This window comes from Moschus berezovskii, chromosome 1 (genome assembly GCF_049115385.1).
Source record: "Moschus berezovskii isolate FMDL1 chromosome 1, NW_MosBer_1.0, whole genome shotgun sequence".
NCBI classification, from domain to species: Eukaryota; Metazoa; Chordata; class Mammalia; order Artiodactyla; family Moschidae; genus Moschus; species Moschus berezovskii.
Window position 1 is genome coordinate 99,060,505 of NC_142460.1, and position 243,793 is coordinate 99,304,297.

The window sequence follows — 243,793 nt, forward strand, 5'->3', positions numbered from 1 at the left end:
TGGCGTGCTGTGGTTCATGGGGTCGCGGAGAGTCGGACACGACTGAGCGACTGAACTGAACTGAATACAGTATTCCAGGGAAGCAAGAATAAACCTGATTCATTCTTGATTAAACCAGGGTCTGTATCACTCTAACAATCAATATCATTCCATTAAGGGAAAAATAAGTTAGAAAAGTCCTAAACAGAAATTATCATTCATATCATTAATACACTGGCCATTTTATAAATTAAAAACTGACTGAATATTTATACCAAATATAATTTTGTGAACACATACTAAAATGTCTCTGATATTATTAATAACTCCTAATTATTTTCATTGAACAATCAATAACAAGAAAATAAAGCTTAAGAACTAGGAGGTGTTCCTGGGTGTCTAAGAGGGACCACATTTTTAACATGAAAAATTTTATGTGGACTTTTTTTATATATATTTTATCTTTTGTGAGTCTTTTCTGACACTTATAGAAACTATAAAGTTCAGTTAGGTAGTCTGTTACCCAGGAAGAATTTAATTAAGAAGGCAAAAATAAGGGTAATATGTTTGAATATCAGTGTGTATCCAGAAAAATTTAAAAAAAAAGAAATGCATAAATCACATGGAATTGTTATGCTTTAAACTCCTGGGTAAAGTCAAATATTAAAATTGTTATATTCACTTTAATCACTTAACAAAAATAATACTCTTAAGTTTTAAAATAAAAATATAAAAGTTACATAAAAGTTTTATAGCCTTTCTTATCTATGAAGGAAATGCTGAAGAACTCAACTCTTAATTGTTTTCAGTTCAGTTCACTTCAGTTCAGTCGCTCAGTCGTGTCCGGCTCTCCGTGACCCCATGAATCACAGCACGCCAGGCCTCCCTGTCCATCACCAACTCATGTCGGAGTTCACTCAAACTCATGTCCACAGAGTCAGTGATGCCATCCAGCCATCTCATTCTCTGTCGTCCCCTTCTCTCCCGCCCCCAACCTTTCCTAGCATCAGAGTCTTTTCCAGTGTCAACTCGTCGTATGAGGTGGCCAAAGTATTGCAGTTTCAGCTTTAGCATCAGTTCCTCCAATGAACACCCAGGATTGATCTCCTTTAGAATGGACTGGTTGAATCTCCTTGCAGTAAAAGGGACTCTCAAGAGTCTTCTCCAACACCACAGTTCAAAAGCATCGATTCTTCGGCAATCAGTTTTCTTCACAGTCCAACTCTCACATCCATACATGACCACGGGAAAAACAGCCTAGACGGACCTTTGTTGGCAAAGTAATGTCTCTGCTTTTTAATATACTATCAAGGTTGGTCATAACTTTCCTTCCAAGGAGTAAGCGTCTTTTAATTTCATGGCTGCAATCAGCATCCACAGTGATTTTGGAGCCCAAAAAAAAAAAGTCTGACACTGTTTCCACTGTTTCCCCATCTATTTCCCATGAAGTGATGGGACCAGATGCCATGATCTTTGTTTTCTGAATGTTGAGCTTCAAGCCAACCTTTTCACTCTCCTCTTTCACTTTCATCAAGAGGCTTTTGAGTTCCTCTTCACTTTCTGCCATAAGGGTGGTGTCATCTGCATATCTGAGGTTACTGATATTTCTCCCAGCAATCTTGATTCCAGCTTGTGCCTCCTCCAGCCCAGCATTCCTCATGATGTACTCTGCATATAAGTTAAATAAGCAAGGTGACAGTATACAGCCTTGACGTGCTCCTCTTCCTATTTGGAACTAGTCTGTTGTTCCATGTACAGTTCTGAATGTTGCTTCCTGACTTGCATACAGGTTTCTCAAGAGACAGGTCAGGTGGTCTGGGATTCCCATCTCTTTCAGAATGTTCCACAGTTTATTGTGATCCACACAGTCAAAGGCTTTGGCATAGTCGATGAAGCAGAAATAGATGTTTTTCTGAAACTCTCTTGCTTTCTCCATGCTTCAGCGGATGTTGGCAATTTGATCTCTGGTGCCTCTGCCTTTTCTAAAACCTGCTTGAACATCTGGGAGTTCACGGTTTACATACTGCTGAAGCCTGGCTTGGAGAATTTTGAACATGACTTTACTAGCATGTGAGATGAGTGCAATTGTGCGGTAGTTTGAGCATTCTTTGGCATTGCCTTTCTTTGGGATTGGAATGAAGACTGACCTCTTCCAGTCCTGTGGCCACTGCTGAGTTTTCCAAATCTGCTGGCATATTGAGTGTAGCACTTTCACAGCATCATCTTTCAAGATTTGAAATAGCTCAACTGGAATTCCATCACCTCCACTAGCTTTGTTCATAGTGATGCTTTCTACGGCCCACTTGACTTCACATTCCAAGATGTCTGGCTCTAGGTCAGTGATCATGTTATTGTGACTATCTTGGTCGTGAAGATCTTTTTTGTACAGTTCTTCTGTGTATTCTTGCCACTGCTTCTTAATATCTTCTGCTTCCGTTAGGTCCATACCATTTCTGTCCTTTATCGAGCCCATCTTTGCATGAAATGTTCCCTTGGAATCTCTAATTTTCTTGAAGAGATCTCTTGTTTTTCCTATTCTGTTGTTTTCCTCTATTTCTTTGCATTGATCACTGAGGAAGGCTTTCTTATCTCTCCTTGCTATTCTTTGGAACTCTGCATTCAGATGCTTATATCTTTCCTTTTCTCCTTTGCTTTTCGCGTCTCTTCTTTTCACAGCTATTTGTAAGGCTTCCTCAGACAGCCATTTCGCTTTTTTGCATTTCTTTTCCATGAAAAGAAATTGTTTTAGAATTTATTTAAAAGTGAAACATTTTTAAAATCTATTTGAATTCTGGTGGTGACTTGCACAAGTGTTTGAATTGCACAGACTTAAGATTTCCTTACGTTCTGCATTAAGAGTTTACTAGTGCAAGCAGCACAAATTACCAAAGGCATTGGCTTATGGGTAGAAGATCAAGGCAACAGATCCTGTCTCTGGTACCATCTGGTTGTGTAATCTCATGTAAGTCAGTTCTCCCTGAAGAATCTTATGGATGTTACCTATGAAATGAAAGAGATAACTGTATTAGTATAGGACCCTCAGTCTAGTGCCAATTCTTAAAATGTTAGTTACTGCTCTGAGTACAGGAACTGAAGGTAAATATTTAAAAACATTCAACCACATTCTGACAGTCTTTTGGAAACCTGATAAAACTGATCAGGTTTCTTTTGGAAAGGTGATAAAATATAAGGCCCATATTTTGCTTATCATTTTTTCTACTAATTAATTTTGTTTTTCTAAAAGTATCAGTATTTGACGGATGGGTGGTGGAGTGAAAGAACCAAGCACCTGGTCCTTTTCACAGAAACAGAGAACCAAATGATCCCCACAGTACCTTTTTGTTCTAATAAACTCTACCACTGTTTGATTCTAAGAAGGTAACGTTAGGAAAACAGCAATGGTCTAACTTTCACTTCCCTCTAAACTAAGCAATTTATAAAAGCAGAAGAAAACACAGGTTTTGCCAAAGTTGTCATGGCATGTGCCAACCAATTGTGATTATGCAAGGGTGTCTGGGCTAGTTATGTAGTAGCTCATTTGGGCTTGTTGGGACAAAAGCAGAAAAGGAATTGTAAGGTTGGCTTTGGCACGAAGCAATGAATAGAACATGTACCATGTTCCCAGTTGTTTCAGGAGAAAACATTTTTTAATTCTAGTTCAGGAAGCAATGCCAAATTTCCAAAGGGATCTAACTAAAACTTGTTGGCGTTTAATATGAAAATAGTGGAAAGATGCTTTTAACTAAATGTGACACCAAGATGCTCACATGTGTTAGCATTTAAAATAAACATATAAATATTTATACACTTATGGTGCCTGCTCTGAAATCCATATAAAATAATCTTATGACTATAAGTAGAGTGCTGACTTGTAATTGGCATAGGTATTATTTAACAAGAAGAAAATTACCAAACAGAAATTTGAAGACAAATTCTAGCTCCATTTCTTCCAATTATACTTTATCACTTACCTCTCCAGGACATAGGGAAAATACATGTTAAACAAGAAAGTTAAACAAATAAATCTAAAATGCCTCCATTTTTAATGATCTGTCTTCCAAAATGATGTTATTTTCTGCCTCTAAAAGAGAACATTTTATCCTCATGTTTTATTAGGTATTAACAACAGATTGACCTAAAAGCCATTAGAAAACCAGAAGCTACTTAATATAACAATAAAAGTCCAATTTTTATTACTATTTCTTTCTCAACTTTGAAACCTAAAATAAAAATATCTACAATTAGTCCATTTTTTGTTGTTAAGGATGATGATAATAACCATTGCTCACAGATTGCACCCTCTTTCTCATTTCTACTATGAAATGGGTTATTTCTACTATGATTTATCACCTCTTTCCTTTTTGTTATCAATAATTTTGTAGTGACTCAAACATGGAGTAAAAATGGAGCAAAACCATCTAAGCTCAAAAAGAAGATTTGTCCCTATCATGGTCTGTTAAGCAAGATAATTAATACCATTGGATAAAAGTTCTGGATCTTGGTACAAGAGGTGTTGGAGTGTGTTTTTTCTAACATTCTGATTGGTGGTATTACTCTCTGAACGATGACATTCTCTTTAGGAAATTCTGAACAGGACTAGTATCACAATCCTCAAATGTCAAAATTAAGAAAGCAGTACGATTCATTTATTTTATATAAGATTGTCGTAAGATGCAGGAGACGCAGATTTGATCTTTGAGTTGGGAAGATCCCTGGAGAAGGAAATGGCAACCCATTTCAGTACTTTTGGAATACTGGGAAATCTCATGGACAGAAGAACCTGGTGGGCTACACACCATGGGATCACAAAGGGTCAGAAACAATTGAGCAACAGATCACACACGGCCATTATATTTTTATATTGAAACAAATTAAGAGGTCTATCAATCCATTTTTAAATTAGTCAATATCTGTGGACTGTCTACATTAAAATTCTTTGCTGAAATATTTAGATTCCTTGTGATCTCCCTCCCTCATTTTCTAGACTGTTATTCAGTAAAATCAAGAAGTAGGGTCTAGAAATCTGTATTTTTGAAAAGTTACCCATACCACATTTTCTTTTTCCATTTAGTAATCTAAATGTCCACCGAAGGATGAATGGATGAAGAAGATGTGGCATATACAATGGAATATTACTCAGCTACTGAAAAAAAGAATGAAATATTGCCATTTGCAGTGACATGGATGGACCAAGAGATTATGATACTAAGTGAAATAAATCAGAAAGAGTGATACAAATACCATATGATATCACTTATATGTGGAACCTAAAAAATGATGCAAAAAAACTTATTTGCAAAACAGAAATAGACTCACAGACACAGACAATAAACTTACGGTTACCAAGGGGAAAGCGAGTGGGAGAAGAATAATTTGGGGAGACCTGGGTCTGATGTCTGGGTTGGGAAGATCCCCTGGAGAAAGAAATGGCAACCCACTCCAGTATTCTTGCCTGGAAAATCTCATGGACAGAAGAGCCTGGAGGGCTACAGTCCATGAGGCACAGAGTCAGACTTGACTGAGCATCTGAGCAATAGCAATATGAAATAGACACAACAAGGACCTACTATCGTTTCCTATAGCATCAGAAACGATTTTCAGGGCTTCCCTTGTGGCTCAGATGGTAAAGAATCTGCCTGCAATGCGGGAGACCTGGGTTCAGTCCCTGGGTTGGGAACATCCCCTGTAGAAGGGAACAGCTACCCACTCCAGTATTCTGGCCTGAAGAACTCCATGGGCTGAATAGTCCATGGGGTCGCAGAGAGTTGGACATGACTGAATGACTTACAGGAAACTTTTCAGTGTCTTGTATAATGTATAACGAAAAATGGGCTTCCCTGGTGGCTCAGTGGTAAAGAAATTGCCTGCCATGCAGGAGACTTAGACTCAATCCCTGAATCCTGGGTCAGGAAGATTCCCTGGAGAAGGGAATGGCAACCCACTCCAGTATTCTTGCCTGGGAATCCCATGGACATACTGGAGCCTGGCAGGCTACAGTATGTCCATGGGATCATAAAAGAGTTGGACACGGCTTAGAAACTAAGCAAATAACAAAAAAAAATGAAAAATTATATATATATATATATATAACTGAATCACTTTGCTATACCTCTGAAATACTGTAAATCAACTATACTTCAACTTTAGAAAAAAAAAAGAAAAAAGTTTATCTAAATTTTGCTGAAATCACTAGTTTGTGTTTCTAATCTAGTTCAACTGTTTATCTGAAGATTGAATTCCCTATGTGACCCATTCAGCAATGGACACTTGGTATGAAGTCAGGTCTTTACCTCTGTTTAAATAACTCCTCTGACAGAAAATGCTTTGCTAAATATCACTGGCCTATAACAGAATAGATACATAGCAAATGTGTGATAAATGATTGAATATACCAATAAAGAAGGAAGAATTGCTGGAATGGAATGAAACTATCTCAAACCAGACTACCATCTTTGGGTTTGGACTATTTTTTGTGTTAGCGGATTTTTTGTTTGCTTGTTTTGTTCTCTTCATAATTTTCACCCATTATTCCTAACTCATGCTGTAAATACTTTAAAAATAAAAGATGTAAAGTTTGTTTTTTTAATGTATGCTTTTATATTCATTATCTTGCTAAAATATCATAAACAAATATCCACACTTTACTGATCAGAAAATGGAGGCTGCTTCAATAGATTCAAATATACTACCCAAATAATACATAATCAGAGATTAGTAGGTAATCACATCATTAGCACAGCTAAAACTAGAAGACTTCCATTCTCTCCACTAATATTTCATTAGAACTAATGTAGATGTAGTGTTTACTACACTGAGCAGTTTTTTAAGGTTTTAACTTGCTAATACTCCATGAATCTTCACAATAACCCATGAAGTAGAGGCATCATTTTTATTTCTCTCTTTACCTGTGAGGACACTAAGATAGAATGAAGGTTTAAATTAACTTTCCAGGTATTACCCAGCTAGTAAGTGACCAACCTTACATTATTAGCATCTTAGCATACTATATTGTGCTGTAAATAAATCTAAATGGAGCTATAAGTTATAGCATATGTATCTGCTTCTCTCCAGCTACTTTTGACTACTCAGGTGCCAACACAGAGTAATCAAAAAGTTAGCTTCTACCAAGAAAGATCAAAGCAAAGAGAGGTATAAAGAAGTCCCAGTTCACTTTAGTTCAGTCACTCAGTCATGTCTGACTCACTGAGACACCATGGACTACAGCATGTCAGGCTTCCCTGTCCATCACCAACTCCGGGAGCTTGCTCAAACTCATGTCCATCAAGTCAGTGATGCCACCTAACCATCTCAGACTCTGTCATCCTCTTCTCCTTCTGCCTTCAAACTTTCTCAGCATTACGGTCATTTCAAATGAGTCAGTTCTTCGCATCAGGTGGTCAAAGTATTGGAGCTTCAATTTCAGCATTAGTCCTTCCAATGAATATTCAGGACTGATTTCCTTTGGACTGACTGGTTGGATCTTCTTGTAGTCCAAGGGACTCTCAAGAGTCTTCTCCAACACCACAGTTCAGACGCATCAATTCTTCGGCGCTCAGTTTTCTTTATAGTCCAACTCTCACATCCATACATGACTACTGGAAAAACCATAGCTTTGACTAGATGGATTTTTGTTGGCAAAGTAATGTCTCTGATTTTTAATATGCTGTCTAGATTGAGCATAGCTTTTCTTCCAAGGAGAAAGTGTCTTTTAATTTCATGGCTGCAGTCAACATCTGCAGCATTTTTAGAGCCCAAGAAAAGAACGTCTGTCACTGTTTCCATTATTTCCCCATCTATTTGCCATGGAGTAATGCAAGGAAATGGCAACCCACTCCAGTGTTCTTGCCTGGAGAATCCCAGGGAAGGGGGAGCCTGGTGGGCTTCCGTCTATGGGGTCACACAGAGTCGGACACGACTGAAGTGACTTAGCAGCAGCAGCAGCAGCAATGCAAGGAGATACAACCAGCCCATTCTAAAGGAGATCAATCCTGGGTGTTCATTGGAAGGACTGATGCTAAAGCTGAAACTCCAATACTTTGGCCACCTCATGCGACGAGTTGACTCACTGGAAAAGACTCTGATGCTGGGAGGGATTATGGGTGGGAGGAGACGGGGACAACAGAGAATAAGATGGCTGGATGGCATCACCGACTCGATGGACATGAGTTTGAGTGAACTCCAGGAGTTGGTGATGGACAGGGAGGTCTGGCGTGCTGTGATTCATGGGGTCGCGGAGAGTCGGACATGACTGAGCGACTGAACTGAACTGAACTGAACTGAATGGGACCAGATTCCATATTCTTCTTTTTTTAATGTTGGGTTTTAAGCCATCTTTTTCACTCTCCTCTTTCACTTTCATCAAGAGGTTCTTTAGTTCCTTTTCGCTTTCTGCCATAAGAGGGGTGTCATCTGCATACCTGAGGTTATTGATATTTCTCCCGGCAATCTTGATTCCAGCTTGTGCTTCATCCAGCCCGGCATTTCCCTTGATGCACTCTGCATATAATTTAAATAAGCAGGGTGACAATAGACTCCTTTCCCAGTTTGGAACCAGTCCGTTGTTCCATGTCCAGTTCCATGTCCTGTTGCTTCTTGTCTTGCAAACAGATTTCTCAGGAGGCAGGTCAGGTGGTCTGGTATTCCCATCTCTTGAAGAATTTTCCACAGTTTGTTGTGATCCACACAGTCAAACACTTTGGCATAGTCAATAAAGAAGTAGATGTTTTTCCGAAACTCTCTTGCTTTTTCTACAGTCCAACAGATCCTGGCAAGTTGGTCTCTGGTTCCTCTGCTTTTTCTAAATCTAACTTGAACATCTGGAAGTTCTCAGTTCACATATTGTTGAAACCTCGCTTGGAGAATTTTGAGCATTACTTGGCTAGCGTGTGAGATGAGTGAAGTTGTGCGGTAGTTTGATCATTCTTTGGCATTGCCTTCCTTTGGGATTGTAATGAAAACTGGCCTTTTCCAGTCCTCAGCCACTTCTGAGTTTTCCAAACTTGCTGGCACATTGAGTGCAGCACTTTAACAGCATCATCTTTTAGGTCCCAGAGAACTACAATACGTTGCTTGTGAGGTATGAGAACAATGGTATAGCCAGTTGAGACGATCAGAATATGAATAAGTAAAATTGCCATCCCATCTCCCTTATTTTTCACAATCTTGTTAAGGCATCTTAATGTGCCCCGATGCAAAGTGAGGTCAAGCAAACTGAAACACTGAAGTTTGGAACAGGGAAAATTTCATTGCAGGGCCAAGCAAGGGAATTCTGGCCTTAAAAATCCCAAGCTCTCTGAAGGGTTTCAGCAAAGCACTTGAAAAAACAACAACAACAAAAATAACCCTTTTATTTTGTTTTGCAATATAACAAATTAACAATGTTATGATAGTTTTGGGTGAACAGTGAAGAGACTCAGCCATACAGATACATGTACCCATTCTGCCCCAAACTCCCCTCCCATCCAGGCTGCCACATAACATTGAGCAGAGTTTCCTATGTAGGTCTTTGTTGGTTAATCATTTTAAATAACAGCAGTGCTCTACATTGGGATGGACATGTTCACCCAGCAAAGCACTTTTAAAACCCAGATGGCAGAGTAGGGGTCGCAGGGTATGTGATTGGCTTGTGCACAATTCCCTGATTCGCTGATAGTGAGAGAACAGGGTGGTATCACAGGTGTTAACACTATCAGTCCTTAGGCTCCAGGAGGCCTGGGGCTATGTGCTCACAGTCATCAAGTAGTTAACAGTTAACATCTTCCATTTGATGGTGGGGGTTCACATCTGTAAAACAACTCAGGAAATGTGCATCAGATGCTGTTATGCGGGTACTTCAGGGAGAAGCTAAAGCAGAGGACATGGTGGAAGCCCTTTTCCCCGCCCCCTAATGTCCCATGGCATCCTCCTTGGTTACATTCTCATTGCTATAACCTATTTATAATAAGGTTATTTTAATCTTAAAATGACACTGAAAGAAAATGACCTATGAAAATACAATTTTAAAATTCAAGATTCCTACTAGAAAGCAATAGCATTTTATTTATTTTTTTTTTTTTAGTTACACTGAGTAGAGTAGTAACTTGAACTAACCTGTGCTGAACACCTTCTTGGCTCCAAGATTTCTTAAGTGAATCTTCTCCTCCAAAGGACCATTGTAACAATTTTTCTATGCGGTCACTGTGTTTCTGATTCTAATTAAAAATAAATTGGAGATCCTGAGAGGTAAATCATTTGCTAAAGTTTAACAGTTAATGAAGGAACTTTATCAAAGCTTTTTCTACACTGCCTTCCATCCCCTAAGTCCAGCACTGAATCTTGATGAGACTAAGAAGATTGTTTTTGAAATGATCTTTAGATCACCTGTTTCAAATTCCTTCTTTATGTGGCATACTTTGAATTCACTAACAAAACTCTGAGGTGTAAGATGGGTAAGGACTTCAACCTCATCATAAAAGACTCTGCTTGGATCAGAAGAAATAAAACAATAAAAATAGTCTGATGTGTAGTCAAGCAGGTAACCTCATCCTCAAAGGAGTTCTTCAGGAAGCCTGAAAAGGTCAGAGCATCCACCCACACACTCATGGGAGAGTTGTCTGGTGCCGAGTTCTGAGATCCTTTGGGATCAGCTGAATTACAGCCATCTTCATCTGGTTGGGCCGTGAACTACTCACTGCTCTATGCCAAATCCTTTATGGATCAGGAACCACATTTGGATCATCATTTCCCTCAAAGACTAGAAGGCACCAGGAATGTTTTTGAGACACGTCAGAAACATTCCATTCCCTTCACTTTTATTAGTGGAAGGGATTTGAAGAAGGACACTGAACGAGCGAGTCAAGCCAAGCTTCTGAGTAATACGTTATCGTATTCCCAGACCAAGACGCAATTAGTTCAGAAAAATAAAATTTCCTTTCAGATGAGGGGGTCTGGAACCCAGAGAGGTTCAGAAGCAACCTTATAAATAACTCACAGGATGAAAGGGTTTCACTAAGGGAAAAAAGGCCTCTGACATACAGAACAGTATACTTTTGAAGGTGTGTGGAGAGCAGGGTGGGGGCTAAAGAAAAACCTCTGTCTCAGCCAGAATGTCACTTTAATAACAACCACCAATATCACTCAAACAAGTGCTCTCGGGGTCATTAATGGTTTATTGCAAATTCTCAGTTTTCCTGTGAAGGAGCCAATCTGTGTTACTATTCCAGCCAAAGGGACCCACCTTTTGGCAGATTGACTGGAATTTTAAGAGTGCAGTTACAAAGGGCTCCTGTTTACAGTGGAACCATTCAAGAAAGCTGGTTTTGCCTCGAAAAAACATATTTATTTTTTCTTTATAATGAGAAATAGTCAACAGAACGCTTTCTCCACTGGGTGAAGAGCAACTCTGTGCTCTACTTTTCTAGTTATTTTGAGCCTCAATATTGGCTTCTCTCTTGGGTGCCATGAATAGGCTAATCCTTCCAGCTTTGACCCTTAGTTCACCTCTGATGACCCAAGGCTAAAGTGGTAGTGATTGACGTGGAAGAGACTCCATCTAAACATGGTCCAACATCTAGCAAACCTCGATGGATAATATTCATATATTCTTCCCTCTAGATTAACATCAACTCAACCTATTTTCTGTATCACCAGCAGCATGATTTTGCCGACATGCTCCCTCGGGCCCCTAACTTCTTAATACGGCATCTAGGCTCTTTACTGTGTTTGTCGCTCTGTCGTGTCTGACTCTTTGTGACCCCACAGACCATGCCAGGCTCCTCTGTCCATGTAATTCTCCAGGTAAGAATACTGGGGTGGATAGCCATTCCCTTCTCCAGGGGATCTTCCTGACTCAGGGATTAAACCGGGGTCTCCTGAGTTGCAGGCAGATTCTTTACAGTCTGAGTTACTAGGGAAGCTCAGGCTCCAATTTCTAGGTCCATTTTCTTCCATTTCCCTCTACAATCTATGTGATCCAATCACACAATACTAAGTATTGTTAATAAAAATATCTTGGTGTTGCATCTCTTTGCCTTTTTATTTATGCTCTCCTTTCTGAACACCATTTCTTTCTGTGCCTGCTGCTGTAAAAAATTACTTTTCCTAGGCACCAATCTAAAATATTCTATCCACATTGTCGTTTTTGTTTTTTTTTTTTACTTTTGTTCCTTAACAGAAGTTAATATCTTCTTTATATGTCTTTCCATAAAAGTTTATACTTACCTTTATAACTATTTGTGTGTGTTTTCTTCATACTTGTCTTTAGATATTGTAAGTGTCTTGGAAGCATGGACTAAATCTCATTCTCCTTACATCCTCAATTCCCTATGTGGTATGACATGGTTGTGCTTCCATAATCTTGTCAAAATAGTTTTTGCCTTATTAATATTATTATTCAATAGTATGGCTACTTTTCTTCCGTTCCAATTGTCCTGGTTTATGAGTAATTGAATCATAGATCTGATGCCATCAGATTCCTCCCTGAGAACAATGACTCTCTGAGGTTTTCTTTACTCACCTGTCTTTTGTCTCACTGAGGAAAACACTGAAAGGTTGTCTCTTCCAACTTTCTGCTGCTGCTGCTGCTAAGTCACTTCAGTCGTGTCCGACTCTGTGTGACCCCATAGACGGAAGCCCACCAGGCTACCCCGTCCCTAGGATTCTTCAGGCAAGAACACTGGAGTGGGTTGCCATTTCCTTCTCCAATGTGTGAAAGTGAAAAGTGAAAGTGAAGTCGCTCAGTCGTGTCCGACCCTTAGCGACCCTACGGACTGCAGCCTACCAGGCTCCTCCATCCATGGGATTTTCTAGGCAAGAGTACTGGAGTGGCTTGCCATTGCCTTCTCCAAACTTTCTGCTACTAACCTACTATACCGAGCTAACTGTGGTTGGTATCATATATATTCTTTACAATTTTACCTTTGTCAAGTAGTCTGAGATCAAAATACCGCCAGCAACTATCCCCTACTGAATCCTTTTTCTTCTCTACTACTGCATGACTGGATTCTTTCTGCTGCTCTCCCTAGTGCCTCATTTCTAGTTCCTGCTTTGTTTACCCTTCTCCAGCAAGAGTACCATGGAACACTGGTTTAAACCCATTCTCTGTCCCAACAGACCCCCAGCCTTTCTCCAACTTGTTCATTTTCCTTTAATGTTTCCCACTGCCTTTTTCTGACCATAATCTAGCACTACCACAGTGATTAGCTGATTCATCATCTTTTCAATGTCTGTTCTTTGGTGCCTCTGGGACACAGTCCAGGAACAAAACAAGATTCCCTCTGCGGCCTCCACCCATTTCTAGTCATCAACAGCAACCATGGCACCTGGTGTATCCAGCCTACACAGGCTCCTGACACACTCATGTCCTGGCAGTTCAAGCCCCTATGACTTCCAGGGGTGTTGGTCTTTTAACACCTGGATAAAAAATGTAAGTGGCGTGTACAAACCATGGTTCAACTCAGATCAGACACTCCCTAGGAATGATAAATACCTCTTAGCAGACAAGTTTCCAGTTACATGCCACACCCACTGCCCCTAGAAGGATCAGTCTCATATTTTACATGTCCTGGCATCTTCCTCCCCTCTTCCCTTATCACCACCAATGGACAGCTGAACAAACCAACAAAACCACTGGGTGACCAGATATATCTGACTTACGTGGCCTGGCTTCAAAAGATGTTCTGGGTCATTGGTTTACTACACACCTGAATGTTAGAGTCATTTGGGAAATTTTTTTAAAAAATTACTAATGCCCAAGAATCTTTCCTAAAGATAAACATTTAAATATCCCAATGTGCAATGATTTGTGTTTTTTAATTCCCTCCCTTCTCCAGGTGATTCTAATTAACAGCCAGCATTGAGAATTGAGAACAGAAAACTATTGAAAACACACAGGTTACTGTCTAAATTAACATGAGTTCAGGAAGCTCTAGTCCAAGAGGATGAGTTCCAAGTGACTTTCATGTTTGTTACAATAACTACCTTCCAAATCCATTTATCCCAATAACTAACTGCTCAACTACTCTGACTCTATCTTATAACAATAGGTAACTTCTGTAGATTCATCAGAAGACTATTTATTCAGCACCCTTAGAAACTCTTAGTGCTCTGCATCCATCAACCCTAAACCGTATGTCACAAACTTGTTCAATCTACCTTAAACTATACCTCCGAATCCTCATCTGTATCCTTAGATTGAAGGCAAAAGAAGAAGAGGGCAGCACAGGATAAGATGGCTGGATGGAATCACCAACCCACAGACTTTGGGAGACAGTGAAAAACAGGAATTCCTGGTATGCTGCAGTCCATGGGGCTGCAAAGAGTCAAACGCAACTTCGTGACTGAACAACAACAGCAAATTCTACTCTCCTTTATCAAGATGCTACTTTGGTGGTCATTGGGTTATCTTGCTGGTATTTTCAGAGAGTTGATACTAATCTGGGATAATTTAACTGTCTCTCTAATCTGAGACACAGAGATTGTTGTGAACAGTAGACAGGTGATAGACCTAAGTAGTCATAATGTATAGCCAAGAATAGTGATCATACTGAATTATGTGCAAGATGAATATATCAAGGGAGCTGGATAATAAATGGGGAAAAGGAGAAAATACATTTAGAGAGAAAAGCAGTGAGAAAAATGGTGTGCCGCTGAGAGACAGTCTCCCTATTACTTGGCATTCTACTGTCTGGCAGGTCTGAGTTTAGTACTTTATTTCTTCACTTGAACATCTGGGAAGCTACCTACGTTTGGATTTTTATGTATTTACTTATTTTGCTGCTTTATCAGGAATCCACTGTTGTCACCTCTTGATGTATCAAGAAGGAAATGAATCACTCTTTTGCCCTCACAGATGGCAAAGAGTAGCAGTTGTGTTTCTAATGATTTGACCCCATGCATTCAGTGAGGGTATAAAATGTATTTTGTATTGCTAGGTCTTAAGGCTCCATCAGATTGGCCATTAAACTCTTCCTGATTAGTATTAAGCCCATGCAGGACAAGAAATTGAAGTAGAACTTCTGAAAGAGAAAGTCCAAAGAGGAAGGATTATGAAAACAGAAAGGGGATGAAGATGCTTGGTGTGCTCCATCCTTTGGAGTACTCTATAGGTGGTCTGTGACTTCTACACCAGCAAGACCTGAGGACCATCTAAGTGCTCAGAGCTGTTTTCCATAGAAGTAACTCTGGACCTTGGCCAGCTAATGATTGCTTAGGAAGAGCTGCTTTAGTGTAAAGAGGAATATCATCCTTCCTGTACTTCTGAATTAAACATCTAGTCAACACTGTGAATTCATTAAATGTCTTCCCTGAGCTTCAAGTTTTCATATACATGTGTGCTTAAACCTGCTCAGTTATGGGGTAAATCTCTCTGAGCTGGGCTGAATATATTAATATATCCCAAGCTGAGAACAGAGGAAAGTTGAACCTGCTTCACTCTGGCCCTCCCTACAGAGTACTGCCCATTCATCCCTCCTTTATTTGAGTTAGTTTCTGTTCCTTGGAATCAAAATCTATGTCTAAGGCAATAATCTTATTCTTATAGGGTATGTGGGTATTTCCAAAGCACATGAATAAAAATTGACTTTAATCTTTAAAATAACTCTGGGATATAAATGTACTCATCTCCAATTTACCAATAATAAACAAATGCCCCACTTTATAACTAAAGCTGAGCTTGAATAACTTGCCCAAAATCAAATAGCAAAGCAAAGGCAGAATGATTCTAACTCATTTCCCATATCTCATATTACCATCCAGGCCTTTAAAGGGAGTTACCAGGACTTACTAGGACTGAAGAAGGCAGGATAACAATTCCACAAGAGGACATATTTAAAGTTTCAACGTAGCTTACAACGTAGTTATCCATGCTACGGAGAGGAATTCATGGAGAATTACAAGTTAATATAAGTTTATTTTTATGGCTGAAAACATTCCCAAGTTTCAGATCTGATGGAACTAAATAAGAGGAACATTTTGGCTTGAAGAGGAAAAACACATAAAAAAGCAAAACTCTTCTTCACTATTATTTTCTCTTAATGATTGCTAATGTTTTTAGCAGCTGCTTTGTACCATTGAAGAAAGTATCCATTTGAAAAATGTTGAAAAAATAAATTCTTTTTGAATATCAAGGAAATCAATTTTGTTTGAGTGACTTTCAGCCTCAAATAACCTTATAACATTTTAAGGAATTAAATTAATACTAAAATTTATTTATGAATCAAAATAAAAAGAATGAATTGTACTAGATTTAACTCTATTATAGTCTCATTTTTAGTCATTATAAGGCAATTATAATTAAGTATTATTTATAATTTTATCATAACTTTATCATAACTTTCAGTGTTAATATTCAATAGTTTCATCATCTAGCTACTTTGATCTATTTGAGTATCCGTGTTCTGTCTTTGAGGTTTAAAGAATATTAACTAGCTGGAATTATCCAATAGCAATAGGGATCAATGGCTATCTCCATTTCTTAGACTGATATTTCTTTCAATAAAATATCATGTGGGATGATTATCAACTTTGTGCTTTCCTTCCTGAACAAAACCTTGTATCATTAAACATTCAGTAAGATCCAATGCTTCCTTAGTCTGCTTTTGTTATAAATTCTTATGGTTTTAATAAGAAAATATTCGCACTGTTATGTGTAAACTATGCATATTTCTGTGCTTTTTTAGAGCTTTCAGAGACTTGTTTGCTTTTCAGGTTTTATTCATTCGTCTATCTCCGCAAAGTTGATGATCTACTGACAATATTAAGCGAATGGATCTATTTACTTCTGAGTGTCTAGCCATCTTATATGTCATGTTCACTTGTGCATCCATCAGAAATGCTTGGGAAACAAAAATAAATCAAAATCCCTGGCTTAAATGAGTAAAGAGGAAAACATGTATATAAACACCTATTTATAGGAATGTGGCACATGAATTTGAAAACACAAAGAGACAGATGCACCTAAGTTGTTCTGGGAACACTGAAGAAGGCATGTAACACTGACAATAAATCAGGAAAAACTTGTTAGGAAAATGGCAACTGAGTTAAATTCTTTTGTTTTGTCTTATTTTTTGAGGTACAGTTGACATATAACATTATATTAGCTTCAAGCATACAACACCATTCAACATCTATGTATGTTTTGAAATGATCACTATTAATTAGATCTAGTTAATATCCACCATGATATACAATTTCTTCCTGTTATGAGAACTGTTAAGATCTACTCTCTTAGTAACTTTTAAATAAGCAAAAGATTATTATTGATTATAGTTACCATGCTATATTTTGCATCCTTATGACATTCAATTTATAACTGAAAGTTTCAAAGTTAAATAATAGCATTTACAAAGTTCTTATGACAAGCCAGACATGTTTTAAAACCTTGCATGTATTAACTCATTTAATAATCACAACAATCCTATGAATTACATACTACTATTATCTCATAACTCATTTACACTTCATTTAAGTGAGGTGGAAATTGCAGAGTGGTTCAATGATTAGCCCTGTGTCACTAGGTCAGGTGATGCAGGAAATTAGAATGAGATTTTTCCTCTTCATTTAGACTGAGGACCCAATAATATAAACAGAGGTGACCAAAGTATGAAGCAAACCCCTTCTTATCAACACATTTTTTACCTGAAATGATACTGGAGCCATGAAATTGCTCAGACAGATCAAGAATAAAGAAAAAAAAAAAGACTGCAAGAGAAAGTGTGATGAGGAGATTTGCAGAGACTTTTCTTTGGAAATATCGTGTTATGTTCTAAATCTTCATCCCACCCATTTCAGGGGAGGGTCACGGTTAACATTTTACCGCAAGCATTAGGAGAAGGTAGATATCAAGGGAACATTTCATGCAAAGATGGGCTCGATAAAGGACAGAAATGGTATGGACCTAACAGAAGCAGAAGATATTAAGAAGAGGTGGCAAGAATACACAGAAGAACTGTACAAAAAAAGATCTTCACTACGAAGATAATCACGATGGCATGATCACTCACCTGGAACCAGACATCTTGGAATGTGAAGTCAAGTGGGCCTTAGAGAGCATCACTATGAACAAAGCTAGTGGAGGTGATGGAATTCCAACTGAGCTATTTCAAATCCTGAAAGATGATGCTGTGAAAGTGCTGCATTCAATATGCCAGCAAATTTGGAAAACTCAGCAATGGCCATAGGACTGGAAAAGGTCAGTCTTCATTCCAATCCCAAAGAAAGGCAATGCCAAAGAATGATCAAACTACCACACAATTGCACTCATCTCACACAGTAGTAAAGTCATGCTCAAAATTCTCCAAGCCAGGCTTCAGCAATATGTGAACCATGAACTCCCAGATGTTCAAGCAGGTTTTAGAAAAGGCAGAGGAACCAGAGATCAAATTTCCCACATCTGGTGGATCATGGAGAAAGCAAGAGAGTTTCAGAAAAACATCTATTTCTGCTTCATTGACTATGCCAAAGCCTTTGACTGTGTGGATCACAATAAACTGTGGAACATTCTGAAAGAGATGGGAATCCCAGACCACCTGAACTGCCTCTTGAGAAACCTGTATGCAGGTCAGGAAGCAACAGTCAGAACTGTACATGGAACAACAGACTGGTTCCAAATAGGAAAAGGAGTACGTCAAGGTTGTATATTGTCACCCTGCTTATTTAACTTATATGCAGAGTACATCATGAGGAACGCTGGGCTGGAAGAAGCACAAGCTGGAATCAAGATTGCCAGGAGAAATATCAATAACCTCAGATATGCAGATGACACCACCCTTATGGCAGAAAGTGAAGAGGAACTCAAAGGCCTTTTGATGAAAGTGAAAGAGGAGAGTGAAAAGGTTGGCTTGAAGCTCAACATTCAGAAAACAAAGATCATGGCATCTGGTCCCATCACTTCATGGGAAATAGATGGGGAAACAGTGGAAACAGTGTCAGACTTTATTTTTTGGGGCTCCAAAATCACTGCAGATGCTGATTCCAGCCATGAAATTAAAAGACGCTTGCTCCTTGGAAGGAAAGTTATGACCAACCTAGATAGCATATTAAGAAGCAGAGACATTACTTTGCCAACCAAGGTCCGTCTAGTCAAGGCTATGGTTTTTCCCATGGTCATGTATGGATGTGAGAGTTGGACTGTGAAGAAAGCTGAGCGCTGAAGAATTGATGCTTTTGAACTGTGGTGCTGGAGAAGACTCTTGAGAGTCCCTTGGACTGCAAGGAAATCCAACCCGTCCATTCTGAAAGAGATCAATCCTGGGTGTTCATTGTCAGGACTTATGCTGAAGCTGAAACTCCAATACTTTGGCCACCTCATGGGATGAGTTGACTCACTGGAAAAGACTCTGATGCTATTAGGGATTGGGGGTAGGAGGAGACGGGGACGGCAGAGAATGAGATGGCTGGATGGCATCACTGACTCAATGGACATGAGTTTGAGTGAACTCCAGGAGTTGGTGATGGACAGGGAGGTCTGGCGTGCTGTGGTTCATGGGGTCGCAAAGAGTTGGACACGACTAAGCGACTGAACTGAACTGAACTGAATACCTTCTTGAAATGTGTCCTCAAAAACTGGGCAGTACAAAACACTGTGCCTGCCTCTTTCCTGAGAAAACTTTATGAAGCTGCAAACAAGGAATTCTAAAGGACAAAAGTAGTTCAGGTTTGATGGGGAGAGTCCCAAAAGGGGTTCTGCATTGGGGTCCATTACTAAGGGCTTTGGGGTGCTTGAATATTTCCAAGGTTCAAGTAATGATCATATTAGAGAATGCCAGTGAAGGGTCTTCTTGGTCCTCTCCAAAAGGGTTGCCTGGAATGGCAAGAAGACCTCAAGGAAGAAACTGAACATGTAACCTGGATAACCAGGTGCTGAAGAAAGAATTACAAATACTAGCCACCTGGAACAGAGTTATCCAGAAAAATTAAATGAGAAAGCTAGCAAAGGACATCCACAGAACTCATGAAAACTTAACCAGGAAAAGATTTGGCTCTTATCATTCACCCTATGAATGACAGAAACCCCGGTAAGAAAAGTGCTGTCCTTGCTCGTCCCTTCTTTTCCTGCTGATATTCTGGTAGAAGGAAATCTGTAAATAGCTGGTGAGTGGGCAAAAAAGGAAGCAGGAAGGGAGCAGAAAGAAGGACTTACCACGCTCAGCCCAGCCCCTTCCCCACTGTAGGTCTTTAGCCTGAAATAGATCTAGACTTGGCCAGGGATCAGTTAGCTGCTTTGTCAAGAAACAGAAATTTTGTTCAGAAATTTGCCCAGTATCTTGGACAGAAAATTATAATATCTAAATTCAGACTCTATTTATGCCCTGGTGGCTCAGAGGTAAAGAATCAGCCTGCCAATGCAAAAGTCATCGTTTTCATCCCTGAGAAGACTGGGAAATTGGGAAGATTCCCTGGAGAAGGAAATGGCTACCACTCTAGTATTCTTGCCTGGGAAATCCCATAAACAGAGGAGCCTGGCAGGCTACAGTCCATGGGTTAGAAAAAGAGTCAGACACGACTTAGCGACTTAAGAACAACAAAAACCAGAACTGAAATCATGAGACCTGTGGATCTGTTATGCAGGGCCTGGGAAGACTTACTCCCATTGATTAAAATGTAAATGACAGTGAAAGAAACACAGTCAGCAACATATTTATGTCATGAATTCAATATATGACTTATACTAATAAAAGTTGAAGTCATTGTTTCCTGCTCTTTTAGTCCCTGAAAAAGAGACAAATCTCCAGATATTCTCTAGGGAAACATGATTTGTAACTAGTAGTTAAGTTTCTATGTTTATATAAGTCTAGCTTTTCTATCTAAAGTTGCTTTTTGTCAGAGAAGAAATACTGAACACTGGACTAGGATTAGAACAATTCCAGTTAAGTCTCTTGTCATACATCTTGGTAACTCAGTAAATATCTGTAAAGTGGGATGGAAACTTTTGTCTTGTATAACTTATAAAATTATTTTGAAGAGCAAATGACAGTAAAATTTGTTTAGTTTACACAAATGGCGTGTGTGTGTGTGTGTGTGTGTGTAATAAGGATAGAACTTATAATACTGAAATAAGAATAAGGGGCAAAATAATATGTACAATATAAAATTTAAAATAACCCTGAAATACAACACAAAGATTATATATTGTTCATGGAGAGATGTATGTATGTACATATATATGCATACATTTGGGAAACATTTTATCTAGAGAATGTTTATTCTTATTTACAAAAACAGCAAATGTTAATAGTTATTAATACCAGATTGTGAAAACTCAGAAATTTATGTCATTTTTTCTGCTTTTTTACATTTATTAAATCTCCTTTTTATAAAATCCAGAATCACAGAAATGCACATAAAGAGCATGTTAGAAAACATACATGAAACTGCTTGACAAACTCTGAGAAGCTATAGAAACAGAAGGTGATGTTCTAAACATTTTAACATTTAATTTTGGGCTTTAAAACATGTCTGAAAAAAAAAAATAAACATGTCTGAGGCTTTTTTACACTCCATTACAATAAATGACAAATACTACCAAATACTTTGAAATACATGTTTGAGTCAATAATTGCTGAATGTAAAGTATTTTCTTTTAGTTTCAAAGGCTAATATATGGCCTGTGATTTAATCAAGTCAGGAAGTCAGCCATGAACATATTACTGAAGATGTCTAAGGTGGGACTCTATTTTTAAAACTCTGAGATTAAATAATTGAAAGAATCTTAAAATTTAAAATTAAATAACAATCACTTATTTCTGCTTGCAATTTTCATATGTCATTTGTGGAGGATTTATAAAATGTAAGTGTGAAGTTTTAAAAACATTGAAACAACCCATAATTCTACTTTTTTAGAGTTAATAATTTCCTTCAAATATGTTTTTTTTAATACAGTTGGTACTATTATTTCATGCACACTTCTGTGTCTTGTTCTTAATTTCAGCTCTTGTACCTGTCATCCAATTTGCTTGAAAGTATGTTTTTAGTATGGTATTCAGCATATGTTGGCACCACTGTTTATCTTACACTCTCCTATTGATGAACATAAGGTTATTTTCAATTTTTTAATATTAAATATAACACTAATGGATATCCTTACTTATAAATATTTCTGCTTATAATTGAACTAGTTTTATTTAGAATAAGTTCCTAAGTGTATTATTAATTTTAGGTCAAAACAGAACTTCTCTAAGACACTAGCCAAACTGCTGAAAAATGGTTCCTCTCCCCCAAATTAACACAGCTCCTTATTCTTAGAGTCACATATGCTGTGGAATTCAGAAATTTTAGGATTTTAGAAAGATAGTATGCTGCATTTACCTTCAGTTCAGTTCAGTTCAGTTCAGTTGGTCAGTCATGTCCGACTTTTTGTGACCCCATGAATCACAGCACGCCATGTCCACAGAGTCGGTGATGCCATCCAGCCATCTCATTCTCTGTCGTCCCCTTCTCCTCCCGCCCCCAACCTTTCCCAGCATCAGAGTCTTTTCCAGTGAGTCAACTCATCGCATGAGGTGGCCGAAGTATTGGAGTTTCAGCTTTAGCATCAGTCCTTCCAATGAACACCCAGGATTGATCTCCTTTAGAATGGACTGGTTGGATCTCCTTGCAGTCCAAGGGACTCTCAAAAGTCTTCTCCAACACCACAGTTCAAAAGCATCGATTCTTCGGCGATCAGCTTTCTTCACAGTCCAACTCTCACATCCATACATGACCACGGGAAAAACCATTGCCTTGACTAGACGGACCTTGGTTGGCAAAGTAATGTCTCTGCTTTTTAATATACTATCAAGGTTGGTCATAATTTTCCTTCCAAGGAGCAAGCTTCTTTTAATTTCATGGCTGCAATCAGCATCCAGAGTGATTTTGGAGCCCCCCAAAATAAAGTCTGACACTGTTTCCACTGTTTTTCCATCTATTTCCCATGAAGTGATGGGACCAGATGCCATGATCTTTGTTTTCTGAATGTTGAGCTTCAAGCCAACCTTTTCACTCTCCTCTTTCACTTTCATCAAGAGGCTTTTGAGTTCCTCTTCACTTTCTGCCATAAGGGTAGTGTCATCTGCATATCTGAGGTTATTGATATTTCTCCCAGCAATCTTGATTCCAGCTTGTGCTTCTTCCAGCCCAGTGTTCATCATGATGTACTCTGCATATAAGTTAAATAAGCAGGGTGACAATATACAACCTTGACGTACACCTTTTCCTATTTGGAACCAGTCTGTTGTTCCATGTACAGTTCTAACTGTTGCTTCCTGACCTGCATACAGGTTTCTCAAGAGGCAGGTCAGGTGGTCTGGTATTCCCATCTCTTTCAGAAAGTTCCTCAGTTTATTGTGATCCACACAGTCAAAGGCTTTGGCATAGTCGATGAAGCAGAAATAGATGTTTTTCTGAAACTCTCTTGCTTTCTCCATGATCCAGCAGATGTTGGCAATTTGATCTCTGGTGCCTCTGCCTTTTCTAAAACCTGCTTGAACATCTGGAAGTTCACGGTTTACATACTGCTGAAGCCTGGCTTGGAGAATTTTGAGCATGACTTTACCAGCATGTGAGATGAGTGCAATTGTGCGGTAGTTTGAGCATTCTTTGGCATTGCCTTTCTTTGGGATTGGAATGAAGACTGACCTCTTCCAGTCCTGTGGCCACTGCTGAGTTTTCCAAATCTGCTGGCATATTGAGTGCAGCACTTTCACAGCATCATCTTTCAAGGCTTGAAATAGCTCAACTGGAATTCCATCATCTCCACTAGCTTTGTTTGTAGTGATGCTTTCTAAGGCCCACTTGACTTCACATTCCAAGATGTCTGGCTCTAGGTCAGTGATCACGTTATCGTGACTATCTTGGTCGTGAAGATCTTTTTTGTACAGTTCTTCTGTGTATTCCTGCCACCTCTTCTTAATATCTTCTGCTTCTGTTAGGTCCATACCATTTCTGTCCTTTATCGAGCCCATCTTTGCATGAAATGTTCCCTTGGAATCTCTAATTTTCTTGAAGAGATCTCTTGTTTTTCCTATTCTGTTGTTTTCCTCTATTTCTTTGCATTGATCACTGAGGAAGGCTTTCTTATCTCTCCTTGCTATTCTTTGGAACTCTGCATTCAGATGCTTATATCTTTCCTTTTCTCCTTTGCTTTTCGCCTCTCTTCTTTTCACAGCTATTTGTAAGGCCTCCTCAGACAGCCATTTTGCTCTTCTGCATTTCTTTTCCATAGGGATGGTCTTGGTCCCTGTCTCCTGTACAATGTCACGAACCTCCGTCCAGAGTTCATCAGGCACTCTATCAATCAGATCTAGTCCCTTAAATCTATTTCTCACTTCCACTGTATAATCATAAGGGATTTGATTGAGGTCATATCCAAATGGTCTAGTGGTTTTCCCTACTTTCTTCAATTTAAGTCTGAAAATCGCAATAAGGAGTTCATGATCTGAGCCACAGTCAGCTCCTGGTCTTGTTTTTGCTAACTGTATACAGCTTCTCCATCTTTGGTTGCAAAGAATATAATCAATCTGATTTTGGTGTTGACCATCTGGTGATGTCCATGTGTAGAGTCTTCTCTTGTGTTGTTGGAAGAGGGTGTTTGCTATGACCAATGCATTCTCTTGACAAAACTCTATTAGCCTTTGCTCTGCTTCATTCCGTGCTCCAAGGCCAAATTTGACTGTTACTCCAGGTTTTTCTTGACTCCCTACTTTTGCATTCCAGTCCCCTAGAATGAAAAGGACATCTTTTTTGGGTGTTAGTTCTAAATGGTCTTGTAGGTCTTCATAGAACCAATTAACTTCGGCTTCTTCAGCATTACTGGTTGGGGCATAGGCCTGGATTACTGTAATATTAAATGGTTTGCCTTGGAAATGAACAGAAATCATTCTGTCGTTTTTAAGATTGCATCCAAGTACTGCATTTCGGACTCTTTTGTTGACCATGATGGCTACTCCATTTCTTCTAAGGGATTCCTGCCCACAGTAGTAGATATAATGGTCATCCGAGTTAGATTCACCCATTCCAGTCCATTTTAATTCACTGATTCCTAGAATGTCTATGTTCACTCTTGCCATCTCCTGTTTGACCACTTCCAATTTGCCTTGATTCATGGACCTAACATTCCAGGTTCCTATGCAATATTGCTCTTTACAGCACCGGACCTTGCTTCCATCACTGGTCACATCCACAACTGGGTAATGGTTTTGCTTTTGCTCCATCCCTTTATTCCTTCTATAGTTATTTCTCCACTGAGCTCCAGTAGCATACTGGGCACCCACTGACCTGGGGAATTGCTCATTCAGTATCGTATCATTTTGCCCTTTGTTACTGTTCATGGGGTTCTCAAGGCAAGTATACTGAAGTGGTTTGCCATTCCCTTCTCCAGTGGACCACATTCTGCTGTGGTCCATGTGATCAGATCGGCTAGTTTCCTGTGATTATGATTTCAGTTTGTCTGCCCACTGATGCCCTCACAATACCTACCGTCTTATTTGGGTTTCTCTTACCTTGGGCGTGGAAAATCTCTTCACAGCCGCCCCAGCAAAGTGCAGCCGCTGTACCTTACCTTGGACGAGGGGTATCTCCTCAAGGCCTCCCCTCCTGACCTTGAACGCAGAGTAGCTCCTCTCGGCCCTCCTGCGCCCGCGCAGCCACCGCCTGTTGGACGTGGGGTAGCACCTCTCAGCCGCCGGCCCTGGCCTCAGGCGTCGGGTAGCTCCTCACGGCCGCACCTCTTTGCCTGGTTGGTTGCCCCGGGGCCGGCGTCTCTCGCGTGTGTGCCGCCGGGGCCGGCTTCTCCTTTACGTTGCTGCTGCTGCTGCTAAGTCACTCCAGTCGTGTCCGACTCTGTGTGACCCCATAGACGGCAGCCCACCAGGCTCCCCCCTCCCTGGGATTCTCCAGGCAAGAACACTGGAGTGGGTTGCCATTTCCTTCTCCAATGTGTGAAAGTGAAAAGTGAAAGTGAAGTCGCTCAGTCATGTCTGACTCGTAGCGACCCCACGGACTGCAGCCTACCAGGCTCCTCCGTCCGTGGGATTTTTCTAGGCAAGAGTACTGGAGTGGCTTGCCATTGCCTTCTCCGCTCCTTTACGTTGCTGCTAAGTCACTTCAGTCGCGTCCGACTCTGTGTGACCCCATAGACGGAAGCCCACCAGGCTCCTCCTTCCCTGGGATTCTCCAGGCAAGAACACTGGAGTGGGTTGCCATTTCCTTCTCGTTACATTAGGTTAAATCCTTCTTTGTGTGTATATGTGTGCTGTGTGTTTGCTCAGATGCTCAGTCATGTGAAACTCTTTGCTGCCTCATGGACTATAGCCTGTCAGGCTCCTCTGTCCTTGGAATTGTCCAGGCAAGAATACTGGAGAGGGTTGCCATTTCCTACTCCAAGGGATCTTCCCAACCCAGGGATCTTTTGTCTCCTGCATTGGAAGGCAAATTCTTTACCACTGGTCCACCTCAGAAGCCCAACATCCTTCTTTAGGTATAGAGAAACACCTTCAATCCAATACACTAATACTCCTTAAACAAAATGTATTAATACTCTTGTTAAGTAGAATAAATTAAAATTTTCAGAAACCTTCTATCAGTTCAAGTCTAGTTTTGCTAAATAAACAAGAGATAAAAACCCTTTGCATTTTGGAAGTTTGCAAATCCAGATGAATTTATAATCCTTCTCAGAGTGAATTAGAAGAATAATTCATAGAATTTTCAGTCACTATTATTTAAATATTTCACCAATTTGATGACTGAAAATGTAGTATTTCAAAATATTTAACATTTTTTCAAATGTTATTTGTTTTTTTCTTTCTTTTGGTTTCTTAGGATGTCTTTTCCTCTTTAACATTTGAAATATTCAGCTTATTATTTATAACAATTCTTTATATTTAAGACAAAAATCCTCTGTGTATAATTTATTTTTAAAAATTTCACAATAAATAATTTATAATTTTCATATCAAAAATGTTATTAAATCTATTAATCTCTTACTTTGTAACTTACTAGTTTTCATGTTTCAGAAATTCCTCACAGATCAAACATTGACTTTTATTTTTTCCTATTTCCTTATGACTACAGATTTTATATTTAACTTTGATTCTGTTGGAATTTTATTTGATATATGTTGAATAAAAGAGAGGAATTTTGTTTTCCTGTTTTCTCCATTAAAAACAGCCTTTTCAGAGGATCTTTGGAATTTAATCTTGGGTTGTTGCTATGTATGTAAAACATAGCCCTCAGGTGCTTTGATTTTTAATCAGTTTGCTGGAAAAAGAATGCTTAATAACAAAATTTGAATACAAAGATGTAAAATATTTGCAGATGTAAAGTTCTCACAATTTGATATCATTTACAAATATTTGCTTATTTTATCAGTTCAAATTTTACATTATGTTTTGCATGGATTTAATTCAACTCATAATACAAAATCCAACTTCATTCAAAATGTCAAAGTCAATGTTTGTTGACTATTTGTTCCTTCCAACCCTTACCATCAGTTCAGTTCAGTTCAGTTGCTCAGTCATGTCTGACTCTTTGAGACCCCATGAACCACAGCACGCCAGGCCTCCCTGTCCGTCACCAACTCCCAGAGTCCACCCAAACCCATGTCCATCGAGTCAGTGTTGCCATCCAACCATCTCATCCTCTGTCATCCCCTTCTCCTCCTGCCCTCAGTTTTTCCTAGCTTTGGGGTCTTTTCCAATGAGTCAGACCTTTGTATCAGGTGGCCAAAGTATTGGAGTTTCAGCTTCAACATCAGTCCTTCCAATGAACACCCAGGACTGATCTCCTTTAGGATGGACTGGTTAGATCTCCTTGCAGTCCAAGGGACTCTCAAGAGTCTTCTCCAACACCACAGTTCAAAAGCATCAATTCTTCTGTGCTCAGCTTTCTTTATAGTCCAACTTTCACCTCCATACATGACCAGTGGAAAAACCATAGCCTTGACTAGATGGTCCTTTGTTGCACAAGTGCGGGCAGCTGCGACAGCACACAAGCACGACTGAGGAGCTACCTCATGCCTGAGGTCAGGGGCAGCGGCCAGGAGGAGCTACCCCATGTCCAAGGTAACGAGCAGTGGCTGCACTTTGCTGGAGCAGCCATGAAGAGATACCCTACATCCAAGGTAAGAGAAAACCAAGTAAGATGGTAGGCACTGAGAGAGGGCATCAGAGGGCAGACAAACTGAAACCATAATCATAGACTACAGGCCAATCTGATCACATGGACCACAGCCCTAACCCTCAACTTGCCCTAATTTTGTATTTTCTGTTATTATTATTAATTAGTATTTTAATTTTTTTCAGATAAATAAACAGGAGTGGAATTGCTGGGTCATAAGGTAGCTGCTTCTTATAACATATGTTCCAAGAAAACTGGGCTCTTTTCTCCTCAAAGCATGTCCTATATTTTCTAAAGTTGTGCATATTTTAATATTTTTTGTCTCTCCTTGAAGTGCGGCTTTATTTCTCCCTTATGACTCTATTGCACTCCTACCTGTCCTATAAATTTCAACTCAACTATAACCTCTTCCATGAAGTCCTCAGAAGCTAGAAGTATTGAAGTCTTTTGAAGTTTCTTAAAACACAACTCACCTTGTACTTTGAATTGTGCTTGCTTCTATGTCACCTAGATTGTCCTTTTTGAGGACAGGTATATTATATACTCTTGCATTTGCCATTAAATCAAACAAGTCCCGTGAACATAGCAAACATGAGATACATATTAAATTCATGCAATTATTACCTATCTTACTAAAGATGACAGAATTCAGAAGCGAGAGTTATTTCAAATATCTAAAGAGACACCAAGTGAATGGATTTAACACTTCCTGTTGTTATCATGGGGGAATATGAAAACAAATTAATGGAATTTGCAGAGGTCATAGAGATTGAAAAAAATGCTTTCCTTGAGGTTTTCAAGGTGTGTATCAGCTGATTATTTGTTACCTTTCAGTTTATTTCACTGAGTCATGAAGTTAACTAGTCAACTGACAGTGTTGCTAAACATCAAGCAGTGTTCTAGGTGCTGGGTATATGATGGTGAACAAAATATCAGTATCCTGCCTTCAAAGAGCTTATGATTTAATAAAGAGAAAAACAAAAGCTAAACACAAATATATACATCGTGGTCAGGGTCATGAATTAAAATTATAGTGCACTGTGCAATATAATAACAGAAATTTAGCATAATAGAAACAACAAAAATCCTTCTGGGAAAGTAATAATTAGGTTGATAACTGAAGCTCAGTTCAATTCAGTTCGGTCTCTCAGTCGTGTCCAACTCTTTGCGACCCCATGGGCTGCAGCACACCAGGCTTCCCTGTCCATCACCAGCTCCTGGAGTTCACTCAAACTCACATCCATTGAGTCAGTGATGCCATCCAACCATCTCATCCTCTGTGGTCCCCTTCTTCTCCTGCCTTCAGTCTTTCCCAACATCAGGGTCTTTTCAAATGAGTTAGCTCTTTGCGTCAGGTGGCCAAGTATTGGAGTTTCAGCTTCAGCGTCAGTCCTTGCAATGAACATTCAGGACTGATTTCCTTTAGGATGGACTGGTTGGATCTCCTTGCAGTCCAAGGGACTCTCAAGAGTCTTCTCTAACACCACAGTTCAAAAGCATCAATTCTTCAGCACTCAGCTTTCTTTATAGTCCAACTCTCACATCCTTACATGACTATTGGAAAAACCATAGCCTTGACTAGATGGACCTTTGTTGGCAAAGCATTGTCTCTGGTTTTTAATATGCTGCCTAGGTTGGTCATAACTTTTCTTCTAAGGAGTAAGCGTCTTTTTATTTCATGGCTGCAGTCACCGTCTGCAGTGATTTTGAAGTCCAAAATAACTGAAGGATGGGGAGAATTCTAGAAAGAGCAAGTAACATGTAGAAACAATGTGAGGTGTGAAATACTGGAGTACATTTAAGAAAATGAAAGGAGTTCAGTGCAGATAGAGTAGAAATTAGGAAGAAATTTGTAAGAAATAAGACTGAATTTGACTTTGGCTAGATCATGTATTACCTTGCATAAAAATTAAAGATTTGCATTTTACCTCAACTACAATGGAAAAACACTGAAGAATATTAAAATGGGGAATGACAAAATTACATTTACATGATGATTTAATAGATCATTTTACTGATTGTACGGAGAATAAACTGAAGAACAATTATGAAAGCTGGGAGACCAGAAGATAAGGGCTATTTCCATTCACCAAGTGACAGATTGTGGTGATTACTCTAGAGTGGTGGCCTGGATTGGAGACAAAGGGAATGAATTAGAGATGTAGTTTAAAATTTGAATGAATAAATATATTTTTCAATTTGAGTGATTAGCTACTGAGTATGAGAAAAAAATAAATCTCAAGAATAATATTTAGAATTTTTGGTTTGAACAACTAGATGGATATTGGTGAATTTAATGATATGAAGACCAGAAAAGAACAAATGAAATTGAGGGGGAAATCTTGATAAAGGCATACTTTCTCTTGCGTAGTGTTCCCAGAGAAAATAGGCTGGATTTACCTAGTGGCTTTGTCTTTATTTTTGCAAGTTTATCTGACTTGCCTTCTGGATGTAAAATTATTTTTTCGAGTCCATCCCTGATTCTTTGTTGAATTTTCATTGTGCTTCAATCAATCTTCAGACTATAGATATGCTAGATTTAGATTCAGAGCTGCTGACTTCAGGGTTCTTTGTTTGTTTCCTTGGGCACCTTGACTTGTAGCCTAGAAGCAAATAATATTCTCTTCCACAGAAATATGAGCGTATCACAAATGCAATGGAAAATAAAAGCAAAAACAATGTATTTCCAATTTATGAAGTCTTGTGCAAATGAACAATGTTGATGTTTTCAACTTTGGACCCTTGAGAAGTTATGTATGTTTTCTTTGTCCTCAGGAATGTCTACTTGTCAGATCTTGCCTGGACTTTTATGAGGTTATGTTGCTTGAAAATGTGGTATCTTTGAAATGAGAGTTTGTCAAACCACAGTATCTTTTTTTCTAATGCCTTATATTCAAATAAAATCTAAGAACTCTGGCTGAAGTGGGATCAGAAGTTTCAAAAGGCTTTAGGTACTCTGCTGCTGCTGCTGCTGCTGCTGCTAAGTCACTTCAGTCATGTCCGACTCTGTGTGATCCCATAGACGGAAGCCCACCAGGCTCCCCCATCCCTGGGATTCTCCAGGCAAGAACACTGGAGTGGGTTGCCATTTCCTTCTCCAATGTGTGAAAGTGAAAAGTGAAAGTGAAGTCGCTCAGTCGTCTCTGACCCTTAGCGACCCCACGGACTGCAGCCCACCAGGCTCCTCCATCCATGGGGTTTTCTAGGCAAGAGTACTGGTGTGGCTTGCCATTGCCTTCTCCGTCAGGTACTCTAAGTACCTCTAAACATCCCACAGATTGCAGTCTAACAATCTAAGCAAATTAGCAACTGGGTGGATTGCTCAGTCCTGTCAGACTCTTTGTGGTCCTATAGACTATAGCTGACCAGGCTCCTCTGCCCATGGAATTTACCAGGTAAGAATACTGGAATGGGGTGCCTACTCCAGGGGATCTTCCCAACCAAGGGATCAAACCAGTCTCTTGTGTCTCCTGCATTAGCAGGTGGATTCTTTACCACTAATACATCTGGGAAACCCAAGCAAATTAGAAAGAAATAGTTCAAACTTCAATCCTGACAAGGTCTTTCTCCCAAGAAAAGGCTTTATCTGCAAAAGTGTATTTCCATGCTAGTGTGTTAACTTTCCAATCTAGGCCTGGCAGCCTTCAGTTGAAGCTGGGATCTTAAAACCACTAAACAATCTTAAAAGCTTCTCTCATTCCAGAACATAGTGTGAGTTTTAACTCTGCCAGATTGTCTCTGTGAAGACTGATGCCCATGATAACCTCTTCAATTTTCTGTTTTGAATGGTAGGTCAGTGTGTGGTCATGGCAGGAAGGTAAGGTAGTGGGAGTTTTGGTCAAGCTTGCTGAACAAGTCTGGTGATTTGACTCACCACCATCAGATAACTAGTTACCCAGCTTCATTTGCTGACTTAGTTCCAGACTCACTGTGGGACTGAAGATGACGGAAATCCTCAGGTCCTGGTCTGCTTCATTATCAGGAACATTTGAAAAACTTTGATTTATACTCATGGAAAAAGAATCAAGATTATGAATAAATATATGATTTGGCTTCATTGATCTGTTCTTAAAGTGTCAGATGAAAGACCCTCTTAAGATTAATGCCACTTTTGGAAAAATTAACAAATGAAAAAAAAATTTATCTCTGATTTTTAATGTCTCTAAGTCTTTTCAGAAAACCTTCAACAATTATGACATAATCTTCCAAGGAAAGGGTTATAAGTTTTGCTGATTAAAATGGGATGCTGAGGATAAGCTGCTGTTTTCATCTGTTCTTTTCTGCTCTTTTGAAATAATACAGAAGCAGATCTCTAGAGAATTTCCAATTTTGTCTGATAGAATCTGAGGTCTGGCAGTCTTTCAGATGTTCAGTGTGGAAGTCAGTCTTGTTTTCTTTTGGGTATATCAGGAATGAAGTGGGTAAAAAATAGAGGAATAGGACATTCAACACTAACTCTTTCATTTATCCCAACATTTGAGAATCATTTTGGTTAAGTTTATCTTTCAACATGCAACAATATCTTCAGAAAGTTAAATGTATTACTTTAACAAAACTATTTCTCTCCTGGCTAAAGTTTCCAATGAGAGATGGAATGAAGTTTTGGGAAAAGAGGAGGGATGGATTGCTTTGGAGTATTCAGTCCCTGGATATGGGCGAGTAGATTGCCTCTGGTTTGCTAAAAGTAGTCTTAGCAGCTGAGTGAGATTTTGAATTTCCCTTGCTTTGCAATATGACTCAAAACCTTGGAAAAGGAAGTGCACAGGAGACCAGATCAGGAGAGGAGACAGAATCTATCATTTTACGTGTATAGAAGGATTTTGAAAATGATCAAGTATGACAAAAATTAAGATGATGCTATTTAAAAAAAATATTATTATACATGAAATAATTATTCATGAGTCAAAAGGAAAGACTCTGACCCATTGGAAGGTTGGCTTCAGTCACTGCAATATTTTTAATCAGAGTATTCTTTCAAAGTACTCTTGACTCCAGAAAAATCCAAATGTCACTTGAAGTTGATTCTGGAAAGTAAGTTAAGGAATACCCTTCTTTTTTTTTTTTTGAAAAATTCAGTTTTGAGTATAAAATAATATGCAAAATTTCTCTGCAAATCCTTCCTAAAACATTGGTATCATAAATGGAATCAGCATATGATATGGCATCTGGAGTGTCTACTTTGAAGGCTATTGACACATTTGTTTAAAGAATAAACATATGATTATACTTAGCATGATAGGATCCTAGGTCTGGCAGTCTTTGAGAGGCAGAATGTTAAGTTAAGGTCCCCTATATTCCTGTAGGTATCTTAGAACTGAAGTGGGGAAAAATGGAGATTTTACTTAATCTACATCATTTATTTCTTCAGTTCAGTTCAGTCGCTCAGTCGTGTCTGATTCTTTGTGACCCCATGAATCACAGCACACCAGGCCTCCCTGTCCATCACCAACTCTCGGAGTTCACTCAAACTCATGTCCATCGAGTTGATGATGCCATCCAGCCATCTCATTCTCTGTCGTCCCCTTCTCCTCCTGTCCCCAATCCCTCCCAGCATCAGAGTCTTTTCCAGTGAGTCAACTCTTCGCATGAGGTGGCCAAAGTATTGGAGTTTCAGCTTTAGCATCAGTCCTTCCAATGAACACCCAGGATTGATCTCCTTTAGAATGGACTGGTTGGATCTTCTTGCAGTCCAAGGGACTCTCAAGAGTCTTCTCCAACACCACAGTTCAAAAGCATCAATTCTTCAGCGCTCAGCTTTCTTCACAGTTTAACCCTCACATCCATACATGACCACTGGAAAAACCATTGCCTTGACTAGACGGACCTTGGTTGGCAAAGTAATGTCTCTGCCTTTTATTATGCTATCAAGTTTGGTCATAACTTTCCTTTCAAGGAGTAAGCGTCTTTTAATTTCCTGGCTGCAATCAGCATCTGCAGTGATTTTGGAGCCCCGAAAAATAAAGTCTGACACTGTTTCCACTGTTTCCCCATCTATTTCCCATGAAGTGATGGGACCAGATGCCATGATCTTTGTTTTCTGAATGTTGAGCTTCAAGCCAACCTTTTCACTCTCCTCTTTCACTTTCATCAAGAGGCTTTTGAGTTCCTCTTCACTTTCTGCCATAAGGGTGGCGTCATCTGCATATCTGAGGTTATTGATATTTCTCCTGGCAATCTTGATTCCAGCTTGTGCTTCTTCCAGCCCAGTGTTCATCATGATGTACCCTGCATGTAAGTTAAATAAGCAAGGTGACAATACACAACCTTGACGTACTCCTTTTCCTATTTGGAACCAGTCTGTTGTTCCATGTACAGTTCTGACTGTTGCTTCCTGACCTGCATACAGGTTTCTCAAGAGGCAGGTCAGGTGGTCTGGTATTCCCATCTCTTTCAGAATGTTCCACAGTTTATTGTGATCCACACCGTCAAAGGCTTTGGCATAGTCAATGAAGCAGAAATAGATGTTTTTCTGAAACTCTCTTGCTTTCTCCATGATCCAGCGGATGTGGGAAATTTGATCTCTGGTTCCTCTGCCTTTTCTAAAACCTGCTTGAACATCTGGGAGTTCTCCGTTCACATATTGCTGAAGCCTGGCTTGGAGAATTTTGAGCATGACTTTACTAGCGTGTGAGATGAGTGCAATTGTGCAGTAGTTTGAGCATTCTTTGGCATTGCCTTTCTTTGGGATTGGAATGAAGACTGACCTTTTCCAGTCCTGTGGCTACTGCTGAGTTTTCCAAATTTGCTGGCATATTGAATGCAGCACTTAAACAGTATCATCTTTCAGGATTTGAAATAGCTCAATTGGAATCCCATCACCTCCACTAGCTTTGTTCGTAGTGATGTTCTCTAAGGCCCACTTGACTTCACATTCCAAGATGTCTGGCTCCAGGTGAGTGATCACGCCATCGTAATTATCTTCGTTGTGAAGATCTTTTTTGTACAGTTCTTCTGTGTATTCTTGCCACCTTTTCTTAATATCTTCTGCTTCTGTTAGGTTCATACCATTTTTGTCCTTTATCGAGCCCATCTTTGCATGAAATGTTCCCTTGAATCTCTAATTTTCTTGAAAAGATCTCTTGTTTTTCCTGTTCTGTTGTTTTCCTCTATTTCTTTGCATTGATCACTAAGGAAGGCTTTCTTATCTCTCCTTGCTATGCTTTGGAACTCTGCATTCAGATGCTTATATCTTTCCTTTTCTCCTTTGTTTTTCGCTTCTCTTCTTTTCACAACTATTTGTAAGGCCTCCTCAGACAGCCATTTTGCTTTTTTGTATTTCTTTTCCATGGGGATGGTCTTGGTCCCTGTCTCCTGTACAATGTCATGAACCTCCGTCCAGAGTTCATCAGGCACTCTATCTATGAAATCTAGTCCCTTAAATCTATTTCTCACTTCCACTGTATAATCATAAGGGATTTGATTTAGGTCATATCTGAATGGTCTAGTGGTTTGCCCTACTTTCTTCAGTTTAAGTCTGAATTTGGCAATAAGGAGTTCATGATCTGAGCCACAGTCAGCTCCTGGTCTTGTTTTTGCTAACTGTATACAGCTTCTCCATCTTTGGCTGCAAAGAATATAATCAGTCTGATTTCGGTTTTAACTATCTGGTGATGTCCATGTGTAGAGTCTTCTCTTGTGTTGTTGGAAGAGGGTGTTTGCTATGACCAATGCGTTCTCTTGACAAAACTCTATTAGCCTTTGCCCTGCTTCATTCCGTGCTCCAAGGCCAAATTTGCCAGTTACTCCAGGTTTTTCTTGACTTCCTACTTTTCATTTCAGTCCCCTATCATGAAAAGGACATCTTTTTTGGGTGTTAGTTCTAAAAGGTCTTGTAGGTCTTCACAGAACCGTTCAACTTCAGTTTCTTCAGCGTTAATGGTTGTGGCATAGACTTGGATTACTGTAATATTGAATGGTTTGCCTTGGACATGAACAGAAATCATTCTGTCGTTTTTGAGATTGTGTCCAAGTACTGCATTTCGGATTCTTTTGTTAACCATGATGGCTACGCCATTTCTTCTAAGGGATTCCTGTCCACAGTAGTAGATATAATGGTCATCTGAGTTAAATTCACCCATTCCAGTCCATTTTAGTTCACTGATTCCTAGAATGTCGACGTTCCCTCTTGTCATCCTGTTTGACTGCTTCCAATTTGCCTTGATTCATAGACCTAACATTCCAGGTTTCTATGCAATATTGCTCTTTACAGCATCGGACCTTGCTTCTATAACCAGTCCCATTCACAACTGGGTGTTTGTTTCGCTTTGGCTCCATCCCTTCATTTTTTCTGGAGTTATTTCTCCACTGATCTCCAGTAGCATACTGGGCACCTAACCTGGGAATTCCTCATTCAGTATCCTATTTATTTCATTTACATCATAGAAACTAAGAGGAAAAAGTTATCTAAAGAGTTTTTAAGCATACACACATATACACATATATATATCATATGTATAAATATTCATATTTTACAGTGCCTGAAAATTTATGATAAAAAATTTGAAAGTTGTTTGGAGATAATTATGCTAAAGTGACAATTAAGATCAATTTAAGAAAAATTATAAACACAAACTGTCCCTTCCTCCAAAATCAAATTAACTCAAGTCAAAATACTACTTACATTCTGACCTCTTCCAAGGGTAAGGTGATAAGAGGGTCGGACTCAGTAGGAGAGGAGTTAAGATATTGGTTTGGTCAATTATTTATCAAGGTTTTTTTTTTTTTTTCAACTGAGCCACTTTATACTAAATTTGGGTCTTACCTTCTCCATTTTTCAACTGAGATGGGAGAATAGGGTAGCTGTACCTCTAATTATTTTCACTAATCCTGGATTATCTTCATGATTCTTTCTTGGGGTTAGAAGCAGGGAGACAGCCGAGAATACATATGCTGGATAGACTGAAGCTGGAGATTCCCCAGGGAGTGGGGACATATGGATCAGTTCTTCAGTGCCTGGAATTGTTACTCTGCTATGGGCTTCCCTAGTGACCCAGAAGGTAAAGATTCTGCCTGCAAAGAGGAAGACCAGGATTTGATCGCTGGGTCAGGAAGATCACCTGGATCTTCCTGGATGATGGCAACCCACTCCAGTATTCTTTCTGGAGAATCCCATGGACAGAGGAGCCTGGAGGTCTACAGTCCATAGGTCACAAAGAGTTGGACATGACTAAGCAACTAACATTTACTCATTTACTTATGCGTTGCCTCAAAACAATAACTCCAGTCTCCTGCCCGACTGGCTAAGGCTGGCTGATAATTCAAGACAAAACCAACAAGCTCTGAGTAAGATGAGACTTTTAATGACCCCAGAGGGAGCTTGGAAATTTGCTTGGGAATCGGAATTTAGCTTTATCCCAGAGATAAATGTAGGAAGAAGGGAAGCAATTCTTTGGAAAACCACTAAGAGTGTGATAATAATACCCTTTTAAAATGAAAGAATCAGACATTTCTTAGATCTGGAATGCAACTTAGAAGTCCAGTTCCACAAATTCTTTTACTGACTGAAGGTAGAGGAGACCCAGGAAGGAATGTCTTGCCTAGAGTATCATAGCTGAGCCAGAATCAGATCCAGGGCATTCAGACTTTCTGTCCAGGGTTATATTATGTGCACGTTTCTTTTAAAACACATTCATTTAATTCACTCTTTCAAGCAACATTTTCTAGGACACAGTGTTAAGATATCATAAATCTCTTTCTTCCCCAAAAGGGTAAGAGGATGATGTTCATTAGGGATTTCTAAAATAAATTTCAATTTGAATAATCTACACATGGTCAGGTCCCGCTAATGAAAGGTAATTTGGAATAGAACCAGTAGGAGTGTACTGGTTAACCAGGGCAGCATGGTTAAAGAAACCACAGGCAGACACTCAGCCAGGCTGCAGAGGAGGCACAAGTGACCAGGTAATCGGGAAGCTGGAGTCTATTTTCAGGGGAGCCAAAATGAGTCTAAAGTCAGAATCAATACAATGAGTGACAAGTTCTCCAGCAGAGCCACATTGGTGAGTTTTATGGCAAGTTCTGCCAATGTTTTTGTTTAAATATATTTTTAAAATCAATGTGATATGCAAATAATCTATTTTTTAAAAAGCATATATTTTGGTATTTTAGCTTTGCTAATTTTATTTTGATAACTAAGTTTTACTGAACAGTTTGAAAAATTCTGCAGAAGATACTTTTGTTTATTCAATAGAAAAACAATTTTTTTTTCTCTTTCCTACAAGGTTATATAGTATATGTTGCCTCTTCTCTAAATTTTCCTTTTATTCTCTCAGTTCAGTTCAGTTCAGTTCAATTCAGTCGCTCAGTCGTGTCCGACTCTTTGCGACACCATGAATCACAGCACGCCAGGCCTCCCTGTCCATCACCAACTCCTGGAGTTCACTCAAACTCATGTCCATCGAGTCAGTGATGCCATCCAGATTTCATTCTCTGCTGCTGCTGCTGCTGCTAAGTCGCTTCAGTTGTGTCCGACTCTGTGCGACCCCCACAGACGGCAGCCCACCAGGCTCCCCCGTCCGTGGGATTCTCCAGGCAAGAACACTGGAGTGGGTTGCCAGTTCCTTCTCCAATGCATGAAAGGGAAAAGGGAAAGTGAAGTTGCTCAGTCATGTCTGACTCTTAGTGACCCCATGGACTGCAGCCCACCAGGCTCCTCCATCCACAGGATTTTCCAGGCAAGAGTACTGGAGTGGGGTGCCATTGCCTTCTCCAGATTTTATTCTCTAGTTGGTAGTAAATCATATAAATTGTCAATCTTTGTGTCTGCAAATCAAATTCTGGTAAAATATGGGGCACTGATATTTTATATATATTTAAAATAAAAAATTATATGTTATATTATTTTATTACCTTCAAAGTAATTTACCTTAGTTTTGCCACAGACAAAGCTGTTAATGAGATGCTGAACTTTCTGGGCTAGGATGGGGAAGAATGATACATCTCCTTGAGACTTGGAGAGACCTCATCCTGCAGCAGTTTGGGAGGCCTGCTAGTACCTATCAGACACTGGAAAACAGAACAGGAGAGAAGGCTCAGTAGACCTGACAGAGGCTCATCTAGATGCTATCTGGTGAAACAGGGATGCCATCATGCGGAGTAAAAGAGGCTGGACCATTTGTGATGTGGATATTGTTGGAGATGGTCGAAAAAGAGGAAAATGGTGGTATGTGTGGGCAAAGCAGACAGTGTGTAAGAGAGACAAGCATCCACTCTAGAATTCAGGAGATCTTAGTAGCTGAGAATTTGAGTGAAAGTGGCAGTGTTGTTTCCAACTCTTTGTGAACCCATGGACTGTAGCCCACCAAGTTTCTCTGTCCATGGGATTTCCAAAGTAAGAATACCAGGGTGCGTTGTGATTCCCTTCTCAATGGGCTTTTCCTGACCCAGGGATCAATCCAGGGTCTCCTACATTGGCAGGCGGATTCTTTACCATCTGAGCCACCAGGGAAGGCAACTGAGGTTTTATTGACAAATATTTGACTTTTTAATTTCCCTGTTATCCTACCAGAAGCTAGTTTGGAGGTTACCAGAAAGGCTAAAGAAGTTATCTAGAACAAAACCTCTATCACCAGGTACTAAAAAAAAAAATCCTCTAGAGACCCTAACAGGAGAAGGAAAAGAGCTTCAGGAAAGTGGACTCTGGACTCATTCAAGTTGGGACTCCCTAACTTATTTGGTCTGTGAACTTTTCACTTTTGCTACCAAAATTTCTATATTTGCAAAGTTTATATAATCATATTGTTTAGTCACTCAGTTATGTCTAACTGTTTAGGACTCCATGGATTGCAGCATGCCAGGCTCCCCTGTCCTTCACCATCTCCCAGAGCTTGCTCAAGCTCATGTCCATTGAGTCAGTGATACCATCCAACCATCTTATCCTCTTTTGTCCCCTTCTCCTCCTGCCTCCAACCTTTCACAGCATCAGGGTCTTTTCTAATGAGTCAGCTCTTCTCATCAGGTGGCCAAAGTATTGGAGCTTCAGTTTCATCATCTGTCCTTCCAATGACTATTCAAGACTGATTTTCTTTAGGATTGATTGATTTGATCTCCTTGCAGTCCAAGGGACTCTCAAGAGTCTTCTCCAACACCACAGTTCAGAAGCATCAATTCTTTGCTGCTCAGCTTTCTTTACAGTCCAACTTTCACATCCATACGTGATGACTGGAAAAACCATAGCTTTGACTAGATGGACTTTTGTTGGCAAAGTAATGTCTCTGCTTTTTAATATGCTGTCTAGGTTGGTCATAGCTTTTATTCCAAGCAGCAAGCATCTTCATTTCATGGCTGCAGTCACCATCTGCAGTGATTTTGGAGGCCAAGAAAATAAAATCTGTCACTGTTTCTATTGTTTCTTCATTTATTTGCCATGAAATGATGAAACTGGATGCCATGATCTTAGTTTTTTTAATGTTGAGCTTTAAGCCAACTTTTTCTCTCTCCTTTTTCACCTTCATCAAGAGGATCTTTAGATCCTCTTTGCTTTCTTCTATAAGGGTGGTGTCATCCGCATATCTGAAGTTATTGATATTTCTCCTGACAATCTTGATTCCAGCTTGTGCTTCATCCAGCCTGGTATTTTGCATAATGTACTCTGCATATAAGCTAAGTAAGCAGGGTGACAATATACAGCCTTGACAAACTCCTTTCCCAATTTGGAACCAGTCCATTGTTCTATGTCCAGTTCTAACTTATGTAATTATATATCCTTAATTTTTCCCTAAATCCCAACTCCAAAGAACAAATAAAATCACAAAATGTCTCAAGTTCAGAATCTTCACTTAGCATTAGCTGAACCTGAATAAAGATGAAAGTTTAATGCCCTGAGGGAGTTTAATGTAAATTCTCTACCAAAGAAGTGATAGCTTTATGTCAATATTTCTTCCTGTGTTTTCTACATTTAGCTTTCCATCTAGATCCCCAGGTAAAATGTGGAAACTTCAACAGGCTGTTTTTGCTGGAAATATGTTTCATTTTGAAGTGATCTTCTCTATCCTTTCCCCATGAAGCTGAAACCAAAGAGATAAGAATATCTACAACTCGGCTGTAGCCAGGACAGGTTCCAGTGTCAGCTTGGAAACCAGTCACAAATAGGGTAAATCGGACATGGATGGAAGGTTGGACAATAGATCAGAAACATTTGGTGGACCAGGCTTAGCAATAACAGAATCAGCAAGCAACAGGGTGAAAGTCAAGCAGTTGGCCCAAAGCAAAGCAGTGAGCTTCAGGAGTGGCTATAAGAAGAGACAGAGGCAGCCATAGCTGACAGATAAAGCTCACTTCTAAGGACACTGTCAGCAAGAACTAGGCACTGGTCCAAACAGCTTAATGGTATTGGTTGGTTTAGTCACTAAGTCGTGTATGACTTTTGTGACTCCATGGACTGTAGCCCATCAGGCTCTTCTGCCCACGGGATTCTCCAGGCAAGAATACTGGAGAGGGTTGCCATTTCTTTCTCCAGGGTTAATGGCATTGGTGATGTCCAAGAACTGGGAGTAAGGGATTGTTTTAAAAAACAGTCTCAGAGCAGGCAGGAACAAGCAGGGCTCCATTTCAGAGGAAGCAGGGTGATAATTATTCTATTTAGATAAGTAAAGTGTTGGAAGGGAGTCCCTATTCTCTTTGTCTTGAGAAAATCTCTAGAAGAATGTTTCAGAAGTTGCCCAGCTTGGCTTGAGCATAGACAGGTATGTTGATTTGAGGGCTTTAGGTGGCAGAAGGAATATAAAGGCCATTTACATGTGTTCTTAACCGTGTCTGACACTTTGCAACCCCACAGACTATAGCCCTGAAAGCTCTTATGTCCATGAGATTTTTCAGGGAAGAATTGGTTGGGTTGGGTTGGAGTGGGTTGCCATTTCCTCCTTCAGGAGATCTTCCCAACCCAGGGATCAAACCTGCATCTTCTGTATCTCCTGCATTGACAAGTGGATTCTTTACCACTGAGCCACCTGGAAAGTACAGAAAGGCCATTTACTCATATTAAAACTCATGTTCTCCAAACCTGCTTTTCAGCAACAAAAGTAATATTTGGGAATTTATGCTTCCATTTCTGAATCTATTCAAATGGTTTAGAAATTGTAGTTGGAAAAAAAGAGAAGTTATTAGTTATCAACCCAAATATCTTGCAACAGAACAAGACAAGGATATTAGTTTTTAAACCAGATCTCAAGGGCAGAGTAGACCAGTAGAAGAACCGTGAAACTGTCTTTGCCAGGGGAGAAAACCTCCTCCAATTATTGCAGCAGGGCTGAGTCTGAAATATGAGATCTCACATGGAGAATTCAAGGATGGAGAAGGGAAAAGGATCTCAAAGATGGCATGAGAGTGATTTCAGAATAGGTCTTCCCTGCTAGCTCAGACAGTAAAGTCTCTGCTTTCAATGCAGGAGACCTGGGTTCAGTCCCTGGGTCAGGAAGATCCCCTGAAGCAGGGAATGGCTACTCACTCCAGTATTATTGCCTAGAGAATTCCATGGGCAGGTGAGCCTGATGGGCTACAGTCCACAGGGTCAGAAAGAGTCGGACATGACTAAGGGACTAACACACACACACAATCTCAGAATGATAGAGATGCAGAGTCATCTCTCCAAGAATTTCCAATTGGTAAGGTTTTTCTTTGCATCTATGCACAATCATCTGACATCTCTAATCTAAGAATAAATTAAACCTGTTTACTCTCATCATTATGACTGTTTCTACAGGCATCATATCACCCTATCAGGTTGACTTCAGTCATATTCAGCTTCTGTCCAATATATATGGTTTTATACACATATACACACCTTGTCCACACTTATTCTTCAGAAAAATTTTATGAGTCTGTGGGTCTAGCCGAGTGACGAACATAAAATAAAGTTGGTAACTAAATTAAAAAATGTGGTATATACAAGTTTAACCAAAGCAGAATTTTGAGAGGAGCGATGAAGATATTTTAGGTAGACCCAGAAAGAGGTAGTGTAGTGTGGTGGGAGAAACACTAAATAAGCTTCAGTCCTTGCCCTGTAACTTGAAAACTAACCTTTGGTAAGTCATGCTTCTTTTATAAGCCTCAACTTTCTCATTGGTGAAGCTACAATATGAATTAATGCCTTACTCAAAGAGACCCTGGCAAGTTAAGTGACTAAATGTTTGTGAAAAGAACTGGCATGATGCCCAGCCCACTGGATTAGGGAAGGCCCACCAATTCTCAATTTCAATCTATATTGTGTTTTTAGCTCAAGTTTTATGGGGAATAATTATTATTCTTTATTTCACTATTTTTTCTTGTTCAACTAAAATGTGAGTCTCCTGAGAAATGAAGTTGGAACGCCTCCATGACAAGAGTGTGGAAACAGGCTATTTGCAAATGCTTTATTTGATTTGGAATTTTAGAGCTCAATCAGGAATTAAGGTAAGCACAGGGACAGAGCTATTAAGGAAATTGGAAAGGAACAGACAGTCCTGGAATGTGGCTGCTCCTGTTTGATTTTAAATGTAAGTTAAATATTAATTTTTCTAAAAAAAAAAAAAAAAACCCTCTTCCTGCAGGGAGGCCTTATTCTCTCTTTCTCTCTTATGTTGACAGATTATTGGTGGCTTGCCTTTCACACTAACCTATTTGGAGGAAAAAAAATTTCAGATGATGCTATTTGAATAAGAAAAAAAAAAATCTTACAAACAGTTCCCTTGTGGCCAGCATCAACAGCAGCTGAACAGGCCCGGGTTGTTGCATAGTGAGAATTATCCCTTTCATTTCAAGAGAATCAAAGATGTTTGGGGTAAGCAAGATCTCTGGTTACACATGATCAAAATAAGCGAGTATTAGATTTGCTTGTGGAAAGTGTCTATTGAGTCTGCTGCTAAAGTCTGAGCATTCTTTTTATTGCTCCATAAAGATTTTGTAAGAAAGTGAAAAATTAGCTTTGAAAAATAAAAAGTAGCTGGTTTGGGGAAAATAAGAAGTGTTTGAAGACCTTCCCTTTCCTGAATTCTTCCTGCTGGAGGTTCCCAAATGCAAGGGGTGCGATGATGCCGTTGACTTATAAACAGAAGTCAAAAGGAAATTCAATCCTCTGTAAAGACTTATTCCAAAGATAATAAAAAAAGACAATGACTGAATCCCTCTTAGAGTTTTTGGATGGATTCTCTTGTGCTTTGGTTGTTCTCTGAGTTTGTAAGGAATGGGGAACAAAAGCAAAATTGCAGGTTCCCAGTTCATACCCATCTTAGCAGCAATATCAACATCTATATTTCCAATGGTTCCTTTTCTCAAATCATTTTTTTTCTTTCTCTTAAAAAACAGCTACAAAGCTACTATCAAATAGTGCTCCATGATATTCTGCATACTAATTTTATGCTTTGATATAGAAAATTAAGTACACTAGTCCGACACTGCCTATCGATGTGAACTGTGGGCCTAAGTTTCCTCATTTGTATAGTCAGGGAATTGAATAAGACTTGTAGTGCTCAAACCATGTTTTATCCAAGGGTTTCTCAACTTGTACCCTATGGATACTTTACACTGGATAATTCCTTCTTGTGGGAAGCTACCTTGTTCAGCAAGGAGTATCTAACATCACCCCTGGCCTCTACCCATTAGATGCCTCTAGCACAGCTGCACTCTCCCCTGGTTGTGAATACCAACAGTACCTCCAGACACTGTCAAATGGGGTGAAAAAAGTCATTAGTTACAAGAGTGGTTCTCAAATTTTGGTGGGTATCAGAACCTCTGGGAAATCTGGTAAAAACATAATGGCCCAGACTTGATTGTATTACAAAGATAGGGCCTCTGTATTTTGTTTTTTAATTAGCTTTTACACATACAGCAAAGTGTGAGTACCACTGTTGATGAGGAATTGTATTGATGAAGTGATTCTCAAAGTATGATTCTTGTACCAAAAGTCTCAGCATCACCAAGCAACTTGTTAGAAATGCACATTTTGAACTCAACTCAAGATTTGATGAAACAGGAGCTCTGAGATGGCACCCAGTTGTCTAAGAAGTTGTCTAGGTAAAGAAGAAGTGCATTCTTGGCATACTCAGAAAGACATTAAGAAATGTTAGAGACCCAGGGAGGACTGTTTTTCTCAACACAAAGTTGATACCATAGGCAAAGCATTGGCTGGAATCAAATTCTTCACATTGAATGAATTTTATTACCATATGTTTATGCACTTCTGTTCTGACTGAGTCTTAAAAGGTAGATCAGATTGTCCTTCATGGAGAGGGGAGATCTGAGTGATGGCTCATCTTAGATTCATGAATCCTCTATGGCACCTGGTGCCCTGATTCATAGACTTACACTTTGTGTTATGGCTTTGACTCCAGACCAGTGCTTCTCAATCTTGTTTTCATATTAGAATCACCGAGGGAACTTTACAAAATCTTAATGATCAGGCCATATCCCAGGCCAGTTAAATCAGAAGCTCTCAGAATCAGACTCAGATATAGGTATTTTTGCCTTCTCAGATAATTCCAATGTATAGGAAAAATTGAGATGTCTAACACTTTCTATAAAGTCAGATGGGGTTTGCACCAAGGAAGATAAGATAATAGTTTTACTGACTTCAAACTCTCTCTGTTTGCCACACAACAAGCCAATAAATCAGAGATCTGGTGTTGAGGCATGGAATAATGACTTTATTCAGAAAGTTAGTAGACTGAGAAGATGGCAGACTAATGTCTCAAAATAACCATCTTATTGGGGTCAAGATGTTAGGTTCTTTTGTAGAACAGAGGTGGGGTAGGGGAGGTGAGGAAGAAAAGCAAAAAAGCCATTAATGTTGCAAATATTTTCTGGAATGGCCAGCCTCAGGGAGAATATGTTTTAATTTCTTCCTTCCTATAGTTATCCACAGGTGGATAGGGTCTTGAACAAAGGCATTTTGATTTACCATTTAGGCAGAGGGGCAGGGTTCTCTAAGGCAACCCATTATGTATGGACAGTATCATTTTAGTGGACAAAAACAATAGGGAAAGAAAAATTAAAGTAAAAGAAACACATACAACATGAAGTCAGATTTTGTTTTTCCTTATAACAATAAAACATGAAGTTTTGATAGCACATGTCATTTTGGGGATCAATAGAAAGTTTAGTAGGGCTACAACCAATAAGCTTTCAATTCTGTGCCAGTGTCAGTTCTTCCCCCTACATTTTCTTAGATCCTTCAACTTAAAGGTCATCTTTGCAGGCTCTGTGTTTCCATAGCACTTTGAATCTAGTCTAACATGTACCATTTCTACCTTATATTATAACCCTTTCCCCCAAAATACCTACTTTGAGAGTATTTATACAAAGATATAAATTTAAATGGCATGTATTAAATGATGTAGACACGTCACAGAATGTAATCTATCTATAGTAAAGCATCCTGGTTCTTTGCCCTCAGTCCCATAGCAGAATTTCCTAGCCACTGTGCTTGAAAACCTTCCACAAGTTGGTTAATAACTCTGGACTCCAAAGATTTTATCTGAAAAGAGAGACAATCCTTAGAGCAAACGTCTGGGCATATGACCCAAGTTCAAATTCTGGAATACTGAACATCTGAAGTATTCAGTACATACTCAGCTCCAAAATGGAGATTCTCCATCAGTGGAATAAGCCTCACACTAGTGAGGTTGGGGGGAGGAAAGTAATAAGAGCAAGATTCTTTGGAGTCCCTTGGAATTACAGAGCCAAGACTGTTTACGGCCAAAGTGGTCAAACCCAACAAAATGTGTGTAGGAATTAGCATTAAACTCTGGCAGCCTTCAGGGCATAGTGGTGATCCCACATAAAAGCCTTCTTTGGGGACTTCATATCAACTACATGATAAGTGTTCTTTCCTGTTGCCTTTCTCTCTCATTCACCATCCCAGTGACCAGGGAGACTCCAGTGAAACTGCTAAACGCACTAGGAGACCACAGGAATGCTTCCAGGAGGCAGACTGGAGTCAAGGGTCCAGTGCATAAGCTCTCAGGAATCCTTGTAAGAATGAAGCCAAGGAACAGGAATGAAGGGAACACCTTGGCTCAGAAGGTATTTATAAGGGAGGAGAAACAGAGGAACAGGAAACCCTCCAGCTAGTCCTTTGGAGTTTGGCAGCCTTTCTGACAGCTTTCCCATTCCTAGGCTGATGCTCACCGCTTAAATCCTGGGGGTTCTGGATTTATTAAATTGCCTCTTTGTTCAGCTCTTGCAAAAATGATTTATATCTTAAAACCATTGGACATATTGGGATATTTGTCTGTCCTAGAAGAAGAGGAAACTAGACTCAAGTGCACAAGTTTACAGGGTTGGTAACCTGACGGAGGCAGGATGTAAGTATAACCATTCCAACAATTCCCTGGGTCCTGTAATGCCCTCTACACGGAGAAGTGGGCTGTTCACTGTCCTTTTGTCCCTATTCCCTGACCTAATGCATGGACGCACACCCATACAAAGTGGGTTGAGAAGCAAGGGTGGGACCTTCCCTAAGAGAACGAGCAGTAAGCTTTGATTCCAAAGGCCCAGGGTTGACTCCTTCCTTTGCCTTTCACAGTTCTGTGAACGTGGACTAAGCACTTTCCTTCTCAAGCCTCCCAAAGAGGCCAACTGGCCCTCCAGGGCTTTCCTACAGTCTGAGCTGGAGCTTCAGTACTTCACACGAAGGTGATGGACAAACAGCGAAATCACAAATTACAAAAAATGAGAGCTCTAAGGTCACTAATCTGGCTTTTCTTCCTCTCTAAGAAAAGGGAGTCATCATGTCCATTCCGCAACCTCGAAGGGAACCCATATATCAGGCTCGCCCCCCGCCCCCTCCTTGGCTGGCCCCCAGCGGCGCCGGCTCTCTGGCTGACACCAGGGTGTCTGCCTCTGGCCTCCTGGAGGCTGCGGCCCGAGCCTGCAGGGCGCGCGCTGAGCGCCGGCGAGCGGCTCGCGGAGGCTCGGGCAGCAGGAGGAGCGTGTGAGCTGTGGGCGTCCCTTTAAGAGCGGCCGTCCGAGCCGGCCTCCGCCTCTCAGTCCGCCGAGCGCCGCCGGTCACCTGAGGCTCGCAGGGCAGCCGGCTGGCGGCGGGGCCGGCCGTCGCGCTAGAGGAGCCGGGAGACGCGACGCAGACGCCAGGTGCCGGGAGCCGACTGCGGGCGTGGCCGGCCGGCGCCCGTCCGCCACGGGGGATGCGGGAGCGCATCTGGGCGCCGCTGCCGCTGCCGCTGCTGCTACCCTGGCTACTGCTGCCGCCGCCGCTATGGGGCGGCCCCCCGGACAGCCGGCGCCCGGAGCGGGAGCCCGAGCCCGGGCCTTTGCAGCCCTTCGACCTGCTCTACGCCAGCGGCGTGGCCGCCTACTACAGCGGGGACTACGAGCTGGCTGTGCGCGACCTGGAAGCGGCTCTGCGCAGCCACCGGCGCCTGCGGGAGGTCCGCGCGCGCTGCGCCCGCCACTGCGCCGCCCGCCGCCCGCTCGCGCCCCCCGGCGCTGGCCCGGGAGCCGAGCTGCCCTTCTTCCGCGCGCTGCTCGAGCGGGCGCGCTGCTCCCGCAGCTGCCAGAGCCAGCGCCTAGGGGGCCCCGCGTCCCGCCACCGCGCCAGCGAGGATGTGCGCAGCGACTTCCAGCGCAGAGTGCCCTACAACTACCTGCAGCGGGCCTACATCAAGGTACCCAGAGCGCACACCTCACGCCCTCCCGCGCCTCCGAGATGTCTCGAGCCCTCCCGCGGCTCCCATCTTCCTGGTCGTCGCGCGGCTCCTTAGCGGGTCAGACTGGGTCTCCTTGAACGGTTCTGTTTCTATGTGAATCTAGATATCTAGAGGCCCGAGCTGAGCTCTGAAACCAAGACTAGATGAATCTGGGCAAGCCATTAGCTCTTAAGGCATCCTCCTCTCTCTCAAAAAGAGGACTGCATTGATAAAATGTACCCATTCAGCGCTGTCTGAACATTGGCAGAACCGGACCTAGTGTAGGATCTCCTCTCGCTTCGTTTCTTGGTCTAGCTTCACCTCGTTTCTCTTCCATCTCCGCTCCCACATCCCTCATACAGGCTAGTGTACACCTTTTCTTTGAAGTTTAACACAGAGTGTTCCCAGAACAGCTGAGTTAAAGGTAGCCTTGCTCTGAATCCCTTTCCTCTTTCTCCCTGCACCTACACAGAAAGGGAAGATCAAAGGTTAAAGAGGAGGTATGCGTGGAAGAAGTGAGGTAGTCTCACTTAAAGTACCCAAAGTGCTGACTCTGTCCTTTGATAGAGCGCTTCTAGTTTCTGGAAGTAAGCATCGTACTGAGTTGTTCACCATCAGATACCCGCTCCTTCTGGTTTTATTTGTATTCAACTTGCCTGAAGTTAGTGACGGGAGGTAAACAGTGTACTGACATTTTCCGCACGTTCACAATTTTGAAGATCCATGTGGATGCTTCAGCAGAGACAATTTAGCCTGTTTCTCAGTCTCCCATTCTCTCTTATCTATGTTTCTCCGAACTTATACTTTCTCCCCTTTTTGCCTTTCTTTGTCCTTTTGTCAACGTCTCTTCTCCAGCTGTTGAAGTGGCAGCTTTGGGGGTTGGTTGGTCATGCCAGCCAATAGACTGGGCTACATTTCTGGGATGGTGACAATACACACCAGGTGCAGATTTTCTGATGTCTTTTGCAGCTCATCCCACAAGATCTTTGCAGATTTGCAGTTGTTGGTGGCGCTTGGGAAATCACAACCATAACTCACTCTTAGCTCACAGTGCTCTGGCTAAAGTGTTGGATTTAGTATCTTGGGCAAGAAATAAGGAGAAAGCCTGAATTCTTTTCAGCATATGTCTTCTACTGGCTTGTGCATCCTTAAGGATTTGCTGAGACATGTATTACTTATAAATCTGCTTTCTCTTAAATGAATATCACAGTTTTGGGTAGTCTTAGAGAAATCAGTCAGTATTAGGCAGAGAGGGGCCTGTGAGTACCCAACAGCTGAAGGTACACTCGGATGGTTCCCAGAGCAGAACGTGGGTGGTCCAGATTGGTCCCTGTAACACTATCTTCCCAGGAGTCTCAGATGTGAGGTTGGCAGTCCCACTGATTGTTCTGTCACACATCTTGGGTACATTTTTCTTTTTCAGGTCTGGGAAAGGAATGCATATTTATTTTCACTCCTATAAAAATAAATAACCATGAGGTAATTCTCAGAATGTGAGTGTCTTTGGTTCTGTAATTACCCTTGCTTCACTGCTAATGTTAACATTTATCATGCTGCTGCTTCCATCTCCTGTTGGAAGTCAAAGAAGATGAAGCCACAGGTTTAACATGCCTCAGGTTTTACAGTAAATTGGTTACAGGAGTTAGTCGCTTATGGGTAGTTCTCTGGGTAAACTACTGGGTGTGGTCTGATGAACCAATGAAGCTGAAGAAGTCCCTTGAAAAATATGTGAGTTCATGTGCTAATTTCTGTTTTACCAGCAATGTTTCTGAGAGCAGAACACATCTTGCATCTTCTTCCTGTTCATTTCTACTCCAATAGGCAGTTTCTTGGGTCTACAGAATTGATGATCTCTTAAGGAGGAGATCTTCTGACCCCTTTGGAAATTCATTTTTGGTGAGTTGGAGTCATCAGGACTATCTTTATGAGCATCAAATAAGGTGTTCCCTCAACCCAAGAAATCCACACTTTTAGCCTTTGCTTGGCTCCTTGGAAATTTGACTCATAAACACATACATACACAATCTTCTGAGCGCACACCAAAATTCTGAAAATAACAGAGTATCATTGGGCTCTGACAGGTTTGAATTCTAAAGTGTTCATTCCCTGAATATGCCTGCATATGATCATGGTACCTTGTGTTGCTGACTTACTTTGGACTTCAGTGATGCATGTGCACTTGAAAAGGATAATCCTGGGCCAGATTGAATTCAGTGAGGACTTTGTAACTAAGATTTGAGATCGTGAATCCTGTGATACGGTTAGAGCTGGTAGACTTCCTAGAGATAAGGAAATGCATTTGTTCTCAGCTAAGGGTTTGCAAACTCTGGGAGCTCTCCAGAGATGCTGTTGCTCCCCCAAATTCCAGTTAGTGAGCAACTAATGGAAGCGGATTCTCTATGCTAGAGTATTGGAAGGGAGAGATTGAGAATTGTGAAATCTAAGGCCTGTTGATATCAATTTCTCATATCATAATGAGGAAAGGAGAATCCAGATAGGAAAAGGGGCTTACCCAATGTCACATGTGATTTGCCTTGATTAATTGAGTATAGGACTGGGAGTCAAAGGTCCAGGCTCTGCCAATAATTGATCATGCCTGTGCACACCCACTACCCCCTGGGGTCACCTCAGATCCCACGGAATGCTGAGTCCCCGGGGCTATCCATTTGCCAGATTTGGACAGCTCCAGGAATGAGTCAGTCCTTGTGCTGTGGGGTAACAGACATTCATTGTATTTATCTTCAGGGTTATTCTGTAGAGTCTTCCTTAAGTCCTGGCATGCTGGTAATTCCTCTGAGGTGAGGCGGTAGGTCTACTTAGATTCCAAGCACACTTTTTTGTTTAAAGGCAGGGCAAGACTCTAGACTTTAAAATTCTATTATTTCAGATTGTATCATATAACTCATAATTCACAGCCTAAAATCTAAGATAAAGCTTTGATCAAAATAGTCTTTGCTTGGAAACCTTCACTGGTTTCCCTCTGCTACTGTATAGAGCCCACAGTGTTTACTATAGCCTATCTGACCTTTAGCTTTACTGGCTCAATTTCTCCCCAACTCTGCCATCCTTCAGCCAGAGGGAGCAATGGATGCTTAATCTTTTGTGTCTGACACTTTTGCACATCTGGGTTTGTTTATTCTTCTTTGAGAGGCATAGAGGCTCTGGAATGGGATCAATCTGAGATTGAACTTTAGCTCTTCAATCTCCAGCTCTGTGACTGTGAAAACTTCTCATAAACTTTCTAAGCTTTAGTTTCCCCATCTTGTAGATAATAGAAATAATAGAACCTAACTGGTTGGTTTAGGTTTAAGAGAGGATTTATATAAGGCACCCAGAACAGGGCCTATTTCTATTTCCAGAAACATTGGAAATGTGTTTCTTATTATTAGTTATAATAATAGTATGTTTAATTATAATAGTAGCAGACTTAGTTATAGTGGTAGTAGATTAGTTATAATAAGAGCAGTAGATTTTCCCATTCTCTGTGTGTTCAAATGGTAACTATGCAAGTATGAGCATGTGTGCTAAGTTGCTTTAGTTGTGTCCAAATCTTTGTGACTCTATGGACTATAGTCCTGAAGTTTCCTCTGTCCATGGGATTCTCCAAGCAAGAATACTAGAGTGGGTTGCCATGCCCTCCTCCAGGGGATCTTCCCGACCCAGGAATCGGATGTGCATCTCTTAGGTCTCCTGAATTGGCAGGTGGGATCCTTACCACTAGTACCATGTGGGAAGCACAAATGTACCTATTTCTGTGACATCCTCTTTTCCTCAATTGGCAGCCCCCAACAGTCCATTATTTCTCCCTCCTCTTAATATCCATAGGAAAGAATATGATCCTCTCATATCATGTTTCAGTTTTAACATTATTTTGGAGACATTCATGTGTTTGTTATCACTTACATGAGCTCCTGGAGATCACAGAAGGGGCATAGTCACTTTTGTACCTCCTAACTCAGGAGCTTCCAGATCTGGAAGATCAGTAGATAGATGATTATTAGAAATCACCTGGGCATTAAAAATATAATTTAAAATTGGAGATTTAGGTTTATTAGGTCTGAGTTCAGTCTCAGCATCTATATCCCCCCTATCCCAACCAAATACCTAAAACAGGGAGTGGTAGCAGTAAATGTTCATCATATGTTTGTTCAACGAATGATAGCTCAGTTGCTTGTGTATAAAATATTGTTGAGAAAGATTGTTGCATGGTGATAGGAAGTCTTCTCATATTAGTTATCAGGTTTCATGGCTGGTAAGTTGGGGAAGAAAGTTACAGAAGAACTGTAGACTGCTTGACTTTTCACTCTTTTCCATTTGCAAGTTTTGGCTAATGTTGCAAACTTCCTTTCCCTTCTCCATCTTTTTTCTAATTTAATCCTTATTTTCTGAAACTATGCTTTGGAAAATTCTTGACACGCTGTGCCTACTTTATGTACATTGATGGAATTTAACCAAATGTAAGAGAGATCCTTTTCTTTTTCCCTTATCTGTGTATTTTACAATCAGGAATACTTTGACAGTATCTGTTTTTCTTTCAGTGTTCCCAGCCATTTAGTAAAAGAAAAAAAAAGATATCCAGTGCTGTTTATTTTTATTTTTTTATTTTTACTTAAAACAAGCTTGTCCTTCCATGTTTTGTTTCTAAACTGGAGCTGTGTGCCATTTGACATTTGTTTTTCTTCTTAAGGTTAGAGGCGGGGGTGAGGGGGAGAAATGCAATTAAGTTAGGCAATTCTCTCTCCCTCCTACAGTCATCTTCCCCCAAATTCCTTTTTCTTGACCATAATTTATTTTATTAGTGTTTTCTAAAAAAGAAAAAAAGCAAGCTCAAAGATTTTCCTTACTCTTTTTCTGCTTTATCCATTTCTTTCTCCTTCTAGATGAATGCTTTAAGATAAATGAGTTTGAAACCTAGGTCACATGATATGTGCTTGATAAATATTATTGTAGTTCAGAATAAAAGCTTTTCCCAAGTCTCATATTTAAATCTCTTTTTAACCTATCTGTAGACTATGTACATTTTGTCCACAAATTATTTCAAATAGGGAGTTGAATTTATGTCTTCTTGAAGTAGTTGTTTTGAAATTTCCTGGTGGTTATTTCCCCAAGGGAGGTGGCTTTTTTTTCTTTCGTCTTATTACAGTTTTTTTTCCCAGGCTTGATTTATCAAAATCCACTAGTCATCTTCTTTCTGTCTCACTAGTTAGGAAACAAACCTGGGAACTTCTTGGTGTAGCCAGCTCTTAGGTCCTCCTTAGCTAAGGAGATGGAATATCAATTGCTTCCTGCTAGGAGGCTGACTTTATGAAGGCCCAGTCAGCTCTTTATCAATCACTCATTGTGACTGGCAAATAGTAGCTTAAAATTCAATTAAATGAAGGGAGCAATTGCTTACAAATTTTCTCCTATTTTAGTCTGGTGAAAACTTTTCCCAAATCTCAAACCTATAAAGGGATTTCTTTATAGGTTTTAATAAAAGGAAGTAATAAATGACTTGTCTGTCTTCACAGATTCCATCTCTGAGACTCAAATGTATTCTGTCATGAATATCATTTGCTCAGTGATAAACTCCAAAGGGATAGGTGTGTGAAATTCTTTTGGGAATGTTTGATAAAATGTCAGCTTGCTTTGTGGATGGAGTTTAAAATTTTTGAAAGGTGGATGGATTCATCTAAAATGAAAACTCATTAGATTTGGTATAATAGTGGTTCTTTTGTACTAGTAAGGACTTGAGTAAGGATCTTAGAGAACTGGAAGGGACGCCAAGGGAATATCTTTTTCAACTCTGTCTCTTCAAGTTAAATAGTTGGTTTGGGACAGTGAAGTAAGGATGAGAGAGGGAGGAATACATATTTTGCCTAAGAAATGTGGTCTTGCAAGAATGAGGAGTGATAATTATTAAAAGCATTAAAATGCTACAACTGGAAGGACCCTCAGAAATCATAAAGTCTGTCTTTGTTACTTGATAGCTGATGGCCTCAGAGGTTCCATAATGAATCAAGGAGGATCAGCAAGTGGAGCTGGGTCAGAACATCCAGTGCTCTTCTGGGCTTCCCAGGTGATGCTAATGGTAAAGAACCTGCCTGCCAATAAGAGACGCTTGTTTGATTCCTGGGTCAGGAAGATCCCCTGGAGAAGGAAATGGCAACCCATTCCACGGACAGAGGAGAATGGTGGGCTACAGACCATGGGTTGGCAAAGAATTGGACAAGACTGAAATGACTTAGGATGCATGCACAATGCTCTTTACAGACTCTATGGAAGGGGCATGGTTACCTCCAGAGGGGCAGTCTGGTAAATCAGTGGTGCCACTGAGAACTGCAGTGGACCTGGTGCCTCCAGAGATGGAGCAGACACAAGGCCCAACTTCCTGGACTGCCCCACCTACCCTGCATTTTCATTCACATGAAATGTAGGCCACTTAGCCAAGAGTCACAGTCGTCTGGTGGAAAATTTTGCATTTCTCATTAGGAAAAAATAATTTCTCCTGTCTTTTTTTCCATTCAGCTTTTCTCCTATAATTCTTTTTCGGTCCTTTTATCCAGCCCTCCTTTCCTGCTGACTGACTTCCTAGCTATGTAATTTCCACGAGGGATGGCCTTCATTTGCCAAATGTCCCAAACACATTAAAAAAAAAAAAAAAAAAGGTGGAGTCAGCCTTCTGTGTGATATGTTTCAGTGCTGTGTGTATGATTTTGGGGGTTTAGTACTGAGGCGAGCTGCTGGCTATGATCAGAAGCTGATTTCACTTGACTACACCCCTCTCTGCTTTACTTTCTTTCTACGTTTCTCTTCTTTCCTGTTCCTTGTCCTGCTGATGATCTCCATAGCGAAATTACACCTGCCAAGTAGCAGGTTGAGGAAATCAATCAAGGGAAGAGAGAAACAAGTAGCAGTCCAGGTAATGTCAGGATTCTGGTTCTAATTAAATTAATCCCAGAGAACCTCTTATTTAATTTGATACGTAGACATAGGCATCTACTTCTATGAAATTCTTTTTATGTCATTTTCACCCATATGATCTGTGCAAGAGTTGGGTATATGTTGGGAAAGATACTCATTTCCCTGTCTTCTTAGGTCCCCATCTTTCTGCAACTGCTTCCTGCCACATTAATAGAACATATGTGCTCCTACCCTTTCATTTTAGAGAAGGGAAAATAAAGTCTGGAAAAGAATCAAGTTGTCCACATGTATCCAGCAATTTAATGGAAGAACCAGGATTAGAATCTAAGAACCCTGATTCCTACCTCTGTGACTTTGCTGATGACCACTATTTATAAGACACACACTGAATACCTGAACTTGCCAAAGTTAATATCATATGCATAACATGCCACTTACATTATTTCCCAAATGAGATATACCTTGAAAGTAAAAGCTACCTTATGAATGTTATTCCTTGCACTACTGTTCTGCCCACTTCTGGGAAAAGCTCAGAAACAGGATCCTGGATTAATACTATTCTCCAATATACCTAATGAAAATGAATGAGCAAAGAATCTTCTTTGGAAGGGAAATGAAGGTATAAGAGCCAGAAAGAGGGAGATCCAAGATGTCAGATTTTCCAGAAGTTCAAGGCTATCAAAATGATTCTGCTGGAATTCATTATCTACAAATAATAGATTCAGTTTTTCTGCAAGCAATGAGACCCTGCTGAAGATTACAGCATAATTATATTGGAACTCTGGAAGAGGAGTGGAGAAAAGCAAAAGATATGATAAAATAAATCTGAAACAAAACAGAGGAACTGTTAACAAACCCTGAATCGCAGTAAAGCTAATTGAGCCAATTTTGATTTATTCTTTCTGCTTGAATGATAAATTTCTAGTTTTCACTTTGCCAAGATCAATAGGCTTGCATGAAGAAATCAACACATAATTAGGACACCAGACAGAGTGGATTACCTTAAAGCCAGATTTGGCTGGTTTCAAAAATGATCTCAAATTATAGTGTCAAAGACTAATCCAGAAAGCCATAAAAATTATTTCCCCACTGAAGTAAAAATTATTTCTTAGTAATATTTTTCAGGCTGAATCCAGGATCAACAATCACCATTTGATTGTAGCCCAAGGCATTTAGAAATGCTACTAGGGATGGAGATTTTCACAATCATTGTTTCTATAGGATGACATAGGACTCAGTTATATAATGAAGTCTGCAGGTTTTTGGATCAGTAGGTATTTAAGTTTGAGTTTCTCAGCCTTGGCTTACTGATATTTGGGATGATTGATTTTTGTTGTGATAGGTTGTCCTTCGCATTTTAGGATCGCATCATCCCTGACTTTTACCTACTAGACAGCAGTCGCAACACACTTCATATTGCTTCTAAGCTGTGACAACCAAAGATGTCTCTGTACATTGCAACATGTCTCTTGGAGTCAAAATCACCCTATTTTGAGAACCACTGACTTAAACCTGTAGCCTTATTTAAGATAACTAGACATTAAGATTCACTTCAGTTCACTTCAGTCGCTCATTCGTGTCCGACTCTTTGTGACCCCATGAATCACAGCACGCCAGTCCTCCCTGTCCATCACCAACTCCCGGAGTTCACTCAAACTCATGTCCATCGAGTATGTGATGCCATCCAGCCATCTCATTCTCTGTCGTCCCCTTCTTCTCCCGCCCCCAGTCCTTCCCAGCCTCAGAGTCTTTTCCAGTGAGTCAACTCGTCGCATGAGGTGGCCAAAGTATTGGAGTTTCAGCTTTAGCATCAGTCCTTCCAATGAACACCCAGGACTGATCTCCTTTGGAATGGACTGGTTGGATCTCCTTGCAGTCCAAGGGACTCTCAAGAGTCTTCTCCAGCACCACAGTTCAAAAGCATCAATTCTTTGGCGATCAGCTTTCCTCACAGTCCAACTCTCACATCCATACATGACCACTGGAAAAACCATAGCCTTGACTAGACGGACCTTTGTTGACAAAGTAATGTCTCTGCTTTTTAATACACTATCTAGACAAGTACAAATCAAGTGTTTGACAACATATGCTAGATGGCACTGGGCCCACTGATGAATCATATTTATGAAAATGTTTGGCTTTAGCGTGATACCTTTTATGAGGGGAATTCCAATTGAAATAGAGCCTCCTTCTTCAAGATGCAAATCACTTGGCTTACACTCCTTAGCTGGTCTTCCCTCATGGCTAAGCTAGTTCAAGTTGCAGGAAAACCAGAGTAACTAGCCTCTCTCTACTTCTTATTGGAATATGACAGCATAGGTTACTTTAGCAATACAAACTAACACCTTTCAATCGTGAACTCCAAACTCCAGAATTAATGTATTTTTTATTCAACTTGGAAAGTACCCAAACTCAGTCATTTAAAAGTAATCCACTGCAACTCTTAGTTTTCTTGGGGTTAGTTCTCTATTACATATGCTCATAGAAAACAGCTTGACTCAAACCCAGAATGCCAACTTATAGGATACTGGAAAGTGAGAAAAATGAGAGGGGATCACAAGTAAAAGGAATGATTGTGAGATTGAGAGAAAGAGAAGCTCAGAGGGTATCTCAGTCCTTTTGAGCTGGTATAACAGAAGACCATATACTGGTGACTTATAAACAAAAGTTATTAATTATCTATTAATTCTTAGAGTTCTGGAAACTGGGAGGTGAAGACCATGGTACCTGCAGGTTCAGTGTCTGGTGAGAGTCATGCTCTGCTGTAACCTCTCACAATGCAGAGTAGTTTCTGGACCTCTTTTATAAAGGCATGAATTCATTTAATGCTCACCTTGTAATACCTTGGGAACTAGGTTTCAACATATGAATGTTGGGGAACACAAACATTCATCCCATAGCAGAGGGAAATGGAGAAATGGATGGAGAAAGACGGAGTGATGATAGCAAAAATTAATAAAGGAAGGCAAGAACAGTAAGTTAAAGGCTGAGAGGGCCCAGCATGTGAGAGGAGTTTACACGAAACAAACATGGATGTTGCATTCTCTGAAATCCATGTCTCTGTAATAAAACCAATCATTCAGAAGCAGATTTTGGTCATTCTTCACCCAGAGGCCCCATACTCGGTTGAGACATTTCTGTCATGATAAGGCCCAGGGTAGCAGAGTCATTCCATTTCTGTGTGGAACAGAGAAGGGAGGGATGTCTTGATTTTACATGACCTGCACTCAATGTTTACCAAATGTTAAGGGGAAATGCCATTTTGCTGTTTCAGGTTTCTTTGAAATTCTAGATGGAGCTAAATGTTCTCTTTTTCTTCATTTTGTAATAGGATCACTGATTAAATGGCTAAATGGTATATCTAAGATCCCACAGCTGGTAAGTAAGGAGTAAGAATCTGAATCCAGGTTTTTCTGTGACAAAACTCGAGTTCTCACCTCTTACAACTTTTGGTTTTGACATGAAACAGGCCTATGTTCACTGGAAGGACTGACTGTGAAACTCCAGTACTTTGGCTACCTGATGTGAAGAACTGACTCATTTGAAAAGACTCTGATGCTGGGAAAGATTGAAGGCGGGAGGAGAAGGGAACGACAGAGGATGAGATAGTTGGATGGTATCACCCACTCAATGAACATGAGTTTGAGTAAACTCTGGGAGTTGGTGATGGACAGGGAAACCTGGTGTACTGCAGTCCATGGGGTCGCAAAGAGGCAAACACGACTGAGCAACTGAACTGAACTGAACTGAGGCCTGTATTCAAGAGTCCTCCCTTTTAGTGTATGACACTAGAAAAGTTTGCATGTGTAAATATGAGTTCCTTATTTAGAAAATGGGGATACCTACTTCCCTGGCTTCTTGTGAGAAGTTAATTTAAAAAAGAAAAAACTATTTTGAGTTCATCTAGGTCAGCATTGACACAGAAGTACAACTGATCCTTGAACAGCACGGTTTGAACTATGAGGATACTATGGCATTGCATGATCCTGTTGTTGATTCTGCAGATTCAGAACTATGGATAAAGAGGACCAACTGTAAATTATATGCCGATTAAAAACAAATTATTGGAGTGTAGTTGCTTTACAATGTTGTATTAGTTTCTACTGTCCAGAAAAGTGAATCAACTATATATATACATATATCCCCTCTATTTTGGATTTCCTTTCCATTTAGGTCACCTCAGAGCGTTGAGTGGAGTTCTCTGTGTTATAAAGTAGGTTTTCATTAGTTTATAAGCAGATTTAGACCACACAGAGGTTGGAGCCTCTATCCCTCCATATTTATCAAGGGTCAACTTATTTCCTTGCCTCATAGCTGCTGTGCAGAGAGGAAATCTGTAAGGAAATATGAGAGGCAAAAGAAGACTTAGACATTATGATAAATTAAAACAGTAAGTACAGTACTTAGAGTAGGTAGAGAAAACTTGATTACACACAAAACAAAAATTTGACCTGCTCAGTTGGAGCTCCTAACTTCAAGTTCAATCCCCTAGACATTGCAGTGTAAGCTTACTGGCCTCCTTTCAACATCAGACTAAAACAAAAGTTCTTCTTACTGATATCTTGAGATTGTTTTTTGCCGCTTTGAAAAAGTCCTTTTGCTTGCGCCCCATTTCATTCTCCATCCCCCTGATTTCACAATTTCCACAAGATTGTGGTCTCTTCTTTGTATTTGTCAAAAATGGACTGTGTTCAAACACATTCCAAACCTTTGCTGTTTTCTATTAACAGATTAAAATCTCTTCCCACAGACCAACACACCCTGGGAATTTTAAACTGCTTTAAGCCTTTTCACCACCCTGATCTAGAGTACTTCTGGGAGATGGCCTAGGTTTGGGAATCAACAAACATCTCTTCATCACAGACACCAGAAATAAGACTGCTTCTTGTATGACAGGCAAATGGGAGAGTAGCTCAAATAAAATAGAGGGAATTATGAGTTCAGAAATCAGGCAGTTTATGCTGCGTCCCCAGTGGTGTCATTAATGCCTTTAGGTCTCTATTTGAACAAGGGCAGAATTGGACCAGATGGCTTATAAGAACTCTTCTACCTCTCTCAGCCTGAAAGTGAAAGTCGCACAGTCATGTCTGACTCTTTGCAACCCCATGGACTATACAGTCCATGGAATTCTCCAGGCCAGATTACTGGAGTGGGTAGCCTTTCCATTCTCCAGGGGATCTTTCAACCCAGGGATCAAACCATTGTTGAATACTTTTATGGACTGGTGCAGTGAGCTGACTATCTATCTATGGATAAGAAAAATTATGAGATATGTAATGGAATACAGAGTAGTAGAATGGAAGTTTGAAAGGTCAAAAGACAGGAGATACTTTCAATGTGTCTGATGCTAGTCCTCATCTGTGGACAATCATTTTAAAATAAAATTTGAAGAAGGACACGCTAATATTTAATTTGGTGGAACTTTAAGAAGTACAAGATAAACTAGGGCACAAGCAGGAAGGACTAAAAGATATAAATAAAAGACTCAGAACTGTTTTATGAGAAACAGTTGAAATAGGGATGAGTAGACTAAACAAAAAAAGAAGCTTTGAAAAGATCATTATCTGAGACAACCGTTCTGGATCTTTATGGCACCTAGGAATTGAGCAAGTAGGATCAAGTAACAAAAGTTATGGAAAGCAGGATCTTGGCTCAAATATGGAAGACTTTCCCAACAATAACAGCTGTTCAAATATAATGAGTAGCCCAAGAAGAAGGTGTTCGAACGTAGGTCAGACAAATACTTAAATAGGGAGGTTTCATTTAAGATTCAAACATTAAAATGATGTTGAAATAAGATTTTTTTTTCAACACACACCATTTAATTGTATTTCTATTTTTAAAATATACATTTTTAAAGGTTACTTTCATTTATGGTTATTGGAAAATGACTGTATTCCTTGAGCCTATAGCATAGATAAGATTTAGTATATTTTCCAATCCAGAGTTAATAAGACTCTATGATCTTATTAATGAAAATTTGTCTTATATCCACAGATGGTGTATCATTAAAGATTTTTTCATTGGAAAAACCATGCAGCTTTTTCTCTATCCTCCTTCTTAATTCTGGCTAATGTACTCTTAGACCTGGGTCACCAGCACACTCCCTATAAATAACTTAAGGATAAAGGGAAAGAGAAAAAAAATAAAACAAAACAGTGCCATGGCCTCAAAACACACATGGAAACACACACATGGAATATTTAGCAGTAACTGCATCCATATGTATGATCTGCATCAGTCGTCTGATTTCTGGTTCAAGTATTGCTGAGATAACATCTGAAAAGGATTTAGTTGCAGCTCCATAGGACCAATGACAGTTTTAGGGTAAATGGGTGACAACTGATCAGAGTATCCATGCTTAGAAATTGAAAATTGGTGCACCTCTCTTAGCAAGTACATTACGATATACTCAGAAAACCCAGTTTCATTCACAGAGCCTTGGAGCTGCTATTCTAATTTGCTTTGTTTGTGTGCTATCCAGAGGCTAAACTGAAAAACTGGCCATAGTCCAGACTGCAGTTAAGTTATCAAACCTTTTGCCAATGTCAATTCTGTCCAGTTTCACATATGAGTTGCTAGGGGTTCTGCCCAGAATATTATGTTTAAGAATATTTAAAGAATATTAAATGTTCCTAAATAATAATTAAGAAATTCCTTTATCTGACTCCCTCTCCTCTGAAATTACTTTCTTACTTTTTAATTGGGGGGGGGGGGCGGGTGTGGAGGCGGTGCCTGGTACCCTTGGGGAGGAGGGGAGTGAAAGTCCAGGTTCCCTGCGCTAGGAGCTGACCAAGGTCAGGGGTCTGCAAGATTTTTTCCACTGGTATTTGGCTGGAGTTCCGAGGGTATCATCACAGATGTTCCTCTTCCATTGTCCTAAATATTCTCTTCCTTTAACTAAAAGGAACATGCTTTGGGGGGTACTTTTTGTGTCTGCTCCCATTGGTATGTCCAAGTTACAGGTTCTGCAGTCCGATCTAGGATGCATCAGTTCGGTTCAGTTCAGTCACTCAGTCGTGTCCGACTCTTTGCGACCCCATGGACTGCAGCACGCCAGGCTTCCCTGTCCATCACATGCTTCTGGAGTTTGTTCAAATTCATGTCCATTGAGTTGGTGATGCCATCCAACCACCTCGTCCTCTGTTGTCCCCTTCTCCTCCTACCTTCAATCTTTCCCGGCATCAGAGTCTTTTCAAGTGAGAGTTCTTCGCATCAGGTGGCCAAAGTATTGGAGTTTCAGCTTCAGCATCAGTCCTTCCAATGAATATTCAGGACTGATTTTCTTTAGGATTGACTGGATTGATCTCTGTGCAGTCCATGGAACTCTCAAGAGTCTTCTCCAATACCACAGTTCAAAAACATCAATTCTTTAGTGCTCAGCTTTCTTTATAGTCCAACTCTCACATCAAACATGGCTACTGGAAAAGCCATAGCTTTGACTAGATGGACCTTTGTTGGCAAAGTAATGTCTCTGCTTTTTAATATGCTGTGTAGGTTGGTCATAGCTTTTCTTCCAAGGGGTACATAGGAGACAAAAGGAAAACCCAAGAAATTTATCACGATGTTCAAGGGCCAGGTCCTTAGCCTGCCCACCTCTTCAGGCCGTCTTTCAGAGTTTTCCTGTGTTTTTGGTCTGGAGGTTTTAGGTGTGCTCAAGAGAAAGTCTAGGGAGAAATGAGTTTTTTCACTTTGTTCAGATTTAGAAGTCTTCATGCAGATTCATTTAAGTCATCTTTAAATTATAGTGATGATGATAAATACAATTGGAGTGGGCTTGATTTCAAAAAACTCAAAGTAATCTGTGTTATCAGTGCTTTACCACAAGAAAACTACAGAAAAGTCTTTCTAACAAAGCTCTAGTCAGATTCACCACCACTTCCACCACAACCGGGTTTATGTTAATGAAGTGAAGTTTGGAAAGCACATAAGGAGGGAAGGGGAGCTGGTTGCAGGGTAACAAACCTTGGTTGAAGTTGGAACTATCAGTCCTACCCACTGATTTGCAAAGAGGAGAGGGGGACGAGAGGTCAAGTCACTTACCAATGGTCAATGAGGTAATCAATCATGAGTATAATGAAACCTCCATAAAACCCCCAAAGAATGGGATCAGGAGGGCTCCTGGGTTGGTGAACAAGGAGAGGTGCTGGGTGAGTAGGGCATTCGAAGAGGGTTTAGAAGTTCTGTGCTCCTTCTCCATACATTTCCCTCTGCCTCTTATCCACTTGGTTGTTCCTGAGTTATATCCTTTTATAGTAAACCAGTGATCTAGTGAGTAAAAGCAAAAAAAAATCTCACCACCACTGAATCATTCCTAAGCAGATCGACTAGTCTGTGCTATGGTTCATGTCAAGTTGTTAAGAGTCTTTCCTGCTTTGGCTTTAAAGGTGTAAAATATATCAGTCCTTGGGCTAAGCTATCATCTGCCTGCCTTTTTACTTATTTATAGGTCTGTAGAGGAGACCCCTCTGGTATACTAGATTAAATGTGATTTAACTCTTCATAAATAAATAAATATGCAATCAGTTCATTTTCCCAACAGGATATTTAATAAAAATTTATTTACCATGTTACATGTGGGAGATTAGTTTATTTAGGATTTAGAATAAGAAAAGAATGCTCCTAAGAAGGGAACGACAGTAGATGAAATGGTTGAATGGCATCACCGACTCAATGAACATGAGTTTGGGTAGGCTCCGGGAGTTGGTGATGGACAGGGAGGCGTGGCATGCTGCAGCTGCAGTTCATGGGATTACAAAGAGTCGGACATGACTGAGCAGCTGAACTGAAATGAGGAAACAGTTCTCTCCTTTTTTTTTCCTCAGTGTTCCAAAATCCATATGACATTCCCATAATGTGGCTCAGTTGGTAAAGAATCTGCCTGCAATCTGCCTGCAATGTGGGAGGTATGGGTTCGATCCCTGGGTTGGGAATATCCTCTGGAGGAAGGCATGGCAATCCACTCCAGTATTCTTGCCTGGAGAATCCCATGGACAGAAGAGCCTGGTGGACTACAGTTCATGGGGTTGCAAACAGTTGGACACGACTGAGCGACTCAGCCCAGCAGATGTTCCAGGTTACTATGTGTAAGTCTTTTTTTTTTTTTTTGTATTTTTATTTATTTATTTTATTTTACAATATTGTATTGGTTTTGCCATATATTGACATGAATCCACCACGGGTGTACATGTGTTCCCCAGCCTGAAACCCCCTCCCACCTCCCTCCCCATCCCATCTCTCTGGGTCATCCCAGTGCACCGGTCCCGAGCACCCTGTATCATGCATCGAACCTGGACTGGTGATTTGTTTCACATATGATAATATACATGTTTCAATGTCATTCTCTCATATAATCCCACCCTTGCCCTCTCCCACAGAGTCCAAAAGACTGTCTATGTGTAAGTCTTTGACCTCAACATTCAAACATGGCTAACAACACTGTTTGATATTTTTTTGCACTTGGTAGGAACTTGACAGTTGTTTGTTGAAACTGAACTGTCAGTTTTCCTACAGCATGAATTTTTCGTTTAATACTCCTTGTGATTAGGCATTTGAAATTACCATTCTGTGCACTTGGACATAGTTTGTAAAGTGGGCTCTTTCATGGGGGTGACAACTTTATAAGTCAATTTATGATTATGAACATGAGTTTAGGTAGGTACACTGGAGACAGTGTTAGAATAAGGAGCTGGGAAGCTGTGGCTCTAAATATAACTGTAGCACTGACTCTATTGTGATGATGAATTTTCCTTTCCTGGACTTCAGTTTCTCCACTTACAAATGAAATGTTTGGAATATATAATCTTGAAAGTATCTACTAACTTTAATGTATTTTAATGTGTGGCTGAATATTTCCTCTGATAAAACAGGTCATTAAAATTTAGTAAACTGTGAATTTCAGTGATTGAACTGTTTGTACCTCAGTAACTTCTAGTATCTTACCCTCAGTTTTAAAAATTTTGATGTTTAGCAATACTCATATCAGATAAAATAGACTTTAAAACAAAGGTTGTGAAAAGAGACAAAGAAGGAAACTACATAATGATCAAAGGATCAATCCAAGAAGAAGATATAACAATTATAAATATTTATGCACCTAACATAGGAGCACCGCAATATGTAAGACAATTACTAACAAGTATGAAAGGGGAAATTAACAATAACACAATAATAGTGGGAGATTTTAACACCCCACTTACATCTATGGATAGATCAACTAAACAGAAAATTAACAAGGAAACACAATCTTTAAATGATATAATAGAAGAGTTAGACCTAATAGATATCTATAGGACATTTCACCCCAAAACAATGAATTTCACCTTTTTCTCAAGCGCACACGGAACCTTTTCCAGGATAGATCACATCCTGGGACATAAATCTAGCCTTGGTAAATTCAAAAAAATTGAAATCATTCCAAGCATCTTTTCTGACCACAATGCAGTAAGATTAGATCTCAATTACAGGAGAATAACTGTTAAAAGTGCCAACATATGGAGACTGAACAACACGCTGCTGAATAATGAACAAATCATAGAAGAAATCAAAAGAGACATCAAAATATGCATAGAAATGAATGAAAATGAAAACACAACAACCCAAAACCTCTGGGACACTGTAAAAGCAGTGCTAAGGGGGAAGTTCATAACAATACAGGCACACCTCAAGAAACAAGAAAAAAGTCAACTAAATAACCTAACTCTACATCTAAAGCAACTAGAAAAGGAAGAAATGAAGAACCCCAGGGTCAGTAGAAGGAAAGAAATCATAAAAATTAGGGCAGAGATAAATGCAAAAGAAACAAAAGAGACCATAGCAAAAATCAACAAAGCCAAAAGCTGGTTCTTTGAGAAGGTGAATAAAATTGACAAACCACTAGCCAGACTCATCAAGAAACAAAGGGAGAAGAACCAAATCAATAAAATTAGAAATGAAAATGGAGAGATCACAACTGACAACACAGAAATACAAAGGATTATTAGAGAATACTATCAGCAATTATATGGCAATAAAATGAATAACCTGGAAGAAATGGACAAATTCCTAGAAAAGTACAACTTTCCAAAACTGAACCAGGAAGAAATAGAAAATCTGAACAAACCCATCACAAGCACGGAAATTGAAACTGTAATCAAAAATCTCCCAGCAAACAAAAGCCCAGGTCCAGACGGCTTCACAGCTGAATTCTACCAAAAATTTAGAGAAGAGCTAACACCTATTCTACTCAAACTCTTCCAGAAAATAGCTGAGGAAGGGAAACTTCCAAACTCATTCTATGAGGCCACCATCACCCTAATCCCAAAACCTGGTAAAGACCCCACAAAAAAAGAAAACTATAGGCCAATATCACTGATGAACATAGATGCAAAAATCCTTAACAAAATTCTAGCAATCAGAATCCAACAACACATTAAGAAGATCATACATCATGACCAAGTGGGCTTTATCCCAGGAATGCAAGGATTCTTCAATATACGCAAATCAATCAACGTAATACACCACATTAACAAACTGAAAAATAAAAATCATATGATTATCTCAATAGATGCAGAGAAAGCCTTCGACAAAATTCAACATCCATTTTTGATAAAAACCCTCCAGAAAGTGGGAATTGAAGGGACATACCTCAACATAATAAAAGCTATATATGACAAACCCACAGCAAACATTATCCTCAATGGTGAAAAACTGAAAGCATTTCCCCTAAAGTCAGGAACAAGACAAGGGTGCCCACTCTCACCACTACTATTCAACATAGTTCTGGAAGTTTTGGCCACAGCAATCAGAGCAGAAAAAGACATAAAAGGAATACAAATTGGAAAAGAAGAAGTAAAGCTTTCACTGTTCGCTGATGACATGATCCTCTACACAGAAAACCCTAAAGACTCTACCAGAAAACTACTAGAGCTAATCAATGATTACAGTAAAGTTGCAGGATATAAAATCAACACACAGAAATCCCTTGCATTCCTATACACTAATAATGAGAAAATAGAAAGAGAAATTAAGGAAACTATTCCATTCACTGTTGCAATGAAAACAATTAAATACTTAGGAATATATCTACCTAAGGAAACAAAAGACTTGTACATAGAAAACTATAAAACACTAGTGAAAGTAATCAAAGAGGACACGAATAGATGGAGAAATATACCGTGTTCGTGGATTGGAAGAATAAATATTGTTAAAATGAGTATATTACCCAAAGTAATTTATACATTCAATGCAATCCCTATCAAGCTACCAACAATATTTTTCACAGAACTAGAACAAATAATCTCACAATTTGTATGGAAATACAAAAAACCTCGAATAGCCAAAGCAATCTTGAGGAAGAAGAATGGAACTGGGGGAATTAACCTGCCGGACTTCAGGCTCTATTACAAAGCCACAGTCATCAAGACAGTATGGTACTGGCATAAAGACAGAAATATAGATCAATGGAACAAAATAGAAAGCCCAGAGATAAACCCACGCTCCTATGGACACCTCATCTTCGACAAAGGAGGCAAGAATATAAAATGGAGAAAAGACAGTCTCTTTAACAAGTGGTGCTGGGAAAACTGGTCAGCCACTTGTAAAAGAATGAAACTAGAACACTTCCTAACACCATACACCAAAATAAACTCAAAATGGATTAAAGATCTAAATGTAAGACCAGAAACTATAAAACTCCTAGAGGAGAACGTAGGCAAAACACTCTCCGACATAAATCACAGCAGGATCCTCCAAGACCCACCTCCCAGAATATTGGAAATAAAAGCAAAAATAAACAAATGGGACCTAATTAAAATCAAAAGCTTCTGCACAGCAAAGGAAACTATAAGCAAGGTGAGAAGACAGCCTTCAGAATGGGAGAAAATAATAGCAAATGAAGCAACTGATAAAGGATTAATCTCCAAATTATATAAGCAGCTCCTGCAGCTTAATTCCAGAAAATTAAGTGACCCAATCAAAAAATGGGCCAAAGAACTGAACAGACATTTCTCCAAAGAAGACATAAAGATGGCTAATAAATACATGAAAAAATGCTCAACATCCCTCATCATCAGAGAAATGCAAATCAAAACCACAATGAGATACCATTTCACACCAGTCAGAATGGCTGCTATCCAAAAGTCTACATGCAATAAGTGCTGGAGAGGGTGTGGAGAGAAGGGAACCCTCTTACACTGTTGGTGGGAATGCAAACTAGTACAGCCACTATGGAGAACAGTGTGGAGATTCCTCAGAAAACTGGAAATAGAACTGCCATATGATCCAGCGATCGCACTCCTGGGCATACATACCGAGGAAACCAGAATTGAAAGAGACACATGTACTCCAATGTTCATTGCAGCACTGTTTATAATAGCCAGGACATGGAAGCAACCTAGATGTCCATCTGCAGATGAATGGATAAGAAAGCTTTGGTACATATACACAATGGAGTATTTCTCAGCCATCAAAAAGAATGCATTTGAATCAGTTTTAATGAGGTGGATGAAATTGGAGCCAATTATACAGAGTGAAGTAAGCCAGAAAGAAGAACATCAATACTGTATATTAACGCATATATATGGAATTTAGAAAAATGGTAACCTGAACCCTGTATAAGAGACTGCAAAAGAGACATAGGCATTTAGAACAGTCTTTGGGACTCTGTGGGAGAGGGTGAAGGTGGAATGATTGGGGAGAATGGAATTGTAGCATGTATATTATCATAAGTGACCAGTCCAGGTTCGATGCATACATTTTCCTCTGTTCATTTCTTTGCATTTGTGCTTTTTTAATAAAATTCTTTTTTAAAAATAAAAAAAAAATACAAAAAAAAATAAATAAAGTTTCTTTTTTCTACATTAAAAAAAAATTTTTTGATGTTATACACTAAAATGATAACATCAGGCAATATAAAATACTGACTATATTGGAGAGGAAAGCCAAATAGGCAAGCTTTTGCAATCAAAGAAATGTCTTTTTTTTTTTTTAGAAGTATCAGTGTCCTGAGGAAATATTTTGATCTCATCACTCAATTCAATAACTATATCTCTCTTCTTTATATTCAGTGTTAGAAAAAGCATATTTACTACACAGTTCTACAGACTTCCTTCTGAAAATTTATAAGCTAATAGTTAAGTTTCAGTTTTATTAAACATTTTCATTATTTCCTATAATTACAAGGACAATGGCAATGTCAAGATGAGAATATAAAATGTTAATACCAATTGTTCTTTATGAATAAAGCACTTTGAATATCAAGATTCAGGCAAGATCTCTTATTTGAAATTAACCTTTTTTTTGCTTCATTAAAAAATTGGTGCTCTGTCATCCATTTTGATTTCAACATGTCTTGTTCTAACCCACCCATGTTCTGATTCACAATATGAGTTAAACCAGAACATTAAAGTCTTTTCCATGATGCACAGACTTTTAGTGATAAATAAACAAGCTACTCTTGCTTTTTTCCTTGCATATGTACCAGTTGACCAGATAAGATTCTTCTCTAATGGATTATCCAACTATACAACAAATTATAGTTATAGCAAAACATTATAATAATTGACCTTCCACAGGGTATTATTGTACTGTTACATGCCATCTTGCAATCATTTGAAAATGAAATTTTCCAGAAGCTTGTTCTTCTGTAATTATTTTTGCTACAAAGAGCATAGCTTTGCAAAATGTCTTTTTTATCAGTTATATTATTTTTAGTTCTGGTATTTATTACTGTTTTTAACTCTACTATCAGGCTTTAGTGAATCACTAAAGGACCATGTTTTTTTTATTTTTTATTTTTGTAAAATGGTGCTATATCAAAATATAGCAATGATAATAGAATGGTAAATTTAATAATGATAAAACAATCCATAAATGTTATAAAGTAAGAAAGATGAAATGCACCTTGATAACTGAATGATAGCTGATAGGAAACTCCCAGAATGGTACAGCAAAGAGCTTGTATGACCTTAAGCATGTCATGATTATTAAAACCGTAATGGTACTTGTGGCTAATTCATGCTGATGTATGGCAGAAACCAACACAATACTGTAAAGCAATTATCCTCCAATTAAAAATTTTTTTTTCTATGAAAATTGTAGTTAAATTTACATTTTCAGTTAGTTAAATATGCCTTAACAGAATCATTTTTAAGTCTGAAACTGTTGGTGGTCCATGTAATAAGCCATGGACAATGGATATATTTTAAGTAATACTGGTTTAGAAAGTAAATAAGATAATGTTTTGTGACCTTCAGCAAGTTACTTAAAGCTTTTGTCTTTAAAACAAGGTTAAGTCCGTAGAGATGTTGTGAGGATTTATGAGAGGATACCCATCAGGCACCTAAAACATCTCCTGGCTCATAGAGTAAGCATTTAGTACATAATCATTGTTGCTGATGTCATATTATTATCATTGCTCTTTTTCTAATGGGTTGCCCATCATCTGTTATTGTTTCACATATTTCTTATATAACCTTAGAACTGTGACAGTTCTAATTTTTAGATGTCATCCTCTTAATTTTTAATTTAGTAGTGTGAGGTTAACTCTACCCTGCGTGCATGCATGCTAAGTCACTTCAGTTGTGTCCAGCTCTTTGAGACCCTGTGAACTGTAGTCAGCCAGTCTCCTCTGTCCATGGGATTCACTGGCAAGAATACTGGAGTGGGTTACCATGCCTTCCTCCAGGGGAATCTTCCCGACCCAGGAATTAAACCCATGTCTCCTGAATCTGCTGCATTGGCAGGCATATTCTTTATCATTAGAGCCACTCGGGAAGCCCTAACTCGATGCTGCTGCTGCTGCTGCCGCCAAGTCACTTCAGTCGTGTCCGACTCCATGCGACCCCATAGGCTGCAGCCCACCATGCTCCCCAGTCCCTGATGCTACTGCTGCTGCTGCTAAGTCACTTCAGTCGTGTCCGACTCTGTGTGACCCCATAGACGGAAGCTCACCAGGCTCGCCCGTCCCTGGGATTCTCCAGGCAAGAGAGTGGGTTGCCATTTCCTTCTCCATCCCCCCAGTCCCTAGTGCTCTTTAAATCCTAAATGGTATACACTCTGATTACAAAATAGACTGATTCCACAGATCCCTGAAAAAGTCTTTAACCTCTTTGAGACCATTTCCCTTTCTCTGGAATGGGGGCTGCTACTCATATTTACTCTATTCATGCAACAGGTTTTTACTGTAAGAATCCAGGAAGTAATTTTGAAAAATTTCAAGTGCTGTACAAATGTAGTGTAAAAGCAAATAATTTCTTATTCATTTTAGATACGAAGTCTGTAGTAAATTGTTTTATGTCATAAAATTACTATTACTATAATAGTAAAACTTTCTCTTTTTTTTACCACACTAGGCTACTCATTTTTCCTTGAACAATGACAACATCCATACTAGCCATGAAGTTTAATAATGTGACCTAAAAGTATTTTTCCAAATACTTTTGAACTTGCATAAATCAAATATGGGCCATGCAGACTTCAGAGAGCATATGTAGAGGTTTCTTTTTGTCCTTGAAATTTTTAAGATCTCTGACTTCCTTTAATACATTCCAGACCCATGCATGCCTTTATCCCTGGGGGGTGGGGAATAAGGGAGTGGAAGCTGTTGCTTCAAACAACACTTGGAGCAGGAATTGTTTGATAAGGCCAATGGTTAGAATATTTGCAGCTTCTTGTTTTGAATTCCTATGATAACACCAGTTCACAAAGATTATCTGGCGATTTGTGGGAAAACTAGAGGCAATCAAAATTGTGTCTTCAAATGAGACTTTCTAAATGTGATAGAGGGCTTCCCTGGTGGCTTAGTTGGTAAAGAATCTGCCTGCAATGAGGGAGACTTGGGTTCGATCCTTGAATTGGGAAGATCCCCTGGAGAAGGGCATGCAATCCACTCCAGTATTCTCGCCTGGAGAATTCCATGGACAAAGGAGCCTGGTGGGCTACAGTCCATGGCGTCACAAAGAGTCAGACACAACTGAGCAACTGACATAGCACACAGATGTGATTCAGGAGGTAGAAAGAAATGAAGGAATGTGATTGTGTGAGAAAGGTTGGAGTTGGCTCCATGGTGTAGTAACTGGGATCTCAATAGTTTTTAGTTTTCAATAACTGGCAAAATCATGGGGTTGAAGTTATATCAGAGTTATGCCTTCTTAGGGTTTAAAAAAATTTATTTTTAAATAACTTGTTTGTTTTATCTGTCTCTTTATTGACGGCTTTATTGACTGGCTTTATAAGAAGCCAGCATCATTATTTCTGACATTCAAACACATGGGGAAAAATCAGTGTTGGAAAAATCAGAGCAATTCCTTCAAGTCATGCAGCATATCAGTGACATATCAGCATATGTAGAACATACCCCTGAATTCAGCTTCCTGAATTGGGCTCTGTTTGTTTTCATGTGGTGAAAATGACAACAGAAATGAAGACAATCAATCACCTCTCATCCTTGCATCACGCTCAAAAATTGATGAAGTACATTCATACACCCATCCTCATTTCATCATGCCAACTCTTTGAGAAGGAAAGCTGAGGTTCCCCGGTTTGTCCAGTCAGACACTGAGAGAATGTCCACTGTGACTCAGTAGAGGTTTTCTGGCCCCAAGGCCAGTGTTCTTGCCAACGTGTCACAGCTGTTCTCTGTTCAGATTTGAAGAGTACTCTGTAACCACAAAGATATCAATTCTAGTAAGTTTCCATTTCAAGGTCCTCATGATGCAGCTCACCTGTTTCTTTATCTTTTCTGATGTGTGGTGTTTCCAAGCTAAAAAGATTCTTATTCATTCATTTGGCCATCTCTTTGATATACGGTAGCTTCTGGCCTTGTTGGGTGTCTGTGCTTACTGATTTATGACAACATGGGAGGGGCTGGGTGTGAGAATACTGTTTCCAGCCAACAGCTAGCACAATGGCACAGCTGAATGTGGGATCATCCCAAAGCTTTTCCCATCTGAGGTGGAATACACACGCCCCTCTTCCTTCCTTGAGCCATCTGGGTAATAGTCTCAATTTTCCGTTTCACATAAAAGAAGTTAACAGTTGTATGGTCCTCGATTATGTTTGTCCAGTTCTTGGGGTATGTTTGGATTTCGTTTGTAAACATACTACTTGTGCTCTGTGTAAACACGGATACACAGTGTGGATTCCATTCTCTGATCAGCTAAAGGTCGACACGATTTTCAGAGCCTAAGATGGTACGCTGAAAGAGATGGTTTACAATTACACTTGGTTTTGTTGTTTTCATTTTGATATTGCCTTTCATGATGCATTTACTTGTCTTTGCCTTGAGATGTAATAAGTTAGATTTACAGCTTGTTTTTGAGTTTTCATCTAAATTGATGTATCTTCATGGATTTAGTTTTCTCTTTTTCTTACTCACTTTGTGGCCCAAGAGAAATTTCCACTTAAATCCCTGCTCTTAAAGTCTTGGATGGGATTAGTGGTTTTTTCTCACTGGGGATTGTGAACAAAATATTGAAAACTGTATCATTTTGAGGAGTTTCTTTATGTTTCATAGACTTTGGACTTAAGGTACAAGTCAGTTTTAAACCCCTATGTGTGTATAGCTTTGTAACTTTGGGCAAGTTACTTAATGTCTCTAAGAATCACTTTTATCATCTGGAAAATGAGCATGATAATAAGCCTCAGTTTTCTTGTCTGTAAAATGAACAGCTCCTAGAAATATTATGATAATTAAGTCAGCCAATTCATATAAAATGCTCAGATATGCCTGACAAGTTATTAGCATAAAACATATGCTAACTTTTCTGTTAGAATTAATAGATCATATCTTGTGAAATACTAAGTTTATCCTTTTAGTAAGTTTTCAAATTTGTAGTATTGATTAAGTTTGGCTTGGCTATGGCAGAATTGTCTTGATTTACCAAATAATTGTAGATGTTCGGTCAGAAAAGTTGGATAATTTTCCTGGTGATTCCCTTTCTAGCTGCATGATTTTGGACAAATAATTTTATATCTTTAATCTGAGATTTCTATTATGATAAAGAAAAGTGGCATACTTGTTCATCTTACTTTATAGAATTATTAGGGAGATATTTCTTTCTTGTATTAGCTGTATAAGAACTTGGTATATTTCAAAATACTAGGTATATGTGGCTTCTTATTATCCCAGATTTATCAGTTCTGCTTTTGGGCTGGGTAGAGCAGAATGTCAAAGGAATCTAGTGCCCTACTGTTGCTGCTATGTTGTACTCAAGCACAACCAAACTGTTATATCAGGCCTGTTGACCTTGAGTCAGCCTTTCCAAGGCCACCATTGTCCCAGTTTTTCTGGCACTGTGCCTGAGTTCCACGGAAATTGTGGGGAAAATGTGAATCAGTGGGCTGTTTTACTTGGCTGCTAAATTTGGTTCACTATTTCATACATTTGGACAGATGTGTCTTGAATGGTTCTCGTTGCTACCAGCAACCAGGGTCATAGAATTGAAAGACATCAGATATGCAAGAGAAATGGAAAATAACTTCCCAAAGTAATGCTTTCTGCAAGAATCCCAAGGCTAGGACTGTAGTGCTGAAGAAAGCTAAATAGGAAACGTAGCTCATGGCTTGGGATTTCCTGCTTGTAACTCAAAACGGATGTGGATGTAGATGTTGAGGATGTGGTCCAAGGTTTTGTTTTCCTGGGTGGAAGGAATAGTATTAGCATTAGATTGCTGTTTAGCATTTATTGAGATGTATATAATCTCGCAGGTACAGGCAATAGAATAGAGATTAATTTGCCAGATCAGTGCATTCCCAAATCTGGTTAAACAGTATATCCAATCATTAGTAATTGCTCTGTATCAATGTTTGTGAAATTCTCAGAATTAAGTTATGTTACCTTGTTTTATGCTACACAGTGCTATTTTTCTTCTTGGAAGCAGAGGTGATAATGGGGAAAGGATGTGCATTTCTTATCATATGAAAGGAAAACCAAATAACTTCAATGGAATCTTTCAGTGAACAATATAAACTTATAGTATTTAATCTTCAATTTTCATAGAAGTTTTATTAAAGATTCATGTGGTAAGTTTTGCAAGACTTAAAAACAAACCATTGATTTTTAAGTTATTTCTAATGTATCCACTGCTAATCTGGTAGCAATGATAATATTTAACCAAAATAAGACAAAGGAAACAAACAGTCCTTGTACAGTCACTTACTTGATCCCCACATCCTGTCACATTTTTACCAGTGCGATCTACTGATCTCCCTCTTGCCATTCTGGATACCTTTCCTGATGGTTTCAGCTTCTTGCTTGTCAATTTATCACTGCCCTTGCTTTCATCAGCTATGAACCTTGGTGAATTCAACCATCACAAGGGCATTGCTTTCAGTGTTTTCCTTTAATCTTCTCAAATATCTTTAGTTGATTTTGCCCTTACTAGCTCTCTAGTATTTCAGAACTTACCTCCTTTCTTTCTCTACTTGCCCTTCTGTCCAAACCAACCCCATGGACAGCTACTCTAAGTATTCCTTTGGATAGGGGCCTATGGGCATTTGCAGTGTAGTAAGATTGCAGTCACTTTCTTTCATAATTTTCCATCTTGTCAAGCTTTGCAGGGCTCAGTTGCTATTCACTAGACATCCTCAGTGGCTCAGCAGTAAAGAATCTGCCTGCAATGCAGGAGGCACAGGAAACAGGGGTTCGATCCCTGGGTTGGGAAGATCCCTTGGAGAAGGAAATGACAACCCATTCCAGTGTTCTTGCCTAGAGAATCCCATGAACAGAGAAGCCTAGCAGGCTACAGTCCATAGGGTCGCAAAGACTCAGACACAACTGAGCACGCACACATGCACCTCTATTTGCTGAACACTGAAGGTACTGTCACACAGCCATGCCTTTAAGGTCTACCACTTCCTGTCACTGTGTACTCACAGCTAGGGTTTTAATATTGTCTGCAAGTTTTCTGCTGGTATTGTTCAATATTTTTTCTCAGAGTTGATGTCCAAAATTATTTATAGTCCCCAAATATGTAATCCTTTATTCTAGGAATAACTTTGTCTCCCACATTACAAAGGCAAGCCTTAATAATGGGCAGTATTTAAAGTGATGTGTTGGGGGAAAATAGAGAGGGCATGTCTTAATGAGACATGAAGAAAGTGAAATTAATAGGCATTTGTATTGCTTTTGTTGATAGGAAGGAAAAGGAAAAAGAGGGAGACCAGAACTGACCTAGAGATTTGGAGCCTGGGGTTTGTGATTCCATGAACATAAACAAAAATATATGAAAGAAAGTAGACTAGGGAGAAATAATATGAATTTCCCTTGTACTTCTGTTCCTCTTTGCTCTTGTAAAAAGTCTAATTTTTTGTGCTTAATTACCTTTCATAAAATAGAATAATTTATTGCTTTAAATAAATGAGCTTCCAAAATAAAAGGGCACATACCAGAGACTAAAAAAGAGTTCAGGTCCTGGCTTCCAGAAAGAATAATCCTCTTAATAAATCAAGTTTAAGCTCTGTAATGTCAGATAACTAGAGCAGCATTATGTCTTTGGAAACATGCCCTATGTCCTTTGCCCTTCCTCTTATTTTTAAAAATAACCATGTTGGTGAGATGCAGCTCTTAATGGGAATATTTTCTAGACTCTTTATGTCTTTCTTAAGCACCAGCTATTTTGCTGAGCCAACTCTCTCCTCAGAGGGTTTTGCTTTTTAGCAAGTCAAAGATTGACAGAGTCGGTGCCAAGTGACACATGGCACGGGGGTTGTTTTTTAGTAGCAAATTGTCCTGAATATCTATTTACATGGCCTTTGTGTATTATTTCAGCAGACACGCATTTCCTGTTTGATAGAAATATAGTCTGGCAATGACCTACTGGGAAATGTGGCTTCACATCCTTGATGACATAAAACTCAGATCAACTTCTTTCTTCATTTTCTATAATGTTCTCTTTAATATTCCAGCCTCTTTGTATCCTGCCTTCACCACTTCACAGATAATGTCAAAACACAAGAGAAAAATACTGAGTTTCCAGCATCCTTTTCCTCTCATAATGTCAAGATGCCTTTTTACTCTGACAAGTCTATGGATTCTTAAAAACTTCATCATACTTTTCAGTTATCCAAGTTGTCTATTTGTTAGAGGTCTGGCTTCTGCCCTATTTCCTTAAACTTTTATGGATGGCATTAAAAATTATCTATCATAAACATATGTAATAGTGACAAATATTCATTTAAAGACATCGAGGTATTTCTTTTCTTCACCTAAGTTGTCAGTGGTCCTGCATGCTTATAACAACCCTCTCTTTCCTTGAACTGGGAAGCAGCCTGGGATGACTTATGATATGATTTCATTCAATGTGATTTAGGGAGAAGCATGAAATTGAGCATTTATATTCATTAAATTTAGTAACCATTAAATCAGGGTAATGAATATGTTCACTTTGTGTTTCCATGTGGCAAAAATGTGATTCTTAGAACCACTTCCATCAATCTGGATGCTTTACCTCAGACCAGAAGGCATTTAGCAAACTTAAGCTTGATGTTATCCCTTGACAAACATTACCTAGAAGGTAAAGTTGTGTCTTCAAGTGAGAGTTAATAAGAAAATCAACACACATAATTTTTGGATTACCTGCTTTATGATTTATTTGTGGCTGATAGTCCTTCTCATTTGTACAATAAAAAATTCAATTAGTATTTAATTCATTTATAGAACAAACATCATAAACTAAATATAACAGAATGTTTAAAAGACAGACTCTGTGTTAGAGGTTTTAGTTATAAAACTTGTAGAAGTTTATAGTTCTAGGAGGGGTACACAGACATGTAAGTCACGATTAAAAATAGTATATGAGAAGGACTCATCAGGGATGGATAACTCTGGGTGAGTCAAGGAAAATTTCTCTGTGAAGTTGACATTGAAGTTATGCCTTTCAAATGAGTGAGAGGTCCTCCTACAGAGAAAACAGGATCCAAATAAGAGGAGGATCCTGTATTAAAGACTTGGAGATGTTTAAATGCCCAATGAGGAATTCTACTGGGCATACAATACAGTCCATTTTCTAAAGTATTAGTTGGTAAAGATTTTTCAGGTCTATAATATGCTCAGTGAGAACTGCAAAATTAGATCTATACAAGTTTTGTTTGTTTACCAGATTAATATTTTGTTTTCAGTAAACATTTAACTCAACTTGGTTAGTGCCTATGATCTGGAAGGCCCCACAAAGAAAAGCAGAAGGAAATAATGTCCTCTAAAGAAATGACCAATTATTTGAGGACATAGCCATGTTTATTTAAGTAAGAAACATATGTGACCTGATGCATAATGAGAAATGAAAAGGTGCTGTTGGGGCAGAAAGGAGGGGGCAGTTGTGAAGTCTTACCCACCAGGTCCTCCTTGATGATCTACCTACAGAGAGTCATTGACTTCACATTCTTTCCCCTTTATGGCACAGACACCAGACCACAAGTGCTTTACCTCATCAACCACTGAGACTGTGCCAGAACCGGAACGCCTTTTCCACAAAGGCCCCCATTCATCATTTCTTCACCCTATGACTGAAATGTGATGTGGAAGCAGGCAATCGTAGAGCTAAATACAGGATCGAAAACCCAAATTGCACTAGGGTGGTAGCTTTGTGGTTTCCAAGTCTTTTTTAACAGACCTCACAACTTGGACACCCATCTTGACCTGCCCAGATTATGATGAGTCCGTGGAGCTAGGAAGCCCCAGCATGACAACCAAGCACTTGTCTCCCAGTTTCTGACGTGTTTTCCTTTAAATGTCTCAAAGGCCTCCCTGGCTTATTCCTGTAAAAGGTAATCCATGTGCTGACAAGACACAGAAAGAGGAGAGATGCAAGATGGGATCTCAGGTAGGCATCTGTGACACCCGAGCCGGTAGAGAGTATCTTTCTGGTCCTGCTGCTGGCTAGGAGGACCAGGGTGGAGAGAGAAAGTCACAAGGAAGGAGACATTAAGCAGTTCTTGATAATCTGTCTTCAGGACATGGGGTTCCATCCTATACTGCTTTTGTTTCAAAGGGCTAGTTTGGCATTTTTAATTAAATTCAACACCTGATTCACTCAGTTGAAAGCTTCCCTGGTCATTATCTGTGGATGGTGGTGCCAAGGATTCTAGGAGATAAAGGACTAAGCTTGCGGTATGATTGTGGAGCCCCCAATATCTGCCTGGGGATACTAGGAGTTACAGGAAAGAGTTCTAACAAAACTAGATCCAGTTTTTCTTTTGCCTCTGGCTCTCATACGCTCTGAGTGCTCAAGACAGTGTGTGTGCAGGGGAGCTGGAGGGTGGATATAGGCGAGTCAAGTATTGCACATTCTGTGGGTGGAAGGAAGTTCATTACTGAATATCCCCAAGTATTACAGTGACTATTTCCTTGACAGTCATATATATAAAAATGCTACTTAAGATTTTTCATTTTAATAAAAATGAATCTCATTAATCAAAAAATACACTTAGTTTTTTATTTTTATTTTTTTAAAGTGAGAAGATATCCAAGCAGAGATCTTTCTTTAGATCAGTCCTTGATATTCTTAAAAGTCCATAGCTGTTACTCAGGAGAGAAAAAACAATTTCTTTACCCTTCTTTAGATTTGGCCTCATATGTTGTGTTAATGTTCACCCCAATATTGCAGTTATCAAGTAAAGATAACTTCTTGAGAAGGGTATGATATTAGTCACACATTTTATCCTTCTATTCCCAAATCTGACTCATTTTGTTGACAGTCCAGCCACAGGACAGACCCACATGTTTTCTTTATCATCAGCAATGTAGAAAGAAGCACAGATTTAGTTTCCAGATGAACAAATAAGTATGAAACTTTTGAGCTTAATGAATATTCTGTATTCTCTCCCTTCAACCCAAGACATCTCAGCAGTTTCTAAGGTGGTCCAGTGTACTTATGTCACTCATTATTGCCAAGAGATTTTACCCCACAGCATGATTATCCAGATACAATACAAGGTATATTCATATTCTGAGAAAATAACATTTTTGTGATTCCAAAAATGTTTAAAGGAGATGTTCGTTTTAAGGACCTAAGAAAGAACTCCTTTAAAAAGGCTTTAACATGTATGCTTATCAACAACTGAGCCTTTAGATCTATTGAATTGAAGATTATTTCCATGTGTTCTAGATGGAATTTTATGTTTGGTCTCTGTTAAATTTACCTTGACTGAAGTCAGGTTGAAAATCTGGCCTGTAAGTTTTGATAAGAAAAACTTTTAACAATGTAATTCATATGTTGAGGAGTCAGAAGGCAGTCGCTTCAAGAATTTGTTAAAAACTTGGACCAATGCATTTATTTCTAAAATTTATTTGTTGGTGAAATATAATCAGGCATCTTTCAGATTCGTTGTCTATGACACTATAGGATAGTCAACCTTCCCTTTAATTTATAGTAATCCAGATAGTTTTTGTCTTTCTCTTCTTTCTTCCACTTGCCTGGCCTTTTCTTCCCACTCATTTTCTATCCAAGAATCATCATCAGAAACAAAACCAACAAAACCCCACAATAATTGGGAGCATTATGGAATTTTATAGATATAAATTTGGAATTGCGCATCAATTCTTCATCAAATATTGAGATCCTGCAGTGTACTTAGATATTTAATTTATATTGCAGAGCAGTGTGGATTGACAAGACATTGACCATTCCCTAAAGAGTCTTATGTTAAAGCAGGTGATACAGATGTTTAAAGAGCAGTGATAGAATTTGAAAATTACTTTCATAGAGCAGTACTTGCAGAGTGTTGCAGAATATGCATAGAAAGGAATTTATCCTACCTGGTGGTATTTTTAAGACTGCAACCTCATAAGAAGAGGTGATCTTAACTGGGTCTGGGTAGGTGGGTAAGAGTTTGCAGAGTTCAAATTAAAGTCAATAGCATGGATTATCTCATCAGTTCAGTTCAGTTCAGTCGCTCAGTCGTGTCATAGAGGATACAAATTTACTTCCTATTCAGAAAGAAGTTAAAGCTTATATTCCATAACATAATATAAGGTAAGCTTATATTCTTACCTTCCTCATAAACTTCTATCCTAATGAGTAGTGGACCAGGAACTGGGTTATGGAGAAGAACTTAACTTGCAGTTAATCTCATTCCCTTATGGTCTTGTCTGTTTTAAATAATTCAGTCTTTCGGGGAAAATGCTCAGTCTTTCAGATTTTCCCTTTCTTCCCCATGCTCCTTTCCAACGTAATATAACTTTTTTTTCTGTGCTTTGAAAGGATTTAATGTGACTTCTTGGTAGCAGAGAAGATTTGTCCAGATCCTTATGGAATCCTTTGGCTTTGGTCCCTGGACTGGTATTCACTGAGGTACAGTTGGTCCCACTTGATCTTTTGGGGAGAGAGTCCAGATTTATGATTTCCTTAGTCCTAATCTTTTATGAATTTTTATACACTGTACCCTTATTGCATGACTTCAGGCTTCTGCACAACCACAATTGTATCAATTCTGAAGTTTCTCCTATGCAAGCTAAAGTACTGGGGCCCTTCGGACTATGTGCAAGCTGAGGAAACCAGGAAGGCTGCTGCAGGGTGGGAGGTAGAAGGAAAAGCTGGGCATCTGGGCACCAGCAGTGCTCCTAGGGCACACACAAGGAAGTCAATACCTCTTGCTATGGTAGTTAGGTTCTTTCATAAAAATCTGGTTCTTTCTCTAGAGATTCCTCTCTGAGCTTCTGCTGCTGCTAAATCGCTTCAGTCATGTCCAACTCTGCGACCCAATAGATGGCAGCCCACCAGGCTCCGCTGTCCCTGGGATTCTCCAGACAAGAACACTGGAGTGGGTTGCCATTTCCTTCTCCAATGCATGAAAGTGAAAAGTGAAAGTGAAGTTGCTCAGTCATGTCCAACTCTTTGTGATCCCATGGACTGCACCCTACCAGGCTCCTCCGTCCATTGAATTTTCCAGGCAAGAGTAGGGGAGTGGGTTGTCATTGCCTTCTCCGCCTCTCTGAGCTGTCCATCCTCATTTCTCATCCAGGGAGAGACTATCCAGTGACACCAATTAGAGGACTCTGTGAAGAATAAGAGGAAACAGTGGGGTCAAGATATTTTTTTTTTTTTTTGGTAATTTATTTTTTATTGGAGGCAAATTATTTTACATTTGTTGCTTGGGTGATGATGCAGCTAGTGATGCTGTCAGTCAATAAATAGTATAATGCATTTGGAAGTAAATTCAGCGAGGCTAATTTTGTTAATTGTCTTAGCAGTAATAGAGAACAGGCTTAAGTCATTTCAATGTGTTTTGCTGTACTCAATAGAATATACTCATCTCTCTTTGCTTCTCTAGGGAGAACTTACAAATAAAAATCATTACATGTTATTAATTTTGTAAAATTACTGAGAACATATAGAAGTGTGGATTTTTCAATTTAAGGTGAGGAGGAAGTTTTCAACAAAGTAAAAATACACCACATTTTAATAATCTATGTTATTGAATGGAGTAGAACTTTAACAAACATACTAAATATATCAATTCAAAAGTCAGTTCTATACATAACCAGTATTATTGTCTCCCTCTGGCTTTTCTAATCTATTTCAAATAAAAGTTTAAAAGTAGTTGTTATCGAACAATGGACAGGAAAATATGTAGCTCCAATAAGAGTAACAATTCTGAAGAGTCATTAATTTACAAGAAGCATGTTTAACCTATTAGATTATGCAGAGCTGCACATGATTAGATAATTTGTGCAGGCATTTGTCTAGCAATTGGGAAGTCAGTCACTTTCCTGCGGTGGCAACACATCTCCGTTGAAAAGCTTATAAGGAGGGCATGGCAACCTACTCCAGTATTCTTGCCTGGAGGATCCCATGGACAGAGGAGCCTTGTGGACTACAGTCTATGGGGTCGCAAAGAGTTGGACACAACTGAAGCAACTTAGCACGCATTCACGCACACATGCACATATCTAAGATCTGTAGCATCTCAAGGGGTTAGCTATCTGTAAGTTGTGTCTGCATCTACAATGATAGGTATATCATCATTTTGGCCCTCTTGGTTATACTTAAAACCTCCTATAAAAACAGCAAACATCACAAATGGCTGCATCCTTAGACGATGTGCAGCAGAAGGATCACTGTGATGTAGCACCTTCTCTTCCCCTTATTTGATGTGACTCTGAAAAAAAATCTCAATTCTTTCCTGAACCTCAGTTTTTATTTCCATGAAATGACAGAATTTCACCAGGACCAATAAAAGAATTGTTTATATGCAAGTTCTTTAAGCCAAAACAGAATTCCTTAAACCAAGCCTGCATGTGCTCTCTAATTCAACATTTGGGATTAACATAATTCAATTTTTTTTCTCCAAAATCTATACATCTGATTTTTTTAATCTGTGAGATAGATATTAAGTCACTTCTATTTCTGTGGTTCAATTATGAACTCCTTATTGCCAAATTCAGACTGAAATTAAAGAAAGTAGGGAAAACCACTAGACCATTCAGGTATGAACTCAGTCAAATCCCTTACATTTATACAGTGGAAGTAAGAAATAGACTTAAGGGGCTAGATCTGATAGAGTGCCTGATGAAATATGGATGGAGGTTTGTGACACTGTACAGGAGACAAGGATCAAGACTACCCCCAAGAAAAAGAAATGCAAAAAAGCAAAATGACTGTCTGAGGAGGCCTTACAAATAGCTGTGAAAAGAAGAGAAGTGAAAAGCAATGGAGAAAAGGAAAGATATATTCATTTAAATGCTGAATTCCAAAGAATAGCAAGGAGAGATAAGAAAGCCTTCCTCAGTGATTGATGCAAAGAAATAGAGGAAAACAATAGAATGGGAAAGACTAGCGATCTCTTCAAGAAAATTCGAAATACCAAGGGAACATTTCATGCAAAGATGGGCCCAATAAAGGACAGAAATGGTATTGACTTAACAGAAGCAGAAGATATTAAGAAGAGGTAGCAACAGTACACAGAAGAACTATACAAAAAAGATCTTCACGACCAAGATAATCACAATCATGTGATCACTCACCTAGAACCAGACATCCTAGAATGTGAAGTCAAGTGGGCCTTAGGAAGCATCACTGCGAACAAAGCTAGTGGAGGTGATGGAATTCTAATTAAGCTATTTCAAATCCAAAAAGATGATGCTGTGAAAGTGTTGCACTCAATATGCCAACAAATTGGAAAACTCAGCAGTGGTCACGGGACTAGAAAAGGTCAGTTTTCATTCCAGTCCCAAAGAAAGGCAGTGCCAAAGAATGCTCAAACTACCATACAATTGCACTCATCTCACACACTAGCAAAGTAATGCTCAAAATTCTCCAAGCCAGCCTTCAATAATATGTGAACCGTGAACTTCCAGATATTCAAGTTGGTTTTAGAAAAGGTAAAGGAACCAGAGATCAAATCACCAACATCTGCTGGATCATTGAAAAAGCAAGAGAGTTCAGAAAAACTTCTATTTCTGCTTTATTGACTATGCCAAAGCCTTTGATTGTGTGGATCACAATAAACTGTGGAACATTCTGAAAGAGATGGGAATACCAGACCACCTGACATGCCTCTTGATACAGGTCAGGTATACAGGTCAGGAAGAAACAGTTAGAACTGGACATGGAACAACAGACTGGTACCAAATAGAAAAATAAGTATGTCAAGGCTGTATATTGTCACCCTGCTTATTTCACTTATATGCAGAGTACATCATGAGAAATGCTGGGCTGGAGGAAGCACAAGATGGAATCAAGATTGCCGGGAGAAACATCAATAACCTCAGATATGCAGATGACACCACGCTTATGGCAGAAAGTGAAGAACTAAAGAGCCTCTTGATGAAAGTGAAGAGGAGAGTGAAAAAGTTGGCTTAAAGCTCAACATTCAGAAAACTAAGATCATGGCATCTGGTCCCATCACTTCATGGCAAATAGATGGGGAAACAGTGGAAACAGTGGCAGACTTTATTTTTAGGGACTCCAAAATCATTGCTGATGGTGATTAAAGCCATGAATTTAAAAGACGCTTACTCCTTGGAAGGAAAGCTATGACCAAACTAGACAGCATATTAAAAAGCAGAGACATTACTTTGCCAACAAAGGTCCGTCTAGTCAAGGCTATGATTTTTTCAGTAGTCATGTACGGATGTGAGAGTTGGACTACAAAGAAAGCTGAGTGCCGAAGAATTGATGCTTTTGAATTGTGGTGTTGGAGGTGACTCTTGAGAGTCCCTTGGACTTCAAGGAGATCCAACCAATCCATCCTAAAGGAGATCGATCCTGGGTGTTCATTGGAAGGACTGATGTTGAAGCTGAAACTCCAATACTTTAGCCACATGATGCGAAGAGCTGACTCATTAGAAAAGACCCTGATGCTGGGAAAGATTGAGGGCAGAAGAAGGGGACGACAGAGGATGAGATGGTTGGATGGCATCACCGACTCAATGGACATGGGTTTGGGTGGATTTCGGGAGTTGGTGATGGACAGGGAGGCTTGGCGTGCTGCGATTCATGGGGTCTCAAAGAGTCGGACACGACTGAGCGACTGAACTGAACTGAACTGAGGACTGAGCAGACTATGGCTCTGAAAGTTCAAGGAAATTGCAGCCCACTCCAGCATTGTTGAATGAAAGCCCCAGGGACAGAGGACCCTGGCTGACTACAGTCTATGGGATTGCAAGAGTCAGACATATATTAAGGACTAAACCACAACCACCTGAACCAGGACTGAGGAGACTATGGCTCGAAAATTTCAGTTAACAATAGATTGGAAATGGGGTGTGTATGGCTCCAAAGCTCGTGCATTTTGTTCCAAAGCTCGTGCATTTTGTTTCATGTTGTTTCATTAAAGGAAGAATAAAGAAACGGGGAAAAAAGGCAATTTATAACATTGACATATTTTTATGTATTAATTTTTTAACTTTTAATGAAGTTTTACAACTGCAAAGCCATTGGTTAGAATAATATGTTTACTTTTAGCATTCACAATATTCCTTTGTTCAGCTGGTGTTTGGCTTTTATAGAGTCTTCACAGTTGAGTTCTCACCCTTTCTAAAATGCTTTAGAACTTGTAAGTAAATAACATGACCTAACTAAAGGTGTGTCTTCTGGCCAAGCGATGGGGAAAATTAAGACAACTTTCTGATAGACACAAATAATGCTATTTATGTTTTAGATGATGGAAAAATGCTGTTTTAAATCATGGCAGAGTTTGGTTAAAAAAATTCCTCAAATTAATTGTTACCCACATTCCCATTGTTAGTAGAAACCTCTTATTTATGAAATCTTTCCATTCTGAACCTCATTAGCTAAAAACACATTGAGCAGGTTTTGCTGTAGGATAAAGGAGAAATTATTCAGGAATTCTAACTATACACACAGTATGCACAGAATACACAATCAGCTCGTTTGAGTCCTGAGCTTTTCATGGGTTAACTCAAACCCTGACTCTGCCTTTTTATAGCTGTTTGACCCAAACTAAATCACTGAGGGATCACACCACTCTTCAAATTATCTTCTAAGTACTCAAGTTTGATTTGACACATATCTTTTGCATTTTAGGTAATATGTTTTCAAATAATAAGCATGGAACACACTAAAAGGCTTTTAATCTATCAACTGTTACTATAATAAAGACATCCAAATTCCCATTTTAAAATTCCAAACAAGTCTGTGGTTATTGTTTATTTGTCACTTTTAAACAAGCTAGTTACTTTGTTGGAACACAAATACAATTCCAGTGGGAGCCACAAGGCATGATTGTCCTATATGGACCCAGGGTTGATCTTGAGTGCAGTTGGCAAAGGGGAAAACAATGTTTGATGTTAATCTGAAATGTTCCTGAAAGGCTGTGCATGATTTGAGGATGGATTTCGTCTCTATGGGTGCCTTGGGAACTTTTATACACAGTTGATATACACAGTACTTTTATTTAGAGCTGCTTTAGTGATGGGGCAGACCACACCACAATTACACATTTTAGAAGGGAGGATCCTTTGATGACAGATGTAATTTCTACCCCCTCATTTTCCCCCAGTTGAAAGATTAACATTTAAAAACTCTTTGAAAACGAACGGCTTGGTCCTTTTTTCACATGTGGATTTTTTTTTTTTTTTTTTTTTTGAGTCTTGAGGAAATTTATGCAGGTTGTAGTTTTTAGTGGAAAAGAACACATCAGGGAGTTGATTTCTTTTCCTTATCCAAAATAGAAAGGGTGTGGGTTTTTTCCCTTTGATGTGGATGCATGAGACACACCTCCTCCCCAGCACTTTTGATGACTAATATTTCCTGCTGTTCAGACTTTGACAAGAGCCTCCCACATTTTCTCCCTGTCTTTCCTTAAAATACATAAGAGGTTTTGCATTTCTTAGGCCAAATGTGATCCTGGATAGATGCTGAAGAAAGACTGCAAATTATTTTCATAATTTGGTTTTCAAGACATCAGAAAATCAATTTTATCATAAGAGGAAATCCTAGACACCCTTATTAGCTGCTCAATTGTGATGATCTTAGGCAGATGCAGGTAAGTTCCATGATTTTCTGCATATGGGTTTCTAGTTATACATATATATTCACCCACTTAAACTTGTCATATTGTGTTCTTTAACCAAAATATGATTACAATAAAATTTCAATTTTCATCAAAAAATGTATTTGTATTAGTTTCTTATGGAAAGTTATTCTCCATTTACCCTTATGATGAATGGTTTGTTGTTTTTGTTAGACTGTCTCTTCTGTCTTCCACTATCTCCTGGGGGAGTTTGCTCCAATTCATGTGCATTGAGTCAGTGATGCTATCTAACCATCTCATCCTCTGTTTGTCCCCTTCTTCTTTTGCCTTCAATTTTTCCCAGCATCAGGGTCTTTTCAAATAAGTTGGCTCTTCGCATCAGGTGGCCAAAGTATTGGAGCTTCAGCTTCAGCATTAGTCCCTTCAATGAATACTCAAGGTTGATTTCCTTTAGGATTGACTGGTTTGATCGCCTTGCTGTCCAAGGGACTCTCGGGAGTCTCCTCTAGCACCACAGTTTGAAAACATCAATTCTGTGGCAATTATGGTCCAGCTCTCACATCCATACATGATCACTGGAAAAATAATAGCTTTGACTATATGAATTTTTGTTGGGAGAGTGTTGTCTCCACTTTTTAATACACTGTCTAGGTTTGTCATGGCTTTCCTTATGGATGGTAGTAGTGGTAATTAATCCTTCCTGAGCATTTACTCTATGCAAAGCACTCTGCTAAGCACATCCCTTTCAGAAACTCACTCATTTTCCGTAAGTCTTGAGGTAGACATTCTTCTTTTTTACAGCTGAGAAAACAGACTGCCTTCTGCACATTCATACAATTCAGCTCAGCTCAGTTCAGTTCATTCTCTCAGTCGTGTCCGACTCTCCGCGACCCCATGAATCACAGCACGCCAGGCCTCCCTGTCCATCACCAACTCCCGGAGTTCACTCAAACTCATGTCCACAGAGTCGGTGATGCCATCCAGCCATCTCATTCTCGGTCATCCCCTTCTCCTCCCGCCCCCAACCTTTCCTAGCATCAGAGTCTTTTCCAGTGAGTCAACTCGTCGCATGAGGTGGCCAAAGTATTGCAGTTTCAGCTTTAGCATTGGTCCTTCCAATGAACACCCAGGATTGATCTCCTTTAGAATGGACTGGTTAGATCTCCTTGCAGTACAAGGGACTCTCAAGAGTCTTCTCCAACACCACAGTTCAAAAGCATCAATTCTTCGGCGATCATCTTTCTTCACAGTCCAACTCTCACATCCATACATGACCACGGGAAAAACCATAGCCTTGACTAAATGGACTTTTGTTGGCAAAGTAATGTCTCTGCTTTTTAATATACTATCAAGGTTGGTCATAACTTTCCTTCCAAGGAGTAAGCGTCTTTTAATTTCATGGCTGCAATCAGCATCTGCAGTGATTTTGGAGCCCAAAAAAATAAAGTCTGACACTGTTTCCACTGTTTCTCCATCTATTTCCCATGAAGTGATAGGACCAGATGCCATGATCTTCGTTTTCTGAATGTTGAGCTTCAAGCCAACCTTTTCACTCTCCTCTTTCACTATCATCAAGAGGCTTTTGAGTTCCTCTTCACTTTCTGCCATAAGGGTAGTGTCATCTGCATATCTGAGGTTATTGATATTTCTCCCGGCAATCTTGATTCCAGCTTGTGCTTCTTCCACCCCAGCGTTCCTCATGATGTACTCTGCATGTAAGTTAAATAAGCAAGGTGACAATATACAGCCTTGATGTACTCCTTTTCCTATTTGGAACCAGTCTGTTGTTCCATGTACAGTTCTGACTTTTGCTTCCTGACCTGCATACAGGTTTCTCAAGAGGCAGGTCAGGTGGTCTGGTATGCCCATCTCTTTCAGAATTTTCCACAGTAGGAAAGACAAATTCAGGACTGGCATCTGAGGGTCCTCTCATAGCAAGGCCCGTGTTTTAGTCATGAGTTTGTTTAGCCTCTTAAACTGAGTGTTTTGAGTCTCATGCCTCAGACTGCCATAGTAATTCAGAACATTTTTAACTCCATGAATTATAATTTTGTTAGACTGAATGGCTAGGTATTTTCACATTCTTCCTACTGGAACAGTCCTATCATTGATTGTTTGAATCCATTCAGTTTTCTGCAGTTCATATTATAACCTAGTTTTTGTTCTAAGATAGTCTTGAGTTAAAGTAAATTGATCATTTTAAGATTTTGAGGAAAATGATACAATGCAAAATGATAATATCTAGGGCAGACATAGAAACAGTTCTGGCAGGTGTATCACTTTGCTTCTGTTCCAGACTAGAATGATGGGCTTAGAAACAATTTCTTGTTCTTATCAGCCTAAAGAGCAAAATATGGTCAAACTGGATGATAGTGTACTCTAGGAATCAGACTTGCTTTCCTGAAAAAATGTGAAGGGCCTTTCCCTTTTTCAAATCACTTTTTTTCTTTCCGTTTATATTCAATTTCAGTTTTGTGAACATATAATATACTAATATACAACTCAATGTAGGAAGCCCTTCTATTATAATCATTTATTTTGGGGTCAATGGTAACATGAAATATATATTTTATATATTATATACTAAAGTAAGAATAATAAATCAGATAAGAAAACCTCAAAGACTTTATTTAAATGTATAACACCATACTCTGATAATTTCTATAACCCAGTGAAAAAGATATGTATGCTTTTCTTTTTACATGGGAAACTCAGAAACTGAGGCACAGAAGTACCATTTTTCTGCTGGGTGTCACTGTATGCATTAGATCGTCTACCTGGGTATGAATGTCAGCTGTCCACAAAAACATAGTAATCTAAACCTTGCACTTCTTTTGAAGTAAATTATTGTCTGTGAAGAAATGAAACAGATTGCTTCGTTTTCTTTAACTAAGAGGTTCTAGAAGGTGTCTGTGAATCCAGCAGTCCATTATTCTAATTTTGTTCTCCCATATTTCTTCATCACAGACACTGCCTGGATCAGTGTGTTTTTAAATGATTTTTCCCTCAAGTTTTATTCCCACCCATATTGGGGGTTATAAAAATTATGTAAATTTAATTCTCTGCCAGGTTTGTCAATAAGATCATCTAGAGACAATGGGATAAAGACTGAAACTTTTGAGTGTCATGATAATGACACCCAAGGTCCTTCTCACAATCCCAGGAAAGCCAGGAAATAAGGTATCATGAGCTGTGGGAATATATCTAAAGGAATGCTGCCGGATCATATCCTAACAAAAACCCAATTTAAATTAAATTAAAATTTGTTTATTGCTCACTTGTGCTTACATGTATTAACTTTATTGTCACAATAATCTTTTATTGTAGGTGCTGTTATGTCCCCACTTTACAATGTGGATGATTGAGGCACAGAGAAGTTAAGTTGCTGTCCAGAGTCGCACAGCTAGTGAATGACTGAGCTCAGACTGAGGCATGGTGGGTGTTTGGGCTCCAGAGCCCACACCTCCAGCCACTGTATGTACTGCCTTCATTCAAACAGTCCTCTTGCCCTCCTGCACATTTTATTGAAGAGTCCAACAGAGCTGTTTAGCCATTCTTGCACCACTGAAATAAGAATATTCAGGCATATATGTTGTCTTCATTGAAATAAGAATTTTCAGTCACACATGTTGCCTTCACTGCTGCTTCCCTGAAAGTGCAAAATCTTAGTTGCAGGAAGTAAGTGATAATCTTAGAAAGAATAAATAAAAACAAATGACAAGTCTGTATGTACAACCAGAACTGAGAAAACTTAACCTGGGTTTCCTTCCCTATGAAATTAGGAGTGAAAGTAGTAATACTTGACATTGTTCTCTATTGCCCTTCCCAGTCTGTTGACACATATACCAATTGGTCTTAGTATATACTCTCCTGTCTCATGGGGCTGTTATTGCTTGTTGGACTCCTTTGCTAGATTATAAAGCTTCTAGTATATAATTAAGTGTAATCACTTGCCTTGAGCATGTATTGAGGAGTGATGGTTGAATTAGATAGTAGTAGAAGTTGAAACAACAGCAGCTCCCAATTATTGGGATCCTGTTGTTGTTCAGTGCCTAAGCCATATCTGACTCTAACTAGGATCTTATTAAATGCTGAATGATTGAACAGCAGTAATCATATTAGTCTGAATCAAATTCATTGTAAATATAAGCAAAACTGTTAAAATGAGCAATTTAATAGCCCTGACTACTGAATTCTTCCATCTCTTATTTCAGTTCAGTTCAGTCGCTCAGTCGTGTCTGACTCTTTGCAAGCCCATGAACTGCAGCACGCCACGCCTCCTCATCCATCACCAACTCCCGGAGTCCACCCAAACCCATGTCCATTGAGTCGGTGATGCCATCCAACCGTCTCATCCTCTGTTGTCCCCTTCTCCTCCTGCCCTCAATCTTTCCCAGCATCAGGGTCTTTTCCAGTGAGTCAGCTCTTCGCATCATGTGGCTAAAGTATTGGAGTTTCAGCTTTAACATCAGTCCTTCCAGTGAACACCCAGGACTGATCTCCTTAAGGATGGACTGGTTGGATCTCCTTGCAGTCCAAGGGACTCTCAAGAGTCTTCTCCAACACCACGGTTCAAAAGCATCAATTCTTCGGCGATCAGCTTTCTTCACAGTCCAACTCTCACATCCATACATGACCACGGGAAAAACCATAGCCTTGACTAGACGGACCTTTGTTGGCAAAGTAATGTCTCTGCTTTTTAAGATGCTGTCTAGGTTGGCCATAACTTTCCTTCCAAGGAGCAAGCGTCTTTTAATTTCATGGCTGCAATCACCATCTACAGTGATTTTGGAGCCCAGAAAAATAAAGTCAGTCACTGTTTCCACTGTTTCTCCATTTATTTCCCATGAAGTGATGGGACCAGATGCCATGATCTTAGTTTTCTGAATGTTGAGCTTTAAGCCAACTTTTTCACTCTCCTCTTTCACTTTCATCAAGAGGCTCTTTAGTTCCTCTTCACTTTCTGCCATAAGGGTGGTGTCATCTGCGTATCTGAGGTTATTGACATTTCTCCCGGCAATCTTGATTCCAGCTTGTGCTTCTTCCAGCCCAGTGTTTCTCACGTTATACTCTGCATATAAGTTAAATAAGCAGGGTGACAATATACAGCCTTGACATACTCCTTTTCCAATTTGGAACCAATCTGTTGTTCCATGTCCAGTTCTAACTGTTTCTTCCTGACCTGCATACAGGTTTCTCAGGAGGCATGTCAGGTGGTCTGGTATTCCCATCTCTTTCAGAATTTTCCAGAGTTTATTGTATCCACACAGTCAAAGGCTTTGGCATAGTCAATAAAGCAGAAATAGATGTTTTCCATCTCTCAGTGTTTATCAAAAGGTTACCAAATACTGGAGTCTATTCCACCAATGAAAATATAATGGTAATTCAAGAAAAAAACAAGCAACTCTTGATTCCTGGATTTATGAAGTTTACAGTTTAGGGACTTTGAAGGTTGACTAAGTTCCTCTTCCCCTTAAGTATTGTCCCTCCCACCACCCGCTACCTGTCTCTAAACTTCAGTTTTACTATCTTTTCTCTTGAGGAAGGGGATGGAGAGGGTTCAGAGTAGCTACTGTACCTCTATTTTCTCTTGAGCTATGTTGGATGCAACTGGAAGGGCCCTCTATTGATTCACCTTGGGTCCATTGGAGTTTTGAACCATCTGAAAACTGTTACATTTAACAACATTTTCCTTTTCCTGGTCTTATATTCCCATCAGTTGCAATCACTACTCTCTGGGAGGCTCTGATTAAATGTGGTATTTGGATAATGAAGAGACGGTAAATTCCGGTCATGTCATGATAGGAACTTTGATCTTCAATGAATAATGACTAGTTTTCACAGCCTTGTTCCTTTGTTTCTCTTCCTAAATATGTATCTAAAGGATACTTCCTCTGCTTGTTGTTAAAATTAATTTGGTTAATGTAATAACTATATTATTACAATTATAACCAAGGCTATATGATGTGCATATAGCCTTTATTATTTCAAAACTCTTTGTTCATTGTATCTTTTGATTCCCACAAAAACTCTGTGAGATCGATATTTATCATCCTCATTTTATATAATGAGGTAATTAAAAAGGTGAAGAGGATTCCTGAATCGACCACTACTTAAGGAGCATCCTGGGCTTCCCAGGTGGCTCAGTGGAAAGAATCCACCCGACAATGCAGGAGACAGGTTCCATTCCTAGACTGGGAAAAAAACAGCAATCCACACCAGTATTCTTGCCTGGGAAAATCCCATGGATGGGGTGGACTACAGTCCATGGGGTTACAAAGAGTTGGACACAACTTAGAAATTAAACAGCAACAAAGAGCATTCCTTGTTTTTGTACTAGACAATATTACCATTCAAATAGGAAATGGCAACCCACTCCAGTATTCTTGCCTAGGAAATCCCATGGACAGAGGAGCCTGGTGGGCTATATTCCATGGGGTCACAAAGAGTCAAATATGACTGAGAGACTAACTAAGGACAATACTGCCATTACTCAAAATACATATCAATGGCCACTCTCTTTGCTGGTGTGTGTGTGTGTGTGTGTGTGTGTGTGTATTTGAGTGAGAGAGAGAAAAAGAGATTAGCGAAAAGAGGAAAAGGAGATCTAGTTAGGAGAGAAAAAATTTTCAATTTCAACGGATGTTCCAGATCTGAATCCAGACCTCAGACCCTTTTAATGGCATAAAGGTTTTTGGTTTGTCTGGACAGAGAATGAGAGGAAAACCTTGATAAAGAGCCAATTGCTACAGATGACTAGGCAGAGAAAATGTCCAGTGTTGCTAGGAGACCAGTTCTGCTGTCAGGCTCAGGAATGAGAACACACTGGATGGAGGGCATTGGGCTGGAATTCGTGTTTGACATAAACTATTGAATCACGCATGCCAGTGAGGCTGAGTCAGAGTCAACCAGAGCTAAAAGCAGTCAAGAAAGTTTTCCTACTTACTTTTTTATTTTTTCTCTTTTTAAATTTTTTTAGGTATAAACCCCTAATTAAAGATTCAGTGGTAAATATGGGATACTTAGACATTTTTAGTATCACCCGGAGGCAGAGAGTTATAAACTGTTTTCAACCATCATTCAGAATGAGAAACACTTTCTCTGAAAATGGTAAGCTAAAAGGGACTTTTAACTTGCTTGTTTTCAGAGTTCCTTTGAGGTAGCTGAAGTTATTGATCAAATGAATCATCATTACTGAGTTAAGGTCAAGATTCTTTGTACTGTTTGTAAGAGAAGACAGTATGGTGTGTTCTTACCTGGACTCAAAAAACCTTTTTATTCATCTCTGTATTCATATAAGTAGTCATTACAGTCTTATGCATGTCATCTTTTCTCTGTGGGTTTTCTTTTAATCAGATCACTGAGGCCAGGTTTGTGGATTATAATATCTTCTGAAATGTTTAGCTTTATTTCATTCCAGGACCACAGAGATGTCACCAACCTGATCAATTACATTCATCCTACGTGGATCACAAGGTAAACTTGGAGATGATATGGGTCACTAAGCAAGTCCTGTCACTCTGCTGGAGCCATAATAATAGCTGCTTCGTCTTTGCATGATTAAGTTAGCACTTCAGTGTATTTAAGGACTGCTCAGCATTTCATTTCCTAGAGCCAGGAGCAACTTCAGGGAATGTTCTGGCTTTTTCTGGTTTTTGGTAAAACACATTCTCTCACTTGTCAAGATTTCAGGAAGCAGGGAGCTCTTGGCTTTCAAAATCCAGAGTGTACTACTGCCAAAGCATATAAGTCTCTCAAAATTAAGGATACTTGTCTTTAATTGTTTCAGTTTTAACATATATGTAATTTCACATACTAAAATAGCTGGAAGCCACCAATACTGGCAATGAAGGTTGAGCCCAGGAAGAAATGAACCCAAAGTTGTCCAAGAAATATGAACTGAATAGATGAAATAAAATCTGCTTAATCCCCTCTGAATACTTTGCAGAGCAACAGTTTATGTTACCATGAGCAGTATAAGACAAAGCTGTGTTTAAATTTCCCTAGAGGATTTTCTTTGAAAGGTTTCTGATACAGCTTCAGAAGAAAAACTTTCGTTTGGTGAAGTTTAAGGATGAACCATTCCAAAGTACAGACTCATCATATTGCTGCTCTAATGTAAAATCTTCAGTGATTCCTATGGCGTGTATAGGGCCTGAATTAGTCTTCAATTCAAGGCTTTTAGGATCTGAGCCATCTTTCAGGCTGATCTTCCACTAATCCTTTCTAAGTCTCCCAGGTACCAACCCAAACTCCTTCCTACTTATCTTTTCCTTGGTACCTCTCCCTTTCATCTTACATGGCTGGATTCCATCATCTTTTCAAGCCACTTCAGTGCTCTGTCTTTCAGGAAGCTTTCTCTTGTGGCTCAGCTGGTAAAGAATCTGCATGCAATGCGGGAGACCTGGGTTCAATCCCTGGGTTGGGAAGATCCCCTGGAGAAGGGAAAGGCTACCCACTCCAGTATTCTGGCCTGGAGAATTCATGGATTATCCATGGAGTCGCAGAGTCAGACATGACTGAGTGACTTTCATTTCATTTCATTTCATTTCTCTGACCTGTGCAGTTTGGGAGAATGTTTTCCCATCTCAGAAATCTCAGAAGGTTTTATCTCTGAGTGCATTTATTCTTTTCAACCTTGTGGACCAGTTGTTTCATGGTCCAGTTTTCTCTTCATTACTAGGCTCTTAGCTCCTTGAGAACAGAGTCCCTTTCTGCTTTGCTTCCAGGTTGGTCAAAGTATGCTAATTATATGCTAATAAGTGATGGAGTGGATGAATGGATTATACGCTAATAAGTGATGGAGTAGATAAGTGAGATCTGGAGGAAGTGCTGTTTGTCAGGTGACCTCATGCAGGGTGAAGGGAGAGCAGCAGTGTACAAAGTGAGAGGGCAAATCCATTCTAACCAAAGGGAGAGGTTTCACACGGAAGTGATTGTAGGCAGAACTGTCTTAATTGTCCAAGGATTTAATTCTATGCAAATGTTCCTCTCTCTATTGTACTTTCAGATCTTTTCTTTCTTAATTATAGTTTTGTAATTTATCAAAGAACTGACTCACTTGAAAAGACGCTGATGCTGGGAAAGATTGAAGGCAGAAGGAGAAGGGAATGACAGAGGATGAGATGGTTGGATGGCATCCCCGACTTAATGGACATGAATTTGAGTAAGCTCTGGGGGTTGGTGGTGGACAGGGAAGCTTGGTGTGCTGCAGTCCATGGGGTCACAGAGTCGGACATGACTGAGCGACTGAACTGACCTGAATTTATCAAAGGGAACTAAGAGGATGCATGAGAAAGTGAAAGAAAAAGGTATGAAACAATCAAAAGTTACAGTAAGTCCCCTACATATGAACCTTCAAGTTGCAAACTTTCAAAGATGTGACCATGCATTCGCAGTCACCTAAGTTATTTCATATGTCTGGTGTATATTGTCACCTGTATGCATCCTGTACAAGTAGTTATGCTTTTCTGTGCTTTACTATATAGTACTGTATAGAGTATGGATATACAATATCTTTACTTCAAGCCCAGGATTCTGGAAGCAAGCATAAAAACAGCAGTGATGTAGCTGGTACTACTGTACTTTTCAAGGTACTGTACTATAAGATTTAAAGTGTTTTCTTTATTTTTGTTGTTGATTTTTTATGTGTTATTTGTGTGAGAAAAATTGTACATCTATTACAGTACAGTACTATATAGCTGATGGTGTTAGTCAGATACCTAGGCTAACTTTGTTGGACATAGGAACAATTGAACTTAACAAATGTGACCTCCGAATGGAACTCATTCATATGTAGGGGATTCACTGACTGGCTACAGAGATAATAGGTTGCCCTTTACTTGTGGACACACCTCTCTTTATCTTTCCCCTTGTGAGTGTAATGAGATGGAATGGTTCCATAATATTCATACACAATACAGCTTTTGTAAACATGGAAATTATGTTGTGTTTAAAAATCTTAGGAGATTGCTTTTTCTTTACAGGGATGTCTTTACTATGGGATTATAAATTTAGAATCATAGTGTTCTAGGTTTATTTTCAGACTCACTGGAATAAATGTGATCTTAAATGGTTCAATGACACTTTACTAATGAATAAGTTGAAACTATACAAGAGCCAGTAATTTAATTAGAGTTGTATAGCTTTTTAAATAAAGACTCAAGAGTAAAATCCAATCTTAAATCATATGTTAAATATCTTGTTTTCTGTTGGTCTGGGGATATTTTTTAATCTAATGATAAATCATTCACTGAGTGATCTGAGTCAAAAAAACGAACTGCCCTCAAAGGATTCTTAGTAAGTCCTCTTTATCATTTTAAAAATTCAGGCAAAGTCCTGATTCACCAAACAGTCTTATTTGTAGCTCATTTGAGGTATGGCCTTAGTTCCAAAGGAGCAAAAGTCTTTGGCTGCACTTGAACTGTCTGCTTCCATTATCTATTGCAAGCATCTCTTCCTTTAGTTCTTGATTATGGGGCATCCATACCCCACTGCACCACTGGGTTTGGAAAAAGAAATTCAGCTTACCATCAGCCAAGCCATAGAAATTCTGGCCCTGCTGTTTGCACTTGTCCTACCTTCTTTGACTGCACTGTAGTTTCTGGGCACACAACTGTCATCATCCTTTGATCATGCCCACCAGAGCTGTGATGACAGCCACAGTCCCTAGGTCACGTGACAGGATGCATTCTAGGCCTTCGTGGTTGATGATCTTCTCACTGTCTACACTCAAGCATGCCTGTAGCTGATTATCTCAGACTATGCCTAGAAGTTGAAAGGAGGCAGGTGGTTTGTGATTCATTGTGAGGAGTAAGGTGTTATCGGGGCTATTTAAACAGTGGAATGCTTCCCAAGCCATTGCAGCATTTCTTATCTGTAGCTTTGAGGAGGTGGGGTGAGGGGTTAGACTCATTGACCTTTCAGGTTTCCTGCCAACTCGGTTGAGTCTTTAGGAGCAAGCCAGGGGTCAATGGCTGGATTCGCTTCTAATGTTTTTCACTAAAGTATGACATACATAAAATTGCACACATTGTAAGTCACATATTGTACATCTGTTTAACGCAGACTCTTTATCATTTGCAATCTATTCAAAATTCCAAATTAGATATGTCTGTTTCATTATTGCCAAATTCTGACAATCAACATTTTTACAGAATTGATTACATGCTACTGTTTATATCATCTTTTTGTATAACATTTGATTTTGTTTTTGTTATTTGCAATGATATAAATGCAGTTTAAGTATAGTATAGGAAGGTAGTATCTATGATATGAAGCTGTTAAAATAGCAGTTTAAAAGTAATATTTATTCTTAAGTGATTTGAGAATAATGTTTATTTTTCTGGAATAATATATGTTCACTGTAGTTAATTTGAAAAATATAGAGAAGCAAAGTACAAAAAAAGAAATCCAAGTAATCAATCTTACTCAACTTTATCACCTAAGCCTAACCATTCATAACACTTTAATGTATACCATTTTAGATACACACACAACACATGTTCATGTGTATTTAAAAAAATTTGAATCATACTAGGCATATCATTATCTAACATTTATCAATTAAAAATATGAAATAAATCTTAAAATTTTAAATGGCTGTAATGTAACTATTATATGAATATATTGTAATTTATTTAACAAATACTTGTTTAGTTATTTGAACTGTGTTCAGTTTTATACTCCCATAAAGAGTTGGACACGACTGAGTGACTGAACTGAACTGAACTGAAATATTACATGATGCTCATTATTTAATTTAAATTTTCATTTCTCATCATTTTTTAAAAAAATACATTCCTAGGAGTAGATTTGCTGGATCAAATAGTATACATGCCTTAAGACATTTGATATATATTGCCAATTGCCCTTGAGAAAGTTGGTATCACTTAATATTCTAAATATCAGAGGCTGAGTATTTGTTTACTAAAACCACTGCCAACTTTCTAAATTATACTTAAATAAAGGAAACTATGACAATTTGATGGACATGAGTTTGAGTAGTCTCCGGGAGTTGGTGATGGACAGGGAGGCCTGGCGTGCTGCGATTCATGGGGTCGCAAAGAGTTGGACACGACTGAGCGACTGAACTGAACTGAACTGAATGACAATTTGATGGATAAAAAAATTCATTTTGTCTTCATATGCATTGTTGGTTATCAATATAAATCATCTGTAACAGTACATTTATTGATCATTGCTTATGTCTTTCATCCATCATACTGAGGCATCATTTATTTCTCTTATTGCTATATAGGATTTATGTTATGACTAAGGAGATAGTAATCTTACACATATTCTTCTGTTTGTCTTTGTTTCTTGAATTATCACTCAAACTCAGACTTGAGATCAGAACATTTACCCAGAGCTAACTTGAAATAAATCTTAAAGATTAGAAAAATAAATCCCCTTTTAATCAGTCTCAAAGACTGTTTTACATTTGCAACTTTTTCTTTATGATTTCAACATGTGTGCCTAGAAAGACCCATGAATAGTACAAGAAGATAGTGACTGTGATCTTTTCTGGAATGGAAAGTAGTGAAATAGTCCAACAGTACTTTTAAAATTCTCATTGGAATAATTTGAGTAGTAATTATCCTATTTTTAACCTTTCTAATAAAAATTGACAGTGGCTATCAACCAATATTTGCTCATTGATTATGCAATGCAGGATTATTTAGTAATTACAGAAGTTAGAGTGGATTTATGTATCTTCAGAACTGTGAGCACATTGAGTTGATTTGCTGGGAAAAACTTACTGAATATTTTATTTCAATGTTTTTGTCTAGGCAACAGATTCCTTTTAGGAACTGGTACTGAAAAGCCTTTTTACTGTAGTTTGTAATAGAAGATTTCAAAATTAATGTAAGCCTTTTAAAGGAAATTTATTTCAGCATTTAGCTGGTCAACATTTGGTTACTGTCTAAAACAAATCATGACAGCTAAAGCCAAGGTTTTGGAACTTTGCTTAGTTCATCAGTTTCAGTGCAAAGATGTCATCCAGGAATATGTTGGGATTTACTGAGGAAATTAGGTACTTAGATTTGATGTATCTCTTGGAGGCTAGTGGGGAAAAAATGTTTCAAAACTTAGAGCCAAGTTATTTCACTTTCTAAAATTTCTCTAATAAATTATTTTTCTTAATTTTATTTATTCTGCATTTAAGCCGTTGAAAAAAGATCTTGAGAAGTCTCTGTGTAATATGATTAAGCTTAAAGACCAACCTTTTGACTCAATTAACAGAGGTTAATGAATTGATGGCAACACATAATATGATACTTGAAACTGCAGAGAAGTCTGGTATTTGAGGCAGGTTTGAGGTAATGGAAATTACCACTTCAGGCAGACAATTTGTTTTTACTAAAGATAAGTTTTGAGAGGCCAGACTGTGAATATGACTTTTTAGAAATAAGAATGTTTAACATGGGAGCAATAAATGGCTATATATATATAGTCAAGATTTATTTTCCTGTCAACTCTTGTCTCCTTGCTATGAGTACTCCCTCCTTTGATGGGGTGCTCTTGATTACACTCTTGATAAGCAGGAGAAGAAAAGGAGAGGGAGCAAGACTAAGCAAAATTCCCAATACTCTTTCAGAGGATGCATAGGTTTTTGTAACTAGAAACACACTGTACATTCCTCAAAGTCCTTAATGTCCTTTGTCCCAATGCCTTTAATGTCCATTGGGTTAATTCCTCAATTAACTCGAGTGCAAGACAAGAAGATTGCATCAAGATTCTTTTTAGAACCCCTTCTACATCTAGTAAGGCTTCCCTGGTGACTCAGAGGGTAAAGTGTCTGCCTGCAACGTGGGAGACCTGGGTCCGATCCCTGGGTCGGGAAGATCGCCTGGAGAAGGAAATGGCAACCCACTCCAGTACTCTTGCCTAGAAAATTCCATGGATGGAGGAGCCTGGTAGGCTACAGTCCATGGGGTAGCAAAGAGCCAGACACGACTGTGACTTCTTTTCTTTCTTACTACATCTACTAATGTATTATGACTTCAAGAGAATGAGGTAGAGATCATGTGATGAGAAGTTTCATCTTGTCAAAGTCAAGTCCGTGGATCCACTGGCGTCTGTTGGTAGATAGAAACTGGTTCTTTCCTTCCTATCTCTTCTTTTTCTGTAAAGTTTTTTTTTTTTTAATGTGGACCATTTTTAAAGTCTTTATTAAGTTTGTTACAATATTGCTCCTGTTTTATGTTTTGGTTTTTATACGAAGCATGTGGGATCTTAGTTCCCCAACCAGGGACTGATGAACCTGTACCCCCTGCACTGGAAGGCACAGTCTTAATCCCTGGACTATCAGGGAAGCCCCTCCCTCCAATCTCAATACTAATGCTAATGATAATAACAACATGAAAGGAAATAAAATAAATCTCTATGCAAAATCACACGATATCAAGACTTTTGACTAGTACCCTAGACCTAGCCTATTTCCCGTAGCCTTCCAAAGGATTTCATGTGTGCAATTATTCTTTTTTCTCTCTTACATGGTCAGTTTCTCTATAACCATTGGATGACTGCCATAAGCTCACAGTTCAGTTCAGTTCAGTCGCTCCTTCGTGTCCGACTCTCCGCAACCCCATGAATTACAGCACGCCAGGCCTCCCTGTCCATCACCAACTCCCGGAGTTCACTCAAACACATGTCCACAGAGTCGGTGATGCCATCCAGCCATCTCATTCTCGGTCGTCCCCTTCTCCTCCCGCCCCCAAACTTTCCCAACATCAGAGTCTTTTCCAGTGAGTCAACTTGTCGCATGAGGTGGCCAAAGTATTGCAGTTTCAGCTTTAGCATCAGTCCTTCTAATGAACACCCAGGATTGATCTTCTTTAGAATGGACTGGTTGGATCTCCTTGCAGTAGAAGGGACTCTCAAGAGTCTTCTCCAACACTACAGTTCAAAAGTATCAATTCTTCAGCGATCAGCTTTCTTCAGTCCAACTCTCACATCCATACATGACCATGGGAAAAACCATAGCCTTGACTAGACGGACCTTTGTTGGCAAAGTAATGTCTCTGCTTTTTGATATACTATCAAGGTTGGTCATAACTTTCCTTCGAAGGAGTAAGTGTCTTTTAATTTCATGGCTGCAATCAGCATACACAGTGATTTTGGAGCCCCCCAAATCCACTGTTTTTCCATCTATTTCCCATGAAGTGATGGGAACAGATGCCATGATCTTTGTTTTCTGAACGTTGAGCTTCAAGCCAACCTTTTCACTCTCCTCTTTCACTTTCATCAAGAGGCTTTTTAGTTCCTCTTCACTTTCTGCCATAAGGGTGGCGTCATCTGCATATCTGAGGTTATTGATATTTCTCCCGGCAATCTTGATTCCAGCTTGTGCTTCTTCCAGCGCAGCGTTCCTCATGATGTACTCTGCATATAAGTTAAATAAGCATGGTGACAATATACAGCCTTGACGTACTCCTTTTCCTATTTGGAACCAGTCTGTTGTTCCATGTACAGTTCTGACTGTTGCTTCCTGACCTGCATACAGGTTTCTCAAGAGGCAGGTCAGGTGGTCTGGGATTCCCATCTCTTTCAGAATTTTCCACAGTTTATTGTGATCCTCACCGTCAAAGGCTTTGGCATAGTCAATGAAGCAGAAATAGATGTTTTTCTGGAACTCTCTTGCTTTCTCCATGATCCAGCGGATGTTGGCAATTTGATCTCTAGTTCCTCTGCCTTTTCTAAAACCTGCTTGAACATCTGGGAGTTCACGGTTCACATATTGCTGAAGCCTGGCTTGGAGAATTTTGAGCATGACTTTACTAGCATGTGAGATGAGTGCAATTGTGCGGTAGTTTGAGCATTCTTTGGGATTGGAATGAAGACTGACCTCTTCCAGTCCTGTGGCCACTGCTGAGTTTTCCAAATTTGCTGGCATATTGAGTGCAGCACTTTCACAGCATCATCTTTCAAGATTTGAAATAGCTCAACTGTAATTCCATCACCTCCACTAGCTTTGTTCGTAGTGATGCTTTCTAAGGCCCACTTGACTTCACATTCCAAGATGTCTGGCTCTAGGTCAGTGATCACGTTATCGTGACTATCTTGGTCGTGAAGATCTTTTTTGTACAGTTCTTCTGTGTATTCTTGCTACCTCTTCTTAATATCTTCTGCTTCTGTTAAGTCTATACCATTTCTGTCCTTTATCGAGCCCAGCTTTGCATGAAATGTTCCCTTGGAATCTCTAATTTTCTTGAAGAGATCTCTTGTTTTTCCTATTCTGTTGCTTTCCTCTATTTCTTTGCATTGATCACTGAGGAAGGCTTTCTTATCTCTCCTTGCTATTCTTTGGAACTCTGCATTCAGATGCTTATATCTTTCCTTTTCTCCTTTGCTTTTTTCTTCTCTTCTTTTCACAGCTATTTGTAAGGCCTCCTCAGACAGCCATTTTGCTTTTCTGCATTTCTTTTCCATGGGGATGGTCTTGGTCCCTGTCTCCTGTACAATGTCACGAACCTCTGTCCAGAGTTCATCAGGCACTCTATCTATCAGATCTAGTCCCTTAAATCTATTTCTCACTTCCACTGTATAATCATAAGGGATATGATTTAGGTCATATCTGAATGGTCTAGTGGTTTTCCCTACTTTTTTCAATTTAAGTCTGAATTTGGCAATAAGGAGTTCATGATCTGAGCCACAGTCAGCTCCTGGTCTTGTTTTTGCTAACTGTATACAGCTTCTCCATCTTTGGCTGCAAAGAATATAATCAATCTGATTTCGGTGTTGACCATCTGGTGATGTCCATGTGTAGAGTCTTCTCTTGTGTTGTTGGAAGAGGGTGTTTGCTATGACCAATGTTTTCTCTTGAGAAAACTCTGTTAGCCTTTGCCCTGCTTCATTCCGTGCTCCAAGGCCAAATTTGCCTGTTACTCCAGGTGTTTCTTGACTTCCTACTTTTGCATTCCAGTCCCCTATAATGAAAAGGACATCTTTTTTGGGTGTTAGTTCTAAAAGGTCTTGTAGGTCTTCATAGAACCGTTCAACTTCGGCTTCTTCAGCATTACTGGTTGGGGCATAGGCCTGGATTACTCTAATATTGAATGGTTTGCCTTGGAAACGAACAGCAATCATTCTGTCGTTTTTAAGATTGCATCCAAGTACTGCATTTCGGACTCTTTTGTTGACCATGATGGCTACTCCATTTCTTCTAAGGGATTCCTGCCCACAGTAGTAGATATAATGGTCATCTGAGTTAAGTTCACCCATTCCAGTCCATTTTAATTCACTGATTCCTAGAATGTCTATGTTCACTCTTGCCATCTCCTGTTTGACCACTTCCAATTTGCCTTGATTCATGGACCTAACATTCCAGGTTCCTATGCAATATTGGTCTTTACAGCACCGGACCTTGCTTCTATCACTGGTCACATCCACAACTGGGTATTGGTTTTGCTTTTGCTCCATCCCTTTATTCCTTCTAGAGTTGTTTCTCCACTGAGCTCCAGTAGCATACTGGGCACCTACCGACCTGGGGAATTGCTCATTCAGTATCCTATCATTCTGTCCTTTGATACTGTTCAGCTCACAAACCTACCTTAATTCACCCATCTTAAAACAAAGAAACCACCGTTGACCTCACTTTCCCTCCATTATCACAACTTTAAAAACTTATCTGGACTTTCTGTCTCTACTTCCTCTCACCTATTTCAGTGCTGATGCTAGAATTCTATCTATACCATGCACTGTAATGGCATTCGTAAACATCCCCAGTGGTCTACACCTTCTTAGAACTGGCGGTCAGTTATCTGAATTAACTTTCTTGACCTCTCAGCTATTAGTTTTCACTCACATGACGTTGTATCTTGAAACTCTCCCTTTCCTAGCCTTCCTTTCCTTTACTCTTGCTAGATTTCCTTCAATTTAACTCTTTTCTTCCTCCTTTGATGGATCTTCTCTTTTGCTTTACCTCTGAATTTTTGAGTGCTTGGACATTTCAGTCATTGAAGAGATGGGTATAATTTTAAAACATAGGAAGGACTGGGAAAGGAAGAAAGATGACCGTGCCATAAATTTTATAGGAAATTTTCTTTGACTGGAACTTAGGGGAGGAGAAGAGGAGACTTATTTCTAGAAAAGTTTAAAATGTCCCATAAAATATGTTTTATCTACTTTGAGACTAGAAAAATGTTTCTAGAGACTCTGAACCCTCAGAGTGTTTTTAGCCCTGAAATCAGTGAAAAGTAAAGGATGCTCACCTGGTGAGGTTACTGAGCTAATTAAGCCCTGCACTGAAGGTAGCAATTTTGTTTTATTGGGAACCAAAGTCTTAGCGATGTTCCAGAAAAGAAACCAAGATTGTTTCATAGACTTTCTTATTCTTCTTGATGTACTATCTCCAAAGGGTACAACTCTATGGTCTGGGGCCAAACCACATGGAGGCCATTTGTTCCTTAATGCCCTGGATAGTTACTGAGCTTCTACTTCATGGAAGGCACTGATGGGTGAGGCTGTCTTGGACAAATATACCAGATAATATAATTTTTGTTGGAACTAATTAAATTGTCACCTATGAAAATATTGACCTCATTAATATGAAGCATTTTTTCCCCATGGTTTCTTAGGATACCACTGGGCATGGAATGGTATATGTAACAGAAGTTTAGAGAGTCATAATAGGAGATTATATCTGGTATCTGAAAAAAAAAATTTCAACTTCTTTTTAAAAATTAAAAGTCTTAAAAATTATACTTATTTTGTTTTTGGATGTAAAAGAATCAACATTTGAAAATTATTGCCAAAGAAGAAAACTGCATTATGTAGATCAGCAAATGTCAGTATTTCCACTGAGCAAAACAGGTGACGCTTCTTAGTGATAAGCCTTCTCACTCAGGAAGTTGCAACTTTGACTATTATAAAACTGCCTCTCTGCTCCTGTTTCATACTCCAGGAATATTGCACTGGTAGATTGATGAAAGGGTAGTTTTTCAAAGTAGACTACTATATAGTTTTACTTTATGTGTCTTTGCCAAGTTCTTAGAATTATTTTTTAAAAATAGGAAATTGTCCAGTTTTGATATCAGTTAGGGTTTAGAGTAAGTCCAGTTTACCAAATCTGGCATTTTTAATACACAGTAACTAGGGAAGCCTGGCATGCTGCCAGACATGACTTAGTGACTGAACTGAACTGAACTAGGTAATAACTTCCCACCAACATCTATGTGTGTTCAGCAAGGTGAGCATCCCCTCATGTGGCCAGACCAATGGGGGACTTTCAGTGACCATTAGGGTTGAGGTATCTGGAGTCTTGTCAGCATCAGAGGATGGAACAAGGTTAACTTGCTTACTTTCTTCCATTCTTGTTATTTAATGTCGCTTTTAGTTTTAATTGGCTATTGATATTTAACAGGTTACTTTCCTTCTCAAGGTCCTTTCGAGATGTTTGCTGATGATAAATTCTCTTTAAAGTTCTGAGAAAGGATGCTTTAAATATTTCTAAAATTTATTTATGCACTTGTAAATACTTAAAAATAACTTTTTGTTGGACACTTATGGGTGAGAAGGATCATTAGTGTATGCTTAATAGGTAAATGGGTCAGCACCATAGGCAAATTAATATTAAATATCAGAGAGTAACCTCATGAGAGAACCACTAAGGATTGAAAGAAAAGCCCTAGAGAAATTGAGCTGACACCATATGGTGGAAAGGACACTGAAGATTTGTCACTTTGAGTTTTTGTCACTAATTATTTCCTTTTCTTTTGCATGTGGGAGGGAAAACATAACTAAATCACAGAAGGATTTGTCTCTGTTTCTGTGGAAGAAGCATGGAAGTTTCTAGACTGTGGAAGAGGACCTCACAGTTATGAGTATTTCTCCTTCCTTCTTCTCTTCCTTCCCCTTTCTCCTCATTTACTATTTATTCAATAAATAGTTCTTGAAAGCCATTCATTCTACTAGTTAAAAAGATGGGTCAGATTCAGTTTGTGTGTACATAGACCTAAGAATCTGATAATTATAGCTAAATGTCAAGATAAACTATTTGTGAACATTCTGGAGAGAATTATTGTTCAGCTAGTGACTTTCAGGGAAAGCTTTACCCAGAGAATGACATTTGAACTGGATCTTGAAGGTAGGAGGGGAAGACATTCTAGGTGGGAGGATCAATGTGAGAAAAAGCCCAGATGAGTGGCTCTCTGGCATTCTTGTTTTTGTTTTCCATGGGTTCTGAATAGGCAAGGCTGGAGATGTATGTTGGAGCCAGATTCCCCGTGAGTTTGAATGACCCTTTAAGAAATCTGTAATGTAGATGGTGAGTCTTCAATGATTTTAAGTAGAGGAACTTCACTCTCAGATTTGTTTGATTAAATTGTACAGACAATAGATTGTGAGAGGACAGACTGATGTGTGACTGAATTAAATACCAGTGTTGAATACCAGCTCTTGAAGTAGCCCAGAAAGATTTTCTCATATCATGGTGACAAAGACAGATATGATGACCAAATATTTCTGGGCTGTTATATATAAAATTAAGGAAATGGTAAAATATATCAAATAATATTTCTCCTTGAATGCTATGTCAATGAAGGATTGGGCTAGAAAGAGAGGGAGAGAAAGAGAGACACTTCAGTTAGACTTCCATAAGAGCAGGTACAGAGAAAAAAAACAAAACAAAACAAAAAACCTCTGCACTCTTTATTAATATAAAATCTGGCTTTTGTAAAAGATAAATTCATAAATCTCAAGACTTAAAATAATAAAAGTTTAGTTCTTATAAAATATCCAGCTGGTTGTAGGGAGTAGTAGGGAATACTACACCATCTTCAACTTCAAAATGGCTTCCAAGGTCATGTTGGATAATTGGCATTGGTCAGCCAGTTGGTAGGCAAGGGAAGAAAGAGTGCAGGATTACCAGGATTACATGGAAGGTTTTGGGGGATCAAACCTGGAAATGACATATCTCTTGCATACTTTCTCCACTGTCTAATTCAGTCTTGTGGCCACAATTAATGCAAAAGGGCTGGAAAATATGCTCTAGCTTTGTGCTCAAGATGAAAGGAAAGCAGATTTAGTTAGTGAAAAGCCAGACATTGAAATACTAGCAATGTCTGCACTGATCCTGGGAGAGATTGGATTCTTCCATAGAGATCATGCTTTCCTAGAGACCTTGGACATTTTGCTTTCTGTAGCAAGGAATCTTTAGGCAGGGAGTCCTTCAATCAGGGTGAGCCAGCCTACAGCCCAGCTCTATGCAAAAGCAGCTTTGACCTTGAAGATGAAATTAGCTGAACAGCCCCTGCAGTCTCCTGTTTGAATCTGTCTGCATTGCATTTTGAATTTGTTCTGTATCCGAAGGCTTTGTGTGTACCTGAAGCTTGCCTGGTGTAAAACAGGAAGGCTTACCTGTGCTCCTCCAATGGGTCTTCCTGTTATTTCCCCTACCAGGAATATGCTCAAGATGCCGTGTTCATTTAAAGGAGATTTACAAAATTATACAGAATGGCTCGAATTTCATCTTTTTAGAATGTGAGCATCTCTGACTTTTAACATACAAATTTAGACCACTGGATTATCTCAGTAAAACCCAGAGCTTTGCCGTTTTTCTCTGCATCTATTCCCGGTGCCTATCAGTGTGCTTTGCACACCCTGATTCTCAGTAAACTTAACTTAAAACCATAAATGCATATGTGAACACAGAAAGACTGGACAGGTATATGAGATGTTGTTTGTATTTATATCAAGTTACATCAAGTCTGTATTTATATCAAGTTATATCAAGTTACAAAATGCTTGAATCTGTCAGTTCTAGTCTCTCAGTATTGAGATCATTTGGCCATTCAACATTGCCCTGTTTCCCCACTCACTCCTCAGAGAGGATCAGAAACAAAATGACCTAATTTTGACCTAGAATTTTGTTGTTGGGACTGTTTATGCTAAAGTTATTTCAGTTTACTTTTTATTCAGCATTGAGTTAAATTTAACTGTTTACATGGATACATAATTAATTATAAACAATGTCATGACTAACTCATCACAAAGAAAAGAATGGACGCTCCTCAATTTCTTTCCTTGCAGAAAATAGTTAAGAAATGAGCTGTTTCCTTTAAGACCTCTGTGTCTCTCTTCCCACTTATTTCCCTGTAGATCCCGAGTGACAGCTTTAGTTCCAGAGGCAGCTTGGAGGGTCTCTGCTGGTCACCACAGGCTTCACTCACTCCAAAATAATATTACTTACAATCACAACAGCCATGACAATGAGGAGGAGACTTGGACACACTCACACATCACTGAACACCAAGGGTGGAAATTTTACCAAAGCGCTATCATCTGAATTTCTGGCAAAGCACATACCTGGTATTTAATAGAACATAAAACATTCAAACAGAGCCTTTCAAACCAAAAAATGCACAACAGAAGTCTTGAAAGCAACTACAGACATGACTTTTAAAAATAACTTTTTTTTTTTAATCAAACAATGTCTGGTGGAGTTGTTCTATTTTTTTTAAAAAAAACAAAAAAACCTTTAGTACTGCAGTCTGTCCTTAATGTAATATCCAAATGCATTGACCAGAATGAGAGTTTAGCAAAATATCTTTGTCCCAAGAACATTTTCTTTTGCCTTTGGCATCCTGGGAACTAGAATTCTGAACTTGGACTTGAAAATAATGAATTCTGAGTCTCTCCAGGGCAGAATGACTGTTTACCTTTCAATAACTCACAGCTCATGCTATCTGCAGACTATTCATCACTGACTAACTAGAAGCAACCTGCCCTTTGTCAGTAGCTGCATTCCACACATGGCACATTTTTCATAGATTATGAAGCAATTTGTAAAGGTAGAACTTTTAACTTTGAAGTAAAACATCTCGGAAGCCATTTTTCAGAGAATGGTTTGGACCCAATATACTGGCTTAATAAAAAAATAGCTTGACATAACTTCTTTAAATACACAAAGATCTGTGGTAATGGAAGCTTTGAACTAAACACAAATAGAATTGTCCCATAGGATTTGTACATGGCTCCCAGTTACTGCCTACCTCCCAATTACCACCTGCCTCCACACTCTGATCTTTTCTCCCAGTGTTGGTTTTATACCACTTTAGTATTCTGTATTCTCTTCTCACCAACTCATTATATCAGGAACTTGCTCCCTACTGAAATCCATGGGGATGGTTAGGGCAGAGAGTAGGGTTTGTGGATATAAGAGATATTTGTATTTATGAGGAAAAATTACTCACTTTGAAGCAAGATATTATTTTACAAATGATCAATCCAGGGCACAAAGAGCTTAAGAAACAAGATACTTGCCCAAGTTAGTAAATAGAAGAACTAGGATTTCAACACAGGTATGGTAGCTTTGCTTTTAAAATGCAATGCTCACACATGAAAATAATGCCAGAATTATTATAATCAGTAAGTATTCACTGAACAGCTATAAAACCTATGATAAGTATAGTTTTTCAACATTCAGTGATGGAAAGGTGGGTAATGCATTGCCCATGGGGTTTCAGTTATCAGAGCTGTTCTTGAGAATAAGAAATAATTTTATTCACTTACTCAACTTGAATTTGTTAAATGGGGCTATTCCTTGCAAAACACACTGAGATTAGAGAGTTAAATAAAATGATGTGTGCATCCAAGTTTCCAGTGAGGAGGGAGTGTGATATACCATATACATCTCTCTGCAGTACAGGGCATAGGGTTAAAAAGTGCCAAAAGACAGTGACTGCAAAGAGCTATGAAATTCACAAGGAAATATGAGGTTGAAGGAAGTAGGGATGCATTTGGGAACAAAGAGATAGTATTCTGGTTGAATTTTGAAGGGTGGGTAGCATTTGAACACTTTTCATGCAGGGTGTGTAAGGAATAAAAGACCAGGAAGGTGGCCAGGCATTTTACATGTTTTTTCTTATGTAATTCTCGCAACCACATATAGTTATTGTTTTCTCTATTTTGCCAGGGGGAAAATCGAAGCCTAGACAGTCTAAGGAATTTGCCCAAGGCCAGTAGGAAGTACACTGGGATTGGAATCCAAACTTGCATGGATCCTAACATATGTTCTTTTCATTCCATGATACTCTATTTCTTCTGAAGACAATGAGGAACCCTTAAGATTTCTTAAGAGAGGGATGCATGAGTATATTTACTCTTTAGGCATCAGTTTACTTAATGAGTAGGAAGGAGGCAAGACTGAGAGATACTAGTAGCCTTAAGCAGGATATTGATAAAATAACAGAAATAAGAAACAGCCTGTGGGACATTGTGGAGTTGAAATCTGCAAGGCTTGCAGTTGTTTAGCTATAGTAGGAGGCACGGTAAACACAGACTGAGCGACCTCTCTCTGTCTCTGGGCTTTGTGGTTAAACTCCATTCCCATCATCCTGCTGCAAGTCTTTGTAACTCCCAATCTTTCCTTGAGCCTTTGTTCTCACTTCTACCTTATCACCAGAGTTTTTAATAAAAAACATCCATATATCTAGCAGTAAGTAAAATCTACCCATAAACTCTTGACATCAACCTTTCAATGGAATCTGTGGTCTTACGGGACATCAGTTTTCCCTCAGTTGAGATTAGGACATGATGCCTTCCCAAACACAGCATACTTTGTGAATGCTATCCTGAGGCCGAGGGAAAAATAAAGTGGAGGAGGATTTATCAGGCAATTGTGGGGAAAGAAGAAAGGAAAGCAGGGAAAGAAGATGTTTTAGTTTTGTTTTTGATTCCAGCTCAGTCTCACTTAAAAATAACCATAAATGCTCTATGGTCAGAAACAGCAGTATTGGCTGTGCTGAGAACCCCACCATCAGTAATGAATGTTACTAATGGCTCTTGGTGTTATATAAGGGTAATCAAACTAGAGCAAACCGTGCAGTCATTCCTTCCATCCCACCTTCTTTCTACATTTCTAGCATGTTAATGTGTGGATTTTGGCTTACAATTGACTCTTATTTCTCTGAAGTTTTATAATCAGATTTACCCATTTATGAGATAGACGAGCAAAATATACTTTGATGTGAAATCTTTCCTTTGCCCTTGGGGGTATACTTCATCTTAGGAAGTAGAGATCATTGTCTAAATTAGGCTATTGTGACTAAGATACAGTATATCATTTAGGTACTTAAAAACAGAGAAATGATAACTTGACCAAAAGCACGAACAACTCCAAAAAAAAAAAAAAGTTGGAATTAGAGCAAGTAAGAGGGAAATACTTCCATGAGTCAATGACTGTTTAAAATATACAGAAATTTTTTCTTATTTGGCGCTGATGGTCCCTCCAATTCCTACAAAATTAGTATGTGAGCTTGAATAGATTTTGTGTTCACTTGTAACTGTCACAAACTTGGCAGCTTTGACTGTTGAATGAGTTACAATTTAGATATGAACTTCCTTAAATCCTTAAGCCTAATTTACAAATAGATACCTAGATTAGGTTTTAGCCATATGCTTTATTAGTAGTGACAGATACTTTATTTTTCTAACTGCTACCACTTTACCTTAACTTCCACCCATTTTAGGAACTTCTAAAGAAGTGAATTTCAGTAAATTTGGTGCTTCCTCCTAAAGGCTACTTGAATACAAACATTTCCAGCTATTTGTTACAAAACTAGGTATTTCTTCGGCATTTGATTACATTTGAGCAAAATATTTTCATCAAAATGTTTGAAATGCTCGTTACATATAAAGCCTATTTTGTAAAAAAAAAAAAAAAAAAAATCTTGATTTTGGCCAAAACCTTCATATCTCAGCAGTCCAAGATTATTTCTTTGAATTTCTTCATTAAATTGCAGTTGGTAAAAAACTTATCTTTTCTCTCATAAACGGAACCATAACTCAGGGTTAAGTATGGTTTCCCATAGTTAGCGTTTCTCAATGTAGTTTAGAATCATGATGGTACTCCTTGGCCTTAAAAAAACTCAGTTTATGAGCAGAAAACCCTCACTTCCACAGTATGAAAAATACTATGTCAGTTAGACCTATGAATATATGTGTGCTGTGAAGAGAGCATAGTTAGGCTTCTTGCAGAATACAAAAACATATTCAAGAATTTATTTGGCCTGATTCGTTAGTTGACATCAGTTGTTTTATTTTTTCCCCCACATCCTAAAAAGTTCCCAGAACCAAGAGGTCTGCTTTAGTGGGTGGTGTCCAGAGCTATTGGAGGGTGTGGGTGGCAGATCCAGTGGAGCCAAATTGTCCTGGGAGTCAAGTAGAGCAGTGAAATGAGGGTATGATGGTGAACAGGAAATTGTCATTTTTTCCCCCAGTTCTGACAGTTCATAGCTTTCTCCTTCCTTTGGTCTTTGCTTCTTTGAAGATGCCATTATAGCTGGAGATGCAGGGAGGGAAGGACCTCCATGATGGAAACCAGTGACCTTTTCAATTTTTCATTCTTCAGTGTTGAATGACAATCATGCACTTTTGACACTGCCCCGTGCAGCTGACTGAGAGTGTAACTGTCTGCTGCAGCTGTGCTTGGAGTCCCTTACTTATGGAGACAGTCTCTTTGTGATATATTTCCCAAACACATCCTAAGCACCTACAGTGTTGCTACTGTTTAGTCACTGAGTCATGTCTGACTCTTTGCAACCCTATGAACTATAGCCCGCCAGGCTCCTCTGTACCTGCAGTATACACCAGCTTTATAAAATGGGAAGTACAAGATCTTCTGTTCAAAACAACATGCAATCAGATGTGAAGACAAGTCATTATGTGGCACTGACTGATGGATAATAAAGGCATGCCAACAGGCCTCTGGAAGCACAGGGTAGGAAGTCACTGCAGCCTCACCGACTGCCATGAAGCAGATGCTTGTCTTCTCTAGTCTAGCTTTGTCCAAGGGAGGTCCTGAGTACCAGGAGGCAATCTCAGAAAGTGGTTATCAAAGAGGAACTTCCATCACTGGATGTGCCTTGTTGGTAGTTAATGATAATGTCCTCCTTCCCCAATCCATTAAGCTATCAGACAGCAGAGAAAAAAGGAAGCCACAGTTTGTCACTACAGAGACTCTCCAACAGAAGCCAATTGATGTCACCCTGCATGAAATCTGGCCTTTGTTTGGTTAGTTTCCATTTTGTGCGTGCCTTCTCTGATATTTTCCCGACATCCTTTCATTATCTGGGATGGAATGCTGTGACCCTTTGCAACAGAGTTAAAATAACAGCAGTAGCTCAAATGAAGATTGAATTTGCTGACCTTTTTACTTCGTCCCTGTAACTTGCTGTCTATCAGCAAAGCAGGAGGCCCCTTCTCCCTCCAGCTTCCAGCATGTTATTGAACCTGTCAAGACAATACATCACTTTTAAGCTGATATAAACATGTCATCTTTTCCATTCCTGGTCATTCCCCTTCTTGCCCTCACTCCCACTCTGTTACCAAGTTTTTCCAGCATTCTTGGGATCATTTAATCATTTAACCCCATTCCATCTTTAGAACTTTGACCCTGGTTGAAATAACAGGAGTCTGTCTCTTTCAGTTCCTATAGATCCCAGGAGATTTTGCCTTAGTTCAGGCATACTTTTACCTCCTGAAGGGTCATCAGGACCTATTATCTTAACTGTGAAATTAAAAAGAATTGACTCATAAGATATTTGATAAGTGCTGCTGAACTGTACACAGGAGAATATAGCATATCCCCAGATTATTGGAAAAGGACTAGGTCTTCAACAAGACAGTTAAAAGATATGGACTAAAATCTTTTATGTACGAGGCACTGTGCTGGCCCCCCTAGGGTACATGTTAAGAATATGCACTCTCAAGTTATCTTCAGTCAGGAATTACTTATGTGATCTTGGGGATTTCCATGCTCTCCCTTGTACTCTTTTATTTTGGGGGAGGGGTGCTCAGAGGATAGCTTTTCATCCCCTTTTTGATCTGCCCTAGCTGCTTCTCTATCTCAATTACCCCCATTTTTCACAGCCAGATCTCACATTGTTTTCTTATTTCTGGCTATTGTAGGTTGAAGGTCAACTGTGCATTAGTGCTGGAAATGATGGAGAAAGAGAAGGGAAGAGGGGAGAGGATCCTGTAATGGTGATCCCACCCCGCCATTTTCCATATGCTTTGAAAATAGATTTGTTCCTATCCTTTCATCTTTCTTTCCACTCCCATGTTTTTATGGAAAGATACTCTTGATAGCCAAAGGCTTTTGTTTTTCTGGAATGCAGATGAACTTGAGAGATAAAGTGTTAGTTGCCCAGTCATGTCTGACTCTTTGCAACCTCATGGACTGTGTAGCCCACCAGGCTCCTCTGTCCATGGGATTCTCCAGGCAAGAATACAGGAGTGGATTGCCATTCTCTTCTCCAGAGGATCTTCTCGACCTAGGTCTTCTGCATTGCAGACAGGGCCACCAGGGAAATCTGTATATGAATTTAGATTCTACTGAAAGCAAAGACCTCATCCCACACCATCTCTATTTGCCCACCCTTTTGCAAATTTGATTGAATTTTGTCTCCTACAGGAGGATCTGTGAGGTTTGGAAGCCTCTTTCTTCCTTCTTCACATCCACATCATTAACCTAGGTAGACATCTATGGGAAACCTTCGAAGGACCAAGTGCTTGCTTCAGGTGGGGGAGTGATACAAGATTCTGTTCCCAGAGGACAAGAGAAGGGACTGCCCTGACGTAGAGAGGTCTCAGGAGAGGGTTGTGAGGGAGCAAAGAGTTCATCCAGGGCCTCACTGGGAACCAGAACTGGTAGGTTTCAACTTATTCCTAACCCAGAAAACCCGTGCTTCTCAAACCTTCATGTATGTACAAGTCACTTAGGCTATTGCATTAAAATGTGATTTCTATTCAGTAGCATTTCTGAAAAGTTCCCACGTGATATTTTTGCTTCTGCTCTGGGAATCACACCCAAGATGCAAGACTCTCCTAAGTTACTCATCACTATGTAAAAGGCAGCCGGATAAGAAGATATTTAAAGTTAGACCTTTCAAATGTCTCAGAATTGATTTATAAGTAGTTTTGAGTTCCATCTCTTTCTGCTCTACATCACTGCCTGTTTCCCTCTATCCCCCCTCCCTTGTCTAAAGGTTGGCAGCAGCTTCATGGGTTCTCTCCATTATAAATGAACCCAGGTCACCCTGGAATGAGGTCACATTTTCCAAAGATGTGTTTCTAGCCTGTGGTGAAGGCAGAGAGCCTGTCTGGGCTGTTGAGGCCTGGGAAGGGTAGCCCGTGTAAGACAGAGCAGTGTCTGGGCAGAGCATAGATTTGAGGACATTCCCCAGGCAGAGGAAGTGCGGAGGCCTGAGCAGCTGCATGTGCTTTTCTAATCCAGTCTCCTGAACTCATGAAATAAGACTGTGCTGGCGTGTTTAAGGCATCCAGTAGCCTGCAGCTAGGAAAATGTCTGTGCCATTTCTGTTAGTGCCTAGAAACTTAATTACGGTCTAAGACTCTTAAATAAGAGGCAAGAATTAGCCCTGATTATCACTCATAGCCTCCTGAAATAATGTTTCATATAGATATGGCCTTTCAGAGTGTGATATTATGATTTGTAAGAAATATATATTTGGTCATTCAGATGACCAAAGTATACTTCTCAGTTGGTGTTTGTCCAGGGTTCCTGCCTCACAGCTCCAAAAACGCTTGAAATTTCCCAGGGAAAGTGTAATGAAGATGCCTTGCGTTATGTTAATGGGGTGACTCTTGAAAGCCCTTAGGTCACCTAAGCATGGGAGCTGGCTGCTTGAAGAACCAACCAGGTGATTAAAGCGTTGGAACTTTCAGGCCCAGCTTACACTCCTCCAGGATGGGGAGAGGGCCTGGAGACTGAGGTCAGCTGCCAATGGCCAATGACTAATTAATCATGCTTTTGTACCTAAATCTCCTTAAATTCCCAAAGGACAAACCCCCAAGAGCGTATGGGTGAACACAGGGAGATGCAGAGAGGGTGGCATAACTGAAGAGGGCAAGCCCTGTGCCTCTTCCCACATACCTCGCCCGGGACCTCTTTCACCGGCTGCTCCTGAGTTATTTTCCTTTATAATTAATCAGTTACCTAGTGAGTAAAATGGTTTTCCTGAGTTCTGTGAGCTGCTCCAGCAAATTAATCAAATCTAATGAGGGTGTTATAAAAACCTCTGATTTATAGCCCGATTCAAAACACCAATTCTATGGCTCAGGGTCCCATCCTTAAGACTTCATTCAACCTTAATTACCTTCTTAAAAGCCCTATCTCCAAATGTAGCCACACTGGGATTAGGGCATCAGCATATGAACAGGGAGGAGAGAGAGGAACACAAGCATCCCTACAACACAACTAAATATGTAAATAATACCTAATTGCAAAGTATGATACATGCCAAGAATAAGAAAGATATAGGCTATTTTTAGAGTTGTATTACCTGGAATTACTTTATAAATATTACTTTTATCATTCATCAAATATATCAGTAAAGCCAGAAGGATAAAATTGAGAATTATATTGTATTCTATATTCTCTTTTTGGAAACCAGAGTCTATTTTATTCTTACTTGCTTCAATGCCCACATAATAATCTTTGACTTCCCTCAAGAGAATGTGATAGTTTTGTGAAATATAAATATGACCATTGCCTGACTCTTGAAATGTAATTAACAGATGCCTTACATATCTAAGTACTGGGCTTTTTGGTAGTTGGTGAAAGTAGAGAAAGAGAAAATAACACTTTGTATCTGGCAAGTCTTTCTATCCGAGAATTTTGTTTATATTTTGCTTAACATCTAAAGGTACTTGTTATAAGAAGTGAAAAGCATTTTGTTATATATGGTTGTTATTCAAGTAAAGGAGAATAATTAAAAACATGTTAATGTGAATTTCAATTTTGCAGAACTTAGATTTATAAAAAATTAAATGTAACATCACTCTTTGGCAGAAGAATCAACTTGAAACTGTCTAGTTTTATCCAAACTAAAACAAACTTTGATAAGTAAGGAGACTACTAAACATGAGACCATATATTATGCACACCTTGTTATTATTTCTAACTCGAAAATGCCCTATTAAAGCTTGTTTATAGGCACAGAGGTCAGTGTTCTCGTTACCATGTTATACCCACGTTGAAGGATTGTGTTCAGTTCAGTTCAGTCGCTCAGTCGTGTCCGACTCTCCGCGTCCCCATGAATCACAGCACGCCAGGCCTCCCTGTCCATCACCAACTCCCAGAGTTCACTCAAACTCATGTCCACAGAGTCGGTGATGCCATCCAGCCATCTCATTCTCTGTCGTCCCCTTCTCCTCCTGCCCCCAACCTTTCCTAGCATCAGAGTCTTTTCCAGTGAGTCAACTCGTCGCATGAAGTGGCCAAAGTATTGCAGTTTCAGCTTTAGTATCAGTCCTTCCAATGAATACCCAGGATTGATCTCCCTTAGAATGGACTGGTTGGATCTCCTTGCAGTCCAAGGGACTCTCAAGAGTCTTCTCCAACACCACAGTTCAAAAGCATCAATTCTTCAGCGATCAGCTTTCTTCACAGTCCAACTCTCACATCCATACATGACCACGGGAAAAACCACAGCCTTGACTAGACGGACCTTGGTTGGCAAAGTAATGTCTCTGCTTTTTAATATACTATCAAAGTTGGTCATAACTTTCCTTCCAAGGAGTAAGCGTCTTTTAATTTCCTGGCTGCAATCAGCATCTGCAGTGATTTTGGAGCCCAAAAAAGTAAAGTCTGACACTGTTTCCACTGTTTTTCCATCTATTTCCCATGAAGTGATGGGACCAGAGGCCATGATCTTTGTTTTCTGAATGTTGAGCTTCAAGCCAACCTTTTCACTCTCCTCTTTCACTTTCATCAAGAGGTTTTCTAGTTCCTCTTCCCTTTCTGCCATAAGGGTAGTGTCATCTGCATATCTGAGGTTATTGATATTTCTCCCGGCAATCTTGATTCCAGCTTGTGCTTCTTCCAGCCCAGCGTTCCTCATGATGTCCTCTGCATATAAGTTAAATAAGCAAGGTGACTGTGTTCAGTTGTGGGCTAATCACTTAAGAATGATATTATAAAAGGAGAGTTATTCAAAGTAGAGAACAAGATGGTAAGGGGCATGTAAATCTATAATGTGATGAGGGGGCAATGTTAAGGTTAGTTTCCTTAGTTCCCGCCCCCCCCCCCAATAACAGTGAATGGGGTAGGGCTATTAAGGCAGTAACTGATTGTGTCTTCATATGACTGATGGCCAGGCAGGTAAAATCGATGTAAGGTCACAAAACCTGGATTCGTAGGTGAGAGTTTCAGGATCTTAGAAGTTGCATAGAAAGCAACTCCTGTGCAAGATCATAGAACGAGGACCCTCCATAGATGATCAGGCTGCCCTGAGAAGGGGAGTGAGAGACTTGATTTCTTTGTAGGAATCCAGTCAAGGTTTGATAACTGAATAAAGGTATCAGCATGATAAAGATGTTGTCAAAGAGCTGAACTGCCAGACTGGTTCTGAGATTCTATAATCTTCTCCCTACATTCCCCCAACACCCCAAAGATAAGACAAAGCTGAATATCCCTTCTGAGATGAGCTCTCAGGTCAGACTGAGTAGCAAGTGATAACCTTACCAGCTCCTCAGAGACCAGGCCAGTCCACTGCAGATTATTCAAAACGCAGGTTCCTCAGACTATGATTTTCTTATGAACACTATAATTATATAAGCCAGATACTGTCATTGCCTAAATTGCTTCATTTATTTGTTGTTTAGTTGCTCAGTTGTGTCTGGCTTTTTGCGACATCATGGACTGCAGCATGCCAGGCCTAACTGTCCTTCACTCTCTCCCAGAGTTTGCTCAAACTCATGTCCATTGAGTCAGTGCTACCATTCAACCATCTCATCCTCTGCCGCCCCCTTTTCCTCATGTCTTAAATCTCAGGGTCTTTTCTAATGAGTCGGCTTTTTACATCTAGTGTCCAAAGTATTAGAGCTTCAGCATCAGTCTTTCCAATGAATATTCCTGGTTGATTTCCTTTAGGATTGACTGGTTTGATCTCCTTGCTGTCCAAAGGACTCTCAAGAACTTCTCTAGCACCACAATTCAAAGGCATCAGTTCTTCGGCATTCAGCCTTCTTTATGGTCCAACTCTCACATCCATACATGACTACTGGAAAAACCATAGCTTTGACTATACGGACCTTTGTCAGCAAAGTGATGTCTCTGCTTTTTAATATGCTGTCTAGGTTTGTCATAGCTTTTCTTCCAAGGAGCAAACGTCTTTTAATTTAATTAGACTTTTGGAAACTGAAGTATGGAATGGGTGTCGGGGACTCTGATTAGGCATTATTTTAGTAACCTCATTGTTTAGCTAATGACCTCTGAGTGTAATTCTCTGTAGTGATTAAGAGAATAGTATAATAGAGTCTAGTTATAAGCCTCCACATATATAGACAATTAAGGTACCATGGAAATTCGATGGAGAAAGAATAATGTTTTTCAACAAAGGGTGATGGAAAAATGGATTGCCATATACCAAAAAAAAAAAAAAAAGTACCTCAGTCCTTATCTCACACTATATATAAAAATTAATTCTAATAGATTATAACCTACATGTAAGAATTAAAATATAAAACTTCTATGAGAAAGCATAGGAGAAGAATCCTGGTAACTTTGATTTTGGTTATTATTTCTTAAATTGGGAGTCGAATGCACACTCTGAAAGAAAAATGAAGAACTTGGCCCCCACTGAAATTTAAAAGTATTGCTCTTCAGAAGACACTGTAATAAAAATGAAAAGACAGACATGGCCCAAGGGAAATTATTTGCAAAATATGTATCTGACAAAGAATGTGTCTAGAATATGTAAAGAACCCTTTCAACTCAATAATAAGATAATCCAATTAAAAAATATTTGACCAGACACTTCAGCAAAGATGATATATAGATGGCAAATAAGTACTTGAAAAGATACTAAAAACCATTAGAGAAATTAAAAACCTGTACCTGAATGTTCTTAGCAGCTTTATTTGTATTGTTAATAATTGGAAGTAGATGTCTACCAACAAGAATATTACAAAACAAATTGTGGCATTGCCATCCAACGGAATACTGCTTAACAATAAAAAGGAATAATTGATAATAATTTCACATAATGATATGTGCAACACCATACTTGAATCTCAAACTGCTGAATGAAAGAAACCAGTTAAAAAAGTATATGTTGCATAAATCCTTTTACATAAAATTCTATTGGATAGAAAATTGGATAGAAATTTCTATTAGATAGAAAGCATATCAGTAGTTGCCTTAGAATGTACAAAGGAAGAAAGATGGATTACAAAGAGACACAAAGAAACTTGTAGGAACAATGGATATATTCATTATCTTGATTATGATACGCCTTCATGGTGAATACATACGCTGAAATTTATCAAGTTGTGTTCTTTAATATTGTAATTTGTTGGTCACCAGTTATACATCAGTAAAGATTATATATATGCATGTTTATGCACTCACACATATAAACACACACATACGCATACTCTCATACATATACAGCCACATGTTCTCAGTCAAATTAATGAGCTCTCTGCTTTCAGTTTATGTTTGTGTAAAGTGGTTATATAATATCATTTCCTTCAAGGAGAACAACAATGCTAGGCACAGAGCAGGAACTCAATAAATGCTAAATAAAACTATTTCCCTGTAGTAATACTTCACCTCTTTTTTAAACCTTTCTGATTTATTTTGCCTTATTTTTTATTATTATTTTTGAGAATGTCAGTTACCAGGAGCAAAACTGTGTTCCCTCAAGAACTATTTTCTAGAGGATTTTTTGTTTCTTTTGGTTTGGTATTTTGTGTGTGTGTGTGTGTGTGTTTAAGATCTGACTTTTGTGGAAGCATGAATAGAACAAATAGTGAAGAAGCCTTGTAAGATGGCATTTCCAGGCTTGAGAGGGAAAACCTTGTGCTCAGAAGCGTTCCACCCTCCTCCACAGCTGAAATGCCTTCCTTGGCTGAATTGCCTCCCTAAGCATTTTTGTTTTGAACGCCCTTTCTTGGGGGATCCTAACCCAGCTGCAAGAATTCACCGTGGGCTGAAACCTGGCAGATTAAATCCTCGGGAGAAAAAGTAATTTGAAAGTAATGTTTGTTCTTAAAATGACAAACATGTATTGCAGATATTTATTATTTTAAATGTTGCAATTAAATCATTGGGGATTTTTCAGATGAGAGACTTTGTAAGGACTGACAATTCAACAAGACTCTTGAATTTGCCAAATGGCAGTTTTCCTTTGCTTATTTTAATTTTTCAAAAGAAAGTAGACCAAGCTATATAACTTTTCAGATTCATCTCTTCTTTAGGCAAAATCGTATTACTATAGCTACTGAATTTCCAGGATATATATCCATTTGGATGTTTGGTTTTTTAGCAGTACAGAAGACCGAGCAAATTATTTATCCCTTTCACATTAAAGTGCATTGTTTGAGCAAAGAGTGAAATGACATTATTTATTTCGATGCTATAAAACTCTATGTCACCTCTTTTCCCATTTGCATTTTTTATAAAGAAAAAGCAAAAATGAAAGCAAAAGCCTTTCTGTGTACTGGCTGCTTATCATCATGACTATGGTGATGTGAAGTTCCTCAGTTGTGTCCGACACTTTGCCACCCCGTGGACTGTGGCCTACCAGGCTCCACCGTCCATGGGATTTTCCAGGCAAGAATACTGGAGTGGGCTGCCATTTCCTTCTCCAGGGGATCTTCCCAACCCAGCGATCGAACCTGGGTCTCCTGCACTGCAGACAGACGCTTTAGCATCTGAGCCACCAGGGAAGCCCGACTATGGTGATAGTTTTCTTCACTTGCTTCCTCATTCTCCTGTCATTCAAAGTGGCCTGTCATCTGTCAACAACACACTTTCTTCAAATCCTAACCTGGACTTAATATCAACTACAGTTAACACTGTCCTATTCCATTCCATAACATTCACAACATATCAAATTATGTGGTGGTACTGTTAAAGATGCCATGCATGGTGAATTAATAAGAATTGTATTATCTACCGGAGAGGGCAATGACACCCTACTCCTGTACTCTTGCCTGGAAAATCCCATATACAGAGGAGCCTGGTGGGCTGCAGTCCATGAGGTCGCTAAGAGTCAGACATGATTGAGCGTCTTCACTTTCACTTTTCATTTTCATGCATTGGAGAAGGAAATGGCAGCCCACTCCAGGGTTCTTGCCTGAAGAATCTCAGGGACAGGGGAGGCTGGTGGGCTGCCGTCCATGGGGTCGCACAGAGTCGGACACGACTGAAGCGACTTAGCAGCAGCAGCATTATCTACAGCTATCAGACTGGCTACTTGGGTTTGCAGACTAGGAAATTGTTACAGATCAATATCTTAATTTCAGAAGACATTTTATTTCAAACAGTGCCTTTTATTATATTCTAATATTCATGACCATCTAGAGAATTGTTTTCTGATTGATATCATGTGGTTTTGCAATGGCTTGGAAGGATTTATATGGTGTCAAATAATGAAGTAGTATTAAATTGGAAAGAGGACTTTGGTAGAAAATACCAGGATCTGCCTGTCAATGAAGGAGATGCAGGAGATGTGGGTTTTATCCCTGGGTCGGGAAGGTCCCCTGGAGGAGGAATGGAAACCCACTCCAGTATTCTTGCTGGGAAAATCCCATGGACAGAGGAGCCTGATGGGTTACCGCCCATGGGGTTTCAAAGAGTCAGATACAGCTGAGCATGTACGCACCAGGATACTACACCCCATTCTCATAAATGATAAAATGTGCATGAGACTGAGGTAAGATGACTGAGAAAAGAGAACCAGTTTATTACACAGAAGAGTTTCTGTGACGAAGGGCGAATGAGATCTAGCAGACTCGTGTTCTCCCAACATTTCTCAAAAAATCAATACATACATTCACACATTGTCACGAAATTTATGAGGACTCAAAAACTTTGGTAAATTAATAGGAATCAGTAAGACATGTCCACCAGACAAAAACTGAGATCTAAGACTTCGTCTATTGAAGCATTATCCAAATTTGTGTTCATTTCTGGGTGCCTTCTCTTAAGACATTCAAATAGGATTAGAGCATGTAGTTTAACACATTTATGTAAGAATTAGAGTTGTGTTTTTTTTTTTTTTTCTGCACAATGAAAGCCTGTGTGGGAATATAATTGTTGCCTAAGATATATCACCAGAAAAAGGGATTACATTATGCCTGCTTTTGGCCTTTCAAAATACAAAAATAACAGCAGTGGTGGAAGTTATAGGGAAGTAGATTATGGTTCAATGTTAGTGAGATTATGTTTGATTTAGATATTTTGTAGGGCATAATGGACTTTTTTGGAAAGTAGCAATTCACTCAGGAAAAATTCAGCCAGATCCTGGACAGATATCTTAGGTTAACTGAGATTAGCATTTCTTACAACATGTCCTGAAGATCACTACCCTCACAGGATAATCCACAAAGCTCTGAGTCAACTCTGTTTAAAAGAGAATATAGAGGATATTGCCCTCTTGAATATTCACAGTGTGCATCAGCATAGTAGAAGCTTTGAAAGTCCCTTACTAAAGAAATCTCTGTAACTGTGTAACCTAGCATTTCTCAAATTTACTTAAATCCTAAAAACAATGTTACATTTTGTGGAACAAGTGTGCTTCAGAATACATATTGAGAAATGCATTATTATAGGAGGCAGATCTAATGACTTTAATTCCGTGAAAGAATTCTCTCCATATTTGTTAACATATTCACATGTTAACTGACACTTGTATTTATGTGTGTGCATTTCTTCTGCTTGTGTATCAGGGAGTTTTTTTATATAGTTTGTTAGGCTTTGATTTATTCTTTTTAATTCAAAGATAGTTGCTATGTAATATTATATAAGTAACAGGTATACACTATAGTTATTCACAGTTTTTAAATGTTACATTCAATTTATAGTTAGAAAATATTGTCTGTATCCCCTGTGTTGTACAATATACCTTTGTAACTTATTTCATCCATACTAGTTTGCACCTCCTAGTCCCCTACTCTTCTACTGCCACCCCCAGTAGTAACCACTAGTTTGTTCTCTATATCTGTGAGTTTCCTTCTTTTTTGTTATATTCTCTGGTGATGGTGGTTTAGTGGGTAAATTCTGTCCGACTCTTGCAACCCTATGGACTATAAAGCCTACCAGGCTCCTCTGTCCATGGGATTTTCCAGGCAAGAATACTGGGGTGGGTTGCCATTACATTCTCTAGTTTGTTGTATTTTCTAGATTCCACATATAAGTGATATCCTGAAGCATTTGTCTTTCTCTGGCTTATTTTACTTGGCATAATGCCATCAGAGAGTGAGTTTTAAGGCATGCTTGTAACTGACAAAATTGAAACATAGTTGTCTCGATGGTTGATAAATTGATAGTATGATGAATAAATAATCCTTTTAGGATCCCAACTGCCTCGAGAAAACTACAATTCTCCACTTTCCCTTAGAGAAGTCATGAAAGCCAGTTATAGTAACCACACATCATCAACTGCTCATCAAGAGAAAAGTAAGCCTGCAACCCCAGAACAATTTTTTTTTTTAAATTCTCTCCTTCCCTCCCTTGCTGTTTAGGCAACAAGCCAATTTCTGGAGCGTGGTAAGAAAGGGCAGGAGTAGCTGTGAGAGAATACAGGGTTGAACCACAACTTAAACATCTGGTTTTATTTATGTGCAAGCACCATGCACAGAGCTTAATTAATGTGACTGAAAATAACCACGTGTCTGCAGAAATATTGAGTAGACCTTATGTATGTGTATTTCTCTCTTCTAAACACTGAGCTTGTGCTCTTTATGGCATTGTCAAGGTTTAGTTATAAGCATGAGTTATCAACATGTATAGCAGTTTCTTTGCCTCTTCTTTTTTTCTGACTTTCTGGGTTTTTCCCCCCTGTAGTTTTCTTCCTAGAAAACTACTACTTTGGCAAGGGTTGAACAGTGAGTCATGGACGTGCCCTTACTCACGTCTTCTGTAATTTGAAACCAAAATGTGAACCAAATTCTAATACTGCTGTTTAGTTCTTGAAATGCTACTTGGCACATATGCACACACCTGCAAAGCTATTTTTTAAAAAACTGTTATTTTTGTTCCTCTGGAGGGTTCTAGGACTTGGAGTATATGTGGATAAGAAAGAGCAAGAAGAATCCCTTCCCTGTGACTTACAGGACTTTTTTAAACTTGTGAATGATGTGATACTGATCAAGAAGAAACAGTGCTTCTAAAACATGTTGCAGTTGATCTCCAGCTGTCGTCCCTATAGTGCAATCAGACATTGTCTTCAAATAGGATAAGCTGCTCCAGGAGAATGTGTATATGAATATTTTATATAAATATTACATAAAGTACAGTTAGCCAAAGAAATGGAAAATAATAGCTTTCAAATAGGTCAAAGATATATCAAGCTTATGTTTTCTGTACTTTGTCTCTCACTCTCTCTTTTTAAAGTGTTTAGTTATTAATGTCAGAGTCCATCAATAACCTAAGTCAAAAAGATCTCTAAACAATTGACACAAAATCTGGAGTCATTATTTTCAAACCACTTTTCTTAAAATTAGCAGAAGTCATTTTTCAAATGAAAATTCTTGAATGGTTTTGATTTTAAAAAAGAAGAAAAATATAACAATGAATGAGGAGAGTTTTAGTGGTAAAACTGTCTCTTCTGTGTCTTACAGTCCTTGAGATACCTCCAGGAACCTTGGTGTGACCACCACTGTTCTAGGATATGGGAAGTCAGAAGTCTCATATGCATCAGGACAGATGAAATAAGCTCTGTGATTAAGGCAAATCTAGATCGATAACCAAAAAAATTACCTCTTTTTTTTTTTAAAGATAATATGGGCTAACTTATATTTTGTTTTTCTTAGTATCACTGCATCCTGAACCAGGGAAACATAAAGACACATTCTTAGGTCAGATGTCCCACGCAGCTCTGTGTCTCAGGATCCATCTCAAGCTTTTTAAAACACAAGTTTGGGGCTCACAGACCCGGAAGGTCTGAATTGGTAGATATTATGTTTAATATTTTGCATCCAAAATATTAAAATTAATTAATAAAACCTACCTAGATGAGTCTTTTGTGCCCCCAGGTTTAGGAACTACTGCTGCTCTATGTTCCTTTTTCTTCCTCCCCACAAAAGGCTAGAATCATAGTGTTGTTCGGTTTTCAGTCTAGAGCAGTTAGTACTTTCAATTGCCAGCATAATACTGATTGCTGTTGTTCACTCGCTAAATTGTGTCTGACTGTTTTGCAATCCCATGGACTGTAGCCCACTAGGCTTCTCTGTCCATGGGTTTTCCCAGGCAAGAATACTAGAGTGGGTTGCCATTTCCTCCTCCAGGGGATCTTCCTGACACAGGGATGGAACCGTGTCTCCTGTAGTGGCAGATGGATTCTTTACACTGAGCCACCTGGGAAATCCATGAGTTCATCTGTCCAGAACTAAGGAATTTTGAATTTGGCTCCATTATACAAGTTGACTGTGACTGTTTTCTTCATCTTCCACATAGATAAATCCATTTTGTGTGGTCAGAGAAGTGAAGGAATTATGCTATTCCTTACCCCTTTGATGTTTGGCATAGATTTTATTTTACTTCAAAGTGAGTGTGACATAGGATCAGTCAGGTTCAATAGAACAAGATATATTTTAAGAGATTTACTGCAAGGTAATGGCTTGCACAATTTGGGGGCTGGCTAGGTAAGTATGAAATTGACAGGACAGGCCATCAGGAAGAGCAAACATGAACTCTTGGTCATGAACTGAAGCTGCTACTTATAGAAGAGAGTTCTTTTTCTTTAGGGAAGAAGAAATTTTAATTTTTAAGACCTTTCAACTGATAGAATCAGGCCCACTCAGAATATCTAGGATAATCTCCTTCACTTAAGTAAACTGATTATGGACATCAATCACATCTACAAAACATCTTAACAGCAACATCTAGGTTAGTGTTTGATCGGGGATGGTAGCCTATCTAATTTAACACATGAAACTGACCATCACAGTTCTGTTAGTTTTCATTCTATCTCTGTGTGTCCCTTTCTTTCTGCTGTAATTGGAACTAGGATTTATGAAAGAATCTGGGGGCAGGGGGATGGGCAAGAATAAAATCTAGTAAATAGGAAGGCAAGTTAATGAAAAAAGAATATTTTTTGATTGTTTTTTTCAGATGCCCTTTTGTTCAATGACAGTCCTATTTTTCCTTGCTTAAGGAAAAACAAGTATAAAGATCTTAGTTTCTAGGGATCTCAATCTAAGTATAAATTGCACTAATTTTAATTGCATTAATTTTCCTATCATTTAGCAATAAATCTGAGCTCCTTAGCTTGGCCTGCAATGCCTTAGATGATCTGGACTTTGCTTTCTTATCCAGCCTGTGAGGTTGCAGACAAAGCAGTATGTTTTTTTTTTTCCTCAAAGAAACCAAGGGACTTCTTCTAAGACGCTTTGCACTTTCGCTTTGCCTTGAATGCCTTTCTCCAAGTCTTCTCTTCCCTGGTCTCGCTATTGTGGTCTCAGTTCAAATATTACCTCCTCAGAGAGGTCTTCATGGTCAATTAATGGGTCCCCTCATCCACTTTATCCCACTATTCAGTTTTATTGTATATCTTACTTTCTCTGTTATCTTTGGAGAACAGACTGTTTTTGCTTTTCACTGAACCACGGTGACAAGAGCCTTACCTGACATTTTGTAGAGCTTTACTCCATAATTAGCGAATGAATGGATGAGTCTCAATATACTTTCCAGGTATCACTCCTTCTGTATAATTTTGATCCTTCCTTCTAACACTATATTTTCCTCTTATATACATTTTTATGGTAAGCTGCCTTATGATAAATATTATTTTTGGAAGTTTTATGTGTATACACTCTGTTGATAAATGTGTACTTTTGCAGAATTAATCAAGCGTCCCTGGTGAGGTGTCTCATGCTCCAGTCCTGAGTGGAATATAATATATCAACCTGTAGAATTCTCACTGGGACCACAGGGAGGCAGATGTCAGGAGAGTGTACTGTATGTGATGTGTTCTGGGAAGTATTGTGGCAGCTGTAAGGGAACTGAGAGCCAAGGGAATGTGCCTTGGCTGAAATTTTCTGTATCATTCCACCATGCTGACTCCTCTGTACTGTAAAATTTCTCCCATTTGGCATCTGGTTCAGCCAAAGCTAATATGTAATATGTTGGGATTATGAAGTGCCGTGAGAAGATGGTGACTATCTAGGGAATAGCTTCTACTTCTCACTTGTGCTGAACAATGGGCTGATGATTTTCAAACTATTTGGAAAATGAAGTTGGAAACCTTTCATTCCTTTTTTGGGCTTTTATTTTGCTTTCATTTTAAAAATATTAGTTTGACCCTGCATATATTTTAACAGATGTTCAATATGCTAAAAGTAAAATGAAAAGTAAACAACTTTCTTTTCTATTTTATACTTACTTGCAAAGTATTTATTCTTACCTGGGAAAGCCTGTAAAGCAAGATATTTCTGTTGTTTGGATTTTTCCCTGGAATTCATCCAGATAATATTCCAAAAGTTCTATTTTAGTAACAAAGACTTGATTTTAAGACAGATTTTGTAGATTTTTGTTTTGTTTTGTTTTTACTCTGCTATGTGTGTGTTCAAAAAAAGCATCATCTTATGGGTAGATTATAAATGCACAATTTGGATATCATAGTTAGCACATATTTATGAAATATGTTGTACTTTATTTTCTCTACCACTTATATTGTTCACTGGTAGGAAGAACATGAATTTATATAGATTATCAGGATATCATGAGGGCAGTAATGGTAATGGATGAGTGATTATGTCCACTCTAAGAAAACTAAAAACTAAGATCATGGCATCCAGTCCCATCACTTCATGGCAAATAGATGGGGAAACATTGGAAACAGTAAGAGACTTTATTTTAGGGGGCTCCAAAATCACTGCAGATGGTAACTGAAGCCATGAAATTAAAAGGTGCTTGCTCCTTGGAAGAAAAACTATAACAGACCTAGTTCAGTTCAGTTCAGTCACTCAGTCGTGTCCGACTGTTTGCGACCCCATGAATCACAGCACCAACTCCCTGTCCATCACCAACTCCTGGAGTTCACTCAAACTCATGTCCATCGAGTCGGTGATGCCATCCAGCCATCTCATTCTCTGTTGTCCCCTTCTCCTCCCACCCCCCAATCCTTCCCAGAATCAGAGTCTTTTCCAGTGAGTCAACTCGTTGCATGAGGTGGCCAAAGTATGGAGTTTCAGCTTTAGCATCAGTCCTTCCAATGAACACCCAGGATTGATCTCCTTTAGAATGGACTGGTTGGATCTGCTTGCAGTCCAACGGGCTCTCAAGAGTCTTCTCTAGCATAATAGTTCAAAAGCATCAATTCTTTGGCGATCAGCTTTCTTCACAGTCCAACTCTCACATCCTGTGTGGATCACAATAAACTGTGGAAAATTCTGAAAGAGATGGGAATACCAGACCACCTGACCTACCTCTTGAGAAACCTGTATGCAGGTCAGGAAGCAATAGTTAGAACTGGACATGGAACAACAGACTGGTTCCAAATAGGGAAAGGAGTACATCAAGGTTGTATATTGTCACTCTACTTATTTAACTTATATGCAGAGTACATCATGAGGAACGCTGGGCTGGAAGAAGCACAAGCTGGAATCAAGATTGCCGGGAGAAATATCAATAACCTCAGATATGCAGATGACACCACCCTTATGGCAGAAAGTGAAGAGGAACTAAAAAGCCTCTTGATGAAAGTGAAAGAGGAGAGTGAAGAAGTTGGCTTGAAGCTCAACATTCAGAAAACAAAGATCATGGCATCTGGTCCCATCACTTCATGGCAAATAGATGGGGAAACAGTGGAAACAGTGTCAGACTTTATTTTTTTGGGCTCCAAAATCACTGTGGATGCTGATTGCAGCCATGAAATTAAAAGACACTTACTCCTTGGAAGGAAAGTTATGGCCAACCTTGATAGTATATCAAAAAGCAGAGACATTACTTTGCCAACAAAGGTCCGTCTAGTCAAGGCTATGGTTTTTCCCGTGGTCATGTATGGACGTGCGAGTTGGACTGTGAACAGACCTAGACAGCATATTAAAAAGCAGAGAGATTACTTTGCCAACAAAGGTCCATCTAGTCAAAGCTATGATTTTTCTAGTAGTCATATATGGTTGTGAGAGTTGGCCTATAAAGAAAGCTGAGCACCAAAGTATTGATGCTTTTGAACTATGGTGTTGGAGAAGACTCTTGAAAGTCCCTTGGACTGAAGGAGATCCAACCAGGCAATCCTAATGGAAATCAGTCTGAAATATTTATTGGAAGGACTGATGCTGAAGCTAAAACTCCAATACTTTGTCCACCTGACTCTAAGAACTGACTCATTGGAAGAGACCCTGATCCTGGGAAAGATTGAAGGCAGAAGGAGAAGGGGATGACAGAGGATGAGATGGTTGGATGGCATCACCAACTGAACGGACATGAATTTGAGCAAGCTCTAGGAGTTGGTGATGAACGGGGAAGCCTGGCATGCTGTAGTCCCTGGGGTCACAAGGAGTAGGATATGGCTGAGAGGATGAGCTTAACTGAACTGAAGAATTTATGAATTGGAAATGGACTACATAGAGTTTCACCAGCTCCTACTCGGGTGGTCATAAAAGGATATACAACAGGATAGAAAGTAGTTACTAAGCAAAATAGAACTCAAAAGAGAAAATTATATTTTTAATAATTATCAGCAAAGAATACTTGTGATTTATGATTGCTCTTCAGCAAATGTGAGTGTTTTAGTTTTAGAAGGAGAAAGTTCCCCCAAATGTCATTTGCTTTTATGGAGTCACAATTGCAAGAATGCAATTTTCTGTTTGTATCTCAATGTACTAAAAACCACCTACATTGCCAGTATTATTTGAATTATGAAATAACTATATTGACTGAATTTTTTCCCAGAAAATTTCATCAATATATATAAAGGCAGGAGAATCATATTTATTTACATATGCTAACTATTTAAGAGGTTAACTTTGATCCATAGTCAGTAGCATTGCTAATATTCATAAATTACAAAAGGAATGTCTTCTCCAGCTGAAGTTGGTTAGTAATTATAATCCTAAAATGGTTTATGAGAGGAATGTTGCTAATGGAGGTCCAACTAGCAACATGTCATTTATAAACATTTTTGGACTACCTTTGGGCAGGATGAAAAACTGTCATCCAAAGATGTCATCTTGTAGTTAGATGGGCTTCTGAATTGGTTTCATGTCATCAGTAGCATGTTTTGTCCTACATTGTACATAAAACACGTTATAATAGTTGCCAATAAAGATAAGATACTATATTCATTTAGGTCTAAGAAATGGGAAAATCTAAGAGCTAGCTGTGTTCAATATTCAGAGTGAATATAAGGAAGAAATAAGATGGGACTTCTTAGAAATGGCTGAAGAAGTCAGATCAGAACAAATGGGAAGATTTTATAAGGTCACAGTTCAGCATGGTCCAATGTGTTATAATTATATTTTCTCTTATAATCTATTATAATAACCCAGTGAGCTTCTCATCCCTGAAAGACCTCACACAGAGCCTGGACAGTCCAGTGATGTTGTAGATGTAAACATACAGGAGGAAATTGATTGGAGTATTTATAAAGCCCCAAATTCGTTTTAAAAAATCATGCTTCCCTCAGGCACTACCAATTACTAAGGATTTACTAAATGAAAAATATTGTCCTAGAAAGTAGGAAGAGAAAATAAACACAAGTCATATCCTAGTTAAACTTCAGACAAGCAAGTAAGAATCATAGAGGCTCAGTACTTTTGCCAGTAGTTTATAAAACTGACATTCAAAGTCTTTTTGGATGCCAAGCTTTAGTGTTTTAATTTTTTTCCCTTTTCCATCAAAAATGAACTTGCTGACTTAACAGTCAAATTCATTAGATTTCCTTATCTCCTTCCTCTTCCTGCAGTTGTAAAAAACTATAAAGGAGACTATGGATACAGTAGAGAGAATATTTCACTGAGGGTGTGAAAACCTGAAAGTTAGCTCTGATTCTGCTATTGACCCTTAAGACCTTAAACAAACCTTTCATGTTCACCCTATTTGCTCCTGACTGCAGTGTCCCCTAGAGAAAAATCAAAGCCTCTGTGCTTCCTTGCAGCCCTGACACCGTGTCACTTTGTGACACCAGCCTCTTCCACCCAACTCTGGGAGACATTGCTAAGGAGGTGTAGAGCTTTCAGTTAAGACTTGATTATCATTATTTTCATTATCATTTCTAATCATGATCTATAAAGAGTCAATATCACGAACAGTATAAGGGCTTGATGGAGGTATAATATTTTCCCAATAAAGATCTTACAAGCTGCCTTTGTCATTTCCACCAGTATAAGGTACTAGTTCAAGAATGACAAGTTGCTGAAAGCTGTGAATTACCCGTAGCAAATCAGGACTCTTTCTACTCATCACTCTGTGGCCTCAGCATCTCCATTTGTCTGTGGAATCCCGTGTGGCCTTCTGGATGTTAGAGAGACTGGCTCCTTAATTTTGATTTGTTGCTCCAATTCTTAGCAGGTGAGAACTGCCTACATTTCCTTGAAGGCATATAATAAGCCTCAGATGAGATCTTATTAAGTTAACTAGAAATGCGATAAATGTAAGACTCCATCTTCAAACACACACGCGCACACACACACACACACACACACATTTCCATTTCTGTTCTTTTATAATAGTAATATTGTAAAAGTGATTTTGGAATTCTGTTTCATTCATTTCCAAGCACTTTCTTACACTTACTTTCTCACAAGCCTTCACTAAAAGGCTATATATCTGGCTCTGTTCAGTTACTGGAGATTATTTTAGATTAAAAATACAGTGACCTTTTCTAATGATTTCATGTCAAATGAAAATCTCTGCCTACCTTCATTTTCAATAGAGTCATCAGCTTCCTTTCCTATTTGGGCTTTCTACCAAACTGTCTTTTTGGTTTTTTTTTCTTTTTTTCTTAATTTCTGTGAAAAGCAAACATAAGATTTCATCAGTTTACTCCAGAATGTGGAGCTCTAGAGACAAATTTTCACTGCCTCTTGTTACTAAGAACAGTCAGGATTCTGGAATCCCACATACCCTTAAAAGGTAGCAATAACTATGCCAATGTAAAATAGGAACCATTCCTTTAAATCCAGGCCAAAAGTTTTAATGTAGGAACTGGGAATTATGTGAAATAGAAAATATGGTATTATAGATTTATTTATAAGTTTTTCTGAAGAAAGATGTTATATTAATTTTTAAAATCATTCCTCACAAATACAATAATCTCTTATATTACTATTTAACTTTAGCATTTGTAACATTCTTTGATATACTTTGTTGTATCCCACAATACTCCTGTGAGATAGATGGACACACATACTCCTACACACACACAGACACAGACACACAGACACACACACACACACACACTATGACATTTGTAGAGTGTCCTGACAAGAACTCAAATAAGTGAATAAGTGAAAAAAAAAAAAAATTGCAGCCATGTCATCTGTCTCCTGACACTGTACTCTTTCTACTCTCTTTATTGCAGTTTTATAGATACTTGCAACATACTTTACGGACTGCATCGGTTTTTTTAAAAATCAGCAAATATCCAGTGAGCCCCAGTCCCCAACACAGTATAGAATCTGAGATTCCTAGGTTAGTTACACATCAGGGGACTCTACTCCAGATAGGTCTTCAACAAAATAAATATCTTTCTTCCTCCCACTCTCTCTGCACTGCTCCAACCATTGCACTGGGAAAATTGGGGCCAGTTTATGGTATTTAAAAGCAGCTAATTGCCAGATGACATTGAGGCAATTATAGACTTTAACATTAGCATATTTCTCTTTGAGCAATGTGTTTTGTGTTATGTGATTCTAAACTGTAAAAAACAACAACAAAAATACTAGGTAAGCAAAATGAAGTAATTACTTTCTTTTGTTGAGAAATTTCAAAAAGTTGAACTTCCTTTGATGGTGAAGTCTAAGTTCCGTTTATAGTATTACTTTCCACTTAACAATTCAAAATTGTCCTTATGGCCAATAAAGGCAGATTGTCTCTCTCTGTCCTTGGGGACATATAAAGCCATATAAAAGCAATTGAGAGAAATTACTTCATTTAAGTTTTAAAATGTTAATAGAAGGTAAACAGTGACCAGACCAGATGCTGAGCTATTGACCCAGGTCTTTGGGACCTTTCAGGTTGCAGAGTAGCTATTACTTCCTTTAAGTATTTGCAAGTCAGGCATGGAAACTTTTAAGCAGGCTTTGACAAAAGCACTGTTTTCATTCCATAATTGCACTGAGTTGAAGCCAGCTGTGAGCTTCTCAGGACCCTTTATTGGACTGAGAGTTTAAACATTTTGCTGAGTAGGCAGTAAAGTTTTCTTTATTCCCACCCTCTTGGTGAAAATGCACTCTTAATAAGGTTAAAGGAAACAGGATATGAAAATAAAAAATGAAGAACTTGTGTAGAATGCAGATTTTAGTGCTTCCCTAAAGGTTACACGAGTCACCAAATGGAGCTTTATAAATGACTCTTACATAGGACCTATGTAGTAGATGCTCAATAAGTATTTGTTGAATGGATTGCATGTTGGTTAACTCATTTTTTGCACATAGTATGATAGATATGATTTCAGTCCATCTTCAAGGCCAGTAGCTTTTCAGACAATAATTCAGTTTGCTGTGAGTTGAGGCCACTTTGTATAAAACCAACAAACTAAGAGATGTGCATGTCTTAAGTTAAAACCTTCACCACACCTCAAACATGCTACTTTGCATGATGTTAAAATTATATGCATTAAATTTTTGCAAACTGTCAAACACTATACTGATATACAGAATCACTCATATTAAAATGGAATATATGCTTTCACTTAACTGTCAGTTGCCATTTAACTACAACTGGCAATAGTGTTTGAAGGGCTTGCAGGAGTCTTATTATTAGTGGAAAACTCAGCCATCATATGTCCCATAATATTTTCCTTCCTTGTAAAAAAATTAAAGAAGGTTATAATGAAGCATACTAAGTCTAAAGTTTATTCTTCAAACTTTTAACCTCTGTCTTATCCATAAAATATGAATTATTATGGCATATGGTTCTATTCAGGATATGATAAATGCTGTATGTACTTTAGGAAGGAAACTATAAGGTGTATTTCTGGCTTGCCTTGAGGAAGAAATAAATGGCTTATGCAGTCACTTCCATCTCTGGTTTTGATGATTAATGCACCTTAGAGGAACAACTTTCTTTAGGCTACAATGCCAGTTGCTATCCTTATTTCATCCCTGGAATTTTAAATGGAAACTGAACTGAAAGTTAGCTTTTATTTTAGATAGCTGTTTTCTTTGACTCTTGTTTGTATCTTTTACTTTGTTTTTCCCCCACTCTGGAGTGAGTTTTTCTTGTGTATATCTAGGTTTTTACCTAGAATATGGGAGATGATTGAGATAATACAGAGTTTTGCCTGAAGTCTGGAGGTAAAGTGGAAACTCAGGAGGCAGAGAGACCTCAGCAGGTCAAGTGCTGAGAGGTTCGCACCTTGTGTGTCTTCCCCTGTTACTCACTCATGGTCTTCAGGAGGTTTGGGACCAGTCACGATTCCATGCCAGTGTCAGTCTTCACTTGCTGTGTCATCGGGTGCGGTAGATGAGCATTTTGTGAAACCATTTGAGCGTGTTTTGCATTTTTCATGAGATGGTTAGTCGGGTATGGTTGCAAGAAGAGAAAAGAAAGAGGTTTAAGAAAACAAAATTTATTATATTCACAGCTTGGAGAGAGAGAGAGAGGCATCGCACACCATGAGGGAGTCATGCAGTGGGAACATTGAGGGACCAGTGCAACCAAGCAGCTGAGGGATCCAAGTGACAGAGAGGACCCATAGGCAACTGCTTTTGTTGGGGTCGCAAAGAGTCAGACACGACTGAGCGACTGAACTGAACTGAACTGAACTGAGGGTAGGATACATAAGCAAAAGGCACTAGAGGATTTTCTGAGTGTGTTGAATGTCACCGGATCATAGTCAGGAGAGGGAAGGAAAGGGTGCTTGTGGTAGGGGCCAGTCTTATCACATTTGTGTTCTTAGCTCCCTGGCCAGAAGCTCACAACCTCTGTTTATTCACTACAGTGGGAATAATCCATCGCTCCCCCCCTTTTTTATCATTATTTTGTTTAACAAACATTGAATGTCTGCTGCAATATATGCCAGCAGAAGGAAAGCAAAAAACAACCAAAAAAGAACTAGTCACAACATCCATAGTTAAATTGCTTATGATTTGATTTATGAAAATGTTTTTCCATAGAATCATCAGCATTCACACTTCAAATGAATACTGTGTGTCAGTAAGTTAAAATAACCTTGAAAAGCATGCTGATTAATAACTATATGAGGGAAGCAACATCGTGCAAATGGAATGCATAGGTTTGAAAGACTGAGGGATTGAGACTGAGGGAAAAGGATTGATAGTAAAAAATAATCCATTTGCTAAAATCTCAAATCATAGTATTTTATTATTTTCTGCAGATTTTATCCAGAGCAGCATGATATTCCCTCAGAGTCAATATTTTCTTTGAGACTTAGGGGGTCTATGAGACCACTTGTATTACGTGCAAAGTTGTGTATATATGAGAAAAATTATGTAAATTTTTCACAAGATTACACTGATGGTGGTGATTTAGTTGCTGAGTCATGTCCCACTCTTGCAATTCCGTGGACTGTAGCCCACCAGGATCCTCTGTCCATGAGATTTCCCAGGCAATAATACTGGAGGGGGTTGCCATTTCCCTCTCCGGGGGCTCTTCCTCACCCAGAGATCAAACCTGGGTCTCCTGCTTTGCAGATAGGTCTTTACTGACTGAGCTACACTAGATCCTAATTGCTTAATTAGTATTACAATAATGTTAAGAATCACTAATGTATATTTGACTTATTGTTTCTCCTCTTAGGGAAGACAGTGTGCTTGGTGAAAAGATCCTAAAATTGGACTGAAAAGGCATAAATTATAGTACTTAATGCTTTCCTTTCTATTTATGTGTCCTCAGACAAATTACTCTACTAGAGTATCATTATTTTTAAGTGGGCAGATAATCCTTTCCCTTCTGAGAGTCAAATGAGATGGGTTATGTGACTGACCAGAATAAGTAATAATAGATATGTGTTATAGAGATTGTTACTATTGTCTTAAGTTACTTGGGCTTCTGCATCTGCTAATCCTTGATACATTTTTTTTTAGTAAAAAATTATATTGTGTTATCAAATCAACATATCCTTCCTATTTTTCCAGTTTTGTCAACCTAGTTTTTCAAAGATTGATTCTCCAGTTTATAGATTTTCCATGTTTTTAGAGGCCTTTGTTTCTAAATGAATCAATATAGCTATCTAGTATACCATGGCCACTTCCTGGTCTGTATTATAGTAGGGGCAGGAGCAGGGGACCATATGCTAGTAAGAGCTGGGAACATCACTGGCCTGTGTCAGGTTCTACAAAGGGAAATTGGAGGAACTGACTTTGTTTTCTTTTAATAAAGGCTAACAGTAGGTTAAGTGAATGAGATTGAGGAAGAAGTGGAAAGAATGTAGATGCACGTGTTTTGAGATTAGATTATGAGTAGAATTCCCTGCCTTGTCTCCTCCATGAAGTCCTAAATTCTCATATTCTTTTTGAGACTCAATGTTACTATTTTAAAAATGGAGATAAAAAGAATGATCTCACAAGATTATAGTAAGCATGATGTAATTTTAACTATAGATTGCAGCTTGTCAACTATAAAGTGATATACTACTTTAAATGTTGTTAATCATTAAGGAAATAATCATTTCAACACATTTTGAAAGTGAGAAATTACAGGATCACTCTCTTGGAGTTTGTTCTGATGGGATTTAACTAGTGTTTTATTTATTTAAATATATATTTGAATATATACGTATATAGACACACTCATATATATATATGTACATATATGTATATATATATACATGTAGTCTGTGTATCAGAGAAGGCAATGGCACCCCACTCCAGTACTCTTGCCTGGATAATCCCATGGATGGAGGAGCCTGGTAGGCTGCAGTCCATGGGGTTGCAAAGAGTCAGACATGACTGAGTGACTTCACTTTTACTTTTCACTTTCATGCATTGGAGAAGGAAATGGCAACCCACGCCAGTGTTCTTGCCTGGAGAATCCCAGAGACAGAGGAGCCTGTTGGGCTGCTGTCTATGGGGTCGCACAGAGTCGGACACGACTGACGTGACTTAGCAGCAGCAGTCTGTGTATACTCATTGTTTAGTATTTGATCGGGGACACATGAGATAAGTGGGATGCATCATTAGTAGAGAGCAGACTTCTCAAATGAGAATAGGAGACAGCAGTGAGAAAGAATTTGGAAAAGAGAAAGTTATATGACAAAAAGAAACTGCCACTTTATATTAGAGAGGTAAGAAAGAGGTAGTAGGGACTTTCAGAAGTAAATTTTATTCTGAATTTGGAAAAATGGGAAGCCAAATAATGCAAAAGCAAAACAATAGAGTCAGTGATTATAATAGAATAAAATTATTAGTAGAAGATACTCATCCAACTGGTAGGTACGTAGTTTCCAGGGACTCTTCCACTTCAGTGTACCATCTATGACTTAAACTTAGTTAACAACTGGGCACATATTCTGTTTATACCTTTTGTTCCCAGCGCTAACTCCAAATCTCACTTATAATTAGTTGTATGTGTTAAGGGGAAAAAGCTCAACAAGACATTCCTACATGAAATCTGGGTTTGCTTCAAGTCCCTCAATCCCCTCAAGCTCAAGAGATGGTTCTTGGTCATTTGCTTTTGTTTAAATGAGAATAACTTTGAATTATCAATAGTACAACACCTCCACCCTTGGTGCTTTTAGTGAAAATTAAGGCAAAGTTCATGTAAGCAGTATCAGCAAAATAGCAGAAGTAAAAGGGAAACCCATAGGATCCTTGATGGGTGACAAGAAATTAATTTATAGATCATAGCTAATGGACCAAAAGGGAATGTCAAAGAGGATGTCTCCCAAAATGGAATCAAGAGTTCAAAATAGAGAATAAAATTGTAAAGAATTTAAGACTCTGTAATCGAAGAATTGATGCTTTTGAACTGTGGTGCTGGAGAAGACTCTTGAGAGTCCCTTGGACTGCAAGGAGATCCAACCACTCCATTCTAAAGGAGATCAATCCTGGGTGTTCATGGGAAGGACTGATGCTAAAGCTGAAACCCCAATACTTTGGCCACCTCATGCGACGAGTTGACTCACTGGAAAAGACTCTGATGCTGGGAGGGATTGGGGGTGGGAAGAGACAGGGACGACAGAGAATGAGATGGCTGGTTGGCATCACCGACTCGATGGACATGAGTTTGAGTGAATTCCGGGAGTTGGTGATGGACAGGGAGGCCTGGCGTGCTGCGATTCATGGGGTCGCAAAGAGTCAGACACGACTGAGCAACTGAACTGAACTGAATCTTTAGTGAATTAAAACGTTTTATATCTCTTTAGTGAGCTTTATAGTCATATAGAATGTGATAATGTTAATAGTCTGTTACATCAATAAATTCACTCAGTCCCCAAATACAATGGTATGGGTGGGGTGTCAATTCTCCTGTTACTCATTTTCTTTATAATGTACCAGAGAAGTTAAAACGCTCTTCTAACATCATGCAACAAGTAGCATAAGAGTCAAAGTTCAAATGCTGGTCTTTTGATGCCAAGTCCTTTTTTTGTCCAACTATTTCTAATGGCAAAGGAAGCAAACTAGAAACAAAAGGACCAGGAGAAAGAGGGGGATTCGAGGGGGAAGAGGAGGAGGAGGAGAAGAAAGAGAAGAAGGAGCAGGAGAAGAGAAGAAGAGGAAGAAGGAAAAGTTGAGGAGGATGAGGAGAGGAAATATTCAGTAAAATATTTCAAATATTTTAAATATATTTTTAATATTCATATAGTAAAATTTACTCCTGGTATGCAGTTCTGTTAATTTCAATAATTGATAGATAATTTGATAGAGTCCAGTAAACACTGCCACCAAAATGAAGATACAGAGATTCCATCATCCCCCAAAATTTCTTCATGCTGCCCTTTTACAGTCAGTCCCCCTCTTGTCCCCAGTTCCTGACTACTATTTATCTCTTTGTTCCTCAAGTTTCAACAGTTCTGTGCGTGTGTGTGCTCAGTTGTGTCTGGCTCTTTGCAGCCCTGTGGACTGTAGCCTGTCACACTTCTCCTCTATCAATGGAATTTTCCATGCAAGTATACTGGAGTGAGTTGCCATTCCCTCCTCCAGGAGATCTTCTCAACCCGGAGTTTGAAACCACATCTCCTGTGACTTGGGCATTGGCAGGCCAATTCTTGACCACTAAGTCCAGCTGAAAAGTCCTCTGCAATATCTATAAGTGAAATCAAAGCCTCATTTATAGACATTCTTGAAGTTTTTAGTCTACTTTTTTGTTTTCAAAAATATTTTAAATGATTGGAATTACCTGGAATATTTGTGAATATTTCCCTATATTTGTATTTATATCTGAAACTCCCATCCTGTAGTAACTGCTGAATTCCCATGTTCATTGTGAAAGGTTATGTCCAATTTCTGAGGTAAATCATTGTTCAAATGATACCACTTAAAGGCTGGACCTAATACGTCTAGAGGTAAAATCACCATGGAGCATAGAAATCTGGCTGTCACTATTTTTTAGTGTCTCCATCATTACTAAGTCGAAATTTTGGTTGATATTATGAGGAACAGTTATTGATATGTGATTAGGTATATCAGCCTCCTCTTTAATCAGCCCTCTGCACAACATTACTACATAGAGGTCTACGTAAATTCCTTTTCATGTTTTTCCATAATTCGGAGTCTTATGTTGCCATTTGATAGGAAACAACATTAAATCTTTTTAGAACATCATGTTCAGTTTGAACCTACTTTTAAAAGTATTTCATAACAGGTATACGAAATTGTAGGGAGAACTATGTAAGGAAATTAAATATATATCCAAAAGCAGAAAATATGAGCTTCCCTGGTTGACAAAGGAACTGTTGTATGCAAATTTCTGTTTATTGAATGTTTTACTATGAAAGAACAAAACTGTTGAAAGGGGGAAAATTTCTTCATCTTGAGTGATGGGATGTGAATGTTACTCCCTTCTGCTTGGGAAAAGAAACATAAACATGGGATTTCAGGCTAGACAGGCTCCTGTACTCTTTTGTAAACTGCTTAAACCCTTGGGTTTAATTATTGTCTGTAATTCTTTGTTTCTTATGCAATTGAACTATTTTTTCTCTGAGAAAAACTTTGTAGTTTATTTTTATTGGTAACATACAACACTTCTTATTTTGCTTTCTTTCTTCCCCTTTAGTCACATGGTGATTTAATTTTTAACTTTGTGTTTTGAAATAATATATTAGAATTATAGAAAGTTTGCAAAAATAGGACAGACATCTTGCAAAAATAAGATGTCATTTACTCAGTTGTTCTTATTAACTACTAAAACCATGGTATATTCAATGATCAAAACCGGGAAATGAACATGTGATGCCATACTATGATGTAAACTACAGAACTTATTCCAATTTCATCAATTTTTACAATACTGTCTCTATTTTCCTCCATGACTCAGTCCAAGATCCCAAATCGTATCAGTTGTATGTCTGCTTAGTCTCCTCGAGTGTGTGATGCTGTCTCAGTCAATATTTGTCTTTCATGATCTTGGAACCTTTAGTGCTGCTGCTGCTGCTGCTAAGTCGCTTCAGTCGTGTCCGACTCTGTGTGACCCCATAGACGGCAGCCAACCAGGCTCCCCCATCCCTGGGATTCTCCAGGCAAGAACACTGGAGTGGGTTGCCATTTCCTTCTTCAATGCGTGAAAGTGAAAAGTGAAAGTGAGGTTGCTCAGTCATGTCCGACTCTTAGTGACCCCATGGACTGCAGCCCACCAGGCTTCTCCGTCCATGGGATTTTCCAGGCAAGAGCACTGGAGTGGGGTGCCATTGCTTCTCCCGGAAACTTTAGTGAGTACTGATCAATTATTGAAGTCGAACTTTTACAAAGTTTGTTATTAATCTTAACTGAAAATTTAAATGTTTGTTCAGTTGATTTCGGTTGTTCTGTCATATCCGACTCTTTATGACCCCATGGACTGTAGCATGCCAGGCTTCCCTGTCCATCACCAACTCCCAGAGATTGCTCAAACTCATGTCCATTGAGTTGATGTCATCCAACCATCTCACCCTCTGTTGTCCTCTTCTCCTCTTCAATCTTTCCCAGCATCAGGGTCTTTGCAAATGAATCAGTTCTTAGCATAAGGTAGCCAAAGTATTGGAGCTTCAGCTTCAGCATCAGTCCTTCCAATGACAACGCAGGACTGATCTCCTTTAGGATGGACTGGTTGAATCTCCTTGCAGTCCAAGGGACTCTCAAGAATCTTCTCTAAAACCACAGTTCAAAGGCATCAATTCTTCAGCACTCAGCTTTCTTTATAGCCTCAAATCCATACATGACTACTGGAAAAACCATAGGTTTGACTAGACAGACCTTTGTTGGCAAAGTAATTAATGTCTCCGCTTTTTAATATGCTGTCTAGGTTGGTCATAACTTTCCTTCCAAGGAGTAAACATCTTTTAATTTCATGGCTACAATCACCATCTGCAGTGATTTTGAAGCCCCCTAAAAAATAAAATCAGCCACTGTTCCCCCATCTATTTGCCATGAAGTGATGGGACTGGATGCCATGATCTTAGTTTTCTGAATGTTGCGCTTTAAGCCAACTTTTTCACTCTCCTCTTTCACTTTCATTAAGAGGCTCTTTAGTTCTTCTTCACTTTCTGCCATAAGGGTGGTGTCATCTGCATATCTGAGGTTATTGATATTTCTCCCAGCAATCTTGATTCCAGCCTGTGCTTCATCCAGCCCAGCGTTTCTCATGATGTACTCTGCATAGAAGTTAAATAAGCAGGGCGACAATATACAGCCTTGATGTACTCCTTTCCCTATTTGGAACCAGTCTGTTGTTCCATCTCCAGTTCTAACTGTGGTTTCCTGACCTGCATACAGGTTTCTCAAGGGGAAGGTCAGGTGGTCTTGTATTCCCATCTCCTTCAGAATTTTCCACAGTTTATTGTGATCCACACAGTCAAAGGCTTTGGCATAGTCAATAAAGCAGAAGTAGATGTTTTTCTGAAACTCGGTTGCTTTATCGATGATCCAGCAGATGTTGGCAATTTGATCTGTGGTTCCTCTGCCTTTTCTAACACCAGCTTGAACATCTGGAAGTTCATGGTTCACGTATTGCTGGAGCCTGGCTTGGAGAATTTTGAGCATTACTTTACTAGCGTGTGAGATGAGTGTAATTGTGTGGAAGTTTGAGCATTCTTTGGCATTGCCTTTCTTTGGGATTGGAATGAAGACTGACCTTTCCCAGTCCTGTGGCCACTGCTGAGTTTTCCAAATTTGCTGGCATATTGAGTGCAGCACCTTCACAGCATCATCTTTTAGGATTTGAAACAGCTCAACTGGAATTCCATCACCTCCACTAGCTTTGTTCATAGTGATGCTTCCTAAAGCCCACTTTGCATTCCAGGATGTCTAGCTGTAGGTTAGTGTGAGTGATCACACGATCGTGATTATCTGGGTCGTGAAGATCTTTTTTGTACAGTTCTTCTGTGTATTCTTGCCACCTCTTCTTAACATCTTCTGCTCCTGTTAGGGCCATACCATTACTGTCCTTTATTGAGCCCATCTTTGAATGAAATGTTCCCTTGGTATCTCTAATTTTCTTGAAGAGAAATCTAGTGTTTCCCATTTTATTGTTTTCCTCTATTTCTTTGCATTGATTGCTGAGGAAGGCTTTCTTATCTTTCCTTGCTATTCTTTGGAACTCTGCATTCGAATGGGTATATCTTTCCTTTTCTCCTCTGCTTTTCGCTTTTTGAGTTATTTCTCATATTTATTAAGTTTAGGTGCTGGAGAAGACTCTTGAGAGTCCCTTGGACTGCAAGGAGATCCAACCACTCCATTCTAAAGGAAATTGACCCTTGGTGTTCATTGGAAGGACTGATGCTAAAGCTGAAACTTCAATACTTTGGCCACGTAATGCGATGAGTTGACTCACTGGAAAAGTCTGATGCTGGGAGGGATTGGGGGTTGGAGGAGATGGGGACGACAGAGAATGAGATGGCTGGATGGCATCACCAACTCGATGGACATGAGTTTGAGTGAACTCCGGGAGTTGGTGATGGACAGGGAGGCCTGGCATGCTGTGATTCATGGGGTCGCAAAGAGCTGGACACGGCTGAGCGACTGAACTGAACTGAACTGAAGTGATTTTTTACTTAAAATTTACAAAAACTCCATATATGTATATTAAGATTTTAACATTTGTTTTAAAATATTTCTCCCAGAATAATTATTTTATTAGATATACATTAGGGTTTATTTTGGCTTTATTTTTCTAGTTTATGTACATTCACATTGAAATCTTTTTACCTGTGATATGTTTTATCATTTAGATAAGAAATTTTATCTGAAAATCAGAAATATCTACAAGTATTTTATTCTAGTTGTTTTATAGTTTGTTTTATGGTATTAATATTTAATTGACTTCAAGTTTACTGTGTATTCTTTTTTTAATTATTTTTAATGACTTTTATTTCTTTATTTGTCTATTTTTTTTTATTGGAGGCTATTTATTTTACAATATTATATTGGTTGGTTTTTGCCATACATTGACATGAATCTGCCCCGGGTGTACATGAGTTCCCCTTCTTGAACCCCCCTCCCACCTCCCTCCTCCCCTTATCCTCCCTCTGGGTCATCCCCGTGCACCAGCCCCGAGCATCCTGTATCATGCGTCGAACCTGGACTGGTGATTTGTTTCACATATGATAATATACATGTTTCAATGCCATCCTCCCAAATCATCCCACCCTCGTCCTCTCCCACAGAGTCCAAAAGACTGTTCTATACACCTGTGTCTCTTTTGCTGTCTCGTATAAAGGGTTAAGGTTACCATCTTTCTAAATTCCATATATATGTGTTAGTATACTGTATTGGTGTTTTTATTTCTGGCTTACTTCACTCTGTATAATAGGCTCCAGTTTCATCCACCTCATTAGAACTGATTCAAATGCATTCTTTTTGATGGCTGAGTAATACTCCATTGTGTATATGTACCACAGCTTTCTTATCCATTCGTCTGCAGATGCACATCTAGGTTGCTTCCATGTCCTCGCTATTATAAACAGTGCTGCGATAAACATTGGAGTACATGTGTCTCTTTCAATTCTGGTTTCCTCAGTTGTATGCCCAGGAGTGCGATTGCTGGGTCGTATGGCAGTTCTATTTCTAGTTTTTTGAGGAATCTCCACACTGTTCTCCATAGTGGCTGTACTAGTTTGGATTCCCACCAACAGTGTAAGAGGGTTCCCTTCTCTCCACACCCTCTCCAGCATTTATTGCATGTAGACTTTTGGATAGCAGCCATTCTCACTTCTAAGCATAATAAAATCATCCTTAGGTAGGTATAAGAAATATTCACATGTATCTTTATTCTAAATTTTTAAAATATATAATTTGTAATGCATTTTAATGCCTGTAACTACTTCATCTGCAATTTATTATTTAGTTTGATATCAGGGTACGATCAAAGTGATGTATTCTAAATAACAACCAATTTTTCTAATATCATTAATGGAATTCATGTACTAGTCTCATTAATTGATATTGCCTCATTTTTACTGTGGTAATTTCCCTTATATTCTAAGATCTGTTCTTGGACTGTTTAATTTGTTCTATTGATTTCTGTCCAATTGTCTCTCACTACTAGATTATTTTCATAATTGTGAATCTTTCATAGCAAGTTTAGCCTCATTGCTTTTGGTTTTCAAAATATTACCTCTTTGATAGTTTCAGTTTTTTAAGTGAACATTAGAATCATTTGGTGAAACTCTAAGAAAATCTTTGTTTTTCTAATTATTTAGATCTTTTCTACCTCTTAGTGAAATTTTATAGTTTTGTTCATATAGCTGTAATACATAACTTATAAAGGTAATCATTTTAAAGCCTTGCATATTCAATGTGTAGATGCTATCTATATTTAAATTGTTTACTAAATATAGAAAAATGAAACATCTTTATATGATCAATTTTTATGCAATTATTACATTGAACTCATTAAATCTAACAGTTTAGCAAATAGTTTCATTTTCCCCAAATAGAGATACATTTTGTCACTTTCATTTTTATAATTTTTGTCATAGCTTGATTTATTGATCAAATTTCCATAACAGAGTTAATAGCACTGTGTTAAAGCTGAAACTCCAATACTTAGGCCACCTCATGCAAAGAGTTGACTCACTGGAAAAGACTCTGATGCTGGGAAAGACTGGGGGCGGGAGAAGAAGGGGACAACAGAGAATGAGATGGCTGGATGGCATCACCAACTCAATGGACATGAGTTTGAGTGAACTCCGGGAGTTGGTGATGGACAGGGAGGCCTGGCGTGCCGTGATTCATGGGATCGCAAATAGTCGGACACGACTGAGCAACAAAACTGAAGTGAACTGAACATTCTCTAATATTTGTCATTAAATATGATTTTGAGTCCAAAATTAAGTTGAATGCAAGACACAGATCAGATACTTTAATTGAAAATAAAAAAAAAAAGGAAAGTCATCAACTTCCTGCAGCCTATTGGCATTTCTAGAGGATTATCATTTGTGAGGGACTAACCACAATCTGACATGTGAATATATAGTTCTCACGAAGTGAAATTGTACACTTGGGGCTATTAACGTCTGCTGTTGTCTGAAGACAACTGGATAACAGTCTGTAGTTGTCTTTATTAATTCCTGGATTTCTTTGAGCTCCTAAAATGTTCTTCTTAACAATTATCAGCAGGAGAGTAAATTAGAGGTCTACCTCTAATAGGGCTTCCCTAGTAGCTCAGCTGGTAAAGAATCTGCCTGCAATGCAGGAGACCTCAGTTCAATTCCTGGGTTGAGAAGATCCACTGGAGAAGGGATAGGCTACCCACTCCAGTGTTCTTGGGCTTCCCTGGTGGCTCAGACGATAGAGAATCTGGCTGCAGAAACCTGGGTTTGATCCCTAGGTTGGGAAGATCCCCTGGAGAAGGGAACAGTACCGACTCCAGTATTCTGGCCTGGAGAATTCCATGGACTATACAGTCCATGGAATCGCAAAGAGTGAGACACGACTGAACAACTTTCACTTTCTACTTCTAATATTCTGGAGGAAAGCATGGCAACCCACTCCAGTATTCTTGCCTGAAGACTCCACATGGACAGAGGAGTCTAGCGGGCTAGGGTCACAAAGAGTGGGACAGCACTGAATCAACATAGCCCACTTCATGGTGAATTGAATCAGTCTAAGCTGTTGGCATCACCAGATTCTTCTATTCTGTTATCAAGAGCTCCATTAAATCAGATAGTGTATGTGAGATGCCAGCAAGATGCTAAATTCTCTACCCTCACTCTAGTCCTTAAGAGATAATAAAATATTTACTTAAGAAACACAGGCCAGCTTTCTAGGAGTTGGCCAAAGCCTAAAAATAAATCAAAAAGACCTGTAAGTGATATTGTGAGTTGGTGGTAATTTCAGGATTTCTACCTCTATCTTGGCTTCTGGAGATTTCTCCCTTGCCTTCCTCACTCTCCTCTCCCTAGACTTGCTTAGCCCAGGTGCTGACACATCATTGTTTTCTTTTCTTATAATCTCAGAGATACGTTTGGATTTTTAAAAAAGGGACTTTGTAGGAAACTAAGAGAAAATGATTTAGTTCAGTTCAGTTCAGTTGCTCAGTGATGAGCAACTACCACCAACTCCCGGAGTTTACTCAGACTCATGTCCATTGAGTCGCTGATGCCATCCAACCATCTCATCCTCTGTTGTCCCCTTTTCCTCCTGCCTTCAATCTTTCCCAGCATCAGGGTCTTTTCAAATAAGCCAGTTCTTCACATCAGGTGGCCAAAGTATTGGAGTTTCAGCTTCAACATCAGTCCTTCCAATGAGTATTCAGGACTGATCTCCTTTAGGATGGACTGGTTGGATCTCCTTGCAGTCCAAGGAACTCTCAAGAGTCTTCTCCAACAGCACAGTTCGAAAGCGTCAATTCTTTGGCACCCAGCTTTCTTTATAGTCCAACTCTCACGTCCATAAATGACTACCGGAAAAATCATTTCCTTGATTAAATAAAAGCAGAAATGATAATATCATAATAGAACACAGGGTCTCCATTCTAAGAATCATAGAGTTTCGATTAATTCTAGGAGCATTCACCACATACCAAACCCAGTGTAGGGCACTACAAAGATTAAGCCAAGACATCTGTGGTAAAACAGACTCTTAGTCTGATCTGTGGCTAATGATCTGGATAAGAGCATCTCAGCATGGAAACTTCTTGCAAAGAATATCCTGTTCAAGTGTGCCAACTGAAGAGATGGGGGTTTTCTGGACTCCAGGGCTTGGCCGGCAAGCTCTTTAAACATGTATCTCTATTCCTCCCAATCCTGACTTTAACCCTGGCTTTGTGCTCTGGGAAAGTAGGACTGAAAGGAATTATTTTTGGGTATCCTGCATGAGAATGGCTTTCCTAGTCTCTTACCAAATATGGTAATTATTCCTTTCAGGAAAGGACTAACATTTATTATTTGTCTCTTATTAGGCAGGGGTTTCAAATCATGAAAACTGTGGGGATTATCAGTCACTCTTCTGGAAATTAAGGGAACTTGTTGACATGAATAGGAGAGTCACATCTAATGAAAAGCCGAGAAATGGAGTATTGAGGCCTCAGGCAGGAATATAGGCAAACAAGGTGGCAGAAACCTGGTCTTAAAGCTGAATTCTGTGATAACAGGGAGGAGGGTGGTCGCTCAGCCCTGGGACAGAGGACTTCCTCTGTGTACCAACATCCAGAGGACTTCCCAGATGGCACTGGTATTAAAGAACCCACCTGCAGGTTCAATCCCTGGGTCAGGATGATCCCCTCAGGGAGGAAATAGTGACCCACTCCAGTATCCTTGCCTGGGGAATCCCCTGGACAGTGGAGCCTGGCGGGCTCAAAGAGTTGGACATGGCTAAAGCAACTTAGCACACACGTACACACTGGCATTTGGAGACAGGCAAGACAGCTACATGAAATCCTGAGCAGGGAATGACTGGAAATTAATAGTATGTGAGTCCACTACTCATGTAAGAGTAAGTAATATTAACAGTATCTTCTTTATTTAGAGAACTACTTAGTTTTATCTTACAGAAAATACAACACATATTTATAATACAGGTTAACCAATGAACCCCTTCTTTATAATCTGTTGTTTTATTATATGGTCATAATTTCTCACAGTGAATTCTTTATTTTAGATTTTTCGGGTACCCAGATAGCCAGTCTCTCTCATTAGCTATTTTACACAGGGCTTGAATTAGCTGGCTGTGATATGCTTTCCTGACTGCTCTTATGGGTAGAACACAGAGGTATAATACCACAAGGCAAATTTATATCATCTGTACTTCATAGCAAGATATTACCTATTTGGGCATTTCTCTCTCCAGAGCTAGGTGGCACATGGAATTAATTAAGCATCATAGTTTAAAACCACATGCCTCAGAGCCAAACTGCCTGGATTGGAAATATGTTCTCTGTTATTTCTAGCTCTGTTAGCTTGGGCAAGTTCCTTTAACTTTCAGTGCCTCAGTTGCCCTGCATTTAAATGAGAATGACAACAGTACCCACTTTATGATGTGGATTAAATGTTAATTTAATAACTCACATAATAACCTAAAAGGGTTTGGCTTTTAGAAAGTCTAATGTTTTAAATAAAATGTAGAGGTTCTCTCCTAGACTAAATTTTTAATGTTTTATACTTTTATATACCCAGTAAATTTTCATTGAGCTTATAATCAGGGCCATGAATTTCACTGACTGAAAAACCATATTGCGATGTTAGAAGTCATATCTATATGATATGTTGTTTACAAAACTCTGCTCATTTCAGTTTAATTGTTATAGCAATACTATGAGGAGCTATAAGAATTCTCACGAATTTAATTTTTAAGTAAATAAACTAACAAAAAGGAAGTCAAAGAATAGATGGATGGATGGCTGGATGCCCAGTGGATAGACAGGCGGATAAGTATTTGTCAATATGAATATTACAAATTTGTACAGTTTAAGATTTAAATGTTGACTTCATTTTTTTTTTTTAAACTGGCTGAGAAGGGGTTTACATGATCTAGGAATAAAATATTTGCAAAAAAGAAAGCTACTTTTTTAAAAAAAGGAAATTATGAACAAAAAAAATGTGTTTGTTTTGGACTTAGGTATTTTAGCAGTGCTGAAAATCTCTAAAAAGGAAGACTTTAAAAACAAAATGATACAGGCCAATTGAATTTCACTTTGCCGGGCTCAAGAAATGCCAAAAAATAAGCAGAGACAGAAGCAAATTATTATTGCTTTAGTAAGCCACAGTGATGGCATAAGAAAAGGAGCCACTTTTGTACTTTCTGATATGTTTACTTCAGCAGATTAAAACATTTATGTAACTGGTGTGACATTTCTGAAATAGCCCAAATGTTTTTTGTTGTTATATTGATTTTTCAATCCAAATTTTTTATTATTTGGAAGCATTTCATGTAGGGTTTTCTGTAAGCATGGGTTTCCAAATGTCTGTAGTAGTTGGGCATTATTAAGACTAAACATCTGGAAGACTTGAGTAGTATAAGGCAAAGATAGCTAGTTAGGGTCTTGGGGATGGAGTTTTCCCAAGTGACTTTAGGAAAATAATTCCCATTTTCTGGGTCTCAGTTTCTTTTTATAAAATTGTGGGATCTGTACTGAAATATGCCTCAAAGTTTCTTGCAGCTCCAGAACTAGCCAGTTTTCACTCCAGCATTTTAACTGGGATTCTGTAGACTTTGCTTCCTTTTGTTTTACATTTTTGACTGAGTCTACTCCTCCTTGGAAAAGTGACTCCTTAGGAAGCCTTTCTGAAAGTTAAGCTTCAGGCATTTCAGTGGGCTTTAAATACTCAATATGTGTCTGTGGCAGCTGCCCAAGTAGGCCTTGCACAGAAAAAATCACCCCACCCCTGGATGGGCTTCACACTAGAGACCTACACTTAACTGTGACCCTATTTAACTTTGCTGTGTAGCTGGGACTGATCAGACACAGGAGGCTTTCATGAAAGGGGAAATCTTTGACTTTTAAGATGAGACCTGGAGGTCAGGTCTGTTCAGCCATAAAAACGATGCTAATGAGGAAAAGTTCTTGAAGGACTCATTGTAGCTTCTTTGAAGTTACTGCTGATACTATATTTGGGGATCCAGTAAGCTGCTTCAATTAAAAAAAAAGAAGAAGAGGAAAATATGATTGGATTAAGATGGAAAAGAAGCATCATCTTGGCTCTTGGGAAAATTCTTCCAGTGTTTCCTGAAGGGAATATTTTAATTGATTTTACTTTTTCCTAAATCTCTTTGACTTTTACTTCACTCATCAACCCACTTGTATGCTGATTTTGTGTCCAGTACCATGGAGATATCTGATTCTTGAATCACTACCTTTGCTTGTACCAGAAACCTTAGGCTTTCTGGAGGTAGTGGCCCCTACAGCTAATGGAAGAAACTTTGAAATCCTACTTTATTACAGAAGTAGACCAACTGTGAACCTTTCTAATAAAAGTCCTCAGGTTTGTGCTGTTTCCTGCTGCCAGTAATCATGACTACTGACAGAACTGTGTCTACTGTGCAAGTCATTATAAATTTATTCTCATCACTATCACTAACATCCACTGAATGCCTATCCAATAACAAGAAAATATGACAAGTTTTTGTTATCAGAATGAAGAGAAGACATACTTAAGTAGAAATAATTGCAGCCACATCAATTGTGTGTTTGTTCGTATATGCATTAATGTGTGGGATTTGGAGTAGAGTCACATAGATTTTTCTGTTTGTTCCTTACAGCAGCTCCTCAAAGTAAACCATCTAGAAATCATCATTGCTGTTTCATTAATGAGGTCATTGAAACTAGGAGGAAGTGTGGTGCCTTGGGTAAGGTTCTGTAAATGTAAGGCAGACCCACCTCATCTGTCTGCTTACTATTGCAAAGCATCGACTTAACAATAGCCTTGACCCTAGAACAGCACGTGTTTCAACTGCATGAGCCCACTTGTGCCCACGTTTGTTTCAGTGGTTGAATCCCAAGATGCTGAACTGTGGGTGGGGGGAACTGCATGGAGGGCTGAATATAAACCTATAGGAAGTTGTTTACTTCATGGAGGATGGGTCCCGTGCATTGTTCAGGGGTTAGCTGAAGTGGGAATGACTGTGAGCATCCTGCGATCTATGGTAAAGGGATATTCTCATGTAAGACTAAATCAATAAATCACTGAACAAACACCATGGAGTGTTTTGACCACTCCTCAGTTCTGGAAAGTAAGCTTAACCTCCCCAAGCATTCTGAATATGAAACTCTGATATTGTACTTCTGGATTAGAAAGAAATACCTTGTATTTTGGCATAAAAATAGATGTCTATTCTAGGGGGAAATGTGGTTAAACGTAATATTGTGTCATTAATCTCCATTGCCTCAGAGGAGTCTGTGTTCACAGACACTGGGAGGGCCAGTTCCCCATGGGGGTTTTCCTCCTCTGTTTGTTTAACTAACCTTTCCTTAAATGTCAGGTCAAAGAAGTGAGTGTACTGAATCTTCCCAGTTATTGAATGAATGGCAGTTCTCTTGGGTTTTTCAAGGGAGCCCTTGGTCAAACTAAGTTTAAAATTCCTTTGTGTTCTAAGTCTCCAGTGTATATTTTGGATAGGGATGGGTGGTACAGAATCTAATGATTTCTTTCTGCATTAGTCACAGTGGCATTTTGGACTCTGCTTCTATTTCCATAATAATCTCACCTATTACCGTATAAGGAGCTTGCAGACAACTGTATTCGAGGGAAAGAGAAACATTTACTCTGCCCTAAATTATTGAACAACTTAAAGAGAGGAATGTAACAATCCAAGTTAACATCTGAAAATATATCCACAACCACTTATAATTCATTTTCTCCTTATGCTTATAGGCTTCCCAAGTGGGACCTGGCCTACCAAGCAGGAGATACAGATTCGATTCCTGGGTCGGGTCGGGAAGATCCCCCTGCAGAAAGAAATGGTAACCAGTATTCTTGCCTGGAGAATTCCATGGACAGAGGAGCCTGGAGGACTACAGCTCATGGGACTGCAAAGAGCTGGACACAACTTAGCAACTATGCAACAACAACAATCGTGTGCTTATAGTATAAAAACAAACTACCAATGTGAAGTTGTGGAGTTAGAATGACCTGAAAATTTAGCCTTGTTTTTCTCATCTGTAAAAGGAGATTATTACCACCCACCTTATAGTGACCCTACGGAGCCTGCCAGGCTCCTCCGTCCACGGAATTTTCCAGGCAAGAATACTGGAGTGCATTGCTATTTTCTTCTCCAGAGGATCTTCCCAATCCAGGGATCAAACTCAGTTCTCCCGCACTGCAGGCAGACTCTTTACCCACTGAGTCACCAGGGAATCCTGACACAGTGATGTGAAGAAGACTAAATATGATGATATATTTTAAGTGTTCAGCACAACAGTACAGTGCATGGTAACTATTACTATTGTTATTACTGTTACTATTATCATTGTTACTTTGCAGAAATATGCATGTGTGTGCAAGTGACATTGAACTGGTGAGAAATGTGAATAATTAGCAAAACAGACAGCAGTGGCTAAGAAAATAAATTAAATGTCCTCTTATTAGAAATTATCACAAGTGAGTAGAATTACACTTCCTTATAAATTTTCATATAATTCTTAAACAGTTGATTGTAAAAGCAGACTAATAAGAGGCTAAGAGGATAACTTCATAAAAAGACTATAGAATTGACCATTGTGTCTTCACTTATCTGACAATTCATGGGATAGATAAACCAAACACGTTCATTTTCACTGACTGGTTCAAATCACTTATACTTGAATTAATATGTATGTGTATATATGTATATGGGTGTATATGGGTCTGTGGCATCAAAGAGTTCTCTCTGGCATTAACTTTCTGCCCACTTGGGATAAATTTTCATCATTCCAGTATTCTGAAAAGTTTGGCTTTAATCACAAAGACAAGATCAAGTCAAAGAGAGAAACCTTTCAGAAAATAGAGACTGTGAAGAGTTATAGTGTTCATCTGTTTGCTTGTGAATCCACAAACAAAGCTTGACTCCTGTTCCAAGACTAACAGGAGCTGTAGCATCAACAGCACTCAACATCTCATACCACATGTATAATGTGTTGTGGCTTAGGGGTGTGGCTTGATAGCAAACACATAACTGTGTACTGCTGGCAGTGTATGTGCTAAGGAGAAATCCAGAGGAGAATTTCTTTTTAAATTCATTTCACATTAACCAAGCTGTCTTTGGGACTTGTTTTGGTTATTGTCAGGAATTAGACATATTTACCATGCTGTTAACTGGCTCCATAGAATCAACAAAACTTTCCCATCCCATGTGTGTGCTATTTGCCCTCTGGAAATAATATCTCCTTTTGAAATGTTTTTTGGGATGATTCCCAAACTTGGTAACTGGAGAACCAACAGTAATTTTTTTTTCCTTTCTTTCCTGAGAGAGCAGCTGAGGTGGCTTAAATTTGTACTTGTAAGTAGAATTTCACTGTACTGCTTAAGTCATGGCTGTTTGATTTATGAAGGAAAAATAAATGGCATTGCCATATGATATTGCTTCCTTGAACAAAATCGTTTAGGATATGGGAGACTATTGACAGACAGGACAGCTGGAAAGGGACTGAGGACCAAATGCAACGGAACACAGAAGGAAAACATGGAGCAGGTCCCATGATAGAGTGCTGCCACCTAACTGACTTCAGATCTAAGATAGCATATTAGTAGCCACTGATAAAATATTCTTAAGGGAACCACAATTTTTCTGAAGGCACTCATTGATTTTGTACACACATTTGAAGGGCTACCTTAGACCTATTTGAAATGGCTGTGGCTAGTGGATTGAAGACCAGTTGATAGAAATTTTAAGAGAGATACTAGTCAGCATAAGAGAGGACACTGGAATAGCCAGAGCCGTCCAAAGCTGAAATAGGCTGCTTTGGAAGTTTGTGAATTTCCTGTCACTGGGGATATTCAAGTAGAAGTCATATGATCATTGATAGAACTTTGCAGAGGACTAAGCACCAGAAGAGAGGGTAGAGCTTTGGCCAAGTGACTCTTAAGATCTTTTTAATTGCAAAGAGATTGAATGGAAAAAAGCAGTGGGAGTATAGTAAATTTATATTAGTTTGTAACTTAGGAACTTATCATTCTTTCCACAAATCACATTCCAGATTAAAAAATGAGGTAAACAGAATAAAAATTAATTATTATTATTATTCTCATTAAACACACCAGGCAATTAGATTATGATTCATTACATACCAAAATCAGAAAACGAAAAGGAAATCCCACCAGTTATCTCTGTTGTGAGTTTCTTCTCCTGCAGAGATGGAGTGGATGATAATTGAGCAAGAGAACTGGGAGACGGAATAGCAAATTAAAGAGAAATGCATTTGCTAGAAATCCACCAGCATGCCTGAACTCCAAGGGAAAATACTTATTCAAGAAGTAGAATGCAAATACTCCTTCTTCTCCCACCACAAACATATACACAAACTCCTCTATCCAGATTTTCCTGTTTACTTCCAGTGGACCATTCATCTCTGGCCCTATCCTTGGTGCAGAATCTAAGGCCAGGCAAGAATATAGCAATTATGATTTGTCCAAAGTGGTTCTTCAAAGGTGCTGAACCCTAGCTAGTTCTGGGAATATCCTTAAAGGGTTGAAGTAGTGAGGGCCCCAACTTGCCCTCTGTAGGGAGCCCAGGGTGAGTGCAATGATGCTGAGCTAAACCAGATCCTAAAGATGCCAGTTTTGGAAAGACCAGAAATGCTGAACCCATTCTCAAGTAGATATTTTAGCTTAAGGAATAGTTTGATGTTGGTCAAAAGGGGATGAAAAAGGTAGACAAAGAGAGTTCATGCCAGATTCCTAGATAAATTGTATTTCTAGTAGAATACAGTCTTATTGCCATGAAAGGAAGAGCCCCGAATGAGAATGAATTATTCTTCAGGAATGTATGTATGTGAGAGTTGGACTATAAAAAAAGCTGAGTGCTGAAAAATTGATGCTTTTGAACTGTGGTGTTGGAGAAGAGTCTTGAGAGTCTTTTGAACTGCGAGGAGATCCGACCAGTCCATCCTAAAGGAAATCAGTCCTGAATATTCATTGGAAGGACTGTTGCTGAAGCTGAAACTCCAATACTTTGGCCACCTGATACAAGAACCGACTCATTGGAAAAGACCCTGATGCTGGGAAAAATTGACAGTGGGAGAAGGGGACGACAGAGGATGAAATGGTTTGATGGCATCACTGACACGATGAGAATGAGTTTAACTAGGCTCTGGGAGTTGGTGATGGACAAGGAAGGCTGATGTGCTGCAGTCCATCGGGTCACAAAGCATTGGACACGACTGAGCGACTGAACTGAACTGAGTGTAGGGAGGTAGGGTGAGCCAAAGGGTCTTTGGGTAAAACTTAAACACTCTTTAAGTTTTTCACAGTTAAGTTCCTAAAATGGATTACATTGATTTTGCTATTTATGCCTTTCATTCTTGAAATTTATATCATTTTTTTATATAAAGGTAGCAAGTTAGAAGTCATCTTAAAGATCATCTAGCCCCACACCTTCATTTTTCAAGTGAAGTGGCAGATTCAGAGGTATTGATTGGCTTACTTAAGGTTACTCAACAAGTTGCCACCAGAACCAGAACTAGAATTCAAGTCTCCTGTGTCCTGGTCTCACACTTTCTTTGTTACTTACCTGAGTGTCTCCTTCCTCTTTCCTCTGCAGAGAACTTTCTGCAGTTGAAAACATTAGCTTGAGAGTGTGATGCTGGTGATTGGGAAGAGTGATTTAGATTGGAATGATAAAGATGGCTTCCATGCTAAGACCAAGACATTGGAAAAGTCATAAGACCCCATTAATGGCATAGAAGACAGTGAACCCCTCATTTTGACCTAAGCCACAGAGGATGTTCTGAGCTCAGGGTTGATGTCTACATTTGTTCATTCATTCAAGTACATTCACAATGAAAATTTCCCCTTCAGCCTAATTTCTCACTCTGCCCGTCATCAACCTCAGCTGCAGCCAATTAAGGACTTCTCTGTCAATACATAGCATGCATTTTCAGTTATAGTTACTTCTCTCAGAATACATGTTTCTATCCATATTCACCTGTCAAACCCTATCCCTCTGTCAAGGTTGATCCCAAGCCTCCCTTCCCTCATATAGTCTTACTTCTCTTTCCCCAATGATATACTTTCTCACATAACCATACCTCTTGATCCCCTGTCTAATTTTCTATCAGAAAGAATAAAAATTATTTTATTTCCAAAAATAATGTAACTGGAAAATAAAATTATACTAAAAAGTAAAACTGGAAAATGTACTTTTGGTGACAATAAAATTCAAGAAATTCTCCAGTTTCATGTAGACCTGAAATAAGTATTCATTCATTCATTTATTGTTTTAGTTGAACAAACCTTTGCTAAGTGCCTACACCTCATATCCAAATCACATCTTCTCCTCAAAGACCAGCACGTATTATATTCTTCGTGTTCAGTTCAGTTCAGTCACTCAGTCATGTCTGACTCTTTGCAACCCCATGGACTGCAGCACGCCAGACTTCCCTGTCCATCACCAACTCCCAGAGCTTAGTCAAACTCATGCTCATTAAATCAGTGATGCCATCCAACCATCTCATCCTCTGTCATCCCCTTCTTCCACCTTCAATCTTTCCCAGCATCAGGGACTTTTTCAATGAGTCAGTTCTTCACATCAGGTGGCCAAAGTATTGGAGTTTCAGCTTCAGCAATAGTCCTTCCAATGAATATTCGGGACTGATTTCCTTTAGGATGGACTGGTTGGATCTCCTTGTAGTTCAAGGGACTCTCAAGAGTCTTCTCCAACACCACAGTTCAAAAACATCAATTCTTCAGCGCTCAGCTTTCTTTACAGTCCAACTCTCACATCCATACATGATGACTTGAAAAACCATAGCTTTGACTAGACGGACCTTTGTTGGCAAAGTAATGTCTCTGCTTTTTATTATGCTGTCTAGTTTGGTCATAACTTTTCTTCATGTATCTCTCCCTAATTCTTCACCTGTCAGTAATCAGTGCTCCTCATATATCAGCTATTTACTGTCTAAATTTTGTGAAAATCTTTTCTCCTTCATAGACAGTAAATTCCCAAAGAAGTATTTTTACTGAGGACAAATACAAAGAAAAAAATAAATATTTTTTTATTATAAAATTGGATCAAATCCAGTTTGCTGATACTTAACCCACACCAAATTTCTGGTCTCAGTGTAATATTTCATATGCAAAAATGAGGAAATGATGATTTAATTGACTCTTAATTTTCTTTTCTCATCAAGGATTTTGAACCCATTACCATTTGGCAGTCAGGACCATTCCATTTACCCTCCAGTTCTGGAAAAACTATTTGAAAACCCAGCAGCATGCACAGGCAGGGTTGTTAAAGTAATCATTTCCCTAAAGGATGTCAGAAGTCCTAAGGGAAAATATTTACAAGAAAAATCTGTTTTCTGTTGGAATTTGCAGGTTTTATTCGTCTATTTTTCTCTTCTCTTCTCACCCTTTCCCCAACCCATGTGGCAAGAAGACAGACCTGCTTGTCTTTTCAGTGATGCATTTGTCATCAGGTAGCTGACTGAAGTCTATGCCTATTTGAGTAAATGTCTTTCAGTTAGTTTGCTAACGGATCCTTATCATTACCATTAGCTTGCTTTATTTTTTTAAAAAACTGTTCAAGAATGACTTGCTAGTTCCCTTTGAACCAAATTTCTTTCAGAAAACAACTATCAGGATAGTGCTATAATTTTTAATCAGCTTCCATAATTTGAAAAATTGATAATATAATAAATGCCACATGTTTTAAGTGTTCTTTCTGCATTTCCACATCCTTCTCTTTTGCACATGACTATCTCCTTCTTGTCTGTCTACTTATTGTACCTCTGATGATGCTATCATCTCTTACTCTTTTGATATATATTGTGAGATAGACACTCACACCTCATATGCCTGCCATGTGTAATTGCTGACTAGTCTACAGTGACACAATAAGCAAAACTCTTCACTGTTTGATGAGCGGACAAATTCATGAACAGCCTTTTGTCCAGTTACTAAAAGCCCAAGATGTGCCAAGGAGGTTAATCCCTAGCAACATAATAGCCAATCAGAGCTACAGAGAGACACAGGGTTTTGTGAGTTGAGTATACCGTCAAATTAAAAGAGAGAACATTGTTCTATTTTTTTTTTACAATGCATTAATTTTTTTAACTTGCAAAATCTCATAATCTTCTTTTGTCTACTGGTAAACAACATCTTCAGAACTCTGCCCCTCAGAGAACCAATGGAGAACTCAGGCACGTCAATGGATGATCGCAACACTTTGAGGGAAGCACTATGAGGGGAATTCAGGAGTCTGTCCAGGCATGTGAGATTTGGTTATTCATGCAGACACAGCAGAGGAAATGATGTCTAAGCAAACCATTAAAGATGAGTAAGAAAAAATTAGGACACAAAGATTTAGGAGAATTTTTGAAAGAAAGGAACATAAGACACTCAGAGGGAAGAGTGTAAATGGAACTGAGACAAAATTCAACAGGGCCATAGTTGAGAAAGAAACAGACGATAGTGAGAAGTGAATCTCAGCAGGTAAACCAGGGCCATTTAGGCAGGAGCTTGTGAGATACTTAAGGAATATGAATTTATCCTTAGACTGGGACGGGGGTGGGGGTGGATCCTCTGAAAATTTTGACCAGGAAAAGATAAGATCAGATTTGCATTTTAGAAACATCATTCTGGCTGCTGCTGCTGCTGCTAAGTCACTTCAGTCATGTCTGACTCTGTGTGACCCCATAGACGGAAGCCCACCAGGCTCCCCCGTCCCTGGGACTCTCCAGGCAAGAACACTGGAGTGGGTTGCCATTTCCTTCTCCAATGTGTGAAAGTGAAAAGTGAAAGTGAAGTCGCTCAGTCGTGTCCGACCCTTAGCGACCCCATGGACTGCAGCCTACCAGGCTCCTCCATCCATGGGATTTTCTAGGCAAGAGTACTGGAGTGGCTTGCCATTGCCTTCTCCGTCATTCTGGCTACAATGCAGTAAATAGATTAAGGGTAACAGGAGTTTACAGGAAGTTCCCCACACTGTGTGCCTTTTTACATTTAAATATGATGCCCTTTATGCATACACACACAGACAGATTCTTAGAATTTCATTTGCCTTACTAAATTCTAGAAATCAAAATGGCCTGGTATATTGATTTCCTGATAAATTCATGATAAACCTTGACTTTCACTTACTTTCCCACTTGACTTCCATCCTACTTCTTCATAACACACCTATACCATATATTTATGTTTGAAAATTAGAAAATAAGATAAACAATAGTGATTAATTATTAAGTCCTAAGTTCTCTGACTCCACTTGAACACAGCTACTATTAGTATTTGATGTATGAAATTTTTTTGTGAACTGATATAATATCAGCGGATTCCTACTATACATAGCTTTATATAGTCTGCTTTTTTTCTTTCACGTGTATCATGAGCATCTTTGCATGGCTCATTAGTCTCAGTATAATAGTCTATGAGATAATTATGCTATGATTTAGCCTATTCCTATTGTTATAAACTTCACTTTTAATTTAATCAGATCAGAGTTAGTGTGGAGTCTCATAAATTCTGCTTAACAAAATTGGGATGATATTTCCCAGGCAGCCTTCTCTGTCTAGTTCTCTGGTATTATGGGTTTTCAGCATTTGGCAGGAACTTTACCAGCTAGTTAAAATAATACCAGGGAAGTATCTTCCCTTTGGGAGCTTTTACATTCCGTTCCGTTCCGTCGCTCAGTCGTGTCCGACTCTTTGCGACCCCATGGACTGAGCCTACCAACCTTCTCTGTCCATGGGATTCTCCAGGCAAGAATACTGGAGTGGGTTACCGTTTCCTTCTCCAGGGGATCTTCCCGACCCAGGGACATTAGGAACTTACAATAAAGTGAAAGGGATGCTTAGAGGGAAGAGTTTTGATCAAATTCCATTTCAGAATAAACCAAACTGAGAGGTTTAAGTACCATACATTAAAACAGCTGTACCATTCCAGAATGCCTCGAAAAGAAGATTCATTTGCCTTGAATATTTTGGTCTTATCCTGAGAAATTATAAAGGAAACAGGTATTTTAATTTTCATTTGGAACTCTATTTTTTCCTTAACTTTGTTTCCCACTCTCTTTTAAAGTCAAAACTGGCCTACCAACATAATTCATGATATTTTGATGGAAAGAACACTGAATTAAAAAGTATAATACCCTAATTTAGTTGCCAGAATTGTCATTGATCAGCTTATCACTTGGGAAGATACAGCAGTGAGATGAAGGGCCAGAGTTCTGGTATAACTCATTGGGTTTAAAATCAGATTTAGCTACTTATGGTATTTAGTTTTCTCAATTGTAAATAAAGTTATTGATTCCTCCTTCACTGTTATTTTCATTTTTAGAATGTAATATATTACTCTGCTAAGACTGCCATAACAGAACACCACAGACTGGGTGGCTTAAACAGCAGACATTCATTTTCAGTTCTGGAGTCTAGAAGTTCAAGATCAAGTTGTCTGCAGTGTTGGTTTCTCTGAAGGCCTCTCTCCTTGGTTTGCAGGTAGTCACCTTTCCCTGTGTCCTCACATGGTCTTTCTTCTGTGCACTAGTATCCCTGATACCTGTCTCTGTGTCCTAAACTTTCTTATAAAAATACAAGTCAGACTGGATGAGGGCCTCTCCTAAAGTCCTCATTTTAACTTAATTGCCTCTTTAAAGACCTTATCTCCAAATACAGTCACATTCTTAGGTCCTAGGGTGAGAATTCACCTATATTCACATATGAATGTGATATGTGAACACAAATATTCACGTACAAATATGATGATATATGCCATTTATTTCACGTTTCTGGCATATTATATGCTCAATAATAGTAGCAACTAAATATTTAACATCTCTGAGCTATTTTTGTCATTGTGGAAATTGGGAAGTTCACATCTGCTCCGCCTACACATGATAATGACTTGAGATTAGTTCTGTTAAATTTCTTCATAAAATAAGTGGTAGGGCACTGTTGTTTATCTTAAGTATACATACACTTACTTTCTTCCCTTTAAGGAAGTGGACATTTGTTCTGAGTTTCTTTTCCACTAGAACTGGGAGTAGGAAGAGTAGGATTTAGGGATCCATTTACTCATAGGTCTCAGTATCCTCACTTCCTGAACAGGAAAGCACGAGGTTAATAATTGCAATTCATATACCCTTTCTTATAAGACTTCATCTGATCACATGGGCATGAGGCAATGATTAATGAAAATGTAACAGAATCTCTCTGCCTCACTGTCTCTAGGGAAAGGCAAGGGAGAATTCCTTTAGTGCCTTGTGGGAGTGTTTTCAAATGAAAAGAATGAACACAGCTTATTTTATTTTGGAGTAGGACCACATGTTCTTCTGAGTAGAAAGAGCAGAGATGGCAACTCCTAAATAAAAGGCTGAATTCATTTTAATAATTTGACTGAGATTCCTTTCTGATTGAAAATTGGACTTGCCATGGAGTCTTTAAAAGGCTTTATGCTTTGAAAACCTTAAATTGGCTTTAGATTAACAGAAAGTTGGTCTTTCAGTAATGGGAAATGCAGCAATTTAGCACTCTGTTGGCATGCTTGACCAGTTGTAACTTTCAGAGTGTGATTATGTGACCTGATTCCATAATAAGCAGGATCCAAAGCCAAATCAAGACCTATTTGGAGGGGGAGGGGTGAACTGGCATCTGGAGCTCAGTGGATTGAACTTAGCTGCCTATCTCACTACAGATATAGAAGTATATCTCCTAGTATACCATAGTAACCTAGACTTCAGTTCAGTTCAGTCTCTCAGTCGTGTCCGACTCTTTGCGACCCCATGAATCACAGCATGCCAGACCTCCCTGTCCATCACCAACTCCTAGAGTTCACTGAAACTCACGTCCATCGAGTCGGTGATGCCATCCAGCCATCTCATTATCGGTCATCCCCTTCTCCTCCCGCCCCCAATCCCTCCCAGCATCAGAGTCTTTTCCAGTGAGTCAACTCTTCGCATGAGGTGGTCAAAATATTGGAGTTTCAGCTTTAGCATCAGTCCTTCCAGTGAACACCCAGGATTGATCTCCTTTAGAATGGACTGGTTGGATCTCCTTGCAGTCCAAGGGACTCTCAAGAGTCTTCTCCAGCACCACAGTTCAAAAGCATCAATTCTTCGGCGATCAGCTTTCTTCACAGTCCAACTCTCACATCCATACATGACCACGGGAAAAACCATAGCCTTGACTAGACAGAACTTTGTTGGCAAAGTAATGTCTCTGCTTTTTAATATACCATCTAGGTTGGTCATAACTTTCCTTCCAAGGAGTAGGCATCTTTTAATTTCATGGCTGCAATCAGCATCTACAGTGATTTTGGAGCCCAAAAAAATAAAGTCTGACACTGTTTCCACTGTTTCCCCATCTATTTGCCATGAAGTGATGGTACCAGATGCCATGATCTTAGTTTTCTGAATGTTGAGCTTTAAGCCATCTTTTTCACTCTCCTCTTTCACTTTCATTAAGAGGCTCTTTAGTTCCTCTTCACTTTCTGCCATAAGGATGTTGTCATTGGCATATCTGAGGTTATTGATATTTCTCCCAGCAGTCTTGATTCCAGCTTGTGCTTCTTCCACCCCAGCATTTCTCATGATGTACTCTGCATATAAGTTAAATAAGCAAGGTGACAATATACAGCCTTGACATACTCCTTTTCCTATTTGGAACCAGTCTGTTGTTCCATGTCCAGTTCTGACTGTTGCTTCCTGACCAGCATACAGGTTTCTCAAGAGGCAGGTCAGGTGGTCTGGTATTCCCATCTCTTTCAGAATTTTCCACAGTTTATTGTGATCCACACAGTCAAAGGCTTTGGCATAGTCAATGAAGCAGAAATAGATGTTTTTCTGGAACTCTCTTGCTTTTTTGATGATCCATCGGATGTTGGCAATTTGATCTTTGGTCCTCTGCCTTTTCTAAAACCAGCTTGAACATCTGGAAATTCATGGTTCATGTATTGGTGAAGCCTGGCTTGGAGAATTTTGAGCATGACTTTACTAGCATGTGAAATGAGTGCAATTGTGCGGTAGTTTGAGCATTCTTTGGCATTGGAATGAAAACTGACCTTTTCCACACCCCTGACCTTGAGCATGGGGTAGCTCTTCTTGGCCAGGCTTTTGCACAGCCTGTTGCAGCCGGGAGCTTCTAGAACCTAGACTTCTTTCCTATGAGATGGAGATGTTTCGGTAAGTGAGTTTCAAAGGATTTCAGTCACTCTATTTGCTCTCAAAGTTTCAAGTGCTCCTCTGAGTATGACAAAATATGTGCTTAACTTCAAACCCATACCATGCTGGCCTCAGCCTAATTTTTAAGTATTCTCGTGTATTCTAAACCACACTGTCAATACTTTCACTCCCAATGAACTAAACCTTATGCATGGAGAATACTCTTTATTGGTATCTTACCAATGATGAAATGCCCTTCCTGGTGCTTCTATTGAGATTCCATTCACCTTTCAAGGTCTGTTACAAATGCCATATTCATAATAACATCTCCATGAAGAATTATAGTATCTGTTGTGATTTCTCTTATAGTGCCACACTCAACCCTGAATTATAGGTGTTTGTCAGATGTCCTACCCTGCCCGCCAGTGTGCACGCGTGCTAAATCACTTCAGCCATGTCCACCGCTTTATGACCCTATGGACTATAGCCCACCAGGCTTCACTGTCCATAGGATTCTCCAAACAAAAATACTGGAGTGGATTACCATGCCCTCCTCGAGGGGATCTTACTGATCCATGGATGGAACCTGTTTCTCTTAAGTCTCCTGCATTGTCAGGTGGATTCTTTACCACTAGTGCCACCTGGGAAACCCCCTACCCCCAGATTAGCTACTAAAAAAGCAGTAATTGTCTCACTTTTCCCCTACCATCCACACCCACCCAATACCCAGCATGCTGCTGCTGCTGCTGCTAAGTTGCTTCAGTCGTGTCCGACTCTGTGCAACCCCAGAGATAGCAGCCCACCAGTCTCCCCCGTCCTTGGGATTCTCCAGGCAAGAACACGGGAGTGGGCCACTAGGACCTCATTAAATGTTGGTCAGTTGAACCAAACGACAAAGTAAAGTAGCCTGAACCTCAGTGTCCTTAAACGTGTATGTGTGTTCTCAGTCACTTAGTTGTGTCCGACTCTTTGCAGCCCCATGGACTGTAGCCCACAAGGCTCCTCTGTTTATGGAATTTTCCCTGCAAGAATTCTGGAGCAGGTTGCCATGAACTCCTAAGGAGATCTTCCCAAACCAGGGATTGAACCTGAGTCTGAATCTCTTGTATCTCCTCCATTGGCAAGTCCTTTACTACTAGTGCCACCTGGGAAGCCCTTCCCTAGAAGTACAAAGCTTATATTGCCCTATGCAAATGAAGTGGGAACATTGAACTCCATATGTGGAAGTTCATAATGGCAATTTTTTCTTAGTACAAAGGGAATATGCAGCTGCTAAACTCCGCCACAAAGTAACATTTTGAGGGGAAAGAAGCCAGTGTAAACCCACAGTATGTGCAAAATCAAAATCAGAAACCCTGAGTTTTTTTTTAACCACTGAGTATAATTTTATAGTTATTTGATTTTTTTTTAAAGCTATCCAGTCTGTGAATTTTTATTGTTGTATTTTTAAAAAATACATGTATCATAAATTTACCATCTTAACCATTTTAAAATATACAATTTCAGTGACATGATTTTTCTAGGCTGTAGTTCAATTCAAACCAGTTCTTCATTTGAACCCAATCCTACAGTTCTCTACTGTACTCATTAGCAGCCACTTGGCAGCTTTAATTTGGCTTACTCTGGGTGGCATGGAGAAAAACATTCTTTTATGTCTTTTGGTGGAGAAGGCAATGGCAAGCCAGGGATATGTTTTAGGTGAGCTTTTTTATATGTCCTTGTCTAAAATGGTACATTCTTTATCTTCCTGCTGAATATGGAGGATTGACCACTTAGCCTTACATGAAACGAAGTTTACTAGAAACACCATTAACTTTGGAATCAGAAGACCATGTTGTAAGATCTAACACTTCTAGTAGGATTCATGTGACCCTGAAAACAGTTTTTCACCCCATCTTTTAGTTATCTTAATTGTGTAATAGAGGAGGAAGTCTTACACCAAATGATGTCTAAGGATCATTTCAGTCTCTGCATTTAGTGATTCTGGGCTCACTTACATGTAAGGCCATTCTTTCATCAAAGGCAATGGAATTTACCCAAAATATGGGTTGCTATATACATACCAACAAAGTAGAGTCTCAGAAAATTGACTGGTAGTCCGTTGAGTCACTGAAACAGGAAGGTGGCTTTCTGGCTAAAAAAAATATATTTTAAATATAAAATTTAAATATTTTAAATATTTAAATTTAAATATTCGAATATTTTATAATATATTATATATATATATTCCATTCATAGAAATGAACAATCACAATAGCATATTAAAGATTCTAAAAGTCTTCCCCTATTTAAATGTTTACCCTTTAATACAGTTTAGCAGGCAATTAATTATAAAAACTTTTTGTTTTAAATGTCTCATGACCATCCAGGAAAGTACACTTTTTAGCAAGATAAAGGTTAACTACAAACTCAATGACATTTCCCCCTGTGCTTGTGGATTGCTCTGAGTTACTTGTAATAATTGATCATGGCTTCATCCTCAGAGGTCTTTTCTTACTTCCTCTGGCCATAGACTCCAAGTGTGCCTCAAGTGAAGACCTTGCCCAGTCAACTGATCAGTTTTCCAGTCTAGATTCTTCACTGCTAAAGAGCTGTCTTCTTTTGCATGCCTCTCATTATGCCAAACGCAACCTAGTTCAAAATGAAATGATTATTTTCTTCAACCCACAATAAAATTTTGGAATCACCTAAAAGCTGATTTCCACTGCTGTTTCAATCATTTTCCAAAACTGACTGTCTGAAATTTTAAGGATGTTCTTAATTTTTGCATTTCCTTTGACTAATGCAGTTGACAGAATTGGATTCCCCCAAAATTAACATGTTAAATCTTTAATTACCAACCTGATGGCATTTGGAGATAAGGGATTTAGGAGGTAATTAGGTTTAGATGAGGTCATGAGAGTGGGGCACTCTTGATAGGATTAATGCCTTTGTAAGAACAGACACCAGAGAGCTTGCTCAGTACTTGTGGGGACAAAAGGAGAAGGTGACCATCTGCAAACCAAGAAGAGAGTTTCCACCAAAACCTGGCCTTACTTGCATTCTGATCTCAGAGATCCAGACTCCAGAAATATGAGAACATAAATATCTTTTGTTTAAGCCACCCGTTCAATGTATGTCATTACGACAGCTCAAGCCAAGACAATCAACTTGCTTCTTTTTATAAGAAAAATATTATGATGTTTCCCAGAAATTTTGCCTTTTCTCCAGTTTCTTTTTACTTCTAGATTATCCTGCAAAAACCAGGCTAACTTTCCTACAAGAGGAAGGCTATCAAGTTGGTGACATAGCACCATTGTTATACTCTTCTCCCTGATGCGAAATGAAATGTATTTCCGACTTCTGATTTCCAGGTCTGCGTGTAAGGAGCTTGGATGTTGCCATATCATCCTAGCAACAAGTAAAAGGCTAAACAGAGAGTAAAATCAACAATTATTCTAGGATCCATAAATGAGGTTGAGACTACAGAGCAAACCAACTGCTTCCAAGACTGGAAAGACAAAGAGATGAATACAGGTTGGCTTGGCTTATGAAGCAGAGACCCATGAGCAGAAACCATTCAGGGATCAGTACAGGGGTAGGAAAATCTGAACTGTAGTCAACAAATTGCGTTTGGTTCAGTGTGGACAATTCTGAGAGTTAAAAACTTCGGGTTGGTGGAGGCAGCCATAGAGGGGCACACTCAATATTGTGAGATTTACCTCTAGGAACATAACTCGGTTCTCCCAGTAAGTATTAGAGAAAAATCTGCTCATGCTCCTTGCAGTGGACAAGGAACTATTCTGAAGTATACTAGAGAAACTTCTTCTTAACAAGGCTCATCTTCAGGAAAAACTAACTAACCAGTGCCTAACTTGTTTTAGTGTTATCAGAGACTAAGTCACTGGGGGGAAGGGACCTGCAACTTTAATGAGTTTACTTTTTAGTTCTAATTTTTTTTCAGGAGGACTAGAGTCTTTGGGACTTCCTATATATAGTATCATGTCATCTGCAAATAGTGACAGTTTTACTTTTTCCTTTACAACTTGGATGCCATTTATTTCATTATATTTGTAATTGCTCTGGCAAGGACTTTCAATATTATATTGAATAAAAGTGGTAAGAGTGGCAATCATTGTCTTTTTACTGATCTTAGAGGAAATGTTTTCAGCTTTTCAGGGTTGACTATGATGTTAGCTGTCAATTTGTCATAGTAGTAGTAGTAAAGTCACTCAGTCGTGTCCGACTCTTTGCGACCCCGTGGACGGTACCATACCAGGCTTCTCCGTCCATGGGATTCTCCAGGCAAGAATCCTGGAGTGGGTTACCATTTCCTTCTCCAGGGGATCTTCCCGACCCAGGGATCGAACCTGGGTTTCCCGCATTGGAGGCAGATGCCTTAACCTCTGAGCCACCACGGAAGCCCGAATTTGTCATAAATAGCCTTTATTATGCTGAGATATGTTTCCTCTTTGAGTGGTTTGTTGAGAATTCCTGTCATAAATGGATGCTGAATTTTGTCAAATCTCGTTCTGCATCTGTTGAGGTAATCATGTGACTTTTATTCTTCATTTTGTTAATGTGGTGCATCACAATGATTGATTTATGAATGTTAAGTCATTCTTTTATCCCTGGAATAAATCCCACTTAATTCATAATTAAGTAAATAATTCTTCTGCATGAATGGGTGTATGCTCAGTTGTGCCCAGTTCTTTCGAACCCCATGGATTGTGGTCCACAAAGCTTCTCTTTCCATGGAATTTTCCAGAATACTAGAGCAGATTGCCATTTCCCACTCCAAAAGATCTTCCTGATCCAGGGATTGAACCTGAGTCTCTTGAGTCTCTTGCATTGGCAGGCAGGTTCTTTACACTGTGCCACCTGGGAAGCCCCATATAATTCTTTTAATACACTGCTAAATTTTGTTTACTAATATTTTGTTGTGGATTTTTACATCTATATTCCCCAGGGATCAGTTCAGTTCAGTTCAGTCGCTCAGTCATGTCCGACTCTCTGCGACCCCAGAATCACAGCACGCCAGACCTCCCTGTCCATCACCAACTCCTGGAGTTCACTCAAACTCATGTCCATCGAGTCGGTGATGCCATCCAGCCATCTCATTCTCCGTCGTCCCCTTCTCCTCCCGCCCCGAACCTTTCCCAGCATCAGAGTCTTTTCCAGTGAGTCAACTCGTCCCATGAGGTGGCCAAAGTATTGGAGTTTCAGCTTTAGCATCAGTCCTTCCAATGAACACCCAGGATCGATCTCCTTTAGAATGGACTTGTTGGATCTCCCTGCAGTCCAAGGGACTCTCAAGAGTCTTCTCCATCACCACAGTTCAAAAACATCAATTCTTCAGCAATCAGCTTTCTTCACAGTCCAACTCTCACATCCATACATGACCACGGGAAAAACCATAGCCTTGACTAGATGGACCTTGGTTGGCAAAGTAATGTCTCTGCTTTTTAATATGCTATCTAGGCTGGTCATAACTTTCCTTCCAAGGAGTAAGCGTCTTTTAATTTCATGGCTGCAGTCAGCATCTGCAGTGATTTTGGAGCCCGAAACAACAAAGTCTGACACTGTTTCCACTGTTTTTCCATCTATTTGCCATGAAGTGATGGGACCAGATGCCGTGATCTTTGTTTTCTGAATATTACGCTTCAAGCCAAACTTTTCACTGTCCTCTTTCACTTTCATCAAGAGGCTTTTTGTTCCTCTTCACTTTCTGCCATAAGGGTGGTGTCATCTGCATATCTGAGGTTATTGATATTTCTCCCGGCAATCTTGATTCCAGCTTGTGCTTCTTCCAGCCCAGAGTTCCTCATGATGTACTCTGCATAGAAGTTAAATAAGCAGGGTGACAATATACAGCCTTGATGTACTCCTTTTCCTATTTGGAACCAGTCTGTTGTTCCATGTACAGTTCTGACTGTTGCTTCCTGACCTGCAAACAGGTTTCTCAAGAGCCAGGTCAGGTGGTCTGGGATTCCCATCTCTTTCAGTATTTTCCACAGTTTATTGTGATCCACACAGTCAAAGGCTTTGGCATAGTCAAGAAAGCAGAAATAGATGTTTTTCTGGAACTCTCTTGCTTTCTCCATGATCCAGCAGATGTTGGCAATTTGACCTCTGGTGCCTCTGCCTTTTCTAAAACCTGCTTGAACATGTGGGAGTTCTCGGTTCACATATTGCTGAAGCCTGGCTTAGAGAATTTTGAGCATGATTTTACTAGCGTGTGAGATGAGTGCAATTGTGCAGTAGTTTGAGCATTATTTGGCATTGCCTTTCTTTGGGATTGCAATGAAGACTGACCTTTTCCAGTCTTGTGGCCACTGCTGAGTTTTCCAAATTTGCTGGCATGTTGAGTGCAGCACTTTCACAGCATCATCTTTCAAGATTTGAAGTAGCTCAACTAGAATTCCATCACCTCCACTAGCTTTGTTCGTAGTGATGCTTTCTAAGGCCCACTTGACTTCACATTCAAGATGTCTGGCTCTAGGTTAGTGGTCACGTTATCGTGACTATCTTGGTCATGAAAATCTTTTTTGTTTAGTTCTTCTGTGTATTCTTGCCACCTCTTCTTAATATCTTCTGCTTCTGTTAGGTCCATACCATTTCTGTCCTTTATCGAGCCCATCTTTGCATGAAATGTTCCCTTGGAATCTCTAATTTTCTTGAAGAGATCTCTTGTTTTTCCTATTCTGTTGTTTTCCTCTATTTCTTTGCATTGATCACTGAGGAAGGCTTTCTTATCTCTCCTTGCTATTCTTTGGAACTCTGCATTCAGATGCTTATATCTTTCCTTTTCTCCTTTGCTTTTCACTTCTCTTCTTTTCACAGCTATTTGTAAGGCCTCCTCAGACAGCCATTTTGCTTTTTTGCATTTCTTTTCCATGGGGATGGTCTTGGTCCCTGTCTCCTGTACAATGTCATGAACCTCCATCCAGAGTTCATCAGGTACTCTCTCAGATCTCGTCCCTTAAATCTATTTCTCACTTCCACTGTATAATCATAAGGGATTTGATTTAGGTCATATCTGAATGATCTAGTGGTTTGCCCTACTTTCTTCAATTTAAGTCTGAGTTTGGCAATAAGGAGTTCATGATCTGAGCCACAGTCAGCTCCTGGTCTTGTTTTTGCTAACTGTATACAGCTTCTCCATCTTTGGCTGCAAAGAATACAATCAATCTGATTTCAGTGTTGACCATTTGGTGATGTCCATGTGTAGAGTCTTCTCTTGTGTTGTTGGAAGAGGGTGTTTGCTATGACCAGTGCATTCTCTTGACTAAACTCTATTAGCCTTTGCCCTGCTTCATTCCGTGTTCCAAGGCCAAATTTGCCTATTACTCCAGGTGTTTCTTGACTTCCTGCTTTTGCATTCCAGTCCCCTATGATGAAAAGGACATCTTTTTTGGGTGTTAGTTCTAAAAGGTCTTGTAGGTCTTCATAGAACTGTTCAACTTAGGCTTCTTCAGCGTTACTGGTTGGGGCAAAGGCCTGGATTTCTGTTAATATTGAATGGTTTGCCTTGGAAACGAACAAAAATCATTCTGTCGTTTTTAAGTTTGCATCCAAGTACTGCATTTCGGACTCTTTTGTTGACCATGATGGCTACTCCATTTCTTCTAAGGGATTCCTGCCCACAGTAGTAAATATAATCGTCATCTCAGTTAAATTCACCCATTCCAGTCCATTTTAATTCACTGATTCCTAGAATGAATAGGGGACGTTAATTTTCTTCTTTTGTAGTGTCTTTGTCTGGTTTTGGTTTTAGGGTAATGCTGTCCTCATAAAATAAATTTGGAATTATTTCTTCCTCTTCAATTTTTTTTTGAGAAAGATAAGTAGTAATTCCTCTTTAATTGTTTGATAGAATTCACCTGTGAAGTCATCTGGACCTAGATTTTATTTTAGGGTAGCTTTTAAAATTACTGTTTCTATTGCATTACTAGCAAATCAGTCTATTCAGATTTTTTTATTTATTCACAATTCAGTCTTGGATGGTTGTATGATTCTACATAGAGTGGAAGTTATCCATTTCTTCTAAGTTACACAATGTGTGTTATAATGATTATCTGTAGTATTCTCTTATGATCCTTTGAATTTCTATGGCAGTCAATGTAATGTCTCCTCTTTTATTTCTCACTTTATTTCTTTGAACTTTTTCTCTTTTTTTCTTTTCTTCCTGATGAGCCTCACTAAGGATTTGTCAATGTGCTTTATCTTTTCAAAGAAACAAATCTTAGTTTCTCTGATCTTTTTTGTTTTTTAGTCTATTTATTTCTGCTCTTATCTTTATGTCATTTCTACTAAATCTGGGCTTTGCTTATTCTTCTTTTTTCTAATTCCTTTAAGCATATATTTAGATTGTTTATTTGAGATTTTTCTTCTTGAGTAAGGTCTGTATCACTACAAACTTTCCTCACTGTACTGCTTTTGCTGCATCCTATGGATTTTGGACAGTTATGCTTCCATTTTCATTAATCTCAAGGTATTTTTTAAATTTCCTTTTTTATTTATCTATCAACTTATTTTGTGTTTAATAGCATGCTGTTAAGTTTCCATGTTTTTTTTTTCAATTTTTTCTTGTTATTAATTTCTGATTTTATATACATTCTATCAAAATATGAAGGACAATTTTACAAAACTAGAGCAAACCCTCCTAAAATTTGTATGGAACCACAGAAGACCCCAAAAAGCCAAAGCAGTCTTGAAAAATGTATCACACAACACAGCCAAAGCTGGATGTATCACGCGCTCAAATTTGAAACTATACTACAAAACTATGGTAATCAAAATTGTATGGTACTGGCACAAAAACAGATATGTAGATCAATAGGACAGAGTAAAGAGCCCAGAAATAGACCCATATCAATATATTCACTGATCTTTGACAAAAGGAATGAAGGCAATACCATGCAGCAAAGGTAGTCTTTTAAAAAAATTATGTCCTTACCAAAAATTAACTCAAAATTGGTTATAGATCTAAATGTGTAATGCACAAATATGAAACTTCTAGAAGATAACACAAATGACTTTGGATATGGAAGTAGCTTTTTGGATACAATACCAAAGGCACCATCCATGAAAGAAATAAGTGGTAAGCTTGACTTCATTAAAAACTTCTATTCTGCAAAAGACAATGGGAAGAGAATTAGAACACAAGCAACAGGCTAGGAAAAATATTGGCAAATGGCACATTTGACATAAAAAATTCTTACCCCAAATATGCAAAGAACTCTTAAAGCTCAAATATAAGACAACCAACATCCCAATTTAAAAATGAATAAAGACCTTAACAGACACCTTACTAATAAAAATATACAAATAAAAAATAAGCATATGAAAAATTTTTCTATAGCATAATTCGTCAGGGAATTGCAAATCAAAGCAAAAATGAAATGCTAATATGCTTTTATTAGACCAATATCCAGAACACTCACATCAAATGCTGGCAAGAAGGTGGAGCAATAAGAACTTTCATTCACTGCTGATGGAAATACAAACTGGTGAGGCCACTCCAGAACATGGCTTGGTGGTTTCTTATAAACCTAGACTGCTCTTACTACACCATCCAGCAATCTTGGAGTTGAAAGTTTGTTTTTGCACAATAACCTGCACCCAGATGTTTGTAGCAGCTTTATTGGTAATTTGCAAAACGTAGAAGAAGCTATGTTATACTTTAGTAGGTTAATAACTAAAGGAAATGTGGTACTCGCAGATACTAATGCTAAAAATGCTAAAAAGAAATGAGCTATGAAATCTTGAAAAGACAGAGAAACCTCAAATGCATGTTACTAAATGAAAGAAGCCAATCTGAAAAGACACACTACTGTGATTATAATTATATAACAATCTGGGAAAGGCAAAACTTTGGTGACAAAAAAGATCAATGTTTGCCAGGGTAAGGGTGGGGAGGGATGAATAGATGGAGAACAGAGGATTTTTGGAAAATAAAAATGCTCTATATGATACCCTAATGGTATATACTTGTCACTACTCACTTCTCTAAATCCACAGAATGTACACTACCAAGAGTGATTGCTGTGGCCTTCTGGTGATTATGTTGTGTTAATACAGGTTCCTCAGTTGTAACAAATATACCACTATAGTTAGGGATGTTGATAATAGGAGAGGCTATGCTTGTTTGGTGGCATAGGGGATATTGGAAATCTCTGTGTTGTCTTTTTTTTCTCTTCTAAATCTTGCTCTGAACTTAAAAGAGCTCCAAAAACTAAAATCTTAAGAAAAAGTTGTTTGTAGTTACCTCAAATATTGTAACTGTTATTTTCCAAATTCTTTTTGAAATGAAGCAGGGGAGCTTTTCATTACTACACTCACATACATGCACACGTAGATACCTCTGAGTCTTTTTTTCCAAGGATAAAAAATCAAAGCACTTAATTTAGTGTTCAAAGATCCCCAAATTCCATCCCAGTTCAACCTTGTTTTCCATTACTCTGCAATCTGGACCTTTTGCATGAGCCAGTTCAGCCAATTTACTATTCTATAAAAACATTTGAGTCATCCCTATTTCTTTCAGCTCATCCTATTCTGCAACTGAGACAACTGCATGTTTTCTATTCTTCAAGACCCAGTCTCAATCCCACTCTCTAAATGATGTCTTTCCTGTACATTATAGGTTACTGTGGTTTCAAATTTCTTTCAATTTATATAGTACTGTGTTGAGTGTAACTTACTCTCCCCTCTAATCACACTGAGTCGTAATTCTTGAGATTAATACTCTGTGTGTGTGTCTCCTTGTCCTGTTAAACTATATTTAACAAATGATTGAGGACAATATTATAAATAATTTATATCCTCAGAGAACATCTATCATAGTTCTTTCTATGGAAGAGGTGATCAGCAAACACTTTTTACATGGGCCAGATATGCATGAACCCACCTCTACTTTGAAATTACAGGATTAAAATCCCAAGTATGTGTTTGTGAATGTTTTAAGAAAAGATACAGATTCTAACCATAGTCTTGCTCCTGATTTTCTTTGCAAATGTTTTATCCACACATTAAATGAAGCAATGGTACTATATGATTTAAAGGGCCTTTCTAGCCCTGGTTATCTATGGTTAATGGAAGTTAGTTCTCAGAAGACCAAGGCAGCTGCCACCAAAGTAACGGAAAATGGATGCTACCTGATATGTTTAATAAGTAAGCAAATTCTCTATAAGCTTTAGCCTCCTCAGAAATTCAAATTGACTAGAACTTCTTTCCAGTATAGTCTATTTACTGAGGTATGGAGGAAATGTCTGGGTTTATAGTTAACCTGTGCATATGCAGGAATATTTGATTTACAATAGAGCCTAAGGTTAGTGCTGTGGCTGAATGTTTCACAAAGTACAGGTATGATGCTAGAGGAGCTTATGAAACATTGAAAGAACTCTTATCATCAAAATCACCTCTTTAGTAAGACCCTGTGACCAGTCAGGTTAAGAGTCCCCATTAGTCTGCCTGATGGGTTAAAAACCTGAAAGGACCTTAGACTTTTTTAGAAGTCCCCTCCAAGAGTGGTCTTTGGAGTGACCCTCTGATTTGCAGCCATGGTGCTTTCTTCTGTATGAGCTGAAATGAAGGCTTTGAAATACTTTTTGAAGTAAGTCTCTCCACCCTTATAAGAGTAAGAAAAAGTTTGTGTTTCATAGAGGAGCATGGCATATTTATACCAAAAAGGTGCATGTGTACAAGTATTTGCTTTGCTTGTTTGCTTTTCTTACATTTCTCACAGTGGACTGGTTTGGGTAGAAAGTTAAATTTGTTTCATAAAGGCAAAGTGGAAGGAAGACCAAAATGAAAAGATGTTAGAAATTGTAACAACATGGGACTTCCCTAGTGGTCCAATGATTAAGATTTCACTTTCCGGTGCAGAGGGTGCTGGTTCAGTCCCTGGTGGGGGAGCTAATAATCCACATGCCTCTCAGCCAAAACACTGAAACATAAAATAGAGACAATATTGTAACAAATTCAGCAAAAGACTTTAAAAATGGTCCACATCAATAAAGAAAGAGAAATTGCAATGACTGAATTTTTCTATACACTCACTAAACTCTAAAGCCCCTCCCCAAGTCATCAATTTTGGCAAGCTATCTCTAGTGCTATCCTAGTACTGTTGCAATTTTTATGGAGGCAAAGCCCAGTTTGATACTTCTTTTCCCTGACACATACTTTTCCATCTGTGGTCCACTTAGGTAGGATACCTGAGTGCTTACGAGAGAACAGAACATAAACGCAAACTTTGAGTCTCAGTCCTTGGTTCTCCCATTCCTTCTCACCTATGACAAGCATTTTATACCCGTCACTTTTTTATTTCACAAAACCACGAAACTAACATACAGAAAAGTTTAGAAAAGCTTTTTTTCTGTTCTCAAGAAATAAAAAATCAGTGTCAGATCTATATTAAGCTATTTCACTGCTGATTTTTAAAGGATACCTTAGAAGCAGAAAGCCTGAATCTAGTTTATTTGCATTTGCAATCATTTGTCTGTCATTTGACAGATAAATTAAAAAGATTGCACCTTTGTACAGTTTGGAGTGAAAAAAATGTGATCTGGCTGCTGATGGCTACAGAGACATAACTTTGGTTGTAAGCAATTAGGCTGTTGGCTTGTGCAAAGTGATGGCTAGCTAGAACTTTTTTAATGGGTCACTAGGGATAGACAGCATTCATCTCCATTTATCATAATGAAAACCAGGCAGAAGTTAAGCATGCATGAACAGTTACAACAACAAACTTTGTTTTTATACCATTGAGTTCATTAAGGGCCACTCAGTCTGTGCCAGCACTATTTCCCCATGAAGCTATAGCTCACTGTTTGTATTATAATGTGTTCTTGTAAATAATAGTCAACTACATTTGTACTGGACCGAAGGTGAGGTAGGGGTTCATCTTCCACATTTTTCAAGAATTTCAGAAGAAGAAATGAATATACACTTGGTAAATGATCATTTTTATTATTTTAATTTTTATCAGTAGTATCGTAAAATGTGTTGCAAACTATACAATAATATACAAGGGTAAATTCTTATTAACAAGCTCACAAACAAAATGGTGTTCACATGATATGGAACTCACAAAAGACAGTGCAGTTCTGAGCTCACAAAGAGAAATATTAGATTTTTATTTATTTGTTTTTCAAATTCAGACATGAATAAGATTATTTACATGTTAGTAATGACTACTACAATAGACATGTGACGTTGGCAAAACTGGAGTTGAAAATGAGTGACAGCCACCTTCCACAGACATTTTCAAAGAGGATTAAAGCTGTGTCTCCAAAAACAGTAGCAGGAAGCAAATGTCAGAGAGGTCTTGGCCCAAACTTACTTTTCGGTAACCATTAGTCATTCTCTGACACCTCAAGGGAGACTTCTGGACAATACCACAGAGGTTGAGATGTTTTCTCAGTTATGCAGTCTTACCCTGTCCTAATGTTTAAAACCAAAAATAACAGTGGCATACCAATAAACCACACATCAATTTCATTTGATACTTGGTAAGTAAGACTTGTCCACATTGCATCACTGAGATAGCCCTCTCTCCTCACCCAGCAACCATCCAAGTCTTGGCTGCTTGTCTTGTTAGGAACTTAGACAGTACACAGACAGCTTGAGAGATTTGGTCCAAATTAAGCACACACATATTTTTTGGCTAATACTTTGAGTTCCGTGTGTGTGTGTGTGTGTGTTTTCTTCAAAAAGTCAAGGACTTTTTGGTTTAAATTGTCTCTAATATGAAATAACATGTTTAAAAGTTTTGCTTCTTTAGTGTTTTCCTTACCCTAAAAGATGGTTTTTATTTAGATAAGAAATCTTCTAGCATGCTTAACTGATAGATTTGTTGTTCCACAGAGCTCATTTGATGGTGGCGAGTTATTATCTGTGTTTAATATTAAGTTGTAAACATAAGATTAAAACTGCACCAGAGGGTTTAGAAAAAACAGAAGTCTATTAATCAGGCTCAAGACAATAAGTAAGGGTATAAGCTGTTTGGCAAAAGAAAGTGCTTTAAAAAAGCGTATGTTTCCTTTCCAACTTACTCCTCAAGAGAAAATGTTACTCTTTAAATGTGTCATTTCTCATCTAATCCTTACCAAACAGCATTTTGAAAGCTACAAATATTTACTCATAACCATGACTACACTTTAGACTAACATTCCATAATGCAAAGATAAGTTCCCTTTCTATATTAACATGAACACCTAATCTGTGAATTCATATATGTTCTTTAATGCTAAAAAATTCTATATTTTCTACCTTGACAAGTAGGAAAGAATTTAATTACTAGAAATTTCCTTTACTGTGGGGCATTATCTTTTGAGTAAATTATACCTTTTCTGTGTCCAAAAGAACTTGAAGTTACCTTGCTAAATCAGTTATTTCTATATTGAGATTTTTGAAATGGGAAAAAAAACTCAAAGAAAAGAATGAAAATATACTAGCTTCAGTTTGATATACTAGAGCACAGCATAATACGGTTACTGCAAATGAGAATAAAACTTAGTTCTGCGCTTCCTAGTAGTCAAGACAAAAAGGACAAAACAGACTATCATGTAGTCCTCAATGTCTGGTAAAATTAATTATATGAATTAGGAAAATCAAACAATTATCTAGCATAGCTGAATTATGAAAATATATGGGGCTTTTTACAAGTTAAATCAGCAACATAAAGGATGGTAACCTCACCAGAAGTTGTGGAATAAGAATGTAAAGTTATTCTTCATATGGCTATTTTTGGACTCTGAAGACCTGACTCCATTTTATAGAAATGTTGGGGAATTTCCTAAGTTTGAATTTTCATTGAAAAGCCTGGTCTTTATATTTGGAACACTGTAATTTGTAGGATTTAATTTAATTCAGTGGTTTGAACAAACGGCTTTCAATATTTTTTCAAAATTTGGTGGGTCTTTAACGGTCTTCTTTTAATATGTTATTCAATTATGTAAAATTTACTTATTTACTGATGTGGTTTGGTGAAGGAAAATTAACTTTGGGTTAGCAAAAATTTGAGGTAAATTTGAAGACATTAACAAGAGCTGAAACATCTATGAAAAGATTGGGTGTCACTATTATTAAAAAAAAAAAAACCACTTCCTGCTTCATAAAAGAAAGATGGAAGTTTTTAGCCCATAAATTTTCAGTGTTTTGCATGATACGCTGTAATCTGGTGACTTCCCTCCCCTCCAGCTAGTGTGATTATACTGCTAATCATAGCTTAAAAATTCAGCTATGGCTTAGAAATGGGATGTCTTCATTGTCTATTTACATGTTTGGTAGTACGTTAGAAACTTCACATGGGGTTAAAAATTCTCTTAAGTTACTACTGTGAAATTTTAAGCAAAGAGCCAAGATAAAAATATATTTTAATAACATTGCATCAAACTGTAATGCATGGTATCGGATGAATTCCCAAAGTTAGGGTGATAAAAATAGAGAAAGAATTCCCTTCTTTATTGAAAATGGTGCTTGACTACAAGAATTGAAATTACTTATTTCAGGCTTGATGTTTTACCCTGACTGTATAAAAAGACTTCAGAAGATGCAACATTATCTTAAATATTCTGTTTCAAAAGTACACAGTGTTCTCAACATGTTTTAAAGTGTTTTAGAATCAATCCCTTTCCTTTCTTGCACATGTCTTACAAGCTGTTCTAAACTCATATTCAAAATGTTTGAGCTTCATATTTATGCTAGTTCAGAAGCGAAGGAATTTGTGCATCTTCCCTAAAATAAGTTTGAAAATTTTAGAATTGTTTCATTTTGGGCTATGCGACTGATTTCTGAATTGAGAAACATTGCTAGGTCAAGAATGGGCAAAAATGGAAAGGAGGAGAAAGGAATGGAAGAGGGATGGGTGGAAAAGGAGGAGGGAGGTGGCAAACCTGCGCTGTCCTATTTTTATTTTGTTATGTAAAAACATTCCCTCTGATCTGCATTACTGAAATGTTCTCCTCCCTGCTCCCCAAGATCTTTCTCCACGTAGCAGTCTGAATTATCATTTGAAAGTGTGAATTAGATATGACTTAAAATTCCTCAGTGGTTTCCTCTTGCACTTAGTTTTGTTGTTCAGTTGCTCACTTGTGTCCGACTCTCTGTGACACCATGGGCTGCAGCACGCCGGGCTCCCCTATCCTTCACTGTCTCTAGGAGTTTGCTCAGACTCATGTCCTTTGAGTTGATGATGCCATTTTCAAACTCTTTACCATAGCCTACAAGCTATCTATTCTCTGACTTCTCAAGTCACTCTCCCTAGTCTCCATTCTGCTTTTGAGACATGTCAAGCCTTTTTCCATTTCAGGGCTCTTGCCCTTGACTTTCTTTTGCCTGAATCACTCTTCCGCCTCTTCTGTTCATGACTGGCTTTTCAGCATTTAAGTATCAGCTCAAAAATCCCATTGCAGAGTCCTTCCTTGACGAATTCATCTAACGGAGTCCTATGCCAACCCAATCAGCTTGTATTGGACTGTCTGTTCATTCATTTCCTCGTAGCATTAATGCAATCTATACTTACTTTCATTAATGATTTATTTATTTAAGGCTTGGCCCCTTGGATGAGACCATGAGCACCTGGAAAGTGGGGGTTTTGTCCATTTTGGCTGTGTAGTTATTCTCATTGACTTTCACAGTGCCTGGCACAGATTTAGTGCAAGATAAATATTTGCTGAATAAGTGAATGAGTGAAATAAAGAACTTGGTATGGCTGGAGTTCTGGGTCTATCTGTGTTTTCTTGAATAAGAGGATTGGAAATTATAAAATTTCTAGGAGTTTTTCTAGAAATTTCCTGGGAAAAGTTGCATAGTGGTGAATAGGTATAGAAAGATAGAACAGGGACCAAATCCTGCAGTGTCTTGAATGCCATGGAACATAGTTTCTGACATTACCTTGGTGGTCATTGGATAGCTATTGAAGGTTTTTAAGTAGTCAATGTATATTTTTTAAATACTTCTTTATTATTCATTGTGAAAAACCATTTTTGAGTCAGTAGAGTCTGATTCCAACACAGTGGACATGCGTTTGAGCAAACTCCCAGAGATAGTGAAGGACAGGCAATCCTGGTCTGCTGCAGTCCACGAGGTCACAAGAATCAGACACAACTTAGTGACTGAACAACAGCAAGAGTCTGATTCACTCACCAGTGGAAAGACTAACTTCCGAACATCAGCAGGGTGTTGATTTAATTAGTTTTTTTCCATGCAGCATGGCTGGCAGGAGAAAATATTTGCCTTAGCTCTGCATAGCCTGAGATGAAATGAGTGCTTCTCAAAGGCATTTCTTACCAGTATTTCTCATATCACGGTAGAGCAGCGAACTCCCTTAAAATTGTCATGCCATCTTGTTGAATCATTCTCCTTTCTCCAGCTGTTCTTTATTTTACAGTTTATATTTCTAATGCAAGGAGTTACCCTCACATTAGAGTTATTCTGTCCTGTGGGTATATTTTAATTTGTTCTTAAAGGAAATCCAATTTGAAGCCTTTAAAGGCAGTTAGCTTCTTCTTTGTTTCAGTGGAATAGTGGGTAGTCTTCTTAGCTGAAACCTAATACTTGTAAGACCCTATAATAATCTCCATCTAACAGTTCAGCTGTGTATGTAGCATGCACATGTTCACCTGGACTTTTCCTACTGTGTTAGGTGTGTGTATCTAATTTCTACAAAGGTGTACACAGATATCAGGCTTCCAGTTAAAATAATGTCCTGTTTTATAGTCTCTGGGAGGCAATGCTAGTTTCCTGAACTGGTTCACAATAATTTAAAAGCTATTTTTATGGATTAACTTAAGTCATGGAATCTTCTTTATATTTATATTGGAGAACATGGGATTATGTTTAATAATGGGCTGTAAATAGGGAAAGCATGAAATAAGCAAAAAAACTAATGAGGTCAAATTTAAGAAAAGGAACCAATTTGTCAGTGTTGGCTGACCATTTTTAAGAGCTATTGAATCACATTCATCAGTGATAATCCGTATTGGAAGCTCTCAGTGTGAATAATAACTTCAGAGATTTTGCTATTACGCTTCCATCTTTTTAGTCCATTATAGCTTGTGAAGCACACTCATATGTAATGTACCTTTTGATTTGTGTGTATTTGCTTCTTAGAACTTGCTTTTATCTTTACTTGGACATATCATAGACGTCATCTATTTATAAAGTAGATGGAAAAAAAGATAAACAAGTCCTGTGGTCCCTATCCTCAGAGAGCTTTACTAGGGGAAACAAGTATAGTCAGCCAAGTGCCATGCATGGCAGAGTCTGATAAGTGTCAGTAGAGGAATAAGGGTAAGATGATAAGCACTGCTTGACTATAGCTTTAGGGTTGAGAAAGAATCTCTTAGAGAAGCCAGGATTTAAGCTTGCCTTTTAGGATATGTTAGATTTCAATAAGAAAAGACCAAAAAACAAAGGATCTCAAGATCAGGGTACAGTCTGAGCAAAACATGAAGGTAGGAAGGTGAAAAATATATAGAACTTTATCTGTGTTCATTCAATGTTAATAGCTGGTGTTATAAAACTAGAGTGTGTCAATGCTAACCTGTTATGTTCATAACTTATAGTCGACTCTTAACTGAAGGCCATTTTCACCTTCCACCAGTACCTTATTTTATCCTCATAAATTATATTTTATGGCAGTTGCAGACTATACATACTCACCATTAATGAGAATATATTTACATCCTTGAAATTAATAGATCACATATAAATTGTATCCTGTTATTTATTTTTTCAAGGTTTTAGTGTTTCCTGAAGCTCTATCAATAAATCCTTCCAAAATCCTATGTAGTATCAATGAATTCTTCCAAAACCCTAGGTAGTAGGTGGTGTTATGGGGGTTTCTTAATGTAGAACCAAGGCACAAATGTTTAAATGACTATTTTCAGGTTCATTTGTTCAGTCAGTGTAAATATATACCCAATTTAGAACCTATTCCTCTTCCTCTGTATCTATATATTTGTCATTATGTAGAGTCCATATTGGAGAAGGCAATGGCACCCCACTCCAGTACTCTTGCCTGGAAAATCCCTCCATCCGGAGGAGCCTGGTGGGCTGCAGTCCATGGGGTTGCTAAGAGTCGGACATGACTGAGCAATTTCACTTTCACTTTTCACTTTCATTCACTGGAGAAGGAAATGGCAACCCACTCCAGTATTCTTGCTTGGAGAATTCCAGGGATGGGAGAGCCTGGTGGGCTGCTGCCGTCTATGGGGTCGCACAGAGTCGGACATGACTGAAGCGAATTCACAGCAGCAGCAGCAGCAGAGTCCATATAATTCATGTTTGTCTGTGTTGGTGTATAAGGAATTGAGGAAATTTTAATTAATGAAGAAACAAGAAATCCTAAATTAGTGATTTTTGACAGCAAAAATAATTCCTGAAACCACAGACATGAGCACAAGGGTAAAGGTGGCACAAAGCTGGTATCAGGGAAGGTTTAACGGCAGGAAGAGCAGGAGCTGAGAACATGCAGATTAAAAAGGGAAAGCTTTACTGTTATTGGACAAAGATAAGGATGTCAGACCTTAAAATAGAGCAGCTTATGTTTTCTATCGTGATGAATAAGATTTTTTATATATCATGAAATTGCTCAGGATTTCTTACAGATACTTGAGGGCCAGACTGTCAAAAGCCAACTCAGTTGAATATTTTATGCCTTCCATGATTCTATATTTGCTTGTTCAGTAACAGTGAATTTCATTTCTCAAAATAACAAAAGAGAAGACTCTACACATGGACATCACCAGATGATTGACACCAAAATCAGATTGATTATATTCTTTGCAGCCAAAGATGGAGAAGCTCTATACAGTCAGCAAAAATAAGACTGGGAGCTGACTGTAGGTCTGATCATGAACTCCTTACTGCCAAATTCAGACTGAAATTGAAGAAAGTGGAGAAAACCACTAGACCATCAGGTATGACCTAAATCAAAGCCCTTATGACTATACAGTGGAAGTGAGAAATAGATTTAAGGAACTAGATCTGATGGACAGAGTGCCTGATGAACTATGGATGGAGGTTCATGACATTGTACAAGAGATAGGAATAAAGACCATCCCAAGAAAAAGAAATGCAAAAAAGCAAAATGGCTGTCTGAGGAGGCCTTACAAATAGCTGTGAAAAGAAGAGAAGTGAAAAGCAAAGGAGAAAAGGAAAGATATACCTATTTGAATGCAGAGTTTCAAAAAATAGCAAGGAGAGATAAGAAAGCCTTCTTAAGTGATCAACGCAAAGAAATAGAGGGAAACAATACAATGGGAAAGACTAGAGATCTCTTCAAGAAAATTAGAGAAACAAAGGGAACATTTCACGCAAAGATGGGCTCAATAAAGGACAGAAATGGTAGGGACCTAATAGAAGCAGACGATATTAATAAGAGATGGCAAGAATACACAGAAGAACTGTACAAAAAAGATCTTCATGACCAGATAATCACGATGGTGTGATCACTCACCTAGAGCCAGACATCCTGGAATGTGAAGTAAAGTGGGCCTTAGGAAGCATCACTACAAACAAAGCTAGTGAGGGTGATGGAATCCCAGTTGAGCTATTTCAAATCATGAAAGATGATGCTGTGAAAATGCTGCACTCAATATGTCAGCAAATTTGGAAAATTCAGCAGTGGCCACAGGACTGGAAAAGGTCAGTTTTCATTTCAATCCCAAAGAAAGGCAATGCCAAAGAATGCTCAAACTACTACACAATTGCACTCATCTCACATGCTAATAAAGTGATGGTTAAAATTCTCCAACCCAGGATTCAGCAAACATGAACCGTAAACTTCCAGATGTTCAAGCTGGTTTTAGAAAAGGCAGAGGCACCAGAGATCAAATTGCCAACATGTGCTGGATCATTGAAAAAACAAGAGAGTTCCAGAAAAACATCTATTTCTCCTTTATTGACTATGCCAAAGCCTTTGACTGTGTGGATCACAATAAACTGTGGAAAATTCTGAAAGATATGGAAATACCAGACCACCTGACCTGCCTCTTCAGAAACCTGTATGCAGGTCAGGAAGCAACAGTTAAAACATGGAATAACAGGCTGGTTCCAAAAAGGAAAAGGAGTACGTCAAGGCTGTATATTGTTACCATACTTACTTAACTTATATGCAGAGTACATCATGAGAAATGCTGGGCTCGAAGAAGCACAAGCTGGAATCAAGATTGCCGGGAGAAATATCAATAACCTCAAATATACAGATGACACCACCCTTATCAAAGCTCAACATTCAGAAAACTAAGATCATGGCATCTAGTCCTATCACTTCATGGCAAATAGATGGGGAAACAGTGGAAACAGTGGCTGACTCTGTTTTGGGGGGCTCCCAAATCACTGCAGATGGTGATTGCAGCTATGAAATTGAAAGACACTTACTCCTTGGAAGGAAAGTTATGACCAACCTAGACAGCATATTAAAAAGCAGAGACATTACTTCACCAACAAAGGTCCATCTAGTCAAGGCTATGGTTTTTCCATTGGTCATGTATGGATGTGAGAGTTGGACTATAAAGAAAGCTGAGCAACAAAGAATTGATGCTTTTGAACTGTGGAGATCCAACCAGTCCATCCTAAAGGAGATCAGTCCTGGGTTTCATTGGAAGGACTGATGCTAAAGCTGAAACTCCTATACTTTGGCCACCTGATGGGAATAGCTGACTCTTTTGAAAAGACCCTGGTGCTGGGAAAGATTGAGGAGGAGAAGGGGACGACAGAGGATGAGATGGTTGGATTGCATCACCGACTTAATGGACTTGGGGTTAGGTGGACTCTGGGAGTTGGTGATGGACAGGGAGGCCTGGAGTGCTGTGGTTCATGGGGTTGCAAAGAGTCAGACATGATTGAGCGACTGAACTGAACTGACAGTTCAAAATAGACCTAATGTAATTTGTATTTCATTGTGAAAGTGACTAGTGCTAGTGTGAGTATTCACTTTTCTGAATTGATGGCAGACTCTGTCTATAGATATTCTCCATGGAGAAAACTTAGGGCAAAATGTATTAAATGAAGTAAATTTAATTCCATTTTGTTTAAAAAAATACATCATTTCATGTTACATGTGGAACAGCATATTAAGAGGTTTAGGAGGAGATTTATAGTGTCTTTGTATTTTATTAAAAATCCTTCCTTTTGTATTAATGAGAATCCAGGTTGTAAGTTTGTTTTAATCAAAAAAACATAGTAGTACATTTTCTTTACTATATTTAGCATCTCATATGGATTGGAATAATTGATTCTTTTAAAATCTGTGTTCTTCATATTCTAAAGCCTTTATAGCCAACTTGGTGTAGTGGAACGTATCCCCAATCTCATACTTCAGAAAGTCACAGTTTATTTATCTATTGTCAGGATTAAAGACAAAAGGAACAAAAAGGAAATCAGAGAAAAAAGACAAAACTATTGAAAATGTCAATCAGACATGGCACAGCATTGGCAATTTTTAATTTTGATCGATCACAAAACACACAGAAGCATGTCGATTCAATTTACCAGGAAACACAGATGGCTTCGAAATGAGTGAGAAGAGAACAAACTTAGAACAAAGCACATTTATCCATTTTCACCATCGCCAAAATACCCATACCCACATATCATTTTAGGAGCACTTGTTTATTAACCTCCTGCCGTTTAGTGTGGAGGCTGGGTGGAGGGAATGAACCCAGCCCTGGCACTTTCAGTCTGTGTACCCTTAGACTGGTGCTGAATGTGGTTTAGAAATATTTGCCTTCATTTGGTCCTTTTTTTTCCCCCTCGTTATAGCTTAACCAGATGGAAAAGGCAGTGGCAGCAGCACACACATTTTTCATGGCCAACCCCGAGCACATGGAAATGCAGCAGAACATCGAGAATTACAGAACGATGGCCGGCGTTGAAGACCTCCAGCTGGTAGACTGGGAGGCCAAACCACACCTGGTGAGCTTTGGGGATCCTGCATTAACCACGAGGAGCTAAGTGCTACCAAGGTTCAATGGATTCAGGGCAAATTTCTATGAGTGGATATCACATTGATTCTCAGTTTCCAATACAGTATCATTTTTATACTTTAAGAGTCTCTAGATGAAACATTGTAGTGCCGGGTTAGAAATATTGAGAGAGAAATGAAAATTAACTTGAAAAGCAGTATGATATGGTGAAAAGTAAGACATGATGTAAATATCTGTAGCCCTTTCTGAGCCTCAGCCTTCCTCTATGCCCCCATGCCTCCCACCCTCAGCACTTTAATTTTACCCACTGGAGTTGAAACCCATATGAATTGCTCAAAGTAACTCTGTGATTTCCCAGCAACCAATTCAGTGGTTTTTCCAGGGTACCCATACATTTCAAATTTTTGTTTTTTAAAGCTACATAAAGCTGAAGCTGAAGCAAGAAGCTGAAGTTCCAATACTTTTGTCACCTGATGCAAACAACCAACTCATTGGGAAAGATCCTGATGCTGGGAAAGATTGAGGGCAGGAAGAGAAGGGGATAACAGAGGATGAGATGATTGGATGGCATCACTGACTCAGTGGACATGAGTTTGAGCAAACTCTGGGAAATAATGAAGAACAGGGAAGCCTGGTGTGTTGCAGTCCAGGGGTTGCAAAGGGTCAGACATGACTTCAACGACTGAAAAACAACAAAGCTACGTAATTATTCCTTCCAAGGAGGCTCATGGCAGAGAATCTGCCTGTCAATGCAGGAGATTCAGGAAACTTGGGTTCGATTCCTGGATTGGGAAGATCCCCCAAGGACATTTCTTTTCCCCCAAGAAATGACAACCCTTTCTAGTATTGTTGCCTGGAAAATTCCATGGACAAAGAAGCTTGAAGGGCTACAGTCCATAGGGTCACAAGGAGTCTGACAGAACTGAGCGACCGAGCATCAGTTCAGTTCAGTTGCCAAGTCATGTCAAACTCTTTGCGACCAGATGGACTGCAGCACGCCAAGCTTCCCTGTCCATCACCAACTCCTGGAGCCTGCTCAAACTCACGTCTGTTGAGTCAGTGTATGATCCAACCATCTCATCCTCTGTTGCCCCTTTCTCCTCTTGCCTTCAGTCTTTCACAGCATCAAGGTCTTTTCCAGTGAGTAAGTTCTTCTCATCAGGTGGCCAAAGTATTAGAGCTTCAGTTTCAGCATCAGTCCTTCCAATGAATATTCGGGACTGATTTTCTTGAGGATTGACTGGGTTGATCTCCTGGCAGTCCAGGGGACTCTGAAGACTCTTCTCCAACACCACAGTTCAAAAGCATCAATTCTTCGGTGCTCAGCCTTCTTACATCCATACACGACTACTGGAAAAATCATAGCTTTGACTATATGAACCTTTGTCAGCAAATGGTTACTCCTTGGAAGGAAAGTTATGACCAACCTTGATAGTATATTAAAAAGCAGAGACATTACTTTGCCAACCAAGGTCCGTCTAGTCAAGGATATGGTTTTTCCCGTGGTCATGTATGGATGTGAGAGTTGGACTGTGAAGAAAGCTGATCACCGAAGAATTGATGCTTTTGAACTGTGGTGCTGGAGAAGACTCTTGAGAGTCCCTTGGACTGCAAGGAGATCCAAACAGTCCATTCTAAGGGAGATCAATCCTGGGTGTTCATTGGAAGGACTGATGCTAAAGCTGAAACTGCAATACTTTGGCCACCTCATGCGATGAGTTGACTCACTGGAAAAGACTCTGATGCTGGGAAAGGTTGGGGGCAGGAGGAGAAGGGTACGACAGAGAATGAGATGGCTGGATGGCATCACCGACTCTGTGCACATGAGTTTGAGTGAACTCCGGGAGTTGGTGATGGACAGGGAGACCTGGCGGGCTGTGATTCATGGGGTCGCGGAGACTCAGACACCACTGAGCAACTGAACTGAACTGAATGTATCTGCTTTTTAAAATGCTCTCTAGGTTTGTCATAGCTGCTCTTCCAAGGAGCAAGCATTTTTTAATTTCATGGCTGCAGTCACTATCTGCAGTGATTTTTGAAGCCCAAGAAAACAAAGTCTGTCACTGTTTCCATTGTTTCCCCATCTATTTGCCATGCAGTGATGGGACCGGATGCCATGATCTTCATTTTTTGAATGTTGGGTTTTAAGCCAGCTCTTTTACTCTCCTCTTTCACTTTCATCAAGAGGCTCCTCAGTATCTCTTTGCTTTCTGCCATGCAGAGATGGAGCATGCATGCATACAATTATTCCTTTAAATGAAATCACCATTCTCAAAGCATGACCTTCAAGGGACTGAAGAAAAGACTAAGAGAGGGAGATTTTAGATGGAAGTCTTTTTTCCCCCTTTTTAAAAAATTGAACCAGGCTTGGAAATGAGCATCTCATCCATCCACATCAATCTTCCTGCACTTGGTTGCATAGCCCTGCTGCTGCTGCTGCTGCTAAGTCACTTCAGTCGTGTCCGACTCTGTGTGACCCCATAGACGGAAGCCCACCAGGCTCCCCCGTCCCTGGGATTATCCAGGCAAGAACACTGGAGTGGGTTGCCATTTCCTTCTCCAAAGTGTGAAAGTGAAAAGTGAAAGTGAAGTCGCTCAGTCGTGTCCGACCCTTAGCGACCCCATGGACTACAGCCTACCAGGCTCCTCCATCCATGGGATTTTCTAGGCAATAGTACTGGAGTGGCTTGCCATTGCATAGCCCTACCTACATTCAAATAGAAATCAAATTCTTGAGTGATCTCAGGAAGAAAATGAAATTGATTGATGCCGCACCAGTAGGCTTACTCAGTCAATCCCTTCTCATTTATAATGAGTTGAAGCCAGCGACTGAACTGAACTGAAGCCAGGGCAGTTACCCTTTATCTCCCAGTGTGACCCTTCTTAATCTTCCACAGTGAAAGAATCCCCTGCTCCATCTCCTAAGCAATCTAGAATCTGCCTGCATCTTTCCATTCAAGTTCTTCTTGGGTGGTCTTAAAAATTTTATTTTTTCTGTTTCTTTATAGGAGAGTTACAGTGCAGGAGTCAAACATTATGAGGCCGATGACTTTGAACTAGCTATCAAGTACTTTGAACAAGCTTTAAGAGAATATTTCAATGAAGACATGGAGTGCAGAGCCCTCTGTGAGGGTCCTCAGAGATTTGAGGAATATGAATACTTAGGGTACAAAGCTGGTCTCTATGAAGCCATTGCAGGTAAAGATTATTTTTTCTTTGATTTCTTGATTGTTGAAGCACTAGATGCCAAACTGTTCCAACAATGTAGAAGTATGTATTATAAAAATTAAATAGTGTAAAAAGATTCTCATGTATATATCGCCTCGTGTCTCCCATGAATTATTTTCCCTAGTTTAAATTTTGGTGACTGTGCTCCCAAGATTTTTCATGTGCATACTTAAATATCTATGTATTTATTATAATTATTAATTATTTATTAAATTTTATTAAAATAAGTCAATATTATAAATACTTATTTTAAATATATGTTTTGTTTTTGTTTTACTTTACGCTTAACAACATATTGTGGATTTCTTCTCATGTAAGTACATGTAGATCTACCTTACTGCATTATATGGGGAAAGCATAATTTATTTGACCAGGCTTTTACTGATGAATATTAAAGCTGCAATTTTTCATAATGTTTAACCATGTAGTAGTGAATACCTTTGTATAGTTTTCTTCAATTACTTAAATGAATAACTTATTACATACAGGGATTTAATATATCACAAAGTGACATTAACTGGGGAGGTTAACTAGTTAACCTAACCTAACTTTATGGTGGGAAGTGAGTTTTCTGCTGCATATGAAAAAATACACAAAGACAAATTGTATTATACTAATACAATATTAGTTTATATTGTATTATATTAGTTTAAATTGTATTATACTAATATAATAAAAAATATAACTATTAGAAGCAAATGTAAGAGAATATTAGTATAAAAAAAGGATAGTTCTCAGACAAAAGATGAGAAGTTTGAAGAAAAAGATAGAATTAAAAGATTGATAAATACAAAAGATACTATAAAATCAAGTTAAATTTTAATGGTAAGTGGAAAAGTTGCAAAATGTTTATAGGTAAACAGTTAATATCACTAATATTTAAACAGTCTGTGAATTATTATTAGTTTATTTTTGCTTGTTGGTAGTAATAACAATAAGCAACATTTTTTAGCAGCTGCAGTACATATTTTATATAGTTATATTGCTTTTATATTTATTTTAATCCTCTAAACAACTCCCTGTGGGTATTGTTATTCACCCTCTTCTCCCCTTTTAAATGAGGAATTTAGACCTCAGAAAGATTATGTAATGGGATTAAAGTGAAGATGAGACTCAATCCTAGGATTTTCTCACTCTGGAGCCCATACTTTGAAGATCTACACAGCTGAAAAATTGACAAAGTTTATTTAGTCAATAATAAATATTTAATTCATATTTGTTGAGTATATACTATGTTCTAAGTTATAAAAACATGAAAAACAATGTTCACCTGCTCACAGACTCATAGAAATCCAAGTTAATAAAGTAAATTTGCTTTCCCCAACTTCCAGTGTTTTCTGTCTTCATAAAAAACATCACTCATCTAGTAGCCCAAACCAAAGCCCTAGATATCTTTAACTTGCACATTTTCTTCAATTCCTATTCATTCCCCTCCCACTTGTTACTAAACTTTGTTAGAGGCTGCTTTCTAATAGCATTTAAGATTTCCTAATTCTTTCCACTCCTTTTGCTACTTCTCTGGCTCAAATCAGCAGTGTATTTTAACTAATCCGCTGTGATAGCCTACTTCCTGGTCCTCATGTTCTGATCAGGTTTTATTCTGTAGAGCAGACAGGACAGTTTTCAAAAAATGGGAAATCTGCTTATAGACATACTGACATCCCTAGACACCCCAGTGGCTTACATTGCATTTGAAATCCGAAACCTTTAACAAAGACTTTCATTACTGCATAATAGTATACATTTTCTTCCTCTCTTTTTCTCTCTTTAATCCACTCATGCTGTACTTCTTTTAACTCCTAGGGTATGCCATACTCATTTCCACTCATAGAAAATTGAAAATATTTTCTGTTACTTGGCTATTGTCCAATCTTCTTAAGTACTTAATCCTCAGTGCCTACTTATGGTAGTGGTGGTTTAGTTGTTAAGTTGTGTCTGACTCTTGTGACCCCATGGTCTGTCACCCACCATGCTCCTTTGTCCATGAGATTTCCCAGGAAAGAATACTAGAGTGGGTTGCCATTTCCTTCTCCATAGCCTACTTTTAGTGACTGGCAAATATCTGCTGATCAGTGAATATTTGTTAAATAAATGGGTGGAAGGAAGAAAAGAAGAAAGGGATGAGGGAAAGAAGGGAGGATACAATATATCCATCAATCATATTGCAGACATTAAAAGTGCTAATAATACTCTGTATTTGTGAAAATAGAAGTCAAATTGTTGAGGTTTTTTAGTGGGATGATTAGGAAATATCCATCAAAATTTAGACTAGGAAGTAAACTGAAAATCAATTTGCATTTGTTTGGCCTTTTTTTTATTTTACATTTTAGAAATGTATATGCCTACACATTTCAAACTGATTGCCATAATAAATCTAGTTATAATATGTCATGATACAAAGATTGTTGTTGTTCAGTCACTAAGTTGTGACTCTTTGAAACACAATGGACTGTAGCATTCCAGGCTCCTCTGTCTTCCACTATCTTCCAGAGTTTGCTCAAATTCATGTCCATTGAGTCAGTGATGCTATCTAACCACTAACCATCTTATGCTCTGCCACCCCCTTCTCCTTTTGCCTTCAATCTTTCCCAGTGTCAGTCTTTTCCAGTGACTTGGCTCTTCACATCAGGTGGCCAAAGTAATGGAGCTTCAGCTTCAGCCATGCATTCAGTCCTTCCAGTGAATGTTCAGGGTTGATTTCCTTTAGGATTGACTAGTTGTATCTCCTTGAAGTCAAAGGGACTCTCAAAAGTTTTCTCCAGCAACACCACTCAAAAGCATCAATTCTTCAGTGCTCAGCCTTCTTTATGGACCGACTCTCACATCATAGCTTTTACTATATTGACCTTTGTCGGCAAAGTAATGTCTCTGCTCTTTAATAGCTGTCTGTCTAGGTTTGACATAGCTTTTCTTCCAAGAAGCAAGTGTCCTTTTTTTATTAATCAATTTAGTTTAATTGGAGGATAATTACTTACAATATTGTGATGGTTTTTGCCATATGTCAACATGAATCGGCCACAAGTATACATGCATCCCACACATCCTGAACCCCCGTCCCACCTCCCTCCATGCCCTATCTCTGTGGGTTTTCCCAGAGCACTGAATTTGGGTGACCTGCTTCATGCATCAAATTTGCATTAGTCATTTTTTTATATATGGTAATGTACATGTTTCAATACTATTCTCTCAAATCATCCCACCTTTGCCTTCTCCCACTGAATCCAAAAGTCTGTTCTTTACATCTGTGTCTCCTTTGCTTAGTTTTATGGCTGCAGTCACCGTCTGCAGTGATTTTAGAGTGCAAGAAAATAAGATCTGTCACTGTTTCCACTTTTTTCATTTTCTAGTATCAAAATTGCTGGGAGAAATGTCAACAACCTCAGATATGCAGATAATACCTCTCTAATGGCAGATATTAAAGAGGAATTAAAGAGCTTCTTGATGTGGATGAAAGAGGAGAGTGAAAAAGCTGGCTTAAAATTCAGCATCAAAAAACTAAGATCATGGTATCTGTTCCCAACACTTAATGGCAAATAGAAGGGGAAAAAGTGGAAGCAGTGACATTTTTTTCTCCCTCCTTAGGCTCCAAAATCACTGCTGATATTGACAGTAGTCATGGAAGTAAAACAAACTTGTTCCTTGGAAGGACAAACCTAGACAGCCTATTAAAAAGCAGTGACATCACTTTGACAACAAAGGTCCCTGTAGTCAAACCTATGGCTTTTCCAGTAGTCGTCTACAGATGTGAGAGCTGGACCATAAAGAAGGCTGAGCACTGAATAACTAATGCTTTTGCATTGTGATGCTGGAGAAGACCTTTGAGAGTCCCGTGCACTACAAGGAGAATCAAACCAGTAAGTCTTAAAAGAAATCAACCCTGAATATTCATTGGAAAGACTGATGTTGAAGCTGAAACTCCAGTACTTTGGCCACCTAATGTGAAGAGCTGACTCACTGGAAAAGACCCTGATGCTGGGAAAGTTTGAAGGCAAAAGAAGAAGAGGACGGCAGAGGATGAGATGGTTGGATGGCATCAGTGACTCGATGGACATGAGTTGAAACAAACTCTGGGAGATGGTGGAGGACAGGAAAGCCTGATGTGCTGTAGTCCATGGGGTTTCAAAGAGTCAGACATGACTTAGTGACTGAACAGTGCTAACAACGATGGGACTGGAGGCCATGATTTTAGGTTTTTTAATGTTGGATTTCAAGTCAGGTGTTTCACTTTCCTCTTTCACCTTCATCAAGAAACTCTTTAGTTCCTCTTAACTTTTTGCCATTGTTTTCTGCATATCAGAGATTGTTGATATTTCCCCCCTTGGCAATCTTGATTCCAGCCCGGCATTTCACATGATATATTCCGCATAGAAGTTAAATAAATAGGGTTACAGTATATAGCTTTGTTGTACTCCCTTCCCAAGTTTGAACCAGTCCATTGTTCTGTGTCCAATTCTAGTGTTGCTTCTTGACCCGCGTACAGATTTTTTAGGAGACAGCTAAGATGGTCTGGTACTGCCACCTCTTTAAGAATTTTCCACAATTTGTTGTGATCCACACAGTCAAAGACTTCAGCATAGTCATGATGCAGAAGTAGATGTTTTTCTGGAAATTCCATTTTCTGTGATCCAACGAATGTTGGCAATTTGATCTTTGGTTCCTTTGCTTCTTCAAAATTCAGCTTGCACATCTGGAAGTTCTTGGTTCACATATTGCTGAAGCTTAGCTTGAAGGATTTTGAGCATTAACTTGCTAGCACATGAAATAAGCACAACTGCATGGCAGTTTGAACATTCTTTGGCATTGCTTTTCTTTGGGACTGGAATGAAAACTGACCCTTTTCAGTCTTCTGGCCAGTGCTGAGTCTTCCAAATTTGCTGACATATTGAAAGCATCACCTTAACAGCATAATCTTTTAGAATTTGAAATAGCTCAGCTGTAATTCCATCACCTCCACTAGCTTTGTTTGTAGTAATGCTTCCTAAGGCCCATTTGGCTTCATACTCCAGAATGTCTGGCTCTAGGTGAGTGACCATACCATCCTGGTTATCCAGGTCATTAAGACCTTTCTTATATAGTTCTTCTGTGTATTCTTGCCACCTCTTCTTAATCTCTGTCGTATCTTTTTGCCTCTTCATATTGTCCATGGGTTTCTTCAGGCAAAAATACTGTAATGGGTTGCTGTTTCCTTCTCCAGTGGACCATATTTTGTCAAAACTCTTCACTATGAGTCATCTATCTTGGTTTGTTCTGCACAACATGGCTCATAGCTTCATTGAGTTACACAAGTCCCTTGGCCATGACAAAGTTGTGATACATGAAGGGGCCTACAAAGATATTGCATACTTATTGGCCATATTCCCCATACTGTACATTTCAGACCCATGACTCATTTGTTTTGCAACTGTAAGTTTATATATCTTAACCTCCCTCACCTATCTGTCTTCCACCCCTGACCCACTGGCCTGTTTGTTTCTATAACTCTGTTTCTGTTTTGTTATATTTGTACATTTGTTTTCTTTTTGGATTGCACATATAAGTGAAACCATACAATATTTGTCTTTCTGTGTCTAACTTAGGAGAATAATACCTTCTAGGTCCATCCAGGTTGTTGCTATTAGCAAAATTTCATTCTTTTCTATGGTTGAGGGCTGAGTAATATTGCACAGGAGATATATATGCATCACCGACTCGATGGATGTAAGTTTGAGTGAACTTCAGGAGTTGGTGATGGACAGGGAGGCCTGGTGTGCTGTGATTCATGGGGTCGCAAAGAGTCGGACACGACTGAGCAACTGAACTGAACTGATGACATACATGAGATATATATATCGCATCTTTATATATTCATCTCGTTGTAAATATATCATTTGCAAAGTGACTTCTTACATACACATTCAGTTACTCAAAATCAACTCAATTTCTTTAAAATCAATACAGAATTGTTGGGGAATTTTCCTCAAAAGGTTTTCTTTTGCTGGGTCGCTGCCAGAGCCATTTATCTGCGTTTTTGAAAGTACTGCTCACTTGAATGTCAGTTTATGCGTGCTTCATATTTCAAGTGTTGAATATTCTTTTAACTTAAATTTTGATTTGAGAATGGGCAGGTTTTTCCCTTATTCAGTTCAGTTTAGTTGCTCAGTCATGACTGAATTTTTATGACCCCATGGACTGCAGCCGGCCAGACTTCCCTGTCCATCAGCAACTCCTGGAGCTTACTCAAACTCAGATCCATCGAGGTGGTGATGCCATCCAACCATCTCATCCTCTTCATCCCCTTCTCCTCCCACCTTCAATCTTTCCCAGCACCAGTGTCTTTTCCAATGAGTCAGTTCTTCGCATCAGGTGGCCAAAGTATTGGAGTTTCAGTTTCAGCATCAGTCCTTCAAATGAACACCCAGGACTGATCTCCTTTAGGATGGACTGGCTGGATCTCCTTGCAGTCCATGGAACTCTCAAGACTGTTCTCCAACACCAAAGTTCAAAAGCATCAATTCTTCTGTGCTCAGCTGTCTTTATAGTCCAATTCTCACATCCATACATGACTACTGGAAAAACCATAGCTTTTACCAAACAGAACTTTGTTGGCAAAGTCTCTGCTTTTTAATATGCTGTCCAGGTTGGTCATAGCTTTTCTACTAAGGAGCAAGGGTGTTTTAATTTCGTGGCTGCAGTCACCATCTGCAGTGATTTTGGAGCCCCCCCAAATAGGGTCTCACACTGTTTCCATTGTTTCCCCATCTATTTGCAATGAAGTGATGAGACCGGATGCTGTGATCTTAGTATTCTAAATATTGAGTTTTAAGTCAGCTTTTTCACTCTCTTTTTTCAATTTTATCAAGAGGCTCTTTAGTTTTTCTTCACTTTCTGCCATAAGGGTGGTGTCATCTGCATATTTGAGATTATTGATATTTCTCCCAGCAATCTTGATTCCAGCTTGTGCTTCATCCAACCCAGCATTTCTCATGATGTACTCTGCATATAAATTAAATAAGCAGGGTAACCATATACAGCCTGGACGTACTCCTTTCCTGATTTGGAACCAGTCTGTTATTCCATGTCTAGTTCTAACTGTTGCTTCCTGACCTGCATACAGATTTCTCAGGAAGCAGGTCAGGCGGTCTGGTATTCCCATCTCTTCAGGAATTTTCCACAGTTTGTTGTGATCCACACAGTCAAAGGCTTTGGAGTTGTCAATAAAGCAGAAGTATATATTTTTTCTGGAACTCCCTTGCTTTTTCTATGATCCAACAGATGTTAGCAATTTGATCTCTGGTTCCTCGGCCTTTTCTAAACCCAGCTTGAACATCTGGAAGTTCAAAGTTCACATACTGTTGAAGCCTGGCTTGGAGAATTTTGAGCATTACTTTGCTGGTGTGTGAGATGAGTGCAGTTGTGTGGTAGTTTGAACATTCTTTGGCATTGCCTTTCTTTGGGATTGAGATGAAAACTGACATTTTCTAGTCCTATGACCACTGCTGAATTTTCCAAATTTGCTGGCATATTGAATTGCAGCACTTTCACAGCATCATCTTCTAGGATTTGAAATAGCTCAGCTGGAATTCCATCACCTCTACTAGCTTTGTTCATAGTGATGCTTCCTAAGGCCCATTTGACTTTGCATTCCAGGATGTCTGGCTCTAGGTGAGTGATCACACTATCGTGTAAATCTGGGTCCTGAAGATCTTTTTGTACAGTTCTTCTGTGTATTCTTGCCACCTCTTCTTAATATCTTCTGTTTCTGTTAGGTCTGTTATTGTGCCCATCTTTGCATGAAATGTTCCCTTGATATCTCTAATTTTCCTGAAGAGATCTCTGCTGCTGCTGCTGCTGCTAAGTCACTTCAGTTATGTCCGACTCTGTGTGACCCCATAGACGGAAGCCCACCAGGCTCCCCCATCCCTGGGATTCTCCAGGCAAGAACACTGGAGTGGGTTGCCATTTCCTTCTCCAATGTGTGAAAGTGAAAAGTGAAAGTGAAGTCGCTCAGTCGCATCTGACCCTTAGCGACCCCACGGACTGCAGCCTACCAGGCTCCTCCATCCATGGGATTTTCTAGGCAACAGTACTGGAGTGGCTTGTCTTTCCCATTGTATTGTTTTCCTCTATTTCTTTGTACTGATCACTGAGGAAGGCTTTCTTATCTCTCCTTGCTATTCTTTTGAACTCTTCATTCAAATGGGTATATATTTCCTTTTCTCCTTTGCCTTTAGCTTCTCTTCTTTTCTCAGGTATTTGTATGGCCTCCTCAGACAACCATTTTGCCTTTTTGCACTTCCTTTTCTTGGGGATGGTCTTGATCAGTGCCTCCTGTACATTGTCATGAACCTCTGTCCATAGTTCTTCAGGCACTCTGTCTATCAGATAAAATCTCTTGAATCTGTTTGTCACTTCCACTCGATAATCATAAGGGATTTGATTTAGGTCATATCTGAATGGTCTAGTGACTTGCCCTGCTTCCTTCAATTTAAGTCTGAATTTTGCAATAAGGAGGTCATGATCTGAGCCACAGTCAGCTCCTAGTCTTGTTTTTGCTGACTGTATGGAGTTTCTCCATCTTTTGCTGCAAAGAATGTGATCAATCTGATTTCGGTATTGACCATCTGATGATGTACATGTGTAGAGTCTTCTCTTGTGTTGTTGGAAGAGGGTGTTTGCTATGACCAGTGCATTCTTTTGGCAAAACTCTGTTAGTCTTGACCTGCTTCATTTTGTACTCCAAGGGCAAATTTGCCTGTTACTCCAGGTATCTCTTGACTTCCTACTTTTGCCTTCTAGTCCTCTATAATGAAATGGACATCTTTTTTGGGAGTTAGTTCTAGGAGGTCTTCATAGAACCATTCAATTTCAGCTTCTTCAGCATTACTGGTTGGGTCTCAGACTTGGATTACTATGATATTGAATGGTTTGCCTTGAAAACAAACAGAGATCATTCTGTCATTTTTGTGACTGCATCCAAGAACTGCATTTCAGACTCTTTTGTTGACTATGAAGGCTACTCCATTTCTTCTAAAGGAGTCTTGACCCCAATAGTAGGTATAATGGTCATCTGAATTTAATTCACCCACTCCAGTCCCTTTTAGTTCACCGATTCCTTTATTAAAGTTTATTATTTAGTTCAATGATTTCCTTTATTAAAGTTTACTATCTTCTGTTTTTTTTAAGGATAGGTGCCCTACTTTCATGCCCACATTCATCTCTACACCTATCTCTACCAATGGCCACCGAACAGTTCTGGCAAATGTCCTATATCTGGTTTAAGAGAATTGACTGACAAATTCTTACAGATTAACATTTTGTCATTTTCTGAGGTCACCACAGCTGTTGGTTGCTGGTAAAGAATAGAAGTCTCCTAACTCAGGCTATTAATATTTTACACAGCTACCACCACCATCACCCCACTTCCAATAAAGAACAACAATAAAAAAAAATCATTGTCCCTCAAGTTCAATGAAATATTATATGTTACAAAAATATGTTGTCTTCTTGGGAATTTGAAGCTTATCCACTTTATTATGAGACAGAAATCTTTAAAAGTATTTCCGTACAAGTATCTTGAGTCTCAAACATATTATAAAACATATTAATTGTACAATAAAATTTGATATAGAATGGAGGCAAGGAATCTAACGAATAAAAAGGATATCTTTACGTAAATTCCTATCAGATTCAAAACTATTTTCATTTAGGAGTAAAAGTCGCTTTTAAACTACAGAATGTATTTAGAAAGCCAGAATTTTTTAATTTTAGATTTAGAAGAATGTTGCAAATTGGAGAAAACCACAAATGACTTCTGAATGAAGTTATTTATTGCTAGCCATGCTCACTGAAAGCCCTAAAGGATATAATTTTACCACTCTTATTTTGCTGCTTTTTATACCTTGCTTTGAAAAATACTTTCATTCAGATTGTGTGTATTTCCCACCTTTTCCTTTTGCTTGTCATTTGAAATTAGTAGTGTGTATTACAAGGTAAAGAGGAAAGCAAATGACCAGCAAAACTAGGAGAAACATTTGAGAGTTGTTTGTTATTTTCTTAAGATATAAAATATCTAGCTATTTATTTCCAACATAGTAATCAAATAAACAGAACCCATTCTTCTCCTCACATCCTCCAAATGGAATTAAGAACCAAAGGATAATAGTAATGCTATTATCTGTCCTATATTGGATTGATTATCCAGGTTTTAGAGAACTGGTACATTGTACTACACACCAGAAAACATGTATTTCCTTTCTGTTTTGTTTTGGGTTCCATCTTCAAGGTCATCCAGATATAAGCCAAACTCTGCCTAATAGAGAGCCTTTTGAAAGGAGGTGGTTGTGAATTAGAATATACAGTAATAAAGTAGGGAAGTTTTATCATTATTCTCAAGAGAACTCACTCTGCACAAGCATGAATGGACTGTTTTCTTAATGGAAAAGACTGCCTCCTTCTTTGTTGTAAAAATCAGAGTCAAGGCAAAGTATAAGAAGGGTTTTCTTCCTGGGACATTAGCCTCTTGTGTTTCCTTAGCTCCTGCTTGGATGAGATAGAATCCAGAGCTATTAATAAAAGGAACATGAAAACCACTACACTTCAGGATCCCTACCCATTTGCAAGTGACAAGAATGGGGACAAAGGAAGGGAAACAAAGAAAGAGTCAAAGTGCTCCTTCAAATTCTTTACTTTTCATCCTTCTCCTATTTTACCAGTTTCTGTAGTATTAGGGGGCTTTCCAGGTGGCTCAGTAGTAAAGAACCCAACTGCCAAGCAGGAGACAAGGGTTCAAACCCAGGATTGGAACAATCCCTTGGAGAAAGAAATGGCAACCCACTCCAGTATTCTTGCCTGGGAAATCCCATGGGCAGAGGAGTCTAGAGGGCTACAGTCTATGGGGTCACATAGAGTCAGACACAACTTAAGTTACTAAAACACCAACAGTGTTAGCAAATATGGAAAACTCAGCAGTGACCACAGGACTGGAAAAGGTCAGTTTTCATCCCAATCCCAAAGAGAGGCAATGCCAAAGAATGCTCAGACTACCACACAATTGCACTCATCTCACATGCTAGTAAAGTAATGCTTACAATTCTCCGAGCTAGGGTTCAGCAATACGTGAACTGTGAACTTCCAGATGTTCAAGCTGGTTTTAGAAAAGGCAGAGGAACCAGAGATCAAATTGCCAACATCTGCTGAATCATCAAAAAAGCAAGTGAGTTCCAGAAAAACATCTATTTCTGCTTCATTGACTACGCCAAAGCCTTTGACTGTGTGGATCAAAATAAATTGTGGAAAATTCTGAAAGAGATGGAAATACAAAACCACCTGACCTGCCTCTTGAGAGACCTGTATGCAGGTCAGGAAGCAAGTTAGTACTGGACATGGAACAACAGATTGGTTCCAAATAGGAAAAGGAGTATGTCAAGGCTGTATATTGTCACCTTGCTTATTTAACTTATATGCAGAGTACATCATGAGAAGCACTGGGCTGGAAGAAGCACAAGCTGGAATCAAGATTGCAGGGAGAAATATCAATAACCTCAGATATGCCAATGACACCACCCTTATGGCAGAAAGTGGAGAAGAACTAAAGAGCCTCTTGGTGAAAGTGAAAGAGGAGAGTGAAAAAGTTGGCTTAAAGCTCAACATTCAGAAAACTAAGATCATGGCATCTGGTCCCATCACTTCATGGGAAATAGATGGAAAAACAGTGGAAACAGTCACTGACTTTATTTTTCTGTGCTCCAAAATGACTGCAGATGGTGTTTGCAGCCATGAAATTAAAAGACGCTTAGTCCTTGGAAGGAAAGTTATGACCAACGTAGACAGCATATTAAAAAGCAGAGACATTACTTTGTCAACAAAGGTCTATCTTGTCAAGGCTATGGTTTTTCCAGTGGTTATGTATGGATGTGAGAGTTGGACTGTGAAGAAAGCTGAGCACCAAAGAATTGATGCTTTTGAACTGTGGTGTTGGAGAAGACTCGAGAGTCCCTTGGGCTACAAGGAGATCAAACCAGTCCATCCTAAAGGAAATCAGTCCTGAGTGTTCATTGGAAGGACTGTTGTTGAAGCTGAAACTCCAATACTTTGGCCACCTACTGCGAAGAGCTGACTCTTTTGAAAAGACCCTGATGCTGGGAAAGATTGAGGGCAGGAGGAGAAGGGGATGACAGAGGATAAGATGGTTGGATGGCATCATCCACTCGATGGACATGGTTTTGGGTGGATTCCGGGAATTGTTGATGGACAGGGAGGCCTGGCATGCTGCGGTTCATGGGGTCACTGAATCGGACAAGACTGAGCGACTGAACTGAACTGAACTGATTAGGATTTATAAGGCCCAGGTGATAGACTAATTTGTAACTGGGTAGAATAGGTTCCTACTCAATAGACGTAAAGGAATGTTGTTTCTATTTCTTCTTTAGTAAAGGTTGCTTGAAAATATTAAATAGAAAAGGAGCATTGTGGCTTCACTTCTCTGTATGACATGTACAGAGTAGTTCCCTCTCTCTCTGGTCCTTAACATAATTGGGGTCTGAACTTCCCATCACGACTCCAGGATACCTCAGACCATCTAAGTCCAAAGAGAGACCTGAAGTTGTTAAATACGGAAGTCACTACTCAGCTGGGTGTGGGTGGGATGAGATAACCTGTGTCAATTTAAGGAGCCATGAAAAGGATCACAGAAAGAAAGAGTAATGTATGGAGGAAAGACTGGGAACCAGAAGATTTGGAGTCTACTAGTAATTATTCTAGTGATCACTGGTTAGGAAGCCTTGACAAGTCATTTACTTTCTTTTTGCTGTGAAAACAACTTCTGGTCATAAGTGAAAATAATGATGATGATGATGATGATGATATTGCTCTCAGAGTGTGTGGTTAGAGCACCGTGTGTGACCATGACACTCCCTTTGAAGTCTAGTCATTGAGCAGTGGAGAGGGACCCACATCCTGGCTCTTGTTTTCCAGATCACTATGTGCAGGTGCTAGTTTGTCAGCATGAATGTGTGAGAGAACTCGCCACACGCCCCGGCCGCCTCTCGCCAATCGAGAACTTTCTTCCCCTGCACTATGATTACCTACAGTTTGCCTACTACCGAGGTACGGATTGTCTGTGAAGAGCTTTAAGGGAGGGGCGTGGCTTACCATAACAGACATTAGGTTGTTGTAAGTTGGTCCTCTGCCTTCCTCAGTGGTAATCAAGAGATGGGAGTGGATGCATTTTCTCTGTCAGCTCATGTCGCTGCAACTCAGAACAAGAGCAGAAGGTGAAACTACAAGTGCACAAATGTTGTGACAATGCCCTGAAAGTCATACTACATTGATATTTTATGTGATTTTCAAATTTAATTTTAAAAATAATATGCTCACAGGCTTAAAAGACTAAACATTTAAAAGCTTCTCTATTTCTTTTCCCCACAACCTAATTTCATATCCTACAATCCACGTTGCTTATTTACTCTTCCAAAATTTTATGCAGAAACATCACACACACACAAACACACAAGCACAGTCTCTGACTTATATTTTCCTCTTATAAATAGGAGATAACTGAGCGACTTCACTTTCACTTTTCACTTTCACACTTTGGAGAAGGAAATGACAACCCACTCCAGTGTTCTTGCCTGGAGAATCCCAGGGACGGAGGAGCCTGGTGGGCTGCCGTCTATGGGGTCGCACAGAGTCGAACACGATTGAAGTGACTTGGCAGCAGCAGCAGCAGCTACATTGTGTTCTTGACTTAACAATACATATCAGATATTTTTTGGTAGACCGGACTTATGAAATTCCCTTTTGCTTGACCAAAAATGGTCAAGTTTTGGCAGTTTTATTTGGTTCAATCTAGTTGTTTCAACACATAAAGAACTTCATTATTATATATATCTGGTTATCATCATAGTATAATTTATTTTTTGTGTCTCCTTACTGATGAGCATTATTTTCTTTGTAATATTTTACTCTTACAATCAGTGATCAAATAAATATTTTATGTATGTCATTTACATTTGCACATAAACATGTATAGAATAAATTTCCAAAAGTACAGTTGCGGCATCAAACTGTTTATTCGTTTGTAACTTTGATAGATGTTGCCGATTTTTCCTCCACATGGAGTACCTTTTTCATTGTTCAGCAACAAAATATGTTATCAAATTTCTAGATATTCCCAAATCTTATATTAGGTGAAAACTGATATCTCCTTGAAGTTTTAATTTCCATTTATCCTACTGAGAAATAGAGCGAGAGTGAGTACCTTATGTTTAAAAGTTATCACTAGAATTTGGATTGCTGAAGTTGGTCTTAGATATCATGTTTTCAAATTCAGTACAGAATTCAGAATTAACTCCAAAGTTTCTGCTCAGGATTAAATAATATAAATTGCCAACAAACATTTTTGGGTGTAGGCTTTTGATAATTTGTTGAAGACATCAAGCAGCATAGCAGACCAAAATTAGTACTTTTGGAATATCTGAAATCCAATTTTTCCTCTTATCTGCAACTGTTTTTGCAACTTCACAGCATTTTCCCTCTTTTAAGTTTTATTTTATCTTAGAGTACAATTGATAACAATGTTGTGTTAGTTTCAGGTGCACAGCAAAGTATTTCATTTATGCATATACATATATCTGTTCTTTTTCAGAGTGTTTTCCTATATAGGTTATTACAGAGTGTTGGGTAGAATTCCTTGTGCTGTACAGTAGGTAGCAAATTCCCTCTTTTGATCATTTAATGCTGACTTTCATAGACATGTTGACATATCTCTTAAAAATTGTGTATAAAAGTCTAAGCTGACTCTAATGCCCCAACTCCTGGGTTTTTCAGTCGGCAAATATGTAAAAGCCTTGGAGTGTGCCAAGGCCTATCTTCTACTGCATCCGGATGATGAGGATGTCCTCGACAATGTGGATTACTATGAGAGTCTACTGGATGACAGCACTGACCCAGCATCTATTGAGGCCAGAGAGGTGAGACCCATGTCTGAGAAGAAACTCTTTATCCTGCTGGATGCTCTGGGGAGAGCTGGCAAAAATATAACACTTCTCTTAAAGATAGCTAACAACTGAGTAAAGGTTCTAAGATTCAATTCTTCCTAACTTTAAATATTAGTCATAAAAGGCTATATTTCGTACACATGCTAGCTTGTCAAAATCTTTGGAAATAGAGACACTTTTTGAAGCTGTGGATATTTTTTAACTCATTTCTTACTGTCTAAAGAAAAATATTTCCACTTGAACATTCAGTTCAGTTCAGTCGCTCAGTCATATCTGACTCTTTGTGACCCCATGGACTGCAGCAGGCCTCCAGGACGCCAGGCCTCCCTGTCCATCACCAACTTCTGGAGTTTACTCAAACTCATGTCCATTGAGTCGGTGATGCCATCCAACCATCTCATCCTCTGTCGTCCCCTTCTCCTCCTGCCTTCAATCTTTCCCAGCATCAGGGTCTTTTCAAATGAGTCAGCTCTTTGCATCAGGTGGCCAAACTATTGGAGTTTCAGCTTCAACATCACTCCTTCCAATGAACATTCAGGACGGATTTCCTTTAGGATGGACTGGTTGGATCTTCTTGCACTCCAAGGGACTCTCAAGAGTCTTTTCCAACACCACAGTTCAAAAGCATCAATTCTTCAGCACTCAGCTTTCTTTATAGTCCAACTCTCACATCCATACATGACTACTGGAAAAACCAAAGACTTGACTAGACGGACTTTTGTTGGCAAAACAATGTCTCTGTTTTGAACATTAATCTTACCTTAAGTGTTATTTAAACATACATTTAACCTTTAACTCTTATTTGAATATACGTTTTCTTTCCTTTATTCTATAGGATTTGGCGATGTTTGTGAAGCGACATAAACTGGAATCAGAACTAATAAAATCAGCTGCAGAGGGTCTGGGATTTTCATACACTGAACCAGTAAGAGCAAAGAGGAGAGAGGAACAATTATTTAAAAGAACTATTCAGAGTACTTCTTACTTATAATTTTATTCTCCAGACACATTTGTTGATGATTCTAACCCCCAACTTTGCGTAAACAAAAACTGGGAGCAGGGATTGTTTACTCTGTATATGTGATGAACTTTTAACAAACTTTAATAGATTTTCATGTCACTGAGCACTAAAGTCAAAGCAAATATATTTGCATGGGAAAGAAGTGTTTTATACATGATGTTTTTGCCTCAGGGTTGTTTTATTTCCTAACTTCTGTACATTTTGTATTTTCTCTTAAACATTTTAAAAATTAAAAAGACTTTGAAAGAACAAAATCAAACCCAATTGTACTATCCATCATGCTGATCTTTCTCCACTTGTCCATGTTGCATTTTAAATATTAGTCATAGAAATATATTACTTTTGTAGAATTAATGCCACAGTATAGACAGATTTCTATTCTGATCTTTAAGATGACAATCAAAAAGATAAGCAATTTCTATATCATTATACCTTTCAAAATTATTTTTAGTTACACCTATTTTTGGTGTCGGCTTCCCTAGTGGCTCTGTGGTAAAAAAAAGTCTGCCTACTAAGGCAGGATACATGAGTTTGATCCTTGGGTCAGGAAGATCATTCCTGGAGAAGGGAATGGCAGCCCACTCCAATATTCTTGCCTGGAAATTCCATGGACAGAGGAGCCTGACAGGCTACAGTCCATGAAGTTGCAGAGTCAGACACAACTCAGCAACTAAACAACAACTGATATAAAATAAAGAAATTAATTATTTTCCTTTTACTAAATAGTTGGTTTGCCTTTTTTCCTGTCAAAACGAGTGCATTAAGTATTTTTGTTCTATTGAACTATATATCCATAGAATAAATTCCCAGAAGTGGGATAACTCTGCCAGCTAAAGATATGAGAAGGTTTAAAGTTTTGAGATTGTTTTTCTAAGAGAGTTTTCTGCTACCTTTATTATTTTTAGCAGTACATAAAGTTTTATGGTATAGTTTACCCTGAACATCTCAGCAATGAGAAATGACATCTTAAAATCATTCACATTCCTAACATATTGTGTACAAAAAAGTGCATCACTATTGTTTTAATTTGTTTTCCTTTGAAGACCAGCAAAAATAAATTTTCACAAATTATTATTGATTATTTTCCCTCTTATTTGAATTACCTGGACATGTATTTTGTTCAGTTATCTGTTGGTTATTATACAAGTAATTTATATATTTACATGTTAAAACTTACTATTTAAACAGCACTATTTGTAATATATACTATATATAATACATTTTTTCATCTCATTTTGTTTATATTTTTATTGGCATATTTTTAGAATTAAGATGATTTTAATGTACATTTCTAATATGTTTATTTCCAGTCTTACTTGCTATTTGTGAGTTATGTTATCCCAAATGATCCTAGGAAAAAAATCAACTACTTTATGATCCTATACAGATGATTAACCAAACTAAACTTTTTTGTTTCTTTTATTTATAAAAGGGGTATGAGTTGTACTTAATGATTTTATAAGTGTCTTCCTGCCACCAAATTCTAAATAACTTTATTTGATAAAAAGGTGGATGCCTAGGCTAATCCCAAGCTATTTTTTTTAAGTCCATTTGTCTTTGTCAAAATTGCATCAACCTTAGCCTTCCCTTTCATTAAACTTTTAAAATAAATAAATATATTATAGCTTTATATAATATGCAAGTTTTCTAATATTTTAGGTCTTTTGAGTGTTTTATCTTATTTCTGTACATGGAATTTTAGTGACAAAACCACCAAGTTTTTTTTTTTATTTTAATTTAAAACAGAATTATTGGATTCGTTATGGAGGAAGACAAGATGAGAATAGGTAAGTTCTCCATACAGAATGTTTATTTTTAAAGTAATGGAACACTTAGAATTATATTTATCATAAAGAACTTTGGCTCTCGGGAATAGGCAGTAGGACATAATTGAAAGAGCTTTGAACTGGGAATTAGGAATTCTGCACTCTGGCCCCCAGCTCTTCCTCTTATTTCTGAGGGACCTTAAATAATTTATCTTCCTCTCTGAGTCTCTAGGCTCTTCTGGTGGCTCAGTGGTAAATAATCTGCTTGCTAATTCAGGAGACTCATGTTAGATCCCTGGGTCAGGAAGCTTTCCTAGAGAAGGGAATGGCTATCCACTCCAGTATTCTTGCCTGAGAAATCCCATGGACAGAGGAGTCTGGTGGGCTACAGTCCATGCGGTTGCAAAAGAGTTGGATATGACTTGCAACTAAACGAATGAAAAACAAAACTGGGTCTCCTGTTTTTTCCTTATGTGAATGGATTGAATCAGGTAATATCTGATAGCTAAACATTCTATGACTCTAAATCAGAGAAAGTTGGATGCTGTTTTTGATTTATTAATAGGAAAGAAAGCAATAAAATTATCTTTTTAATGCAGAATTTTCTTACTGCATTTATTTGAAAGCATCACACTTAGAAAGTTTTCCTGCAAGCTAAAATATTAAGTGTCATGAATTCAATCAGAAATGAATAAATGCATTTTTTAGAAATGATAGATGTCCAAAAATTTACATATTCCAAGAAGTTCAAGGACTCATAGAACGTTGGACTGATAGTTACATGTTTGATTTTGTCAACTTAAAAAAAAATGCAATCTGAAAGTTGAAAGTTATGTTTTATTCAGCAAATTTTCTGAAGACTGCAAGCCCAGGTTACAGACTCTGAGACTGCTCTGGGGGACTACTCCAAAGAGCTAAGGGAGGAACCAGGATGTATAGGAGTTTTGTTACAAAAACCAGGTAGTCAAAACATCAAAAAACTACTGTTAAAGAAAAACATCTCAAGTTAATTTAGCACTTTCCTTTGTATGGGAAGATGGAAGTGCCTGGGCTCATTAAAATCATTCCTTTGATATGCACTCAGCTATTTTAGGACTTCTCTGGTGACTCAGATGGTAAAGAATCTGCCTGCCAAGGCAGTAAACACCAGAGAAGCAGGTTCAACCCCTAAGTCAGGAAGATACCCCAGAATAGGAAATGGCAACCCACTCCAATATTCTTGCCTGAAAAATTTCATGGACAAAGGAGCCTGGTAGGCTATAGTCCATGGAGTCGCAGAGAGTCAGAGTCAGCACAAACATTCTTAATCCACAAGATCATGAAGTCCAAACTAATATCAAAATCAGAAACTGAGGCTCTGACAGGGCAAAGGGTTCGGACTCTGTCTCACCACAAAGGACTGTCTGGCAGATCCAGATCTTCTTATTCAAAATCTTATGGTCTTCCTCTAAGACTCAAGAGCTCAACCCTTGTTATTCAGTTGTCAAGTCGTGTCCAACTCTCTATGACCACGTGAACTACAACACGCCAGGCTCAACCCCCAGGTAGCCTCAAATTTTTTCAAGATATCCAAGAATGCTATATGCATATTTGGATTTGCTCAATTTGTGTATATTGTAAAGGCAACATGCTATCATGAGTGTGTTTATAAAGTTTGACACAGAATTGTGTCTTCTTTCTTGGAAAATTCAAGACCCACTACACTCAAACATGATTCGTGTCAGTTTGATCATTGTTCAGTGATGTACTCTATGTTCCAGACATAGAACACATTGAGCATTATACACACAGTGCTCCTAGCATTATAAACATGTACATGATCATTTTTTTTCCTGCTGTGTTGGTTTTCAAAGTCTAATCTCAAGGACTTACATTATGGTTACAAGGAATATAAAGGTTGTGAAGAAGATTTAGAGAAGTGAAATACAGCACACTCTTTGGGGAAATAAAGAAGAGCTTCATGGAAGTTCAGTTCAGTTCAGTTCAGTTCAGTCGCTCAGTCGTGTCCAACTCTTTGCGACCCCATGAATCACAGCACACCAGGCTTCCCTGTCCATCACCAACTCCCGGAGTTCACTCAAACTCATGTCCATCGAGTCAGTGATGGCATCCAGCCATCTCATTCTCTGTCGTTCCCGTCTCCTCCCACCCCCAATCCCTTCCAGCGTCAGACTCTTTTCCAGTGAGTCAACTCGTCGCATGAGGTGGCCAAAGTATTGGAGTTTCAGCTTTAGCATCAGTCCTTCCAATGAACACCCAGGCCTGATCTCCTTTAGAATGGACTGGTTGGATCTCCTTGCAGTCCAAGGGACTCTCAAGAGTCTTCTCCAGCACCACAGTTCAAAAGCATCAATTCTTCAGTGCTCAGCTTTCTTCACAGTCCAACTCTCACATCCATACATGACCATGGGAAAAACCATAGCCTTGCCTAGACGGACCTTGGTTGGCAAAGTAATGTAATGACATCTAATTTGATCTTGAAAGATGGGGACTTATGTATGATATAAATGTACAGTATTACTTGGGTAAGGTATCCTTTGCCTTTGAACAATTTTATTCAATAGGATATTGCTATTTCAACTTTTTAAAATTTTAAATTTATTTATTCATTACAGGATAACTGCTTTACAGAATTGTGTTGATTTCTGCCAAATATCAACATTTTTTTTTTTTTTTTGAATGGGCAGGGTCCCGTCAGGAGTGAATGTGGAGGGGGCAGAAGTTCATGGATTGTCAATGGGGAAAAAGTCATTGCCCAAGATAGACCGAGACCTAAGAGAGGGTAAGTACTGTTGACTAGGCCTGTTCTTACCCAGAACAGGGCAGAACCCATTTTCACTGAAAAATGAAGAATAGGACTAAACTATTCTAGTTCATAAAATTCTGAAAGCAAATTGTAGCAAGAATGTCTCAGGTGTGTATATTATTACCTTTGATTTTCACCAAAAGGGCTTCCAAATTCACTCACAGGAGTCCTGTGAGTTAGGCAGGGACTGTATGATTGTGCAGTCCTTAGTTGAGGAGCCCAGGCTTGCAGAGGTTACCTGTCTTGCCTCTCTCACATGGCAGGTGAGTGCCAAACTCACAGAATAGACTGTGTATTAGGAGGAACTTGAAGAGACAGGTCACAGAGATATTGGACGAGCTGACTCACTGGAAAAGAGTCTGATGCTGGGAAGGATTGGGGGCAGGAGGAGAAGGGAACAACAGAGAATGAGATGGCTGGATGGCCTCACTGACTTGATGGACATGAGTTTGAGTGAACTCCGGGATTTGGTGATGGACAGGGAGGCCTGGCGTGCTGTGATTCATGGGGTCGCAAAGAGTCGGACACGACTGAGCGACTGAACTGAACTGAACTGAAGATCCACAAGGCATATATCTGATCAGGGCTTTGATAAATCAGGAGAGTTTATATTGGATTGACAGAAGTGTTGAGGGAGCCATTCAACTGGATACAACAAATGCCACAAAGGCATTGAGGAGGAGAGAATAGGATATTAGATGTCTACATGCATAACTTCAAAATGAATGCAGACATAGGTGGAGTGTTGCCAAAAGTAGTTTTTAAATAGAGGGGAGATCAGTGGAGAAATAACTCCAGAAAGAATGAAGGGATGGAGCCAAAGCAAAAACAATACCCAGTTGTGGCCTCATGCGAAGAGTTGACTCACTAGAAAAGACTCTGATGCTGGGAGGGATTGGGGGCAGGAGGAGAAGGGGACGACAGAGAATGAGATGGCTGGATGGCATCACCGACTCGATGGACATGAGTTTGAGTGAACTCCGGGAGTTGATGATGGACAGGAAGGCCTGGCATGCTGTGCTTCATGGAGTCACAAAGAGTCGGACACAACTGAGCGACTGAACTGAATTGACTGAAACATTATTGTTATCATAAATCATTGGCAAGTGTAGTACAAAGGACAGTGGCAATCCTTTACAATTTTTACTACCTCTATATGTTTCCCAGTTTTCCCAGAAATTTTATATACAATTCATTTTAATACTGGCAGCATCTCCTGTGAGCCAAGTGCCCCCCACTTCACAGACAAGAAAACTGAGGGTCACAGAGACTTACTGACCCATCCAAAGCCCCAGAGCTCGTATTAGCTTGAGGAGGATTTTGAACCCAAATCTCATTTTTCTTCTCTTCATCTGATGATGGAACATAGAAATGTCTATATATCCAAAATGTATCCCCCATTGATTAAATCATTGCAAGATAAGAAGTTTTCCAAAATCTGCATGGAGAAGAAGTACAGTTCTCCTTTCCCTAACAAATGAGCTGTCAGCACATTTCCTCTAGCTGATTTGAAAACATCTGGCTCTGTGTACCTCTCACATTTCCCAGCCCTAAGCTTCCAAGTCAGTTTGAGGCAGTAAACAGGATAATATGCTCATCTAATCTGACCTGGACCTCAGTTTGTGACCACGAAGCCCAGGCTGTCTTTACAAGTGCCAGGGAGCTTCATGGTCAGCCAGAGTTCATGCTGCTTTTTAAGCTGAGAAATCACCCAGGAAGTGCATGCCAGTAAGCCGGGCACTTTGCTGTAAAAGTGTGGGAAACTTTAGGACAGTCGCCAAATTTCAGAGCATTTTCTACCCTCCCCCCAACCTTCCCCTGGCTACCAGGGGTCTGACGTCCAGAAACTGACAAGGGAAGCTAGTGGGAAGAGTGGAACAGAAGACTACATGGGATGGAGCAAGGTCATGATTGACCGGGTTAGCAAGTTCTATCATTTCTGCAGTTGAATGAACTAATCTTAGAATGTTCTCTGGGAACCTACTTGAAAGCCTTCTGTGCAGTCACTGGAGATCAAAATAAGGTCTAAATTAAGTACAGTGGTAGTCGGAGGTGAAGTTCCCAACCAGAAAACACTTTCAACATCAGTCTGACTGAAAGCGTGTGTCAGGGAAGCACAAAAGAATGCATGCTTCCAGAGTAGAATATATTTCACCTTTTCTCATCTTCCACAAAAATATTGTCATCTACTCTGGTTATCTAACAGTATTTAATAGTATTCATATTGGATGACTCCCAGGCATTTAGATGGGAGTGACTCAGGGCTACTGCATCCCAGAGTGACTCCAGTCCATGGAATATGCATGTCATCTTATTAAAAACATCTGTCACTTATCCATTCTTTTTTCAACCACGGGTTTTCCAAAAACCCCGCTTGACAATAATCCCCGAGTCAGTGGGGGTATAGTAGAAATAACTCTGACCTTGGAATCAGGAAGCTTATCTTAGTCTGATGTTCTCCAGAGTGATGGGTAACTGGAGACTCATTGTGTCTGAGCTTTGTGATCCTCACCTGTAACAGAAGAATAGCAACTCTTTGGAGAGGATGAACATGAAAGTCTTTTGTAAACTGTGAGGGACTGTGCTCATATAGGAGCTTGGTAGCAAACCCCTGTTGTTACTTGTATGACCTTGTTGTGTTATGGTAAAATAGATCTTGCCATGTCATGGGCAGTGAACACAAAGGAGCATTTTCTTAGATGATTTTTCTTTATTGCAATGAGAGAGCCAGAGCCAGGCACATACTTTATGAATGAGAGAAGAATTAAGTTGTTCAACTAACTTTCCTTGGGCTGTGGTTAAGAGTTGGCTGAACCCATCAAATCAGATCCCAGGAACCACAACTTATTGGACTACATTTTTATTTTTATTTTAATGTTTGTCTTTGTCTAGTGTGCTACTAGTCATTCATAGGCTGGTAGAATTTTTTATACCACGTGCATTTTTGAATGCAGGATTTATTTTTCCTTTTATATTGTTTTTTTCTTTTGATTAGTAGGTGAGTTTTTGATTGTCTTTTGTTAAATGTATACGTGGGAAGCCTCTGTATGAAGCTCTGTGCTTAACGGTAATTGTGATAGCTACATGAAAGGCAGATTTCTAGTATAGATTCTGTCTGAACCTGTTGGAGCTTAGGTATTTTAGACTCCATGTTACACTTTGTCCCTTAACTTGATCTTTGTTATATTACTTATGGCATGGTTGGGGAAATTTTGCAATATCTCAGTAGCCCTCTTTTATTTTTTATTTTTAACTGACTTTAAAAAATTTATTTATTGGTGTACAGTTGCTGCAAAATGTTCCATTAGTTTCTGCTGTGCAATGAAGTGAGTCAGCTATATGTGTGTGTGTACATGTACAGCTGCCCTTCCTCTTGGGCCTCCCGCATGCCCCTCATCTCACTCATCTCGGTCATCACAGAGCACCGAGCTGAGCTCCATGTGCTAAACAGCAACTTCCCACTTGCTATCTGTGTTACATATAGCCGTGTGTATATGCCAATCCCAGTCTTCCAGTTCATCCCACCACTGCCCCACCATGTCCACACATCTATTTTCTACATCTGCCCCTCTATTCCTGCCCTGAAAATAGCTTGGACTATAAGCCTCCTTTTAAAAATACCCCATTATGCCATGTGCTTATTTAGACAGAGATCTCATTCAGAGCTGAACACAGAATATCAGGCATATTTTACCAATTCAATCATCATCATCATCATCATAGAAAATACTTATACAGAGCATGGTCGGCATTTTTCTGAATGTCTTAGTTTTAGGTAACTTTTGAAGTCATGCTCTAAAATAAGCTGCTGCTTCTGCTAAGTCGCTTCAGTCGTGTCCGACTCTGTGAGACCCCATAGACGCCAGCCCACCAGGCTCCGCTGTCCCTGGGATTCTCCAGGCAAGAACACTGGAGTGGGTTGCCATTGCCTTCTCTGCTAAAATAAGCTAAATATATTTAAAGTAATATACTCTCAATATAGAAAATGAGAAAAACAACAAAGTACAAACCAAGTTGTTCCACTAAACCCTTGATCTATCTTCCATTTCTATTTGGATTTTATACTATAAAATCATTTCCAGGGAATCTACAATTATTTTGTCTTTTTTTGTTGAAGGAATATCTTTATATTTATGAATGGAAATGGAATATGCAGTTTGCTTTTTAATATTTGAGGAACTGCCTATAAATCTTAACTATGTGGATTAGAGCAACCTTTCTCAAATGAACTGTTTTTTGTTAAGAAGTCCATTCCAATCTGTGAAAAAAAAAATTGCACAAAGGTATGCGTGTGCATGTTAAGTCACTTCAGTTATGTCCGACTCTTTGGAACCCGATGGACTATAGCCCTCCAGGCTCCTCTGTCCGTGGGCTTCTCCAGGCAAGAATGCTGGAGTGGGTTGCCATGACCTTCTCCAAGCATTAAGGTAGCAGCTTGTAGCAGCATACATTTACTATCTCGGTTTCTGACAGCATAACTCTGGGGTTAGCTTAGCTGGGTCCATTCTTCAGAATCTGTCACAAGATTTCATCAGGTGTTGACCAGGACTGACATCTCTTCTAAAGCTAAGGAACTATCTTTTTCCAAGTTCAGTAGAAGAATTCGGCTCCTAAAGATTACTGGACTGTGGTTCTCAGTTTCTGGCAGACTGTTGGCTGAAGGATGCCCTCAATTCCTTGCCATGTGAGCCTGTCCAATACAGCCACTTATTTCATCAGCGTGTGTGCTGAGAAGGTGATAGGTTAAGTCAAGCAGAAGACAGGAGTTGCAGTTTTATGTAGCCAATCAAAGAAGTGATATCCCATCACATTTGCCGTATTCCATTAGTTACAAGTAAACTCCAGGCCCCACCTACACTTGAGGGAAGCGAAGGACACAAACCTATGAGTACAGTAGGCAGTGATAATTAGGGGCCAACCTCGAGTCTCTTTGCCATAGGAAGGAAGTGGGGGAGGAAGGAAGGGAAGGAGGTAGGGAGGAGAGAGGAAGAAACGAAGGAAGAGAGGAAGAAAGGGTGGACATTATGCTTATTTTAGGGTGAGAACTGCTGCATATTGTATTGACGCTTAGGATATTTATCAGAGAAGGCAATGGCACCCCACTCCAGTACTCTTGCCTGGGAAATCCCATGGATGGAGGAGCCTGGTAGGCTACAGTCCATGGGGTCGCTAAGAGTCGGACACGACTGAGCGACCTCACTTTCACTTTTCACTTTCATGCACTGGAGAGGGAAATGACAACCCACTTCAGTGTTCTTGCCTGGAGAATCCCAGGGATGGGAGCCTGGTGGGCTGCTGTCTATGGGGTCACACAGAGTCAGCCACGACTGAAGTGACTTAGCAGCAGCAGGATATTTATAATGGCTGTTCATATATTAAAAGTTCGGAGATATAGTCTTAAATTTTGTTTAACCTACTACTTCCCAAACATAATTGATCAAGAAACTCTTTTTTCATTAAAAACTTCTTTGTAGTATAAAGTTTGAGAAATACTAAATTTGAAATATTGACTTTATATGTATATGTTCTATTTATCCTAAAGATTGTTACTAAAACTGGGAGCTTGTGGGTATATTGATATTTTCCTGGACCCCAACAAATTCTATATTTATAAATTTTGTTGGAAAGTTGGAAAAATTAAGAGGGGCAACTAGTGGATCATCTGAATAACCACTTCTAGCCAAGGATGCCATGAGATTTCATACCTCAGTGGGTATGGATGCAGTTACCGTCACATTGGCATCTGTTAATAACAGTTCAGTGGTCAAAGACTAATAAGAAATGAAGTAGGACAAACTTATGAATAATGTATTAGGACCAGATGAAGGCCAAGATTCATCATGGTCCAGTAAGATTCCATAGTAGTTTCAACAGAGAAAACTTGTAGTAGAATGAGTCATTACACACCGAAAGCACTCCAAGGAATGCTGGCTCAGAATAACCTGGGCCAGATTGCTCAGTAAAATATTCATGTGCAACATTGCCATTTAGTTTCCACAAAATAACATTAGCCATTTTATTAACACTGTTAATTTGAATTTAGCTGGTTTTATGGTCCTGCTTTTATCTAATCTTGTAAATTGGTTTGGATATGATAGTTATATGAAGCTATAAAAATAAATACTGTACTTATATTTTTATGATTGCAAATCTGAAAGTTAAATCACAGTGCAAATAATTTGTCAGCAGAGATAACCATACATTACTGAAGACTGAGAAACACTGACTCATTATTTTAATATTCCATTAATCATGGACTATAGTGACTCTGTTATCCCAACTGGACTAATAACATTCAGTGCTGGTCCCTAGTTTGACTAATCTAATTTAATTAAAGGCCAGAGGGTAGGCATCAATTTCAATTGTCTTTTTCTTGTTTGAAACAACTGTGGGAGCCCCACTCACCCCTGTGTCCTCCATGGTAAGCCACTGCTGTTGACAGACATCAGGTCCTTTCAGTTCAGTTCAGTTCAGTTCAGTTCTGTCGCTCAGTCGTGTCCGACTCTCTGCGACCCCATGAATCATAGCACGCCAGGCCTCCCTGTCCATCACCAACTCCCGGAGTTCACTCAAATTCATGTCCACAGAGTCGGTGATGCCATCCAGCCATCTCATTCTCTGTCGTCCCCTTCTCCTCCCGCCCCCAACCTTTCCCAGCATCAGAGTCTTTTCCAGTGAGTCAACTCGTCGCATGAGGTGACCAAAGTATTGGAGTTTCAGCTTTAGCATCAGTCCTTCCAGTGAACACCCAGGATTGATCTCCTTTAGAATGGACTGGTTGGATCTCTAGGAGTATTATAAAGAAGAGAAAAACAAGTTCTGCTTTTCTATTCAGTTTTCTGGTTCAAGATGGTTGTACTTTGCTACAATGAAAGATTTCTTCACCATCAGAGGCTTTGTCCTTCAGTCTTATTCTCTGTAAGGAAAGGACCATGTCAGATCTAGATTTTGTAATTTAACCACATAAAACGTAGCCCCAAAGCACCACATTTTGAAGAGTCTGCTGCTGCTGCTGCTGCTAAGTCACTTCAGTCGTGTCTGACTCTGTGCAACCCCATAGATGGCAGCCCACCAGGCTCCCCTGTCCTTGGGATTGAAGAGTCTATGTGGGGCTAATTTTATAAACTGTGTGTGTGTGTGTGTGTGTGCATAAAAATAAGTATTCCAAAAGCCAGACCATCTGGAATCAATAGGTTGTGGAAAGAAGACTGAGGAGGAGTCAGGTGACGTGAGTGTGACTCTGCTGATGTGCATTTACTCCCTGACTTATCTGGTGAAGGCACTGCTCTAGATACTTGTGAAACTGACAGCACAAATATCATCAAGTAAATGCTTTTCTTTCTTTTTTCTCAAGTGTTTGGTTGTCCTGCTGTCTTTTTTAAAGTTCTTCACCTACCTTGAGGTTGTGTCATCCGGTAATTGCATGAGATGTTGTAGCTGAAGTAGGAACCGAGAGGCTGTGAGAAGGGAGGGGCCAACTGCTGAGAGAATTCTGGAAAATTCTATGATTTTCTGAGCAGAATCCCATGAGATGCTCTGTCTGTTTTGCAGAATCTTCCCTGGAATCAACTGAAAAAATAGAAATTCCTATACAAATGTAATAATACGTATTAATTATGACATCATGGAGAAACGTGCTAGCCAGACGTCTATTTCTTGAATCTATATTGAGCTTCTCAAGCTTCCCAGTGTGTGGTTGTGCCCTTGCATTCCTCAATATTAGTGAGGAAGCTGACTCTCCTGAACTGCACATTGGAAGCTGCTGGGTGTTCCAGCCTTCCCAGCTTAGAGACAGAGATGACAAGGACAGCCATGTGTTTGTCTCTGCAGGTGGCCCTCTGCTCTATGAGAACATCACGTTTGTCTACAATTCGGAGCAGCTGAACGGGACTCAGCGCGTCCTCCTGGATAACGTCCTGTCGGAGGAGCAATGCCGGGAGCTGCACAGCGTGGCCAGTGTGAGGACCGGAAGCCTGACGCTGAGCTGGCCTGGCCTCAGCCTGGGAGTGCTTCGGTCCTGGGCTTACTTGAAGTCTTGGAACTAGGCCTGAAATACCACTTGCTGTAGAAGGACATTGATTGTGGAGGCACTTTCAGAGCCTTTGGGTTGGGTCATTGTAGTTTTGTCCAGATCTGGACATGGCTGTTAGGTCTGGAAGAGCTAGAGGCTTAATTCCTAGGACTTCAGTATCCAGCATGTGACCCCCTTTCATATGAAGTCATTGGGGAAATCACTTTATATTTGACAGAAATTAATCAATATATTTATTTGGCTTCCCTAGTGGCGTTAGTGGTAAAGAACCTGCGTTTCAATGCAAGAGATATAAGAGGATGATTTGATCCCTGGGTCGGAAGATCCCCTGGAGGAGGGCATGGCAACCCACTTCAGTATTCTTGCCTGGAGAATCCCATGGACAGAGGAGCCTGGCGGGCTACAGTCCATAGGGTCGCGCAGAGTCAGATACAAATGAAATGACTTAGCACAGCACAGCACAGTCAATATATTAATTATTTATATTCTAGCTATTTCTACAGAGAAGGCAATGGCAAGCCACTCCAGTACTCTAGCCTAGAAAATCCCATGGATGGAGGAGCCTCGTGGGCTGCAGTCCGTGGGGTCGCTAAGGGTCGGACATGACCGAGCGACTTCATTTTCACTTTTCACTTTCACACATTGGAGAAGGAAATGGCAACCCACTCCAGTGTTCTTGCCTGGAGAATCCCAGGGACGGGGGAGCCTGGTGGGCTTCCGTCTATGGGGTCACACAGAGTCGGACACGACTGAAGTGACTTAGCAGCAGCAGCAGCTATTTCTACAGCATGTGGTGGTGGCATTTGATAATATAAATGTGGGGTGAAAGTTAAGTAAAGATCCCTCTTTTGATTGGAAGAATTACTGACACCAGAATCCTGGAATAAAATGGGGATGGTTCTGACTATTGACTTTGGTTCTCAGTTTTCAGGCAATCAAGGCAGAAATGGGGTTGTGATGAATCCATAATCATCATTAATAGAGCATCTTGTATTTCACTTCCAGGGGATCATGCTTGTTGGTGATGGATACAGAGGAAAAACTTCACCCCATACACCCAATGAAAAGTTCGAAGGTGCAACTGTCCTGAAAGCACTCAAAGTAAAGTCTTAAACTCTTTTGGATTTAAATTCTTAAGTGTTAATCCAAGACCTTCTAGGAATGCCAGATTCAGGGAAAGGAAGGGTTTAGGATATAGACCTACCAGGTCGTTGAAGGGAGCAAGTATGAAATGACACCTTCATTGTTTCTAATCATTCATTTATTAAACCATTCAGTTATCAACCTACCAAACTCTGTTCTTTTCTAAGTTTGCATCTGACAATTAATAAACAACACCCTTGTCCTCAAGAGCTCAAGGTACAATGGTGAAAACATACTCAAGTTATCATTCTGTACTGCTAGAAATGTTTTTGGAAAGGAGTGATGGAAGTGTTCTGAGAGTAAAGAGGATGATTAGCTTTTAACTCCCCCTCTGTGATTAGGCTTCTTTCAAGGGCTCATTTTCCTAACCCAAACCCACAAGTCTATAGTAGTATTCCCACAAGCCAACAGAGAGCTGAGCATCCTATATTGGCTTAGTGATTTCCTCAATAATTGGCGTCTGATTTCCTCAAGCCCTCCAATCAACCCAGTGGTTTCTAATATTCTTCCTTTTCTTCAGTTTGGTTATGAAGGCCGAGTCCCTCTGAAGAGTGCCCGTCTGTTTTATGACATCAGCGAGAAGGCTCGAAAGATTGTAGAATCCTATTTCATGCTGAACTCAACCCTGTATTTTTCCTATACGCACATGGTCTGCCGCACAGCCCTGTCTGGTGAGATTTCAGAGTCTGAACTTGTTCCCTTTTACTCTCTGTGAAATGAGAAAGAAAGCAATGTGGAACAAAGCTCCAGGAACTTGTCAGACTTGATGTAGAAGAGTTCTACATTTTTAAAACAAAAGGAGCTTATTCATTCTGACTTTTCCCTTCCCTCTTTTTCTACTTTGCTCTTCCCTAAACTATTAGAAGGCCATCACTCTGCCTGTGTTCCTTTCCAAATCCATTGCTTCTGCTTGTTTCAATCACATTAAAAAACAACAACAAAAAAAACATTTCTGCTCTAGGTTTCCCTTTTCAGGGTTTAAGAACCTGGAAATGACAGTCCCCATTATGCCCACAAGCATTGAAGGGAAGTGTTTGCAAGATAAAGGAAACATTAAAAGAAATGTTCTTTAAAAAGACAGAGACCTCCTCACTCCCTGGCATCACTATTTCTTCTCCATGTCTTCTCTTCAACACCCTCCTAAGCAGGAAGGGGCAAAGAATGTCACACACAGAAGTAGACTTTCCACTTGTGAATTCTCAGCTGCATCAACTCTTTTCAACATTGGCATGTTATCCTCAACCTTTTGCTGCCATACACAAAGCACAGCACATGAAATGCATGGAATTTCCGCATGTATATTTATATCAGAGAGCTTTTAAGCTGAAGAAGACAGGTGCGACCTGCCTACAGTTTTTTACAATGAGTTCACATCAAAACAGGGTCAGAATCATGTGACCGTGCTTGCCCAGTGTTCTCTACTCTTGCCCTGCCTTCTGACTCCTCAGATTTACAAGGGACATCATCCAGAGGAGAAGACAGACAGATTGTCAGCTTTGCTCTTGAAGGTTATGGCACTCCATCTTTCATGCTTCCTTGTTCCCTTTTCTGGCAGGTCAACAGGATAGAAGAAATGACCTCAGTCATCCCATCCATGCTGACAACTGCCTGTTGGATCCAGAGGCCAATGAATGCTGGAAGGAGCCTCCTGCTTACACATTCCGGGACTATAGGTACCACCAGCCCCTGCTTCAAAACAAAATTTTTGCTCAACAGTTATCAAAAGTCCATGGAAATTAGAAAGCTGATCTGTTTTGCTGTCATCACACTCATCTCGATGAAGCAGAAATGCTCAGATAATTCTCTTAAGCAGCTGCCACAACCCAGAAGTGCCCTTCAGCATGTCGTATTTTTATGTTAAAAATCCCTGCTCATTTGGTTGTATCCTATTTCACAGAACATCCGTTTTGTTTTCATACCAAAAGGTGAAGTTTATGTTTTGTTTTGTTTTTTTCTCACTTGGCTTTCTGTTAAATGTATCCTTGTGGTATATGCATCTCAGTTTGAGAACAGAAGGGATTCATCTCAACATGCAGAGGGATCTCATCACATCATTTACCTATGTCTGCGTTTTGTAAATAAGAAACTGGAAACTCAGGAGAAAAAAAAAATGTATTCTCTTATTGAATGATACCTTACTGTGTAAAGGAAAGAGTCAAGAGTTGTAGTCGCCATGCATATAATGTGTTCATTACTACACTGTGCTCTATACAAAAACGTTTATTGAGCGCCCCCTACCTGCAAGGCTACGCTATACACCCCCTTGGAACTCCAGCTGCTTAAGGAAAAATTGCGTCCTTCAGAGTTACTAGTATAAAAGAAAAGAGAGTTTTAGATTCTGTGGGCAACATCGAAGAGCTAGATTAAACCTAGTTAGGTTTTACTTTGGAAAGTGAAATGTGAGATAAGGTTTGAAATATAATTAAAATTTTAACGTAAGAATGAATAGATACTTCCTATATGACCCTGGACTTCCCTTGTGGCTCAGCTGGTAAACAATCTGCCTGCAATGCGGGAGACCTGGGTTGGATAGCTGGGTTGCTAAGATCCCCTGGAGAAGGGAAAGGCTATTACCCACTCCAGAATTCTGGCCTGGAGAATTCCATGGAGTGGGGTCGCAAAGAGTTGGACACGACTGAGCGACTTTCATTTTCACTTTATATGACCCTACATCTGATCTTACTCTTGAAGTTTAGGAAGGTCAGTCATTTTCATCTCTAGTTCAGAGGAAATTTACTAATCTGGCTGACTGGTTCGTATCCAGTTTCCAGTATTCTGAGGTGATGTTGTGCAGGCATATAAGAGGACAAATGTTTCCCTTTCTTCTTACAGTGCTCTCCTATATATGAATGATGACTTTGAAGGAGGAGAATTCATATTCACTGAGATGGACGCCAAGACTGTGACTGTAAGCAAGTCTGTTCTTGCAAATTTATCTAGCATTTTTTAGTCTCAATTTTGCCATTTTCCAAGGGCTTCTGGATTTCAAATATTTCTGAGCTTGAGAATTCAAGAGGTGAACAGAGATCCAGTAAATTTATACATCATAAAATGTTAGAAATGGAATCATCAATAAAAATCTTCTTGTCCATTTTACATATGGGTGATTTAAAGAATATCTTTTAAGGATCATATTATTAGCGTTAGAACCAAAGTAGGTCTTCAGATTCTTTTTCAAGTAATTTGATGGAGACATAAAAACACCTGTTCTTAAATCACCCACTACTAGGATAAGTCACGTGTCTCTACAGAATGACTTTCATGTACCCTGGTGTCCTGTGTGCTTAGAGTGAGCACTGGTCATCATACTCGTCATTATCCAAATTACTATATGTGCATATATATATGTGTGTGTATATATATATTCACATAATTCTGATGGTAAGTAAACCTATACTTGAAACTTGTATATTCTGATGGTAAGTAAACCTATACTTGAAACTTGTATATTCAGACAAACACGTATGTGTTACATGTTCACACTTTGGATGAGATTCTAAACACATCATCATAGACTAAAAATCAAAAGTTAAAATCAGCCACCATATTCCTAAATAAACTAATGCCTTTGGAAAACCAGCCTACTGAACACTTATAAACCATACAGCCAGAATCTTTGGTCTTTTAGTCAAACAGCAAGTGCCACAGTAGAAAAAACAGAATTTCTGATTGAGGAGATAATTGAATTGTAAATAGATTATGACACATTTCTTTCCTCTATGCAAAGCTAAAATTACTGAAACATGTATGTGATAAACTTCAAGGGTTTTGCATTATATAGTCGGACACGACTGAGCGACTGAACTGAACTGAACTGAGGCTATTTCCACAACTCTTATATGAGTTTTATATATTTTCCTTCATATTTTGTATTCTTCTCTTAGTGTCACTCATGCCATACAACTGGGGTTTAAGCAGATGATATAAAAAAATGCATTATCAGATTTAAAGGGAAAACTTATGGGAATTCTGGCTAAAATTGTCCATAAATGTTGATATAATTAAGAAAAATATCCAGTGTAGTTTAATATACTGTAATTTAAAAGGTCATGGTGCTTCAAACTTTCTTGTTTTTTTTTTTTTGTAAAAAGCTTAAATTTTAACAGGTCAGCATTTTGATATTTCATGATCTGGGGGAAATTAAATCAAGACTGATGACCTGGACTCAATTTAAATCATGATACATGACTATCACCTTTTGAAAATTCTCTGTGCAGAACGTATTTGATTTCTGAGCTCTGTTAACAGGTTCAGAAATGCTTACATCTCACACAATTGGAAAGGGAATCAAACAGGTGGTTGAAAGATTTCTTTGCTTCTCCTCCATCTAGTGGCCAAATTTGGAAATGCCCAATGTTTGAAAAACCAGCTGGGAATACTATGTATAAATCGTTAATTTAATGAATCACTAACATGTGTGAATTCACCAATTTCTGAATGCAAGTTCATTGTAATTTTGCTTTTTAAAGATGTGAAATCAGATATTACTCCCCTTTTAGGTATTTATAGTTTTAAGATAAAAGTACTAATTTAAACAAAGTTTTAATGAAAATGTTCCAAGTTGAGAGGTATATTTGCCGAAATAAGTTCTACTTTAGATAAATGCATATGCTGGAGTTTAGTAGATGTTTTGTAGCTAATTAAAATTCTGAGGTAACCAGTGCCAATAACAAAGAGAAATGGGTAGTTTTCCTTTTTACCTCTCCCCTCTTTGATTCTGGAGGGAAAATTGATTTATTTCTGGAGCAGGGAAATACCCAACGTTTGGCTCCACAAGGAAGAAAATTGTTCTAAATTCTTTACTTTAAAAAAGTCTGCAATTTCCTTGGTGGTTCAGTAGTTAGGACTCCCTGTCTGGAACTGGTGGGCTGCCGTCTATGGGGTCGCACAGAGTCGGACACGACTGAAGCGACTTAGCAGCAGCAGCAGGGAACTAAGGGGCTTCCCAGGGAGCTAGTGGGAAAGATATTGGGAAGTGGTAAAGCTCCCTGAGAAATGGTAAAGCTCAGTTCAACAGTAATGAACCGAGAAATTCCAGATGTTCAAGCTGTATTTAGAAAAGGCAGAGGAACCAGAGATCAACTTGCTAAATCCGTTGGATCATAGAAAAAGCAAGAGAGTTCCAGAAAAACATCTACTTCTGCTTTATTGACTACTCCAAAACCTTTGACTGTGTGGATCATGACAAACTGTGGAAAGTTCTGAAAGAGATGGGAATATCAGACCACCTGACCTGCTTCATGAGAAATCTGTATGCAGGTCAGGAAGCAACAGTTAGAACCGGACATGGAACAACAAACGGACTGGTTCCAAATAGGAAAAGGAGTACGTCAAGGGTGTATATTGTCACCCTGCTTATTTCACTTATATGCAGAATACATCATGAGAAACGCTGGGCTGGATGAAGCACAGGCTGGAATCAAGATTGCTGGGAGATAAATCAATAACCTTAGATATGCAGATGACACCACCCTTATGGCAGAAAGGGAAGATTGCCTCTTGATGAAAGTGAAAGAGGAGAGTGAAAAAGTTGGCTTAAAGCTCAACATTCAGAAAACTAAGATCATGGCATCTGGTCCCATCACTTCATGGCAAATAGATGGGTAACAATGGAAATGTGACAGACTTTTATTTTCTTGGGCTGTAGAATCACCACAGATGGTGACTGAAGCCATGAAATTAAAAGACACTTGCTTCTTGAAAGAAAAGCTATGACCAACCTAGACAGCATATTGAAAAGCAGAGGCATTACTCTGCCAACAAAGGTCCATCTAGTCAAAGCTATGATTTTTCTAGTAGCTATGTATGGATGTGAGAGTAGGACCATGAAAAAGCTGAGCACCGAAGAAGTGATGCCTTCGAACTGTGGTGTTGGAGAAGACACTTGAGAGTCCCTTAGACAGCGAGGAGATCAAGCCAGTAATTCCTAAAGGAAATCAGTCCTGAATATTCATTGGAAGGACTGATGCTGAAGCTTAATAAGCTCCAATACCTTGGCTACCTGATGTGAAGAGCCAACTCATTGGAAAAGCCCTTGATGCTGGGAAAGATTGAAGGCAGGAGGAGAAGGGGACGACAGAGGATGAGATGGTTGGATGGCATCACTGACTCAATGGACATGAGTTTGACCAAGCTCCAGGAATTGGTGGATGAACAGGGAAGCCTGGCATGCTGCAGTCCATGGGGTCGCAAAGAATTGAACACAACTGAGCAAGTGAACTTAACTGAGTGGTAAAGAACCCTCCTGCCAATTCAGGAGATGTAAGAGACATGGGTTTGAGCCCTGGATAGGGAAGATCCCTTGGAGGAGTGTATGACAACCCACTCCAGTATTGTTGTCTGGAGAATCACATGAACATCGGAGCCTGGCAGGCTATGGCCCATAGAGTTGCAAATAGTCAGACACAACTGAAGTGACTTAGCAGCATACACGTTCAAGTAACTAAGATCCTGCAAGCCGTGTGGTGTAGCCAAAAAAAATTAAAAGAAAAATCTGGAAGTTGTATAATTACTGAATGGTGGCTTAAGATTTACATTTATTCAAGACAAGTACAGCACAGAGCCTTCTCTGTCTTTAATCATCAGTTACATATAAAGCAAAAGGAACTTTCTTTTGTCATACTTGGAAGAAACGTGGATTATTTTCAACAGCAGTATACTTTTGAAACACAGTTGTTTAGGAATTTTAGTTTCTCTGTGCAAGCTTGAAAAAGATAAAATCTAATGAGTTCCATTTGCTTCATGAAAAACTAAACTCAGTGGGGCTGTGTTCCAAAAGTGTGTTTACAATCATTTAGCTAAACTTCAGAATACATTTTCTCATAGAAGCAACATCATCAGTGGAACTTGTTTATTTCTTCACATACCTGAATTATGAGAGGTGATGTTCTCCATTTGACGAGGTTAGTCCTTTGTCACCCCACACACCTATAACCAGTGCCAATGGCTTCAAACAATTGATAGCTTCTTCTCCTAAGCTTTCCCAGAGTCCTTCACGTGTAAACATGCTTTCAATTCTTCCATCAGAGACACAGCATTAAGTTGTCCCCACGCCCTCTCTTTAGAATTGTAAGATGCTGATGCCAAAACTCCATACAGAAGCAATAGCAACCACATGTGGATAAGGGAGTCCTGACCAGCACCAGGGAATGAGCAGCTCAGAAAACCTAAAAGTAGATCCTAAAGTCATGTAAATAGGAAGGCTTTCCTGTCCTGCCTCATTTGCTTCAAGTATCAGTGATTTTGCTGTTTCTATGTAGAAATACGTGACATATTCTTCCTCCAGAAACACAAAATCAGATGGATAAAGGCACCAGTAACTAGGAAGCTCTCTAAATTTACATCAGAAAGTTACTTTGACTTTGATAAAGCTGCTTAAGAAAAGCGACTCTCTCTAGCAAAGACAAAATACTCCTTAATTATTGAGAACAGAGGAGTAACCAAAGTGACTGTTTTTTGTGCTCTTCCCTTTCACACACACACACACAGAGACACACACACCTGGGTCTCAGGATTTTTCACTTCTCCACTTACTTTTGACCTTCCACTTGTTGGCACACAGTCTGGGAATACTTAAGTTAGTTAGCATTCAAGAACTTCAGGAAATTTTCCAACTATTATTCTTGAAGCTGCCAGTGAGAAAACTTAGCCATTGAATTCTATGGTGAAGGGAACCAAAGTTTCTTCTAATGGGCATCTATCAAGTCAATTCAGAAAATAGCTAATTAGAACAGGTCCATCTTATCAAATAGTCTAACAATTGGTACCACTTTCCAGCTTTTATTCTAAGCTGTACTATGGAATAAGTCTGGTTTCTATGTTTCTCAAGAAAGAAAAATGAACTCTGCTTAGATCAGACACTTTAAACATGGAAGCAAGACCCCTAAAATCCCATTGCTTCAGCTTATTTAGTTTAGGGAGCCTGCTGGCTTGATCTAAGCAGTACTTCTTTCCCTTATACCTTGTTCTCCCTAATCAACTCCACCTGAGCCATGCACAGGCTTGGAAGGACTGTGCCAATCATTTCAGAGCCCTGGAGGCTATGGAGTGGGTCACCCAAAGGAGTGATGTGTTCTCATCACTAGCGGTATAAAAGTATTGGCTGAGGACTACAGGGCAGGAATATTGTAACAGGAATTAAAATAGCAGCTAAGATTAGACTTGAGTTTTTAAAACTTTTGTATTTTGAAAAGTCCACGGACATAAATGCACCATTAAGGAATTTGAAAGGGTGCATCACTACTGGGGCTTCCCAGCTGGCACAGTGGTAAAAAATCTGCCTGCCAATGCAGGAGACGCGGGAGATGCAGGGTCAGTTCCTGGGTCCAGAAGATCCCCTGGAGGAAGAACGGCAACCTGTTCCAGTATTCTTATCTGGAAAATTGTATGGACGGAGGGGCCTGGTGGGCTACAGTCCATGGGGTCGCAAAGAGTCAGACACGACAGCATACTCACTGCTACCTAGATCAATTATAATAATTGCCAGCACTCCAGGTCTCCCCTCGATTTGCTTTTGTCATTCCACAAATATTAAGTGTATGTTTACTTAGGCTGTGCTGGTACTAAAATTAGAGAAATGAATTAAAAAAGAGAGCCTTTGCTGTCAAGGGGTTTGCCAGCCACCAACACAGCATGTATTGAGCAGTTACCACGTGCCATGGACGGTGATGACCATTTTACCTGATAACTTTATTTCCTGAATTAGGTATTATTTTGACCTTATCTTTGTCTTATAGATGAGAAAATTGGAAACAGTCTCTGTCTTCTTCAGCCCCAGGATTCCATTGTTCTTTGATTCAAAACTTGACTCAAGTAACTGAGTCGAAGGATAGAGAAGGGGCATTATGGAAATGTTCACAGTATTGAAATTGAGAGTCATATTTTCACTTTCTTTCTCAGGCCTCTATAAAACCAAAGTGTGGGCGCATGATCAGCTTCTCGTCTGGAGGAGAGAACCCACATGGGGTGAAGGCAGTCACCAAGGGCCAGAGGTGTGCTGTGGCTCTGTGGTTTACCTTGGACCCACTTTATAGAGAATTGGTGAGTTTCTGACCCCTCGCCCTCAGAAAGTCAATGAGACACCCTATAGAACTGCTTCATGAGCTAACTGATCTGAAAATTCTTATGAGTTGATACATAACCCTTCAGGAATCTTAGAGATCATGGGGGAAAAAACTTTTACAGAATCCTTTCTGTCTGCTTTCCAATACTGGCTGTTTTCTAAGCAAGAACACATTTTCTTAATCAGATCCATGACTTAGCAATTACACATCTGATGTTTGCACTGTAAGTTTTAGGAAAAGGGGCTAAGAATGCAGTTCTTGATCAGATGGGTTTTTATAAGTGAATGTTTGCAGAAATAGACATCTCAGTGATATTCAGCACTCTCCTAAATTAGTCCTGAGTTTATTAACAAATCGTAGCATCAGAAGAGAGCAATCATTTTCCACTGGTCACCAGGAAGACTAATTTGTTTTCTCAGCAAACCCTTAAAAAGTTCACCAAATCATTTATGAAACACTTATAGAAGACAGTGAGGGGACATGAAAATTTATTATTTACTACTATTAAGTTAAATCTTAAAATATTTTTATTCTCTTAGAAGTGACTGAGGACACTTAGTCTGGATAAGAGACTGTGATCTCCCTTCTATATGTTCTGAGCAGAGGTTATAGTGTTTGTAAGTCTTCCCAGGTGACGCTCATGATAAAGAACCCAGCTGCCAATGCAGGAGACATAAGAGACCTGGGTTTGATCCCTGGGTTTGGAGGATCCCCTGGTGGAGGGCATAGCAACCCACTCCAATATTCTTGCCTGGAAAATCCCATGGACAAGGAGCCTGGTGGGCTACAGTCCATAAGGTCGCAAAGACTTGGACATGACTGAAATGACTTACCACACACAGCACGTGAAGCTATAGAGGAATGAATTAAATCCTATAGATACAGCCCCTGGGAGGAATATCTAGGCTCAACATAAGGAATAACTTTCAAACCGACTCCACCATTTGGTAGAGTTCCCTTCTTTGGAAGCACAGAGTTACTTGTCACTGGATGACTCCAGTCACAGACTCAGCAACTTCTTGGAATGAAATGCTGAGCCTGAACCTGAATCTTCATGGCAGGGGCTTAATCAAATGACTTCAAAGTATCCTCCAGCCTTGAGTCTTAATGAAGTTATGAAATTCTAGTCTTTAAAGTGGCATGTGAACCAGTTTTCCTCTTTAGATCCCTAAATTGGATCCAATTGCATCAGAAACGGTTTAAAATGAATTTCTCTTATATACTGTTTTTGCCATCCAAACCTAACTCAGTTTTTAGGCCTCATTCCTAAACATTCTTTCACATGTTTCACAAATTTTTATAAAAGATCTACTGTGTGCTTGGAAAACTCCACTAGGGGGGCCCTGGGGGTACATGATTGAACAAGGCAGAGCTTTGACCACAAGGAGCTTGGAGAGGCCAACAGGAAAATGATGGGGAGAAGACAGCCATCTGCATATGTAGGGAGATATCAAAGAAGACTTACTTACATAGAAGGTGTTAGTTGCTCAGTCATGCCACTCTTTGCGACCCCATGGACGGCAGCCCACCAGGCCTCTGTCCATGGGATTTTCCAAGCAAGGATACTGGAGTGCCATTTTCCTTTCCTTCTCCAGGATTGTTAACATAGGGCAACCCCAAAAGAGCAGAGGATGACAGCTGGGCACAAAAGAGAGAAAGAATAGTCCTGACAGCGGGAGCAGGGCAGGGAGAGATCTGAAAATATCACAAGGGACTGAGTAGTCTCCTTTACATGTAATTCCTCTCGCCGCTTGCCTCCCCATGGCCAAAATGCCAGTGTTCCCCACATCACCCCTTCTTGACTAAAGAATCTAGGCACATGAGTACACAGTGGAGTTAACAACATTGTTGGAGAATTGTCTCTTGTTTTTTAATCTTTAGTGTTAAACAAACTTTTAATCTGTTTTATTATTCAGTATCTCAGCCTCTCCTTCAAGGTATTTGTTTCTACCAAAATAAGCTCACACACACACAAATAACACAAAGTTTATTTTCCTTCCTAACCTGGAAAGTACTAGGGAAAATCCTTCAGTCTCCAGGCTATGGCGACATCTAGTGGTCACAGAAGAAAATGACCACAGCTTCTATGGCAGCTACCAAGAAAATCTTGCCTATGACATGATTCCCAGATTTTGCTCCACAATGTAGTCAACTGGGGATCTTTACAAACTATTGACATTTTGGCTCCCACATTTAAAAATTCTAGATTGATTAATTTAGGTGTCGGAAGTTTTAAAAGTTCCCCAGATGATTTCAATGTGTAACAAATTTTAAGAGTCCCTGAGTTGTTCAGTCGCTCAGTCGTGTCTGATTCTTTGCAACCCCATGGACTGCAGCATGCCAGACTTCCCTGTCCATCACCATCTCCCAGAGTCTATTCAAACTCATGTCCATCAAGTCGGTGATGCCATCCAACCATCTCATCCTCTGTCGTCCCCTTCTCCTCCTGCCTCCAATCCCCCCCAGCATCAGGGTCTTTTCAAATGAGTTGTCTCTTCACATCAGGTGGTCAAAGTACTGGAGCTTTGGCTTCAGCATCAGTCCTTCCAACCAATATTCAGGGGTAATTTCCTTTAGAATTGATTGGTTTGATCTCCTTGCAGTCCAAGGGGCTCTCAAGAGACTTCTCCAACACCACAGTTCAAAAGCGTCAATTCTCTGGCATTCAGCCTTTTTTATTGCCCGGCTCTCACAGTCTTACATGACTACTGGAAAAACCATAACTTTGACTATATGGACCTTTGTCGGCAAAGTAATGTCTCTACTTTTTTTAATATACTGTCTAGGTTTGTCATTGCTTTTCTCCCAAGGAGCAAGCGCCTTTTAATTTCATGGTGGCAGTCACTGTCTGCAGTGATTTTGGAGTCCAAGAAAACAAAGTCTGTCACTGTTTCTATTGTTTCCGCATCTATTTGCCGTCAAGTGATGGGACCAGATGCCATCTTCTTCATTTATTTGAATGTTTGATTTTAAGCGAGCTTTTTCACTCTCCTCTTTCACCTTCATCAAGAGGCTCTTTAATTCCTCTTCACTTTCTGCCATAAGGGTGGTGTCACCTGCATATCTGAAGTTATTGATATTTCTCCCAAAAATCTTGATTCCAGCTTGTGCTTCATCCATCCCGGCTTTTTGCATGATATGTTCTGCATATAAGTTAAATAAGCAGGATGACAACATACAGCCTTGAGGTACTCCTTTCCCAATTTTGAACCAGGAGTTAGGCACCTCCTTTCAGGTTAAATCCCTGAGCAAAGAAAGCCTGACTTTCAAGACATCATCAGAGCTGGCAGACTTACATGCTCATTAGAGTTTACTTTAAAGGCATTCAGTCAGTTCAGTTCAGTTCAGTCGCTCAGTCGTGTCCGACTCTCCGCGACCCCATGAATCACAGCACGCCAGGCCTCCCTGTCCATCACCAACTCCCGGAGTACACTCAAACTCATGTCCACAGAGTCGGTGATGCCATCCAGCCATCTCATTCTCCATCGTCCCCTTCTCCTCCCGCCCCCAACCTTTCCCAGCATCAGAGTCTTTTCCAGTGAGTCAACTCGTCTCATGAGGTGGCCAAAGTATTGGAGTTTCAGCTTTAGCATCAGTCCCTCCAATGAACATCCAGGATTGATCTCCTTTAGAATGGACTGGTTGGATCTCCTTGCAGTATAAGGGACTCTCAAGAGTCTTCTCCAACACCACAGTTCAAAAGCATCGATTCTTCGGCGATCAGCTTTCTTCACAGTCCAACTCTCACATCCATACATGACCACGGGAAAAACCATTGCCTTGACTAGACGGACCTTGGTCGGCAAAGTAATGTCTCTGCTTTTTAATATACTATCAAGGTTGGTCATAACTTTCCTTCCAAGGAGCAAGTGTCTTTTAATTTCATGGCTGCAATCAGCATCTGCAGTGATTTTGGAGCCCAAAAAAACAAAGTCTGACACTGTTTCCACTGTTTTTCCATCTATTTCCCATGAAGTGATGGGACCAGATGCCATGATCTTTGTTTTCTGAATGTTGAGCTTCAAGCCAACCTTTTCACTCTCCTCTTTCACTTTCATCAAGAGGCTTTTGAGTTCCTCTTCACTTTCTGCCATAAGGGTAGTGTCATCTGCATATCTGAGGTTATTGATATTTCTCCCAGCAATCTTGATTCCAGCTTGTGCTTCTTCCAGCCCAGCGTTCCTCATGATGTACTCTGCATATAAGTTAAAAAAGCAAGGTGACAATATACAACCTTGACGCACTCCTTTTCCTATTTGGAACCAGTCTGTTGTTCCATGACCGGTTCTAACTGTTGCTTCCTGACCTGCATACAGGTTTCTCAAGAGGCAGGTCAGGTGGTCTGGGATTCCCATCTCTTTCAGAATGTTCCACAGTTTATTGTGATCCACACAGTCAAAGGCTTTGGCATAGTCAATGAAGCAGAAATAGATGTTTTTCTGAAACTCTCTTGTTTTCTCCATGATCCAGCGGATGTTGGCAATTTGATCTCTGGTGCCTCTGCCTTTTCTAAAACCTGCTTGAACATCTGGGAGTTCACGGTTTACATACTGCTGAAGCCTGGCTTGGAGAATTTTGAGCATGACTTTACTAGCGTGTGAGATGAGTGCAATTGTGCGGTAGTTTGAGCATTCTTTGGCATTGCCTTTCTTTGGGATTGGAATGAAGACTGACCTCTTCCAGTCCTGTGGCCACTGCTGAGTTTTCCAAATCTGCTGGCATATTGAGTGCAGCACTTTCACAGCATCATCTTTCAAGACTTGAAATAGCTCAACTGGAATTCCATCACCACCACTAGCTTTGTTCGTAGTGATGCTTTCTAAGGCCCACTTGACTTCACATTCCAAGATGTCTGGCTCTAGGTCAGTGATCACATTATCGTGACTATCTTGGTCGTGAAGATCTTTTTTGTACAGTTCTTCTGTGTATTCCTGCCACCTCTTCTTAATATCTTCTGCTTCTGTTAGGTCCATACCATTTCTGTCCTTTATCGAGCCCATCTTTGCATGAAAAGTTCCCTTGGAATCTCTAATTTTCTTGAAGAGGTCTCTTGTTTTTCCTATTCTGTTGTTTTCCTCTATTTCTTTGCATTGATCACTGAGGAAGGCTTTCTTATCTCTCCTTGCTATTCTTTGGAACTCTGCATTCAGATGCTTATATCTTTCCTTTTCTCCTTTGCTTTTCGCCTCTCTTCTTTTTACAGCTATTTGTAAGGCCTCCTCAGACAGCCATTTCGCTCTTTTGCATTTCTTTTCCATGGGGATGGTCTTGGTCCCTGTCTCCTGTACAATGTCACGAACCTCCGTCCAGAGTTCATCAGGCACTCTATCAATCAGATCTAGTCCCTTAAATCTATTTCTCACTTCCACTGCATAATCATAAGGGATTTGATTGAGGTCATATCTGAATGGTCTAGTGGTTTTCCCTACTTTCTTCAATTTAAGTCTGAACTTCGCAATAAGGAGTTCATGATCTGAGCCACAGTCAGCTCCTGGTCTTGTTTTCGCTAACTGTATACAGCTTCTCCATCTTTGGTTGCAAAGAATATAATCAATCTGATTTCGGTGTTGACCATCTGGTGATGTCCATGTGTAGAGTCTTCTCTTGTGTTGTTGGAAGAGGGTGTTTGCTATGACCAGTGCATTCTCTTGACAAAACTCTATTAGCCTTTGCCCCGCTTCATTCCGTGCTCCAAGGCCAAATTTGCCAGTTACTCCAGGTGTTTCTTGACTTCCTACTTTTGCATTCCAGTCCCCTAGAATGAAAAGGACATCTTTTTTGGGTGTTAGTTCTAAAAGGTCTTGTAGGTCTTCATAGAACCGATTAACTTCGGCTTCTTCAGCATTACTGGTTGGGGCATAGGCCTGGATTACTGTAATATTGAATGGTTTGCCTTGGAAATGAACAGAAATCATCCTGTCATTTTTAAGATTGCATCCAAATACTGCATTTCGGACTCTTTTGTTGACCATGATGGCTACTCCATTTCTTCTAAGGGATTCCTGCCCACAGTAGTAGATATAATGGTCATCCGAGTTAAATTCACCCATTCCAGTCCATTTTAATTCACTGATTCCTAGAATGTCGACGTTCACTCTTGCCATCTCCTGTTTGACCACTTCCAATTTGCCTTGATTCATGGACCTAACATTCCAGGTTCCTATGCAATATTGCTCTTTACAGCACCGGACCTTGTTTCTATCATTGGTCACATCCACAACTGGGTATTGGTTTTGCTTTTGCTCCATCCCTTTATTCCTTCTATAGTTATTTCTCCACTGAGCTCCAGTAGCATACTGGGCACCTACCGACCTGGGGAATTCCTCATTCAGTATCCTATCATTTTGCCCTTTGTTACTGTTCACGGGGTTCTCAAGGCAAGTATACTGAAGTGGTTTGCCATTCCCTTCTCCAGGGGACCACATTCGGCTGTGGTCCATGTGATTAGATCAGCTAGTTTCCTGTGATTATGATTTCAGTTTGTCTGCCCTCTGGTGCCCCCTAGCAATACCTACCGTCTTATTTCGGTTTCTCTTACCTTGGTCGTGGAAAATCTCTTCACAGCCGCTCCAGCAAAGTGCAGCTGCTGTACCTTACCTTGGACGAGGGGTATCTCCTCAAGGCCCCCCCTCCTGACCTTGAACGCAGAGTAGCTCCTCTCGGCCCTCCTGCGCCCGCGCAGCCACCGCCTGTTGGACGTGGGGTAGCTCCTCTCGGCCGCCGGCCCTGGCCTCAGGCGTGGGGTAGCTCCTCACGGCCGCACCTCTTTGCGTGGCTCGTTGCGCCGGGGCCGGCGTCTCTCGCGATTAAGCATCATAAGTTCTCAAGGATGCCCAACATTAGAAGCTTTGATTCCTTGTTAGAGAGTTCCATCTCTCTTTTAAACTTCTTTTCTTTCAAGAGAGACAAAATTCAACAGTCTCTTGTGCAGTCAGATCGGAGCATTTTGTATCTACATCAGTTTGCTAATCAACGAGGTGTTTTCCCTGCATTAATAAAGGGGCTTCGCTAGTGGCTCAGAAGTAAAGTATCTGCCTATAATGCAGGAGACACAGGAGATGCAGTTTCAATTCCTGGGTTGGGAAGACCCCATGGAGGAGGAAATGGCAACCCATGCCAGTATTCTTGCCTGGGAAATCCCATGGACAAAGAAGCCTGGCAGTCTATAGTCCATGGGGTCACAAAGAGTCGGACACAACTGATCATGCACACACACACTCATCCATTTTATTTGGACATTATGACAACTATTTAGTTTTCTGTTATTTAGTATATCTGGTCCTTGTAGGTGCTTTTATGTCAACATCATGCTCAATTATAAGCTCTAGAATAAAGGGGATTTTATTATCAAGTCATAAAATAATCAAGTTCTTTGTGTAACTTACTATTCTGGGAACTGTGCTGGGGACTACCTATAGGAGATACAAATTATTTTAGGCATAACTTTTATTTTCAGGGAACTTGAAGTCAAAGTGAAGAGACAATATGGGGACCTGAGTAATTAAAACACAAGGCAAAATTCAGCTAGAATTATTAGAGCCAAAAATGCATGGCGTTCAGGGGACAGAAAGAGGGAACCAGGAAAGGTTTCGTGGAGGAGATGGCATTTAACAGGAGCCTTAAAGGATGAGCATGGTTTCTTAAGGCAGAGACATTTTTGACCTGTTAGACATCTACCCATATATTTATTCATCAACTATTATACTGTGCTGTGCTGTGTTCGGTCACTCAGTCATGTCCAACTCTTTATGACGCTCTGGACTATAGCACACCAGGCTCTTGTGTCCATGGGATTCTCCAGGCAAAAATACTGGAATGGGTTGACATGTCCTCCTTCAGGGGATCTTCCCAACCCAGGGATGGGACCTGTGTCTCCTGCATTGCAGGCCAATTCTTTACCACTGAGCCATCCTGTTGAATGTTAGTTGCTTTTCTGGGCACAGGATATAGAACAGTGCCCCCCAAATGACAAGATTCCCTGTTTTCATGGAGCTTAACGTCTAGTGGAAAAAGACAACAAATAAAGAATAAACAGTTGGAGGAGTTTCAGGTAGTGAGAAATGATGTATGGGAAAGAAAATAAGACAACTGATTTGAAAGTAAAAAGGAGGGAGTATCAAAGTGTGAGAGGCCTCCCCAGACAAATGAAAGGAAGAAGCCAACCATGATAAAGATCTTGGGAGAAGTGTTTCAGGGGAGAAGAGGTTGTAAAGGCCCAAAGATGAGAAGGAGCACAGAATGGTCAAGAAGCAAAGAAAGCTGAGGTGGCCAGAACATGATATCCGAGGTAGAGAATGGGCTGAAGAGAGAACAGAGAACAGGCAGCAGTTAGACTTGATGAACTGTTTAGGAAATACGAATTCTCTTCCAATGTATTCTGTAAGATGGCATAGAAAAAAATCTGAACAAAATTTTTCACCTGCCCAATGGGAAAGAAGCCATGTCCCTTACCCTTTCCCCTGCCTCCCCTGGTCCTGAGAACTACAGGATAGGAAAGACTGCCGTAGCTAACATGTCATAGGCTAGCGTCATAGTCGAGAAGGTGAAAAGATGTAGGGGACTGCAGATGTCATTTGGAAGTAGGCCAGCTGGGTCAATGGTGGGGGAGCGGCAAGAGAAACACAGGAGGTGATGGCAGGAGAGTTTAAATCCTAGGGACACTCAACCTAGACTAGGATGAGGGAGTCCTTCTCAGGGTGCTGTATTCAGAGATCTCAAGGTAAGTCAGGAAGGTAGAGTGTCAGGGGAGGTGAAAGGAGAAGACAAAGTGAACCGAGGAAGAGAGAGAAGTCCACGTCCTTATAAGCACATCAAGAAAGGTGAACTCAGAGCATCCAGCAATGGGAACCCATACATGCTGTGATCAGTGACTGGAAAAGCGAGTGGTCATGATTCCAGTGCAGAGGGTCCAATAGGACATGTGGGAGGGGGTGTGAAACACATCAATTTGAAACCTACCACAGCAATTAAGTGAAGAGACAACAGGGTCCTCAAGCAGGAGCGATTTTTCCTACCACTGTGCAATTGGCAACATTTAGAGTTGTTCTTGGTTGTCACAACTTGGATTTGGTTGCCACTGGCTACCTGCAGTAGGCAGAGCCAGATATGCTGCTAAACACCCTCAATGCACAGAACACCTCTCCAACCTCTCAACAAAGAATTATTATCTGCTCTAAAATGTCAGCAGGGCCAAGCTTGAGAAACACTGGCCTAAAATAAGGCAACAGTTCAGTTCAGTTCAGTTCAGTCGCTCAGTCGTGTCCGACTCTATGACCCCATGAACTGCAGCACAGTCCCTGTCCATCACCATCTCCCAGAGTCTATTCAAACTCGTGTCCATCAAGTCGGTGATGCCGTCCAACCATCTCATCCTCTGTCATCCCCTTCTCCTCCTGCCTTCAATCTTTCCCAGCATCAGGGTCTTTTCAAATGAGTCAGTTCTTTGCATCAGGTGGCCAAAGTATTGGAGTTTCAACTTCAACATCAGTCCTTCCAATGGACATTCAGGACTGATTTCTTTTAGGATGGACTGGTTGGAAGTCCAAGGGATGCTCGAGAATCTTCTCCAACACCAAAGTTCAAAAGCATTAAGTCTTCAGCTCTCAGCTTTCTTCACAGTCCAACTCTCGCATCCATACATGACCCCTGGAAAAACCATAGGCTTGACTACATGGACCTTTGTTGGCAAAGTATTATCTCCGCTTTTTAATATACTATCTACGTTGGTCATAACTTTCCTTCCAAGGAGTAAGCGTCTTTTAATTTCATGGCTGCAATCGGCATCCGCAGTGATTTTGGTGCCCAAAAAAATAAAGTCTGACACTGTTTCCACTGTTTCCCCATCTATTTCCCATGAAGTGATGGGACCAGATGCCATGATCTTCGTTTTCTGAATGCTGAGTTTTAAGCCAACTTTTTCACTCTCCTCTTTCACTTTCATCAAGAGGCTCTTTAGTTCTTCTTCTCTTTCTGCCATAAGGGGGGTGTCATCTGCATATCTGAGGTTATTGATATTTCTCCCGGCAATCTTGATTCCACCTTCTGCTTCCTCCAGCCCAGCGTGATGTACTCTGCATATAATTTAAATAAGCAGGGTGACAATATACAGCCTTGACGTACTCCTTTTCCTATTTGGAACCAGTCTGTTGTTCCATGTACAGTTCTAACTGTTGCTTCCTGACTTACATACAGATTTCTCAAGAGGCAGGTCAGGTGGTCTGGTATTCCCATCTCTTTCAGAATGTTCCACAGTTTATTGTGATCCACACAGTCAAAGGCTTTGACATAGTCAGTAAAGGAGAGATAGATGTTTTTCTGGAACTCTCTTGCTTTTCCATGATCCAGCGGATGTTGGCGATTCGATCTCTGGTTCCTCTAAGGCAGCAGTACATGCACTGAAAAGAAAGGGGCAGAAACAAGGGGCAGAACAGAGAGGACTGGGTGGTACATCAGATACAAGAAGCCATCTTCAGGCTTTGGGGATGAATGTGGACGTCATGGCGGTCTTTACTGAGAGAGCAATTCTGTGAAGAAGACAGAGTAGGTCTGCGGGGAGAAGCTGGAGAATTCAGCTTGACCACTGAGTTGGAGATGTCTGTGGGACCACAAATTAGAAATGGGAGTTGCAGTTGAATATATAAGATTTCTTGACAAGAGAGGAGTCTGGGAAGGTAATTGCTGAGTACACAGGGAAGTCAAGAGAAGGCACCTGGATAGGGATGGAATAAGGCTACATCTTTGGCTGGATTTAGCATCCATCCACGGACAGATGATGCCTGGAAATGTTGCCTGGCGCTGGCATCGCTTGTAACAGCGATGTTTATATTGTCTTTTTTTTTACAGGAGCGAATACAGGCCGATGAAGTGATCGCAATCCTGGATCAAGAACAGCAAGGGAAGCACGAACTGCATATCAATCCCAAAGATGAGCTATAAAAATGAGGAAAAGAGTACTCTATCAAATATTTATTTAAATTGTTAATCTTATGAGAACTTTTTTATTTTTGTACAGAGCCACGGTATAAATTAACAGGTTAACATGAGTCAGCAGATCTCCCTTCTGTTCCTAAGGATGCTTGCTTTGCCTCAGTCTATCTGTCTGTCTTGGTTTTCTCAGCAAATCGTCTCTCAAAGCCCAGTCACCCCTTCCCCACCAAGCGTGCGCACACTCACACACACACACACACACACACTTCATTTCCTGTCGATCCTAAAACTCGAGTAGAAAGAATAAGTCCTTTCCTGGCAAAACAACAACTCCCATGCATGCCCAGATCTAAAGTTAGAATATGATTGGACTCAGAAGGCCTTTCTGGCTCTCTGCCTCTCAGCCACTGTCTCTCCCAGAGCTGATGGCTGTGACTCTGAAGAGTCCATGGAGAGGTCAGAACTGCTTCAAGTCACTTCCCTGAGGCCCCCCAGGCTCTGCAAAGGAACAGTTCTGAGGAAGACTGTGAGACAGAGGGGTCAGCCTTCCCAGGCCTTGGTGGAATTTTTGACTCTGGTGATTTTAGCACAGAGCACCCTTACACTGAAAGCTTTGATTCACCCTCCACTATGCGCTAGTCCAGAAAGGACTACCCAAGGAGTGTTGTCTTTAAAAAGTGTTGTTCAAGGGCTGAAGTAGAATGGCTCTTCATCCCAGCGATTCTGGAAGAAAATCTTTAATCCCTCCTGAATATGGGCACCATGGCTACATTGCCTGAGAGAGGGATGTTTTGTTCTTCAGGGAGCAAAAATGGATTTCTGGTTGATTGCACTCTTCATCTGAGTGTATTTTGAGCACCCCTTCGCCTTCCCCCACCCTTGGTGCTCTCCAGCTCATGGACTTTAGTGTTTGTATCTGATTTGTTTAATAAAGGGAGGCTTGTTTTAATATCCAGAATTTGTTTTTCTTCTCCCAAATGTTTGGTTTATCTCCAGGTAATCCAAACAGGGGCTTTGTGGACCACCCAGGGATAATATTGGGCCATGGTTCATTTTGTTGGCAGGGGCTAGGGGCTGCAAGGAAGGTATGAGCATTCTTTCTGAAGAAACAGGGATGGTTAGCAAAAAGATATTAATCCAGAGAATATCTGGCGTCCCTGATGCTGGTTCTAAGGAAGATATTGCCAAGACCATATTTTGCAGGGGTGGGGACTGCAAAAATAGCCCGAGAGTTCTGCTAGCCCAGAGAGTTCTGCTCCACTAAGCCAGGGGAAATCACCTGCCTCTTTGATGGGCAGTGGTAGAGGCTGTAGCCCTTAAGAAAACCAACAGATAAAAACATTGTCTAGGGACTTATCTGGTGTTCAAGGGGCTAAGACTGCTCCCAATGCAGCAGACCCAAGTTCCATCCCTGGTCAGGGAGCTAGATCCCACATGTTACAACTAAGATCCTGCACTAAGAGTTCTGCGAGAAAGTCTGCAACATGC

At 39.3% G+C, this 243,793-nt stretch overlaps 1 protein-coding gene across 2 annotated transcripts; it reads left to right on the forward strand.

The window, feature by feature from the left end:
- Nucleotides 1-47,952: 47,952 nt before the first annotated feature.
- Nucleotides 47,953-243,254, forward strand: P3H2 (prolyl 3-hydroxylase 2). 2 transcript variants are annotated; one of them, XM_055407984.2, is made up of 15 exons: nt 47,953-48,638; nt 189,183-189,335; nt 192,355-192,544; nt 205,526-205,657; nt 207,380-207,522; nt 208,385-208,474; nt 210,317-210,357; nt 213,024-213,118; nt 220,973-221,100; nt 222,180-222,275; nt 222,838-222,988; nt 223,873-223,990; nt 225,150-225,225; nt 231,216-231,356; nt 242,222-243,254. In XM_055407984.2, the coding sequence occupies exons 1-15, from the start codon at nt 48,159-48,161 to the stop codon at nt 242,312-242,314; spliced, it is 2,127 nt and encodes a 708-aa protein (XP_055263959.1). In that variant the 5' UTR covers nt 47,953-48,158; the 3' UTR covers nt 242,315-243,254. The 2 variants fall into 2 exon arrangements, with proteins under 2 accessions (XP_055263959.1, XP_088694407.1); XM_088838281.1 differs by lacking the exon at nt 47,953-48,638 and adding an exon at nt 163,755-163,773.
- Nucleotides 243,255-243,793: the final 539 nt, after the last annotated feature.

Excerpts from the sequence above, each read along its gene's own strand:
- P3H2 (XM_055407984.2), top strand. The coding sequence starts at position 48,159 with ATGCGGGAGCGCATCTGGGCGCCGCTGCCGCTGCCGCTGCTGCTACCC. Across the intron at positions 222,276-222,837 it reads CTGTCCTGAAAGCACTCAAA|TTTGGTTATGAAGGCCGAGT; the intron begins GTAAAGTCTTAA and ends CCTTTTCTTCAG. Across the intron at positions 231,357-242,221 it reads ACCCACTTTATAGAGAATTG|GAGCGAATACAGGCCGATGA; the intron begins GTGAGTTTCTGA and ends TTTTTTTTACAG.